Here is a 271,735-nt window from a genome sequence, read left to right on the forward strand (position 1 = left end):
CCAGACCCGTGGGGAAGAGCCCTGGAGGGATTGTCCCATCCCTGGAAGTGTTCAGATGGGATTTTCAGCAACCTGGTCTAGTGGATGGTGTCCCTGCCCATCAGAACAAGATCTTTAAGGTCCCTTCTGACCTAAATCCCCCACAGCTGCAAGATTTCATCGCAGCCCCTTTTCCAGGGCTCAAAAAAACCTTTGTAACACCACTGGATTTCCCTTTTTCACACCAAATACTGCCTGAACATCCCTGGGTCGGCGCTCTGTGTGCCCAGGCTGAACACAGGTTTTGCCGTCACTGTTGGTTATTTGGGTAATGTCCCGTTGTTGGTCACCTCCCCCAACTCTTGGCACCCAAAAATTGTGAGGTCCAAGCCCCTTGCACGGGTGAAAAAGCCACCCCTGAGGAGCCACGTCCCCAATGTCCCCGAGGACAGGAGCCAGGGCCAGACCAGGGCTGGGCTGCAGCTCTGGAAGCGCGGAGGAGTTCAGGAGTTCAGCCACGGCTGCATGGCTGTGAAACGTCTCCAAGCTGCAAAATCAGCCTGGAAAAGCCACGTCCCAACCCCTGGCTGCTCTTCAAAGTCCAAATCCCAAGAGCAGATCAAAACAGATAAAAAACCCCTCGGATTCAGCCCCTCTCTGGGAGGGTTTGCATTGAACTCAGCTCCAAGCTGAGACCACAGCTCCCACCTCCTCTGTTTTCGTGATGTTTTGCCCCAAAAATCAAAGAGCTGCAGGGATATTTACTATCACACTCTGACCTGAAGCCCGGGCCTCTGCATCCCACTTCCATGTTCTGCTCCCCAATTTTCCGCAGCTGCTGGCAGCCTTCGGAGACACAGAGCAGCTCCAAAGTGCACTGTAGGTGCACAAAACCCTGCTCACGGCTTGTGTTGTGCCTCACCTCTTGTCCCTGTCCTTAAAAAGCCCTGGAATGTCTCCAATCAGCCCCTCGTGTGCCTGCTGGATCCCTGGAGAGGAAGAAACCCGGTGTTCCAGCTTGCACGGATGTAATAAAAGGAGGGAGGGAGAACCGTTCCTCAAAAGTCGCCCTTTGCGGGGCAGAAATCCCACAAAGGTTTCTCCTGGTTCGTGGGGCGCCTGGCTGCATTTTGGGGCGCAGTACCCTCCGCTCTGGGGCTATGGGACAAGCTCTGGTCCCTGGGCTTCTCCTCCCGAATCCCCTCAATCCCTGAATTTCTGCCATCCCAGCGTCCAGGCTGCCCCTTGCCCGCAGAGCTGCCAAACCTCCTCCCAAACCTCTCTGCCGACTCCTGCCAAAGCTGGCTGAGGCCCAGAGGAGCCGGGGGAAGAGTTTTGGAGGAATTCCAGGCAAAGGTGCAGCCGGAGAAAGCCGGGAGCATCCCGAGAGCGCCCTGGCAGAGCCACCAGCGATGCCACACGCGCTGCCGCGCTCCGGGGCTGGGCACCGGGATGCTCACACGTGGCCTCCAGCTGCCATCTAGTGTTTTCCGCATGGATCCTGCTGCCAGAGCCAGGGAAAAGCGGCCCCGAGCTGCGCTCGGCTGCAGCTCCAGCAGGACCCTGAGAGCGGCGGGGCAGGAGGGGGCTGCAGGCTCCCAGCGCCAGGAATTTCAGCCATCATGGAATAGATTGGGTTTTAGCTCTGCTGGGTCGGTGCCATGTTCCGAGGAAACAGAGCATCCAGACCTTCAAAGTGTTTATAAAATCCAGCAATTTAAAAACTGGCGAGATTAAATCAATCCAAATAACAACAACGACAGCAAAAAGGCCGGCTCTAATCACGGCAGACCGAGCTGGGATGGTGTCACATCAACAGGGAAGGGGCGGCCACAGCGCTTGTTGGGAGTCAGCTGGAGCTGCCAAAGGCAACAGTAATGCCACTTTCCCCTTGGAGAATTCCAGGGTTTGGCCCCGACATTCAGGTGACATCTGGGGGTGCATCCCCGTGTCCTGCTCCAGGGGACACTGGAGGCACCGGCAGAGGCGGCAGCAGCACCCCCGGCGCACGGGACGGGACGCACAGAGCTGGGGTGGCACCAAACGTTCCGCCCGGTCCCGGGGACGAGCTCCGGCCACCTTCGGCCCCATCTGGGCTTCTCCAGCCTGGCCTAAGGCGGCTGCAAACCCCAGCAGCTTTGGGCGAGCAGCCTTGCCCGTCTCCGAGCTTCCATTCGTTCAATCCCCTCTCCAAACGGAGACGAGGTGGTGAATTACCCCCGGCCCCTCCCGAGCACCGGATTGCTCGTGCTCAGAAGCAGCAGTGGTTGGTTTGTTTTGTAAACCAGGGCCCTTCCCTCCCTCCTTCCCTCCCTCCTTCCCTCCCTCCCGGTGCCGAAATCCAAGCCCTTCCCACCGAACAGAAGCTCCATTCATTCCCTGCTCGTTCCCTGTCAGCTCAATCCCTCCCAGGACCCTCCCGAGCCGGCTCTGGGGTTGGTGTGGACGCAGCTCCCGGCTGAGGCTGGCACAGATCTCTCGGGATGAGAGGCTTTGGCTGTGCTGTCCACCCTGGAATGTCGCGGGGATCACTCCGTGGGCTCTGGAGCTGCACCCTGCGCTCGGTGGGGACGGAAATGTCACAGCAGCCACCTCCGTGTCACCAAATGAACGCATGGGCCCGGGGCAACCTGGTCCTGAAGAGCACCGATGTTTTATGAAAATCAGATGATTTACTTCTCATTTCCAGTTCAGACTTCAACTTCTTGTTGCCCTCATAAGAATTCCCTGCAGGAGCCAGCAGGTTTGATGGAATTCTCCTCCTCCAGGCCCTCCCCACCCATCCCATCACCCCCTCCAGCCCTCGTGGCTCTCTGGGCTGTGACCTGAGGGCTCGGCGTGCAGGGCTGATCCTACATTATCCCAAAAGCATCCCAGATGATGGGAGAGTCCAGCAGGGTCCAGCCTTGTGGGGCTGCTGGAGCAGCACCTTGGGGTTAACTCTGAATTTGGGGGATATTTCTATTTGAGGCCTCTGCACTGACTTTTTGGTACATCCTGCTCCTCAGGAAGGTGCAACACCACCTTCCACTAAAGCAGCTTGTTCCAAACCCCATCCAACCTGGGCTTGAACACTTCCAGGGTTGGGGCAGCCACTGCTGGTGGGTGCAGCAGCATCACCCACACAAAGCTCAAACTCTCAGGGAGGCTCTTTGCACAAATAATAATAAAAAAATAGGACTGGCTTAAATTAAATGGCTCATCTCACTCTGACAAACTCAACTGCAAGAACCATGTGGGTTCAGCAAAAAAAAAAAATCCGCTCCCTGCACAACACAAACACAAACAACACCCGGAGCAGATGGGAGCAGCTGTCTGGGAAAATTGGTGCTAATTGTTGCTTTGCTGGAGAATTCACAGCAGCTCCTGGAGCAGGCAGAGCTCCCAGGAACGAGAGCATCAGCTCTGGTTTGGGTCTGGGGAAGGAAAAGAGGCTGAGGGGGTGAGTGGAACCCTGAAAGTGGCAAGGCCACAAGGAGGTAGAAGAGCCCGTGGTGACCCAACAGTGCCATCACCACCCAGGAGGGAAGATTTGACCAATCTGATCCCAGGGACTCTTGGAACCGCATCTGTTCTGGCAAACATTGGACAAATCCAAACCTTTCCTCTCCTGCCTTGCCCCAGCTCTGGGGTGGAGACAGCCTCCTTGAATTCCATGGATCCCCAGGAGTGGTCACAGGCTGTCAGAATTCAAGGAGCTCTGAGGCACAGGGTGGGATTGTCCCACCTCAGGATATTCCAGGGCGCTCTGATTTGGCCTAGAGGAGCGCTCAGCACAGGGTTTCATGTCCCAGATCATCTTTAATCGGGATTTAAAGGCATTTCCAAAGTTTCTCTCTGTTTCTCAGTATCGATCCCGTCAGGCTGTAAATGCTGCAGCTCAGCCATGCCTGAGCTCTGCCCCTCCTGCGCCAACCCCTGGCATTTCCAGGGAGCCTCTGCCCAAACCTGCCCTTCCCAAACCTTCCTTCAGCCCTCAACACCCAGAAATCTCTGCCCAGTTCGTGACATTATCCCCGTCCCAGACTCCATGGTGAGAAAGGAGGCGAAGTTTCCCAGCTTCTGTCGCTCTCCAGGCTGAGCCAGAAGCTGAGAGCTGAAAAACCTGGAGAGGTTCCACCTCTCCAGCAGCATTTTCATGCTCAAGTGGAGTCGCTGGAGCTCAGGAGAGGGAGATATTACGGCCTAATGCAAACAGCACTGAGAAGACTGAACACAATTAAGGCCCTAACGACAAATGTTGGACTTGGGTTTAAGCTGCCAAAAGAAAAAAAAAAAAAAAAATCTCCTTCCTAACATCCCTGCAGAGGGATAAAACGCTGAGCAAACCTGGGGGAAAGGGAGAGGAGATAGTGCTTTTCATTTCCTAGACTGATTTATGCTCTCCAAACAGCGTCGCACGCCGGCGCTGACAATTTCATGCTGAGTTACTCCCGCTGCCTTCCCCGCCAGAGCGGTACCTACAGATGGGAAGGAGATTTGGTGTGCCTGGAAAAGAGAGGGAATATTTCTAGTTGACAGCTTGTTTTCTTTGGTCAATGCACGGAAGGGTTTGAGTTCATTATTTCATGTCTAGGCTCGGTTCCCAGCCACCAAATGCAGAGCTGGAGATGTGAGGGGGGGTGTGAGACAGAAACACAAATTCTTCTCCTAAATTTGCCGGAGCAAGTGAGCAAGAAGTGCCTGGGGACATGGAAATTAGTTAATTGCTGTAATCCGAGTCCTGGAGAACATTTTAATTGGGTTGCAGAGGGGAATTCAGTGCTTTAAAGCACTTTTGGAGCCAAAAACCTTGAGGTACCCATGGTTGGCTGGGGCTGAGCCCCGAGGGAGGAGATTCGGGAGGGAGTGGACGAGGAGGAGGCACAGAAGCAGCACCTGGGGCGTGGCTGATGGGCACCTCCAGCTCCCAGCCCTGCCAGGACTGCTCTGAGTGCTCAGAGAGCTCAGCCAGGCCTGGGGCGCAGAGCCCTCACCTTCCCCTCACCTTCCCCTCACCTTCCCCTCACCTTCCCCTCACCTTCCCCTCACCTGCCTCGTGCCCATCCATGATTTAGGATCAGTTTTGGCAGAACATTTGGAAAAACGTTTCCTTCATGATGTGATTCACAAAGCAAAGGTGGGGATTTGGAGAGGGTTTGAGGGGTTGGATGCCTCCTGTTCCACACCCAGCTGGTGGAAACTGCTGGGACTCAGGTCCTTAAATAACTTTTCAGTGCTGTCTGTGTGACTTGGACGGGAGGATCCCTTGCAAGGGGGGGGGCTGGAAAACGTTTGAATTCTCATTTGCATTCCTGCCTTCCCCTGAGGGGTCTGCGAAGAGCCAGCAAAGCCTTTCAGGATGCTGAGAGCAGCCTGGGCAGGGTGCTTGGGGTGCGTTGTCCAAAGTCCTGACCTGCGTCTCCACAGACACGTCAGGGGATGCTCTTCGCTCTCGCCACTGAAAAAAATCGTGTAGCGGGTTCAGAACGCCAGTCCTGAGCTGTGTAAACAGCTTGGAGAGGTCAGGGCAGGGAAAACACACATTCCCAGGACAGCTGGGCTGGCAGTGGCTGCGTGGGTGGAATGCAGAGCCGGGGAGCTCGCGGGGCACCGTCACCTCAACAGGACACGGCAGGGACAAGAGCCACAAGAGCTGAGAAATCTGATCCCAGTGACACTTGGAACCACGTCTGTTCTGGCCAATGGACAAATCCAAACCTTTCCTCTCCTCAAGCCTCTCCTGCCCTGCCCCAGCTGGAGGATGGACACAGCCCTCTTGAACCCCCTGGGTGCCCAGGGAAGGGTCACAGCACAAAGGCTGTCAGAATTCACGGAGCTCTGAGGCACAGGTGGGATTGCCGTGCTGCGGGGACAGGTCACGGCCTGGCACCTGCTGGGCTGAGCTCCCCTCCTGCTTCTGAGGCTCTGCAAGGGGAGTCCGCGGTTCCACCGTGACCACACCCAGCTGCTGGGCTCTTCCTTCTCCTCTGTAGGAGTTCTTGCTCCTTGGGTCCCCATCCCTCACATCCCTCCCTCCCTCCTGGAGGATTTTTTGTTTGCTTTTGCTCAAACCCACAGCTGTCACCGTGTCCCCATTTCCAGCCCTGACATTTTTGCTTTCCAGGAACGTTTGTGTTTTGTTGTTTCCAGCTTCTGGCAAACCCATCCTGCGCTGGAGCTGGGCTGGGCCTGGCTCTCCAATGCCAGGCTCCCCAGGGATTCACCCCATCCCAAACCCCCCAGACTGTGCAGTGGCAGGCAGACAGGTTAGCTGGAAGTTGTCTGAACACTGAAATTCTCATGGCTGCCAAGCTGGGATCAACATCCCCTGCTCATCCCATTCACCAGCTTCCAAAAATGAGTTGTCCTGCTCAGTGTGAGCAAGAGGAGCCCAGCCTGGGCTGTGTCTGAGCCGGGAGAAATCCATTCCCAGCGCTGTCCGTGAGGATTTTGGGACTTGTGGGAGATGCAGATGGCAGCAGGACAGAGGAGGAGATCGTTTGGAGGGACCCAAGAGTCATTTCCCCTCTCCCAAGGGATCAGCGAGGCTCAGCCAAGACCAGGAAAGCAATAAAGAAGAAGTCCATCTGGACAACACCCTTCTTCTGATTCAGAATGGGAAATAAAATGCCAGAAAAGGAGTTTTGTTTTTTTTTTTTTTTTTTTTTTGAGCAGCCAGTAGGGCCTTCATACTTTCCCACTGACATCATCCAGCATGGTTTGAATCTACAGTGGCTGGTAAAGCCTCAAAGGCATAATCGCAGTTGTCTTAGGAAAGTGAAATCATATGGTGCTCCCAAGATCTCCTCCCCTTCGCCTTTTTCCTCCTTTTTTCTTTTCTTCCCCCCTCCCTTTTAATGTTTCTCGCTCAGCTTCCAGATGTTTCCTGAGGGAGAAAAGAAGGAGAACGAGAGGCAAAGCGAGGCCCGGAGCAGGATGCTGGAGTGGAAAAGGCCACGTGGCAGTGGGAGCTTCCCAGCCAGAGGAGGGGAGTGCTGGGAGGCTGCCGGGGCACGGAGACCTGGCTGGACACTCCTCGTCCCATCCCAATCCCCTCCCAATCCCATCCCAATCCAATCCCACCAGGAGCTGCTCCAGCCTCTCCATGGCCCAGACAGGAGCTGAGCAAGGGGTGCTGAGCACCAACTCGTGCCCCGGGCACAGCATCCACAGCTGGGGAACTCCAGAGCCGGGAAGGAATTTTCCAACCTTTTGGGATGCAGGATGCAGGATGAAGGATTTGGGATGTGGGATATGGGATGCGGGATGTGGGATGGGGGATGCTGGATTCAGGATGTGAGGTGCAGGATTTGGGACGCAGGATTTGGGATGCGGGATGCGGGGTGCAGGACGTGGGATGCAGGATTTGGGATGCGGGATGCAGGATTTGGGATGCGGGATGCGGATGCGGGATGCGGTACCCAGGGCCGGCCGTTGCCATGGAGACGCTGGGGCTGCGCGGGGTTCGGGCGCCACCCGGTGGGAACGCGGGCACATCGCAGCCCCAAAATCCCGAATTCCCCGGGAATGGATCCGCGGAATCCCGGGCCGAGGGATCCCCGCAAAACCACGAATTCCCGCAGAGTCCCAGACCCCGCCGATTGACAGCTGAGGGTTCGCGGCAGCCTCTTCCCCACCCGGTGCGGGAGCAGAGCACCAGAACTGAGGGAATTCTTTCCTCTTCCCGACCTTGCTGAAGGCAGCGCAAATCTGCGGAGCCAATTTCAAATCTTCCTTCCTGGCGCGATCCTGAGGGCACGTTAACAAGCCACAGCCTTCCCCCAGCCGCCCCAAAAGCGCTTCAATGGGGGCGAGCTGGGACTTGTCGGCACGAGGAAATGAAGGGGGTCATCGGGAACTTCCCGAGGCTTCCCAAGAAACCTGTCCATCCCACTGCCTTCTGATCCCGGCTTCCATGAGCTTATCCCTTCCAGATCATGCAAATCCCCTGAACGCAGCAGGCCCAGGGAGGTTCCCGAGTTGATGTGCCGGATTTTCCTTTCAGGTTGGATTTTTTCCCATGGGAAAAAGGAAAAAAAAAAAAAACTTTATTCAGCGTGGAACCCCTACACGCACTCCTGGCATGAAGGATTCTGGAACCAGAAGTGTGGGAGAGTGACTCTCTGCGGCACCAGGCACCAGGATGAAATCTCCCAGCAGAGCAGAGGGAATTCGGGCAGTTCAGAGCTGTCGTAGGCAAAAATCCACAGCTGGAATTGTGAAATCTCACCGGTGGGAAAGAACTGGGTCTGTATTAATAGGAGAGGAATGGTGAATTTTGGAGCTCTCAGGCAGAAGCCAATCTGCAAACAGAGCAGGGGAGTTGTGTGTTTGGATAAATTAAAGCAGAATATCCCGAGTGAGGCAACTGAAAAAGAGCCAAGAGACAGAGCCACGGGTTAGGAAGCTGCTCACACAGGGTGCTCCTGCGGCATGGGTTGTTCAGAGCAGGGAAAATGGGGATTTACATTTCTGGAAACAAATGAAACCAGAAAAAGTCATTCTCGAGCTGAAGATGTGGGTTTGGAGAGTGGGAGGGGGGTCTGGGAAAAGAGAAATTTCCTCGTGGCTGGAGGAAATGTCCTCGGGAGTTGGTAAGGCCCGGGAAGAGTGGGGGATGCTCAGGGCGAGCGCACTGGGGGGAGCAAGAGAGCCGGAGTGAGGGAAGGAGCCGGGAGCGGCTCAGGAGTGTGACAAACCCAGCACAGAGCCGGGAGAGGCTCAGGAGTGTGACAAACCCAGCACAGAACCGGGAGAGGCTCAGGAGTGTGACAAACCCAGCACAGAGCACCTCAGGAGTGTGACAAACCCAGCACAGAGCACCTCAGGAGTGTGACAAACCCAGCACAGATCCAGGAGCAGCTCAGGAGTGTGACAAACCCAGCACAGATCCAGGAGCAGCTCAGGAGTGTGACAAACCCAGCACAGAGCAGCTCAGGAGTGTGACAAACCCAGCACAGACCCAGGAGCAGCTCAGGGGTGTGACAAACCCAGCACAGACCCAGGAGCAGCTCAGGAGTGTGACAAACCCAGCACAGAGCAGCTCAGGAGTGACAAACCCAGCACAGAGCCGTGCCGGGCTGGCCTTTGCTCCATGACAAGGGACGTGGCCGTGTCACACCCCTGGCACTGTCCCTGTGCTCGGCTCCAGCTGCCAAAGCCCTTGTGCTGTTTCCTGCTCACACAGGGAGGTGAAAGCTCCTCTGTCTCTGCGCTGTTCCCCCTCAGCCCCTTTGTCCCAGCTCTCTGCTCATCCCCTCCAAGCCCTCACCTTCGGGTGTCCTGCCTGTCCCCAGGGTCCCACAGGGATGGAGAGCTGCTCCAGCGGGACAGACCCGCCCTGCCCGGATCTCTGAGCTCCTCTGCTCCCAGCCCAGGCCTTGCTCAGGCAGAAGGAGTCCCCAGCCTCTCGGTTATCGCCTCAGGACCCGGATTTTGGCTCTTCAAACGCCTCTTTTCTAAACCTCTATAAATAAACCCCATTTCTGCGTGCTTGAGTTAACATTAGCCCAAAAAGCACCCTCCTTATAGCTCATGTCAGGCAAACAAGACAGGCTTGATAAGTGGAGAGAGTGATTTATGAAGGCGCCATATGGGAGCTTGTCTAAGAATCATAATTGATTAGTGAGCTGCAGAAATATTGCCGTGGTTCAGCTCCTCCGAGGGGCCTGGTGCCTGTTCCAACACAAAAATCACCCTCCATCCTCACCCTGAAGGCAGCCAAATTCCCTGCGGGGCTTCTCAGCCCTGTCCCACCTTTTGGTGACTCTGGAAAACTCCTGAGAGGGAGAGGAGAGGAGAGGAGAGGAGAGGAGAGGAGAGGAGAGGAGAGGAGAGGAGAGGAGAGGAGAGGAGAGGAGAGGAGAGGAGAGGAGAGGAGAGGAGAGGAGAGGAGAGGAGAGGAGAGGAGAGGAGAGGAGAGGAGAGGAGAGGAGAGGTGGGTGTGGGTACAGCGGTCAATCTGCCAAGCCCAAGGATTTTCTCCACCCTCCAGGAAGAACTCCTGGCCTGGGATCTGTCTAGACACTGCAGGCAGGTCCCAGGCCGTGGGGATTCTCATGGCAGGAGCTCCCAGCGCTGACAGATGATCCCAGGCAGGCAGGGAAGGGAGGAAAACACCCTGGATTCCCTCTTCACCGGGGCTGAGAGGATCCCTCAGCACACGGAGTGCTCAGGACACACTGGATTTGTCCTGCAGCACGTTGCAGCTTTCCCAGGGCTGTCCTGACCCCCAGCACGAAGCTTTGGGGATCTCTCAGTGCCTTCTGTGCATTTAAAAAACTCCTTCCAGGCTCATGGCCTCAGTGTGTCACCGGGCACGAAGCGAGACATCAACCACTCAATTTAGAGCGCGTGCCAAAAAAAAAAACAAGAAAACAACCTATTCCGAGCAGCAGGCAGCATCCAGCGCCCGTTAGCCAAGAGCTGTTGAGTTAATTAGAAATGTATATTTGATACCGGGGCCTCGCGGGGCCCCGCGCGCCGCCAAGGTTTAATAATTGATCGGTAATTTATTTGCCCATTAATTCTCCCTGTTTCAGAGCCCGGCCAGGAGCTGGCGCGGCCTCGTCCATCATCGCGGCGCAGCCCCTGCTCCCCCTGAGCCGCCGGGGGTGACGGCCTGGAGCCGCTCCCGAAGCTTTTGGTGGGAGGAAGATCAACAAAGGGGTTCCTTCCCCGCGGGCTCGTGTCAGCGCCAGCCGGGCTCCGGGAATTATTGATTCCCTTCCCATAAGGTTTGCATTTCCAGGGGAAGCGGCCGGGCGCTCACGGGCAGCGCGTCCCGGGGCTCCATCCGTCACGGCGCGGCGGCGGGGCTGATCCGAGCTCCAGGCGGGGCGCGCCTCGCCTCCCCTCGCTGCCCCCCTTTCCCCAGGTGCCCGTTCCCCGTTGATCGGAGGGAAAACGTAATTACAGTCCCCGGGAGCCCCAGTGGGTTCTCCTGTCGCGGGAGCAGGGGTTCGTTCCCATCCGCTCGTTCCTTTCGTTCGCCGGGTGTTTTCCGGAAATTTCACGGCTGTGTCTGACTCGGAGTTTTCAAACTCCAAAGCAGGGGAAAAGGGTGTTTCCCAGATGTTTCTAGGAATGTCCCGAGGGACAGCCTGGATGGGCCAGAGGACGCCTGAGTAGCAGGGCAAGCAGGCAAAAATCCCAGCAGGATGGGAAAGGGCCCTGACAACAGCAGCTGGCGAGGAGGAAAATATTATGAACAGTCAAGAAGAACATTTCACAGAGGTGAAAATCCCATTTTTAATCAAGAAAATACATAAAATAATCAAGAAAATCCACATTCTCGCTAGGCAGAGAGCCCTGTGCCTGCCCAGTGCAATCCTCCTCCACTTCTGGAAACCTCTGGCTGTCAGAACATGCCCTGATGCAGGAATGAGGATGGGGAAAGTGGCTCGGGATGGGGCAGGAATGCCAGCTCCCCGCATGGGCAGGGCAGAGACAAGACAAAAGCCTCCAGGAAGGTTGGGAGGCCCGGGGATGGTTTTGGCAGGAGGGAGGCCACGGAACAAGGCAATCTCCCTGTGTGAAATCCCACGGGGAGCTGCTGCTATAAATAAGGCTGACGGATTGATTGCCATAAATCACAACCCTGCCGACACCCCAGAGCTCTGGCAAGCAGTGGGATGCTCGTGGGGCTGGTTCTGGTCCCTTGGCAGAGGCAGCAGAGAGATTACTCATTCCTTGTGTTTCCTGGATCCACCTCCTCCCTCCCCCACAGGACCAGGGCTGGAAGAGAAGGATGGGTTGAATCTCCTGGGGAAGGGGTCGGTGACATCTCTTCATCATGGGGGTCCTTGGATTTGTGGAGTTAAGTCCTTGTAGTTGCAGGGAAAGTGATGCTTTACAGCTTGTTTTTGGCAGGAAAAAACCCAAAAAACAATCCAAATCCTCTTCCCTTGAGGTTAAATCCCTTATTTACATGGAGCTGTGGGGTAGCCCTGAGCTCTGGAGCACCTCAGAGGGGACACAGCTCTCACCACAGCCAGGTTTGCCCTCAGCCTCGAGCTGGCCTGGTCCAGAAATGCTCCAGAATAAAAGCCATGGAGCAGGATCAGCCCAGGATCAGCTCACACCTGCCTGGGAATAATCCTCTGGGAGCACAGACCCCACCCAGCGCTCTCCCTAGAACTGGGTGTAGCGGTGACAACCCGGGGCAGCACAAAAACACCTGGTTCCTTTGTCGGAGCTGCCCTGGCTCCAGCAGCATTCCTGATTTACATCCCTGGGAAGAGTCGAGAGTTTTCCCTGGATAAAGTCCCCCGGCAAAACCCAACAGCCCCCAGCCAGCTCCAGAGTCTAGAGCTTGCCCCTCTCCTCCAACCCCTTCAAAACCTTTCCCACAAACACACTTCCCTTAAAGTTCACGATGCTCTGGGCACAAATCCTTCTCCTTCCTTCCCTGCTGCTGGAAGTTCGCTGCCGGCTGCGTATTTTTAGATTTTTACAAACGTCACCCTCGAGCGCTCGGAGCGCGCGTAAGTACCGTAAGAAACAAACCCACACAGGCTTGCTGTCAATAACCCAGCCTCAGTTGGACTCCCTGCAGCCCTGGCACCGTAAATTACAGCCTTCCCCCCGGCCCTGAAATGATGCCTGGCTGCTTATTATCGGCTTTCATCTTTATTGCCTCCTCAGGTGGAATGGTTGGAGCGACAACAGCAGAGAGCCAGCCACAAATCGCGTCCGCCGGCTGCCTTGCTGCTGCTTGGCTGCGGGATGAGGGCTCAGGGAGCCCCCAGGATCCTGCAGGGATGCTGGCACCGGCCACACAGCACCCAGCAGTCCAGGGGGAATTCCTAAATCCCAGCGTGGGGATGCCCTGGACCTAATTCCTCCTCTCACTCATCCCACTGCAAATTTTTCTTCTCTGCGAGCATCCCGTATCAGACCCCAGTGAATCCACGGCTGCCTGGATGTACAAATGGCTCTGGAATTGGAGAATACTTCCCGGGGCTGATCCTTTCACTGCCACAAATTGGTCCCCCAAGTGTCTCTGCTGTCACCAGAACAGTCTGATTTGTGCCTGGGGATGTGGGGCTGGGTCAGGTCAGAGTTAAAACTGGCTGAACTGAGCTCTTGTGGCTTTGAAACCCGTGGGGAGCACTGGAAGGAGTCTCCTGTCAATGATCCTCTTCCAAGGGGGCCAAGCAGAGAGCTTGGGGAGGCAGAGAAGAGGTGGGAACTCCCAGCAGAGGAAGGCGGCACAGGCCGGTGATCCCCTGGAAAGAAAGAAGGAAATTTATCAGCACATAAAGACCTGAGCCTTCCAGGCAGGGGTTAATCCGGGGGGGCTTTGGGGAGCCACCCCCACCCCGCGGACAGCAGGAAATTCTGTTCTTTGCCATGAGGAGGGAAAGAATCCCAGAGCAGGAGCGGACAGGCCAGAGCAAGCTTTTCTCCTCGGAGCGGAGGATCCAGTTCCAGCGTGAGGAAACGTCCCGGGAGCGCCCGGGAACGGGAGGAGTCTGCTCGGGCTGGGAGGGGAGGGGAGGCTGAGGGTGATGGACACCTGGGAGCAGCTCTGTCACCCTGCCCTGACACCCTGCCACTCTGCTGTGTCACCCTGCCACCTCCCTGCCACCTCCCTGCCGCCTGGAGTGCGTGGGACTGAAGAGGGATGGACTGGGGTGGAGCAGGGATGGAGAAGGGTTGGGGCAGGGACAGGACAGGGATGGGAAAAATATGGGAGAGGGTTGGAGCAGGGACAAGGATGGGACAGGAATCAGGCAGGGCTGGAGCAGGACTGAGACAAGGATGAAGCAGGGTGGAGCAGGGCTGGGAAGAGGATGGGACAGGGCTGGAACAGGGCTGGGATGAGGATGGGACAGGGCTGGAACAGGGCTGGGATGAGGATGGGACAGGGCTGGGATGAGGATGGGACAGGGCTGGGATGATGATGGGACAGGGCTGGGATGAGGATGGGACAGGGCTGGGATGAGGATGGGACAGGGCTGGAGCAGGGATGAAGGACTCTGGCTGGTGGCTGGTGGGGGCTGAGACCCCCACGGCAGCAGGACAGTGCCATTCCTCTCTGCTCATCCTGAGGCATTTGGGGATCACAATTCACTTCACCGCCAGCCCAGGGCTGAGGAAAGGCTTTCCCCTCGCTCTGGGCTGGTGGGACATTGCAGGGACAAAGGTTTCCTCCGTCTGCAGTGAGGTTTAACCCCTTCCCAGGCTCTTCCAGGGCTCTGGAACCGCTTCCCTGCCATGGAGATGAAGCTGCAGCTCCTCCAGCCCCTCCTGGTGACACAGCCCTGAGGACCACACCACTCTCCAGTGATGTGCTGTATCCCTCTCCCTCTCCCTGGCAAGCAGGAAAAGACTGAGCAGTCAAGAAGAACATTTCACAGAGGTGAAAATGGTGAAAATCCCGCTTTTAATCAAGAAAATACAGAAAATAATCAAGAAAAGCCACATTCTCGCTAGGAAGGAGACCCCTGTGCCTGCCCAGTGCTGGCTCCCCTCTTATCTCAGCAATCCTCATCCACCTCTGGAAACCTCTGGCTGTCAGGACATGCCCTGACGCAGGAATAAGGATGGGAAAAGTGGCTCGGGATGGGGCAGGAATGCCAATCCCTCACTCACCACAATCAGGACGAGTGGAAAGCAGCCCCCACTCCTGAGTGGGAGCCCCAGGAAGGGACCCCAGCCTGCAAAGCTCACCAGCAGCAAAGCAGGAACACCCAGGATCACCCAGGCTGGAAAAGAACTTGGAGACCATCGAGTCCAACCCTTCCCAGTCTGCTGGGGCCAGCCTTGAGCCAGGAAATTCCCCCTCCATCCCTCGGCTCTCTCCCCAGTGAACTCACACAAGGATGGGGCTGCTCCTCTTACAAGCAGGAGGCTTTTATGTTATAAATTAAAAGATCCAGACAAAACGAACCCCGAGAGCCAAGTCCTCAGGAATCACTCAATGACTCCAACACGAGCTTTTCACAGGAAAATAAATTCAATGCCCTGGCTGCTTTAATCATCAGGCTTTTCTACCTTTACCAGCACCCCAGCCAACACTTGTGCCTTCACTTCATGCTCTTCAGCCTAATGCCCGCCACAGAAGGAATCCAGCAGAAAGCCTGGCTGATAACTCCAGCGAATTTCCATCTGACCCTCCCCTTGGGTTCTGGGGTGAGTGTTGAGTGAATGAGCTCTAAAAGCATCTTTTCATTTCGCCTTGGCTCCCCCAGCCAAGAATCATACCTCACTCTGTCAGAAGAAAAACAAGATGTGGGCTTAGAGCAACGGGGCGGCGCTGGAGCCCGCGGTGGAAAATCTTCGCCTCCGAAGCCAAACAAGGTTTCACTGCCAGTGTTGTAAGGCAGGGAGATGCAGAATTCTTGTGGCTGGTATTTCTCGCCCGTGCCTCGGGATCTGGGGCTCTTTGGAAGTGAAAGAGCCTCGGTTTAGGCAATGATTTAAACGAGGGTTTGTTAACCCTTGGTCAGGCTGCGAGGGAGGAGCTGGCACGGGCATCCCGCGAAGGGAAAATGGGTTAAAACTCATTGAAATTCAATGTTTGGGCTGTTGGGCTGTGCAACTCGCCTCAGCAGGAAATTTCGGAGTCAGGACAGGAATTTTGGGGTCAGGACAGGAATTCCAGAGCCGGGGCAAGGAGGAGGGAAGGAGATGGAAGTGATTGAGAGCAAAGCATCTTTTAGGGGCAGAAAACGGCCCAGAAGGGCCTGATTTGGGGAGCTGGGGAGGGAGAGAGGCAGAGCTTCACTGCCTCATCCTCACAGCCTCGCAGGGTGAGGGCAGAAGAGAAAAAAACAAACAAAATAAAACTTTAAAACCTCCCCAAATGCCCCACAATTATTTTATATATTTTATATATATACACAGATTGTTTCATTCCAGCCGCAGGGCTGCTCTGGGCAGGGGAATGGGAGCTGGGTAGGGAGAGAGGGAATCGGGCAGGGGAGAGGGATCCAGGAAAAGGAGTGAGATTCCTGGAATGGGAGTGGGATCCTGGGAATGGGAGTGGGATCCTGGGAATGGGAGTGGGATCCTGGGAATGGGAGTGGGATCCCAGGAAAAGGAGTGCGATCCCGGGAATGGGAATGGGGCCCAGGAAAAGGAGTGATATCCTGGTCAGAGGATTGGGATGCCGGCCAGGGAAGGGCATCCCGGGCAGGGCTCGCTGCGGTCGGGAGATGGCAGCAGCTCTTTGCTCTTTGCTCTTCGCTCGGACGGGCCAGGCCGGCTCCCGGCGGTTCCCGGGGCTCTGTCCCCAATCCCGGTGGGATCAGCCCCGCTCCGGGAGCCTCCGCAGCCCCGGCCCTGCTCCGCCGCTCTCACCCACGCTCTACATGCAGGAAAAATCTCTCCCAGCGCTTCCCAGCCCGAATCCCACCTGGAAACGCCGGGAGCGCAATTCCCACCCCGCCCTGGCGAGCCGGGGATGGAGCGGGAAGCGCTGGGGCACGGGAGAGGATCAGCAGAACTCCCGAAATTTATTGGAAACGGAGCCTGAACCTGAAATCCTCGCAGCTCCCCCGGCGCTCCGGGTTCCGCCCAGAGCGGGGCGAGGCTGGGCCGTGCCGGGGGTGGGCGTGGGGACCCCCGCGGGAATGTCACCGGGACAATGCGCTGCTGCAGGACCAGGTGCCCTCTGCGGGAAAAAGCGGCCCCGAGAGGCCCCGAGGAGACCCCGAGCCCGGGGCCGGGCGGGGTGAAAAGGTTGCTGGAGAGAGGTCAGGAGGAGAAAAAAACCAACCTGCTTTTCCTCGGCAATTATGAGGTGACAAATTACCGGCGAAAGAGCTCATCTGTCTGGGTTTGTTTGGAGAGTCCCCTCCTCGCCGCAAGGCTGAGGGCCGGGATCACAGCCCTTCTCCTAAGGATTCCCAAACGCCCTGCTGACAGCCCGCTCCATCTCTGTCAGCGCTGGGAAGGCTCGGAAATTAAACCGTGCCTCTTTCCAAGAGCTCGGAAATTAAACCGTGCCTCTTTCCAGGAGCCAGCCCTGCATCCCCAGCGCAGCATCTCCCACCCTCCATCCCCTCCGGCAGCGCCCTGAGCACAGGGAATGGCATTTTGCGGGGGAAGCTGGAGTCCCCCTCCCGATCCTCATCTCCAAGAGCTCAGGATTTAAGGAATTGCGGTGTTCCTGATAAAGCGGAGAGCCCCGGAGCTCCCCGCGCCGAGGCCTCCACGCTGCTCCCAGGGCAAGGGTGAATCCCTGGCACAGCAGCCCGGAGACACAACAAAAGCGCGGAGCTCGGGCATGGGATGAGAGCTTTAATGGCCTCACAATCACCTGCCGGTATCAAGGAACCCGGAGGAGAGTCAAAACAGGCGCTTTGATCCCTGCGGAAGCTGGAAAAACAGCAACGGCTTGGCCAAGGAGCAAACCACCTCCTCCTCCTCCTCCTCCTCCTCCTCCTCCTCCTCCTCCTCCTCCCTCGCCGGCAGCAGAGGAGAGAGAGCAGAGCCCTTGCCCTGGTTTGGGGTCCGGGAGTGCCCCCAAAGCAGAAAATACAGCAGGAACCGAACACAAGATTAAAAAAAAAAAAAAAAAAAAAAAAAAAAAAAAAAAAAAAAAGGGGGGGGGAACAAAAAAACAAACAAAAAAAACCCCACAAAAACCAAACCAACACACAACCCACACCCCACACCCCCCCCCCCAAAAAAAAAGCCACAAACACACAAACAAACAAAAAAACCACCAAAAATCAGTGGCCGGCTCGTCTCTGCTTCCCTTTCTGTTATTAGCATCATTAAAAATAGAAGCAAAGCCGATTTTTTCAAAGCCGAGCGCGGTCTCCCAGCCAGCGGGCAGCAGCGACCCGGGCAGCGCTGGGAGCATCCCGGCTCTGCCCCACGGACCCCGGCCCGCTCCACCCGGGACAAGAGGGACAGAAACCCTCGGGAGGGAGGTCAGTGTTTGCTCTCCAAACACCCGGAGGTTGACGAGGCGCCCTGAGCCGCTGGAGATGGGAGCGTGGCCGGGGCTCCCGGCTCCCTGCGGGCTCCCGAAGCGGGGCGGGGAGTGGGAGCAGGTAAAAAAAAACCCCTGTGCTCCTTCCCCTGCCCTCCTCGAGCCTCCTTCCCGAATGGAAACACTCGTTTTTCCCAAATGAGGAAACACGGATGGGCGCTAACCGAATGGAGCCTCTGTTTTTCCATCCGCAGCCGGCGGGGGAGGATTTATCCCGCCCGTAAAGCCCGGAGCGAGTTCAGTCCCGTCTGAACCCGGCAACAAATCCGGGTTTAAACTCGGGCTGAAAGCTCCCGTTCTCCCCTCCTCCGCTCCGGGGGCCGCTCCAGGAGGGATCGGGGCTGGAAAACATCGCCCTCATCCCATGCCGAGCGCTGCCCAGCCCCAAAAATCCCTCGGTGCCCCCAGAGCCGAGCCCTGGCACTGGGACAGACCCCAGCCGCAGCCCCGGGATGCGCCCCGCAGGCAGCGACGGGAATGTCACCGCTGGCATCCCTGCGACACGCAGCGGGGACCAAGGCATCGGGACATCTCCCGTGGAAAACAGCCGAGGGAAAGGGGAAAGTCCTGGCGAGAGCTGGGGCTCGCTCGCTCCCTCCCTGCAGCCAGCCGGGGTCTCCTTGGATTTGCAGTGCCCGGGAATGGGGACCCTGACGGGGACAGCCCCCCTCAACCACCCCAAGATACACCAAAAAGAACAAACGAGGACTTGGACTGGGTTATATTTTAAAATGCTCGTATATTTTCTTTTTTTTTTTTTTTTTTCCTCCTTTTTTTTCTTTTTCTCTTTTTTTTTTTCTTTTTTCTTCTCATTTCTTATTTTTTTCCCCCCACAATTCTAATACAATTGTTCTCAAAATACTGGCGTTTCCAGCAGAGGTTCTTCCTCTCTCTCTCTCTCTTTTTTTGTTTTTTTTTTCCTTCTTTTCTTTTTTTTTTTTTTTTTTTAACCTTTTTTGTCGTTTTTGAAGTGAATAATAATAATATACGGTAGTGATTTCACAGTAAAACAGACCTGCGGGAACGCCAGAGATACGTGACAAAAGACACCCCCAGACCAGCCCTCCCCCTCCCTCCCACCCCTCTCCCATGCCCAAAAACATTTTGGAAGTGGTGGGGGGGAAGAAAAAAAAATAAAAAGTTCATTCAAAAAAATTATTTCAAAAGAGATTTCATATAAAGCCTTTAAAACACGGTCAGAAAGTTTCTCCCTCTTCTCCACATCCCTGTGGCTGAACACTTACAGAGAGAAAGAGAGAAAAAAATAGAGAGAGTTCATAACAATCTCTGTAGAAGAAACAAAACAATCCAGGAAAGAAAATATCCAAGGATAAGGTAAGGGATAAAATTACATTTGTACAAAAATAGATTTTAACTTTATTGATGCTTTAGATATTTTTTTTTCCTTATCTTTTTTTTTAATCATTCTAAATTTTAATGTCTTTTTTTCTTTTTTTTTTTTAATCTATGTATCCCATAGCCAAGGCATCCATCACTAAGTATTGGGAATTGCTAAAGCTATTCTTTTACTCCAAACCACCTGCTTGAAAGAAAGAAAGAAAAAAAAAAGAAGAAGAAAAATAAAAGAAAAATGAAAGAAAATGAAGAAGAAGAAAAAAAAAAACAACAAAAAACCAAAAAAGGCATCTTAAAATAGATGCAGTTCCTTTGTCTCGAGGAATAAAAATCCAGATTTGGCATCTGCCAATTTGGAAAGGGATTCGGATGCAATGCAAGCAAAACAAGGAGGGGGAAAAAAAAAATAGCGAGGAGAGGAAAAAAAAACCAAACCACACACAAAATAGAAAAAAAAAGGAAGAAGAATCGACTTAAACGACAAAAAAGCCAGGGAGAGTCTGCAACTGCTACAGTTGTCTATGTGTAAATGTGAGTGGGTATTATACAGTGTGGATATCTACAGTAACACACGGACACTCACACACAGCCCGGCACGGCACGGGGAGCAGAGCCCGGATCGGGGATCAGAGCCCGGATTGGGGATCAGAGCCTGGATCGGGGATCAGAGCCCGGATCGGGGATCAGGGCCTGGATCGGGGATCAGAGCCCGGATCGGGGATCAGGGCCTGGATCGGGGATCAGAGCCCGGATTGGGGTGCAGAGCCCAGATCGGGGATCACAGCCTGGATTGGGGATCACAGCCTGGATTGGGGAGCAGAGCCCGGATCGGGGATCACAGCCTGGATTGGGGAGCAGAGCCCGGATCGGGGATCAGAGCCCGGATCGGGGATCACAGCGCGGATCGGGGATCACAGCCCGGATTGGGGATCACAGCGCGGATCGGGGATCACAGCCCGGATTGGGGATCAGAGCCCGGATCAGGGATCACAGCCCGGATCGGGGATCAGAGCCCGGATCGGGGATCACAGCGCGGATCGGGGATCACAGCCCGGATCGGGGATCACAGCCCGGATCGGGGATCACAGCCTGGATCGGGGATCAGAGCCTGGATTGGGGATCACAGCCCGGATTGGGGATCACAGCCTGGATCGGGGATCAGAGCCTGGATCGGGGATCACAGCCCGGATTGGGGATCAGAGCCCGGATTGGGGATCACAGCCTGGATCGGGGATCAGAGCCTGGATTGGGGATCACAGCCCGGATCGGGGATCAGAGCCTGGATTGGAGATCAGACCCTGGATTTGGGATCAGAGCCCAGATTGGGGATCACAGCCCGGATCGGGGATCACAGCCCGGATTGGGGATCACAGCCTGGATTGGGGATCACAGCCCAGCCTGGATTGGGGATCAGGAGCCCAGTGTGGATTTGGGATCAGGAGCCCAGCCTGATTTTGGGATCAGTGGCCCAGCCTGGATTTGGGATCGGGAGCCCAGCATGGATTTGGGATCAGGAGCCCAGCGTGGTTTTGGGATCACAGCCCAGCCTGATTTTGGGATCAGCAGCCCAGCCTGGATTTGGGATCGGGAGCCCAGCCTGGATTTGGGATCAGGAGCCCAGCCTGGATTTGGGACCAGGAGCCCAGCCCAGGGCTCTCCCCGCTGCGGTGGAGACCAAGGTTTGTCACATCCTCCTTCCCCAAACGCCACCCCTGGGTGATGCCAGCACCAAGGGAAGCTCGGCATTCCCGTGGGGAGGGGTTTGGGATGTGCTGGATTGGGTCAGATTGGGCTGGACGTGCAGTGAGGGGTGGTTGAAAGGCTGATGTTTGTGCTGTCGAGAAAATTAAAGATTGTCCCACCAACAGAGAGGAATTAAAATAATCCTTACAAACGGCAGGTTTTTGCAGGAGTACTGAGAGCTGCTTAAATCCACGTCCCACCTCTCCAGGGAATTCATGTGCCTTTTGTTTTCCTCCAGCCACCTCACCTCTCCACACTCAGCCTCATCGTGATCAGGACAACAGCAAAAAAAAGCCCAAAGTGAAAAGAAAACAAAGGAAATACCCAAACTCCTGCAAAGCTCGTTGCTTTAAGGCTGCTCTGGCTGCTCCCCACACACAAAAGCTTCTTCCCACGGGAAGGGCTGGGATGAGGATGGAGGGGCTGGGCTGGGCTTCGGGGGCTCAGGGAATCCCAGCTCCCTTTCACCAGCTGAAAAGTGAAACCCTCAGGATGAGGCTCAGCCTCTCCCAAAAATGGGCGTGGACTCCAGCAGGGAAACTGAGGCACAGGGATGGTCCTGAGAGGGAGCCTGTAAGGTCAGATGGGAATGGGGCGGGGTGGGATGGGATGGGATGGGATGGGATGGGATGGGATGGGATGGGATGGGATGGGATGGGATGGGATGGGATGGATGGGATGGGATGGATGGGATGGGATGGGATGGGATGGGATGGGATGGGATGGGATGGGATGGGATGGGATGGGATGGGTGGGATGGGATTGCATGAAGACTGGATGACCTGAGATGGGATGGGATGAAATGGGACAGGGTGGGACAGGACAGGATGGGATGGGAATAGACGGGGAAGAAAGGAGATGGAAGATGATGGAACATGACAGACTGGAAAGGGATGGGATGGGATGGATGGGATGGGATGGGATGGGATGGGAGCTCCTGCTGTGCCACCACAGCACCCACGAGCCCCTCCTCATCCACCCACCAGGTAAAAAATTGGCTCCACCCCCCAGAGGCCAGCGGGTTTATCCTAGTGCAACATCCACCAACTTCCCCAAAGCTTTTCTTCTGTGGCAAGCAATTCCCAGGCTTCTTTCCGCTGGGAGAGCCGGCCTGGGGCCTGGGGGCTGCCCGGGGGCTGGGTGGGCTTGGGGCTTTGGGATCTGCCACCCCCGGGGCTGTGCCAGCCTCCCGCCGGCAGCGAACAGCCTGCTGGCATCTCCTGGCACCCTCGCCAGATTTCATTCCTCCTGCCTCGTTCCCTTGGCAAATTCTTGCAGGGTGAAGCTGTTTAATAATATTTTCAGAGGCTTGCAGGCTGCTGGGGGAACAGAGCCAAGGCGCTCTGCGCGCCTCTGCCGATCCGGGCCAGCCCCAGCGGGAGGCACCACCTGAAATCCGGAGCGGGTTTGGATTCTGGGGATGGAGCCGGGCACTGCAGCTGCCAGCCGGGGTGACAACAGGCGGGTGGCAACGGTGTCCCCTCCAGGACAGAGGTGGGAGTGGGGAGGCGGCTGCTGCTCCATCCACAGGAACAGAGGAGGAGTTTGCAACCAGCCGCAAACCACGGGGAGCAAGAGGAGGATCTTTGGGACCTCATCCTTTGCGTTTTAAAGCACAGGGCGCACGGAAGCCGTGGGGAAGCCCTGGCCCACAGGCACCTCGTTCTCAGCTCCCAGCACAGCGTGTCCATCCTGCCGAGTGGGGGAAAACCTTTCCCAACACCGCTCATCGCTCCCTGGGCTTCGTTTTCTCTCCGATCCATGTTGGTGGGGTGCTGGAGACCCTGATGAGGGCGGAACGGGGAGGTGAAGGGGGATTGCTCCCTCTGGCCACAAATCCCATCCCGTGGGGAATGGGCACATCCCTGGGACTGCAGTCCCTCATCCCCAAAATCCTGTCCAGCTCCCCGCCGTCACACCAAGACTCAAAGGAAAGGGTTGTGCAAAAGCCAAGGTGCTTTCGGTGCTCTCGGAATCCCGGAGAGGACAGGGATGGCACTGCCACATCCCCCACCCAGCCGGGCCCATCCAGGGCAGGGGCAGCCCTGCTCTTGCTTCGCCACTAATTAACAGCTGCAATTAACCAGCCTGGACACTAATTGTTGCCTTTTGGTGTTTCGAAGGGGTGAAACAACAGGAGCAGCGTCCTGGGTGAGCCGAAACCCCGGAGTGGGGCAGCACTGGGATATCCTGGGACAGCACTGGGATATCCTGGGACAGCACTGGGATATCCTGGGGCAGCACTGGGATATCCTGGGACAGCACTGCGATATCCTGGGACAGCACTGGGATATCCTGGGACAGCACTGGGATATCCTGGGATGCTGTGCTGAGGGCAGGGGTCCCAGCAAGCCCCCAGGAGCTGGGGAAGGGCACGGGGAGTCCCTGGCAGCCTTAAAGCCAAGTGCTGCAGCTGGCTCACATCCACATGGGCGCCTTTGGGGTGGGCAGCCGTGCCCGGGCACCTTTGGGGTGGCCAAAGGGGCATTTCCTGTGCCATTTAGGGGGGGATTCAGCTCAATCCCAAATCCTCTGCTCTGAAGTGGAAGGAGGAGGCTCCGTGCAGCCACGGCTGACTCACTCACGGTGCACGGCCTCTCCCTCCGCAAAGCAACTACCGAGACTACTAAGAATAGTTACAAACCAAAAATAGAAATTTTTTTTTTCTTTTTTTTTTGTCTTCTTCTCCTCTTTTTTTTTCTTTTTTTTTTTTTTTTTTTTCTTTTCAAAAAAACTCCATCCTCTGAAAATAGCCCAGCTGCAAATCCGGCAGAGTCCAACCACTCCCCTCGGCACGTCCAAACCCCGCTGCCCCACCCCGAGGGCTGGCACCGTCCTTGTCCCCAGGGGAGGGCCGGGGGTGACGCCAGCTCATCCCAAACCTCACGGCACGGAGGGGACAGGGGTTGGCAAAGCTCTCTCCGCTCCCACTTCTCTACAAGTAGCACAGGGAACCAGCGAGCAGGTCTGGAGATGCAGCAGTGACAGCGAACGGACAAAGGGGGGGACAGGCGACGAGGAGGCCGGGACGGGCCGGGGGTCCCCCGGATCAGACGGTGCCTCCGGAGCTGGGGGCAGCAGGGAGGGACGGGGAAAAGCGGAGGAAGGGCCCCGAGGGAGCCCGGGCCGGGAGAGGGACTGACCCGGCAGAGTTCTCTAAGTCATTTGGTGCGGCGCTTCCAGCATTTCCATCAAGAAGGTGTCGATGGGCGTGTCGCCTATTAGCTTGAAGAAGAAGAGGTGCTCCAGGCATTTCAGGCCGATGGACCGCAGGGCTGGGAGGCGGAGCAGGAGCTTGGCAAACCTGGGGAACGGGAGACACGGCACGGTCACACAGCGCACGGGTGCAGCCCTGCCCCGGCACCGGCACCCCCAGGTTTGGAGTCAGAGCCGGCCTCTTGCAAAGCAACTCGTGGGGATACACCCAGAGCTGTGCGGGGTCCTGGTTTAGGGCAAATTTGGGAGAAAACCTCCGAAAGGAGGCCCTCTGGAAAGCAAACCCAAACCAAACTCCTTCCTTCCCCAGCTTCGCTCTCAGAACCGGTCTTAGAAGTGAAGGACTTAATATACAGCACAGACAACTGGGGATTACAAGCATCAAAAAATCACCCCAGGACAGCAGAGAAATCATTAATTACAGCCCGGCCTCGGAGATGAGGCAGCCACGGGGGAGATGCACAACAATCCCACACTGGAAGAACTGCACAAGGAATGCAAGGTCAGCCCTGCACTGGGGGACACCCCGAGATGCTCGTGGGGTGCAGCCACGGAGACGAGGCACCTCGGGATCGGCCTTGGCACTGCCAGCGCTGCAAGCAGCTCGAGTTCTGCTCCTTGGGAGAAGGGCAAACAGCGGGGAAGGGGCTGGAGGAGATGCCCAGCAGGGTGAGCTGGGCGATGCCCCTGCTCCTGCGGGCTCTGGGCACCTCCCGAGCAGCTCCAGCAGCCCTCACCGAGCTCTGGCTGTGCCCAGCTGAGCGCTGCCAGCCAGGCAGGATCCCAGCTGCCAGCCAGGGCTGAACCCAAGGTCTGTGACACAGAAGCTGGAGGGAGCACGGCAAACCAGCTGGGAAAGGGGAGCTCCTCTTCCCCGGGCCCAGGAATCCGAGGAGGGCAAAAAAAACCTCTTTCTCCTCACCCTGCCCTGCCTGGAGGAGAGAGGTTTGGTTCACACGAGGCAGGAGGGCTTGGGAGAGATCTGCAGGACCCAGGCAGGATGGAAACGAGCCACCCACGCCAGGGCGTTGGGCTCAGAGGGTGAGGAGAAGCTGTGGAGCCGGGAGAAAGCCACCAGCTCCTGCAAGAGTGCCTCTGGAGCACCCCAGGTGCCACTGGATGTCACCTCCTCATGTGAGCGCTCCCAACCCGGGGAAAAAGCCTTTTCCACGGCATCAGCAGGGTTATCTGCTTTTGCTGCTGCAAAAATCAGGGCTGGAAGAGCAGCAAAGGGCCAGGGAGAATGGGACCTTGCAGAAAGCACACACACAGACATGCACAAGCACACAGATATTCTACATGCATGCACAACTCCCTCTCCCTATTTTTAATTTCTTTTTTTTTTTTTTTTTTTCTGCTGAGCTGGCGAGAACGGCGGGAGCAGAGCCAGGAAAAACAAATCAGCCCTACCATCCCATTCAGGAAGTTTCACTTTAAACCAAACCAGATGATGGCTCCAGCCCTGGGACACGTTTAACTGTGAGATAACCAGCCCAGAGCACAGCGTGCCAGGGGCTGGGAGGGGAGAAGAGAGCCCTGATTCCTGATTCCCGATTCCCTGAGGCTGCCGGGTGTCACGTAGGCACCCAGCCCTCCCTGAGCAGCAGCAGGGGCTGCACGGGGGGAGCAGGGCTGGGCTTCTCCTGGGAATTCCTCTCTCTCTGTGCAGAAAAATTCCCTTCTGGTGTTTACAGGGTGCTCCCAAGCTGCTGCTGGATGGGGATTTGGAGGAAGCCCTGAACCCAAGGGAACCTGGAAAAGTGGGAATTCCACAACTCCCTCCTGGCGTGGAGCAGGGGAAGGCTCCAGTCGTTTGGAAGAAGGTTTTTCCAGCCCCAGCTGGTGATCACATTGTGCCACCGGGCCAGGAGGGTGCCCAGAGTTTGGGAGAACTTTGGGAAGCTCCTGTGCAATCCCAGGGGGCTCCCAGCTCTAGGGTTCACCCTCCTGAGGCTCCTGGGATGGTGCCACCACCGCCTGCACCACCGAGGGACGCGGGGAGGGCAGCAGGGCCCTGGCACAGCTCTCAGGACATCCCTGAGCGTGCAGAACCTCTCAGGTCACCAAGGATGGCTGTGAGCATCACACAAGGTTCCCAGCCCAAGGTCACTCGAAGCCAGGGAGAGATTAAATTCCAGAGCCCTCGGTGCAGCTTTTGGATCTAAAACACTCCCTGAAACACCACTGAGAGCTGAGGCAGAGCCCTGGGGAACCGGTGTGGGCTGTGGCTCAGTGTCTGTGCTTGGGGGGTTTGGGGAGCAGGGCTGTGCCTGTGCCACCCCCTGTGTGTGCCAGGGCTGCAGATCTTGCACGGCGGGCAAAGCAATTGCTCACCCCACCAAGGGCATCACCCAGGAGAGCTGCTGGCCGTGATTCCCAGGGCTCCTGGTGCCAGAACAGCTCTGCTGCAACACCACCACAGCCAAAGTGCAGGGCCCGGCTCAGGATTTGCCCCAGAAATGCAATTTGATAAAGCTCTCTGGGAGAGGAGGCAGCTTGAGCGCACACAAAGCCCTGGGAGAGGAGAGGTGAGAGCCCTGCTCCGTGCCCTCAATCCCCCTGCTCACCACAACCCCAAAACACCCCAGGGCACCCTCAACCTCACTGCCTGCCTCAAACCAAGCAGGAACACCCCAGAAACCCCTTCACAACACACCTCTCCTCATCTGCCAGCACTCTGGGACCCAAAGTGGGGGGAAGAAAGAACAAATCCACCCTCACTTGTGAGGGCACGCTGTGAAAGCATCCTTTTCATTTAACCATCCACACAAGGGCAGGAACGCAGGTGAGGTGCAAATCCCAGCTGCCTGGGCTGCTTTTCCCTAACACTGGTGCACCAGCAGCAGCTTCCCAGCGCTTTGCTGGGTTTCTCAAGGAGCTGTCAGGAACTTAACTGGCAGTTGCCAGCTCCGGGCTGTGACTGGGAAAACGCGCCCACTCAGCTGCCGAGCGGTCCAGGAACGCATTCCTAATCCCCCCCCTCCCATTCCCAGCTGGATTGGGGGAGGCAGGGAGGGGAGGAAAAGAGCATCAATCGAAGCTTTCACTTCCCAGCAATGATGCTCATCTGCCACCGAAAATTAACTCCATGCGAGTCCTGTTTTCGGCTGCGGTTTCGCTCGCCGCGGTTTCCAAAAGGGAAATGATACCCCCTGCCCACACGTGCTCATCCCACTGCCGGGGCTGTGGGAGCTGGGGATCCTCAGGTCTGCCCACCTCGCTGGATTTCCTGGTGAGGGGATAAAGAGCTCTGCACAGGAGGAGGGTTTTTTGGGGTTCTTTTTAGGGATGCTCGCAGCCGGAGCGGGGAGAAACGAGCGGTTCATCCGCAGGGAATGGCTGGGAACAGAGAGCCCGGAACAGAAGGGACCCAAGGGTGCCCCGGGAGCCACAGCACCCATTGCAGGGGGTTTGCAGGGTACAGGAGGGGCACAGGGAGCTCACCTGCCGGGCTGGTCGGGGTATTTGTGTTTGCAGTAAGCCTCTAGTGACGCGTACACCTTCTCCCGCAGCGCCTCCACCTCGGCCGGGTTCGAGAGGCCCTTGGAGTCTGAAAGGCAGCACAAAAACCATCAGCCAAGCGCCTCCGGGCTCTCCAGGCGGGCAGGAGCCCCTCTGTGCTCTCCCTCCATCTCTTCCAGCCTCACCCGAGCGCGGATGCTCCAGGGATTTGGGGAGCACTCAAAGGTTTACTCTGTCACTACAGATTTTTCCTCACCTCGTACCCCAATCCCAAATGTTCTGGCTCACTGCAGTGTTCCCAGACCCTCATTTAAAAGGGTTTAATTCCCCCTGCAGCCCTGCGCTGGTGGTATTTCTCCCTCCAGCACTGTGGTGGGGCTGGAGGAGAAGCCCCTGCTCTGGCACAGCCCCCAGGACAGGACAGAGCGAGGATGAGGATCTGTTTTTAGCAGGGTGAAAGGGACAGTGCAGAAATCGATATCCCCAAGCACATGTGCCATGGGAACCTCTCCAGATTCCCCTTCTTTGACCATATACGGCTAATCCCAAATTACAGACAATAAATTACTGCTGATTACAAGGAGGGGGGAACTAAAAAAAAACCAAAACCCCCCCCCCAAAAAAACGGTCAAGAAGCAAAACAAACCCAAGAAACTGTAATAAACCCTGCTGGAACAGCCTGGACCGGCTGTGGTAGGAAAATCCAGGCAAGGAGCTGTGCTTGGGCACAAACTGTGCTCTGTGAGGGCAGGGAAGGGCCCGTGGTGGCTGGGGAGGTTTGTCCTCGGCTGCCATCCGGTTTTGCTCTGAGCTGATCCACTCTGAAATCCAGAGAACTGTGCAGGTATGTGCAGCCTGGCTCCTGCTGCACAGGGATTTGCTCCCTGGAACGCTGGAGGAAAAACCCTGGCACTGAACTTTGCTCTTCCCTGGGGCTGAGGGGGAAAAGGGAGCAGCGTGACCCTGCCGGAGTCTGTGAAACCGTGGTCAGAAACGGACAGCTCTGTGTATTTTATGAGCACATTTCACATCTTGCAGCCTCTCCAGGCCTGCAAAGGGCTTTTGCAGAAATGCAGGTAATAAAACCCTGGGATGATGAGGTTGGGAAGCAGAGACAATCATCTCCATGCTCTGGTGCTGCTCTAATCCATGTTTTTCTCTTCAACAACATCTAGATTCCACTTTGTTCCGAGGGCAGGACAACTCCCTCAAGCACCTGAACTTTCTTTTCACAGCCACTCTAAAAAGGGGAGAGCTGACAGGACATGGGGGAATGGCAATAAACTGAAAAAGAGTAGGCTTGGATTGGATTTTGGGAAGAAATTCTTCCCTGTGAGGGTGGGTAGAGAAGCTGTGGATGCTCCATCCCTGCAAGTGTCCAAGGACAGGGCTTGGAGCAACCTGGGACAGTGGGAGGTCCCTGCCCGTGGAAGGAGGTTTGGAACAAGATCAGCTTTAAGGTCCTTTCCAAACCAAACCAAATTTCCCCACACCTCCCTTCCTGCCCTGCCCTCAGCGTCTGGGTGCCCTCTGCTATTTTCAACAGGGCTTTTTTGGGGGAAGAAAAGGACCTAAAAGGACGGGAGAGCAGCCAAGAGGGGCCAGGAGAGCAGAGGCAGGCTCGTACCGGGGTTGAAGAGGACGATGGCTCGCAGGCAGCCCAGCTCTGTCTTGTCCATCAGCATGTCCCGCATTTTGGACACCAGTTCTGTCAGTACTCTGCAAAAGGACAGAGAAAGCACAGAGTCAGCACGGGAAAAAAAAAAAAAAAAAAGGGAATGAAAAGCCCCAGGTGTCAGAGCCGGAGTGAGAAGCTCCGGTCACGTTTAATGAAGCTGGGGATGGTGCCGGCCTGTGCCAGCTGAGGATGTGGCCTCATTTTCCTCCTCCATCAAAAATAGCTCATTAGGAACATCAATAGTTCCTGTGAGATACAACAGGGACCATAAAAACCGCCTTCATCCATTCACCGAGAGGCTCTGGCACCTGAGAAAGCTGCCTAAAAATAAAAAATAACAATAAAAACCCACCCCAACAGGTACCTAAAAGTAATTTCCTCTGCCGGTAATTTTTATTGCTCCCTTTGCTCTTACTGCAGGTGTCGGTGTTGAAATATTTTCCACTGATTGCCCGGTTTTTCACGTTAGATCCTGCAGCAAAGCCACGATCTTGCACTTATGACCTCACGGGAACAAATGATGTCACCCAGGTCCCAAGAACAATTTCCTCACAGAGCAGAGCAGCAAAGGTGATTTGGCTTCAACTCGAGATGAGTCTCAGGGAGGGGAATCAGCATTTCAGCAAGCGTCTGGAGTCACGCCGTGGGTCAAACACCCTGCAAGCCTGGCTTTAAAACACTTTCCCAAAGCCTGAGATTAAAGAGCCCTCGGGACACGCCTGTGCAACCTGCTGAGCATCGCTGGGGCCTTCTCATTGTGCAAATAAAATCGCGTCTTGGTCCAATTAAAGATGAAAAGGAGCGAAGGAGCGGCCTCCTCCTCACATGAGAAGGCATCTGGACCCCATGAAAGGGGCTTTGATTTGCACTGGGCAGCCTCCTCCCTGTTTGGGGGCCGTTGGGTTTTTTGCTTTGCAGCTCTCAGAGGAGGGGTTTGCTGTTTTCATGGGCTGGACTCCCTCATCCCCGGCTTCTCCGAGCCCTCGAGGAGCAACGGAGGCAGTCTGGGGTGGAGACAGGCATGGGGATGTGTTGGAATCCTAGAAACTCAGGATCTGGGGTTTTAGTGTATACTAATACATATGAGCCAAGATGGAGGATTCTGGGAGTTGTCTAAGTCCTTCCTCTTCACCTTCCTCCCCCTTCTTCAGGGATTTGGGTGGTTTTCTCTAACTGGGTGAAAAAACGTCCGCATAGCGGACCTTGGGTGGAAAGCACAAATGATATAGGTGCCACCTCGGTATCGGGTAATTATCTCTTAAACAGCCTTGGTAAGAGCTGGAAGCTCTCCACTTCACCTCATTTCTCCAGCTAGCAAGCCGGAGCTCACGCTTCGTGAGGGCTGCGAGGAGATAAGATACAACAAAACCACGACCGGGCTGGACTTTACGTCTCCCGTGTCCTCCATCCCGACCTTGGCCGAGGGAAAGCAGGCAGAAGCGTAACAGGAACGTCCAGGCAAGGCGTGAGGGGCGATGCCAGCCCTGCCTCCCTGCCCACCTGTCGAAGATGGCCCCGACGCCGGCGCTGTGGGCGCTGTTCCGGTGCACGTGCAGCCCCGTGGCCAGCAGGATCCCGTCCTTCACGGCTATGGAGCGGTGGGAGAAGGAGGCAATTAGGAGCTCGTTCCACCCTGGGGAGGAGAAAACGACCGAGGCTGCAGGTTAGAGCCGCCGTGGGATCCTCGGGGAAGTTTGGGAGTCGGTGGTGTCGCCTCTCTAAAAGGAGGAGGAAAAGCGCCTTCGCCGCAGGAGCGTGGCTGGATGCGGGGAAGGAAGGGGGAGCCAGATTTTTCTTGGATGTCAGGGGCGGAAAAAACCCATTGAGAACCCAAGTCGCTAAAAATAAAGCTAGTAAGGGGAGCAGTTTCCTCTATAAACCGCGCAGACACCGAGCAAACAGCTCTGCCTGCAGCTCGCCGTGGCTGTGGAGCCCTGAGCTCCCCTCTGCCCTCAGCCACTGCCTCCCAGCAGCTCCAGCCCCACCAGCTCCTCAGGCTCCTCCTCGGGCCACCAAAGTTCATCCACCAGCCCTGAGCCCTGCCAAAGGGAGCCTGAAATCTCTGGCTTTATTTGGGGGTTTGTCGCTTCTGCCATGAAAACGCTGGGAGGGGTTGGGGCTGTTCCCTGCACAGTCCCGCGTCCCCAGCTGCTCCCACAGCTGCGTGGAAAACACATTTTAGCCTCATTAGCTGGGCAGGCTGCTTTGGGATATGGGAAGGACATCCTCTGAGGCCAGGCCTACAGGGGAGGGAAGGGAGACGTGATCTCCACGTCTTCCAGCTCCCCTTCACAATCCAACACCTCTTCAGTTCCTAAATCCATCCTAGCCTGAGCTCAAGAACTCCTGAAACAAAGCCCCAACAAGAGGAAACCCTGCTAAGCTTGAGGGGTGGAAATTTGGGTGACTTTCAGGCAGGAGCAGCATCTTCAGTAAGACAAGATGGGGTCTCTTCTGCAACACCCCTGGCCTGAACATGTTCTGGAGTTTTGGTCCAGAAACCTCAGGTTTTTTGGATTTAGGGTTTTTTTTTCTCCAGGCTGGAAAAGCATCACAATATCCTTCAGCTCTCCTGCCACAAGAACACATCTCACTGCCTGGGATGAACACAAGGCCCATGTGTGCTGTGTTTACCTTCTGCTGCAGCCTTGGGTTGTGCCATCAGAAATGTTGACAAGGAATAAAGTTCACTCTTTCCTAAGTGGCCACAGGATGTTTCCACCCCAGCCACGGGAACATTTCTTTGGCTATTTACTGGGCGAGGCCTGGCACTTCCACGGGGATTGCAACACCGTGAAACCCAAGGAGGATGGAGGAGAAGGAGTCTGCAGAAACCCCGTTCCCGGGAGGAAGAGGAGCTCCCAGAGCCAGATCCATGGGAATTTGTCCCACACGGTCCCACAGCAGCACCACACGTAGCTGCAACCAACAGAAACCAGAGCTGGCTCTGCACACCCAGTCCAGGCTGGGCTTATTCCAGTGAAGGAGCGCTGGCTCCATCAGCATCCTCCATCTGGATTATTCCCGCACAGAGCTGGGATGTTTCAGCTGAAATGGGGAAGATTTTCCTACCTTGGCTTTCACCAGAACATCCCCAAAGAGCTGCCAAGACAGAGGCAAGCGGGAAAAGCTCACTACAACCAGAGGCAGCAAACTGGAATTAGAGACCAACCAAGCCTACCCCGAGAGTTCTGCATTTCAGCCCAAGCTCTGGAGCGGCACAGCAGAATTCTGTGACTCCTTTCTCAGCAAACAGGACAGCTGCAGCCTCCAGGGATGCTCAGGCTCCTCTGGGGTAGGGAAGGCACTCTGGCAGAGCAGTGGCCATGGTGTGAATCCAGCTGCCTGCCAAGTTTCCCCACCAGCCCTACGAAACCAGCCGCAGCTGCAGGATTGTAACGCTCAGCGTCCTTTGCCGGGCCGAGAAAACATCAGGTTATTCCTGTTTCAGCTTGGAAACAAGAAAACCGGCAGAAAACACGCTCAAAAAGTCGGCTTTCCTTCCCTCCCAAACAGCTCAGTGTTTTTAAATGATTCAGGATCTGAGGAAAGCTGCTGCCAGCCCATCCAGCACTGCTCCTCCAGAGCTGTGTGCTCCACTTGCTTTGCCTCCCAGGATGCCTGAGTGAGGCTCTTAGCTGGATTTTAATGCTTCAATATTTCATGGGCAGCTGTTCTCAGCAGGCCACTCAATAATACATCGAGCCACCGGTTACACGACTTGGGGAAGGTTATCTGAGGCCCTGGCAGAGATGTTTGGAGCAGGGAGCTCCAGGGAGCTGCTCCCGGCGTTCAGCAGTCTCAGGCTTGGAGCCACCACGGGATTTGGGATGTGGTGGGGTTGGCAGCCCCTCTCCTGCTGCCCCATGAGTGTGGGGTGAGTCACAAACAGAGAGCACAGGTCAGGAATCCTCCAGTCCCAGGTTTAATCAGCTGCCTGCTACAGAGAGAGGAAAACCTGGAGCTGCCATGGTGGGTTTGAGTTCCACTTGCCAAGAGGGAAAGGCAGAGCTTTGTGTGAATCCGGCTCTTAGCAGAAAGCCCTCAAAGATCCCTACAGAGCAGCTTCCCTGCTCATCCACTCTCACAAGAGGCTCTAGAAATCCTCTCCAAACCCACACTTTGGGTATTTCAAAGGGCCCAGAGCCAGCTCTGGCAAAACCCATGGAGCACCTTCACCCAAGGGCTGCAGGAGCCATCCTGGAAGGGTGCAGGACCTGGACCAAAGTGAACTTGGGGGAAATAAAAGGAACTTTAAAAGTACCAAGGACTTCCAAGTCCCTGGCTCACAAAGAGCTTCATGCCTCAAGCACACCCTCCCTGAGCTCTGCTCCTGATTTTTTGCCCTCCACGAGCTCTGTACAGCAGCAGGAGCTTGAATTCGCTCACCGGGGGAAGACCCTTCCTACAGCCAATTGCTTTCCACCTCCCAAATCCCGCTCCTGCAGCCCCCCTGCTGCACAAGGAAATTTAAAATAAGCCCTGAGAGTTCTATTTTCATCTTGGTGGGTGGGAGAAGAAGTGAGATGTACTTTTCTCTCCTTTCTGGTTTTAATTATGATCAAACATTTCAGTTTGATGAAATTTCGTGGGGGCCTGAGCCCGCCTGGTCTTTCAAGGCTCAGTTTGGGAGGAAGGCAGAGTTTAACTCCTTTGGTTTGAGTCCTCCAGCACCCATCTCTGCGCTTCTCATGGACCAGAGATGAAGCTGGGCCGTTTTTCAGCTGATTGGCCACATTTTGGATCCAATTCAGCACCACATGGAAAGCTTTTAAAATCCTATTTAAAAACCGAATGATCACAGTCTATCAAGAACCAACTGAAAATTTTCAAGCTGCCAGGACCTAAATCCGAGGGTACAACCTGTGCCAGGGGACATTCAGCACTCCCCACGTGGGGACAGACATCACTCACCTGCTCTGAGCAAGATGACCTGGTCATCCAGGGGCAGCTCGGAGAAGTGGGGGATCCTCTTGGCCCACTCCACCAGGGTGAAGAGCTGTTTGTCTGCAGCCTGGCAGATGTTTGTCACCGGGTCATTGGGCTGCCAGAAAAATAAGAAAAAGGGTAAAAAAAAGAGATGGAAAAGGTTGGAAAAGGCAGAGCGAGGAAAAGAGAGGCTGCAGGAGCAGCCTGCCTGCCATTCCCGGGTTGGATGTCATCACTCACGGGCAAAGGAAGTGATTTGGCTGCTCCACCACAAAGGTTGTAATGGTTTTTAGCAAGCCCCAAAATGGGAATTGGGAGTGCTGAGACTCCATATCCATCACCCTGAGTGATGAATCCAAGCAGCTCCAGCCTGGGGAAGGGCAGACTCCAGCATCCCGATAAACCAGCACCAGAGGGGGCATTACAGAAAAAAAGGAAGAGAAAACCCCTTTCCTTTGAAATATTATCCAGTAACAGAAACCATCTGCTCCTGAGGAGGACAGTCAGCCTAAACACACCAAATCCCTGTTTAAAGGAACTGCTCACAGCTCAAGTGGATTTGTGATTAGGAACTGGAAGAGCCTGTTTAACCCTGGGGAGGGCTGAGCGCGCTGCTCTGAGTGTGTCTACAGGGTTTACCCCTCCGGACAGGGATGTATGAGCCCTTCCCATCTCCCACTATAATCCCTGCTGATATCCAGCAGCCTGGACTGTGCAATTAGCTTCTTTCCACGTCCTTAAAAGAGCAGTTCCCACCCTGCAGGAGAAGCGTTTTGGCTTGCAGGGGGCAGGGGTGTGAAGTCAGAGGGAGAGCAGACACCAATGTCAGCGTAACCCCTGCTCCCTGGCTGGGCACAGCAGCACCACGCTGCCAAGCCACCCTCAGAGCCGTGCCCCACACCCCTGCCCAGCCTCCTGGCAGCAAACCCAGCGCTCTGAGCCTCAGTGGCCAACATCTCCTGTTCTGCAGGCTTAAAATAGGCAGGATTTGGCAGGCTCGGGGCACCTGCCCGGGGAGCGTTCCCACCTGTCGCGTGCAGAGATGGATGGGCACAGGCTGGCACCGCCACAGGGATGTGCCCCCCTCGGCCCACCCCCCTCCAGCAGCTCCCCCAGGGGTGGCAAGGGCAGGGCAGTCCCACTCCCAGGGAGCTGGGGCTCTTCCCTGAGGAAGGAGACGTGAGCAGGGACTGGGATTTTCCTGGGAGAAGGGGATCAGATGGGATTTCCCCTGGAAAACCCACAAACGCCTGTGAGGAGGAGCTTGGCAGGGTTCAGGCTTTCCCTGGAAACACAGGGAACGTCGATATTCAGATGCAGGAAGGGGGAGAAGGGACACCAGAGGCCCTGAACATCCCCAGCCTCAAGTTATCCCAGACTGCTCCTCCAGGTGGAGAATCCTGGCATGCTGGTGAGGTGGGATGGGAATCATGACTTACGGGAATCATGAACCCAGCCCTCGCAGCAACAAGTGCCTGCAGAGCCCCAAAAAAGGGGGAATTTAGGTAAATTAGATGTTTTTGCCAAAGCTTTCATCAGGGCTGGCTCCTGGGCAGGTTGTCACCATGTGCAGGGTGTCCCAACCCTGGCTGTCCCTAACCCCTGGTGCTCCAAAGCCTCATCCTCATCCTCAGTTCCACCTCAGATGGCAATTCCTGGAACCACCACGGCTCTTCCTGGCAGAACCTGATCGCTGGAGCGTGAGAAGCAGCTAAAAGTGTCCAGAGGGCCCTGCCTGGCTCCAGGAGGGGAATGGCAGTGCTGGAAACCCTCCCCGTGCACAGAAAGCAAATCCCCTCCTGCAGTAAATAAAGCAGCAAGGGCACGGTGCCGGGGTGTGACAGAGCCAAAGGGCACCTGATCTTCCTGGAAACCTGGAGCTTGGAGGCATCTTCCAGAAAGTGGTGACTTGAAACCAGACCTTCAAAGGCCAATCAAGACCTAAGGGGGAGGACGGCTCTCAGTTACAGGCTTTGCCTTCCCGTGGCCAGGAGCCCGTTCCGGGCTGTGCTTGCAGGGCAGGAGCACAAATTCCCAAGGCACGGGGCAGAGGCAAAGCCACGCCCTGGGACAGGGACGTGGCAGAAGGTGACAGCCACAGACAGGAGAGCATGGAGCGACAGGGCAAGGGGGAATGGATTGCAACTAAAAGAGAGCGGGGTTAGAGCAGGTATCAGGGGAAAAACCCTCCCTGGGAGGGAGGGAGGCCCTGGCACAGGTTCCCACAGAAGCTGTGGCTGCTCCATTCCTGGAAGTGTCCAAGGCCAGGCTGGATGAGCTTGGAGCAGCCTGGGCCAGTGGAAGATGCCCCTGCCCACAAAGAAGATGATTTTAAGGTCCCTTCTAACCCATTTTATGTGGGAGACAAGGATGCTAACCCCTGCATCACCCTGGTACCCCCATCCCAGATGGGAAATGTCCCTGCAGGTCACCAGCAGCTGGCCTGAGGTGCAGAGGCACCAATCAAAGCACCCAACACACGAGGCCAAGAGCAAGCAGCTCGTGTTATCCCCTGTGTTTATCAGCGCCCGGATTTGTCTGCCTTTCCATCATCACCTGGGCTCTGGGGGAGGGCAGCAGCTCCTCTGCCTTTCCTCTCCTCATCCTTTGGTGGCCCCGTCACCAGGAGCCGCTGATCTCATCCATCTGCTGAACCTGCTACAAATGTCACCTCGTGGGTTTGACAATAATAGGGCATTTCAACAAGCCTCCCGCTTCTATTTAGATGCAACGCACATCCTTGTTCACAGAAATGCGTGTTGAATTATGCAGGAACCGGCTTTCAATTTGCTACAAGAGGCTGAGGAGACGCGGTGCCAGACGAAGCCATTTATTTCAGCTCGATCTCTGGGGTTTGTTTTCGAGTCAGCACAAGGCTGGCTCCAGCTCCCCTGAAGGATTTTTAATCCTGAGAGCAGCCAGAGCCTCTCTGAGCCCCTCACTAACTCCTTGGAAAAAAAAGCCCCTTGAAGCCTTGTGATGATGGGATTCTCCTCTTAAATGCAGGTGAGGATTTGTACCTGAGTCTGCACCTGATTCTGGAGAGTTTCACTGAGGGATTGGCTCTGTCCACACCACGAAGCCTTGAATGTCCAAGAGCCACTTAAGGAATCCTAGGAAAAGCTGTCTTTGCAGAAAGAGCATCCCAAAAAGCCAGTTAAGGCTCCTCCTGACTCCCAGATCCCTCACAGACTCACAGGATTCTGCTGGAAGTGACCCCAAAGACGCTCTATTTCCAACCCCCTGCCATGGGAAGAGATTTCTGACTCAAGCCCTCCAAGCCTCACATAAAGAGAGAGATAAAAGCGCTGTTGCAACAGAAAATAAACACTGCAGAGTCCTTGCACTTGCTTGGAATAGCTGCATTTCATCAGCCCGGCCTCAGCCACCCAGCAGGAATTGCACAGGGATATTTCAGTGCATGAGCCTGCTCCCTTGGCTCAGCCAGCCCAAATGTTGGCAGGGTTCAACCTCTGAGTCCCTCAAAGGACTTTGTGGCAGCCAGGAGATGCTCCCCACTCCAGCCTCAGCTGCTGTTTTCCAGAGGAATTCCTCTATTCCCACTGCTTCCATGGGAAAAAGGGGTTTGGAGGAGGGGGGACTGCACCCTGAACACTGCCCGGGCTGCAGAGGGTCTGTCCTAGAAATGGAATTTCAGAGGAGGGTTTGGCTCTCCTGTTAGCAGGCTGCTGCTCTGCAGGGACATTTCTCCCTTTTGATAAGGGAATCTCACAGGAAAGGGCCCAAACCACTTTCCCTCACTCTCCACAGAATCCCAGAGTGGTTTGGGTTGGAAGGGACCTCCAGACCATCTCATTCCACCCCCCTGCCATGGGCAGGGACACCTTCCACCAGCCCAGGCTGTCCCATTTCCCTGTCACCCCTCTCTGGTACCACCCATCCTGGTACGGGCAAGATGCTGCAAGCAAGGCCCAGTTACAATCCAAGTCTCTAACTGGGAGAAGAACTTGAAAGCCAACCTGTAGGCAAATTCCTCCAGATTTTCCCTCCTCAGAGCCGAGCAGCTGCATAATTCTGCAGCTGAGAAGTCACACCCTCACTCTCCAGCTCTTATCTCCCTGCACTTCAGTCACACAGGTCTGTTTGTTGCCTCAGCTGGACTCTGAGCTCTTCAGAGCACTCTTCCTGCCTTTTAGCGCTGAGGGCTGTTATCTACAACAAAAAATCTTCTCTGTGAGCCCTTTTAATTACTCCTCACAGCACCTCTTACTTCCCCGTGGCTGCGGGACAGAAGACACCGAACGCTGGTGGCTGCTGGCGCTGCTCTCCTGGTGCTGAGCTGACGCACAGAGCCTGCAGCAGAGCCAAGAGCTGCATTTCTGAGCCGGTTCTTTTCCACACAGGACAGCCCCTCTCTGCCCCAGCTGTCCTCACGGTCACCCCTTGTTGGAATTCTGGAAACTGAGAATTTTGGGGATTTTAGTGTAGAGTAATGTGTGTGAGTTAAGACAGAGGATTTTGGACCTTGTCTGGGTCCTTCTTCTTCATCTTCTTCCTTCTTCTTCATGGGTTATGGGGGTTTTATTTAATTGGGTGAAAAAGGCCTGCATTGTGGGCCTTGGGTGGTCATTACTGCATCAAAAATATAAATAACAGAGGTATCACCTCACTATTGTGTAACTATCACTTAAATAACCTTGGGAAGAGTTAGAAGCTCTCCATTTTACCTCTGCTCCTTAACATGCTAGCTAGAGCTCACGCCTCGTGAGTCTGTAAACGGGTAAGAATCAATAAACACCGAAGTCCCACCACGAAAATCTGCATTTCCCATGTGTCCATCCCGACCTTGGCAGAGACAAATAATCCCAGAACCATCCCAACTGCTGACGTCCCACAGCCACCCCTCCTGTCCCCAAGGGGCTGGGGGGCCTCACCGAGCTGGGGGTCAGGCCCATGTTGGCCTCGATGTACGTCTCTGTCTTTGGCTCCACGGCCAGTTCAGCCTCCAGGATCTTCTCCACGGGCATGTCCTCGTTGGCGCTGCTCGTGGACTCCACCTCGTTCTCGTTGCGGTCCTTGCCCCGCTGCCTCTCCTCCTGCACGGCTGCAAGTGACATGGAAGGGACAGTGGCAGCGTCAGTGTCACCCCAAGAGTGGCCACAAAGCCCCCAAATCATCACCCCCCGCCGATGCCCGCTCCCCAGACTGGGATAACCCAGGGAGTGTGAGGTTTGGGGAAGGCAGGGAGCAGCCCCAGCCTGGGAAATCAGAAATCAGCTCTTTGTGTGCGTGCTCCCCCGGGAGCGTGGATCCTGCCTGGCTCATCTCCCTGCTGGGAGAGCTCCCTTTTCCAGACCCTGGAAGTAAAAAGGTTAAAGACACGTGATGGAAAGTGCCACGAAGGAAGCCACGCTTGGAGTCACTGCGGGAGAGGGATGGGTGAAGGGACAGCATCAGGGAATCCTGAAGAGAAGAGGAACGGGTCAGTTTAAAGCAGAAGTGTGGAGTTCAGCCACCTCCCAGGCTGGCAGGGCTGAATTTCCCTGGAGGCCGTGTCGTGCCCCTCTCCAGCTCCCGTGGGACAGGAGCTCCATGCAAAGCTCCGTCCTGCCTCTGGCTCTGGGCAAGCCGCAGACAGACAGGAGAGACCTGTCCCAAATCCTGCGGGGTGGGAATGATCTCGCCAGCAGCCTGTCACACGCTGCTGAGTTACATCTGAGCAGCTCAGAGATGAAAAACACTTACTGGATGCTAATAACATTATTAGCAGTAGTACTGATGACCTCCCTTGCAAACCTGCACACGCTCTTCCTGCACCTGGAAAGCAGCTCGGTGCAGCTGCAGTGGGAGCTCTCTCCTTCTCCATCACCTTGTCACAGACCCCAAATCCCACACTTTTCCACACACCACTGTTCTCCACAGCACATTTCAGCCCACTCTGCCTAAGATCAGCCCAGGCACCTCTGGCCACGAGACACAACTCTCTGAACTCACCCAGCTCTTTGCTGAGGCACTGCAATAACGTAAAAACCCTGCTATTTATCGACAATTACCCCAGCACTCCCTCCCTGCTGCATTTGAAGCTGGTTATGGGATGTTCAGGCAGAGCAGCAGGGGCACAGGAATTGTTTGGGTAAAACCAGAGCTGTCTGTGATACAATGAGGCTTTTCAGACCATCAGTGGGACCAGCCAAGTGCAAAACCAAACCCTACAACACGAAACTCTGGGAAAATGAAATGAAAAAAAATAAATAAAAAAAAAAATTTTAAAAAAAGTAAAATAAAATAAAATAAAATAAAATAAAATAATAAAATAAACCCCATGAAATTGAGAGACAGGCTGAAGGAGCCCTCTCTGGCCGCTGATCCCATTAACTCAGCTCCTGGAGCTGATTCCCAGTGCTTCCCCTCCCTTCCCTCAGTGTTGCTGTTTGCTGCACGTCAACAGAGCTCAGACTCTTCCAAGTGAAAGTTGTTACGCAAAAAGGCAAGAGGTTCCTTTCTGCACACTGCTCTGAAGTTCACGGGCTGCAGAGGCTCCCCAGGCTGATCAACACTGTCTGCTGGGCTGCCAGAGCCAGGTAAATTCAGATTTATGCTGTGGCTTTTGTCCATCTGACATGGATTCTTCTTCTTTTTCAAGCCATCACAAAACCCTGCTTTAATTTCACCCCTCCAAGCCCACTCCTGCTTCTCCAATCATCAGGAAGAGGGGAGTTTTTGCTTAATGCCAACCCTTCTCCAGCAGCACAGATGCACCAAGATTCCTCTGGGCACACTGGAGGAGATGAAACACCTACTAAATAACACGAAATCCTGAGAGAAAAGCAAACCCTCGACAAATGGGTTCTTATGGAAAGATTAAAATGCCAAGGTGCTGATGGGGATTGGCAGCAGCTCCCAAGGATGAAGGTGCAAAGCCGGGATCACTGAGGTCACTCCACCACGGCGTTAACCCCAAAACCACATCCTCGTGCTGGACGCTGGGGTTTGTGGCAAAGCAGTGGGGAGGTCTGGGCAGACAGGGGCTACTTAAAGCCTTCAATCTGCAAATCTCAACCTCATCAGTGCCACATTCCTGGCCTGAAGAGTCAGACACACTTCAGGGGTTGTAGGAGAGGATCTTACAGGGCACCTCGAGAGCACGTGCCTGTGATCGGGCTGAGCCCAGCTGACACAAACGACACAAGAGACAGATGGGCAGAGATCAGGCACGTAAGGAGTTCTTTCTATTCACCAGGAAATCGGTGCTGCAGCTCCCTGCAGAGCTGGTCAGGGGACAGCTGACTCATCCCAGCTCAGCCCCACGCACAGCCGGCTGCCGGCAGCAGCGACACCCCGGGCAGAGCAGATGGCACAGTCCCACCCAGCAGCCAAAGATAAACCCAGCCCTCGCCACGGGGTGTCATCTGCTCTGCTGCAGCCGTGCTGCCAAGCCAGGCAGCCTCCTCCAACGGCAGGACACGTGTGGGATCACTTCTGCATCACCCACATCCGTCCATCCATCCATCCATCCATTCCTCATCTACCCATCCATCCACGGATCCATCCATGCATCCATCCTCATTCATCCATCCATCCATCCATCCCTCCCTCATCCATTCATGGATCCACCTATCCATCCACCCATCCATCCCATTCCCAGCAGGATAGCAGGGGCCGTTTCCCAGTGCTGAACTGGGATCCCCATTATCCTCCCTTCTCCCTGGGGTGGTGCCTCATGCACAGCTCTTCCCCAAGGAGTGCACCTGCACCAGCAGGGGAAGCTCAGCTCCTCCTTGCTCTCTCCACACCACCCAGACCTTGTGAACACAGCCTGTCCCTCCCTCGGGAATGATGCAGGACACCTGCCCAGCCCTGGGATGGATGCAGCTTTTGGGGATGCCTGCCAGGCTGCTGACTCAGCTGCTGATCCCATTTTCTCTCCCCACAGGCCGCTCCAGGAACAAAGAGGGAACAGCTTTCATTCCTCATGTGTGCAACAGCATCGCTCCTGCAGCAGCTCTGGGGTACACAAGAACTCCCATCCCATAATCTCCTCGCTGTCACCTCATCCTTCCACCTGCGGCACTCCCAAAGCCCCTCTTCCGGATCCAGTGAGTCCCAACCTCGTGTCTCCACTTCCCTAATTCTGGATCCACCCTGAGGCATCTGAGAGCCCAACACGTCCTGAAAAGATTTGCAGCTGGAACTCCAGACCCATTGATTCTGGGAGTTCCAGGACTTGGACTTCCCTGTGGGTGCTGCCATCCTGGCTTCAGAAGCTCAGCAGAGCTGAGAAGACACCCAAGGAGCAGGGAGAAGTGTCCCAGAGCTGCCAGGCACTCACAGTCACATGTTTTTAGGAGAGTCCCCTACATCCACAATCTCTACAGGCACAAGCCCAGAGGAAAATGTCTGGATTTCCTGCCACCAGCATTCCCCTGGAGCTGCTGAGGACCCGACAAGCTGTTGCTCCTTCTTAGGAGAGGTGATGAGGGACACATCACCATCCCAGGAAAAAAATGTGGACTGTGTTCCTTGAGATGTAGGAAGAAAACAGCACATAGAATAGAGGGAAGGAAAGAAGGACAAGCAGATTTTTTACCCAAGAAATCTGGGAAAATCTCCAGCAGTGAGCAGACCCCTCACCAGGCAGACCTCATCCCTGGAGGCCACTCCCCACTCCCACTGGGGATTAGTCAAACAAACCACAGTGGAGATGACAAAAATACGTGTTTCAGATTGATCTGGTCTGCGTTCCTTTGTGGGTTTAGGTTTTATTTATGTTTTTTAAGAAGACAAGCACCAAGGTGGCAGCTGCACGGCAGCTTGCCAGCTTCCCAAAATTGGGATAACCCTGTTCTTCTCAGCTTCCCAACAACACTGATTTTCCTGGCCCTGAGGGTGGCACAGCTTCAGATCAACACCGTGGGTCTATCCACCTCAAACGCAGGAGCTGAGGCGGGAATTTGGCTTGCTGCATCCCAGAAAAGCCTCTCCTGCGAGGCAGAGCACTCCCAAGCTGTGGCCACCCCGTGTTCCCAGAGCTGAGCTCCCTGGCCCTCTCCTCCGTGCTGATGGCTGTGCCAACGCTTTTATTTTCCTTCAAGGAGCCTCGCATGGCTGCGAGCTTTTCCAGGCTGGTTTGCTAAACATAAGGGAAGCGTTTGAATCTTGCAGTCCACTTGAGGAGGAAAAAAAAGATGCATTTGGAGAGCTCGGAGAGGCGGCCCCACCTCCTCCAGCTATGTCTGAGCCGAGCCAAGGACAGAAGCCTGTGTTTTCCATGGCACCTGATGAAGAGCCTCTCCTGTTATTCTGCTTGATTTGGTCTGTACTTGCCTCAGGCCAGTCGCTGTCATGTTTCATCTTGAGCGTCTCCAGCCCATCTGCAACTCCCCAGGCCGTGGTACAGCAAGATATGGAGCCCCATGTGTCCAAGGCACTCCTTGGTGACTTCTGGTGTCTTCAAAACCCAAAATGCCTCATCCTGTGGGTTGCAGGTGAGCCCCAGCCACCCAAGCCCGAGGGCTGATGTGCCAAAATGCCAGATCCATCCTCTCTGGATCTGGATCCATCCTCTCCTCCACATCACACTGGACACCTCGGCTCTGCCCATGGGGCAGCATCTGATGGCTCAAAAAGCAGGTTTGAGCCCACTGCAAAGCGCCCACCCAGCTCTGGTGCCCAAACCAACCCCTGTGCGTGGCCACGCTCGTGGGCACTGCACCTCTGTGCCAAAGGAATGTCAGTGGAAGGAGAGGAAGGCCCAAAGGAAAGGATTTGCCACAGGGCCATGGTGTCTCTGACAGGGCAGGAGCAGCACAGGTTTGTTTATCTGCTGGCAGAGATCTGCAGGCTCCAGCAGCTGCAGGGACACTCACCCGGTGTCAGTAGAGAGCTTTTTTGGGATGAAAATTGCTCCTGCAGGAGCGACAGGGTGGGTGGGGGTGGTTACTTTCCATGGGGAAAGGATAATTCACTCCCCACAGAAATGGGGTTTTCTCAGGGAAACAGACCCAGAGCACAGGGGGCAAGGCATCAAAGCTCAGCCCCAAACCTGCTCAGTTTTAGTTTTCCCCCCGTCCTGCAGGTGGGTGGCTGGTTATTTATGAGGTGCTGGCTGGGGGTTATTGGGGATTTCCGTTTCTCCCACACTGGAATTTACTGGGCTCTGCTGCCTTTCATGGAGCCACGTCTTTGCTGTGTATCATCAGCATCTTGAAGCGTTTATGCCCCAGGTACCTGTTCACATCCAAAATGCCAAGACAGCTGAGAAAACGAATTCAGACAGTGTTTCTTCTGCTTTGCTTTCGTGTGTCACCTACTTTTCTTTTATTATTTTTCAGAGGTGCAGCCTTCTGCTACTGTAAACAACCTCAAAAGCTGCAACGCGTGAAATAAACGGTTCTTTTTTTTCTCCAACTTTTTCAACTGAACGCCGTAATTTTTTTTTTTAAGGGATGCAAAATACCATCGTGATAATTAAAAAGTGTAACTTCGGAGTGTTAAAAAGTGGATTGAAACCTTTGCATGCAGTTAGCTCACAAGAGGAACAGCTCTGGAAAACAACTGCAAAAAATCCCTAGCTCATTCACTCTCTGGACACTGAAGTATAAACAAAGAGTAACAAAAGGAGAGAAAACCCTAAGCCAAGCTCATTTTCTCAACCTAAGAGCATCCTTAAAAACAAAACAAAAAACCCCCGAACCCAGCATCATTTAACTAGCTGGTTTAAAGAGCAGCACTTTAAAAGGATATAAGAAACAAGCTCATTAAGCTGGAAGACATTTTCCATTCCAAAATTACTCCTAAAAATAACTGTGCTCTTGAACCTCGGCCCCTCCACTAGGCCGTGGCCACTTGCCTGCTTTCACATTCACTTGGACAGAGGGCTGGAAACCTGAATTCCTGCTCTTTCTCCCCAGATTCCTCGTGCTCCTGAGGGATGGTCCAGGAGCTGGGACAGCCCAAACTCCAGGGGATCAGGCACAAGTCACTCCACGTGGGAATCTTCAGTCCCTCTGGATTTGAGTGATTGAGCGGCTCCCTGGAGGCACGGGAAGGTCTTGGGGCTGTGGAGATGCTGCAACCAGGCTGCACCCCTCATCATGGAAAGTGAGAGGGGGGAAAAAACCAACCCACAGTCACGGGAGGAGGAAGAATTAACTCCGGCTGTGAAGTTTAATGCAGTCCTGAAGTCAGAGGCCAGGCATGCAGCCGGACAGATGTCCTGCACGCTCTGGAAGTCGGCACGGCAGCTGCAGCCGCACCTGCACTGAGGAAGGGCTTTGGGATCGGCCCCGCAGCCCGAGCTGCAGGTGCTGCAGGGGAGCAGCTCCCTGCTCTCCAGATGGGCTCCGGGATGCGCCAACATCCCCATCTTCAGCCGCCTGGCGCCGAGGCCCAGCCCGCGGCCTGGCGCGTGGAGGCCGTGCAGGCCAGCGCGGCCCGCGGAGCCGCCCGGCCTCTCCCGAGGAGCCCCTCGCGTCCAGGGGCAGGCTCGGGGAGCCGGTTCCCAAGGGCTGCTCCCTGTGAGGCGGCCAAGGGAGCATGGGAAAGGGCTCCTCGCTGGTATTTCCTGCTCCCTGTGCGATCCCCAGGCACTGCTGCCAGCACGGCTGGGCCCGAGCTGCACCACACCCCCGCTGACCCTGTCACCTCTGCTGTCACCCCCTGCCACACCAGACCCTCCCCACCATGCCAAACCCCACCCTGGTGTTCACACCACCTCTTCACAAGACCTCTGCCTCCCCGATTCTGAGGCAGTTTCCACTTTTTCCCCTGTGTCTTTCCCTTCCCAGGGCTGCTGATGCACAGACGGCTCAGACCCCAATGAGGAACAGACCGAGCAGGAGAGAGCGCAGCTCCTGGATGCAAACAGCCACCCCCACAATAATAATCCCTGCATTAGTCAAGATCCCTGATGGTAATCTTAATTTTGTTGACTATCCGGTATTTAGTGGGAGATGGGAGTACAAAAAAGCCCAAAGCCTTACACAGCTGGAAGAAATTCATAGGGGAAAAAAATCGTTCCCAGTTGCTTATTTGTTATGACTGCAGTATCCCAGAGAGCTCATTCAGCTGGGATCTCTCTGACGTGTTTCTAACGAGGAACAGCAAGAGGAGATGCACACAGCAGGAGGAATCCCCTGCTCCTGCAGGCTTTCCCCACTTTCAGCCAGGGTTTGTAGCCCTGAAGGATGCCTGTTCCCCCAGCAGGGCCACCCTGGGTACGCTGCTCTTGGCATGTTCACCTGGAGACACCTCAGCTGTTGGGATCAAACCCTTCCAAACCTCCATCAGGAAGTCTGGAAAGGCTGGATCCCAACATTGATTGGGATAAAATCCCTCCATCTTTTTTACTTCTTCAATCCAACTTCTCGCCCGACAACCCCTTTTCCTTTTACCCTCTTTAAATTGAGTACAACCCTGGCTCTCATTCTTCCTGCCAGCATCACCCTGCAGGTCACAGCATTGCTCCCAAGCCCAGAGCAAGATGTTTTTTAGGGGAATGAGGCCCATAACACGGGCCCTGTTACGTAAAAGATACAAGAGTTTGTGCTAGAGGATAAAAAGCCATTTGTGTTGTGAGTATTTAGGCAAAAGGAATCAGCAATGCAGGAGTCAGCCCAAAACTCTTCCCCAAAATAGAGGTGGGAAGAGGCGTGGTGTAAGGACAATTCCAGTCAGCTGGGGTGAGTGCAATGGGAAGAGACCTTTTTCTGACAAATCAGGTGGACGTCACACGTGAAACTCAAGAGCTGCTCAGAACCAGAGCTCAACGAGATCCAACTTCTGACTTCCAGCTTTAGGACAACTGAGACGTTTCTGTGAGACACTGAATTTTCAGGTTCATAACAAGAGACACGGGAGTTATTCCAGCTTTCCCTACATGGGGATTACTCCTAAATCATCTCAGGATGACTGTCAAATCACCAGTTCTTGCCTTTCCCTGACGCTGCCCTCACCAGATCCATCAGCACTGCCTGAGCGCACTCCTGGAGTTACTAGGATCCCATCTGTCACACTTCTAAATAATTGTCTGATCATTATGAATTCATTTGCTATTCATTGTGATAACGTTAATCAAGATGAATTAATAGAGTCCTCACACTGTACGTGCTCCCTGGGGACTTCCACCACCATTTAGAAATTAATTAATGGACCTGTAATTTTTAGCGGTGCTGCCCATGCAATCAGCACTAACGGCAGGCACGGAGCAGGTAGCTGCTCACAGGGTGGCAGAGTTCCAGCATTCCTGCTGCTCTTCCCAGCCCTACACACCTTGTTCTGGGGGGCTGAAGGGTCTGCAGCTGCCGGTGGAAGGCTCTGGATGCACTGCCAGGGGAAAGGGATGCTCTGTATTTGTCCCGCTGAACACACGGGAGAATTCTTGGCTTCTTTTCGGTCACCTGGCTCAGGTTTTGGACCAGATTTTCCTCATCCCGCTGCACATCTCCCATGGGATCCAGTATTCCCCACTGCTCTGCATCCAGCCCCCACTCCTGCCCTCCATTTCACGGTCTGCTGGGGCGGGAACGTTTGATCTGAGCACCCAAGGGTTAAACTCAGCAGGCCCAGGGAGGTCCCCTGGGTGCCCTGGCAATCCCCCCACACCTCCAGCACAGACAGCTGTGACACTTGGTGACTTTGGTCCTCAGGTAACCCCATAAACTGAGCGTGGCAGGGTTTGCCCAGCACTCAGAGCACCTCCAGCATGGCCTCGTTTAATCAAGGCTCCAGACAGGGCTTAAGTGCTCTTCAAAGGCTCCCAGGCTGGAGCTGTGGGCCAGGGCCAGAGCAGGGCCGGCTTTATCAGCCTGTCAGGGAGGCAAGTGTGGCTCTGGAGATGTAAGGGGAGCGAAAGCAGCACAGAACTGGGGTCACCCTCGCGTCACGTCTGCTAAAAGCCTGTTCTGCCAGCAGATTAGAACAGACGCAGTCAGCATTTAAAAAGATCATTTAGAAGAGGCACTGCCGGGGAAGTTGAGATCCTAAATTTAAATTCCGGTGAGGGAAGAGCTATCTTAAAGAGACCGAATTTCCTCTTCCCAATGAGAAAAAAAAATAAAATGCAGCATTGGATTATGCGGTGAGGGCCTGGCACAGGATGCCCAGAGAAGCTGTGAAGGAGGATGGACTTCATCCCTGGAAGTGTCCAAGGCCAGGCTGGAGTGGAAAGTGTCACTACCCATCACCTAAGCACTGCTCTGGGACTCAGAGAACACAGAACTCTCAAGGTGCAGCGCAAAAGCGAAATATAAACTGAGATTTCTGTCACCACCACGGCAGTGGCAGCCCCTGGCAAGGCTGACACCGCTCTTGGTGTCCGCCTGAGGGAAATGGATCTCCAGAGAATCCTTAAAGTCTCACAGAAGGCCCACACAGCCTTGTGCATCTGTGTGCAAACTCCGAGATAAATGGTGCTGACTTAGAGAGGCCACGGAATAGGACAGACATTGCTGAGAGAAAAACTGAACTAGAAACAAGTTTCAAACGATGACCTTGCAAGCAGACCAGGTACTTTGGAGAAACAGAACTATGAAAGATGCACCGGAGCAAGACCCACGTGGGGTATTTTAATAATGACTGGCCTAGAAGCATTAGCAGCATCGTGTGGCAACAGCTGATAGGCCAAAAACCGCTTATCATGCGCTGTAATTAGGAAACAGTTCGGCTTCTGATTTTGATGGCGTGAGTCGCAGCACCTGTACCACGAGACTGAAAAATCCCATCTCGGGGTCCGAAAAACAGGTTTTCCCTACACCCACCGAAGTTCCCTGCAGCATCCCTGGGTGCTCAGGCCAGCCCTTACCTTCTCTCTTCATGCCCATGGCCAGACACTTCTGGTAGCGGCAGTACTGGCAGCGGTTGCGCTGGCGCTTGTCGATCAGGCAGTCCTTGTTGTCCCTGCACGTGTAGGTCAGGTCCTTCCGCACCGTGCGCTTGAAGAAGCCTTTGCAGCCCTCGCAGCTGTAAACCCCGTAATGTTTACCTGTGGGAGGGATAAAACCCGCGTTCAAAGGCGGCCCCAGCTCCCTTCTCCGCCGGCAGCCCTTCCCAGGGTGTCTCCCAGCTGCGTTTTGGGGGGGGAGCAGGGGTTTCTTGGAGTTGGAGAATGATGGCTTGGCTTCCACAGAATCAGGGCGGCACCCGTGGGTCGCATCCTGCCTTTTCCCCATCCAGGGGCCACACAGCAGGGCTGGGGCAGTGCAGCAGTGTCCCTCTGCAGCCCCGGGAGCTCTCAGAGCTCCCCACAGCAGACACACAACCCAGCCTGCTCTGTACCCTGTTCCCACCCTCCACTTCCAGCCTGGGGCACAGGAAGGGTCCCAAAGAGCTCACAAATGGGCAGCCAGAGCTCTTCTGGAGCAGGATGCTTTTAGAAAAGCAGGAGAATAAAGGGAATTAGCACATCTTTATCTCCCAGGAGCATCTCTTCAATTGGCACTGTGTGACAGTGCGGATCAAAGGATGGGCAGAGGGAGGACACCCCTTGTTTGCCAACAGGGTGAGGATGTGACCCCACTGCTGAACAGCCACCTGGGGTCTCCTGGCTCGGCTCTTCACCCCCAGGCACATCCCTGTCCCTGGAGAGCTCCTGCTGGCACTGCCCGTGCTGCCAGGAGCCAGGGAGCCAACGCCAGCTCTCTGCCAGGGCACCCACACCCCGAGCCCCCTGCCCTGAGCCCCTCCCGGGGCAGGTGCCGGCCTCACCCGAAGATCTGTCCCCGCAGATGGCACATATGTGCTTGGTGAAGGAGGCCATCGTTCCTGAGGGATGTGCTGGCACTTTGAGGACCCCGTTGAGCCCCAGGGGCGGCTTGATGTCTTCTGTGCTGGTGACGGAGTTCATGGGCGAGTTGAGCTGTGGAGGGACAAGCACAGGGCTCAGCTGGCACCAGGGACACGGGGCCGTGTCCCTTGGACACAGGGCAGGAGGGACAAGCAGGGGACGAGCTTCCAGCGAGGCCCAGCACTGCTGAACCAAGAGGATTTGGGCACAGGAGCCCTGAGCCCAAAGGCACGACCCTCACCTGCCCTGGCACAGGAGCTGGGCTGGCTCTGAGTGGGCAGCAGGGTGACACAAGGGGCAGGACACGGCCAGCCCCCCGAGCACGAGCCCTGCCCATGCGAGAAGGGTGTTCTGCCATGATTTAACTGGAAAGCAAGTTCCTCCTGCACTGCCCCAGCACAGCCCCCACAGCCAGGGGTCAGCAGCCAGCCCAGCGTCACAGCAGCACGGCACCCAGGGAAGAGGATCTGCAGCGGGAGAGCTGCAGGCTGGGAGCGAGCCCTGGCATGGATGATGAAGGCCAGGACACTCTCTGCAATTTATAGATATCCCTTCAGCATTATCTCTCCAAAGGAAAGCTTCGTGGCAAACAAACACATCCCAGATGCATCAGGGCCTGGATTCCAGAGCTGGAGTGGGTGGGATGCGTCCCTGCAACTCCCAAATGTCTCTCCTTCCTTCCCTTGGCCCCCAAGAAGCAGAGAATTGGCTGGAACTGGTGCTGGCACCGTGGCACTGCTGTGGAGTGAGGGGCTCCTGGGCTGTCACACTCCTGGGTGCAAAGAGAAACTGAGGCACAGAGCTGGAGGATCTCCGTATGGGGACAAGCTCACCCCGTCCAGGAGGGTCTGGGGGTGATGGGGACCTGGCCTTGGTCAGCTCTGGAAGCAGAGCTGGCTGGGATCACTGTGGGTGTCCCCAAGGGAATCAGCCTGCCAGGGATTGTCACAGAGCCACCCTCCCTCCCTGCCAGCCTCTAAGCCCAGGATGGACGCACAGGCCTGTGCCTCAGTTTGCTGCCTTCCCCGACTCTCACAGAGACCCTCAGCAACTGCACTTGTCACAAATTAACGCAGGGAGGTCCCAGGGCCTGTGATCTGTCAATCAGAGCAGCGCAGTCACTCCTCTGGCTTTCAAGTCTCCAGGCTGGTGGGGAATATTTGGCTGGCAGACACAACTGACAGCCACAAAAACAGAGCCAGGTAAACCCCCCTGGAGAAACGGCATGGATGTGCCCCCCTCTGCCGCCCTGCCCGTGCCAGCTGATGAATCAAAAGCAGCTGGCACCTGGTGCCAGGCAGGGATGTGCTCCTGGCTTTGGCTGCTGTTTGACAGAGCAGAGAGGGGAGGCAGGAGCAGGTCCCCGGGCAGGAGCATCTCTTTTGGAGTCCCACACCATCTCTGTGCTCCCCCTTGGGTGCCAGGTCAGGGTGACCTGCCCCAGGAATTACGACTGGGGAAGTGGAGCCGGTGCCCAGGTGCAGCTGGTGGCGATGGCTTGTGTCGCACTGCCTCCCTGGCTGTGGGATGAAGCCCTCCAGCACCGCTTCCCCCAGCCCCAGCAGCCCACAGAGCCCACCCAAGCAGCCCCCTGAGAACACTGTGGGGACGATGGGCAGAGCCAGACCCACCCAGGAGGGTGGGGGTCCCTCCAACCTCCTCAGCCCGGGGAATCAGCTGCTCAGAGCTGAGTCAGCCCCGGGCTGGGGAGGGGAAAGTCATCGGTTCCTCTCCCAGCACCGGCCCCAAACCTCAGCGGAGCCACCCCGGGGTTCCCACAGCGCCCTGGCGCCTGCCCCGGGAGCACGTGCAGGGAGGGGACAGAGGAGGGGACAGCAGCCCCTGGCCTTGGCACAGCACTTCTGCTCTGGGCCAGCATGGCTCCAGCCCAGCAACGAGGAACACGGGAGGAACCAGGGCTCTGCTTCCCCAGCGACACCAGCACCTCTCGGCTCCGTCCCGTCCCTCCCCAGCTCATGGCACTGAATCCTGGCCCTTCTGGCAAGCAGAGCTTTATTCCTCCTCCTCCTCCCATCCCAAAAAACATCCCAGCCCTTCCCCGCTCCTCCGGGCACCCTCACAAAGAGCATTGTGCAAAGGCAGACGGCGGCTCTGGAAAAGCCTAATCCCAGTCTGATCTCTCCCCAGTCGCCCCCGGGATCCCGAGCTGCTGCCAGCGATGCCTGGGGCTGCTGCTCCACACAGCCCTGCAAACTGCAGGGAAGGTCCTTCCCTCGTAGCTCCTGCTGAAAATCCTGCGCTTTTTCCCCTGTTTTCCCATCATTTTTAGGTAAGAGGGTTTAAGCAATGTGTTAAAAGCCAGTCTGGCTGGGACCCTGCTCAGCACTGCCAGCTCCCCTCATTCCCGGGCCACCTCACCATCCCACGGATGCTGGGATCCCGTGGCAGGATCCCTGCCGCACGCCCCCATTCTGGGGCTGCGTTTGCAAACCCTGCAAGATCCCGGCGAACTCCCAGCGCTGGAGGGAGAGCGCTGGGAGCATCCTCCAGCACCATCCAAGGGCTGCAGGGTCCTCTCCTCTGCAGAGCCAGACGTGGTGAGGTGAACCCCCCGTGTTTTTGGGGAGCCTGGCAGCTCCTCCCCATCCCGGTGGAGCCGGGGCCGAGGGGACCCACCCCGGGGACCTCGCACACCGCGCATCCTTCTGCTCTGCTGCCTCTCAGAGGCGACGAGGCGTGGCCTGATGGCAAGTGGCATCTGCCATCTGATGCAAAGCACCTTCCATCAGTGCCACCCCTGCCCGGCGACGGCGGCCGCACGCCTCATTACCCCGGCGCTCTGCCGGCCGGGCAGGGGGGCTGCGCTCGCCACCGGGCATCGGCCTCGCTGCCCCCCTCATCCTCATCATCATCATCCTCATCAGCATCCTCCCCCCGCACTCTGCCGGCCCAGGTAGGCGCCTCTGCCCGCTGCAGGGACAGGGACAGGGACCTAACGTGGCCAGACAGGGAACAGATGGCAGGAGCCGTTAGGCTGAAGTCCTCCGAGGTGTCATCCCGAGGAAGAACACTTAAAGACAAGTCCCTGAACAAAGGATGGGCGCTCCAAGGGCTGGAGCCAAGGGCTGGAGCCACCAGGAGCTGGAGCCACCAGGAGCTGGAGCCACCAAGAGCTGGAGTCACCAAGAGCTGGAGACACCTGGGCTGGAGCCACCAGGGATGGAGCCACCAGGGATGGAGCCACCAGGGCTGGACCCACCAAGAGCTGGAGCCACCAGGGTTGAAGCCATCATGGCTGGAGCCACCAGGGCTGGAGCCAGCTTGCTCCCAGCACCATCCCACCACACTCTCACTTCCCCTTCTGCCCTGCAGCTCTGCTCCGTTTCGCTTCCCCCGCCCGCCGCTCCCAAACTGCACCTTACAGTCGCCCCTTCCCCGCCGTCTCCCCGGCCTGTGGCTCCCCCCAGGGTTGCCTCACATCCCCCTTTCCCACTCCTTCCCCACCATTCTGGCGCTGGGGCTGCTGATTTCGCTCTGGCTGCCCGTTCCCAGGCACAGTTTCAGTTCCTCTTCCCTGGGCCCTGGGATGGGAGGGGAGGGGACGTGTCCACCCTGCTGCTGTCCCGCAGTGGGGAGCGGGGTGCAGCTCCCTGCTCAGCTCAGGGGGTCACAGGCTGAATCCTGCATGGGAGAAGCTCGTCCAGAGGCAAATCTTACTCCTCTCTGACCAGCACAGGGATGCTGAATGGTGGGGAAGCTGCCTGAGGGTCCCCAGGGATAGCAGCCAGCACAGCCCCGCGTCGTAAAAAACCCCGTTATCTCTGGGAATAAATCGGGCCAATATTTAAAAATAAAGGTGCTGGCAGGTGCTTGAGTCCCGGAGAGGGCCTGGAATAAATAAACTTGCAGCCAGTGGCAGGTGGTGGCCAATTCCTTAATCTGCCCTTTGACTAAACATATCCCGTGCGAGCAGCCAGCAACAGGTGGCAGGGGCTGGCCAGCACCCCGCTCTGGCTATTTTTAAAAAGAGCTTATCTGGCCCTGCTCGGAGATTTTACATAATCTTCAGCCACTGAAGGCCAGCCCTTGCCCTGTGAGGAGAAAGGGGCAGCGGGCAGAGGACCCCTGGGTTTGTACAAGTGATGAGAAAAGGGGAACCGGCCTCGAGCTGCGCCAGCAGAGATTGAGATTGGCTGCTTGGGATAATTTCTCGGTTGGAAGGTTGCCAGGCTGTCCAGGGAAGCGGTGGAACTGCCATCCCTGGAAGTGTTAAAGGTGTGTGGGTGTGGCAATCGGGGACACGGCTTTGTGGTGGGCTTGGATGATCTTAAGAGGGTTTTTCCAACCAAAACCATCCCACAGGGACCGCAGGCTGGCCCTAGAGGGGTTGTGCAGCTTCCCAGGAAGGAGGAGAAGCCCAGACAGTGCCTGGTTGGCTCTGGCTCCTGCCACAGCTACACCTGCCCCCAGGTGACCCAGGCGTGGCCGCTGCTCCCCTTCCACCCCAATCCTGGGGACAACAGCTGATGGACAGCTGTGTCCCAGCTGTGCTGGTCCCTCACATCCCACCCAGGGCAACCCCACGAAGGAGCAGGATGCCTCCAGCTTAGCTTCCTCCTCATGCTTCTGCATTTTGCCTCCCCTTGTCTGGATGAGGAACCCCCCAAAGGGGCAGCAGTGACCCCTCAGCACCGTCCCCTTACCTGTGGGCTGCTGGTGCCGAATCCCAGGCTGGGCGTGGAGGGGACAGACATCGAGTGTGGGCCCATGGGGGAGCTGATGACGGAGAAGGGGGGGCCCATGCCATTGATGGGCGAGCTCAGGGTGCTGATGGGCGAGTGCAGCTGGCCCGGCGAGCCCAGCGAGGAGCCGATGCCCGGCCCGATGGACGGGTGCAAGGACGGCGTGGCCATGGGCCCCCGGCTCGTGGGGGAGTTCAGGGATGTGGAATTCACCTGGTTGGAGAAATCTGCAAGAGAAGGAGGAGAGGGAAAGGGGTTGAGTGAGACAGAGCCCTGAGCTGCAGCGCTCCCCTGAAATTCCCAGGGCGGCTCCGTCTTTCCAAACCACTTCTTCTGGAGTACCTAGGCAGGCATTAGTGCTGAGAGCATTTCCACCTCGCTAAGAACATTTCCACCTCAAGCCAGGCATCAGTGCCCTCCTCCACCTCCCTGACACAGCTCTGAGCATGGCTGCTCCGGCTGATTCCCTCCTGCCGCAGGATAATTTGGATTTATCACCGGGCCAGGAGCGGGGAGAGCAGCACCCACACGCCCTGGAGGCGGCTCGGTGTGCGCATCACTCGTGTGAGGTGTGCGTGCGCCCATCCACAGGGAATGCTGCGCTCTCAGAGGTCGGATTTGAGGATTTTGGAGGTGTTTTCCAGTGTGAATGACTCCGTGACTCTGGAGCAGCGCTGCAGGCAGCGGGACGGGCTGTGTCGGCCTGTCCCGGGGGAGCGGAGCAGGGGGGCGGGAAGGGGGGAGATTATAAATAGACTCCAGTTCTCCCAAGAGGAGACACGGAGCCATTCCTGGCACATTTCCTCCTCATCCTGTCACGCTGCTTGCAAAACAATCCCCAGCGAGGAAGGGGCTGGCTCTGGCCCCTAGGGAGGAGAGGGCGGAAGGCAGCGGGGATTGGGGGGGGCAGCATGGGCAGGGCTCCCCCAAAAACCCAGCCGGACCCACACCGGGGATCCAGAGGCAGGGGAGCACCAGCACAGCCCCTTGGGTGCTCGTGGTGGCCCTGCCTTTGGCTGCAGACCCCAAAGCCAGCCAAAGTCCGGGAAATTCTGTTCTCAGCCGCCTGCATCCCGTCAGGATCAGCTGCGTCCACAGGATTTTGGAGCAATTAGCACTGTGTGAATGTCACACAGTGGGAAACACTGAACCCACAGCAGCCTTCCCTGGAGCTCCATCCCCGATCCTGGTGGGGAAACCCCAGCGGGAGGAAGAGGAGGTTGAGCAGGGCAGCGATGCTGCTCTCGCAAAGATGTGGGACCAGCATCCCACTGCTGCTTCCAGAACCCCACTGCTGGACCCAGAACCCCATTACTGCACCCAGAATCCCATCACTGTATCCAGAGTCTCATTTATACCTCCAGAATCCCATCACTGCATCCACAGTCCCATCACTGCATCCACAGTCCCATCACTGCATCCAGAGCCCCACAGCTGCCTCCAAAACTCCACTGCTACATCCAGAGTCCTGCTGCTGTCTCCGGCACCCCACTGCTGCTCCCAGAATGCCATCACTGTCCCCAGAACCCCACTGCCGCCCCCAGAGTCCCCAGCACCCCACAGGCGCTCCTGTCCCCGGGGCTGGCGCGGCCCCAGGATGTTGACACAAACCAAGCGCCGGCCACGTCGTCACCCACAGCTGAGTGACCCCAGGGAGGCACAACAGGAACCCCAGGAAATTCCTGCAGGATCCCAGGGCTGCTCCTGGGGTTTGGGACAAGCAATTCCCAGCTCTCTGGTTTTGGTGTCTTTAGAGAGCCTCCAGTGCCACCCAGGAGCTCCTTCTGGAGCAGGAGCCCACAAACAGCCCGGGGGATGGAGGGACACCTTCCAAGGATGGAGGGAGACCTTCCAAGGATGGAGGGACACCTTGCAAGGATGGAGGGACACCTTCCAAGGATGGAGGGACACCTTCCAAGGATGGAGAGAGACCTTCCAAGGATGGAGGGACACCTTCCAAGGATGGAGGGACACCTTCCAAGGATGGAGGGACACCTTCCAAGGATGCAGCAAATCCAGGGAAAACGGGCCCTTGAGCTGTGCAGAGGGAAGGCAGCAGAGCACAGTCCTTGCCATGAAAAGATCCGGAATATTTAAGGCAGGAGAGGTCACAGGAGGGTCACTGGCCACTGGCCTGCGCCTACCCCAGCACATCAGGAAGCAAAGCAGTGTGGGGCCGGCACCTCTCCCGAAATCCCAAATCCTGGGTGCCTCAGGAGCTCCCTGCACACCCCACGTCACCACATCAGCTCCCCTCAGCCACCCTGCTCCCAAAACAATCATAAAAATGTGATCCCAGCAAGGACCTGGCAGGTAAAAACAAAATGAGGAGAGAGGAGAGGAGAGGAGAGGAGAGGAGAGGAGAGGAGAGGAGAGGAGAGGAGAGGAGAGGAGAGGAGAGGAGAGGAGAGGAGAGTAGAGGAGAGGAGAGGAGAGGAGAGGAGAGGAGAGGAGAGGAGAGGAGAGGAGAGGAGAGGAGAGGAGAGGAGAGGAGAGGAGAGGAGAGGAGAGGAGAGGAGAGAGGAGAGGAGAGGAGAGGAGAGGAGAGGAGAGGAGAGGAGAGGAGAGGAGAGGAGAGGAGAGGAGAGGAGAGGAGAGGAGAGGAGAGGAGAGGAGAGGAGAGGAGAGGAGAGGAGAGGAGAGGAGGGATAAGGGTGTGTGGAACGGGGAGATGTGTAGGCACGGCCACATTTGGGTGTGTTTACACCCAAACCCTTTGGCCACACACTGGGAAATGTGACCCAGACCAGGATTTTTGCAGAGCATCAGGACTCAAAAGTTCCAAGCAGCTTCTTGGACACTGGGAGGTTTCCACTCGTCATCCAAACACTCCCTGCTCCAAAACCCTGCTGGGAGAGCAGCAGCAATGGCAAACATTTACATCCAGCAAGCAAATACGGTTTTTTAAACTTAGCAAAATCAAGAGTCCACTTGAGGCAACTTAGTCCAGATGCTGCCAGTCCCTGGCAGGAGGGAATTGGGAGTTTGGGGAAAATATAACTTGAGGTGGAGAGGTGGGCATCAGGAGTGGGATCTGAGGAGTCTGCCCTCCTCTCCATCACAAGTATCCTAAAGGACCCTGACTGTAAAAAGAATGCTACCAAAAAAGATAAATTTAAAACAGAAAAAAAAGCCTAGATTGAGGAAATATCCTTAATAGACATAAATAAATTCCCAAACTGAGGAGCAAACTTGGACTGCAGCAAGCAGAGGAGGCATTACCCCGAAGACATTTTCAGCTCAAGCAGTGTGAGACTGTTCCTTCTTCCTCGAGGAGTTCTGCCATTTAAAGCTGCTGTGTGTGACTGTCTCTTGACCAAAATAAACTCTGTGCCTGCTTCTAAATTAAAAAAAAAAAAAATAGGGACAAAAAAAAAAAGTTCTGAAAGCACTTCCCCTCTGTCACACCCATCAAGTGCAGCTATTTTCTGTGTGTGTCCTTTGTTTTAGCACAACGACCTCAGTCTATCCCCGAAGATGCCCCATGGCAGTTGGGAGATCAGAAACCAGAGCTCGTCAGCAGCTGAAGAATTTGCAGTGAAGCTCTTTTTCTCCCTCCAAACTACGAGCCAGCCAGCCACAGAGCTTGGAAGGGATATTTTTTCCCAAGGAATAGGACATTTAGGGCAGAGCCACATGATCCATGTGCAAGGGATGGCTGCAAGGAGCCCTGGGAGCGCTGCCACACCAGCAATCATCCCCTGGACACCAGTCCCAGCCTGAGTGTTGTGTTTCTGGTGCTCATCCCTCTCCCTCAGCAGATCCCAGCCTTTCCAAGATCTCCTCGGGATGGATTCCCACCCCACAGAGGTTTTTAGCAGCCCCAAAAGCAGACGCTGATGGCACAAGAAGGGCACAGACTGATGTCACCTTCACCCAAGTCACACGGCAAACTGGAGCCAAAGCTGGGAACGCATCCTGGCACTTCCAAAATCCGGGGCAGCATCTCAGCTGCTGGATCACCCCTCCCTCAGACAGCACTCTCCTGGCATTACCATAATCATAGAGCAAGAATATTATTGCTAATTTTCAGTAACAGAAGAAAAAAAAATCCTCATAAAACATCTGTACCCAACGCCCGTGGGCAGCTCCACCGCTCTTTTCCAGGCCCTTGGCATTCAGCACAAAGCTTGGACCAGCCAACATCCATGGCTGGATGCACCCCAGATGGGCAGGTGAGACCCTCCAGGAACACCTGGAATGCCACCACCTTTCCCTGTGGCATTTTGTCACCCGGTGTCACTCCGAGTGCTGTTGCCTGGCCACGGCTCGTCTGCAGCAGCTGAAGCAGCTTTTGCTGATCCAGCGCTACCACCAAAGGCTGTGATTTTAACATCTCTAGACCACAAAATGTCCCAGAGCAGAAACAATTCCAACGTGCAGAGGTGCTTTTTTTCCCCCCAGGATAGCACATTCGTACCGGAATAAAGGGTACCAGCATAAGCTTTCACCAGAATAATCTTCATTTATGCCTAAGAGGCTTTGCCAGTAAAACTACAGTGACCTAGCTCTGCTGGAAAACCTTTTCTGGCCTATCCTGGGAGTTTGCTCAGCAGCTCGGGGGCTCAGCACTCGCATCTGAAAGAGGGGAAGTTAAAAAAAAAAACCAACATTATTTCAAGGCTCAAACTGACTCCGTGAGCTGTGCTCTTCTGCAGCTGAGGAGAGCTGCTCACCTCGGATACAAAGCACAGCCAACCCACTGGGATCAGAGGGGTTTGCAGCACCCCAGGGCTCGGGGAGTTGTCACTGTAGGACCAACCCAAGAGCTTTGTCCCTGACACCAGCTGACATTTGGGAAGTCACTCACAACCCCCAGCTTCTGCTTTTTTTTTTTTTTTTTTTTTTTTTTTCCCTCAGCCCCTTTTCCTCCTTAATCAGAAAGCAAATCGACTCTGGGTATTAAACAGCAGGAAGTTCTAAACTTGGGTTGCCACTCCCTTCCCTCAGTCAGCCCTTGGTGTTAGGGCTGTGCAGGGCCAGCAGCACGGATCAGGCTCCTGCCAACATCCTCCTCCTCCTCCTCTGCTCTCCAGCATCGCTTTGGGGCTGCCCAGGTTCCAAATCCTCACCCCAAAAAGGATGTGGATCAGGTAAAGGCAGCGCCCCGTGCCCCTTCCTGGGTGACCCTGCACCAAAATGAACTCGGCGGTGAAAATCCGCGTCCTTTGGCCTTCCTCCCTCAAAAGCAGTTCGGGAATCTCACGTGCTTTCCAGACAAGGAATCTCAAATGATGGAGGTTTCCTTTTTCCTCTTCTCTCTCCTTCCTCACAGCAGACCAGGGGATGAGTGGCAAACAGCAGGAGAACAGCGGGATCCGGGCAGGACGGTGGTTTTCACGTGAGGATTGCCATGGTAATGCTGTGACCACAAGAGGTCAGGTCCTCACTTTTGTCCTGATCACAAACTCGGGGATGAATTCCAAGAGCCCCTGGCCTACAATCTTGAGTAAGTTTGCTCCCAACTGACAGCAGCACAGCTGAGAACCGAAGGGAGGATGGAGCAAGAGCCGCCTCTTCCCCTTCCCACGGCGGCTGCTGCCATGGGCCAGCGGTGCCTGACTTGGGCACACTCAGTGACCTGAGCCTGCAGGGTGGCTGTTATCCCAAAAACTCATCCATGGAGCCAAGAAATAAGCGGCAGCGTGTGGCAGATCCATGGAATTCAGCTGCATTTAAAGCACCTTGCCCAGTGAGGACAGGTGACTGATCCTGTCAGACCACCTGGGTCCCGAGCACACGGGGAACCCCTGGGAATGGGCACCCCGAGGTGGCACAAGATGCAGCTGTGTTTCATCCATAAACCCCTTCTGAGTATCTTTTCCACAGCTACAGGCAAAGGGATGCAGGACCGTGGGAATGCAGCGTGATCAAGCGTGTTGAGCAGCTCTGATTTCACCAAAAAGTAACTGGATTGTTCTTTTTATATTTCTGGACTTGAGTAGAAAGACAAACCTGAGAACATCCCCCTGAGGACCCCCCAAACCCTGCACACGGGGCAGCATGCAGAAATGTGTCTGTCTGCAGGCATTTCAAAACCACCACGAGCAGCTTCTCTTTGGGAATCTGCTCCGAGATTCGGGACAGTTTCTCCAGCCACACTCCGAACCTTCCCCAGGTGATGCCGCGGTGGCTCAAGCTGCTCGAGGACAGTGAGGAACTCAGTTTTCAGCTGCAATCTGCACAGGGTGGGTTCCCCCTCCCAGCAGGTTTCACTTTGACCAAACTAAAACCTCAAAGCCACAGAGTTTCTCACCTCTGGCTCTGCGCTCTCCCCAAAACCTTCCCGCAGCTCTGCTCAGCTCCTCCGCCGAGGCCAGACAGCAGCAGAGCCGCTTTTTGGGGTTTCAGTGCAGCAGCAGGGCTTTTCCTCAGCTGGAGAAATTCCACAGCATCCCTCTGCGTGCTGCCAGGCATTGGTGCTGCCTCCTGCCAGCGTTTCGCCTGATGCATTGATGGGCTCTGGCACCCACGAGCGGCTTTGCCACCGCACTCTGCACGCCAGCCTGTCCCTCCCCGGCCAGAATCCCTGCTTAGAACTCAGGAAAGCTCTGCTCTCTTCCCACAAGGTGCAAAAGCATCTCACTGCTCAGCCATGGGGGCTCCCCAAAGCGGGGGTCACCCCAAACCTGGCAGCAGCATCCCTGTCCCACAGCTGGGTCACCTCTGTCCCGGCAGCTCCAGCGCCAGTTCTTCCTCTCTATCCTGTTTTATTTTCTCCACTTTTTGGCAACCTGGCTCAAAGTGGTAGACACCCACCCCTACCTCACCCCATCACCTGCTGGACCCTGGGTGCCCAGGGGTCTGGAGAGGCCCCACCACAGGATGCACACCAGAAATGGGACAGCTGCTGATGCTTCAGAGGGGCAGGAGGGGGAGGAGGGGGCACACTGACCCCATGCAGGGCTGACCAAGTGTGCTCAGCATCAGCACAGGGGTTTATTTTGGACTTCTGCCTCTTAAAACCCCATCCCACCCTCTCAGGAGCCAGCTAAAATCACTCCTTGCTCCTGGAGCAGTGGCAGAGCTGGCAGCCTGCAGGGGCCACCCCATCCCCGAGGGGGAAGGATTGAAAAGGGGAATTTTCCAGAAGCTGCTGTCCCCACGAGCTGCCATGCCAGCAATGGAAACGCCTCTTCCTCCTGCACTCTTGGCTTCCCGGCCCGCATGGACCCCATCCCAAACCATCCCCCCACCCCAAACCACCTCCCCAGCCTTGTGCCAGGCAGAGAGGGGCAGGCAGAGAAGGGAAAAGCGGGAAGGGTGAGGAGCAGGCCATATGGGAGGCGTGAGCAGAGCAGGGAAGCCCAGGGGGAAGGGAACGGGCGGCTCTCCCCCACCCTGGCAGCGGGGGGAGGAGGAGGAGGGTGCACCCAGGCAAACAAGGATTCTGCTGATAAAGCAAATGTGACTCAATCACACGCTTGTGCAAAGATGTCACAACAGCGCTGAGAAATTACAGGCTCCCGTTTCATCCCTCAAGGGCCGGCTCTCACAATGCTCTCTGTTCTGCAGTCAGTGCCCCTAATTTACTGGCTGGGAACCCGCTGCAGCTCCAGCCCATAATAGGGGCAGTGTGCTGCTGCTGCCAGGGGTGGCTGAGGAAGGGCTCGACGTGGCAGCTCTGCAGAGCCCTTTGCAGAAGTAGCTCAGAGCGGGGCTGTCCCCTCCTGGAGTTTTTTGGGGTGTGGGACAGGGGGCTGATGCCCCCCTGACCCAGCTCTGTGCCCCAGATCTGGCGGGGTTGGGATTTCCCAGGCAAACCCAGCTTGGGGTTGCGTCTCTCCCACTTCTGGGGTGTCCTCACCCTAAAAGGGAGGTTTGGGGGACCCCACTGCCGAGGGACAAGGGCTCAGCCACCACTGCTGCAACTGTCCCCTGCCAGCAACCTCCCCCAAACACAGCACGGCCATGCCAAGAGGTGACTGGACCTGCTGGTCCCTTTCCAGCTTCCAAACTGCAGCAGGGAAGCCAAACCAGCAGGAGATGATGCCAGCGGAGGAGACGTTCCCGCTGCTCTGCAGAAACACCGGGCTGCTCCCAGGGATTCTTCCCTGATGGGCATCACCCGTGTGGTGACGGTGGCACACAGGGACATCCCCAAGTCTGCCCATCCTGCCCAGGGGGCTCTGCTCGGAGCTCCTCATCCTCCCTGCAGCCGCCGACCTCGGCAGCCCGCCCGGCCCCATCCCAGTCCCCGAAAAGAGCACGGTGAGAGCTAAAGCACAGTGGTCCCGCAGGTTGCTGGAGCTCATTATGGCCTTTTAATTACATTCAATTGCAAGTTTATGGGCTTACGGGCAAATTGGAAGTGATCTAATTGCCCTTGAGGGGGTGCTGGGCTCTGAGCTATGAAAATCCAAGCAGGATCCAGTGAGAAGCGCGGGGAGCTCGGAAGCTTTAGGCTCATTCCAGCGGGAAGAGGAGAAGCTTCCACTTTCCTCTCACGCTGGAGATACCCCAGGACATCCCAGTAACGAGCCACACACGTGGCCTGTGCTGGGCCCAGCAGAGAACCCAGATCAGGCACTGCCCCAGTTCATCCCGACCACTGTCCCCAACACCTGGGGACATCCCAAGTGCTGCAGGGCTCAGCGAGGAGGGATGTGGAGAGCGGATGGGGCTCAGACCTGGAGCCAAACTCCCCACTCCTGTGGAACCTGCTCCCTTGAGCTCTGGAATATCCCTCTGCAAAGCAGGCAGGGCAAGAAGCAGCCAAAAGGACACTGAGTGCTCTGGGAAACAGGAGCTGCCAACCCTCAGCTTCCCGTGTTCTCCCTCCGGCCAATCTGGGATGAGCCAAATCCTAAAGACGAGGAGCAGAGCAGCCCAGCAGCTCTCCCAGCCACTGGCTTTGAGATCCATGAGCTAAAACATGTTGCTCATTTGTTAAAGAGCCCCGGAGGCGCAGGATGCGCTGCATCCACCCTCGCTCTGCTGATTTTGGGGACTGGCAGGAGGGACAGCACCTCCCCGTCACCTTCTGCTCCCACCTGAGCTCAGCACGGAGAGCAGCCATCAGCCCACACGGCTTTTAGAGATCCTACAGGATGGACCAAGCTCCGTGCCCGGGTCTGAGCCAGCAGCGGGAGACGAGAGGAAGAGGAGGAGGAGGAGGAAGACACAGCCATGAATTGTGGATCCCTGCCTCCTCCTTCCTCCCAGGAACAACGGCCCACAAAGCACCAGGCGGGCGGATTATATCGCGGTGCTGTGCGTGCACATTAATCCAGATTTGAGATAATTACAGTCATTCACTTGGCATAATGGGCTTTAATTGATCCAGCGGGGCCTGGGCCGGTGCTCACGGCCGGTGTGCAGCTGGCAGCCCAAGACACCAAAGCTGCAAAGACACTGCCCAGCAAAACCAACGCCAGTTCCTGGTTTTCCAGAAAGACAGCCGTGGTGGTTTTCCTTAGGGGGTGCTGGAGGATGGCAAGGCCATGCGGATTTTTTTTTTTTCCATTCCTCAGCTGAGACCCAGCAAGCCTGGCATGGGCATGGAGGTGTCACCTGGAGCATCCAAATGGGATGAGCCACCTGTCCTGAGGGTTTCACTGCTGGGAACTGGGCAAGGGCAGCCCTTGGAAATGCTCTTTTCCAAGTCTCCCTGGAGAACCATGCCTGGTGGGAAGCTGGTCAACAGATCCCTGAAAATCCCTTCCCAGCAGCATTTTTGTGTTTTAACGGTCACAGAGCTGGAAATCCTGATGGGGAACAGAACCCAGGGTCCCAAAACAGCCATCCCTTCCCACCTCAGCTCCTCCTCCACATCTCCACCGATGACTGGAGAACCCTCTGGAGTGGCCAGTTCCCTCAGAGACAAAGCAGCCACTCTGTGACCCTCAGCTGTAGGTCCAGGAGGAAGAAGAAGTCTGAGAACTGGGTGCTACACAGGAAGGTGTGTGACAAGACAGCGAAGGCAGAGTCAGACCCCCTTCCAAAAAACCAAATTCCCCCTGGAAACCAGATGCCATGAACTTTTTTTCCACGAGTACGAAGCTGCCTTTGGTTTTATGTGACCTGCTGAGGATCAGTAACACGTTTTGGGCAGGAGGGGAGGTTTGAGCCCCCTCAACTCCAGCTGTGTGGCCGGAGGGATGGGCAGGCACGCTGGGTGGGTTGTTCCCTCTTCCCAGGCCAGAGAGGAGGCTTGGGAAAGCTTTTCCCTCCCTCCCTCAGGCAGGCAGCAGCAAGGGATGGGCTGCCTGCAAGCTGCCTTTGGGTTTAAGTTTCTGGTTCGAGTCCAAAGCTAATTAGGCTGCGCCAAGTCCAATCAGATAGCCTCAGCTAATTGAGCTCGGCACGGACGGGTCAATGTCCGGCGGGGCTCGGCGTTCCAGGAGCTCTGGCAGCCCACAGATAACTGCCAGGGCCTGGGAAGGGGAAGGACCCCTCACAAAAATGTTCCCTTCGTGTTCAGGCAGCGTTCCCCTGCCAGAGCTGAGCACAGCCCCGGGTTAACCCTTCAGGCACCGCCAGCATCGTCATCCAACCCCAAGGGATGGAGAGGAGCCAAAGGCAATGCTGGGCAGGGGAAAAAGGGACTGAGGGGGGCATGAAATAGAGTGACTGCAGCAGGCTTTGGTGTCACCTCTCCTGGTGTCACCCCAACAACAGGCACGCAGTGAGCCACGGCACAGACTGCACAGCAAGGTGAATCCCAGGCACACAGCTCCTGGAAATGTGACACTAGGGATGCTGTGCTCCCAGTGCTCCTCCAAAGCTGGGTTAGATGTGTCTGCACCAGGCTGCAGCCTCCAGGCCAGGACAGAGGGGTTTGTCCGAGCTCTGGGGGACAGTGGGGCTGTGGGACGGGGTCAGCAGCACTTCCCAGATGTGCCTGGGCATTGCAGCAGTCAGGGGAGCAGGACTGCAGGGCAGCCAAGCTCTGGGAGCAGGGAGAGCATGAGAAAGACGAGGGATTTTCAAGACGGCTCCAACAAGCCCTGCTTCTCAGCCCTGCCGAGCAGATCCCCCAGCTCCCAAGTCTTAGGGCAGATTCTAGCCAGGAAAACAACAACATCCAGCTTCCCAGAAACCACAGAGTTCCTTTTTTCCTCTAACCCTGCCTGGATTTCCAGGCTGAGCACCATCCAGCGGGGCAGGAAGATGGCAGCCTCGATCCCTGCGCCGGGAACACCGAGAGAATCCCCACATCCTCCACCTCCAGCTGCTGGGAAAGGCTGCTCCTCTTCAGCTGACAAATGGATGAGACGTTTCATTAATAAACCCCAGCTTCTCCTCACACTTCTGATTACAATCTCTCTGTTTGGATCCGTGCTCATGTTACACGTTCGTCTCAATTATATATTCCCTTCCCCTTAAATCCCCACTTATCTCCTTCACCACGTAAATCACAGAGTGGGCTCTGGTTTGGTTGGGATTTTTGTTGGGTTTCTTTTTTTTTGCCTGCCTAACTTTCCCTGCCTCCAACAGCGCCTAGAAAATAAACAGGAATTTAAACTGCAGCATGTCCTGGCAGAATCTGATCTCATCTTCCAGCAAAGCCATCCAAGGAGGGTGACACTGGTCACCACCACTTGCTTCCAGCCTCACCGTGTTCACAAAGCACTTTTATTTATTTTTGGCCCAGCCAAATCCTTACTGGGGCATCCCTGGGAATATCTTCCCCCCACAAATCCCTTGTTCCAGCTGGAGCAGAACATGAGACCGAAGCAGCAGCACGGGGCCAGCCCAGCCTGGCTCCCCCTGCACTGCCCCACATCCCTCTGGCAATTAAGGCAATTGCTTGCATGGAAACCTAATTATATCAGGGAAGCATTTAGTAATTTTTAACTGTTGGGCTGGTGGCTCAGCTCCCTCCCCCCCCCTGCATTCCAGCAGCGCCGGGCAGGAGTCGCAGCATTGGATTCTCTCCCTCCTGCACCACTGCTTTAAAGAGCCAGGAAGAGGAGCAAGGTGGTGTGATGGGCTCACTTGGTGGCCCTGGAGACCTTGGATGAGTTGGAGAGTTTCCAGCAGCTTGCCTGCGTGGTTGGCATGGGATGATGGCTGGGAATGCCCAGCCCTGGCATGTGGAGGTCACTTGGTGCCACTGTGAGGGATGCTCCAAGGTCCCCTGGAGCAGGGGCTCAGCCATCTCTGATGAGAATTCAACACTTCAACCACGAGGTTTTGGGCACCCTCGGTCTGTCTCCATCCTCCACTCTTGTGCACAAAACTTGACTTGGTGAGAGCAGAGCACAGGCACCACTACACCAAGCCCCACCAGGTACCCAAAATACCAGTCCCAGGAGCAGCTTGGCCCTGTCTGTCCATAGGCAGCAGAGCAGGAGCCCACCATGGATTGAGTTCCACCAAGGACTGAGTTCCACCAAGGATTGAGTTCCACCATGGATTGAGTTCCCCCACAGATTGAGTTCCACCACAGACTGAGTTCCCCCATGGATTGAGTTCTACCATGGATTGAATTCCACCATGGATTGAGTTCCTCCATGGATTGAGTTCTACCATGGATTGAGTTCCTCCATGGATTGAGTTCCACCGTAGATTGAGTTCTACCATGGATTGAGTGCACCATGGATTGAGTTCTACCACAGATTCAGTTCTACCACGGATTGAGTTCCACCACAGATTAAGTTCACCATGGATTGAGTTCCACCATGGATTGAGTTCCACCACAGACTGAGTTCCACCATGGATTGAGTTCCACCACAGACTGAGTTCCACCATGGGGAGCTGTGAGCCATGGAGAGCATCACAGGGCCCTCACGCTGGATCATCTCCGTGGGCACACCCAGTTCACTCAGGGAGGACCATGAGGCTCTCCCAGCCCAGCCCTGACCCCCCAGTTCCCCATTCCCAGCCCTGGAAAGGCCGGCGGTGCCTTTAAGAGGCCTGAGGGGAATGTGATGGCCGCTTTTCCGAAGGCCCATTAATTTGCCAGCGTCACATGCTCCGCAGCTGCAGCCTGGCAGTGATTTATACTCCTCTGAAGTTCATCAGAGGGAAAAGTACTTCCCAGGCACAGCCTATCCCTCTTCCCTTCTCTGCTCCTCTCCGGTGCGAGCCTCCCGTGTCCAGAGCCCGGCGAAAATCCCGCGGCCCCATCCATCACCCCGAGTGTCACCCCCTGCCCTCGCCACCCAGCCCAGGCACTCCCCTTCTCCCCGGCATCTGCCAGCAAAAGAAAACTTCCTCTGCCTCCCTCGCCTCCGTGACCCACCGATGAGAAAGTCATTAATTAATAAGGGGCAGCGCTGCTCCGGCTCCTCTGCGGCCTGTGGAGCCCCCTCCTCCCCATCCCCAGGCCCTGTAGCCAAAATAAACGTCAGGGAGGAGGCGGGCGTCCCCTCCTCCTGCCGTCCTCCGGGGAGGTTCAAAAGTTCAAGATTTTCACATTTCCCTAACGTTATTTCAGGAAATTGCTGGAGAAAGGAAAGCCGGCGCTGCCGAAAAAGCGATCCGCGGGTGGATCCAATAACACACAGAATCCAGAGGCAGGGCTGGGTGCGTGCCAGGCGCGGTTCAGAGGGAGCCCCATCCCCAGCCTGAACGCTTGTTTTTTTGGAGCATCTTTGCACACTGCTGGCTTTCACTGGGTTTGTCCTAAAGCAAAGCCACAGCCACTCCAAAGCAGCCCCAGAGGGGGCACACACCGGGACAAGCTGCCACAAGGTCACTCCCCAGAGCCAGGATGCTCAGAGCACCAGCACTTACCAAATTCTAGCAGCTGGTGTGGAGGTGATGCTGCCAAGCTGGTTCAAAGCACCCCCAAGAGCACCCCTCAGTGTAGAGAATATGGGTGCCACGGTCCTGGGTCGCCAAGGAATGACAGCTTGGCCCCAGATCTGAGCAGGGCTCCCCACAAGCACTGCCCTGACGTGTGTTTGGGTTCCCTCCTTCCTTCCTCTCAAAACCCCTCGGATCTCACATCTGGACAAACCTCAAACGCCACCTGAGTCGCAGCTAGGTTCGCATCTAAACCGGGCTCAGCGACAGCTTTCACTGCAGGATGGTGGGAAAGGTTCGCAAAGCTACCGAGACTCCTGGCAAACCTGAATTTGGGGTTACAATGAAACGCGAAACTCGGCTGCTTTCATGTGGTTTGGGGTTTTCTCTTGCAAAACATTCGGCGCAGCAGCTCCGGGGCGAGAGCGCGACAGCCGAGCGCACCGCAGCGTGTCCGCAGGAGCCAGGGATTCGGATACACCCCGGCAGCGCTCCCTGGCAAATGATTAACCGGGATTGGGAGCCACCTCATTAGCCTGGGGGCTGGAGCAGTGCCACCAGCACTGGGCAGAGCTCTCGGCACTGGCAGGGACCCAAGGAGGGGAGGCTGCCTTGCACCGGCGCGGCTCCGGTGGATCCGTGGTTGTGGAAGAGCCTGGACGTGCCACAGCACGTGGAATTGTGCCTCAAGCAGGTTCTGGGAGCAAGAGATCCCAGCCATGGTGTTCCTGAGGGCCATCTCATCCCAGGAGGACAATGCACACCTTTTCCCTGCCCAGCTGATGGCAAAGAGGGGGTGGAAATCCTTCACGCCCCGGTGTTGCTTCACTCCATCCTGGCAGCGAGGGGGTGGGATTGGTTTGTTCTGGGATTTATGAACTTTGAGGAGTTCTTGGGGTGCTCGGAGTGGGAGCTTTTGCTTTGAGCCCACTTTGTCCAACCGGTCCCACTAGTTACAACTGGAAAGTGGTGATGGAGACACTGCCTTGGAAAGGAGCAGTGTGAGTATCCCAGATCACTGACTTCCTGGGAGGAACAGGAGTTCTTTCCAGGTATTCATCCCCCTTAGCCTCCATTAACCCCTCGCTCTCCAACAGCTCCTCAAGGTCTGGGTGTCACCCAGGCCACCACAGGCAGGGAAGAACCACAACGGATCAAGATCTGCATTTTCCACCCATCCCTGAGGCTCTTCATGGCTGTGACAGAGCTCCAGGCACCAGGCACTGCTTCCCAGAGAAACCACATCCCAAAGGAGGGAGCGGGACACCCAGCCAGCTCAACGAGAACCCAGGGCTGATTAAGGAAGTTTATACTAATTAGAGAAATGTGTTAATACCCTGGGAAAGCCACCGACCCTGGAATGCTGTGCAGATACCTCCTGCTCCCCTGGAACAGCTCAGTCCCTTGTCACCCCCGTGTTCCCCACTGTCTCCCTGCACTGACCTCTGCCAGGATTCACCCCCCTCACTCCCACCTCTTATTTACACCCCTGGGCCACTTTTTTCCCCTCCCTTACACATTTCAAAGCCGCCCACCCTAAAGCACTGCTGCAGATTCCCACGGCATCCCAAACAAGGTTTATGGCTGCACAGAATCCAGGTGAACACCAGGGCCAAGAATCAGCCCTGGGATGCTGGGTCACTTTCTGAACCCAGCCCAGGCTAGGAAGGGATTAAGCTCATTCATACCTATGCTATAAATAATAATAATCATAATAATGTCATTTTAGCAGCGTAGTTCTTTCAGTAAGAGATGATGAATGCATTCGTAATGAGCGGTGGCAAAGATTTTCAAGCCATCTAATTAGGCGGCCGTTTCCTTTCCAGACATGCCCAAGTCCCTTTGGAAAAGGAAACGTGGCCTCCAATGCTCCCTCTCTGCTGTGGGAATGCTCCCCTGTATCCTGAAGATTAAGCAGAAACTCAGCTTCCCTGGGGGCACCGTTTGGAATCCCCAGTTCCCGACATCCCGGAGCTGCCTCGGGCTGAAGGAGCACCCAGAGGGAGCTGGAATCACACAAGCTCTGCTCCAAGAGGATCCAAAAATCCCAGGGAGGTGCATCCCACTGTGGATGGTGCCAGGGAGACTCAGAGATGACAGGGAGGAGAAAGGGGCAACAAAAGGGACGGGGCAGCTCATCCCAGCACCCGCCACCCGTGCTGATGTATTTTTTCCATTCATGCCCAGCATTCCCAGAAAACACTAACTTCGTTATTGATTTCTGCTCGTTTGTCATTTTTATAACCTGTCCAGCACTTCTCCTGAGGGCTGTGACTAATACCACTTCCCCAGGCTGGAAGGGGCGAGAGCCTTTAACTCTTTCGGGATGGGCTCTGGCAGGGCACCCACAGAAATCCCCAATGTTCAGTACTTTATCCGTGGCTATGAGGACACCTGCCCTCCCCAGCTGAGCCTGGGAAAAGCCCCAGCGTTGGGAAGGCTGATGGAACCTGCAATCCCTCCCTCCTTCCAGGCACTTCCCAGCAAAGCCTCGGGATGGAACTCCCAGAGGAGAGGGTCCATTGAGTTAAAGGCAGCAGATGCTGCTTCCGACGGGTGGGATACGGGGAGCACCGACCACGACATCTGCAATTATGGAAAGCCAGATAAAGAAAATCAAATCTCATGCTTCAGGGCATGGGCTGATGAGCCCAAGGGTCAGGAAGGAATTTCTCTCCCCTCACACAGCAGTGCACAATTGGGTCAGTGCATCACCGGGTGCCACAAGCCTGCGATTGTTTTTCCCTCTCCTTTTGGAAGCCCCTGGCACAAGAGCTGTGTCTGAGGGAGAGGATGCCTCTCCCATCACCCACATTCCTAAAGCTCAGAATTCCTATTCCCTGGTGAAAAATGGCACAAGGACCTCGCTCCAGGCCACCCCTCTGCTCTGACACCACTCTGTGGTGCTCCCTGCCCCTCTCAGCCTTAATTATTTCCACCACAATCACCTAAATTAGCACCATTTCCCCTGTGAGTAAGGTCCTTTTCTTCCCTGGTGTTTGAAAAACGCTGTGTACACCTCGGGTGCTATTTGAACAATGAGCAGGAATAATACAAGCAGCAAGGTTGGCTTAGGAAATAAAGCACTGGAAAAGGGGATGAATGGAGAGGACGGAGCAAAAAAAAAAACCCGATGGTTTTGTTCCCAGAGATTGGGAAGTGTTTGTGGTGACAGCGGTTGCTCTCACTTCACGCCTCATCCAGCATCCTTTCCCTTCCTCGAGCAACTTCCCTGTGCTAAAATTCACTTAGCTGGGAGGATCTAACCACAGGGAGGAGGGTTCAGTTTGAAATTAAAACAAAGCGAGCAAACAAACACAAATTTGGTCTGGGAACGCGTGTCTATCTGCACCAGGCCTTGCTAAGCCAGGCTTTGCCAAGCCCCACGCTTCCTAATCCTGGCAAACAGTTGTTGGCCTCTCCCACCGCCAGGCAGTGACTCCCTGTCACCCAGGCTGGCATTTCCCAGCCTGATCTGCACCGGTGCCACTCGACACCTGCCAGAGCCAGCAGCTTTCCCCGGAGCCCGCGAAACCCCGCTGCGCAAATCCCATCACAGGCGATCGACGGGGATTTTATCCGACGGCACCTGCGATCAGCGCGGTCTGAAGGGTGAAATTCACGCACCCCGACTGTGAGCAGCTACCCAGCGGGGGATTTGGGGGATCTGCAGCTCCAGGCTGGGTGTGGCATCCCTGCCCTGGTGCTGGCAGGAATCCGGGGATGAGCCCGGCACCGGCGACAGGAGCCTGGGCCCCTGCTCAGCATCACCTGCCCGACTCTGCTGTCAGGCTCATCTGGGAATCCAGCGCGAGGTGAGCTGTCCCAGAGACGTGTCACTGAGCCAGAGGCTGGGTGCTGAGCCCCAAACCCAGCCCGCCCCTGGCGCCACGTGGGCACATCCACGGGCAGGCAGGCACGCCTGCACAGGGGAGGCTGGAAAGCTGGAATCGAAGGTATGAAATGGGACTGAATGGGATTTGGCGTGCCCAGACTCGGTCCCCACAGCCCAGACACGCAGCCAAGACAGGAAAGCGGGAGCAGAAGGTTGGGATGGGGCAGTGGCAGTGGGGGAATAGTTTGCAGGGGAATGTCTGGAGGAGCCTGTGGTGGCTTGCTTGGGGAAAGGGCAGAAAAATAAAAGAGGAATGAAACAAAAGGAAGAAAAGGAAAGAAAAGCAGCTGTGGAAGCTGAGGGCTGTGTGTGGGAGCACCTCCAGCAGCATGGAGAGCGTTCCCTCCCCACTGGGCAAGGCTGGACACGTGGCCAAGGCTTGGAAAACCAAACCAAGGGAAGCAGTGGACGATGCCAGGAGCCAGCAGAGGGGAAGGATCGGTGCAGAGTGCCAGCACAGAGCTGGGCACGGTCCTGCAGCCAAGGGGAGAGAAGAGGGCTGCACTGGGAGCTGGTCTCTGTCCCCAGGGCTGGTACTTCAGTGCACAGCGGGCTCCCCGATGCGACAGAGGCACGATGCCTCACCTGCCTGCATCCATCATCCCACGACTCCAGGAATGCCCAAAAGCTCCAAGTCACACCAAGACAGGGAATTCTGGCCACCATGGACACATCCTCCCCCAAAACCATCGTGTCCCAGAGCTTGTGTGAGAGCAGAGAGGAGGAAACATCCCTTCCCCTCCGGCCCCACCCAGCAGAACAGCTTGGAGCAAGCTGGGAATATCACCCATGCTGGGAACAAAGCAGTGCTTGTATCCTGGGCACTGGGAGAGCTGGGAGGGGAGTTTTATTTTTTAAGTAGAAAGGCTTCGGGGGGTTGTTTTTTCCTTTTTTTTTTTCTTTCTTTTTGTGTGTTTGGTTTTTTTCTGTGTTAACCGAAAATGTCAATGGAACCAGGATTGTTCCCAGAAAAAGGACTTAAGGACAGATGAATCAATTTCATGTTTGGGGGAAGTAACAATGGAAATTCACAAAAGATCCCATGTCGACAGCTGTTTAAAAACAAAAAAAAAAACAACAACAACAAGCTTTGTACTGAAACAATTTCTTGTTTCTGTTCCTTTGCAGGGATGTGAAATTCTACAAAGGCTGAAATCGAACCAAACAAAAAGATTTGGAACAGATCTTGAGAGGACTTCATTAAACCCACTCAACACCTTCCCAAACACCCTCAGGCCTGGGTTCCCCGTAAGGGTTTGGTTCAGTGGGACAGGGATTGGATAGGGATGAGCTGAGACATCCCCACGTCCCAGCACGGGACAGGGGCAGGATCTAGCTCTAAGACCCCAAATCTGAGTGAGCCCGAAACATCTCCTGACCCTGCAGGACACCAAAAGGTGATACTGGATTGCTGAGCTCCATAACATTAAAAAAATCCCCCAAAAGAGAAGGAAGAAGCAGAGGTTGAGTCATGAATCCGGGCTGCAGCACCGTGAGGAGGTGTCCAGGGCCAGCCTGGGAGGATTTGTCTCCGGGGCTCCACCCAGCATTGCAGGAATGATGTTTTCCTTCATTCCCCAGCACCTCTCCTCCTCCATCCCGGATCCTGCAAGAACCCTCAGATCTGCCATTTGCCTCAATCTGCTTCAAATTACCCACAACAATGCTGGGCCCCAAGTGGACACAGCAAAGTGTCTCAAATTCGTTGTGATTTTCAGCCGTCCCCAACACTGCACAGACATTGCTGGAATACTTCCTCCTCCTTTAAGACCCTCGGATGACTCTGCAAGGCAGAGAGGGACCCGAGGACAGGCAGCAGGAGATGAGTGGAGCCAGCTGCCTCTCTGGCTCTGCTGGGGGCATGGGAAGGGAGCACTGGGGGTCCCCGAGGTGATGCTGAGCTCAGGGCAACGTCCCCAGGGTCGTGCAGCGACCGACAGGGCTGAGCGGCCGCTGAACCCGCGCTCGGCTCCTGCTCCAGGGAGGGAACAGCCCAGGCCAGAGGGGCTTTGGCTGGGGCAGGACCACCCTGCACGGCTGAAAGCCCACCACGGGCAGCCCCCCGCTGTCCCTCAGCTCCCTGCACGGAGCTGGATTTTCCCAGGGCAGGGACTGGGATGTGCCGGGGTGGCAGGGTGACATCCCTGCCACCAGCATCTGCTGCCCTCCACATCACAGGATCTGCTGTGGGTTGGGGGAGAACCTAAAGTTCATCCAGTCCCACCTCCTCCATGGGCAGGAAACACCTTCCACTATCCCAGGCTGCTCCAAGCCTCGTCCAACCCATCTTTGGACGCTTCCAGGCATCCAGGGGCAGCCACGGCTTGTCTGGGCGACCTGTGCCCATCGTGCTCTGAGTAAAGAATTCCTTCCTAATATCTCCCCTAAACCTCTTCTCCTCCAGCTTCAAGCCATCCCAGCCAGCATCCCTGCTGGCAGCACCCGCTGCTCCCTGCATCCCTGCTGGCACCCTGCAGCCAGGCAGGCACTGAGCCTAATGCTGTCACACCGACGGCACCTGGGAAACCGTTACAGGAATTAATTGATCATATAAGTACAGTAATTGGAACTTGCAAAGCATAGATAATTACCTTTTATTAGTTCCTGTAGATAATCCATTATGCGCTGATTAGGCCTCGGTAAGGATCTTACAGCCCTGGTTTGATTAATGGCAGATTATGGATATTAAACTCAAGCAGGAATAGATAAGTTACTATTTTCTTTCTCGCCTTAGGAGTGCATCACCCTGTGAGTTATGGCCAGGAGTTTTTTGAGGTGCTGGGGAAGTCAGGCACGCCTGAAATTCCCACCTGACCTGACCATGCTCCCTGTCCTCTGGCAGGTACCAGCTCCCAACTTTTCCCAGCGGCTCAAGATTCCCCAATCCGCATTTATCAACCTGCTTCCCACTGACAGCCACAAGGCCTGACCAGCTCCAAACCCGGAGAAATAACTGCCACCATTTTTTAACCCAAACCTCACCCCCCATCTCAGACGCTCTCATCTCCACGGATGCTTCCACCATTTATTTATTTTCCACCTGTGCCCAGGACAGAATATTGATCTGCATTTCCTGCCTACAACTGCTTGGCCGCTGCCTGAGGTCCTTCCTGCCCCACTGCCACATTCAGTGGGGCTGTCCCCACACCAAAACCACCCTTTTTCCCTGCAAGGGGGAATCCTCAGTGGGATCAGCTGTAGGACCTGGGCTCTGCTCCGAGGACCGTCACTCCCTGTTTGCAGAGTAAGGAGCACAGGATGGGGGCAACTGGACAAAATCTGCCTGCAGGCTACAGGAGGCTTTATTTAAGAGGAATAAATAAAAAATAAGGCTGTGATTATCTCGGGCCACTCTCCAGCTGCCACCCAGGGACAGAACGGGGAAGGGGGGGGGAGAGTTTTACAAATGAATAAACAAACGCGAGCGGATGTGACATGCCGAGGCACAGGGACGGATTCCTCCTCTCTTCCTGGCCAGATAACCCCGTTATCGGCGTGGTGCTGGGGATTAGGAGAGAGGAGGAAAGGAGGAAAACAGCAAATGTGGGAAAAGGAGGGAAAAAACCCACCCCTTGGAGAAGCCACGGGAGCTCGGAGGCTGCGCCCAGCTCCAGCCTATTCATCCCGCACGCTCCGCACTGCCAGGGCTGGGGATGAATGGGATTTACTGCCCATTAAAATAAAGCCCTTTCTGTAGTTTATAAACAATGTCGCTGCTCGGTGGGAGGTTGGACATTTTAGTTCATTAAGCGGCAAATAATCTCTGTCACTTTTTATTTTTTTTTAAGTTTATTTACATGTAGGGTTGGGCTTTTTTATCCTTTCCTCCTCCTCCTCTTCCTCTCCCCCTCAGCCAGGAGCCAAAAATCTTCTCCAGGCCCCGAGCTCGCTTCTCCTGTGGCCGCTGGCCAAGCCACGGAAATAATCCTGCTTATGTATCAAAAATGTTCCTTACAGGAAAAAGAAATTTACATCTGCCTAAACCCCAGGCCGGGGTGAGGGGGGCGCCGGGGCAGCGCTGCTGGGCACAGGGAGAGGCTCAGCAGCTGTCCCCGGAATAGGAATGAGCCCTGGGGGACAGCCAGAGACATCAGCAGAGACTGCTGGGCACAGCGTGGCCTGGGACACCGACAGGGACAGTCAGATCCCACTGCGCCAGGCAGGAATGGGAACACACCCTTCCCTCGACACTGCCTGGAAATGCCAGCCTGTCTGGGAGCCTCACCTTGAGCAGGGGGACACCTTGCAGGGAGGGGAGGGTGACAGGTGACACGGCTCCAGCGTGGCACCTCCAGCTGCGTGTGCCTGCCAGCGCTGGCCCTTTTCCAGAGGCCAGAACTCCCCGGCCCCTGGCTCCACACCAAGGCTCTGCCAGCAAACTCCTCCGGCGGCAGAGGGAAAGCTGCAGGACGCCGAGGATGCTGACACCGACTGCTCCTCGAGCCTGCGGATGTCCTACCCTAAAAACAGCCCTGGGATGGCACCGTGGAGCAGCCAGCAGCTGGCTGAGGGTCCGTGGTGCCCTCGCCACCTCCAGCACAAGGCACAGCGAGGACATGAGGGACGGGCAACACCCGGCCCAGCCTCCAGCAGCTGTGAAGATGCTCCGCCGGACTTTTACAGGGGGCTGTGAACTCCCTCCCCAGCCTGGGTCAGGGATCTCCTCCCGAGCCGCGTTCCCACCACGGTGCTAAGCGGCTCCTGCATCCTTCCCGGCCTTCCTGCAAGGACTGAGCTCCGCTCCCTGATGGGCAGGAGGGATCCCTGCCCCGTTATCTCGGTCCTAAAGCACTTGAGCAGACGGCAGCCGAGCGAGCCATTATATCATTCACGCACTATCAAAAGCTCACACAGTGGCACTTTAATTACGGCCCCGGAAGCGCAGGCTTCCTTAATAAATCAAAGAAATAAAGTCAGAGATGATGCACCGAGCAGAGGGGGTGGGGGGGGGAATAAAGAGCTTACAGTTTCCCTCTGTGCGTCCCCTTTAGATAACAGATGCTCTCTTCTTAACCTCTCACTTCATCAGATCAGCTCCAGCTGTGTTTGGATCAAGTGCGCGGCCTGGCCCGCGTCCAGCCTCGCCTGCTTCCCTGCTCCAATGCCAGCTCCATCCCCGGGGTGGCAGCAGGAGGGGAGCCCCACCGAGCCGGGCTCTGTTTCATTAAACACTTTTTTTTTTATTTAATTTATTTACTCCGTCGCTGCTTTCAGCCGCCCGACTCCTTCACGGGAGCATCCCCCGGGAGGGCCGGACGCCAGCTCCATCAGCATCCCGAGGGTGTCCCTGGCCGGGCTCCCGGGAAGGGCGGCGGCAGCCTGGGTGTCACCGCTCGTGTCACCGCTCGGTGCATGTTTGTCCTTGCGGCCCCCACGCCAGCCCACGCCGGTGTGACAGCAAACAGCTCCGCAGAGGCTGAGCGCAGAGCTCCGCCTTGTCCCGGCCGTAAATCACCGGAGGAGCCTCCCGGGATGCGCTCGGCTCCTGCCCCGGCGCGCACCACCCTCCTCTCCCTGTTTATTGGGAAGTGTCACCTCCCGGCCGTGATGGATGGGGCTGTCCCGGCGATGCCAGGAGATCCCTGCCCCAGCAGCCCCCCCGTGCCGGGCTCCCCGTGCCTGCAGCCCCGGGAATGGGGATGCTCGGTGCCGGGAATGCTCCCGGGTGCTCTTATTGCCCCATCCCGCAAACGTGCGGCGCAGCCCAGGAGTTGAGCGGGGATAAAGCCGCTGAGAAATCCCGCTGCTCCTAATCCCCCAATAGCACAGAAATAATGGGGCATTATCTCGTCAGGCTTTAACCCACTAATTACCCCGGGGACGGCTTAATAAGGAAGGGACACCCACCTGCCAGAGGAGGCCTAAGCCTGTCTGCTGGCCAGTTACACAACATGCACGTTGGGCATCCTTCAGCCCTCCCGGGGCTGCAGGGAGGCAGGAACAGCCCTGTCCCCAGCCTGGGGGATGTCTGAGGGAGCCCAAACACCTACAGGACACAACTGCTTCCCCAGAGCGCAACACGTCACATCCCCGTGGACCCGGCCAGGAAGAGGCAAGCGGCTGTCATCTCCCAAACTCCCCAAAACAGCCCCAAAATCTCAGCGGCTCGCAGGTTCTCCACACCACTCTCCCCTCATCAGCTCAGCTGAGATCATCCCACACCCCTCTTGGCACATCCCGATGCTCCAAGGGACAGTGTGGGGAGCAGGCTCCCAAACGGTATTAAACCCTGTCCTGGCAGCTTGACCTGCAGGTGCCAGGGGCTGTTCCTAACCCTGCTGCGAGAGCAACACCTCCTCACAACAAAGATCCAAATCACGAACAGCTTCAGCAAATCTTATCCAGGGCTCTCTGTGAGCCCACGTGTCGCGTCCCGCTCGGTGAACGGAGCTGGAGCGTGAAAAGCGAGCCGGGCGGAGGGAGGGGAGCGCTTGGGTTACAGCCGGGAGCAGCCACGGCGGGGCTGGAGAGGGCTCTGACAGCTCCTGGCTGCTCCCCGGGCAGCGATATCTCCAGATCTCTTACAAATAAATATCATTGCTCATTATCTCGGCATTAAAGTTACATGCTGGGCGAGATGGGCACTGAGCTTTCTTCTCGCTAATCTAAAACGGATGCCAGCGCTTCCATTATTAATCCCCCAGGTTCTCCGCTGCTCCGTCGCTGCCAGCTCTGCCACTGCCACCCCACGTCCCCACAGGACAGGGCACAGCGGAGCAGCTCAACAGCCTCTCTGCTCACACGTGGCCTGGCAGCTTCACACCCCGGCTCCTGGGAGGGACAGAGCCTCCTCCAGTGCCAGGGCTGGGAATTTCCTGAGGTTTGGCTTTGCTGAGCCCGTTTCCACACGGTAAGATGAGCAAGGGGCAGTGGGGACAGTGCAGATTCCTCACTCCACAGGCACAAGAGCATCCAGGAGAGCTCTCCTCCAACCTTAGGCTTGACAAGCTGCTGGTGCCTGCAGACCTGCTAAGTGTGGAACCCCCAAGGGAAGATCCCCACAAGAAAACCTCCCAGCACAAACAAAACCCAGGCCAAAACCCTTTGGTGGTTGTGTCCACCCCAGGAGCAGCATCCCCGTGTCACGAGCTGGGAGCACGTGCCTCGCAAGGCACCGAGCGGGTTTGACGCCCACATCCTGCCCCATCCCGGGCTCCTGCTCCAGCCTGGCATGGAGCTGAGCTGCTGCAGGATGTGGCAGGGCACTGCCCTGCTGCCCACGCACACCAGCGCGGCAGCAGCCGCTTCCTGCGACGCCAGAGGACGGTGAGTCACCGGCACGGAGCTGCACGACTCGTCCCGGCCCTCTCCGCAGCTGCAGGGGCACGGCTGCAATGCAGGGCCCAGCAGCAGCTTCGGGGCAGGGATGGATGGCACGGCCACGGGAGATGGGCTTGTCCCTGCTGCCGACAGCGCACGGCAGCCCCGATGCCCAGAGAGCCCGAACTGGGCTGCTCAGCACGGGTCTGATAGAGAGAGAATGCCCCAAAGGCCCAATACAGGAAGTTTCCCTTCCCCTGACCGCACACAGATGCGCCAGGAGAGAAAGAGAAGCAGCTTTTCCCATTTCCCCAGGGTTAGTGACCGAGGCATCCACCCAGACCCCGCTCCCAGCACCATGAGATCACCCACCAGGGCCCCAAACCACAGCGAGGTGACAGCACCCATCACCCTGCCCGCTCCCTTCATTTCTCCTTTTTAAGAGAACAGTTCAACTTCAACCTTTTCATTATTTACACCAGACCCCTGACCTGGCATCCTCCCAGCTCCTGATCCTCCCTGTCACATCTTACCAGCCCCCAGCCATGCTCCCACCGTCCCCCACGGGATGAGGGTTCCTTGTGCCAAGCCCTCTCTTGCCAAGGGGGACGTTTCCTGCCTGCCCTGACGTCAGGCAGCAGCGTCAGGGAAATGAATGTGGATTTCAACATCCTCTGGGGTTCATCAGCTGCTCCTTTCGACATCCCCACCGTAAACCCCCCCAAAAAAAGCACACCCCGTCACTCCCCCGCAGTGCTCCTTCTGCTCGCCTGGCTTCATCCAGGAGAGTGTTTGTCACCTCCAAATAAATATTTATGAAGCGAGCTGCAGGTGTCTGGGGCTCCCCACCTCCTCTGCTCTCAGCTGCGCTGCCGGCGGAGCTGTGCCGAGCTCCCAGATGTCAGCTGGGAGCAGCCCCAGGAGCGTTCCTGCCGCCTGCTTTGAGCCCAGAGCTGCTCCAACCTTCCCACTAAGCCCAGCAGGAGGGCTTTGGATAACGGAGTGGCAGCAGGAGCAGATCCAGGGGGATGGTGGATGGAAAGGTGGTGGTGGGAAAGAGGGCTTTTCCTTAGGCTTTTCCTCCTGGGAAAATCCCGGACACAGCGGAGGAACACAAAGTCCAAAGGCAAGGGTCACTCCTGCAGGGCTGACCCTCCCCTGCTCCGCTCTGCAAGTGTGGGATAAAGACTTTGCCAGCAACAGAGGAACGGGAGGAAAACGAGGGGGAAAGAGGAGAGAGTCCCAAGCAAACTGCCTGCAGCACAGGGAATGGAAACCTCCCCAAGCCACATCCCTGGGCACCCCCGATCCCCGGCCAAGGGACAGCGGGAGCCACAAGAGAAGGGAAAGCAGGAACCCGAGATTTAGCGGTCCACCACAGCCGGGGAGATGCTTCTGCCAAGGACAGCGCACAGAAGGGACACAGGGGTCCCTGTCCTCTCTGGGCACAGTCCAAGGCCGCCACGCCGCCCTTGACGCACGAAGCAAAGGGATTTGGGCACCTCCAGTGCCCTTGGGGACACCGCCGGGCTCCCGGCCAGCGCAGCCTCCCGCACGGGGCGATGATAAATCCGAGATTGGGAAACGCTCAGGTGCTGCCGCAGACACGGGGAGCATTTTCACAGCCCGGCCTCTCCCCCTGCATCCCCCGTCACCGCTGTCACCGCGTCCCCCTTGCTCCCTCCCACCCCTTTCGAATTAGCAGCCATCGACCTCCTCCCCCTGCGGAGCTGACATTAATCCGGCGATGTTTGTTTAACAACAGTTCCCATTGATCTGCAGCCTGATCCTCCCAGTCAATACAAGGCTTTCGCCAGGGTCTGGAGTGCAGGGTCTGGCTCTGGAGTGGCCCGTCAAGAGAGAGGCTGTGCAGGCTGATAGGATCAGACGCTGTCAGTGCTGCTCTGGGACCCATTAGCTTTAATTAGCTGATGATGCTGTAGAGGCCACATAAAACAATGAAGGGGATTGATCCCTCGTGTAACACTATTGACAGTGGAGCTGCATCTGGGATCAGTTTGGTGCCGGATGCATCTGTAGGGTCTATAAAACCAAGGCCTGTTTTCTTTTTCTGGTTTGGTTGGGTTTGTTTTCTTTTTTAGCTTTAATTCTAAAATCCCATCATGGTAGGGCTGCCGGGTTAAAGGCAAGGGAGGAGGGAAAATAAAGGGAAAGCCAGGGAGCAGGGGAGCCCTCTCTGGTTAGGGCACATCTAAGCACTTCCACACTTCTCCCTGCCGAAGACCCTCCTGAGGATTGCACACGCCAGTCATTAGGTCATTAAGGCACTGCTTCCAGGTCACTGTCATTATCCCATTTGGAAAACAAGCCATCAGCCCTCCGTGTCCTTTGCTCTGAAGGGCACATCAGACCCTGAACAACCTGCGTTCTGCAAAGCCCTTTGCTCTGCACAACATCACCCATCACACCTGCAGAGTTCTTTCCTTCTCCAGTGTCACCCATCACACTGCAGAGCCCTCTCCAGTGTCACCCATCACACCTGCAGAGCCCTCTCCAGTGTCACCCATCACACTGCAGAGCCCTTTCCTTCTCCAGTGTCACCCATCACACTGCAGAGCCCTCTCCCTCTCCAGTGTCACCCATCACACTGCAGAGCCCTCTCCCTCTCCAGTGTCACCCATCACACTGCAGAGCCCTCTCCCTCTCCAGTGTCACCCACACCTGCAGCAAGGAGCCAACGTCCCCCAAGGACCACAGAGGGGACCCTGAAACACCGGGATGTTGCAGGGAGCTCTTCCATTTTCAACTTCAATCACAGACACTGAGGTGGGAGAAGACCTGAAGATCATCCAGCTGGGCATCTCCATGTGCCCACGTGGGGATTTCTCCTGGGGGCTTGAGATGCTGGCAGCCAAATGTCTTTATGCCCCAGGTAGTCCCTAACAAACGAAGAAATCCCAGTGGGATGAGCTCACAGGCATTACAAGCAAGCGGAGTGCAGCGAGAACCTCCCCAGACACCTCCCAGAGCACTGGGGAATCACAGAGGTGAAACCTCCCTCAAACTGCACCCTCGAGCCTCCAGCAGACGCAGCAGCACATCCCTGCTGAGCTACAGCTCAGGGATGCCTGTCCAGAAACAGATCCAGGAGAGGAAAATTCACCTGAGCAGCAGCGAGATTTCCAAAAGGGTGCAAAGAGCAAGATTTGCACGAGGGAGCACAGGGGGACCACAGCAGAGCTGGGGACCACAGGAGAGCATCCCTGATCACAGGAGAGAATCCCTGATCAAAGGAAAGGATCCCTGACCACAGCAGAGCATCCCTGATCACAGGAGAGCATCCCTGATCACAGGAAAGGATCCCTGACCCCAGCAGAGCATCCCTGACCACAGGAGAGAATCCCTGATCACAGAAAGGACCCCTGACCACAGAAAAGGATCCCTGATCACAGCAGAGCATCCCTGATCACAGGAATGGATCCCTGACCACACCAGAGCATCCCTGATCACAGCAGAGCATCCCTGCAGAGATCAATCCCCGGAGGTCCCTGGAGCCCTCTCCCCCCACAGCAGCTACAAAAACTCCCTCAAAACTCTCCAAAAAGGGGAGGCAGAGGAAACTCCTCCCCTCAGCCCTCTGGGGCAGGCAGTTTGAAGCCCGAGTGTGGCGTCAGGGCATGGAATGCCCATGCAGGCAAGGCAGGGAGCGGGCAGGGAGCGGGCGGGGTGTCGGGGCCAGCGTGCCGTGCCGGGGGGAGCGCATGCCAGCCAGCCCTGCCTGCTGACACCCCGGCCTAACGCTTTCCAGATGTGGCCGCAGGAAGACAGAAGCAGAGCTGTTCCCTGCTGAGGAAGCTGGAAACGCTCAGAGATAATGTGGAATTCCTGAACGGGAGCCAGCGCCGGGCCGGGGCTGGGGCGCAGGGACAGCCAGGGAGAGGCAGCGCGCCGGGGCCGACACAAAACTCCTCTCTCTTTTGTGTGTGTGTGTGTGTTTTATTTCGGGAACTCTGCATGTAAAAGCCCTTAATTTATACGCTGTGTGGGTTGCCGGCTGTACCCAACAAATGGAACATTTTCTCCATCCCCTTGTGAGTGCGATAAACAGCCGCTGCGCAGAGAGGGAACAGAGCCTTTTTCTTCCCCGCAATAAATACGTTCCCAGCAGCTCCCAGCTTCTTGGCTTGCAGATTATTATTTTTTTCCTCTCTACCCCCTGGCCAGGTAGCCAGCCCAGCACCAGGCAGGAGAGCGGTGGGTGCTGCCTGCGCTGCCTGCCTCACCTTGTGACTTGTGACCTCCTCCTCCTCCCAGCAGGGATGAAGGTGACACAACCCTGAGAGCAAACGCCGCCACCAGACACCGACAGGGACCAGTCCCTGTCACACACCGGGCAGGGATGGGCACCCATCCGCTGCTGTCCCACTGGAGCTCCCTCTCCAGGGTGGCACTCCGCGTCAGGATGTTGGCACAGTGGCACCCACAGCCACGCCAAGCACCCTGTTTCATGCCCAAACTCTGCCCAGATCCTGGCTGAAGGAAACTTCAGAGCCCAGGAGAAGCAAAATTTCATCCAAAATGAGCGGGTTTTGCCATTTCTGACTGAGGCAGGTATCGTGGACGAACAGCATTTCCTGTGGTATCCCAACGCTCTTTTCAAACCAATCTTTCCTTGGAGAGAGCAATCTCAGAATGGCTTCCAGGAACAGGGATGACCTTTGGAGCAGGCCCAAGAGGAGAACAAGCAGAGGAATCAGGAGAGTCTCTTGGAGCATCACTCGGGTTCAGGTCAGCTGGCATGAGGGACCAGAACGGGACTGGCACAGGCACAGGTGGCACAGGACAGGGACCACAGCAGCAAAGCACGGATGAATTCAACCAGGAGCCCTGCACGTCTCCACCCTGGCAGCCCATGGAAATTGGGGCACTCCAAGTGGGCTGATGGTTCATGGTTCTTCTCATTTGTAATCCAGCTGAGGGGGAGCTCAGTCCATCGTCCTGGCAGCTTGGTTTATTTAAAGTTTCAAAAAAAAAAAAAAAAAAAAAAAAAAAAAAAAAAAAAAAAAAAAAAAAAAAAAGGGGGGGATGTTGCTTGAGATAACTTCGGGTGCAGCACCGGGGAGACCTTGGCGTGGTGGTTTTGCTGTCCATTTCCTGACAGCATTCCCTGGGTGTCAGTGGCGATGGGATGGCTCAAGGACCATGGAGAGGCTGTGACAACGGCAGCACCAGGGATGCTCTGGGATCCTCCACGCAGGCAGCACGTAAAACTCTGGTCCAAAACTCCTCCAGTGACCCCAGGTGACAGCTGAGGGGCCTCCTGTGACTTTCTGAGTGCTCCCCCAGCCTGGCCCCCAGTGTGGCAGAAAGTCACGACAGAATAGGTTAAAGGTGGCAATTCCTCCCCAAAACAGGCCCTCGGTGACCAGGAAGGGGCTCCAGTCCACCAAAACACCCCCAGGAACCCTCTGGAGAGAGGGAGCTGAGCCAGAGGCGAGACCCTGAGGAGCAGTCTGGGAACAGGGACCATCCCCTGGCCTGCCCACCTGTGCATCCAGCGATCTTTGACACCTACATGGATCCTGACCCCATCACCCCAAGGCTGAGCAGCACCCAGTGCCCAGACTTCCCCAGCTTCACCGATTCCAGATGGATTTTCCACACCAGTTACATCTTTATTTCCTCTGGGGAGAGTGCATGGGGAACGGCTGCTCCTCTGCCCACCCTCCCCTCGGCAACCTGGCTGGGCAGAGGTGAGGGGAGGCACACGAGCAGCACCACGGCAGAGGTTCCCACCAACGATACTCCAAACAGATCCCACGGCTCCCCTTTTAACCTCTGTTAGCGAGCCAAAGTCCTTGAATTATCCACCCCGGCGCAGCCCCAGCTCCCCGCGGCCCTGCTGAGCCCCCAGAGCCCCCGTGGGAACGGCTGCCCAGCCTCCCAGCCCGTCCCTGGACGTGGACAGGCAGCAGAGCTGATGCTGATGGGCATGAAGGTCAGCGGACAGCCAAGGTCGGCTCCGGCAGCCCGGCGGGCAGCAGCGCCCGCTCCCTGCCCTGCCCTGCCCATGCCGCCCCTGCCCTTCCCAAACCCATCCCGGGGGGCTCTCAGGGCATGGCTCAAATAGAAACCTTGGAAATGCATCGCTGGGGGGACAGGGGAGGAGAGCAAAGCCCCGGCTGCGTTCACCCGGAGCAGAGCTGCTGGTGCCACCGCTGCCGTCCCTGCTGTCGCTGCCACCGCGAAAGCCAAACGCCTTGGCCGGCAGCTGCTCTCCCACCGCCCTCCAGGGAATGTCTCTGGCAAGCTCCTGGAGCAGCGGGACGATCCAGGATGCTGTTTGCCACAGCAGGGTGTGATTCACAACGATTCCACGCATCCAGCACGGGCTGTGACGTTCCAGCCAGCCACAGCTGGTCCCGTTCTGTATTCCCCCCACTCACTGCCGGGGGAAACTGAGGCACGGCGGGACCCAGCCAGGGATAACAGCACACCCTGCCCATTCCCACCACAGCAATCCCAGCCTGGCGTGGCTGCAGCGAGAAGAGCGACGTCCCCAGCGCTGTCCCCGACCACTGCGGACCCCCAGAGCTGTGCCCGGGGGTTTTCCATGCTCTCCCCAGTGTTCCTGTCGGTGCCAGGCTCCGGAGTGTCACACAGCCCCCATCCCTGCCCGCCGGGCTGCACGTGTGCACACACACGTGCAAAAGAAGCCGCCCGTAATCCCCCTTACATCTGCTCTTCCCCGCAGATCCACCGAACACGGAAATTCCTCACGCAGCAAATCGCGGGCTGCACGCGCTTCCACAGGGCGTGACTCCTTCCCAGCCCGGCTCCAGCATTCCCAGCACCCGTGGAGCTTGCAAAGAAGACAAAACACAATGGCCAAGCTGGACCTGGAGGGGAGGAAAGCCACAGATCCACGCACACAGAGCTGGGAAGGAGCCTGCATCCAGGCGGGATGAAAATCCCAGCCTTAAAGCTCTGCCCTTCCATCACCCCGCTTTTAACGGTGCGTTCAGCTGCTCCCCTCTCTCTGGAAGCAAAACACAGCCCTGAGGAGAGGGACAAAGCCACCACGTGTCCCATCCCTGCTCCGACACCTCCTCCCGGCCGGGGGCTCCGGCCCGGGCTGTCACTTGTGATTTGTGGCGTTAATATTCCAGGGGAGGGGCACCAAGGGGTGACAACGGCAGGGGGGAGCCAGCTCTTGGAGGGTCACAGAGGAAGGCAAAGCCGTAACGGTGATGGATCCCGGGATCTGGAATGGCAGAGGGTGGGAGAGGAGAGGGGAGAGGAGAGGAGAGAGGAGAGGAAAGCTGGCTAACAGCAGGAACACAAAACTCTGCTTTTCCAGGGATGGAGCATCAGCACCTCAGAGAGAGACCAGGATGGCAGGAGAGCCAGGCAGCACCGGGATGAGGCCTGGCTGCTCCCGAAGGATTGCTCCCTAACACCGGGAGCATTTCCCTGGCAGCAGCCAAAGCCGCGCTGATCCAGCCCCGAGCACCGGCATCACCTGCTGAGCCTGCCCTGGCTGCCCCACTGCTCCCACCCCGCTAATGCCCCGCCAGCCCGGCCCCAGCCCAGCCGACTCGACAGCCGGAGCCCTTTTTAAGACCTGCAAACCTTGAGAAGCTTAAAGACAAGAATATCTCCATTATCCGCGCCCGCAGCCCTCCAGCAGCTTAAAAGGCTGGGAATTACCGGCAGAGGCACCCAGGACCCTTGGCTGGAGCCCGGCCGTGCCTCTGCTCCCAGGGGATGAGAAATCCCCCCAAAACCCCGCCAAGTATCACCACCCCATCCCCTGCCCGGCGCTTTTCACACCTCCCATCGGCAGCCAGGCGTGTGCGCCTGGCAGCCAGCCACAGCCCGGCCCCGCCGCGGAGCCCAGACGGGAACATTTTTGCTGGGAAAAGGGCAATTTAATTATCCTGTTCTTCTGTTTCATGACAACACGGGAACACGCTGCTCAGACGCGGAAAGTGCCGCGTGGGCAAACGGCAATCCCGCCCGGAGCTTCCCGGCGATGGATCCCGGCTTCCCGCTGGCCAAGGCCGGCACGGAAATGATGGGGTTAAAACAAAGCCTCCAAACCTCTCCAGGTTTTTCAAGAAAGGAGCAGGGGAAAATGTTTTTGTCGTCCAGCTGCAACGCTTCTTCTGAGCTCAAAGCGAGCTCCAAGTGTCATCTGGGGGCTGTTTGGCCACGCTGGTCTATTTTTACAGGGGAAAATGGTATTTTGAAGGGGAAGGGTGAGCAGAAGAGGTACTAAAAACACTGCAGCCCTCTGTGGGGAGATCAAACTTCACTGAATTCAGCCAGACGTCACAAACCACGCCTGACCTTCCCAAGCACCACTTAGCAGAAAAAGTACTACGAAAATGTTATTAAAGAATAGAAAATACACTCAAAACCACCCCTTGAATTCAGCCTTAGCCATGGCGAGGGGTGAAGGCTGGAGCCTGGTGTCTGTCCTGGGTTTATAGCTGGGATGATGCAGAGAGGCAGTGCTGGCCCTGCTCTGTCCCCAGCGAGGGACACAGGGACAGAGAACGCTGCCGGGAGCAGCTCCTGCTCCGTGGTGTGGGCAGCAGAATCCCGGGATCCCGGCTGGGCCGGGTGAGCAGCAGCACGTGCTCCCGGTGTTTGTTGTGACAGCAGCTCCATTAGCACCCAGGAGCCAAGCTGCCTTCCCAAGGACACGGCACAGACACTCTAATTAGTGCCTTAACCCTAATTAGTGCGTTAATGAAACCGGTTGGCTGGGAGGGAGCAGGTGTGAGAGGATGGAGGGGGAGCTGCAGTGTCCCCTGGCTGAGCCAGGTCTGTCCCAGCTCCCCGGCTGCCTCTGCCACAAGAGCTGCAGGGACACTGGGAGGAGGAATAAAGAGACTTCTCAGGTAGGAAAGTCAGGAAAGGACAACCAAGTTGGTGTGGGGGCACAGCACCGTGCCAGCTCAATCCTGACAGCCACCCAGAAGCCTGGCGCTAGGAAGTTCCCACGCCCCAGTGAAACTGGGTGACAATCCCAGCGATGAGCTGGCATGTCCTGGGCACAGGGAATCACCTGGCAGCCCGGCTCACAGACAGGTGACAAACAGCGAGCTCCCTGCCCACCCAGGAGTGCTGGCAGAGAGCCAGAGAACCCCGGGAGCCCCCCCCCAGGGTTCCCTTAAAAATCAGCTTGCACTCTCTGGTCCTCTGGTTTAGTCTTCCCTCTCTCTCCCCTTCCAGTCAGGAGCAATGTCAGTGCCCGATGTGACAGAGGACGCCCCGTGGCCAGCGCCTGACACCAGGCTGGGTGACAAAAGGCATTTCTCTGCCTGGAGAAATCCGTCCCCCTGCCCCGATGGGGAGCAGCTGGAGCTCTGCTTCTTGCAGGGCCATCGGTGCATCAGCAGCTCCATCCACTCCCTGCTCACCTCCTGCTGCCGGGGAAGGACGGGTTAAGCTGTCCCTGCACTGCCCCGGCCCCAGGCAGGTGCTCAGCTCACGTTTACCAGCTCTGATGGATGCTGGAACAGCTCTGATGGACGCTGGAACAGCTCTGATGGATGCTCAGGACAGCCACAGCAGGGAATGCCCTGCCTGGGCACACCTGCCCTGGCTGTGACAGTGGGGGACCACGGGGGGACAGGCCCTGTGACCGCCAGCTGATCCCCCGGAGCTGGCTGGGGCTCACGGTGACCCCACACCTGAGCTGGTGGCCAGGGGCGCTGGCGGTGCAGCTCCACCTGCTCCCCGCATCCACAGGAGCCTTTCCCGGCCACCCCCACGCACAGGCTGAAGCAAAACCACTCCGAAGTGCACCTCCCACCCTTCCACCTCCTCTCCCTCGGCGTTTGCAGATGGGTTTTACTCATCCCCCAAGCCGGAGCTGGCTCCAGCTCTGCTGCGCGAGCACGGCCACGCTGGTCCCTCGGAGCGTCAGAATGGGAGATGAGCAACAGGAGTCCAGACTTCAAGGCTGGCGGCTTTAGATGTCATTTGGGTTGGTTTGTTTTTTTTTTTTTCTTTAATCAGCTCCATTGTCAACCCACAAAAATGTGCCTCTGACACCCTGGGGATGCGTATTCCTGACGCTGTCTCGGGAGCAGCAGAAATGCAGATGATTCAGCTCCAAAATTATCGGCAGTGGGATGCAAGCCTCCAAGCAGATCCCTGGCTATTCCTGGGCAAAAGCTCAAAGCCGCCCTTGCATCTCTCTCTCTCTCTCTCCTCCTCTTGAAATCAGAGCAGAGAATAGAATTCCACGTTCCCTCATTTTTCGCTGTGAACGCATTCTGGTCTCTCCCAGCCCTGCGGGAGAGGAACGGAGCTGGAGCTCCAGGCGTGGCTGCCCCGCTCCCGGGCCATGGCTTTGCTGGCTGGCACCCCTGCGTGCCAGCAGTGCCAGGAAGGACAAACACGACTCCAAACACGACCCCATTGGCCTTTCCCATCTGCCAGGAGGGTTTGTCCCGACTCCTGCTGGGCTCAGGCGACGGCGCGGTGCTGCCACTGCTATTTTCTCCTTGTTTTCCTAGACATTGACACTTCCTCCCTGCACCCACAGGATGGTTTTCAGGCTTCAATTCTCTTCCCTATGGCAACAAAAACCCAGCCAGGAAACCTCAACTCTCTGGCAAGGGAGGGAGGTGGGGGAAGCTCCAGCCCCTCTGGGCTGGTCACTCCAGCTCGACACAAGACTATCGGAAAGCAAAACTCTGCTGACAGCTACAAAGCAAACTCGCTACAGGTGCGGCTCACCCCGGTCCAAGGTACCCAGGAGTGTCACCAAACCTCAGGCAACAGGGTTGGAGACCAGGAGAAGGATGGGATTTGCAGAAATCTCATCCCTCTCTCAGATGCTGGGCTCGGGCACCGGATTGATGCAGCCTGCAGCTCCCCTGCTCCAACGGCACGCCAGGGATGCTGCTGCATGCACACACTGCTCCTAAAACACCCAAATTGTTCGTCAGGGAAAGGCCAGAGCAAGGAGTGGGTGTTGAAGAGGAAACGGGGAGGAAGGATGAGAGAGCAAACAAATCATATCAACCCAAATCCAAGCAGGCCACGGAAATGATTACGCTTACGCTTTTCATGCCCGGGTAATTTTTTTTATTATTCAAACAAATTCCTGTTTTTTGTTTTGCCTCCTTGAAGGAAGAAGCGGAGGGGAGAGAGCTCCTCCGGCAATCCCAGAAAACAACCAGTGGGAAAAAAAGCTTCCTGATGCAACAATGGGAGACAATCAGCACGAGATGAGCATCTTTAACCTACCCTGCCTTGTCAAAACAAAACCAGAAACACTTTGTGGGGAAAAGGGATGAAATCAGGGATTTATTTTGGGTGGTATTAGAGATTTATTTGGGGTGGCTGAAATTAGGGATTTATTTTGCCACACACCCCAGCACTGCGTCGCACACTTTGCTGCCGCAGCAAAAGACATTTTGGGATCTCCGGGGAAAACTGGGCCAGGGATGGGATCCAGGGATGCCCAGCGAGTCTGAGCAGTGAGGACACCCTGCAGCAGGCAGGATGTGACCCTGAGCCTGCCGCTGGGCTCACAACCCCACTCCCATCTCTGTTTTCAGCTGTGTCTCTGCTCGGGACTTTGCTCTTTGCTTTTTCCCGGCGCTCCCGCGCAGGTCCCACAAAGCCACCCACCGGCCTGAGAAAGATTTTTCTCCCTTCCAGGACAATTCTTCAAGGCCAACAGAGGGATGAAGCCCCTCCAAACCCACCGAGCAGCAGCTGAGGTGATTCTCCAGCTGCTCAGACCCAGGAGGAGCAGCCTCTCCCCCTCCCCAGCCGCTGCTCCTTTAGCTCCGGGAGAAAACACCCGCGCTGCAAATCCAACTGTGCGTCATTCAGCTCTCATTTTGATTGTTAAAAATTCATTAATGAGAGCAGATTGGTATTATATCGCTGCCTTAATTAAAGAGGGCTACGGAACAGCATTTTAAATAGCAATGTCATTTTCTAATTGACACAGCTACATTATAAAGAAAAATACTTAAACAGAACTTGAAACCGAGCCGGTTTCCTCTGATGGCAGAGCTCATTTTGGCTTCAATTTTTAATCTGCTCGTAAAATATTTACGGGCAAGGGAAGGGATAATGTTTCTCCAGGTGTACAGTTCCCCTCCTCCGGGCCAGGCCCCCGGGAGGCTGGCGAGGGAGGAAGGCTCCAGCACGCAGGGAAGCTGCTCCTCCATCCTCCCCATGCAGGATCCCATGGCTGCATCCCTCCCTAAGCCCCCTAAGGAGATTGGGAGACCCCAAGCCCTGCTCCACCTGCATTCCTGCAGTTAAATCCCACTGGAGCTGAGTGGAAAATGTGCTTTTTTTTGCTGCTTTTCCCAGACCTGGCATTTCTTCCCCACCAAGGGCAGAGGGATGACAGGGACGAGCACATCTGGGCCTGGGGCGGGTTCCAGAAGTGGCTGGGTCCCTGTGGGCTTGCTGGGGAGGCACAGGGATGTGGGATGGGGATCACAAAAGCATCCCACGCCAGGCCGCGTTCAGACACCGGATCTCCCCCTCTCACACGCAGACACTCAGCACCTTCCTCCCCTTTTTCAAGCGTTTCATACCCAAACTTCCTACGGCCAACAGCTAACTCCACACATTTAAGAGCACAGATCCCCCTCCTGTTTTCCTTTCAGGAAAAAAATCTGGTCACCACTTCAAGCAAATCAGGGAAGGCAGCAGCTCGGTGCGCCTGGTCGTGAATTCCTTCGCGCGAGTCCCCCTCTCCCCACTCCACATGCAGCAGGCTGGGAAAGCAGCCCCTGCTCAGGCCAGCAGGAGGTTTTTCCACCAGCATTAGTGGAAATTAGTGGAAATTAGAGGCATTAGTCCACGCCTGCGTTTCGCCAGCCAGGCGCAGTGAACTCATCGCAGTCCGTGCGCACGCCAAGCCCAGTGAAAGCGGCAGCGCCGCTTTGGCCACCGCGCTCAGAACAAGCACCAGGGCAGGGTGAGCCAGAGGACAGGTTGCTCAGAGGCTTAAACTCTGGATCTAACTCTCACTAGCGTTCCAGGTGACCTTCCAGATCCTAGAGGCACCCTCCGCCCTGCCTCAGTTTCCCTCCCTGCCCGCTCCCTTTCTCCAGGCGCTTCTACAGCACCCCCAGCCTGAGGGGTGCAGGGACGGGGGGATGCTCCACCAAGCCCCGGGGGTTTGGAGCATCCCTCACCCTCTGCCTGTTCACAACAGCTTCCAAAAGCAAAACATCAGCAGCCCACGGAGCAGCTGGGCACGGCCGCGCTGTTTCTCCAAGATCTGGAAAACCAACAAGAGGGGAAACATCAGCGTCCTGCGAGGGAGGGCTGCTCACCTCCACATCCCAAGGGAAGCAAAGAGCAGGAGCTGGCACCACAGGCTGGGCCCAGGGAGGTGGCAAAACACCTGCCCCACTGCTGGAGGGTCCAGTCCAACCCCTTCCCCATCCAATCCTCCCTCTGCCACCATCCTTCCCACGTCCCCAGCTCCCGTGGCTTCCCCTCCTGTCGCGAGAGGGTGAGGCTGTCCAGCTGGCTGCTGGAGGATCTGGCCGGGCTGTTTAATCAGGGAGAGTGATTCGGCCGTAATTTCTTCTGATAAAGTATTACAGATGCTGCATTTCGAGCCATCTGGCAGCAGCCCACGTTTCCTGCCTCTGCTTCTCGCGCTCTCGGGAGGAGAGAGGAGAGAGGGATCAAAAATTAAAGGCAGGACGGCAGGGAGGGCTGCACCGGGGTGGGAAGGGGAGCAGGGAAGGAATTCCCAACTCCCATCCCTCCCAAAACCACACTGCCCATCCCACAGGCGCTGCTCAGCAAAGGATGGGGCAAGTGAAGAGCACATCAGCATCCTCAGGAAAAGCAGAGTATAAGTGAGGCTGGAGCTGCTGAACACTAGGGCAGGGACAGAGCCCTCAGCCCATCCTCCTCAGCTGGGAAACCCTCCTGGAAGGGTGAGAGCCCCTTCTCCCCGCCTGCCCCACACTTCAGCCCCAGCACAGGCATCCCCAAACCCTTGACTCTGATCACAGCATCGGGAAAACCATCTGCACAACATCAGGGAAAACCATCTCGCCTCACCGGCGCGAGGCAAGCCCAAAACCAAACAGATCCGAGTCCATCCAGCCTCCCAGCAGCCAGCAATTTACCCTGAGCCGAGCAATCCGGCGGCGCAGGGGGAGGCTCTGCAAACAAGAGGCAGCTCCCTCGGATTTAGCCGAGCCTGAGCAGAACCGCATTAAAAATAACTGAGGGGAAGGGCTCGCACTTCATTACACTCGACAGAACTGGGTCTTGGTCACGCCAAGGATCTGCCGGGGAGCCCTCACAGCCCCGCCCTGCGCCGCTCAGGTGCGAGGACGAAGCGGTGGGAGCGGGGGGGATGCAGGGGGCTTTACTCCCCACCTTTCCCTCAGCTGCTGCTGCAAAACGCAGAAATCCCCCGCGGCCAGCGTTCCCCGCACCCCTGCTCCCAGCAGCGCGTCCCGGGGAGATGGGGACGGTGCTCCAGCAGCACACGGAGGCAGCGGGGATGCTCCTGGCTTGTGAGAACGCAGGAGATGCCTTGGCAGAGAGCTCCTGGGATGAGTGGGATCGAGCCCCTTTGCGAACCACAGAGAGTTAAAGGCTGGCCAAAGGCCCCGCAGCACGAGCTTTATGCATATGTAGCCAACGTAATACAATTATATATTAATCTATAACTAACAGCCACGGTAATGCAACATTACAGTAGGTAGATTATCCCATCTCCTGTCATTTATTATTGTTATTTGTAATCCATTAGTGTCCAGAGCTGGACTGGGGTCAGAGTGCAGTGTCCTGGCTGGCTTTCACCCACCCTGGAAGGAGCAGGAGGATGGAAGACCCTCCTGCTACGGGGCCAAATCCTGCCCCACAATGAGTCCTGGGCAGAGATCTGCCTCCCTGTTGGCACCAGGAGCTCCCAATGGGACACATCCACCAACACCGGATAAAGCCACCATGGCTTTGCACATCATCCCCTGTCCCAAAATGCTGGGGCCAAACAGGACGAGGGGCTCAGCAGGAATCTGGGAGCCCAGGGGCCACCCCACCACCACGGAACCATTCCAGCTGCCTTTGAGGAGAGGGAACAAAGCCCAACTGGTTCCACACAGCCACCAAATCATCTTGATCGACACCACCCTCTGGAGTGAGTCATCCACCCAAAGTCAATTTACATTTTTATTAAATCACGCAGGAAAATTAGGAGCATTATTACTTCTCTCCGATTCAACAGGAGTTCTGTGTTCCCCCACCGTTCACCGTGTGGGAAAACATCCCGGCATCTCCGGTTTAACCGTTTCTTCCCATCCCAAAGCAGCCCTTCCTGCACAGCCTGGAACTAAATCAGGCTGGTCTTCAGGGGAGGGAAACCAGATCCCTCGAGGGAAACTGTGACAGCTGGAGATGCTGCTGCCCAGGGAAGGAGGATTGGGCGCATTCCTGGACACCCAGCGCATGTCACAGGCAGCACCAGTGACCCAGAGCCTGCAGGGACCCCCGGGGCTCAGGCAGCTCTGCTTGTGTCACTCGTGTCACCACCACAGCCCCTGCACGGAGCTGGATCTCCCTCAGGAAGTTCCCTGGGAGGGAAAGGCAGATCCATCTGCGCGGCAGCGGCCGGGGGATCAATGCACATTTCTGTCTGTCCTCACGCCCATCCCACCCCGCCACGTCCGCTGCACGCAGGATTAGCTCATCCTCGCTGCTGCAGCACAGGCAGCTGAATTCCACAGCCTTTTATTTATGGTTCCCACGCGATGCAAGCGGATCTGCGGGACAGCGGGGAAGGGAGCTTTGGAGAAGGGATAAAACCCGGCGTGCTCGCAAGCCAGACCGAAGGGCTTCCCCCGGAGCAGCACGTGAATCCCACGGCTGTTCAGTGGGCTAAAACAAGAGGAAGGGGCTCCTGACACTGCCTGAGTTAACATTTGCTTGAAGGGAAAGCCCAAAAGCTCCCACTGGGATCACGACTCCGTCCTGCTGGGGACTGGGATGCAGAATGCTTGCTCAGAAGAACACTTAATGTGACCGGGTCAGAAAATTATTTCCCAAGGATGAATGCTCCCATGATGGAATATTTCCCAAGGATGAATGCTGATTGTTTGCAAAGTCTGATCAATTTGGGCCATATTTCCTGTGGAAGGAGCAAGAGGAAGGAGGGGAATTTCCATCTCGCAATTAAATTCCAAAAATCCTGTCTTTTTCTCCCAAACCAGCACAAAAGCACGGTTTGAAATCTCTGCGCTTCCTGCCAGCGGGGAAGACTCCAAGTTTCAACCACACTCTTTGCAATTCAATTAGCTGAGTCCCAGGCAAGGGCTGAAATCCCAAAATCCGAGCGATGTGCTCAGGGACGTTCGTGGCACAGACATATGATGGCACAGGGATGTCACGGCACAGGGATCTCATGGCACAGGGATTTCGTGGCACAGGGATCTCATGGCACAGGGACGTCACAGCACAGGGATCTCGTGGCACAGGGTTCATGGCACAGGGATACTCATGGTACAGATTTTATGGCACAGGGATCTCCTGGCACAGGGTTTTCATGGCACAGGGATCTTGTGGCACAGGGATTTCATGGCACAGGGATTTCATGGCACAGGGATACTCATGGCACAGATTTCATGGCACAGGGATCTCCTGGCACAGGGTTTTCATGGCACAGGAATTTTATGGCACAGGGATCTCATGGCGCAGGGATCTTGTGGCACAGGGATTTCATGGCATAGGGATCTTATGGCACAGGGACCTCATGGCACAGGGATGTCACAGCACAGGGATCTTGCGGCACAGGGATGTCATGGCACAGGGATCTCTTGGCACAGGGTTTTCATGGCACAGGGATGTTCATGGCACAGGGATCTCATGGCACAGGGATTTCATGGCACAGGGATCTCATGGCACAGGGATACTCATGGCACAGATTTCATGGCACAGGGATCTCATGGCACAGGGATGCTCTGAGCCAGCACAGCCCTTTGGGATGCCACTGCTGCCAACCCCCAGCACAGCCCTTTGGGATCCCACTGCTGCCAACCCCCAGCACAGCCCTTTGGGATCCCACTGCTGCCAACCCCCAGCACGGCCCTTTCCTCCTCTCCGGGCGCTCCCCCGTCACCTCCGCAGGATCTGCTGGCTCAGCACGGCAGCGCCTGCCCCCACCCCGAGCAGAGCAGACAGGAGAGGGAATCCCCTCTGCAGCGCATCCCTCTCCCATTCCCGGCAGGCTCGCTCCTCCTTGGGGGGCAGCCGCGATGCAATTTCGGATTTCCCAGGCTGCCTGCAAAGGGCCTTTCGCGCATTCCTGCCGTGCCTGCAGCGCTTCTGAAGTCCTGTTTTTCCACTCCAGCAGCCCCCCCTTCCTTGTTTTCCTTCTCCGGCTGCTGACCCAGATTTCATAATGAATGAATCCATGCAGCGCTCTTCAGACTTTAATTATTTTTTTTTTTCACTTTTTCTCATCATACATTATGCATCAATAATAAAATAAAATTTAAAAAAAAAAAAAAAAAGAAAGAAAAAAGAAAAAAAGAAAAAAAAAAATCCACCAAAAAAGCAATGCACCCCAGCAGAATTAATTTCAGGCTGAATGGTTCACTCCTGTCTATCGCTAATCGCAAACGGGGCTGGAAATTGCAGCGCTTCTTTCAGACCTCGTGTTAATGTCAGAATGAAAACAAACAGGTTTTAGGAGGCTGCGGTGCCTCAGACAGCAATGCCAACTCATGGATTTCTTCAGAAAAGAACCAAGCATTAAAAAAACCAACCACAAAAGTTGGGGGTTCAGGGTATTTACAGTGAGAACTCGCCATGTAGCTGCCTCTTCCTCCCCTGCCCCCGACCACAAGTGAGAACTTGGGCAGGAGGGAAATGGGAACCAGGAGGGAAACGGGAGCAGGGCGGCAATGGGATGAAGGAGAGGAAAGAGATGCAGAATGGCAGTGGGATGAAGGGCAGCAGAGGAATGCAGGAGGGAAAGGGGCTGCAGGAGGGAAATGGGGGCCAGGATGGCAATGAGACACAGGAAGGGAAAGGGATATAGGAGGGCAGTGGGATGCAGGAGGGCAGTGGGATACAGGAGGGCAGTGGGATGCAGGAGGGCAGTGGGATGCAGGAGGGCAGTGGGATACAGGAGTGCAGTGGGATGCAGGAGTGCAGTAGGAAACAGGAGAGCAGTGAGATGAAGGATGGCAGTGGGATGCAGGATGGCAGTGGGATGCAGGAGGGCAGTGGGATGCAGGAGAGCAGTGGGATACAGGAGGACAGTGAGATGAAGGATGGCAGTGGGATGCAGGAGAGCAGTGGGACGCAGGATCCTCGTGCTGCAGGAACACCCACAGCTGTGGGGATGCCCCTGTCCTGCAGACACAGAGCTGATCAACACCCCAATGCCACAAGAGCTGATTTCGTGCACAAACACAGCAATCTCCTCTCGACAGTGGGGTGGCAACAACAAAGTTTCCCCAGGGCCACAGGGGCTTTGGTGGAAAGCTCCCAGCTCACAACCAGCACGGTGACATTGCTTTTCCCAAGGGATAAAATTTTAATCCCTCCACCTCCCAAGCCTCAGGGAAGTCCCTGAGCCAACCCTCCCTCGGGGTGGGCTTGGGGAAACACCACAGGCTCAGGGGCTCTGCCAGCTGTGCCCACACCTCTCCCTCCCAGGCAGGGCCAGAAACACATCCCTGGCTGAAAACCAACTCTGGACCAACCGTGACCTTTCCAGCTGAAATTCCAGCCCTGCCACAGGCACAGGCAGCGCTGTCCTGATTCACGGATGGTCAGGATCTGCCCATCTATGTGCCAAGCTCTCCTTGCAGCCCTGCCTACGCAAGTCCCTACAGAAAAAAAAAAAAACAACACCAAACAAAAAACCAAACCAACGCAGGCAAACACAAAAGGCCCTAATTTGATCATATTCCTCTGAACTAAAAGCACCTTTGACCTAAATTTCCACCAGGGGTTGGAATTCACCCTCAGCTGGCAGTGGATTACGGGAGAGCAGAGCCGAGTGTGCACGGACAGATCCAGGATCCTGCTGCCAGCCAGCCCCGGGGCTCTGCCTCCCTTCCCAGCAGAGGGGAAGGAGGGCAGGAACCCTCAGCGTGCCCTACCCAGGCCTAAAAGCGCCTGGGTGCCTCAATTTATGTAAAGTGGAGCTAATTTCACATTATCATATGATATTAGAGCAGCCTACCTCTCTCTCTCTCTCTCTCTCGCAGCCCATGTGCAAAATCCGCGAGCGGAGCTATGAGGAGCATATGGAAAAACATCTCCAAGCACAAACATCCACCTACGGAGTGAGCTGTCGAAAGTCACTGAGCCATCCAAGAGAGGGGGATCACGAAAAGAGGTTTCAAGCAAAAGCAAACAGTCTTGTGTATGTTTTTTTTTTTCTCCCCAAAAGACCCAGAGACTGAAGCTCTCCCTAAACACATGCCTTGCATTCTCGCTCCTGCTGGCAGTTTAAAGGCAGCTCGCGGCGTTCGCTGGTTTTGCTATCAAGGTAACCGCCAGAATTATCCCTGCACTGTCGTTAGGAGCAGGTTTCCATCCCCTCCAAGCCAGCCAGGCTGCCAGAGGTGAGGAGAGGCTCTGACAGAGGCAGGAGGATTTGGCGGATGCTCGGGGACAGAGCTGACCACGAGCTGCCCCTGCATCCTCTGACTTTGTCAACACCTTTGCAAGAAATCTCCTGGAGAGGGGGGGAGAAAGGAGATTACGAAGTGCTGACAAGCTCATGGGATGTTTTTGAGATGCCCCCCAGGCTCTCAGGAGCCTCCTGCAGGGGCTGCACGGAGAGCAGGGATCCCACGGCACAGCCGCTGCCGCGCTGCACGGATGAGACCATCAGGTCACACCGGACTGAACCCACCCCGTTCTCATCAATCACTCTGGCACGAGGAGCAAGCAATCCTCAGGGAAAGCTGGTTTTGGAGGCTGCTGAATTGTTCTTGGCACTGCTCGGGAGAGCTTCGATTCGCTAGAAAATCCCAGGCATTCTAAAATCAGAATATTTGCCCATGGGATGATGAGTCTCACCAAGAAATGGAACCCGGCCTCTGTGTCCCCAAAAGCAGGGACACTTCCCCTGTGCTTTTGTCATGTGGATGGGGAAGGATGCTGGGACCAGCCAGGGTCACCTGCACAGGCACAAGACCCACCTTGCCTGGCCAGGAGCTCCATCAGCAGCTGGACCAGCTCATCAGGGTGGGATGAGCAGCCATGCCCACCACACTGAGGGTCCCCAGCCTGGCCAAGCACCAAAATGCCCCGGTGCCATCAGACCAGGAGGGTGATCCTCACCTTGTGCCCACACCACTGTGCTGTGCCCTTTCCACTGTGCCAGCCAGGAGCAGCTCCAGCCACCTCCCAGAGTTGACTTTGGCTGTAGACAGCCACATCTCTTCCTCAGGGCAACCTCACAGCCTGTTTTCCCTCGGTCCAGGGAAAAAAACGCCTAATTACTGCTTTTTTTTTTTTTTTGCCTCTTCTTTCTTCTATTTTAAGATCACAGGCTTAAAATTAGATCTGCTCTCACAATGGAGCTCTGAGATTCAATCCCTTCCGCAAAAGCTGACAAAATAAGTTGACGTTTGAGTCACTTCTACAAACTCCTCAGCCACCAAAAGTAAATAAACAAACAAACAGAAAGTGCACGGAGGGGGCCAAACCGCTCTGTCCAGAGGGATTTAAAAACAGCTGCACCTGCACCAAAGCATCTCCTGCACCCAGCGAGGAGCCCGAGCTCCTGCAGGGCTCCCCTCTCTCTGCAAGCCCTCTGCTGTGCTGTGGGTACCACAGACACTGCTGCAGCTTCTGGGGAGCACGGCGAAGAGCCAGCAGACACGAGACTGCCTGCGTGGGTGGTGGTTACCAGGATCATCGTGGCTTCGGCTGCCGCCCCCCTAAAACGCTCCCGGGGACGGAGCAGGCAGGGAGATGCTCAGGTTCCAAAGTCTGTGTGGGTGCAGAGAGCTCGCCTAGAAAAACGAGGAGGGATGTATGGTGAGGTCTGATCCTGCCGTGCCTGCAGCCCCTGGTGACCGTTCACCACACCAAGAGGAGCAGAATTAGCCCTGGGCTCGAGTCACAGCCCTGAGCGCGGGCGCGAGGCTCCTGCACACCTCAGTCTGTACGCACCGCGCTCACAGAAAAACAATCAGCTAATATCTGCAAAGTGCCCTGGAGTTAATTAATTGCCATTAACTCATTAGCCAGACTTTGACCTCCTAAGCCCAGCTTTATGCCCTGCCCCGCTAGGCCGGGGCTGGTGCGCCCAGCCAGCTCCGTGAGCGCAGCGCCCATGCCCCAGCGCCCCTCGGGGTGTTCCAGCCCTGCCACCCTCTGTGCTCACCTTCCTCTGCCCATCCTCGCTGCGCTGGCACCCAGCCGAAAGCAGCAGGGTGAAAATTGGACCGTTGTATGTCCGTGCCCGCTCCCTGTGCGCACAGACCCGTGGGAATATGCCCCTCCCCAGTGAGAGATGTCCCTTGCAGCATCACCTGAGGCTGCAGGAACACTGCTGGGTGGATGAAACACCCGAGGGCTGCAGCTGCATCCCCTCCACGTCACCTTCTCCACCCTCAGGACGACACTGGCTCAAAGCCCTGGGTGTGAGTCTGGAGCCAGAGCTGCTCACTCCCAGAGCCCACAAGCCCTTGTCCCTCCTGCCAGGTGTTGTGGCACTTCCAGGGCTCAGACCCCGCAGGTCTCTCAGGGATGCTGCAGGCAACAACAACCAGGTGGCCCCTGCTGGAAAATCACCTGCTGCCCTTCTGCAGGAAACCCCAAAGATTTCACCCCAAAGAGATCCCTGCTGTGCCAGCAGCAAGTCCCACAAGCAGCAAAAACCCTCCACAAAAGCACCACGCTCACTGCCGTGCACGGCCGCCCTTCCCAAGCGGCTTTCCACGGATAACCAAAGATCGTGGAGCAAGAGCCACACCAGCAGGGTGGGCAGAGCCCAGGCCTGGCCACCCACACCTGCTCCCTGGGATGACCATGATGGACAGAGCCCAGCACTGGACACCCCACACCAGCTCCTCAGGATGCTCACAGTGGGCAGAGCCCAGCTCTGGTCACTCCACACAAACTCCCCAAAACACCCACGATGGACAGAGCCCAGCTCTGACCACCCCACACCATCTCCCAGGGATGCCCATGAAGGACAGAGCCCGGCTCTGACCACCCCACACCATCTCCCAGGGATGCCCATGAAGGACAGAGCCCGGCTCTGACCACCCCACACCATCTCCCAGGGATGCCCATGAAGGACAGAGCCCAGCTCTGACCACCCCACACCATCTCCCAGGGATGCCCATGATGGACAGAGCCCAGCTCTGACCACCCCACACCAGCTCCCAGGGATGCCCATGAAGGACAGAGCCCAGCTCTGACCACCCCACACCATCTCCCAGGGATGCCCACACTGGGCAGAGCCCAGCTCTGACCACCCCACACCACCTCCCAGGGATGCCCACGCTGGGCAGAGCCCAGCCCATGCCAGCTCTCCGGGCCGCCCGCTGCGGGCCGGCAGCAGCCCCGGCACGCGAGACCGCGGCCCCGGGAGCAGCCAACAACAACAAACTCGTGTGTGAGCCACAAAGGGAAAAACTCGGCGAGGAAACAATATTCAGCTTGACTCTTCCCGAGCCCGTATTGTAAATAACGCCGCGTAGGGGCTTGTTTTATTTGTTTTAATTACGAGCACACGGCCCGGACTGTCCTGCTGGCTTGGGCAGGCTCCGTCCCCGAGCAGGGGAAGCCAGTGACACCCCGCAGAGCCGCTGTGGCCGGCAACCCTACAATAAAAAACGGGCCCACCATGCCTGGGCGCTGCCCTGCAGAGCTCTGAGCTGAACACGACCCTCAGCAGAACCTTTTTGCCCTGCCCAGCCCGCGGCCGAGGGCCAGCCCAGGTGCCGGTGTCCTGCAACAGCCCCACAGCTGGGAGGGAGGGAGAAGAGTCCCCAGAGATGGGAATTCTGCACACTTCAGTGGCTGTTTCCAAGGCAATGGTGTCTGGGTCCATCAGTCCTGCACGCTGGGGCTCCGGGCCTTTCCCAGACACTCATCCCTCCCTTGTTTTGCACAGTTATCTCAGCGGCAGATTGTCTCGCCCATGTCTCCATCCCTGCTGCCATTGCCCTGACACACCGCTCCCATTGCTCCACACGTCTGCTGGGCGGCCGGGCCGAGCAGGAGGAGCCCTCTGAAATGGTTTTCTTTGCGTCAGAACAAACCTTTCCTTCTCTCGCTTCCTCCTCCTGCTCCAGCGCGGGATGGAGGGTCCAGCCCTCTCCTCCCCCTGTATCCCTCTCACTGCGTGGCCAGGCCAGGAGAAAGCCAAGCAGCCCGAAGCCCAGACAAGCTTCAGACCAACAACCAAGTCAAAAATACATATTTTTCAGACCAAAGTTCAGTCCCCAAATGGTAAGAGAATCCAGGAAAAATGCGGCAGGCCCGGCTGGTGGCCGGCTTCCAGCACGAGCACCTCCCTTCGGAGGAATCCAGCAAGGAGTCTCGACTAATCCACCCAGGACACACCAACATTTCTTCCTCATATTACTGGGTAGGGTGTTGGGTTGTTTTTTTCTTTCCTCTTTTTCGTTTTTCCATGCGCTCAGCAGATTTGGCATTTGCTGGGAAGGCACCGCAGCTGCAGGGATGGAGCTGGGGGGTCCAGGGGGATGGAGGGACCCCCTGGAATGCTGCATTGCTCCTGGCACCAGCCCAGGGACTGCAGGGAGGAGTGGCTGGAAAAGAAGGGATCGGTGCAAGAGCCGGGAACAGGGCGCTCACGCTGAACAAACACACAACGCTATCCCCGTGCCTCAGTTTCCCTGCCCTCACAGACGTGCTGGGGAGCAACACGAGCACGACAGGGGAACGAGGCCGTCGAGGCGGCACAGGCAGCAGTGCCAGCACCCAGCAGGACAGGTCTCCAAGCATTTCCTCCAACCCCAGTGAGGACTCAGATCTCCTTCCCAGGCCATCCCACCCCACCGCTGCCTCCACAACCTGCTTCTGCCCCTGCTCCCCTGCAATTCCCACACTGCACCCCAAACCCTCCCCCTCACTCTCCCCCCAGCTCTGCCCCCGATGAGCTCCCACGTGTTCCCCAGGAGGATTTTTGCAGCTCCACCACCCCACTGCTGCAGCTCCACGGGGATGGTTCCTGGCCCTGCCATCCACATCAATTCCTTACTCTTGGGAAGGAGAGGAGCTGGGGGCTCACGTTTGGTCCTCGGGGGCTCAGCACCAGCCTCTCGCCAGCCCCTGGCCAGAGAGGAGCAGGAGCTGCTCTCCCTCCCCTCGAGATGCCCCCTGAGGAATTTGCACCTCATTCCTTGACACCCGCTTTAATTACAGGTATCAAGTCAGCTTCTGTCTTTCACAAGAGCTCTGAGGTAATTTCCTGCTCCCCTTTCTCCGCGAGGGGTTCGTGAGTCACCGGATCCCTCCCCACACAAGCAGAGGGTGGTGGGCTCTGCCAAAGCCCCCCCAAAAGCTGGGGCAGAAACTCCCTGAAGCTCTCGGCTGTGACATCCCAGGATGAACTTCGGAACCTCAGCCCTGGTTTCCTGCTGCCACCAAGAAGAGTCTCCAGGCAGCAGTGACACTGAGATACGACAGGCGTTGAGCCACGGGGCTCAAGGGCTCCCTGCACACGAGGATGCTCCATGCTCGCCCTCCAGCCAGCACCAGCTCCTCCAACAGCAAAATGCTGATGGGTGTCTCCAAAACCCTTCCCCAGCAGCCCATCCCGATGCTGCAGCATCCCTGTGGCTGTGCCACCGCCCCCCAGGCTCTGCAGGAGCAGGTACCCCCAAAGCCAGCCTGGTTTTCCTGCCCAGCTGCTCCACGGCACCACTGCCCCACACACCCATCCCTTCCTGACGGAGCTCCCTCGGCAGGGTTGTGGGTTTGAGTGTTGTTGTTGCTGTATTTTGAAACATAAACTCGTTAATTTCAGCCTAATGAGGGCTTTATTGGCCGGGGATTACCATTATTCAGCTCAAGGAGATACATATAAACATCCGCAAGCTCTACAGTCCGTGAAAGGATCCCGATCCTACCGACGGCTCCCAGTCCCGCACTCACCTCTCCATCCCCTCCTGGTCACACAGGTCATTCCACTGCCATCCACCTCTTCCCTCCCATTCCTAGATTTCCCCGTCCCAGTCCACGGGCTGGGAACCCCACAGGGCTCAGGGAAGGGACCCTGGGCTCACAGCAGCCACACCACACCACTCTGTTCCGTTTGCTTTAATTTTTAATCAAGTCACAAGACGGGGCGGATGCTGCTGGAAATAAATCATCAACCACAACAGCAATAAAAGCACCGTGGTGGCCTCAGCTCAGACGTGGTGAGCACAGGACCGGTGGCCAAGCCACCACTGTCCCATCACTGATGGGGTGACAGAGCAGCCCCTGTGCCAAGCCTGGACACTGCAGCTGTCACTGAAGAAATGGTGACAGGGTTGGACCGGGAAAGGAAAAGCAGGAGCTGCCACAGCCAGTCAGGCCAGCTGCACAGCCCCGTATCACCGGGAAAAAGGGATCCAGGATTGCAGCAGTCCCCGGGATACCTGCCCTGGGGACACACATCCCTCCTCGCTCGGGGCTGCAGCTCCCCTTTCCAGCCTCCCCCAGTCCCGGGGCCAAGGGGAAAAGGGGAAAGGAAATCTCTGCAAGCCTCTCCCACGCAGGGTGCCAGCAGAGCTCCTCTGCAGGGATTGAGCAAGGCGGGGATGAGCCGGCAGCATCTCCCCAGCCCTCACCCTGCAGCGCAGCAGGCAGCTCCCAGCAGCTCCTCCAAGCCCACCCAAATGGATCCCGGCAAATAAAACCTCTGTCTGCTCCTGCCCAGAGGATTCCTCTGCACCAGGCAGGAGCGCTGAGTTGTTTCTCCACACCAGGGTCCCTCCGGCCCCCACCCCGCTCGCAGCAGAGGGATGTTCTCCCTTTCTTCTCTGCGAGGATTAGACACACTTCTTTTCTCTCGCTGCTTTTCAAAAGAGAGCCCTTTTATCACTGCTGATCCCTGGGGGAAATCTTTCTCTCTCTCTCTTTCCTTCTTTCATGCTTTTATAGCTGGGACAGTGGGAAAGGAAGTTTTCCTTCATCTCAATCTCCGCGCTGACAGGCACGGGCACAGCGCAGCCCCCCGGGACCCCGAGTGTCCCCAGCACTGCCCGGACCCTGCCGGGGCTCCCCAGCACCTCCCGGCGCCAGGGGCCCGGAGAACGCCCAGCAAAAACCCTCGGTGAGCCATTTCGAAACCCACACTTGCGAAATCCTCATAAAAACCCGGGGCCGAGCCCGCCAGCAAACCCAGCTCAAGGCAGCTACAGGTGCTCTGCCCTCGCCTACCTGCTCCCCGCTCTCTGGAGGCTCCCATTACATTTCCCAGCCTTTCTTAAATGGATTTTTTGTTGTTGTTGGTTTTTTTTTTTCCCCCCCTCCTCCCTCTTCCTGACTGCTGCGGAACAGATCGAGCCGAGGAGAGGAAACCAAAGCTGGCAGGGGTTTAGACACGCACGGCGCTTTTAATGGAGCGCTCGCATGCGGACGGGGAGAACATGCCCGAGAGCGCGTGGGATCACGGCTCCACAGCGAGACAAGCAAAGCCAGCCATCCCTGAAGTGCTGTCAAAAGCTCTAAGTACCCAAAAAATGAACTCCTGGGGTTTTTTTCCTACTCTCGGAGCTCTCTCCGTTACCGAAATCAGGGCCCAGGCCGGTCACGGACGAGGCGTTGTTTTAATTATCGACCGTGCTGCAATGTTTTCTCTTTTATTTTTAGGAGGCCCTCTAAAACTATAGAGGAAATTATCCAAAAGAGGTTTGCTCAAACGGCCTGTCAGTTTGAGGAAGTGAAATTAAACCAGAAAAAAAAAAAAAAAAAAAAAAAGAAACCCCAGCCCTGAATCCTAATAAATCACACATCCACACACACAAAATTGGAGAACTCTGGGCTTGCCTCCAAAGCCAAGTAAATGGATGATAAACAAAACAAACCTAGTTCTGCCCGGTAATAAAGGCTTCCACAGTGGGGATTTCTCGCCCGGGAATCACTTCCACCGAGGGCACAGCTGGTGGCACAGGAGGAGCTTCCCCAGTGCCCCACTGAGCTGTGCCTGCAGCGACAGCCAGCGATGCCACCCCACGCTGAGCTGCTCCTCACGGACAAAAATCCTACACTGCATCGATTTCCCTCCGTAAATCCCCTCGGGAGCACGCCCTGGCCCCATCCCCACATGACACAGAGAGGTGGCTGCTCGGTTGTGCTGCTGTCACCAGCTGGGCTGGCAGTGCGGAGCTGCTCAGGGCTCACAAGACCCACCCAGAGCAAACAGCTCACACCTTGGAGGGGGGCGGAAAAAAGGCTGCAAAACAAAAGCAAGGGAAAGGACAAACGGAAGAAGGATGAAGATGCTGAAATAAATCCCACCAGGCACTCAGGGGTCTAAAGCAGGAGGCAAAACCGGAGCGCGGGACAGAAAAATGGCAGTGCCAAGGCCCCTTTCAACCTCCAGGCGCAGCTTCCCACAGGTGAGGATGCTGCAGAGTGATGCCCATCCCTCCCTACCCACGGGGTTCATCCTTAGAGGCCACCCAGCAGCAGGGACAGCAGGGCAGGGACACTGAGGAGCACACTGCAGTGACCCCAGAGCAGCCCCTACACGCCCAAAGCAGCATTTTGGGACAACACAGCTGGGCCAAGAGCTGAGGCGATGACAGCAAAACCAGTGGAGGGGTGGGGACATGCAGTGGTGACCCCGGGAGCTGCTGGCACGGGCCCCACGACCACCCTTGGTGGAGCGAGCCCTCGCTGCAGGGAGCTGACCCCAGCTGGGCAGCCCATCCTTCTCCTCCATCCTCCCTTCGCCCTCCAGCAGAGATTGCCACGAAACAGTTAAAGCTTTCCAAGCTGGGCTCTCCAGAGGACTCCAGTTAAAAGTCCACCAGGCATTTTCCCATGGTGGACTTTACCCCGGCGCGCGGCCGCGATAACGCACCCGGAGGTGCCAGCCTCAGAGGGACCAGCCAGCAGCCCTGGCACAGCAGGGCGAGGCGGCACCGAGGTGGGCGAGCCCTGAAACACCTGCACGGGACAGAAATCCGCAAACCGGCCCCCGGAGCAGCATTTTGGGGTTTGGTAGAGTGAGGCTCCCGGAGCAGCGATGTGCTATCCCACCTCATGTGGGAATGATGTGCCGGCCCCTAAGGAGCCCATTCCAGCACGTCCAGCACAGAACAGACTCAAATTCCCGCCTGGCAGAGCCCAGAGATTTCTCTCCTCATTCCTGAGGGAAAGGCAAAGACAAGTGGCACTGCTGTCCCTGCTGGGAACAGCCACCTGGCTCTCCTCTCCAAGGTTGTCTGCAAATCCTCTCTCACCGTTTTTTAAAAGCTGGGTGATGTAACCAGCCCGTATTTATAATGCTGAAAACATCCCAAAGCTCCATCTCCTCCAGCTCCCAAGCACACAGTGTTCCCTTAATAAAATAATTGCAATGATGAATAGCTCCTTATAATGTTCTTCTTCTGCAGCTACCGACAGGGCCAAGAGCTGGGATGGAAAGTCCTTCTCCTCAATGAACCCTCAAGGTACATTCAGGATTTTACCTCCTCAAAGCAAAAAGGGGCTGAAAAATTGGGGAAGTGCTGCCAGTGCTGCTCCAAGTCATCCCACCAGGCAGGGAACACTGAAATCCCTCTCCTCCAGCTCAGCCCCATCATTGTCTTAATAATAAAGTCAGCAAGTCACTGCAGGTCAATCCCAGTCCTTGGTTAAGCCGACGCAATCTTGAAGGCGCTCGATGAAATCAATGCCGAGCTCCAGATCCCGCCACAGGGGCCACAAAAACCCGCCCTGAGAAAAACTCCACTGCCCAAAGGTCCGTGGGACCCCCAAAACCAGCACCGGGAGCTTGTTTCCCGCGCTCTGGAAATCGGGCTGTGGATTTAATCCCTCGCTGCAAGTCCTCATGTGCCCGTGATTTCCACACTGACAATTACAGGGCAGCTCCATGCATTGGGGCTGGCTTTATTATTACTTCTTTTTGTTTTTTTTTTTTTTGTAGAGTCACTGCTACCTTATTCATTTGAAAAGGTGCTTTGAATTTGGAGTGCACTGGCTCTGCCTTCCCTTCCCACGCAAAGCTGGCTTTTACTCCCGGCCAGAGCCAGGCTGTCTGGGTGTTTTCCCAGAACATGAGCTCTCAAAGACTTAAAACTGGGCAGCCAAGGGAGAGCCCTTGGAAGCAGTGGCAGAGAGGGACCAGGGACCTCATCCCGGCCTCGACTGCAGCTCGAGGGACTTCCCAGAGCCTGGGAGAACTGGCAGGACCGGCTGCTCCCACCCTGCGGGCACATCCCTGCAGCCAGCTCCAGGCTCACCCCTTCCTACCCAGCGCTCTTCCACCCCAGCGTGTCCTGTCCTCCCTACAAAGGGCAGCTCTGGGGTCCCCACATTTTGGGCAGGATTGGAGCATCTCTCTGTTCTCAGGGATGAGGCAGGATGAGCTTCACCCTCCACGGCACTGCTTCCCAGGCTGTATCCTAAGGTTTGGGAAAGCCCTGAGCGTTGGGGCTCCCCCAACACCATTCCCAGGGTGCTGCTCGCCTCCGCCAAGCTGTGTCCCCAGGGCACGGTGCTGCACCTTCCAGCATCAGAGGGCAAATTTAACTGCTCCAAGAAAGATCTGGAGGATTCCTGGACCAGCCCCACATCCCCTGAGCTGCCCCAGGGTTTTGGGAAGGCGCCGGGAGAGGAGGAGCCTCCCCTGCTGTGCGTGGGTGGGGGCTCCAGATGGGCACCTTGCTGTTACCTGCCACCCAGGGCTTGCTGCAAGAAATCCCTGCCCTGCAACATTTCCTGCACACACCTAGAGGCCGGGAAACCTCGCCAGATGTGGTTTTCCCTGCCTGCCCAGCCTCAGCTCCCATGGCTCAACACCGGGACAAACCGGAGGAGCGCCCGGGTGCCCGCAGGGAGCGGCGCCCAGCACCCCTCAGCCGTCCCGGGCAGAAAAACGCGGTGGGAAAAGCCAGAGCCTGAGACCAACAAAGCCTGATGGCCTCCGATTCCCACAGAAGGAACCTGCCCCACAGGCCAGGCACACAGAGGGAGCAACCTGCCAGGAGGGAATTGCTGGTTTTCCCCCTCGTGGAGGAGAGCAACAGTCCAAGGGCAAAGCACCAGGGCAGCACCGCTACCAAAACACAGCTCCCAGCGCTGCCAAAACCCCCTTGGCCAACGAAACCCGCTGTCTCCCAAGCTTATGAACAGCAGAGGAATGCGCTGGCAGGGTGTAACTCGGGGTGCCAGCAGCAGTCACCCCAAATTGCCCTCTGGGGGTCCTGCTCCAGGCAAGCCCCGGCGCTGAACCGCTGTTTAAAGTCTCCCACATTTGCACACAACAGGTATCCGCTGGCCTGGGGCCAGGCTATCTCCAGCTGGGATCAGCTAAGCCTTCCTAAGTGCTTAAATAGGGGCCTGAAGGTAATTGTCCCAGGAGCCTGAACTCTTCCTGGAGCCCCTCCGACGTCCGGACCCTGACGAGGAGCACAGCGTAGGAAACCAGCAAGGATGGCAGCGGAGAGGACGTGGATTTAGGGCAGCACTGCATCCTACCCTTCCAGCCCTACTCCGGAGCGCAGCGCTTCCCGGGATGTGCCTGGGCATCCTATAAATAAATCCCAGAGCAGGGGCTGGGGAGAGCAGCCTGTAAAGAACAAGGCATTAACACCCAGGCTGGCACGGGCGGCTCGCCGCATGCCCAAGCAGCCAACCACAATTTGCTTAGGGGTGCAGAAAGTTTTGGTGTGCCCCGGCAGGAAGGGAGCCTGGGTGGCCTCTGTAGGTACAGGAAACCCCTTTCTATCACGCACATCGCTCTGCTTCCTCTGGATTTCTTTAACCTTTCACTCTTGGCCTGATTTATGCTTTCACACTGATTTTTTTTTGCACGCGTGCATTTCCCTCCTCCTCCTCCTCTTCTTCGCCGCTCCGGTGCTGTGGAATCACACCAGCAAAAAAAAAAAAAAAAAAAAAAAAAAATGCTGGCAGGGCTTTGGCATCCGGCTGCCCAGAGCCAGAATAATCCCTGCAGGGAAACCTCCTGTGCTCTGCCTCACTCCAGAGGAGCCGGGTTTGTGCAGGAGGAGGGGAAAACGCCGTGTCCTGCGCTGTTGTGCTCCGAGCAGCCAACACGCAGCTCCAGCCCACCCATGGGATCCACGCTGGGCTGCGTGTGATGGGCAGGCACTGGAGCAGCTAATCCGGGACCACAGGGACTCATCCCAGCCAAGCAAAGTCAGAGATGGAGATTCTGCTGCAGAGGCGCTGGGTGGTGAGCCCCAGGCTCCGGCACAGCCCAGGGCTGATTTTTCCTTGCAGACAAGGAGAAGAATCCAGGAGCAGCTCAGTCCTGAGCTCTCCAAAGCATCCAGGCAGGACGCAGCAGGCAGCACCCTGTCCACAAAGGGCAACCCCGGCACCACAAGCACATGGAGCGGTGCCCAGCGGTGCCATCAGAGGCAGGAGGACATGAGGACAGCGGGGACACAGCCTAATGTCACCTAAAGGGCCTCTTGGGTGGGAAGAGGAGAGGCTCGTTCCCAGTCTCCACGGGGATCCTGGCAAAAAAGGAGCAAAACATTGGACTGTGTTGGAAGCATCAGCTTCCTGGGAGTGGATGGGGAAGCTGAGGCCAACAGCTCCAAGGCGCTGTCAGAGCAGGGACAGCAGCACAGAGCCCAGGGGAAAGGCTTGGGGAGGAACTGCAGCTGAAGTCAGCTCTCCAGGCCCAAACTGGGAGCGTTTGAATCCACTCAGGTGGATAAATAAAGAGTGTGGGAGCAGGTGGCCCTGGTGTCACCAGGGAGAAGGGATGACAGAGCCGGTACACCAACCTGGAGTTCCATCCCTGCTGTGGCGTCCTGAACCCCACACGACAGCCTGCTCAGTCCCATCCTCACAGGGAAAAGGAGAAAACTCCAAAGGGAGAGCAAACCAGAGAAACCATCTCTTCAGCCCATTTGCACGGGACGTGGGAGGCCACCCCGAGAGCCACCAGCTCACAGGGCTCCCCCAGCCTGGCACGGCCGGCAAAAAGGAAATGAAGTCGCAAAGGTTATCGCTTTGGTGTTCGACTGAGCATAAAAATCCCGCTCTGAAAACAAAAACAAGGAAGAGAGAGACAGGGAGAGCGGCAAGGGAGGAGAGGGACATGCCCAAAAAACGGGAGAGGGGGTGCAGGGGCTCACCCCACACCAGCACACATCTCCACGGCAGGAGAGTTTCCCAGGAAAATAAATGCAAAGTCTGTTATAAAAGTTTATCAGCGAGGAAGAGCGAGCGCGCCTGACGACAGGATAGAGATGTCATTATTTTCATGCATCTGCCTTACCCAATTTTATTTAGTTGCTTTCTGCACCATTTCATGCTCATTCTGCTGCTGAGCTAGACAATTGCTTTATAACTCTAGGGGGCAATTTCACTGTCTGTGAGCCACACGCACGCACGCGGGGGCTGCGCCGGGATGGAGCGGGGAGCTGCACCTCCCTCCCTTCTCCCCACACCCCGAGGTTTGGGAGCTCGGCTGGAGAGGAGTTTCCTTCATGCATTTGAGGGGGGAAAAAAATAAGAATTAAAACGCTAAGCCACAATCTTTTAATCTACTCCAGGAGTGTGTGGGGGGAGCGGCCCCAGTAAGCAGCGGCTCCCCATTAAGGCGGAGCAGGATGAACTGGAGGGCAATCTGCTCTCTCACGCTACGTGAATGAGGAGAGACAGAGCCCGGCAGGCTGCAGGGCAGGAGCGCCGTGAATCACGCTGGATTTTTATGATCAATTGAAAGTCACACTTGAACAAGTGCAGGTCAGCAGGGAGGGTTGGTCACGCAGGTGCAGAGCTCCGAGGCAGCGGCTTTCGACTCGCTCAAGTCACCCGCTCCCTCACAGGCCCTGGGTACCCCCCTTGGTACCCCTATTTCCCGCTCCCCCACTAAAATCCATCCCCGCCCAGGGCTGCTGTAGGGTCTGAGGGGTCTCCAGAAGCAGCCCCAGCACTGATGGGATGCGGTGTGGGATCATGGATTTCCCCAGCACAGCGTGCTCGAGCGTCCCCAGCATGACCCAGCGCCTGCTCCATGCGGTCAGAGACCACGGCTCCTCCACAGCAGGCAGAGCCACGGCTCCCCAGGCCTGGTAACACACACAAATGGGGCAGAAAAAAGAAGAAGCGTGGGCAGGAGGGGAGCCCAGTTTAGTCTGGTAAGGATGACCAGTGCAGATTTCCCTTTCCCAAGAGCCCCCACCTGCACATCTGCTCTTTGGGAGCAGGGCAGGGAAGCTGCAGCACCGGCAAACCACTCTCACCCATCCTTCACCTCCCCAGGAGCAGCCAAGCAGCTCCCCCAGCTCCGTGCGATGCCCCTGGCTCTGCTCCTGCCCCTCTGATCCCATTCTGCCGCCGCTCACCGTCCCACCCGCTCAGCTCCTCCATCCCCTCCCACCCCAGCCCGTGCCACCTCCACGTCTCAGGGCGCATTTTGGCTGGAAGCTCAGCCCTTCTCCTGCCACCTCCGTGCCTCAGGCTGGATTTTGGCTGGAAGCTCATCCCCTCCTGCGCTTCTCCTTCCGCTCTTGCCTCACCGCCGCCGTTGCCTCACCGCCACTGCGGGACGGGCACGTAGGAGACACGCTGCCCACAACAAAATTGTCTCGCAGCAGCCCACAGAGTTCACAGCAAGGGGGGGGGGGGGAAAAAAAAGAAAGGAAGAAAGAAAACAACTCTCCTCCAAGCACTCACTTGTATCAGCCAGAAATGGAAAAACAATAATCAAATGTTTCTGCCTTCCCGCCCAGGCGAAACGAGACGGGGCATCCCTCCTTGATCAGCTCCTGGCTGCACAAAGGATCTGCCCCCCGAGCTGAGGGCGCTGTAAATCTCAGGAGGCTCCCTCAGCTCCCCCTCCCCGGGCTTCTTCCCTGGGGTTTTTTTTTTGTTGTTTTTTTTTTTCCCAAGTCTGTAAAGCTGAAGAAAGCCAAAACTCCACAAAAAGAGGAGCTCATGAGAAGTAACAACCAGCTGGGAATGCCATTACCATTTTATTGGTCCCCAATACTGCTATTGCCCCTTTTATCTCCTGGCTCTGCAGCCGTCCTGCAGCTGATGGGATCAGGGAAAGGCTCAGAAAATACCCAAACCCAAACACACCACCAACCTCCGCTCACGGCCCATCCAAAAAAACCAAGTCTTTGACCAAAAAATGAAATCCCCCAGGGTTTGGAAGAAGGAGCAATGACCACACTGTGAAGGATTATCTCCTGCTTGAGTAGCAAGGGATGCCAGCCCTCATCCTGCAGCTTAATTACCCAAATCTTTAGGGTGTTTCTTCCTTGCCCTGTGCTTTGGGAGCACCTGGCTCGCCCACAAACCCCACCTGGGAGCTTTCCTTTGCTCCTGGGCCAAAAAAGCAGCTTTGGGGTGGGTTTTTTTGGACCCTGCAAAGCCCAGCGGAGCTGCGTGGAGCTGCCATCCCAGAGGGATCAGCTCTGCGGGGCTGGCGGCCGAGGTTTCACAACCACCCCACGCCCTCGCTCCGGGCCCCGTTCCCAGCTCAGACGTGCCTCAGTTTCCCACCCTGTATCTGCCTCATCTGGGCAGGCGAGGAGTTTTTGAAGGCGAGATCCATCCCCTGCTGATGTGCAGAGGCAGGAGCTGGCACGGGCACAGCTGTGACCAGAATTACAGCCCCAAGGTGCAACCTTGGAACTTTTATTGTGGATCACAGTCGGAGAAAAGGGAAAGAGAAGGGGAGGGGGGGTAAAAAAAAAAAAAAAAAGAAAAAAAGCCCAAGCATTTCGTGCTTACGAATGGTCTGTTTGAACAGGATTATTTTTTAACTCCACGTTAAACAAGGTTTCAAAGGAGAGGAGCTGCATTTGGGCTTAATTTGAGCCCTTTCTTCCCTTTCTCGCACGGGAATCGTTCCCTGTTTATCTCGGAAAACACCCTCCATTTTGAGAAGCTCCCTCCCCTCTAAATAAAAACTCAGGTTGTTTCCTTGACTTTGCTTTGCTTTTTCGAAGCCAAACCTCGTCAGAAAAGGCAAGTTCTCTCCCAGCCAGTTTCCATCTCAACAATAGAGCATTTTTCCCAGGCTAAATTGCTTCTGTCTGAAAATCTTCTGGCAGTTTGAGCTGGCTGGCATGTGTGGGGATCCTTCTGTAGGGTTTTTTAAATCCTTATTTGCAATATTATTTCATCTGCTTCGCGCTGCCTTGATGTCGGAGCAGCCTTTGGAGAGGCACAGCCGCTCCTCCCTCCTCCTCCTCTGTCCTCCCTCCAGGCACACGCTTCCCTTTGAGGAGGAGGAGAGGGGAGAAATAAAATAAAAGACAAGCAAAGAGGAAAAATGTCAGAAAGCTGCTTTTTGTGTGCGTGTCAAACGTTCAAAGTTATTCCAGAGTCTAGTCTTTAAATGTAATAAAATACAGCAACTCCTGACAAAATCAATTAAAATAAAACCACCCAGGCTGCCTCCCCTATTGCTTTGTAGCTCGACTGACTCGGGGAGCCCACCTGGGCCTTTCAGGGAGCAATTAGGGAAGTGCTGGGATGGTTCCACCGAGCATCCCTCCGGTGCTGAGCATCCCTGACACTTCTGAGCACGCCTGAGCATCCCTCTGGAGCGCCCCAGATCCTTCCACATCCCCCAGCACCCCTCTGCAATGCCTGCATCCCTCCACGCCTCAGGTCGGAGCCAGGAGAGCCCCAGTTCCTCGCCACGGGAGGTGATGACGGCTCTGGCACGGGGATCAGAGCCCGAGAAGGATTAATTAGAGCCCAATTAGGTTGCCCAGCTCGCAGGGAAGGTCCCTGCAGCACTTTTCCAGCAGGCGTTTGAGGGATCCCAGGCTTTGGCTCAGTGGAGGAGCCCAGCTGGGGCACAGGGACCCCTCAGTGTCCCCACGCCATCACCACAGCCCCGTTAAAGCCCTTGCCAAGGGCCACCAGCTCTTGCTGCCTCACTGCTGGGATATTTATAGCAGGAATGATTCGGGGATTTCAGGCAGCTGGGAGCCTCGGGGAATACTCTGAGCACACACAATCCCCGGGAAAAGGCACCAGGATGCTCACAGGAACGCACAGCCCCTGGACGAGGCAGGACCAAAGCACAACAACCCCAAAACCCTGCGGCACCCACGGCTCCTCTGTCTGTTTCTTCCCTTAACCAGCCCGCAAAAAACCCTAAAAAGTCCAAAACTCAGCCCGGTGGCATATGGCAACCCACCCCTGCTCCTAGAAAACAATACTCAACAAAAAGGTTTTTAACCCGTTTCTTAATAAATATTTATTTGCGCCTTGAAGATGTGGGTGGGACAAAGCCAGGGTGTATTTTCCAGTGAAATGTTTTGATTCCCCCCTCGTTGTTTTTTTTTTTGTTGGTTTTTTTTTTCCCCTCAACGGGAGCAAAACGCCAGCAATAATATTTGCAATGAATAACTCAAATTCTGTGGCTTTCTCCCCCGCTCTCTTTTAAATAAATAAAATGCCCTAAATTTGAGTAACACAAACGCTCCCTCCAACACAGCAGGACGCCGTGGAATAAACTCAGGGACGCTCCGAGGATTTATTTCACTGTCACAGTCCAGGTTCTGGAAAAGGCAAAAATTCCTTCCCGGCTCATTTTGTGTATGTCAACGAGGAGAGGTCGAGCCCTACACGAAAACTCCAGCAAGAGAGACCAGGACACAACCAGGCTTCACCTCCTGCTCCTACCAGGCCCTGCTCCAGCCCCACGGAGCCAACCAGACGTGGGGCAGAGGATTCTCCTTCCTCACTGGGATGCTCAGACGCTTCCCACACCTCTCCGAAGCTCCCCTCGCTGCGGATTGTCCCGTCAGCCGCCAATTTCTGACATAAAGAGACATTCTGGTACAAAAGAGCAGGACCGAGCACGGTGGTGAGGTCTCAGCCCAGAGCATCCCACCCAGGAGCTCATGGAGCACCCAGGCTGATCCCGGCCACGCGCCCAGGGGATGCGGGATGAAGGCGCCCCATGGATGCTCACCCCCACGCGGAGCAGCCCCCACGCCCTGGGCTGTCCCAGCTGGGCACACGAGGGGTTGTTTTGCTGTTTTCCTCGGAGGTGTTCCTGCTCCGGCCCCGGCACGGCACGGCCAGTCCTCAGCCCGCATCCTGAGCAGCTGCAGCCGGCCTGGCAGGGCTGCAGGGGTGGGAAGAGGGACACAGGAGGTTACGACCCGCTGCAGTGACCTCCGGAGGGAAGCGCCGGCCTCGGACACCCGTTAACTGTTTCTTCCCCCACGAGGATGAGCCTTGAGGGAGAGAGCTCCCCAAACCCCACCACCCCTCTTCTCCTCCTCAGAGACGCCCAGGGAATGGGCAAAGGGAAAACAAAGCGCGAAGAGGATTGCAAAAGTCACACAAGAAGCTCTGAAGAACCGAGCCCTTGGTCTGCACACCAGTGCCCTGTGAAAGCCTGACCTGGGCCCATGCATCCCCACCAGAGCTGATCCCTGATCCCCACAGCATCAAAAGCGCTCGCACCACAGAATTTTTTCCTACATTTTCCTCCTCCTGGAGACCCGGCACAACACAGAGCAGCAAAAGCTGGACAGCCCTGAGCAAGCTGAGCCTAGTAAAGGCAGGACTGTAACTCCAGGTGGCTCTAAGGCAGCATCTGCTGGACCCTGAGGTGTTTTAAGCCTCACCAGGGCTGTGGAGGTGCCTGTGCCCACAGCCCCCGTGCCATGCTGCGGGCTGTCCTGGCAGTGGGACGGCAGACTGGGGACAGCAGCCAGCCTGGGAGATGCCCAGGGACGTGCTGTCCTCACGGCGAGCCTCTGGCTGGCATCTGCCAGCAGCTCTCCAGAGAAGCAGGAAAATGAGATACTACTATTAAAAGTGCCCGGTGCTGGCCACACTTCCAGCCATGACATCAGCGGGGTTATCTAAGTCGAACCACGGCCAGGACTTGGCCAGGAACCACCACCAGGTTGGTCCCGTTGGGCCAAACTGAGCCGAGATTTTGATGGGGACGCAGTAACGGGGTCGGATTTCGGCCGTGTTCCTGCTGCTCCCCAGCTCAGGCCTGTACTGGTGCACAGGGGAACAAACCCCACAGGCTGGGCTGTTTGTCTCCCCTTGGTTTTTTCCAACACCAGCTCCCAAAAATGACATGAGGTAGGGTCGGTGTGACACCCCAGGACCCTGCAAAGTTGGGACCTGGTGGGTTTTGGACCATCCCACCTCTAAAGAGGCCCCATGGCTCATCCAGCTCTGCTCCGGTTTCACTGGGAAGGGCTCAGTTCACATTCCACTCAACCCTACAAACTGCTCACAAGCTTTTAGACACGACCTGCCTGCACTGCCCAGAGCAGGACCGAGACCTCCCCCTCGGAAACCTGCAGCAAACCACTGCCCTCGCAGCCAAAGGGATTTTTCCCGATAATCAGCGACCAAAACACCAGCTCAGAAAGTTTGGGAGCCTCTCCTGCAGCAGCGCAATCCCAGACCACACACCCCAAACAGCTCCCACAGACAGATGGATTTTCTCCCGAGACAAGGATGAGAAGTTTTATCCTCCCCCAGTGTCCTGTTTTCCCTGGGGATGCTCCTGGGGTGCTGCACAGTGTGTGGCACAGCCCCGCCACGCACACATCCCTAAAGGAGCAGATAAATCAGATGTTTTCCACTTGCAGCAGCGTGAAAACCTTTCCCCGAGCCAGCAGTCACACTGACTCTCACCCTCCTACCCCCTCAAACCGACCTGACTAATAACACAACGGATTTTTTAGCATTTACAGCGTAAAAGGAGAGTTCAGGACTGACAGAAAACACCGTTAAACGTACACAGAGAGGCCTGAGCCTGCCCGGATCAGCACAGATTTGGACTGTCTTCCCCAAGAGCATCCAAGGAAATGTGAACCCCCCAAACGGCCACTCCTCACTCCAGAGGGGGAAGAGAGGCCCCATCTGCTGGGATGAGCCCCACTGGACCCAACCAAAAGGAGCTGGTTTGATTTGGAATCACGACCTGCTGCAGGTGAGATGCTTTTGGCCCCAGCAGCATCTCCCACCTCCCAGCCAACGAGGGGCACCGTGGAACTGGGATTTTTGGGGGCACAGAGATGCCACCTACAAGCTCTGGCAGCCCACAGGGCCAGGGGGTCTCCCTGCCAAAGCCCCCAGGCCACCACAGCCCTGGAAACCCTCTCATGGAGCTGGGCTTGCGGGAGACCTCGCGATGATTGTTTATTCTGCTCTTTGAAAGGGACAACTGAAATTGCAAATTGTAAACAAAACAAGCAAAAGGAAAGGAAAAAAAAAAAATAAAATAAAAAAAGAAGAGAAAGAAACAAAACACACCACCACCGCAGGCTGGAGAGGCTGAGCAGGGATTTAAAGCCCAGAGAAGCCAGAAGGAATGGTCTCGCTGGCCGTGGCTCGCTCGGCCGGAGGCTGGGAGCCACCTCGCTGAGCGGGGACAGCGATGGCAGCGTTCGCCCCTCTTCCCCCTGGCCCGGACTCGGCGCCAGGCGACTCCGCTCAAACTTTCCTTCCCCCCCACCCCGAGCACTGAGCTCTGCAATATCACTTCTCCTGGAAGCGAGACGCAGGAGGCATTTCGCCTTTACAAGCCAGGACTTGACTCAGTCACCGAAACGATGGCAAACTCCGGCTGGAAATAGGCTTTAAAACGCAGCTAAAAGGAGGAGGGGGGGGGGGGGGGGGGTGGAAAAAATCAGAACAAAAAGGCAGGAGGGTCCCAAGCGCGGCGGGTCTGGCAGCCGGCGATGCGAGCGGAGGGGCCGGAGCGGGCGCTGCCTCCCCCTGCCCGGCCGCGCGCCCCGGATGCCGCGGAGAGAGGGGGGAAAAAAAAAAAAATAGAGGAGAAAAGTCGTAAATAAAATAAAAAATAAATAAATAAAGCGAGAGGGAAGGCAAGAGGGGGAAGCACAGGCTGCGGAGCCCCGAGCAGAGCCGGCCCCGGGCAGGGAGGGGGCTCTGCCGGCCGCCGCTGCCCCGTTCCAAAGCGCCGCTGGGGCCGCTGCCCCGCCGGGGCTCGGTCCGGCCCAGCCCGGCTCGGCTCCGTTCCCCGCCCGGGGCCCGCCGTCCTCAGGGTTGCGGCACGAAAAAAAAAAAAACCAAAAAAAACCCCAAAAAAAACCCCCAACAACAGCCAAAACAAAAATAACCAACTCCAAGGCAGGGGCCGGCGGCAGGGGCCGGGGCCGGCCCGCGCTGGCCGCGGCGCTCCCCGGGGAAGGGGCGAGCGCATCCCCCCGGCCGCAGCCCCCCGGTGAGCGCGGCTGGAAGGGGCAGCGGAGCCGCGGCGGGGGGAAAGCGGCAGGACAGGCGGTGATTTTATCGTCCCGAAGCACCCCCCCACCCCCCGCGGTAGGAAGGGAGAATCTCTCGGAACAGAACTCACCCAGCGGCAGGAAGTGTTTGGTGTCCATGGCTGGTGCTTAACTCATGCCAAGGGGCTCGGCGAGAGCGGCGGCGAAAACACACAGGCAGGGCGGGCGGAGGGGAGGGAAATCAGCGCGGGGGGGAGAGCAGGGGAGGAGGGGAGGGAAAAAAAAACACCCACGGGGAGGAGGAGGAGGAGGAGGAGGAGGAGGAGGAGGGAAGAGGAGGAGGGAGGAAGGGAGGGAGGAGGAGGCGGCGGGGAAGCTGCGGCCCCGCAGCGGCGGCCCCGCGCAGCCGAGGCCGCGGAGTTGTGGCAAACTCCAACAATGTAACTCCGCCGCTCGGCTCCGCCGGGCGCGCCCGGCTCCGCGCCGGGGCCCGCGCAGGGGGCAGCGGGAGGGGAGCGCCGGGAGAGACGAGCCGTGCTGAGCCGCGCTGAGCCGTGCTGAGCCCGGCTGAGCCCGGCCGTGCTGAGCCGAGCCGTGCTGAGCCGAGCCGTGCTGAGCCGAGCCGAGCAGCGCCGCCCCGCGCCCGCCCCGCCGGCCCGCGGAGAGCGCTGCGCTGGTGGATGATGGTTTTGTTTTGGTTTTGTGGTTTTTTTCCTTTTTTTTTTCCTTTTTTTTTTTTTTTATTTTAATTTAAAGTTATGAGGAAAGGAGAGGAAAATGGAGTGGGGAGAGAGGGGGAAAGAATAAGGAAGAAATGAAAGGGAGGGGGAAAGGGGAAAAAGGGAGGGGGGAAAAAGAGGGGAAATTAGAGACGGGGAGGAAGGGGAGAGAGAAAGGAGGGGAAAGGAGAGGGAAAAGAGAGAGGGAAAGAAGAGCAGAAATAGAAGGAGGAGAGGAGAGGGAAAAGAGAGGGGAAAAGAGAGGATAAAAGATGGGGAAAGAGCAGAAAAGAGGGGGAAAAGGAAGGGGGAAAGGGGAGGAAGGGGGAAAGGGTGAGAAAAGAAGGGGGAAAGGGGAGGAAGGGGGAAAGGGTGAGAAAAGAAGGGGGAAAGAGAAAAAGGGGGGAAAGAGAGAGAGAGAGAGGAAAAAAAGAGGTGTGTAGTGCTGCAGTGGCAGCCTCGGGGCTGGGGGGAGAAGAGGGGGTTCCTCGAGTGATGCTGAGCAATGCCAGCCGTGCCCAGCCCCGGAGCAGCCAGCGAGCCCCTGAGCCTGTCCCCGGGGTGTGTCACACGGCGAGCAGCGCTCAAAGCACGATTTATTTCATTTCCCATCCGTGAGGCACAACAAATAACTCTCTCTGCGTTTGTGTGCGTGTGTGCGCGGCTCCTCTGCAAACTCTCACCTCCTCAGCACCGCCGGTACCACCCCAGCAGCACCGCTGGCCGCTTCCCAGAGCCCCGGCCCCCCCCTTCCCAGGCAGGCCTCCAGGTTTAATAAATGATACTCAGCCCTGTAAGAATGTGTATTAGCGGCTTGATGGACCAGAGCGACTCCACTATGCATGAAGCATATTAAACATCGCATCGACCCCTCGCTTTCCGCGGCGGTAACATGCATAACAAACAGGCTGGGGCCACGCTGCAGCTGCTCGCACACGCTGGGCGAGCAAGGCTGGGCACTCAGCGAGGCTGGAGTGACACCAGGGACAGCTGCTGGGGGGGTTCTGCTGGGCACAGGTAGAGCCCAGCTCTCCTGCAGCCGGTGGGTTGGGGGAATTCGGGGTAGATGGGACGGTCAGGGCCGTCCCAGCCGCTCTGCCGTCGCCTCCCAGCGTGGTGGATGCGTGGAACGGCCTTATCTGCCCTGATTTATTCTTTAATTGGCAAAGTGTTCTCGTGCCATGAATATTAGCAAGCCAGCTGCTCCTGCTGGAGAAGTGAGGCCTCTTATCTGCCACGGCCGTATCCCTGCGTGCCCTCATCGTGCCGTGTCACCGCGGGATCTCAAGCCACGCAGGAGAGGATCTGGAAAGGCCCCAACATCTGGATTTCTCCTACAGCTCTTCTGCTGGAGAACACAAGACCCTTCCCTTCCTGCAGGGCAGACCCACGTGGGGATGGTTGGGTGAGGGGTACACAGCTGGCAGCACCCCAGGATCCCGGTTTGGGACCTCTTCACCAGGTGCATCACGCTCCATCTGCTTTAGAGCAAAACATCCAAACCCACTGAGATCCGCCTGAAGAATGAAAACACCAAAAAAGAACCCATCTTGTGTCGGGCAAGCGGCTGCAAACTGACACTCAGGTGGAGCTGCAGAAGTCAGAACAAAATAAAGCGTCTCGGATCCTTTTAATCCTCTGCTCCTGTAATTTCAGCATGTCCAAACAGATTTTGGTGTGTGTTTATAACTGGTAACTTCATTTGCTCCCGGGCTGGGACCTCAAATGCCAAGTTTCATCTCCAAGTTAGTTTTTAAGAGTGAGTTACATCAACTCCTGGGAGAAAAAAAGAAAAAGGAAATACGCAAGGATATAAAGGAAAGTTGGGGGTTGTCAGAAAAAGCAGGTTCAAAGTCTCTAAGAGTGCAAAAATCCGGGATTTCGTGGATGTCTGTGTACAGACTGACAGCTCAAAGGTAGAAATCAGTTTCCTAAAGACAAACTAAAGCTCATCTGTCTGATAAGGACAGACACAGCTCGGGGCAGAGCTGGGCTCTCACCTGCCTGTCCCCACCCCGCTGCCTGCCCAAGGCCTTCAGGGCTTTGAATGTGTCCATCACCCCACAGGGGATGGGGATCTGGCCCCAAACCCCCACCCCAAAGCAGGATCAGCTCCGTGGCTGCAGCAGATCCCAGAGCCAGGGCTGCAAATCCACCTTTGCAGACTCCCAACACATGAAATTACCATAACCAGGACATTTCACGCTCCTCTCCCATCAAGCTGTTTAGAGCAAATTAAATTTCTCCCTAACCAGGCTGTAACAGTTCATGTTAGATGTGGATCTAAATGTTAATTGCAGCGACAATAACAGGTCTGATCCTGCAATCCTTATTTGAGTAAAACCTCCCACAGAAGCCAAAGGAATTTTGCCCCAGAGAAGGCAGCTGGACTCAGTCCCATATTTCCAGTCTCTTGAAGATGCCAGGAGGTAAGCCAGGATATTTCTGTGATGTTACAACCCTTTCTCTTTCCCTTTCCCCTCCCTTCCACCTCCCCTGAGTTCTTTAATGCACTATTAATTTAATAAGCTGCCTAATGCTGTGCTCACCTTCAGCCTCGCACTTCCCAGGAAGGATTTCAGTCGTCGTGGGAGGGGGCACACTCAGATGATTTCGGCAGCTCGTTGCCTTGTATGTCTGGTTGATGCAGGGATGCTTGGAGGTGCTGCCTTGGGAAACTGCTGCTCGTGTCCTCTGCACCCTCGGGTGATGCAAACACCCGTTAGCCGGGGCTCCTGAGGAAGGCAGGCTGATCAAATGGGATCATTGGAGGGGATAAAATGGGATAATTCCTGGCCTCATCTGGGCACCTCTCGGTCCCAGCGCTCAGTTCTGGCTGAATTTGGCAGAGAGAGGTGCTGTGTTCATCAGATAAATGGATCAATCAGTTGAAGGCTTCTCCTTCCATCCACACTCTCGACCCGTTGCCGTCCCTTTGGGGCAAAGGGATCCAGGTGCCCCTGGGCCTCAGCAGGAGACAGGCACCGAGGTGTTTTGGGAACTGGGACCTCATCCAGGACTGGGCACTCAGGCTCAGTGAATGAATTTGCAAATCACGGCCTCTATGATTTTTTCTAAGTGGTTCCAGCTTTTCTTGTCCATAACCCCGAATTATCGGAGGGGACACAAAAGCAAAACCTGCTGTGCTTCCCCTACTGTTTTATGTTCTCCTACAGAGGTAGGAAAAAAAAATTAAATCTATTTTCCTGCCTGGCTGCATTTTGTTACAAATTAAAGAAGGAATAAATGCAAAATCCGAGTGAGAAAGGACAGAAGAAGCTGATGGGCTGTGCCTGGGCTCCATCTCCACCTGCACACGGAGCCTGTGACACGTGGCCAGAGGTGCCATGATGTGGGAGCAAGGGTGGCTGTGGCCACTGGCCTGGGGCTTGTGGCCACAGAGTCCCTCCTTGAGCAGGCAGCGTGGAACTCCAGTGATGAGAGAACCAAATCCAGCCGAGGAAAGACACCTTCCCCTGGTGCAGAGTTTGTGGGACCTTCCCTCACCTCCGTAACCTGCTCTCCCAAAGCCACTGCAGGTCCCAGGAGCAGGATCTGTGTTCCCTGTGTCTCCCAGCAGAATTACAGGAGAATATCCCTCCACTGTGTACCTTCCTGCCTGGGTCTGTAGGTCTCCAGGACAGCACCTACCTCGTGTTCTCCCGGGCAAGAGGAGCTCACAGGTTGCTTTTCTTCCCGCTAGGAAGGAGAGAGAGACACAACAAGATCTTGGGGGGCAGGTCAGAGATCCTGGAGCCTGAAAGTGGAGTTAGTCCCTGAACAGAGCCTTGCCAAGACTCTCAGCATCCCTCAGACACATCCAAACCCATCCAGCTGCTGAGAGGGGTTCCTGCTCCTCGGGGGGACACTGCACACGCAGACCAGCACAGCTCCAGGACAGGCCACTCCTGTCAGTGCTGCAGAACCAAACTGCCTCGTTTCGTTTCCCAGCAGCATTTAAAAACAGGCTGATGATGTTTGTTTATGAAGTGAGATGCACATGATTTATTTGACCTGCTGGGGAGCCGCATTCCCACGCCAAGGACGGAGACTCAGCACTCTCCCCTCTTTTGGGGACTGCTCAGATCAAATCCTCTCTTGCACAGGCAGAGCTGCACTCTCAGCTGCTCCAGAACTGGACATGGAATGCTTATTAGAGACCTCCAAACTCCGAGCCACGAAGCTGCATTTGTTCTTGTCTGTCTCCGCATATAGAACAAGTGTTAATAGAGTGTTCGGGCTCTGAAAACAGGTTTGGGGAAAAGGTCTCAGGGCACCTGGGCTCTGGTCTGGATCCAGCTTGAATAATCCTGAGGGAGGTTTCATCCTGTCCTCGTGCTTTTCTGGTGGATTGGGTTTGGTGTGTCTCACCTGGCTTGCAGGGACAGTGGTTTAATGAACTGCTTAGCAAAATGACTTTACAAATGGAGAGTCTAGTCCTGCCTTTCTTAACACCTTTATCCTTAAGATCTCTTTATTCCAGCTCATCACCCAGACCGGGGCCTGGCTGCCAAAGAAGCCAGCAAAGGAAGCATTAAGGGATGGAAGATGGCACGCAGCACACGAGCTGGGAGATTTACAGCTCTCGGTGGAAAGCACAGGGGGAAGCATCACCCATCCTGCCAGGGGGACAGGAGCCAAATCCTCACCTGATGGGAGCCAGCAGCAGCTCAGGAACCCCAGAGGAAGAGCAGCTGAAGCTCGCCCCGCGCCGCTCGCCGTGGCACAGACGCCACCTGATTCACGCCAGGGCTGGAGGATGTGACTCAGTCGCTCAGAGACAGCTCCTCCGCTGGCCTTCCCCTGGTCCCTGCATACAAAACACTTTGCAAATGAAGTGTGAAGATAATATGCTTTATCATGGGCATTTATTACCCGTGATTGTGGCATAAATCTCCCTCCATTCACATACATATACATAAGGTGTATATAAATATGCAGTATCCGGCAGTACCCAGAGCCTTTTGGATGATGTCAATGTAGCCCCCATAAAGATAGTGGGAAATGATTCATAATATTTATATGACAGACATGATATGAACTGTAATAGCCTGTTGGGATCGAGAATATCCATAGGTCTCTGTCAGCCACAAATGTGATTTAAATATTATATATGTGGCAACTGTAGCATTAGTAATATGATAGCTGTTATTGATAGCGGTCATAAAATGCAGTAGTTTTGCACTGAAGAATGTGAAAAATAATCTAGTGGTTTTCCTAATGGTCTTCCCAGCAATGCACTGGAAGGAAGTGTACTTTCAATGCCTCCTTTTTTCAGTGCCTCCTCCTCTCCTCCCCCCACCCCAAATTACCATCGCATTCTCTCAGATTACTGCCAGGGCCATATTTTACTCTGCTGATGTCAGGTTGTGGCATCTCATCCCCCCGGGGCTGTCTGGGGAGGGCAAAGGGTCCCTGCAGAGCCCTGGGCTGTTGTCGGGGCCGTGTGTGCTGGGAGCATGGTGTTGGTGTTTCCTCTGAGAACACGGAGCAGGAGGAGGGCAGAAAGCAGCAACACAGGGGCTCAGGGGACTGGTGCCACTCTGGGTGTGAAGTCTGGGCCATGGCAAAGGTAGTCCTCAGCCAGAATAAATCAGCTCAGCCCTGCAAAAAACGACGCAGCCACACTGATTTATGCTCGCTGGGCTTCCCAAGGGGGGTTCTGGCACTCAGAAACGGGAATGGGGCATCCTGTTCTTCTTTCTTTCCCTTCCTGGCCTTCCACACCCCAAACCTGCCCTCCTCCAGTCTGCTGGAGGACTGGAACAGCAGCAGGAGGGTGGATAAAGGCACCCTGCACCGTCCATGTGCACCAGTGTTTACCTGGGTTGGAGCACAGGGAAGAGCTGGGGGTGACACCTCTGACCCCAAGGGATTTGCTCCTTGGCCGCCACACACCTCCTCAGAAGGCTCCTCAGGGCACAGCACAGGGGCTGGTGGCAGCTGAGGGAGCCCTGGCCCCAAAACCAGACCCACATCTGGGTAAAGACGTGCTTCCATCACTCCCACAGCAGCAGAGTCGCTGCCCTGCTGGTGGCCAGCCTGCCTTGATCTTCCCATCTCTCTCCCTAGAGCAAAAATAGAGGGGAAAGCTCCTTAAATCCACGATAAACCACTGGCTGCCACAGCCACGAATTACACCAGCCCCTGGATTTCCCCCATGAGCAGAACCAAGGGAGGGAGAGGCTTGCCAGGGTGGGCAGCCCAGCTCAGGATCCCGTGGGTGCCACAGCCTGGTCTCACCCAGCAGGGTCTGGAGGAGGATTCAGGGGCCCAGATCACAGCCAGAAATGATGCCTGGTGTCCATCCAGGGAGCTGCTTTTTAAGGGAGCCTCTGCCAGGGATCAGGCGTTGCTCAAAGGAGTTAACTCAGGGTGCTGCACCTGCCAAGGGGCAGGAGCAGCCTGGGAGGCAGGTATTGGGATGCTGCCTCCATCCCTCCACATCACAGGGAATAAATCAAGGCAGCGATATGTGCTCCAAGCGCAGCAGACCTCCGGGCGAAGCACTGATCAGCTCCCTCGTGTGCAGCCTTAAAAAATAAATTAATGAGAGTTCCGTTAGCGGGGCTTTGCAGAGGGCCCCACGAGTGCTCGGCGCTAACGAGGGGTACGGGGCTGCAGGCTGACCTCTCCCACCGCTCTCCAAAGGGGTTTCCCTCCCCAGGATTACATTGAAATATTTTAAAGCTAACAGGATGCGCACATTCCAATTCCATCCGAAGCACCAGGCTCTCGGCGGACGGAGCTGGGAGCAAGGTTTGTGCACAAATGGGTGAAACTGGGGCAAGGGTGGGGCGCTGATTTCCCCCCAAAAAGTAGAGGGGAACAGCAACCCACCCTCCACCAATCATTTGTGCAGCCCTCCCTTCCAGATGATCTCTTCCCATGCGTTTTTAACTCTGGCAATACAGAACATTCGATAAAAGAAAGCAAAAGTCTGAAAGTGAGGCTCCGGGTGTAATTTAATGTCAGTTTTCTCCATCATTTGCACTGCGAGGGGCCTGATCTTCCTCTTCCCCACCCTGGTGCGAGCCAGGCATTGCTCCAGGGAAAACCATGGGCCTATTTCTGCTGTCGTTTCCACGGGCATAAATCAGGTATTTACTCAGCTGAAATAAGCGGAGCTGCGCCAGTGTAAAACCAGTGTGAGCTCAGAGTTACAGAGCTATAAAAGCAGTGTGAGGTTAGAATCAGCCTCAGTATTTATGGACATGGTTTGAGGAAAGCCTGGGGAAATTAGTAAAATTGGGAACAAACAAAGAGAGAAGAGGGGAAAAAAAAAAAAAAAAAGAAAAGGCATGTGATTTCCTGATGATTTAGCAAATCAAATCCTCAAGGCCAGCACTCACATCCCTTCCTCTGCTGTGATGCCTGTTCTGCTGAGCACTTCTGCCAGAAGAGCCTTGCTGCATTATTCCTCTTCTGGGTGACGCAGCTGCGAGATGCTCGCTATGGAAATGCCGTATAAAAATAAATTGAATCGAATTAGGGAAACAACTAAAGTAATTTCTCCTCTGTCCTCACATTAATCCATTTAAGGTTGATTCTCCGGGTGCTCCAAAGGGGATTTGCATTACTACCCTGTCAGCAGCCACAGTCCCTTTCCTCTCCGCTCAAACAAGCCTCGGCACCTCCTAATTCGATGTCTTTTTATTATTCTCCCCCTCTGCCTGCCCCTGCGTGGAGACTTCAAGGAGATTTTTTTTCCAGGGTGATTGGCTTCCCTGGCAGGTTGGATTAAAGCACGATTTGCTCTCAATCGCGGCGTTTTAATGAGATTCATTTTTTGAGGGGTGGAGGGCGGGGGACACACACACACACACGCACACAAATTAAGAGAAGAGAAAACAAAAAAACCCCATCTCATAAATGAAATAATGATGTGTGAGGCCCGAGATCTAACGAGAAGCCTATCAGTGGCAATCAGAGCTGCTAATGGAGCCCGTGCGTTGCTATCCGCTCCGAGGCAGCCGCGGCAATTCCGGACACGGAGGAGGCTGGGCCGACATCTCCATCCAGCACGGATTTCTGCTGCCCTAAAATTACACGTTGCGTTTCCGAGAGGATGAATTCCAGAAAGTCCCAGGGCCCGGGCTGTAAGTAGGTCAGGCGAGATGTTCATCGCCACGCTCTCCTATGGCCTGGCAGACTCCGTGCCCTGCGGCCAGGATGCAGAGCAAGCAGCAAATAGCACAGGGGCAGGGGAAAAAGGGCTCCGTGCTCCTGCCAGGACCGCCACAGGGCCCTGGGAACGTCTCCTCGTGCTGTCCCACACGCTGGTGTGGCACTCGCTCCGCTGAGGGACGTTCTGGTCCACCCCTGCTTCGTTCCCACTGTCGAGGTGTGCTTGGGTATTCCCGTAAGAAAGAAAAAGGAGCTGCCTCTGCAAAGTATTCCCTGCAAAATTATCCCAGGAAAATCCCCGGCACCGCCACGAGGCGTAAGTAATTCAGCCCTTGACGCTGGTGGGGAGCCCTGCAGCACAGCCACCCCTCACGTCAGCTGCAGGGAGAGCCGGGGGAAATGCTGGGTTCTTTCCTCTTCTCAGCTGGTAAAAAAACCCCAGGATTTGCCATGAAAAGGTGGGAAACCCCAGAATGACCCTCAGACAGGGATGGCCCCCAAGGTAGGAGGTCTTGAACTTGGCTGTCTCCCCCTGCCCCAAGCCCTGACCTCTGCACTGCACAATCCCCCGTTTCCTCCTCCTCCAGAGCCCGGGAGGGTTTCTCTGCTCTGTTATTTCAGCCCTTTGGAATTTCCCTGCAAAAATGAAAGTCCATCAGAAAAATCTCCTCTTGGCCGTGTCACACACTGAGAGGGGCTGTCACGGGGGGCACGAGCGGATCCGGGGACACCATCCCTGCTCCGTTCCCAAATCCTCTCACACCTCCAAAAGTGCCACAACCTCTTTGGAAAAGCGACTCCTGGATCCTTCCCCTCCGCAGCTCTCGTGCCTCCCTCTCCCAGCGCCGTGATTTCCAGGATGCATCCCGGAATCCTGGCTGCCAGCTGCTGACGCCGCACGTTTCAGGGGAGAGAGACGCAGCGCAGGGATTTCCAGTGTAAATCCTGGGACAATCCAACATAAATATTTCGAAAGAGATGGTAGGAGGGGGGATGGAGAGCAGCTTTGTGTGTGGGGGGGGGGGGGAGGATTCTGCTGCCATTTACAAGATGGGAAGTCCAGACGTCACTTCCCAGCCTGGAGTGGCCTTGGCTGATTCTCCCGGTTTCACTGGGATCTTGTGGCAGCATCACCGAGAGCTGGGTCTGACCCCTGAGGTCTTGCTTAGTGTGCAAGGCTGGAATTCCAAGAGCCTTTTCCTGAAATTTCTTGAAATCTCTTCGTTTCCTCCCCCAGCAGCGACCTCAGCTGCCAGGGGTTTGTACCCCCTGGCACAACTCTGCTCCACAAACACAATAAATCCAGTAAATCAGAGTGTTTGGCACAGCCTGAAAATGAAATGCCCTGGCCGTGGATGAGCAAGGCAGGTAACGATTCCCGTGGCTCTTTGGGAATGTCTGGGTTTGCTGCAGCTCCAAGCAGTTTGCGATCCTGCTGTTGAGTGCGTCACTGAAACACAGTTTGTGATCCACCGTGCCCTAGGGAGTATTATCATCCTAAAGAAATTCCAAAAACCCATCCCAGGGGTGCATAGAGGGTCCTGCTGCCTGGCAGAACAGGAATCCTCTGCTTCCAGACCCCAACTCAGCAGCCACACGAGGTGTGCTCGAGGCAGGAACCATTGTCCTGTCCTCGCTGAAGTTTTTCAGCATTGATGGGGAACATGGAAGGCAAGGAACCAGGACAGTTTTATGCCCCATGTCTGCTTTTTCTCAAGGATCAATGATTCCAGGGTTTTTTGCCAGATGAACCCTGGTTAAGTGAGTGTGTCTTGGCTTTAAAAGGCTCACTCAAGGCTGAGGACTGGCTCTGGCTCAGCATCTCAGCAGGCACTGAGTTTGAAGCTGGGTTAGATGTGGTTCTGGCCTTTGTGTCCCTCTTGAGTGGGCTGGGCTTAAAAACTTCGTTTTGGCTTTCTGCGTGTGTGATCGGTCCCTAACTCAGCCTGAACGCCTTCCCTGGGTGGAAAGCCAGGCTCAGCAGTGTGCCAGTCCCAGGGGCACCAGTGCCAGTCCCAGGGGCACCAGTGCCATGGGTGCCATCCCACAGCTCTGCGTGCCCTGCTCCGGGCGGGGATCCATCCCCAGCCCTGCCAGATGTGCTGCCTTTGATGCCAGGCAAGCACAGTCCTGCTGCTCCAGGCTGGAGCAGGCTGCTCCCAAGTAATCCCCGGTTCTGCAGCCACAGCTCTGTTTTAGCCAGAATTTTGTTGGTGGCCAGGTTTCTCCACCGCGTGCTGCAGCATCAGCAGGGACGTGGCAGAAACCATCAAAGCCTGAGGAGAAAAATGGGGAGAAAGGTGTCCAGGCCTGTGTGGACAAGGGGCTGTCACGTCCCTGTCCCTGTCCCTGTCCCTGTCCCTGTCCCTGTCCCTGTCCCTGTCCCTGTCCCTGTCCTGCTGCCCTTCCAGACCCTCCCCAAACAATTAACAGAGCTCAGATCACCTTATTACCCCTGCCTTGTTATCACCATGGCTCCACAACATTTAAACCTCCCCAGTTTTCAGTCCTGACAGGGGTTTTTAATAACCTGACAAGGGTGCAGCCGGATTTTGACGTGTCCAGGGCAGGGTAATCAGAGATTCTGTGTCTGCCAGGGAAGCCAAACCAAACTAAAACATTATCACAAATAATAACAACAGCAATGTTTGTGAGCTGCACGATGCAGGAGCTCAGCGTTGGGGTTGTTGCTTCATTCCAGAGCGCTCTCCTGCTAAATCTTTTCTGATATTAAAGCTGGCTCGATAGGGTCCTGCTCCCTGGTTGAAACATCAATATTACTAATAAATAGAAATAACAAGTGAGGTAAAGGGCCAGACCAGCCTGACCTGCTTTATGAATTAATGTAGTGAGAGCTGGCCCTTTTCCTCCAGCCTTTATGTACTGCAGGCACATATATGAACATTGTACACATTTATTGGACATCAGAGCTTGGGAATTCAGCTGGAGCCACGCTGTAACCTAATTACTGTGCCAGGGAAAAAGTGGGAAAGGCCCATTGCACAGCCCCCATTGCACAGCCCCCTTTGGCTTTCAGCACTGCTGAGAATGAAATCACCTCTCCCAGCCCAGATTTTTTTTGCCCAGGGTGGATCTCTTCCAGCCCCAGAGCTGAGGGGTTTCTGTGGGATCCAGCTCTTCCAGTTTGCAGGGATTTTAGCTGGAGTTTGTGGGTCCTGTGGCAAGGCCATGTTTGGTTTGGAGCCGGGGCATTTGGGGGATGGCTGCCAACAGGAGCTGGGCAACCTGACCCCTGCACCCTGTGCGTGTGCTGGAGGCTATATATATCCATATATCCATATTTCCCTGGCTATATATATCCATCTATCCATATATCCCTGGCTGTATCCATGAGGACAGAGGTGCTGGGCGCTGCTCTGCTCCCCTGTAACTCTGCCCCGTGATCCCTGCCTGCTGGGGGATGATTTCTGGGAGGTGTGAGGTCGACGTGACCGAGCTTTGGGATGTGAGCTGATCCCGGTAATGTTCTATCCCGGATCCAGCTCCCGGGAATGTCAGCACGGCTTTAACACCGCGGGAGCAGCAATCTGGGGCCGGCCCTCCTCGCTCCCAGACACACACACACACACACACCGTGTGGTGTCTATAATTTATAAGCTATTCAAAATTTATCGCCGAGAACAAACTCCGGCTGCGGAAGGTTTTAAAAGCCTTGTTAAGAATTAAAGTGGAAATATCCGTGCTGGTGGGGATAGGGATGAGGATGAGGATGAGGATGAGAATGAGGATGAGGATGAGGATGAGGAGCATCCTCCCTGCCAGCCTGCCAGCTCAGCCTGCCCCGTGCAGATCTAGAAGAGCTCAGATTATCTCCCTACCCTCTTATTTTTCCTTTTCCCCCACCTTTTCCCCCTTCGTGCTGCCCCTCCATCGCTGCGTTTCTCCAGCCACAGCAGCCCCCGGGTCAGGGGTAGGTCGGGGCTGGCCGTGCCCCCCTCCACTGCCCCCAGCCCCCTCCCTGGGGGGACCCTTGGCTTTGCTGCAGGGGGCCCAGGCCAGGCTGGCCAGGGGCTGACAGAGCCATACAAGCACTTGTCACCGTGGCGGTGACGAATCGGCCTCGGCTGACAAGAATGGATGGAGCTGATGCGGAGCAAAAGCGGGGCTGGGGATGCTCTGGGGGGAGGCAGGAGAGGTGCTGGAGGTGGGAGGTGAGGTGGGACTCAGGTGGCCGAGCTGGGGCAGCCCCACGCTGGGGATGGGGTTTGGGGTCTGGGCTGGGGCGAATTTAATAAGTCCTAGGGCGGCCTCCTCGCAGAGCTTGGCTTAATGGGATGCCAGAGACGACAGGGTTGCCTCGATCTGCTCATTCCCTGGGCCTGGGGAACCATCCATCTTGTTCTAACCCTATTTTAAAAAAATATAAAAGGAAAGAAAAGGAGGGGGTGGGGGAGAAAGAAAAATGATAAATCTGTTCAGGGCTTTTGTTTGCCTGCGATTCCTGTAAAGGACAAAAAAATGAAATAAAAGCCAGGCCCATTTTTCCCCTGCTCGGTGTTGCCATGGGATAGAAAACCCCCCTGTTCTCAAGAGTGCAGTGCCTTTGGGGAGGGGAAAACCCCTTGTTAACGTTATGAGTTGCATCTGTTCCCTGGGTCCGGGTCGCTTCCAGCTCTCCAGCTCTCCCCGTCCTGCCTCCCCCACCCCCTCACATTCCCATTGCTAATTTATTTGGCTGTCCATGCCCTCAGAAATCAAAGGGGAGACCCTGGCTCCCAGCTTGGGCTCTGGGACAATGACCACCATGCTGAGAGCATCCCAGATCTGAGAGCATCCTGGATCTGTGAGCATCTTGGATCCGGGAGCATCCTGGATCTGGGAGCATCCCAGCTCGGGAAGCTCTCAGTCAGGGGCAGGAGACAGAGCATTGAGCGAGGTCTTGGGGTGCAATGCCTCCTCATCCCTCTGGAAAACAGAAATAATGATCCTGGGTCAGCACTGCAAGAGGCAGGAGAGGGAATTCCCCCTTGGATAATGCTGTGGGCGGGGAGAGTTTGGGGCAGCATCACAGGATATTGATTCTCCACTCTTCCTTCTGCTGGAACCCCTGACCTGCCAGGCCCGAGCCCTTGAGGAACCAAATGAACAAACCTCCCTTCCCTGCTCCTGCTTGGCTCTCCAGCTCTTTCCCTGCTCAGGGAATGCATGTGATCGGGACCCAGCGCTATTTACCACATCTAGGAGGGTGAGGAGGCGTAAAAAAAGATCTTTGATGTAACACACTGGCATAAAAACATGTCTGTACAGTGGAGCAGAGGCTCTCCAGGACTTTGCAGGATGAGGGAATTGGCTGGAGATTGCCAATGGCGTGTGACAAGGAAGGTACCAGCCACTGCCCGTATTGCAGCTCCGAGGTGAAGCGCAGGGCCGGCAGCCATAAAGCAAAGAGCTTCACAGTGAGAGACAAAACAGCCAGAACAGTGCAGGGAGAGGAGGATTTTCTTACCCAGCCGTGGCTCCTATCTGCTCGGATCCCATTTCCAGGCTATTTATAACCCAGGTGCTGGCAGAAGGCTGGTGGCTGTGAGCACAGAGCCCCCAGCACCCCGCGGTTGCCTTCACCGCCTTGCCAAATGTGCCTGGTTCTCCGGAGATCCGGCTCCAAGAGCAGAGGGGCTCAGCCACCTGGGGCTGCTCTGCACCAGGGAACATCCCCGGGGTTTGGGGTGGGTGCAGGCAGTGGGGTGAGGCCGCAGAGAGGGGAGGACGGCGATTGCAGCTGGTGTAAAACAGAGGTTTGATGCTTGATGCTCCAACAGGGACCAAAATACGGCTGTGCAGGGGGCTCTGGGTGGGAACACGGGATGAGCGGCAGGGCTGAGCCAAAATGTGCCATGAGGAGCCCTGCCAAGCCATGCTGTGCCACCCGGGCTGGGGACACGCTCACGGATCCCAGGCTGGCATCACGGCTTGGCACAGCCTCACGAGCAGGCAGAGGCATCCTCACAGCGCTGCTGGCGCTGGCCAAAGCCCGGCATCACCGCCTGGAAGGAAGCTGTGCCTGGAAGCCAAGGAGAAGCACAAAATCTCTCCGTGAGCTCTCAGGATCCTTGGGTAACTTGCAGGTATCGGTTTGCTGGATTGTGTGTAAAAGGCTTCACAGTCCTTATTATAAACACTATAAATAGGCCTGTGGTTCTTCTTTGAGCTGAAGAACAAAAGGCTGTTTCATTATCATTAAACTTGCGTTTGAGTTGCTCTGTGACTGAATGTCTGGCCTTTTATTGCAAGCCAGGGCTTTCAAAAGCTCCTTAAATGTTAATGTCACCTTTAAAACAACAGTGGCGAGGCCTTTGATCAGCAGCGCCGGGCACTTGGTGCAGCTGAAGTAAGAACCAGCCACTGACTGATCTTGGGGTTTTAATATTTCCCTCTTCCCCCTGCAGATGCCTGGCAGCAGGAGAGCAGCCAGGCTTTGATCAGACCTGGGTTTTCAGCCATCTCAAAGACCTCCCGCTCAAAGGAGATGCTCAGCGCTGGGTTTCCGTGGCTCGGTGCGCTGGAGGAGAGCAGGGAACCCCCAGGCTGATCCTACAAGAGTGACCCAGCCACGCTGTCCCTGCCTGGCTTTGGGGACAGGAGAGAGGCTCCTCTCCACCGCTTTGCCATGGACCTATGGGACTGCCCAGGTTTTGGGGCCACCAGCTGCATCCCCTTGTCTTTGCCACCGGCGCATCCCCACAGTTTTGAGGCTGGCAGACAACAGGATCATCTCAACTCCTTCCCCTTCTCACGGCTCCGGCTCTGCCCTTCACCAGAACCTCCCAGCAACACCACATTCCCGCATTCCCACAATTTCTGTCGGCGCTCAGTCACTGTGCAGTCCCACACAGATGCCCAAGCACACGGTCAGTGGCACAGGGACAGGGCGACACCCGCTCTCCCCGAGCAGGCAGCGAAAGCACATTTCAGGTCCAATTAATGCCATCCACGGCTGCGCCGGTGCCGGGCTGGGTACAAGGATATGTTTGCAGAGATAAGTGTGAGTGTAACCTGATGACACAAGTTGCCTGCTTCCAAATGTCAGGCAAAGTTCACCCAACCCATGTGAAACGAGTTAAAATTTAACAGAAATCTGCAAAGTGTTGCTGTTGTAATTGAATCCACGATGCGGACGGGAAGCGTGTTCAGACACATCCCAAATTTGCCTGAACCATAATATTCTTCTGGAGAGGGAAAAAAAAAAAAAAAAAAAAAAGTCGATTTAAAGTGCTGCTAAATATGCACTCGCCCCCTCCTTCCCCTGCTGCAAGGAGAAAGTTCCGTCTGAAAACTTCTGAGTCATCCTGCATCGGGTTTTGATGTGTCAAAATCGGTTTAAAAATTCACAGCTGAAGCGGCAGCGGGGAGAGCTGAGCCCGGGCACGGGCGGATGGATGCGAAGCGCTGCAGAGCCGAACCGCATCGGCTCCGCATCCACCACGGGAGCCGCTAAAGCCGGACCCGGGCGTTAAGGAGGAAAAAAGGCTTTTTGGCTTCTTGACACCGCGATGTGGCTTTGTGTTGTTTTTCTCTTTGCTGGCTGCTAATTCTCCCTTTGTCCTGGCGTGGCAGGGTGCAAACCCCTTCAAGCTTTAGAAATGGAAAGTTGTTTTGTTGGTTTTGTGCTCCCTTTTCTATAAGCGAGTTCGGCCCACCCCAGGCCTCCCTGCCGTGGTCTTTGGGCAGCAGCGGCCAGATGTGGCCAGCACAGCCCATCACAGCCCCACGTGGGCTGGAACCACCTCTCCACCACAGAGCCATCCCGATGACCTTTTTCCTTCCCTTTTTCCTTCCCTCTTTCCTTCCCTTTCCACGTTCTCCTGGCCGAATCCTGCCCAAGTCCTTCATCCCGAGCCTCAGCTGCCAAAAGAGCCGTGTCACAGTAAAGGAGGAGGAAGCAGGAGAAATGAGCTCTGTGCTCTGGCTCACTCTGAGGTTTTTGTCTCTATCTTTTCCATTTAGGGAATTTATTACACTAAGTGATGGATGGAAGGGATTAAAAAAAGAAGAGGATGGCCGTGGCAGTTTGGAGCGACTGAAGACAGCCCCCTGCCTGGGCCGGCTCACAGCATCCCCACGGATGGATCTGGGGCTTGGCTCTGCTTTATCCCCTGCCCCTTGCCAGCCAGGACCTGTGATCCTAAAGGACACAGCCACGCTCTCCCCTGGACGCGGCAGGAGTGGAGGAAAACTGCGAGGGATGACTGAGACCCTTGTGTGCTTTTACTCCGCAAGGGCTTTTCATAGGGGAGCTAAAAACAAATTTAGCACTTAATGCTCTGAAGAGTAAACACTTAAATACCCTATCATCTGCCCAAGTGCTTTGTTTATTATTCAGAGAAGCCAAACTGAAGCAGTTTTCCATGGAGATGTAGTACCTCCTTCAGATTAGCCAGCTTAATTAGATCCTGGTTGCAGCGCAGGCTGCTCTGTGCTGATGAGGGAAAGTCAAACAGCCAAAGAGGCCGAGCCTGGGCTCCAGCTCCACCAGGCACAGGGCAGGATTTTGGGAAGAGGCTGGCAGAGGTGGACACCTCGAGCTCTGTTTCAAGGCTGATCAGTGCAGGTGACAGGGACAAACCCAGCGCTGGTGCTGGCTGTGGAGAGGAGCCACCATTTGATTCCAGCCACATCAGTCTGTCCCAGCTTCCATCTCCAAACCTGACCTCTGGTAAGGACTGACAGCTTTATCCAAACCATTTTCTTTTTTTTTTTTTTTTTTTTTTTTTTTTTTTTTTTTTTTTGAAAGAAATTTGGATGAAAATACCAATTCAGGTACTAAATATAAATACTGGCAAAGGCCACTCCTGAGTAGCGGCTGCCATGACTGGTACTCCCTGAAGCATAAAATCTCCAGTCTCCCGTTTACAAGCTATTAAAGCTGTTACATCCCATAATGGAGTTCCTCAGGTGAAGAAGACAAACAAGGGAAAATGCTGAAACACCACTGCAAGGCCTGACACAATAACAGACACGGCACAAGAAGGATGTGACACGGGGAGACAAACAGGAGCGAAATTTATGTCATTGGAGATTACAAGGGCATCGTATATCAGCCGTGGAGACGGGCTCTGAACGGGGCTGGCCAAACCTTTCAGGGAAAAACTCGGAGCAACAACCCCAGCCAAGAGGAAAAGCGGAGCTGGGGCTCTCTAACATCCTGTGTGCGGAGAGAGCCGGGGAGTTTGGGGGGAAGGAGAGGGAAAGGCCAAAAATGACACAAAAATGACAAGGGAGCGGCCCCATGCCTGATGTGACAAGTGAAGGTGTTGCTCAGTTATTGATGGTAGGGGGCTGGGAAATGTGTGCAGAGATAAGAGATGCCTGTGCCATGCTGTGAGGGGTTTTTCCTGGGCCCAATGGCATCACTTTGGGCATCAGTGTGTAATCCTGCAGTTTGAGCTGCTCTGATCCCCTCCTGAGCCCTGCCCATCACTCCCCACCACCCCCCAGAGCAGCAATTTGGTCTCTGGATAAAGCAGTGGGGAAGGGGAAGGCAAAAGCTGAGCAGAGCCCAGACTCCCACACCCCACATCATGAGGGGAATTCTGTCCTTCCTGAAGCCAGAGATCAGGAGCAACCTTTTATCATGGGGAAGCCCCATTGTGAATTGCTTTAACAACACCACTGAAGCAGTCTGCAGGGGAAGCTTTTACCCACAGCTTATGGGATTTGGCCATTCCTATATCACCTTTCTCAATGTTCATCCAAAAACCTGTAAATAGCCATGAATACTCGGGAACAGGAGAAGGGCGTGGCTCTCTGGTTGGATTTGGTGTAATGTGAGTACTTTGGACTTTGCTTAGCACTCAGATGAATTATTGGCTCCTCGTCCTTCAGCTCAGAACCTTCTTTTCTTGCTTTATGCGACTACTTGCAAGCATGTGATGTCTGCCCTGTCAGAGCTCAGTCCCCACTCTGCACCTTGCAACTGCTCTGGGAAGTGTCAGGAATTATTAGGAGAGGCTGGATCTGGCCACTGCTGTTTCACAGAGCATCTCAGGCTGGAAGGGATCCATAAGGTATCCAACTCCAGGACTGATCCATATGACCAAGAGCATCATCTGGGTGCTCACTGAACTGTGCTGTGACCACTTCCCCATTCCAGTGACACATCATATGCTGGGAAAGGGAGAAATCCAAAACAATTTTTCCCATGGTCAGAAAATCAACCTATGACCCCAGTGTGACCTGAATATTGGGAGTATCTGTGTCACTTCCAGCTGGTTTTGGTGTTGAAAATGCCTTTACCAGCCTGCCCCAGTGCCAGGGTGCTCTGTGCCTGCCAGGAAGGACAAGTCCAAGGTGGAAGAGGATTTAAGATTCCACCCAAGGGTGATGCTGCAGGAAGGGAGGGTCCTGCAGGACCTGGCTGCTCAGCTGTGAGTCTCCTGCAACTCCCAGCCCTCGTTATTTCACTCCAAGTCAGTGCAGCAGCAGTCAGACTTCAGAGTAAAATCTGTCCTGCTTTCAAATGACTGAATGCAGCCCGCGCCTCAGATTCCTGGTGCCGTGAACACACGCTTCCAGCGGTGTGCACCTCTCAGGTCTGGATGGTTCCCCTCCATCCTTGGGTTACACCAGCTGAAGTTGGGGTTGATCTGTCTGGCCCCAGAGCAGTAAATTGCCCTTGCAACGTGGGGGCAAGACGGCTTCAGCGCCGGATGAACTCATCACAGGAGCGCTCCAGCCGTTCGCTCGGCGCAAGCGTGTCTGTCACAGGCCCCGCGGGGATCACACACCCTCAACCTCCGCCTCGCAAATAAAAAATGCCTTTTCTTCTGCAGCCTCGCGAGGCAGCGGCTCTGCCTGGAGCCCAGAGGCAGCGGCAGAGCCCCCTTCCCTTCCCTTCTCCCTTCCTTCCTTCCCCCTCGCACGCGGAGATATTGCATTCATTCATCTCGGCGGGCGCGCCGAGCTCGCGGCCTGGCGATACGTTATGGTGATGTAGGTCTTCATTTCGCGCTGTCAGCGACTACAACAACCGTATCCATTACCCACCCGGCCAAACGGGGCTGTTCCCCCAGCTCCTCCACCGCTGGGGACGTCCCCTGGCCCTGTCCCACCCGGGAGGCTCCGGGAAGGAGGGCAGTGCCCGGTGCTGCGGGTGTGGGACTGGGAAAGGGGGAGGCAGGAGGAGATGGATGGCCCCGAGTGCCACGAACACAATGAGGTAATTCCACCCAGCAGAGCCTCATCAATCCCCCGGCTCCGGCGCGGCGTCCCCACGGCCACGGATTGCCGGGGCCGTAGCCCAGGTGTGGGGCTGTCATGGAGATAAAAGAGGCTTAATTAAGACCCAATAAGCTAAGTGATTTGTTATCTCGGCGCAATATATTACTCCAGCCTATCGATCCCAGGGAAGCACAAGTGTCCGAGAGCCACCGACCAGGCTGGGTCCCTCCTTGGTGAATATCCACCGTGGAATTCCCGCTGGAGCACCAGTTCCTGCTGCTGGCTGCTGGCAGAGGCCAGGAACCAGCCCGTAAGGTCTCCCCACTGCTGGACACAGCCACAAAGATATCAGGATCTGCTTCGCCCAAGGGAGGAACACAGTGAAATCTGGGAAAAGGCAGTTTCCATAAACCAGCATGAGCTCAGCTGTGGAATGGGGAGCCCCAAGAACCGTCCCTGTCCCAAGCAGAGCTGGTTGTCCCCGAGCGGGGAGCCAGGTCCTGGACACACATGCCATGACCTTGGTGCTCCAGCCCAGCCAGCACCACACATCCCCAGAGCTGCTGAAACATTCCCTTCCCAGCTAAGATCAAACCGTCTATTTCTCAAAACTTGAAGGAGGAGGGGTGAAGGGGAGAGGGAGGGGAACCCAATTCCTTTAACGTTCGAAATGTTAAACTGTTCATGGAGTTCTTTGATCTTTTGAGGTTTTGCTGCAAAGGGAACACCCTTTCCCCATTGGTTTACTGAGTCACGCTTATTACTTCAATGCAGAAATATCCTTTATGTCAAGTGTATAAATATCCAGCTCTAAGCTTCAGAAGCCTTTTTCTTTTTCCTTTTTTTTTTTTTTTTTATGTCTGCCTTTTTTTTTATTTTTTTTTTTTTTTTCCCCCAGAGGAGTGTGTTTCACGCTCTCCCGGAGCCGCCTGCATTCATCCTCGAAGTCACAGCGGCTTCCCAGCAGGAAAACTGGGAGCTCTCCATGGGTGCTTTGCAGCAAGCAATCCAGTGCCACCCCTCTCTGCGTCCTCCCCACATTTCTTGTTGGGAATTCGACAAAAAAGCAGGAGGGAGGAAGAGAGTAGAACACCCAGCCTGGACCTGCCGTCGCGTTAAGATCCCAGGATGCCCCTACTGCAAGGAAGTGCATCCCCCATGGGATGCGCAAAAAATAAAGAAAAAAAACCAAAACAAAACACGGGCTGGGGAGCGGCTGCGTGGCTCTCCCACGTTTTCTCCCGCATCTCTGGCATCTCGGGGCCGAGGCCGGGGTTCAAAGTGGCCGCAGGTGCGGAGGAAAAGCCCCGGGCTGGCCCCGGCTGGCACAGCCCGGCTGGCACACGGTGCCGGCCGCACCCACACGCCAGCCCGGACCTCCCGCAGCCCCGGCTGGAGCCGGGCCGGGCCGGGCCGGGCCACTCCTTCCCGCCTGCCCCACGACTTGGCCCCGAGCTACGTCTGCGACTGGGCTTGTTTGAGCGCTATGGATGGCAGGCAAGCCGGAGCTTGAGCAGCGGGAGCCCCGGGAGTGTTTGGTGCCCTGGGGAAGGAGGCGGTGATCCCCCTGCCCAGCGATCTCGGCCGCGGGATGCGGAGTGCAGCATCCCCCCCGCTTTGTTCCGGCTCGCTGTCCTCCAGGACTGGCCATCCCGGTGCCGTGGGTGTGCCAGGGAATGCAAAGCGTGGTTTAAGCCGTGGCACGGCTCAACAGATTCCTTCTTCTTCGAGGAAAGACCCCGCAGCGTTCAGCAAACCGTGAGCCTCGCTCAGACCTGGACACGCTTAGCCAGGCAGATGGAGGCATTCCTGACAGCCTCCCCAAAACGGGACAGCATTCCCGCTCCAGCCAGCCTTGGCTGAGAGCAGTCAAAGCTTTCAGGAGCCACATCCTCTGCCCAATTCTTGCTGTGAGCTGAGGTGGATGCTCAGAGCCACCTCAAGTCACCACCGCTGAGGACCATCGAGCAGAGCCATGACCAGCTGCGTGTCCTGTGTCCCCAGATCGGGAACTACAGCGGGAATGACAGCCTGGCGAGCTGGGGCAACGGCCAGAGACCTCTCCTGGCAGAGGGATCAGGGCTGGTGCCGTGTCAGAGCCCGCTCAGGGCTGTGTGTCTGCCCCGTGTCCCCACTCCCTCTGCCGCACAGCGCAGCAGCGATGCACCGGCATCACCCCCTCGTGTCACTTGGGCTCTCAGATGCTTTTGCACGGCCAGGAATGCTGGATGGACCCTGATCCATCCCTGACCATCCCAGGAGCTGTGTGGGAGCTGCTTTGGCCCCGCCAAGCTGTGCCCATGCTGATGAGGCTCCTGGCTAACAGCCATCCCTGTGCTCCCTCCTCATCCCAGCATGGAAATGGGGCCGTGCTTTCCTTTCTCTTCCCTTTCTCCCCCTCGCTGGAGGTCACACCTCCCCATTACATAACCAGGAGCCAGCTCTGGGCAGAGCAAGGAAACTTGACATTCACATAACCTGCCAGGCTCCCTCCAACAGGGATTATTAAGTCATTAGAGCCTGTTAGCAAATTTTCCCAAATACTTTCTTGCTTCTTCCCAGGGGCACCTGGATGGTTAATGATCCCAAACTACGGGCTGGGCTTCAATTCACCCACTCCGGTCAAACAACCTCCAGTGATCCTCAGGGTGTGGGAGAGCCGCGGAGGGAGGGGTCAGGAGGGACCCTTAGGAAAATTCCCTCAAAAGGATTCTGCCGTTGAATGGCAGAGGTGGGGAAGGGTTGGCAGAGGGGAAGGGGAGCGGTGCCCACCGCAGGGAGGGGTGAGGGGGTGATCCCCATCCTCCCCCGGTAACACACCCCCCCTTTTCTCCTCGGCTGAGCTGGCAGCCCAGGGCAATATTTCTAACAGGCAACAGTATTGCCTAACTGGAGACGGAATAAAAAAAAATAATCATAAAAAAAAAAAACCAGTCAGGCAGGCCAGTTGAGTAGAGAGGAGATGGGTTTCACCCACCTGCAGCTGACTTGTCCTCACGTTCTCAGGCTGAGCGATGTGCACATCAACGCCTGGGGATGTGAGGCTGGTGACAGGGGACATCCCCTGGCCCCAAACCGCACCCAGGAGCTGCATCAATTCAAAATCCACCCTTTTATCAGGGTACCCCTCACGGTTTTGTGCTTGTTGAGAAGCAAACAGTCTGGAGGAAAGGTTACAACTGCAACCCAAGGCGTAGGTAAAGGGGAAACCCCGCAGACTCCTCTTATTTTAGACCCGTGGCTTTTAAAAAGAATATTATACACTTGAAAGGATTTCTGATCCATTTGGCATTTAGAAAAGCCTTGGTAATTTTTATGAATATCAGTAAAACTAGCAATAATAATGAACTGATGGCCACCGAAGTGTGCCCCCAGGTAGTTCTGAATAATTCCAGATTAGCAGTACAGCTCTCTGATCCCCGTGACCCCACAGAGGAGGCCGTGATTTCCATCCCAAGCCGTTTTTGGTTAATATCTGTGAGGAAATCACCTGGGTATATCCAACATGAGGTTCAGCATTGGCATGGGGCTGCAGAGAACTCTCTGATTTCCCGGGCAAGTGCAAGCACCCGGAGCCCCCCAGGCATCCACCCCGCAGCTCCCAAGACAGGGGATGGAGCCTTGAAGTGGATCCCTGTCAAGGACCAGAGATCCCTTGGATCACCGACCCCTTCACCGCTGGGCAGAGAGCAGGGAACCAGCGAGGCAAAAATTCACCTTCTTGGCAAAGTTGCCGGTGGAAGGAGATTTGTCACAGGAGCCTGTTTGCTCCAGAAATAAATCTCCCTTTAAGGCAGGTAAATCTCAGGCAGAATCTGTAAGATACCCTAATGTGGCATTAAGCTGAAGTTAAGGTTATATTCCTCCAGGGATGCCAGATGGGATTTGCTTTCCTTGAAGACAGGACACATATTTTAACTTTAATGGGTTGATGGAGCCCCTTTTATCTTGTAAATATGAATGAGGAAGGGGGAGTTGTTAAATAAATGGAGGGGTTTTACCTGAACCTTTTTCCCTGTCGTTGGCTTGGACTGCGCTAAAGACCTTTGTTTTCTCAGCGGAAAACTCGCTCGATCATTCGGAAAGGGAACTAAATGCTTTTTGAGAACATAACCTTTATTTTCTAGATAAATGGTTCACTCAGAGCAATTTGCATGTGGGAAGCTGGTATATGGCACAGGGAGAAAAAAAAAATTATATTTAAAACCCAATAGCAATGTAGGTCATGATGCAAACATCTACTGCTGAGATGACTTCTCTGGGGTTGGAGAGTTAGGGAGCTCAAGGCAATGTAAAAGGACGGGGAGGGTTTGTTCAGCAGCTCTGCTTGGGGCTCAGTGGGTACATGGAGGAGTGAACTGATCCACACTGGTCCAGATGAAAGGGGCTTGGCCCTGGGAAGATGCAACCAACCCCACGAGGAACTCTGCAGATTGTTCCCACCACCCAGCGCCTGCGCTGCAGCCTTGTTCCCAGGGCTGGCTCTGCAAACCCATCCCAGCCCCTCTCCCTTTCCACAACTGATACCACCAGAGGTGTCCCATTCCCTGGAGCTGTCACACCGACCCCAGTGACACTCGGCCACCTCTGCCCAGGCACAATTCCCACAGCAAAGCCAACCAAGGGAGCTGCTGCTACCACACCAACAAACCAGCATCAAACCACTGACTCCTGATGGCTCATCTTCCTCCAGCAGCGGGTTTCCCTAAAATTCTCCAAATCAGTGCACCCCAAAACTTCTCATCCCCCTGTCTATGCTGCTACAAACAGACTCACTGATCCGAGTCACCTAACCCAGCCCAGAAACAGCCGCCAGACTTCCAGAACTGGGCTGGGAACTCCAACCCAGAAAGGACCCTGGGAGGCACCGACCCGGCTCCAGGTTGTGTCCCTGCCGTGGTGTGGAGGAGGCAGAGCCTGGGAAAGGCGCCGGGAGCAGCTGCAGTGGAGCCCGGTGCCAAGCCCAGCTGCTCGTTAATTAGGGTAACATGTTGTCTCTTGTACACACCTCCAAAGACGCTGCATTAACTTGATAAGTATTTAACACTTGGCACGGGGGAAAATTTCCACTTAGCATCCAGCAGCGCCGAGCAGCAGGGAGGGAAAGGTGGCACAGGCAGGGCAGGAGGTGGCACAGCCCTGGGCATCTGGCCTTGCCCTGCTGGGACAGCATAAGGCAGGAGCTGAGGGGTTTGTGAGCTCTGCCATCACACTGGGAGCTTGCAGCCCTGGGACAAAGCCCTGGCTCTGCTCTGGGTTAAATCCACCCCTCTCCTGGGGGTTGTGGCTGCTCATGCCTTTCTTTGAGAGGCTTTTGGCGCGTGCCGGCCGTGACGGGCCCGCTGTGCCGCACACATTGTGCCGGGGTGCAGGTACCGTGCAAACACACGCTGCCGGGGCCAACGTACTGCTGCCTGCCAGACATCTTCATCCCCACAGCCGCCTTCCCGCGGGGGGGCTGCAGGGAAAAAGGGCCAGACTCAGCTCCTGGGACAGTGGGATATCCTCACAGCTGAGGGAAACTGAGCTGGGACCCACCCAGCCTGCAGAAAAATGGTCCTTGCTGCAAAACTCACCTTTTGCAAGCACAATTGCCAACAAAGTGGGCAGGGATGAGGGTGATCGGACTCTCTCCAGCTTTGGGGACTCATCCCAGCCACACATAAACTGGGGTGGGGAAGCTGGTCCCAGTCCATTGGCACTGCCCATGCCTTACACAGGGACAGGCAGCAGCCCAGCCTCCTCTTTCCACTACCAGGTTACATTAGCATTTTCCATATGTTTCAGTGCAGATAAATCTTTTGTCTGAATCGAAATCAGTAATTATGAGTCAGTGTTAGCACACAGCAGGTGAGTCAGGCACAGAGGCATTTTTGCCTCTTACCCTCAAGGTCTAAGACACATCGCTCTCCTGAGCCTCCCGTGTGTGGTCTTTGTTCAGGGCTTTCACAAACTTCATGGCCAATCCACCAGCGAGTTCAGCAGCAACCACCAGCCAGAGCTGCCACCTCCTCCTCAAATCCTCAGGGTGGGAAAGCACCCACAGCACCTGGGAGAAGCACAGGTGGTCCCTGCTCATTCCATGCCCTCTTCACTCGTCTTCAGCTCTGGCAGGACGTGGGTTGTTCGAGGGGATGTTTTATAGATGGGTGCGGCTGGCTGGAGATTTGTCTCCCCACACCCTTTGATCCCCCAACTCATCTCCTCACCCCATCTCCCCACACCCCCGTGGAGTCCTGCCCCATCCTTCCCCCCAGTGTGGCACTTCATCCTCCCACGCACCAGGCTGGGCGACGGGAAGGTGATCAAACCCTGAGAGGTGTGGTGGGCTGTAGGCTGGTTTGGTCACCCAGGTGCGCGGAAGGAGCTCCAGCCCCACAGCCACCCCGGGGAGCCCATCCCAGCCGCTGAGCCAAGCTTTAAAGATGCGTGGGCAGGGCAGTACATGGCTTAAATCCTGCATCTCTGCCAGGGCCACCTGTTAATGGCACCAGGATGAGACTCACCCAGGCTCTTCTGCTCCCTAAAGAAGCGGAACTTCTTTAGGGGCTTTGCCCTAAAAAGACAGGAAGCTCATTGCTCCAGAAGTTATTAGGAGAGAGAACACAGTACAAGATGCCCCCACATCCAGCACGATCATCTAAACTCCATTTAATTTAGAGGTGCCACAAGGGAGTAACGACACCCTGATGAGCGCCACGGGCCAGCACCGCGCACGCAGGGGAGGCAGAACATCCGCGCGCTCCTTGCTCGAGTCGCAGCTGAGATAAAAATCCCACTGGCGTGACCTAGGCAGGAGCTGTCAGCCCCCAGCTCTGCGCAGAGGAGATTAGCCCAGCGTGTTCGCTTTCTTTGCCTTAAAGCACGCAAAACCCAACAAAACAGACTTTGTTTACTGCCCGTCCTAAACCGCTTAGGCAGGGGAGATGAGCTGAAAGCTTAGACACGCTGCAGAGCTCCAGCCAGCTGTGGTTTCCAATGGCCGAGTTAGGCACTTCTGAAACCTGAGGTTTATTAATGAAGGCGCCTGCTGAACCATAACGAGCTGTTGTAATTACCTCGGCCACATCATCCCCGCGGCCGGACAGCACCGCCAGGAGTGCCCGGCCGAGTGACCGCAGCATCTCAGGGAGGCGAGGAAATAGGTGAAGGTCATTCCCCACGCTGACAGGCTCTGGTGGATGGCTGGGGAGAGATAACAAACCATCAGGGTCACCCCGATGAGGGATGAAAAAGCTCCAGAAGCAAGGAATAATGACGTGTGAAGGGCAATGCTTCCCTCCCAATGACAAGCTCCTCATCAGAGCCCTCCAGAGCTGGGGATTCTCTGCTGAGGGACCAACTGCAGCTGGGCAGCACCGAGTTGTGTCTCTGCGGGGTGAGAACTGGGCAGGAGAATCCTTCCCTGCAGCCCAGATGGTCCCTTCCCGGTTCAAACCAGCGCAAGGAGCAGAAAGGAGGGGTGCTCTCCTTATGGCAGTTCCAAAGGTCGATCCCAACCCCGGTGGTCACCTGTGGATGAGCTGTTGGATGCTCAGGAAATGATGCTGGGCTGTGTTTAGGTAGGAGCAGCTTAAACTGCAGTCAGCCCAGAGCTCCCAGCAGAGGGAATGCAAAAGCCATCACGGCCGAGGACCAGAGAAGCGTCTACACCAAACCACCAGGTTAACGGAGACCAGGAAGATCAAGGAAGATAAATACCAGCATCCAGGAGGGGGTGACAAAGCAGGGGGACCAGGTGACCCTCCCCAGCGGGGGCACAGACCTGTCCTCCTCCTCCTCCCCTGCTCCCCGAAGAACAGCCCTGCTGATGGAAGTCAGCACCTCACCGAGCAAACACTCACTGGGAGCTTTTCACACCTGGTTTAGTCTCTTGAAGTTTCACACCAGTGAAGAGCTGTGACCTCAGGAGGGAAGGGTATCAGCTGTGTTTCCCAAATATCAGCAAATTGTGTGAGAGAAAGAGATATGCTAAGGGGGCAGACTGCTCAAACCATTACCATCCTTCTTAGTACCACTTAGCTGAACCGTTAAAAAGATCCAGGGCTCCCAAAGACAATTAAGCTCAAGGGAAGCCATAAATCTCAATAAACATCAAGCCAAGTTTTCTTCACTGCTTGAAACAACAGATATAATTTCATTGGTTACTGAGCTCATGCTCCCAAAGGGATTTCAGATAAAAAGCCACTTATTCAAAACACCAAACCCAGGCTTCTCCTGTCTCTCAGGCTACCGAGGGGTCAGATTTCCCAGCACGGGAACATGTGCCCCGCGGTCTGCAGAGGTGGAGCCTGGCTGCAGCAAACCTTTGCAGATTTATGGTGTCTGTGGCACGGCGCTGCGACCTGCCACCAAGGTCAGGCACCTGCCTGGGGAGGTGGCTGATCCCAGTGGGAGGCAGGAGGGGACCTGGATGCTGGACACAGCCCTCCATCCTCTGCTGAGCTCTGCAGGGCACGGAGCTGGTGGAGCTGGACGCCTGCTCTGGGACCCCAGGGACCGAGGTCACGCACGGCCAAGGTTGTGGGGAGCATTTTCCGTATCTCCAAGCTGGCTTCCACCCCTGCCTCGTTATTTCTGAGGTACCTGAGGAGCCCAAAGGGGCAGCACAGAGCACATCAGCTCTCCTGGCTGCCCCAGGAGCCTGCTGGCACTTTGCCCTGGTGCCGTTTATCCGGCTCACAACAACCTCTCTCACCCATGTGCTTTCCACTGTGGAGATCAGAGTGAAAGCCATGCCAAGGCAGCACATGCCAGCCTCAAGTCCTCACTCCAGGGTTTTTTTCCTGGCAGGTTCTGTGCCCAACAGGGCTGGGGCCTTGGTTTTGACAGCTCTCTGCAAGGTCGCTCCATCCGCCAAGAGCTGTTTCCTTGTGCTTTGATTTAAGTTCTGGCATGCTTCTTGTATTGATTTCTCTCAGATGTATTTTATGGGGAATAAGCACTCAAACCAGGAGGCCAAGACCTCCTGCGTTGTGGGTAATGGATGGGCTCCTTCTCACACTCCCTCTCTCTCCTTGTCCCCAATTCTCTCACCTTTTATTTAACCCCCTTGCAAATGCAGCAGGGTGAAGGATGGTAAATGCACAAACACATGAAATGATCCTGCTTTGGATGCTTCCCTGGGAGAACCAAGCAGGGGATGGCTTTGGGTTGAGACTAGAAAGACTTCCCTCAGTTTTTATCCGGAGTTTCAGCTGCAAAAGCATTTCCCTGGTCAAGACTGTCTGTGGGATCTCCTTGACCACTAGGCAGTGGTCAAGAGCCTCAGGAAGCATAAAGAATTCAGCCTTGTTGCTATTTATCACCTAAAAGCTGCAGGTGGTAGAACCAACAGAAACCTCAACTTTTCTCCCCAGGAGAAACCACCTTTACCACCAGAAATGCCCTGATGGGATGGCAGGGAGTGTGTCCTCAAATCTGTTCTGCTGCCTGTGCAGACTATCCAGGGCCAAACATTCCAGGGAATGCAGTGAAAATCTCCTGACCTCAGCAGAGGAGGAGACACGTGGGATCCTGGGGGACAGCCTGAGCTGTCCAGGTTTCCAGCCCAGTGGTTTATCAGCATCCAAGAGGTGCACTCTGGGTTTGCAGCATCCAGCACTGCTGGAGGTGACCTTGGCAGTGCTGGTGTCCTGGTTAAACCCCAGCCATAGGCGAGACCTAAAAATCACCACCAGAAACAGCAGAACATTTCAAGAAACAAACCCTCATGAGACTCAAGGGATGAGTTTTCCCTGTTTTACTAAACAAACTACTTGGGGTCCCTATTGCCAGCATCAGGTTTCCCAAAATCCTGAATCCAGGCTGCTGAAATGATGACATTGCTGTAGAAATGGGGACTCCAGAAGTCCCATTCAATATACTTTCCTCTGACGACACAAGCCCAAGGAGTCAGGATTTGGAAGGCAGCCCTCGTTCTGTCCACAGGAGGAATAAAAACATGGTTATTGTTTTTCTCAGTGGACTGCAAAGCCTGTTTTTAAGTGAAACCTGAGCTTCCCCTCTCACCACGTGCTTCCAGGAGCTCGAGCTTTAGGAAGACCAAATACTTTCAAACTCTGGATGAGACCATTAGAGTTGCTTAATTTCCTTTATGTCCATCTGTTTCAGTTCAGCTCAGTTGCTTCTGTCCCAGACAAGACATTTGGCTCTCCTAAATAAATCTTATAGCCCATTTGGATTAAAGACTTTCTGATGCAGCCTCTGAATATAATCCCTCTGATTTGCATCTCAAAGAAATCGAGTTAAGACCGAGTAAGAACCGTACACGGAGTGCTTGGAATTGCTGGAGTATGTGAAGCACTCACGAGGTCCCATATGGATAATGGTGCTTTTGTTTGGAATTTATCGTGAGCTCCCGCGTTCCCCTGGCTGTGGCCGCACCAGGAGCACTCCGGGGCTTTCAAGGCCGACAGGGTGAAAACGTAATTGACTGGTTCTGCTGTTGTCCAAGGCTCGAAGTCTTACACCCCAGAAACCGAGAACGCTGCGGGGAAAGTGTGAGACGCACTTAGAGAGTCTGGGGCGGCAGATGCCACCACGGGGACAGTGGAGCGTGAACCAACGAGCGGCAAATCACACTCGAGCTCCATCAACTCTGGGATTATTCTGTCCTTTGGCTCCAATAGGTGTTTTGCACATCGAGGAAGAGCTTTTCTGCCCCGTGCTGGAGCGCACTGCTCGCCCCACAAGCAGCACTCACGGGGGTCCGTGCGCTGCTGTCCTGCTGTCCCCAGGCTGCTCGGCTGGCACTGGAAGCGTTATCTCATTTTTGAGCAGCATTGCTGGGTCACGGGATGCCGGGGTGCTATTCCTGGCGGTGACGCAGCTGCCTTCCTGCCCAGGCAAATGCTTTTCCCCTTTCCGTGTCCCAGGGTACCTGTCTGTGACACATGCCTTGCGAAACAGCTCCAGAGAGCTCCGAGATTCCCCAGATAAGAGGCTCCGTTCGAGGCTTGCTGCTGGCGTAATTTTGGCAGCAGCCCAAGCGCTCCCTCGATGCTGTCCCACTGATTCCTCTCAGGAGCGTTTGAAGGCTCGAGGTGTTTGTGCCGCTGAGGCGTGGGAACAGCTGCTTCCCTCTTTTTAACCTTCAGAGCGGTGAAATCCTGGGGAAAAAAGAAAAAAAAAATTAAAAAAGGAAAACTTACATAACCCTAAAAAAAAAAAAGAAAATTAAGTAAAGCTTTGCTCCACCACCAGTGCTGCCCATGGCAGAGCTGTGCTCTAAATGCATTCAAGGGAGCGATTCAAGACCCTGTCCCAGCCTCCTTCAGTGACAGAATTATAAGAGGAACGGGCACAGTGGCATGGACAAACAGCAAACCTCCTCCCAAAGATCCCGAGATTATCAGCTCCTCGGTGTGGTGGGGAACTGAGTCATGGAACAGGGAGGTGGTTTGGGTATCAGCCCTGCAGCGTTACTGCCGAGGATCAGATCCGCAGCGGCACTCGGGCAGGAATCCCTTCACCAGGGCAAAGCAGACACCCACGCTGCTAATAATGATAATAATTAATTACAAGGACCGAGCAGAACTGCCCCAGCCTGAACCTTTACCCAGAAAAACCTCATTTTCTCTGGGTGAGAAGAGCCTCAGTTGTTTACCACTGAGGAGCAGGGGGGAGAGAGGAGCTGGACCCAGCACAGACCATCACCCCGTCCCCTCTGCCACAGCCCCAGAGCCATCACAGGGCCATTAAAAGCCAAATTCATTTCCACAGCTGAAATACAGAATCTGCTGCAGCTGTGGTTCAGCGTGGCACCTGAGAGCTGGGAGGTTAATGACACAGGGCTGTCAGCAGCCTTAATTATATTCCCATTTTTCCAGCCCCTGATTAGCTTTAGAGCTCATCTGGTGTCAGAAATTTGGTGCCTAAGCTTTGACAAAAGTGTTTCATTATTACTTAATAAACGGGCAGAGAGGGAGGGCACGTCTTCAAGCTCTGGCTTGTAAAAGCTTCCTCTTTTTTTCAGCTTTTTTTTTTAATTTAGCCTCCCAAAAGCTCCCTTACCTCAGCCATTTGGGCTGACCCCATTCTCAGTGCCCAGCCAAGAGTCCCCCACATTGCTGGAACCCCCAAACCCGTCTCAAATTCCCCCATAATTGTGCTCTGTTCAGCTGGGAGCCTGATGCTGTCTGGATGCTGAAGGCCAATTAATAAGAATCATTTATTACTGTTCTATCACCTCTAAAATGAGCCAGGTGTTTGCAGGGGAAAAATAATAAAATAAAAGGAGCTTTAAAAACAATAACAATAAAAGCACAAGCTTCGAATCAAAGGATCCAAACGGCTTAAAATCCAAAGCAGAGCTTAGGTTCTTCTTGAGATTCAATTTCCTCCAGCTCTCAGTGAAGTTAATTAGCTTGAATATTAATAGAAGTGGTGAGAAGGAGCCTGGTATCTTTTAGATCCTTCTCTAAAAACACAGTGAGCTCCACCACAAACCTCGCTGGGACCGACGGCTGCCCAGCAGCTCCCTGCCCTTGCTCAGACCCCCAAAGGCAGCTTGGCACCCAATTCCCAATGAATTCCCCCCCAAAATTTTCACCCCTTAATGTTTATCTTTTTTTTTTTTTTTTTTTTTTTTTTTTTTTTAATCGTTTTGCAGGAAATTCCTGGAGTGGAAATTTGAGCAAATGATCACAAAACGCTGGACTTGTGCTCAGGACTGAAATGGCCGGCGCTGCCGGAGCTCCTGGAGGAGGTTTGGGAAGCCAAGCGCGGCTCTTCGACGTCATGAGCTGGATGCTCCCTCCCACCTGGCCCGACAGTCAATCCCCTAAATCCCTGCTGTGTTTGTGAACATCGCTGACAACATTTTCCCTGTTTCTGTGAGGATGAGAGGGGCCTGCCCAGCGGAGCAGTCACGAGGGGTAGGGTTCATGGTGCTGGTCTCTCTCTGGGCTTGGCCTCGTTCGTGGCAGTTGCCTGAGATGAAGGACGCTCTCAATGACTTTATCCTTGACCTCTGATCAGTCACAAACCAGGGAAGTTTCCAGCACCTCCAACCACTTAATGTTTAACTTCTGCTCTAGCTTCTGGAGACTGATACAATTTTGGCTTTGCAAAGGCAGCAGGGGCTGGAAGGAGCTGACTGCAAATCATTAGCAGGACTGTTCTCACCCCGGTTCTTGGCTTTTTAATTGCCAGGCAGAGCGACGTGAGACGTTCGCTGCAAAAAACTGCAACCACATGAAATTCGCCTCGTTTGAGGTTTGGTTCCAGCGGAGCAGCGAGTGATAGAAACCAGGCTGATATTAATGGAGCCACTTCCCGTGTCCCCAGTGGTGGCAGCTCTGGAGTTTGATTTCCAGAGGCTGGAGGTGGGCAGGGAGCAACAACAGCAATCTGTGAACGACCTCAGCTCAGCACAGAGCAAGTGTGGGATATTTTTGGCACAATCCCACCACTGTGTGTGATGTTCCTGTCCCTTGAGTGATTAAAACATCCCATCAAAAAGGGACCCAGGGGAGGGTTGGTGAGTTCTGTGTATCCAGCTTGTAAATGATTCCCATTACCTGAAACCATTGGAAAGAATCCACCTCCTTCCCTTTGCCCTCCATGTGAAAAAAAAAAAAAAAAAAAAAAGAAAAAAAAAAAAAAAGTTGAGGAGGGAAAATCATCTGGAATGGTTTTCCATCAGTGAGAAAAGCTGAGGTGTTGTCTCATGACAGCTGAGGTGGACATTCCCTCTGAATGGAGAAGGACTTTGGTCCAGCTGCCTCTCAGCAAGGCACCGGTAACACCAGTACCACCAGCACCACCAGCACCACCAGCACCACCAGCACCACCAGTACCACCAGTACCACCAGTACCACCAGCACCACCAGTACCACCAGTACCACCAGCACCACCAGCACCACCAGCACCACCAGTACCACCAGCACCACCAGCACCACCAGCACCACCAGTACCACCAGCCCTGCAGCCATTTCCAGGCCCGGTAACGAAGGGCAAACAGCAAACGCTCATTGCGTGGAACCCACCCAGGCTAATAACAGTATTAATTACAGCACACGGCCCCTTCTTCCCACTGTAAATCTCTATTAGCAATAAACTGGAAGGGTCATAAAAGGGAGTTTACAATGAACCCACCAGGCAATATGTGCCTGAATCCTTGGCTTTGTTGCAGCTGGCAATAAAGCCATCTTTTATTAGAGCACATTCCCTGCCCTGGAGATAACGTACAGGGCCCAGGACTCCTCGAAGAAATGATGCAAAGCTGTTTTGTTGCACTTTGATTTGCTGCAGAGCCCTGTGGAGGTGGGAAAAGCCGAGGGATCCGGGAAACAGGCTCCCGTTCCCTCGCTCCCTGCCTGACACTGAATCACCAGAGCGGGAACAGCCTCGGTAATTCTACATCGTAAATGTTCCCCTGCCCTGCGGGGGGGGGGTGGAAACTCGAGGAAACAGGGAAAAAAAAAAAGGAAAAAATAAAATAAGGAAAAAAAAAGTTGGAGGTAAATTAAGAAACACTTGGAAATCTCTGGTGTGAGAAAGGAGTAGCAAACAGTTGTGGTGGTGTCATGGGCTGGAGTTAATGTTTAAGCTTCTGTTTTTGTTTATAAAAGTCAGGAGCAGATAGTGCTGAATATCCTAGAAATAGGCACAGATCCATCCAGGGGCACGAGGGCCAGGCCTGGAAGAGATCTGTTGGCTTCCAAGTCCTAGGCAGGCTCGTTCCAAAATATATTAATAAAATAAGGGGAAAAAAAAAGCACCCAAAATAAGCAAAGGCTGATATCTACAACCTGTGGGACATGAGAGAGGCACCCAGACCAGCACACAGGTCCCAAAAGAGATGTTCCTCTCTCTGCTTGCCTCCCCAGCAACCACAAAACTGGACTTTGATGCTCCTTGGAGGTCCATTCCAACTCGGGCTGTTCTGTGATTCAGGGAAAGTTTACTTTGCTGAAGGACACACTGACAGGATCGCTGCCAGCGCCACTGCACAGCCCGGTGCTGCCCCTCTTCCCTCTCCTGTCATAGCATGGGGTGACTTCAAGCCCTGAAATGGGGTCCTGGATCCTCTGGGCCTGCAGGACCCTTTAAGAGGCACCAACACCCATCAATTTGAGCTCAGTGGAAGGTGCTGGAGACAGCGGTGTGAAATCACCAGTTTTATTTAGCTCGCTGCTCAGGTAAGATTGTTCTGAAGCGCAGATCAACCTTGTTCTCTTATACATCTCACAACCTTAAAAGTAACAATTCTGTCACCTCTGGAGCCATTTCTCTGCTATTTGCAGCCTTGATGGAACTTCAGAGTTTAGCTGGAGGGCTTCATCTCCTTCAGACAGCCACCTGTCAATTATCCATCCCCTCCATAAATAAAATAAACGGCTGGTGGCTTTTGTTCTACCCATAAAAAGTCGTTCTTCCTCCGTGTTTGCAGTAAAGCTGGTGGCACCGTGCTAGGAGAAGGCAAACAGATTTTTCCGAGGAGTTTAATACCTGGCTCCAGCACTGTGGTTTGGACTTTCTTTCAAGCCGAAATTCAACCACGGCCCTTCACACTGCTGCCTTTATGCTGCTCTGAGGTGTGTTTCCATTCTTGTAAACACTCACAGTTTTGGGGCTGCTCTTGGACAAGTTATTGCCCAGAGAAGCTGTGGCTGCTCCTGAGAGTGTCCCAGGCCAGGTTGGACAGGGCTTGGAGCAACCTGGGACAGTGGGAGGTGTCCCTGCCATGGCAGGGACTGGAATGGGGTCAACTTTAGGGTTTCTTCCAACCCCAACCATTCTGGGATTTTATGTCTGCTGCCCAGGACAATGGCGAGACCCCATCGTGGTTGTCAGACGGACAGGACAAGTGCTCTCCTCAGTGTGGCCTCTTTAGAATTCTCCTCTTCTTTTCCACATGCTCCAGACCTGGCATCCTCAAGAAAAACTCTCATCCCGCTCCTCCTGCACTCTTCTCTTCCCAGGTTAGAGCTTTTCCCATCTGGGTTCACAGGCCAGGCACACTCTCAAACTCAAGGGGAGAAAAACAACACGCTGGAAGCGCTGGAGCCCTGGGCCTGGCTTTTTAAAGATGAAAATTCCGCAGAAAAATTACTCATTGTTTTTTGTGGCTCTTCTACAGAGACAGAGAAAGAAAAGAAACTGATGTAATAGGAGATATTAGCCAAGACATCTGACTAAGGCACCTCACTCCTCATCCACCACATCCAGCCCACTTGGATCTTCTGCTGCCAGCCCCAGCCTGGGCTCTGCTCCTGCTGCCCGATGGGGCACGGACGGGGCTGGATCTCAATCTTTGGGTGGGTCTGCAAGAGCCACCCCAAAACCAGCCTCTGAACCCACCCCAGAGAGGAAGCAGAGGAAGCTGGGGAGCACCGCCAGCCTGCAGCCAGGCTTGGAAGGGACCTTGGCTCTCTGCTGGGCCCTTTGCCACCAGCCTGTCCTTCCCCATGCTACTGAGAGTGCCGGGCAGCCAGCAAGGCCACAGCTCCTGAGTCATCCCCATCCAGCCCTCCCCAGCTCCAGCTCCCATCCATCCCCATGACGCACAAGCAGGAGGGGACGTTTTATATACATATATATATATGTGTGTGTATTTTTACTGCAGCTGGTGGCCCTGTTCCTGGGGACAGAGGAATAACCCGCTGCTTTCATGGTATAGTAAAGAGCGCGTGTTGTACCCTGCATAAATTTAGGTCCTGAGCTAATGAGCGAGGAGATTTTTCCCCTTCTCTGCCCCGGACTGTGCGGATGAGCGCTCACATTTATCCAGCACGGGAGTGGGAAGGGATGGCTGGGTGAGGAGTGGCAGCGAGGCACACATGTGCACGCACAGGGACACATGGCCCCGTGCATACTGAGCCAGAAAAACCCTGCAACTCTCTAAATCTACCCAGCAATCCCGCGCTAATCTGCTCAGTCGCAGTCCCAAATATAACTCGGGGACGATAAATAAACTAACAGGAGTTAAGTAAGTTCAGCTTCTTAACCTTTGCGCGGCTCAATCCCCGCGTTATTTCATTTTCCCCTCGTTTCTCTCCGTCCCCATGTCTTGTTTCCTGATTCTCCCTCCCTGCTGGCTCCAGGAGCAGCAGGGCATGGCAGGCAGAAGGAAGACCCAGATCTGTGAAAAAAATAAGCCACCAACCACTTCCTTTCTGAAACCCGGAGTTGTTGCTTCCTGCTCTGCATCCCAGATCTCAGGAGGTTCCATCTCCAGGGAGATTGACACCCTCAGGGTGCAGGAGTTTAAAAATCCCATGTTAAAAACCACATCCCACTCTGCCAGTCAGGAGTGAGATGGTCCATGGATTCGAGATCTGTAAAATACCTGGTCCAGCATGTGCTGGAAGAGAGCTTACCATGTCTTCCAGCATGACTCATGTGCTGCTGTGCCGCACACTCATGGGGAAAGTATGATGCTGGTACCCAGCAGATGTCACGCTGGAAGGGGACAGTCCCAGCTGCCCTGCTCAGCACATCCACCTTTATTACCCATCCCAGCAGGAATAAGTCTTCCCTCCCAGCTGGAATCGCTGTTCCATCAAGAATGATGAATCTCCAGTCTTTCTGCGCTGCCATCTGCACAGGCCACCGTTTTTTAGGTCTTTTTTGAGGTGATCAGTACAGCCACCATCCCGCTTTGTCAAAATCCTGGGAGGGTTTTTTACTCCGAGCTGGGAAAAAGAAGCTGTTTTCCAGACTCCCGCCCTCGGAGGATGAGTCGGAGGAAATTAGCAATGATGCACCACTGAAAAAAATCAAATTGTTCGAGCAAGTTCAAAGCTGAGCCAGTCTGGAGACATCTGCACACCACATGCCAGGAGCAGTGAAACACCAATAAATCCTTGCAGGATGGCACCGAGGGAAGAGAGCTTGAGCTGCTCAACCCAACTGAGGAAGCTCCCAGTGCTCCTGTTCTGAGGTGTCTGAAAGGACTCAGTGGAAAGGAGAGAGAGCTGAGGGAAGTGAGGGAAGAATAACAATTTTTGGGGAAAATGTTGAACTATCCATGTTCATAGAATCCCAGACCGGTTTGGGTTGGAAGGGACCTGAAAGATCTCATTCCAACCCACTGCCAGGGGCAGAGACTCCTCCCACTATTCCAGGTTGCTCCAAGCCACATCCAGCCTAGCCCTGGACACTTCCAGGGATTCAGGGGCAGCCACAGCTTCTCTGGGCAACCACAGGGGCCTCCCCACAGTTACCTTCATTTTGGACGTGGTTATTGCTCCAGTTTCCAGAATGAGGTGACCACTGAAGTCTATTTTCTGATTGAAACCCAAATCTAAATAAAACCTTTCTAAAATTGGAAGGCACCCATGAGCTGAAACTGCAGAGAAAAAAATGGAGGCTAGAGTCCAATTTTATGTCTGGAGAAAAGGTTGGTATTGAAATAAAAATAAAAGAACCTTGCCAGGTGAAAAAATGTCCCTCCCCTTCAACCAGAGATCAATAACACGACAGGATCAGGCGCTCAGGCCGGCTGACCTGTGGCTGTTTGCAAAAGGCTTTCGCTCTGCCCATGGGGCTCAGAGTAAAAAACTTTACAGTGTTCAAAGAAAAGTGAGTAAACAACACAAAATCAAAGGTCCAGCAACTTCTCATCCAAATGGCCTCAAGATCATGCATGGTGGGAAGAGGAGGTGTCAGCCCAGGTGGGAAAATCCCACTGTACCTGAGCAACACGGAAACTTTGCCAACAACAGAGGCAGGAATTATTCACTGTGTTTTTCTGAACTTCTGTGTCATCCTCAGCTCCATCCCTTTGGATTTTGTGGCTGAGGAAACGCCAGGCCTGGAGCAAGGCAGTTGTAGGAAAACTTTCAGTCCACATTTAGTAAGCACAAATAACCCCTTGTGAAAATCCACGTCCGTGTGATGGGTGGATTCCTCCACCTTCAAGAATGAGCTGGATTCTTCCACTTTCTCTGGTCTGGGATGACAGGAATGCTGTGGATGGGTTACCTTGCTGGGAATTCCCACACTGACAGGTGCCACACTCCATCCCCAGTGCCCACAAACTGGGTGAAGCCCCATCTCCCCACACATTTCATGGCCTCACAGCAGACATTGTCTTCTCCAAGATAAAATTAGGGCCGAGCATTATTTGAACACCATGACCAGCCCCGTGGTCCTTATAATATGAAAAGCGCTCCTGCTCTTCAGGCATGGAAATTCAAATAAATCAAAATCTACTCTCAGCGTCTGAAATATCCATCAGTTGTGGAGAAAGGAGACAGAGGGAAGGAGCAGGGCTGGGGCTGGCCCACAGCAGAGGAAGAGACATGAGAACGGAGCCTGGTGCCTGCCCTTCCTCTGAGAGAGGACTTTCACACAGACCTGAAACCAGATTGCCGCAGAGGGGAGTTTGCAGAAGTGCTCCAGCACGGGGGGACTCCCATGGGGATGCTCGAGACCAGACTTTCCTAAAGTGCTCACCTGATCTGCTGAGCTTTTTGGAAAGTCTGACATGCAGAGCAGAGAGCTCTAGACACCGCTGTCTCATATAGGTATGGCTGACTCAGATAAATATATAAATGTATGTGTGAGTGGCCTAACACACTTCCCTTTCTTCCTCCTCTCTCCCCCACCCCCCAAGTTTTGCATGTCTGAAGCCGTTTCAGATAAAAGATACTCAAAAATGAAAATGCATTTGGGATGTCTGGGAACTGAAGAAGTCAGACTCAGAGAAAACCAGACGGGGTTAGAGCCCAAAAATCCCTGTCTCCTGCCAGGAATCTCAACCCTCTGCTTGACTGCAGGTCGAGGCTCCGTGTGCTCGGCAGCAGCCGGGTTTTTTTCCAAAGTGTATTCCATCAGCAGTAATGGGTCTTTCCTCATAAGCTCTGTTTTCATAGTAAATCTTCAGTCTTACATTGCATTACAGAGTTCAGCTGCCGCTAATCCTTAAAAACAATTCATTTCCAGCTGCAAAGTGCAATAAAGAAAGGATAATCACTATTAATATTAGTTATTGTTATTGATTTCAGCTTTAAAGAATTGATTTTCAGTCCTGGCTGCATTTATGAGTCTCTTTGCTGAAGATGCATATACAGGGCCCACTACTATTTTTAGATCCTTGCCCCAGCTCCAGGAGGAAGAGGATGGAGAAGGCAAGGGAGGCACTTCATGGGGAAGATCCTGATGGGTGAGGGAGGGCATCTCCATGAGGCTTCATGTGCACACATGGAGGAAAACATGGAGATTAAAAGGAAAATTATCAGAGCTTCCTCCCAGCGAGGCCCTGTGATGTCAGTGAGTCCTCCCAGCCCTTCACAAGCCATAAATTCAGTTTTACCTCCTGCCAGTGAGTCTTGCTTTGCCTGGACTTCTCCTGCCTGACATTTCTCACAGTTTGATTGCTAAATATATCATCAAAATATAAATAAAATGGTTTTAGTGCAGGTGACCCTTTCCTGTGGAGGGCTCAACCCTCTGGGGGTGCTCAGCATCCTCCACTGACCAAATCTGAGTGAGGCCCCCAAAACAGGCAATGATCCCAGGATGGGATGGGATTCCTGGGAGGATAATCTGGGCAGGAGCTCAGGGATGGGATGAGCATGGGCAGGTGGGAAATATTTTGCCACTTGTGGTCAAAGCAGATGCCCAGGAAGAGATGCTGAGAGGAGAGAGTAAAGTTTCAGTTCCTTGTTTTTAAGGCAAGAAGGGGGTTGGGTTTTTTCAATCAACGTCTTGCTTCAAAAAGTCACTAAAATTCTGTCTCAAGGGCATAAAAATATTGAGAACCTCAAAAGCAGAAGGAAGGGGGTTGGTTTTTTAGGCTACCAAAATGTTTCAGCGGGCTTAGACTGGAAAAGTTTCCAGCATATTGCTTGGGAAGGAATTTTGGAAATTTTTTGCAATTCCAGTCACCCGGCAGCAAATGCTTCTTTTCCCCAGTTGTTTGGAAATGGCAGTATATATAAAAAATTCCATATGTAGCTCTCTTTTCTGTGAGCTTTAAAAGCTTTCCCTCTAGGTAGTTTGAATATAATCTGGTGAGGAGGATGTGGGAACGAAACTGGGATAAAAACCCTTAGCCAAGCCTGCAAAATAATTAAATGAGCGTTTAACCAAGATCATTATTTTCCACAGTTTTATTTATATGCAAGATTGGATACAATGGTCTGGAATATTGTTCCACACTATTACTGTGCTATAAATTATTCGAGCAAAGCACGGCAAGGCATCATAATGCAATATATTTTTATGGTGCCATAAAGTAATTACGCACCAGACAACAAAATCCTACAGAAGTGACATATTTTATGCTTAAATTATAATTACATTAAAAGCGTCTCTTCCATTTGATGTTTATGGAGCACACACAACGGCTGTCGGGAGGCCTGGGAACAAAGGGGATCTCTCACAGAAAGCTGGGCTGGGCCAGGGAGATGCAGCAGGGGATTATTCCTTGGATTCTGGCGTTTTCAGAGTATTTCTGACAATTTTGGCTGTGTCTCAACAGCCAAGCTCAGAGTAACACGACCGTTCCTTGGGTTAGGCCTAGGGATACAGGACCAGCTAGGAAAAACAATGCAATCTAACGGTGTTCCAAGAATTGGGCTGGGTTTTTTTTCCCTTTGTTTCACCTCCCCTGGACATGAGGCACGAGGAATTACCCAATTAACATTTGGACCCCCCCAGAACTCAGCTACAAGGAAATAAAACAACCCCCCTGGAAAGCAGCCTGAAACCGTCATCTTCTAATACCGTTTTTCTACAAATCTTGTGATGTTCTGGGGTTTAATTCAGTCCAGAAGAGGGAATAACACCCCAAAAATTGCACTTAGAGCAATGGGTGGGAAGAGCCCAGAAAAAACAAAGAGTTCTTTGGGAGGAAGAGCCTGGAGCCGTGGATTTTTTACCTCAGAGAGGTTTCTGCCTGCAGGAAACCTCTCCAAATGGGGCCTGGAGATTTTTCCTGGTGGATGGTGCCTGGTTTGGGTTAAAACCAACTAAAAAAGATTGGTTTGGGTTAAAACCAACTAAAAAAGATTGGTTTGGGTTAAAACCAACTAAAAAAGATCGGCTCAGTGACGCAGAGAGGGGTTGTTAATCCAGGGCAGGTGCAGGAGGAGTGAGAGAACCATGAGGCAGAGATGGCCCCATGGCTGCCCTCAAGCCAGGAGCTCCTTCTGGGAGGGAGGGAAAGGGGCAGCTCTGCGGAGGGGACGTGTGGGAGCAAATCCCCACCTCAGGAGGGCCCGGCATGTGCAAAGCAGTTGTCCCTGGCAGGGAAATAATGGCTCGAGCCTGCGAGGAAATGGCTTCTGCGGTTGCAACCCAGCTTTTCCTGGAAAGTGCCCAGCTCCCACCTCGCAGCTCTCGGCTCTTCCTGCGTGACTCACGCCGTGCAGGCTCCCCAAGGTGGGCGTTTGGCACCCTTTGGAGGCGGTGACATCTTCCTAGAAGTGTGACGGAGACCGTAACCGGCGAGACAGCAACGGGCAGCAGTCAGGGGAGACGATGGAGGACCGAGCCCCTGGCTCTGCCAGGCCTGGCTTTGCTGCCCGCGTGTTCTTCTGCAGGAGACGCTTTGCTGCTGCGTGCCTCAGTTTCCCCATCCGTGTGGGAGCTGTGCGTGGAGGGAAGGAGGCCAGGAGCAGTTGTGAGCCAATAACGCTGTGCAAACACTGCCACTCTCAGGAGCGGGGTGAAGATACACAGAGTGCCCTTCCAGAGGCACCCAAACCTACAAAACCTGGGCTGAGAACGAGGGCAGCTAAAGGTCCTGGGAAGGCTGCATCGGTCTATCTTTGTTTCTGTACCCACCCTCCATTAACTAACCAACTAACTAACTAACCTACTAACAAGTCTGTTTGTCTATCTACTCTGTACTTATCTATCCACCCCCTGTGTACGGAACGGCCCTCTCTTCCAGAGCTGACACCCTTCAGAACAAATCCACCCTGCAAGGGCTGGTGTTTTGCTAGAGAAAGGTCACTTCAGCTGTTTGTGTAAAAGCTGAGGCCAACTCAATATCCTTCCTGTCCTGACATCCTTTTCCAGGCCAAAGCCCTTTCTGGAAGCACACAGAGGAAAAGCTCAGAACAATATCTGCCTTTACTTCCCCCTCCTGGGCTGTGTTCTTCAATGTCCCACCATCCAGGGGTTCTGCTCCATGCTGGAAGAAGGAATGGCTCTTAAATCATGTCTACACATGGCTGCTCCCTCGGTTTACCCAACAAACAGAGAGGTCTTCTGGTATGTGGGAGCAGCCCTTAAATTCAGTGACCCGGAGAGCTCAGAGCAGAGCAGGGATGGTTTGAAAGCCTTTCCTGGCTCCTGTGGTTTCTCTTCTCCTGGATCTTTGTCGTGACGTGACTGGACAATGCGACAAGACCTGCACAAACTCTGTCGGCCCCATTGTGCTCCCTCCAGCATCGAGCTCTTCTTGCAAGCTCACTCCAAGAGAAAGAACAGCAGTGATGCTGCAGGCTCTGCAGGGAGAGGAGAGGGCAGGGGTTAAATTCAGGCCTCGGAGAGCTGAAATATTCCAAACATAAGGCGGATGTGGCACTTCCCAGACTGCATGTAAATCAGAGACACATGCTCCCTCTGCTATGGCAGCACATGTGCGCTGTTTATTTGGAGGACCCATATTGCCACTTATTTTTGTTTCCACCCAGTCAGGACTGGAAGAAGTTTGTTCCATTTCTCCTCGGCAAAATAACACAGTGTTTTTCTTCCCCCAGGACCGAGGGCATGAGAGCTACCTTCAATTTCTTGACCGAAAGAACTCAGTGTCACCCTTTGGAGATGAGCTCCAGATCCCTCACCAGCCTTGAAGCTTTCTCTCCCTCTGAACCCAGCCAGGAGCAACTCAACATCAGGAAACAATTCCAGGGGCTGTTCCACATTAGCCACCATCCAATTATTTTCCACAGCCTGGTGATGTCTTCCCACACCCCTTCCCTGGCCATGGCCATACCATCGATGGCATTGGGCAGGTTGGGGGTGACCAGCCCAGGGACAGCCTGGACAGGGACAGCACGGGAAGGGACATGGCAAGGTCTGTGCCTCTGGCTGTTTGCACAAGGCCGGGTTTGCCCCGGTGCTGGCAGCAGCATCCCGGGGGTGAAGTCCAGTGCTACGCTGTCAATGGGCAAAGGACACGGGCACTGCCGAGACCTTTAAGCAGACAGAAGATCAAAGGGGACAAACGTCCACGGGAGGACAGAATTACTAAGCCAGGGTGAGAAAAGGTTTCATGTCCTGGGCATGGGCAGTGCCCTGAGAAACTCTCCAGTGCAGCAGCGCTGCAAGGCTGCTCCAACTTCCCTCTTGGGTGTCTCCGCTGGGTATTTTGCAAGCAGAAACTCTTTTCTGGCTCAAACCAGCCCTGGCTTCAATCCAGGACCTGTGGCTGTGGTCAAGGCAGGGCTGAGGCACCACTAACAAGCCCAGCTCGCTGTGCATCAGCCCCCACACAGCCCTGACTGCTCAGTGTGACTCTCAAGGCTTTCCACCCACCACAAGCTCTTCATCTCCTCCTCCAAGACACCCTGGCTCCTTTTGTGCCCAATTTCAATTTATTCCTTGCTTGAACGTTCTCCTTTGCCCAGCACCCAGCCCAGGCCGGGTCAGGCTCCCCTCAGGGATCACAACATGGATTTACAGAGGTCTGCAGACTGGATTTGGGGTCCTGGGAAAGGCCCTGCCTGCCATCCCTCCTCGCCTCTTCACTCTGAGCCCTGCACTGGCGCGGCAGGAGCGCAGCACTGCCGGCGCTGCCTTTCTGCAGGGTTATTGCTCTGCTCGGCTGGTTGGAGTCGCTTACCCTCGGAGCCCCCAGAGCCACGGCAGCACTCCAGGCGTGCAGGAATCCCCCAGGAGCGCAGCATCTGCTGGATCCCCCCTGGAAGGGTGTATTTCTGTGTATTTCTGCTCCCCTGTGACTGGAGCAGAGAGTGAGGGCTGGCCCAGCTCAGCCTGGAAGTGGCCTTGTGTCACCCAGGGAAGGCTGGGCCCCCGCTGTCCCCATCAGCCAGATGTGACTTGTCCAGTGATGCGTGAGCACCTGGGCTTCAGCTTTCTTGGTTCTCCTTCCTTCCCAGTGCTCCCAGCTGATGGCAGGAACTGGAGGAGGCAGCTGAGATGCCAGGGATGAGATCTGCTGTCCCCTAGCACACAAAATCCTGTGTCCCCTGTGACAGATTCACCCTGACCAACCTGTCCCTGTGACACCGGGAGCTGACGGGTTGCCAGACCTCTCGGTGAGTTTTGGTACCCAGCCATGCACAACTTTCCTCCTCTGGTGGAAGGAGAAGGACACAGAAGGCAGAAAATTAATCTGGATCCAACATCTGGTTCCCCCAGTCGGGAAAGGAGGAGGGACTGGTGTAACTGATCAATTTAACAGAAGGCTCACACTAGGCAGGGTCAGACAGCAAAAGCCACTCTGGAGAGGGTGCAGAAAGGCTCTGTGCAGCCCTACACCAGCTTGGTTTTCCCTGCTGTATTCAGACTGAGGTGTTGCTCCCTGCTGAACACGGGACTGATAAGAGAGGACCCACCTGGAACAGCCCCCACTGCATTTTTTGGCTCTGTGATGCCCATACCCGCCCCACAGCCAAAGCTCCCAGACAAATCAGGAGTTTGGAGCTGCCGGGGCTTGCCCAGCTGGAGAGGATGTTTGGGAACCCACTCACAGCATCACAGTGCGGGAAAAACAGCCAGGAGGGGCTGGGGGAGACAAAAAATCCAAAACACAAACAGAGCTGGGAGGGAGGGAGGGAGGGGAGGGATCCTTGCTTTTCATGCCCAGGTGAGGCAAGGCAGGGAGGAGGAATGTTTTTCTCAGGATCCACAGGCCCTGAGCCCCTGGCAGGGCTGGCCTCTCCCTGAGAGCACAGTCCCTGCTGTCACCTCACCCTGATCCCCCTCGGAAGGCAGCAGCTTTGGGGAGAGGTTCCCCACTCTGCAGCCTCCTCCATCCCGGGGAGCTCTGGAAACTTCCCTGCCCAGCCAGGAGAGGTGCCACGAAACCTGGCAAGGGCACAGGCGATGCTTCCCTCCCACTGCACACAGATCAGCCTTCGTGTCCTGGCTAAGTGGGCAGGAGGTGCCTCTTCCGAGGCTGATGAGAGCCGGGAGCGCGAGGCTTGGAACGGGCAGCGCCCACAATGGCTCTTTGTAACGGGGCTCAGGAAGGCTGGGCAAGCAGAACAGGTTTGCTTCACAAAGACCAAAATCCTCCCAGGAGCAATGACCAGGGGATCTGAGGGTAAGAAAACCCCCAGCTGCCGGTAATTTGGATGTGAGGGCAGGCTGACCCGTGAGGACACAGGTAACGGGGTGAGAACCGTTTGGGGAGGGCTCCTGGGGACGCTGCCGGAGGTGGAACTGCTGATCAAAAGTCCTGCACAGCCGGGCAGCTCCCTATGGAAACAAGATGTGGGGAAGGACTAACTCCTGCTTAATTTGGAGCTGGAAAAGATCACACTGCCTTAGATGGCTTGGAAGCATATTGATCTGACTGCCGTGGTCCCAGGCTGTTGTGCCGTGTCAAAACAAGATGTTTTGATCAGACTGAAGCAAAGGAAATGTTGAATTTTCCCTTCAGGGAAAGAATTCCCAGGACTGTGAATTTCATCCTGGCTGGAGATTGCCCTGCTTCAGCATTTCCCACGGGACAGAGAGGTTTCATTCTTTTTTCCAAGCCCTTGTCCTCAAGACCTTCTTCTGAAATTCTGGACTTAGCCTTCCCAGAGGGTCAGGTTTATTCATAACTGAGGAGGCCAGAAGGCCTTTTAAGCAGTACTGTAATTATAACTGAAATGTCCAGAGACTCCAGAGAGAGCAGAGGCTGAAGACGTGCACAAAATGCCTCAGGACCCTGGAGGAAATGAAGAGATCTGGCACATGGATTTGGACAGCCACGGATACGCCACAAAAGCCCTCATTAGTGTTATTCTACATTATGTTTATGGCCATGACAGCAAGACAGAGCTCCCACAGGGAGACCGTACAGGAGCATCACAACAAACGGTGGTGAATGGAGAAACATCTCCCACCTGCTGCTGTCAAAGGCTTTTTCTCCTCTAAATGCAGAAACACAGACTCCGAGACTGAGCCCAGGCACTGCAGCTCGGCAGCTTTAGCCCACAGACACATCCTGAGTCACGGGATGGGTTTCTATTCCTGTTTTCTGTGCCTTTGCAGGCCAGTTTGGTGCGAGATTGTGTCACCCACGCTCACATAGACGTCTGTGTTGAGGCCCTTCTTGGCCCTGCCACCTCCATCTCCTGCTCTGCTGGAGATTTCCACCTCCACCTGCCTGCACAGAGCAGGAGCACAAGCACAGCCACATCCAAGGCTGCCTCAGGTCGGTGCCAGCCTGCAGGAACACGCTCCAAATCGTGGCATCTCTTCATGGGAACCCAGAGCAGACAATTTCCAAAACACACCCGCCTGTTTCGGCATCACTTCCCAAATTTTGGTCCTTCTCCCACTTGCACCTGTGAAACACATTCCCAAGCCCCCTTCCCACCTGTTGTACCTGAGACTGGCACGACCTCAGGGCTAAAGCAGTGGACTGGGGTTCTGCTTGCTGTTAATAACCCACTGCCAGCCCAGAAATGGGATCAGCTTTTGCTCATGGCATCAGATCCACCGCTGGTTCCCAAGAGTTTTGTGGCCTCTTCAATTCAATGTTCAGACCCACAACCCAAAACGCAGAGGTTGACCTAAGTGGTCGTGAAGGCTAAGAGATATTTGGACACAAATACGACCCCACCCCAGCAATGCCAAGAGCCAGCTGCACTCTGAAACCTCCTGAATCTCTTTTCTGCCTCATTCCTGCTGAGACCATTCCAGGTGACCTTTTGCAGCTCATTTTTCCCCACCCACGACAAGTCCTCATCAATGCTTAAGTCTTTGAAAAGTGCTTGGAGTTCTACAAACTGCCCAGTGCTGGTGCAAGGCAGATGTTGTTGAAAGCAGGGCTTGGGCTCCGTTTGGCCCAAAAACTGCAGCTGAACATTTGGATTTTGATTTGGCCATGCAGGCAACAATCAGTTAAAGTTTAAGCAATGTCCAGAAGTCCTGTTGGCCAAAGGACACGTCTGAAGTGAGGTGTGGGGTTAAATCAGGTTTTCTAGTGGAGTCTAATTGAGTTAAGCAACTCTCAGCATATGCGTGAATCCCTATGCCTTTTCCAAAAATAGGATGTGAAGATGAGGTTACTCCACCTGGACAAAGACTTGGAGTGTTTTATGCCCAGCTTGTCTTTCCCAAAACATCATGTTTTCCATTAAAGGGAGTCATTCAGGAAATGAATGACTCCAAACTTCCACAAATATTGAAGCCATGTAAACAAGGACCGTGTCCAACAGTGCCACCCCTTCTGTGTCAGTGGCTCATCCCTGACAATGATGGAACAGCTCCTGATCCCACCGTGACATCAGAAGCTCCTCGTGATTTTGCAGAGCTTTTGAGAACTCGAGTTCTCTTCTGCTTAAACAATCCTCACCTTAAAAACGAGGCTGTGGAGAATTCACTGCAAATCCCTTCGTATTTCCTTAGCGCTGAGGAAATGAGTGAGATCAACTCCAAACTTGCAGCGAGCTTGCCCTGCCAGAAATATTTGTGCTTGGACCAACAAAGCCAACCTTCCCAGGCTGGCTTGGGAGAGCAGACGCTTTGTTTTTTGGCTCCGAGGGAAAACGTTACCAGCTGCCAGCATTTAAACCAGCAGCGCTGCTGCTGAGCACGAAATCAGCCAGGCAAGACGTTGTGATGGGGAGACAGACGGGAGGAAAGCAGGGCATGGACTCGGTACAGAAACCACCACGCCGAGAAACCCAGCTGTGACACAGAGCTGGGGCGTGCCCGCGGCGAAGCCAGATTAAATCAGGAAATTGGGATTGTGCGCTTCTTATTGCTGCCATCCTTCACCCATTTGTCCTAGGAAATGGGGCAGGAGCTTCTCAAATCCTGCCGGTGCCGTTTCTTGTTGCTGCCTGACCCTGCCCCTGCTCTGACAGCCCTGATCCGTGGGGTGACCATGGATATTGCGCTGGGACGACGAGTCGGTCTCACTGAGGATAAACTTGAATTACTTTGAGAGATGATCATGTTTTTTTCACGGGGTCCATGGCTGTGATTGCTCCCACGTCACACCCTCATCCCCCCAAGCCTTTCCCCCACTCTCCTCGGCACTTTCAGAAGAAGAAGCAAGATGAAAGCAGATGTTGGCAGCTCTCAAGGCTTCTCTTCCTGAGCCAGGCAAAAGTGACTTTGGTTTTCCATGCTGCTCTAGCAGAATGTTCTGACTGAGTGCACGAGTGGATATGGATTTATGGGGAATTTACCCAACGAGCTGGGAGCTGTAGAGTCATATATATATATATATACAAAAACATAAAAATTCTGTTTCAAATCAATATCCCTGATGCTCTCCATAAAACCAAGAATTTACACAGGCAAAAAGGAATTAACATCAGTGTACTCCCTACAAATAGAAAGTTTCACAGAGTTTGGGTTTTGTGGGCGAGCATTTCAAAATCTGCCCACAAATGTTTTCTGTCTTAAACACCTCAAAAACTTCCCAGCGAAAAGTGACAGAATGTATCTCTCTGCAGTCAGAAACGGGATTGCATCATATGCAGACACAATCAGGCTGGTTTCAGCTAATTAAACTGCATCACTGCTTGAACAAAGCTGTAAGAGACCCAGAGCAAGTTTCATGACCAGGAGTTCCATGGGGGTTAGAATAAGATGAACTTTTAAGTCCCTTCCAGCCCAATTAATTTTATTATTTATTATGAATCCATGCCAGAGGGGCTGGAGTTCCCTGGAAGGCCATGTTGACGCCGCTTTGAACATTTTCATGTACTCCAGGGAAAATTCTTCGAGGTCCCCAAACGTGATAAAATATGAGTTGGGAAAATATTCCAAATTCCTTTGCAATAGTGGGGGGAAAAAAAAAAAATCCAAGTTAAATCTGTAGTGTTTTCCTACATTTAAAATAAGAGCTTTAGATTGCATTTTATTTTAAGGGACATTTCAATTTTATATTTATCTACATTCAGTGATGACATGAAAGGCAGGAGTGGTCCCTGCAGCCGGAGGTTGATGAGGTTTGAAGGAGATGCTCCGTGCAGGGAGTTGCGCCGGATCAGTGCAGCAGCAACCTCCCAGTGCTTCCATACCCAGCTAATATGAAGGAAAAGCTCCTGCTGTCTCCAGCCAATTGTAATTCAATTGTAAAAAAAAATAAAAAATCTGCTCCAGGTGGCAATTTGGCATCTGCTTCCATTTCCCCCTGCGGTGAGGGATTGCAGGCACCGCTAACGAGGGGCTAATTTTGCACACAGTGGGCCAGATCCTGGTTCCTGCAAAGCACGGGAACACCGTGGAATGGGGAGCAGCTCATTCCAGCCGAGGGGATAAGCCCCAGGAGTCAGTCCTTCCTCTCTGGGTTGCGACAGCAGCTCGAAGCTGTGAGTTTTGGGCTGCAGCCTGGGACGGGCTCTGGGGTTGCTGTTTGCATCCGCAGCCTCTTTAAACATTCTCGTGCCGTGTTATCGCTCTGGAATTCCAGAGTGCTGAGTCCCGGCCTCAAGCAGCCAGAGGAATTTGCTCCCCAAGCATTAATGCCGTCTTCTTCCCCAGAAGGATCCCCTGGGATGGCTCCTGTTGTGCAATAAGGGTGGGCTGGTGTCCCGCCAGGCCCCGGATCTGGGTTTGGGCTTGGTCACCTCATCCAGCTCCGGCACGTGAGCTGGGTGATGGGACCACCATGGTCCATGGTGGGGCTGGGACAAGGACTGGGCATTGCTGAAGGGCAGCAGCCTCCTCCACCCCTCCCACTCCAGGGATATCTGGGTTTGCAACAGCCCATCCAGAGGCAGAGCTGGGACCTGGTCTGGGGGACATGCAGCACATCCTGGATCCTCACTGCTATTGCTCCCACTGAGGAGGCTTCTCCACTCAGCTCTGGGACTCCTCACTGCGGCAGAACTCCTGCCTGGGCTGAGCTCACGAGGGATAATTTGGAGCTGCACACACGCAAGAGCAATAGTTTAAAAAACAGAGACGCGGGGAAGAGATAGAAGAGCATCTGGATGAAAACCAGGCGAATTCCTTGAGTTTGGAGGAGGCTCATCCACATGTGCTTACTGCAGGGGTTCCTGTCAGTCCTGCTGTCTCTGCTGTTAGTGCAGAAAGGCCGTGGGACAAACGGGGCTGGCCGAGCATCCCGGGCGAGCTCCGAAGGAGCCAGCAAGCTTTTGCAGAGACTTTTTGATGACAAGAGACGTTGTGCTGACAAAACAACGCGTTTTCCCCGGTCTAACCCCCTCGTTATCAGCCCTTCATTGCAGGAGTGTTGGCTGACATGGCAGACAAGGATTATTAAGTTGTTGACAGAGAGCTCATCCACTGCGAACAGTTATCGTGGCAGGGAGCATCCAGCAGGCAGGCGGCTCCTGACAGGCTCTCTCATCAGCCAGATGCCGTGTGTGGGGGAGCCTGCTCCAGTCTCACACCCCGTTTTCTCCCTCTTATTGTATTTAAATGAGTCCCCCAGCAGCGCAGTGGCTGATTAGCCCTGCAGAGAAATTCATGGGGACACGGCCATAAATTGTCCTGGAAATGGCTCTTAGCTGTCCCTCCAGGTGTGTCCATCTCTGCAAGGAGGTAGGAAAGGGATATATTCGGGGGAATGCTGCAGTGATCTCTCTCCTAAAGCCCAGAGAGAAGCACAGGACCTTCATGGTGTGGAAAACCACACCAAGGCCAGGACCTGACCTTGCCAAGACCTCCATGGCTTTACAGATTTTGGTATAAGGCTCCTGACTGCACCAAGTGCCTAAAAGCCTTGCCAAAGGCCGGGATTAGCAAACCAAAGCACTGTCCAGTGCTTTGTTCCTGAGCTCAATAAATGTATCCCCTCCTGGAAATGCTGCTCGATGTTAACAGGATTAGCGGGCCTGCTCACCCATCTGGGCAACCTCTCAGAGAGGGGTAGGAAGGAAGGAGGTGGCAAGGATGGGAAAAAAGGAGGATGGAGGCTGGTGAAATGTCCTCAGCCTTGCTCCTCTGCCCACTGGGACACAACGCTCCCTCCCCGCTGCTCTGCCATCCGGGCAGCTCCACAGCCACAAGGAAGCAGCAAGACCAGCCCCAGCCCGTGGTGCAGCGCTGCAAAACTCAAGGTTTCACTTTGATCTCTGCCTGGAAGATGAAAAGTCTTAATCAAGGCTGAGAGCGTAGCGTTAAACAGCAGACTCTAAAATAATTGGGCGCTCTGGCCTCCTTAGGTAAGTGCAAAAAGAGGGGATTATTGTGGCTTGGGTAGTCAAACGTATCCAGGTTTATCCTGCCTGGAGCAGGGCAGGGGCAGAGGGAGCAGGGCAGTGCAGGCTGAGCACACCCTGCACAGGCTTTGCCAGACAATCCGACGGTCCCTCTGCTCCCAGGATCGTGCTGCTCCCTGCTCTCCCCCCCAGCTGGCTGCATTAAAGCTGGCTGGGGCAGGGCTCCCAGGCTTGGCCAGCACTCGCCTTGCCAGCCTCAGGAGCAGCTGCTTTGGCAGAGGGGATTTGACTGCTTGGAGGATCCAAGTCTTTTACTTCATTTCCCTCAAGCGTTTCAAAAACCTCTGCCTGCAAGGCTGAAAGGAGACTTTAAAATGGTTTTAAATTGGTCACTGCTGGTGGGATGGACTCCACAAAAGAACTGTCTTCCCAAAGCTCTTAGGATTGTGTGCAAAGGAAAAGGGACAACCATGGCATCCAGATGAGCCACACCATCGCAAAAAGCTGCAGAAATCAGGAGGGATGGAGAGGAGAGGGATGAGCTTGCTCCTTTGGGCTCGGGGCTTGAAGAGAAAAGAGCAGAGTCAATATGGTAGGAGGTATCCTGGACTTCCAGCTCAGATGATGCTGTTGGATGTTGGAGCAGGTCCCAAACGTGCCCATTTCTCATTGCAGGTTTGTGTCAGGTCGGCTCCCAGCACCTCACAACCAAATCCACCTTCAACAGCAACACACGAGTGAGTGCACCTGGCACGGGGAGCTTTGTGCCATGGAAAAGGTGCTTTGCCCCTGATCAGAAAACTTAATTAGCAATTAGAGGGGAAGGAGCATCCCGTCATGTAGATTTGCAGGTTCTTTTCCAGCCCATCAGGTTTGCAGAGAGCGAGGGAGCAGCTCCTGGAGCGGCACAGGGGAGCAGGGGGGATGGAGGGACCAGAGGATTGTCTTTAAGAATGGAAAGGACATGAGACAAAATGTTCTTGCTCGATGTTGTAAACAAGCCTAAAGTGTTTTGAAAGACTCTGTCAATATAAATTACTGACAAACAAGACACTGGAATTGCAAAAGAGGAGCCCAGCTGGAGGAAGGCTGCTCGCAGAGCGCCTCGCTGCCCACCTCAGACACTCAATGCCGCAGCAGCACTCTCTGCTGCCCTCCCGCATTCCTCTCTATTCTTCCCCTCTCGAATGGAGAGGAGGCATCAAGTGCTCCGTGTGAGATGAGTGCAGCCCGGCTACTGCAGCCTTGAGAGCAGAGGGAATTTGCCGGCAGAGCTCTCTGTGCAGCGTTTCAGGATAATTCCCTGCGGTGTGGGGTTGGGAGATTCGCTCAGCAGTGTCTGTGTCCCTGTTCCTTCCCGCTGGCAGCTCATTCCCATCCCCACAGGATGGATCAGAGAGCTCCTGGCATGCTCCGTGGGGTAGATGAGTGCTCAAGCCAGGGGCAGGGAGCAGCTGCTGCGCTGTAAATTCACAGCCTGGGTTACCTCGCGTTAACTTCCTCACCTGGCTCTACCTTCTCCTGGCACAGCAGCCGGAGCTCTGTGAGGAGCAACCGTGGCAGTGCCAGTCTCAGCTCGGCTGTGGACAGCGCAGACAGCAACCTCGGCCAAAAAAAAAGCCCAAAACAGAGTAATGCTGATCTCTTAGCCATGGCCTGGAGGGATTCCAGCTGCAGGAAGAGTGGTGAGCGCTCTCTGTGCGCTTCTGGGACAGTGACGGGGACGGGTGCTCGCACCCACACTGGGAATGCTTCAGAATCATAGAACCCATAAAGGTGGAAAAGATCTCCAAGAACATCGAGTCCAACCAGTACAGAGAGAGGCCAAAACTCCCAATTTTTAGGGGTGTTTAACCCTTTCCACAAGAGATCCGTTGAAAATAACTCTTTCAGAGTTATTTTGGTTGTTGGTGTGGTCAGCTCCCAGCCCAGCCCCAGCATCAGCCTCTTCTCAGCAGATCTCTGGTGGCAAACCTCAGAAGGGTTTTTAATTGTAACAGTGAGAATTAGGTCTCCAAAACCTCTCTGCATCTGAGCTTAAATTGCTAAAAGAGCCTGGAGAAGAGAAGGCTCTGGGGAGAATTTAGAGCACCTTCTAGTGCTTAGAGGGGCTCCAAGAGAGCTGAAGAGGGACTTTGGACAAGAGCCAGGAGTGACAAGACGAGGGGGGATGGCTTCAAACTGCCAGCAGGCAGGGTTAGATGGGATATTGGGGAGAAATTCCTCCCTGTGAGGGTGGGCAGGCCCTGGCACAGACTGCCCAGAGAAGCTGTGGCTGCCCCTGGATCCCTGGAAGTGTCCTAGGCCAGGCTGGACAGGGCTTGGAGCAGCCTGGGACAGTGGAAATGAGGTGAGTTTTGAGGTCCCTTCCCACCCAAAGCGCTCTGTGATTCTACAAAAACAAAGGCTCCAAAACCTACTGCAAGTGTCTGTTTGCACCTCAGGCATTTCAACCTGGTACCTTTTGAGTAAAATTGATGAAACAGATGAGAAGCAGGAATTGCTGCACCCAAAGACTCCGACAGCACCCTGTGAATGGCACGAATCAGGGTTTTGCACTTTCCCCCCGCTGCTGGAAGCACAGATGTCTGAGCAGAGCTCCAGGAAGAGAACTCTGCCTGGTGCAGAGCCATGGCTTGCGCATGGGGATGCTTTAAAGCCATATGGGATTTCCAGCGGGCCCTACTGTACCTGGGCCTCCATTTTCAGAGCAAGGGGAGTGCTGGAGGGGTGGCTTAACCAGCTACATAAATAAACTGGAGTGGGGTTGTCTACCACTGGAACACAAACACGGCTTGGGTGGCAGGAAGCCAAGCAGAGAGATAATATTTTTCTTAGGTATTAGCCCAGTATGAAATCAGAGCAGAAGAATACTCAAAGAAAGCCTTGACAGGGAATAACGAGATTTTCAGGTGGTTTTTATTTTAAATTTTACTAGAAAGCTGAGAAAGTAATGAATTCTAACCATCCTCCCTATGATTAAAGAGTCTCAGTGCTACCCCCCAGAGCGGCACGAGTAGGAAGCGCTTTTCAGAGGGATTTAGTGGTTATTTCTGCTTCTTTCAGCATTATGGGAGGCTCCAGGAGATCCAGAACCCATCTACCCTCTAGCAGAGCTGAGCTGGGCTGTGCCCATGGCATCAGCGCCCGCCAAGCCCTGCCCTGGCACAGGGGTCACCGTGGGGCTGGGGGAACAGCAGGGCTGCCCCTGGACCAGGATTTTGGGGCACATCCCCTTCTCCAAGGAGGAGAAATCAAATCCAGCCCGGGATTCAGGGAAGGATCAGAACAGAAGGTGCTCTCCACGTGCTCAGTGCCAGTGCTGAGTTAGCTCTGCCTCCCCTTGGGGCTAAAAATACCTCGCTGGGACACTTGACAGAGGCGCCAGAGCAGAGCTGGGGTGGCAGCCTGGCTTGGGGACAGGGGAGCGGGGCAGGAGAAGGGAGGACAGGGACAAACAACCCATCTCTGTTTCCAGCGAGGTCACAGAATGCTTTAGGTCGGACGGAACCTTAAAGACTCATCCCTCATCCCAACCCTCCCAGCATGGGACACCTTCCTCCAGCCCAGGCTGCTCCGAGGTGACACCGGCAGCGATTCCCGCGCAGGGTTTGGCTCCGGGAGGAGCTTTTTGGCTGCCGCCTGCCCGTGTCAGCCGGGATGGGGAAACCTGAGCCGATGGACGGCTCGCAGGAGCAGAACTAAGGAGCCAACAAATCAGGCCGCTGCCATCTCCTCCGCCCCTCTCTGTCTGGTTCAATAACAGCCGACGGGGGAGGCTCCCGGAGCTGCTGAATGGCTCGATAACCGGCAGCCAAAAACATTCAGAACCGCACGTCTAAATTAATTCATCCCAAAGCATCCGCAGACAGAAGGAGGGGAGGGGGGCGGTGGTGAGGGAGGAGGTGGAGGAAAAAGAAACACAAGAAGGAGAAATGACTTGGCTCCTTTTCAAGCCCTTTCTAAAAATGCTGAAAGAGTTTGGCAATACTAATAAAAACCCAGCGCAGCAGTTGCCCTAATTTCTCCGAGCAGCATCGCAGAGAGGCAGGCGACAGGATGGCTGTGGCATGTAAAGTAAAGGATGAGAAGGAGGAGGGAAGGGTTTGGATGTCAAAGTGACGGTGGCAGGATGGAGTCCGACAGGATGGATGCGGAGACCCGGCATGGCTGAGCTGCTGGAACCCCACTCAGATCCCTCCCTGCTCCACCCCTGGCCTTCCAAAGCTCATCCCGGACCCCCTCCCAGGGCTGGGAGTCTCTCTCTGTGCTCCTGGCTCGGCTGACTGCTTCCAGAACGACAGAGACGGGTTTGAACATCGTCCCGAGGCAGCGCACGGTGTCAGTCTGTCTGCTGGGATGAGACTCAACAGAGCTCCAGCCAGAGGAGAGGAGCAGAAAAGCCACACGTTGGTACTGGAGCGAGGCAGCCCAGCAGCCAGGCAGCTGGGAGCTCCAGAGAGAAGGGGGGTTTTTTCCCTCAAATGGTGTGAAATCTGTACAGGAGAAAAGCTGGTGACCAACTCAGCCTGGGAACTCCCTCCCAGGGAGGTGAGGGCTGAGGGAGCACTGAGAATCCTGCAGGTATGGGCAGTATGGACAAGGTTTTCCTCAGCAACATCCAAGCTGCATTTTGGGCATTGTTTCTAATGTTCGTCACTCTGGAGGAACACTGGCAGCATGTGGTGTGGTCATTCCCAGTCCTTCACACCCTCAGAGGGATGCCTTGGGGCGCCTTTGACATTAGTTCATCGATTAATGGCTTTAAACTGGAAAATAACGTCTTTAAATTGAAAAAGAGTAGGGTTAGATGTGATATTGGGAAGAAATTCTCCCCTGTGAGGATGGGGAGGCCCTGGCACAGGGAATCTGTGGCTGTCCCATCCCTGGAAGTGTCCAAGGCCAGGCTGGATGGGGTTTGGAGAAATTTGGGATAGGTGTTCCTGTTCCAGGGGTGGAACTGGATAAACTTTAAGGTCCCTCCTCACCCAAACCGTTCTGTGATTCTATAATTCCCCAATGAATTAAAGCGTCCCTCAAGAATTTCAAGCTCAACCCCTTAGATTTCCAGTTTCCAACACCCAACATCACGTCAGGAGTTCAGATGACCCCATTCCAGCCTGTGGCTCTTTTCCCAACCCTTGAGTGATGGCATTTTCAGGGCAGTGGCAGACCCAGCTCCATGCTGGGGGTTGCTAAATAAAAAGGCCAACACTGCTGCTGGAAACACAACGTTTAAGGACCGCAGCCCACCAAACCACCAGCACAACCGAGGTCAAAGCCATCTTTGAGTCATCCCGTCGAGTTTACGGGGATCTGTATAAATAACTGGAGAGGCTAAAGCTAACGGCTGAGCGCAAACACTCCCAGGGCTGCAGGACTTGGTGACATTCAGCCAAAAGGTCACACCTCTCACCATGCTATTTGCATTCTCCATCTCCATATAGCAGGAGGAGAGCAAAGGAGGCAGAGGAAGGGGCTGGAAATGCTGCCCAGCTTCTTGGTTTGGACTGCACCTTGCATTTTCCTTCCATTGATTCTGCTGTGGAGGTCTCATAACAAAAGCGCCTTGTGGGCTGTGGGGTCTGCTTCTCCCTCTGACCAAGAGTGAGGACAACACACGTGTGGGGACGCCCCAGCAGACCAAGCTGGGACATTGTGGCTGCCACATGAGACCAGCGGGGACCTGCTTCCCAGGAAGATGTTCTTGTAGGGGCCAGTAAAGGATGGGGCTCTACCATTTCTCAGTTTAAAGCTCTGCCAGGGCTGCTTCAACCCAAGAGAAGGGGCTTTGGAAGAAGAAAACCAAGAGCTATTGGGATATGCAGCATTTTTAGGGTGCCCCTCTTCCCAGTGATAGTTGAGGGTAATTAAAACTGCAGAGAGAAACTCGCAGCCTTTGGGAAGGGCACCGCTGGGGCTCCATGTGACTCCAGGCTGGCCAGCTCCAGTTGGGATGAGTGAGAACAATGTTTGTCTGTCTCCCAGAGCTGGTGTTTGCTATCTGGGGAGTGAGGGCAGGGAAGAGGGGTTAGGAAATCTCTCTGACTCAGCCTCAAAAGTTGCTCAACTGAAATATCCACAAAGCAGGGTGCTACAGCCCAGGGATTTCTTCCCCAGTTGCAGAAGAAAGTTTCAACCTCCAGCTAATTTTAGATGGACTGCCCTATTATTCTCCAAGCTTACATCAGTTAAACCTTGTTTTTCTGTCACACAGGACATGGGACACATCTCTACAGCTGAAGATTGGCTTAGTCAGAGCCTTTCTGAAGCCTGGGGCTTGCTGGATTGAATCATAGAATCATTTAGGTTGAAGAAGACCTTTAAGATTATCGAGTCCAACCCTATTTATGTACCTATGTAATGTTTAACTTCATGGCTCTATAACGCAATTAAAGAGAACTCAAAGGGAAAACTCTGCTGCTCTTAATGCAGTTTCTGCTGATGTCTGAGGCACCTCAGACTGCAAAATGCATCTTTTTAATCAAGAAGAACAAGGCCGCAGTGTGCGCAGGCCATGTCCTCAAAGTGCCAGGAAGGATCAAAGCTGGGCGACCTCATCCTGCTCCCCAGAACGCGCTGGGTTGCTGCACCAACTTGTAGATGAATTTAAGTCCCAGGTAGGATTTTAACCACAGCAGATGGTTGGGAAGAAAGCAAAGGCTCTCCAGAGGAGCCCCACCTGGAATGTGGGTTGTGCTGTGATGTAGGAGGCTGATGGTGGGCTCTGGCTTGTTCCTTTCACAGGTACCAGAGGCTTGGAAACATCCCCCAGGATTCCTAAGGACGGCGCGGGTGTAGGGAAGCCACCCTGCCTAGCTTGGGGAGGTGACTGCTCAGCCCTCAGCCAGGGGAAACCATCCATAAAGGCTCCAAATAGGAAATGCCTTCAAAAAATTTAGGGGGGAAAAAACCAGTCCTTGCAGATCTTATCTCAGGGGAAACGGGAATCAGGCTTTTGGGAGGAGGCATTTCCCACCTCTGCGGGCTGCCAAGGCCCCTGTGCTGCTGCAGATCCCTGGCAATGGCCTTTGCAGGATGCAGGAGAAGGCCTCTGAGGCATTTCTTTCAAAAATAGAGCAGGGGTTACCCTTTCTTTCCAAACTCCTCCCGGGAAGGAGCCGCCCTCTGCCAGCGCCTCTCTGTCCCCTGGCTCTGTGCGCATTAACCCAAGCCGTGAGGGTCCAGCCTCGCTCTTCCCCGACCTCTGTGATCACTGTTCATTCCTGGGGAGCAACTCCCACCTCCCCAGCTGGCGGCTTCCCACACGGTCCCAAAGAAATTTCAAGGAAACCCCAGGGAAATGTGGAAATGTGTTGGAACTCGATGATCTTTGAGGTCCCTTCCAACCCAAAGCATTCTGTGATTTCTGTGATTCTCTGGTTTCATGTCAGGGCCCTCCCCTGCACCCCAGCCCTCAGCAGGGCTCCAAGCCAGCCAAGCAGGAGAGACTTTCCAGAGCTTATGGCAGAAGAGGAGCTATAGCAGAAATTTTAGGAGAAACGCCAGAACCCTGCAAGTCGTCAACGTGAGACAGCTTCAGGTCTCTCGAGACAGATGTTTCCAGATGTGGCCAGGCAGCTGGACTACCTTAGAGGCAAAATGATGACCTGGCCAGAGGTTTGGTGGCCAGAGGTTTGGTGCCAGTCCAGCAGGGGGTGAAGGGTGGAGATTTGGCAGAGTGCAGGTGGCAAAGCCCCACAGGTGCCCTTTGACTGAGGATCATCCCATGGATCCAGGCCACCTCTGCTCCTGGGTTTGTGCCTATTCAAAAACCAGTCACACAACCCTGGGCTTCTGGAAGGTGCTGTGACACTCTGTGCATGTGGCTGGAGAGTTTTTAAGACCCCTCTCTGGAGAGAGCTCTGCGAGCGTCAATGGAACTGACACTAAACCTTTTCCCGGGTCAGGTGGTTTCACTCCAGCATCCAGGGCATTCAAGGCAGGATCAAGGGTCTCTTCTGCAAGGTGATAAAACACAGTCAAAGGCCATGTTCAGATGGATTTGTCACCCAAACAGAAAGGAAACTGGAGACTGTTCAGCCTGGAGAAGAGAAAGGCTTCCTGAGGCACCTTCCAGTGCCTAGAGGGGGCTTAGGAGAAGCCTGGAGAGAGACTTTGACAGGGAGGGCAGGGCTAGATGGGATACTGGGAAAGAATTCTTCCCTGAGAGGGAGGGAGGCCCTGGCACAGGGTGCCCAGAGAAGCTGTGGCTGCCCCTGGATCCCTGGACGCGTCCAAGACCAGGTTGGACACTGGGGCTTGGAGCAGCCTGGGACAGCGGAAGGTGTCCCTGCCATGGCAGGGATGGGACTGGATGAGCTTTAAACTCTCTCCAACCCAAACCAGTCTGGAATTCTGTGAAATGGAGGGAGAAGGAACCCTGAGCATCCCCGCTGAATGGGTGAAGGGATGGGGGAGAGCAAAACCGCAGGCAGCCGAGGAGCTGAGCTGTTCCCTCTGCTCTCCTGAGCTCCCATCCCGGTCCTGCGGATGCTCCCGGCGCTGTGGGAGGGATGGGAGCTCCTGCAGCTGCATTACCTGCAGGGCATGAGGGATAATTACCAACCACGCAGCCAGCAAATGGCTCTGCCAAGGCAAAGTGTTATTGACTGAAGCAGAGTGCAGGAAAATGGCCCGATCTCAGCTAAGGTAACCTCCTTTTTCTAAACGGTTAATCTCCAGCATTAGAGCTGGTGTGTTAAAGGAGGTTTAGGGCAATTTAATAGCTCATAAAACTTTATGGTCCCAGTTGAAATTGGAGTGATAACTCTGGAGTGTAAAGCTATACTTTGCTAAATGTCTCCCTTAGATTTTTTATTTTATTTTATTATTGGAAACTTAACATCTGCTACAGCAAAATAAAACGGAACCATTTGCACTGTTGAGAGACGTGAGCATTCTGCTTCTCTTCATTCTGTTTATATGTTTATTGCTTAAAACTTTGGCGTCGATATTATCCTTGATTATTAAGATTTCAATCACTCCGAGGAAGGGAGAGATAAAATAAGCCAAAATAGAGCCGTGATCAGTTTAACTTGTGGGCAGAATGGAAACCAACAGGATGCCAAAACGTAGACACTGATGCTGTTTGGAGTCTTCTGAAATTTCCATTAATGATTCCTTGGCCAATTTCTGTCTGCAGCAGTGCTACATGAAGCGACACACAAACCACCTTGGAAAGGGGAAATGGGGAGGATTTGGAAGGTGCTCGAGCTGTGACAGTCCCTGTTGTGATGCTTCAGTTTCCCCAGATGTCAAATGCTGGTGACTCCTCCTAAGCTGAGACCTGAAAGCTTCATCCCAAAGGTGAGGGGTCATCACTGCCCAGGGAAGCTCCAGTAAATGCCAAAATCTGTGGCAAGGCTGCTTTCCCTGAGTCCCAGCCTTGTGGAATTCTCTACAATGCCCAAAGTGTTATTTTTTTTTCCCTCCAACCAATACCTATTTGCTGGTCTCCCCCAGCTCCTTTCAGCATAAATCTCAGCTCACACATCCAAGCCACGTAATTAAAGGGGTGGGGGGAAAGTATGTTTCTAAAAGTGAGAAATGAACCGGGGATTTACAGAGCCAGAACAGCCACGACTCACATGGAAAATGAAATTAAAATGTTGCTGAACTCCAACCAAGGGTGCTCCAGCCGCGAGGGGGTCAGCGAGCCCGGCACAGCCTTCAGTCCCTGGGGAGTGCTAAAGGAAGTTTGGGATTTATTCAAAGGTCTGTGTGGAGACCAGCTCGGTCTGCTCTGCCGGCGGTCTGGTTTAAGCCTGGCTTTAATCTGGTGTCCCTTGCTCAGCATTACCTGGAGCCACTGGGGGCTCCTGAAGAGCGGAGAAGTGAGATTCCCCCACTGCCAGCAGCGCCCCAGAGAATGCTCTCGGGGATTTGGTGTGTTCAATTGCCGCTCGGAGCAGAACAAAGCCCTTCTGGCACAGCCCTGACAAGAGCAGGATGTCGAGTACAGGCTCGTTCCTCCCAGCCAAAGCCCAGCTCTGGTATGTCCCCGGACGGGCCGGAGCGTCCACGCCAGCCTGCGTGGGAGGACGTGTGGGAGTGGGACACACACTCCTCTGGAAAAACCGCTTCCTCAACCCTCCCCTGGCGTGCTCTCCACGCAGAGATGCCCCCATTCCTTTCAATTCCACCCCAATTTCCCTGCCTGCCACGTGCAGGACAGCGTTGCACGGGTGTTTTCTCGTGATTCAGCAAATTCCAGGGCAGCAGCTGAAGGGTTAAAGAGCCTCTCGTTAAGTTTCCCCCAGGGATCCTTTCCCAAGCCTCAGTCCTGGCCTTTGCTGAAAGATTTCCTCCTTCCCTGAGATGTCATGTAGGCCATTAGGGGGATCTTTTGCAGGGAATAATGCCTACCCCTTACTCGCGGTCCCCCTTAATTAGTAATTAGGGTAATGCAATATTGAAAAAGCAAGGCACAAATTTAATTAGTTGTGTTTTATTAGAGTAACTAAGGAGAAGGCCCCCGGACTCCACGGAGGGAGAGGGATCGATACTGAACATCTATTTTCACTAGAAAACAATTGCAGCTGACGGGGCTGTCTGTGTGGGGAGCCACCCTCAGCCTCCATCCCTGCCTGCCCTAGGGAAGGGGCAGCACAGGGCCTGGAAAATAAATGATCAATACCTCCAGAGAGGGTCTGGGTATTCTCAGGGAACGTTCCGGAGCGGATAATGGGAGCTGACACATAGCTGTGGGGAGATGGCCTCCGTTGCTCAATTAGCTCGTTATCTTTTAGGCTGTTCTGGCTCAAACGATGGTGGAGGAGCTTGGGTTTTGCACCTCTGTCCGTTTTTTGGGGAGCTGGTGAGGCTGCTCTGCAAGGCAGCCCCTTCCCACTGCCACCCTCTGGTCCCTGTCCGCCCTCACTGACCCAGCAGGGCCGTGTGTGCTCAGTGTCTGCTGGAAAATCCGCTGCGTCCCTTTGGTGGGGTCACTCCCGTTCCTCCCCCACCCCTCAGGGGGGGCTGCACTGGGGCTTGGCATCCTCTGAGATGGAACAACACTTCTGTTTGCTCTGCAAGCCCTTCTGGTGGAGATCTTGAGAGAGGTGTTTCCTCTTTGGCGGGGCTGCTGCTCACACGAACCTGCCTTTATTTACACACTTCCACTGGGCACACGCACAGCCCTCGTGCCAGGGCCAGCAGTCAGTGAGTGCCACCTCTTTGCACGGCTTAACAGAGCCACCAGACAGTTCCCAGCCTGCCTCTTCCTACCTCTGATTCTGTTCCATAATTTTTCCTCCAGCCTCCCTGAATCTTGCCGAGTACGGAGAGCGGGGCCCTGCCGGGCCAGAAACTCTGCGTGGAAAAATAAAGGGACTTCATGCAGGCACTTGTAACTCAGACAGGAAGATAAAATCTGGAAGAAATGAGCTATTCTCGTCTGGTTATTTGAGGGATGAATAAAAGGGCTGCTGAAGGTGGCAGAGAGCAGGAATGGCCACCGTGCCGAGGGTCCCGGGCCAGCAGGAGTGAGGGGCAGCAAAATTAGACCCAGACCCTTGATTAGAGGTCAGGCTTCAAAATTAAACCCAGCACCAATGGAAAAGATAAAACATGAACTCACACAGATTTCTCAGCCTGGGTGCTTGAGCCACCCCGTCCTGCCTCCCCTGAAGGAGAGGGACGGTGTGACACAAAGGGAGCTGGGCTGCGACCCACCCTCCCCACGGGCTGCTGCAAACAGGAGCCTTTCACGATATTTAATGCTCTCCAGCACGGTTTGGAACATGGAGATCAGTCAGGCTCTGATAAGATCATAGCAGGAGGACAGGAGGAAATTGCAGTCTTGCCCAACGCTTGATCTTGCGCTGCTGAACCTGCTGTACGGGCGACGTGATGGTCCAGCCTTAATGGCATCGTATTAAGCTGAGACAATGCAGCCCCGCGACCTTGTGATGCTTGATAGCCATACGTGCTATTTTAATGAAAAATCGGGGCTCAAGTGAATGGCTGCCCATGGCTGAGGGCTGTTAACGGGATCTCGCTCCCAGCCGAGGGGAAGGGAAAGGGAAGGGAATTGGGATGTGACAGCCATAATCATCCCTCAGTCAGTGACCTTCTGTCTCCTCTGATCGCGGCCCATGGTGCTGGTGGAGAGGCAAAGCCAAAAGGACTGTGTGTCCCACTGGGGGATGCCGCTGGGGCTGCGCACTCAGATTTGGGCCTCAGTTTCCTTCAGAAGGAGCCAAAAACGCTGCCACGGCCACATCACTGGGATGCACTGGGGGCAAAGCACGAGTGGATTCAGAGCTATTCCCCCTTGCCCCGGACTCCTCTGTACCAATACCCACCCCTGGGAGCAGGGGCTGGGGCGGACACCCCTTCCAGGCACACGCGCTAGTTTCCTCCCCGCAACAAATTGAGGCTGTAAATATCGATAGCCTCCTCTTCCAGGGCTTTTTAATGCCCTCCCATACTTAGGAACTATTAAGCGCACCCATCATTACTAACCTGCGAAGTAAATGCGTCCTAATGGGCAGGAGAGCTACGCTGGCCCCAACAAATCATTCCTAATGAATAGTACCTGGCACATCCATCACCCTTAAACGCCAAAGCAAATCCATCTGCGTTAGCCGCTGAAAAGAGCCAGGCAGATCTCGCCCTCCCTTTCCTCCCAAGGTAGGGGAGGGTTTGGCTGGCAACACGTGAGCGTGGCTGTTTCCAATCTTTCCCCATTCCTGCAGTCAGGATCTCCAAGGCGCATTTCTCAATCGCCGGGCTGCTCCCGCACACAATGCCGAGAGGGCTCTGGCAGCGGCATGAAAGGCTTTAAATAGAAACCAGCGTTTCTCCCTCGCGCTGCACACAATGCTTCCCTGACCCTTTGCCGACCTCACCCTCAAATCTGGGGTTCACAGCCCCAGCCTTGAACCCGGCTCTGTTTTTTCATGTTTGGCCTCTCTATTTCCTGAGGTCAGGCAGCCCACCGCTCCATTAGCATGAAGCAACTCAGGGCTCATTTGCCAAAACTGACATCCTGGGAAAGTCCTGATGAATTTATGAATTAGAGGCTACAGATGCCAGTAAAAAAAATTAAGGACTTATTTATTTATATATGTATTTATTATTATTGTTATTGTTTGCAGGAAATCAGCTGGGGTGCTGCTTGTTTGCTTTTTCTGAAAAGCACCGCCAGCCTTGAACGCTGTGTCAGCAGCAGTTTTCTTCCAGAGAGGAAAAAACACATTTCTTAAGGTCTGTTAGGGGTTGGCGGGGGGTTTTTTTGGGCTCTTTCTTTATTATTATTATTTTTGGTTTCAAAAGGAAGGGCCTGAGGAAGAAAGCTGAGCGAGCAGGAAGCTGAGGGAGCCAGCCCGGCATCGCGGCGGGGCGAGGTGCCCTCACCTTGCGGAACGCCGGGATTGCGACACCCGAGCAAAGAGGTAAAATTTATATCCCATAAATCACATGTCAAGTGCCTGCGAGGAGAGGTCATTAAACAGATGTATGAGGCAAGAGGCAAAGTCCATCCATTTCAGAAGACGCTCCCAGTGTCAGCAGCTCTCCAGAAGTCTCAAGAGGGATCCAACCGGCACGGCAGCAGCTTCCCTGAGAGTTCCTTATTTATTTCCTCCTCTATTTACTGGATGGCATTTTCTTTATTGGAAGAACTTCCCGGGCTTTGCTGTCCCCTGTCACAGCTGCCCGGTGCGGGGGCTGTGGGAGGGGAGGGTGGAGGTGGCACATCAAACAGCTCGGGAGGCACGGAGGGATGGAGTGATAGATGGAGGCTGCCCTGTGATTAATAATCAAACCAAGAGCTTTTACTGGGCGTCATGTGGAAAATGTGGCTTTGGAAACATTTGTCTTCATCCCACGAACAACAAGTGCCGTTTCTTTCTCTTTCTTTGTTTCTCTTCCCCCCTCCACCCCTTCCCCCCCCAGCCTTTCCTCCCTCCCTCTCCCACTTTTTGCTTTTCTTGCCCAGAATCACTGATTAAAATCTTTTCCATGCTTTACCTGCTCCAAGAGGCTCCTGTTCTGCTTTGATTTATGCTTTGCTTATCTCAGGCTTCAGTGGGAAAATAATGACCAGATAATAAAGAGCACTAAGTAGCTTTTTCAAGTGACATGGCATCCGCTGTGGGACTGGGTTCTGCAGGAGTAGGGAGGGAACGCCAGGATGGCCCTGGGCCAAAGCAGAAGGAGGAAAACAGAGGATAACGGGAGGACAGCCACAACCCTGGGCCAGTGGCTCCTTAATGGGTGAAAGCTCTGGGCACCCTCCAGTGGATGCCTCAGCCAGCCCACCCCTGAGCTGCTGAGGGGCAGGAAATTTCACCCAGGGATGTTGTGATTTCCCCAGGGCTTTTGGCCAGGATTCCGGCGGCTGTTTGCCCTCCCAGGCCCACACCCGGGACAGGGGCTTCCCGCAAGCAGACTCATCAGGATGTTCCTTCCCACCTCCTTGTTTTCTCCTGGACAGACCCTGCCAGTGCGAGAGGAGAACCCCCAGCTCCAATCTGCAGCCGATCCGGGGTGCCCAAACCCCGCTCCCTCCTGCAGCTCCGGGTCTTGCTGCTCCCAATGGATCTTCAACAGCTCCGGACCCGCCAGGCTTCACCCACAGCAGCAGGGATCAGGCTTCACAACAGGGTTGGGACCTCCAGGCTTCCCTGCCCCATTCCTTGCTGTCTGCAGCACCACACAGCTCCCCTGCTCCAGCTTTCCCCAGCCCTGTTCCCAGCGTCATCTGGTTAAAGAATCGCCGTTAATTTCAGGGTAGGAAGGACCCATTGTTTACTCTACGCTCGGGGAAAAGGGAATGCTTTTGTTGCCAAGGAACTATTTTTAATTGTAATGTGCATCCCTCATGGTGGCTGCCGCGTGGGAATAGCAGGGAAAGCGGGATGGGAGGCTGTAGGGATAACTGCTGGCCGTCAACCCATGGAAAACCTCGAGGTGTCTGCCTCAGCCCGGGAAGCAGCAGCAGCCTGTCCCTTCCAGTCCTCATTCCCAACACATCATCCCCCAAAACGCCCTGCTCAGCTCGATTTGAAGAGCCAAGGAGACTCAAGCCAGCGTTGGCCTCGCAGCTCGAGATTACTGCCGAGCAGGGATCGCACGGGTCCCTCCTGGCTTTAAACAATCCCCCCAAAAAACTGGATCACCTCCACGCGGCGAGGGCTGCGTGTGGGTGAGCTGGAGGGGGGAAAGGAGGGACGTGCCCATTTCGTTGCCCCCCGTGGCTGGCCGGCAGCCAGCCCCTGACACCTCTGGCAGCGCCGGGCGCGCGCTCCGCGGGCTCTATAAATACGTGCGCACGACAGATCTGGCACCGCGTGTTCCTGTAAGTGATGTCATCTTTGGGGGGTTACTTAGCAACCGTGGAAAATGTTTTGGAGGCTCTAATTTTTCAGTGTGGCAAAGCCATATATTTATGCGGCTCGGCTTAATCAGCTCGCTGGCGAGGCGGCCCCGATGAGCTCATTTTCTTCATCATTATTTTATGTGAATTGGGCTTTTAGCACTAAAGAGACCACAAAGATTTAATTCAAAAATGTGATTGCTTTATGTTTCCAGGGTATCATTAACATGGCATCTACGCAAATAACCATGGTAACAAACTGGTAATTAGTACATATATGGTACTTATTATTAATACAGAAACAGGACAAGTTCCAAATCAGCACAGATTACAGTACATTATTACCATAGTAATTACCTGCAGTAACACACACAAATTGAACTAAATGGCCAATTGAACTAGAGTGAATGGCTTTTTATTCCAGTCCCTAAATAATGTGCATTCTTGGCTGAGTAGTTCAAGGTAAATAAAACTGTTTTTAATTTATTGCCAAGGGTTTTATATCCCCCCCCCACCCTTTTGGTGGGAAGGGCTGGAAATGGCAGGAGTCAAGAACTTTTTTTTTTTTTTTTTTTTTTTTGCTGTGCTGACAGTATAATTATTGTACAGGCTGAGCCATTCCTGATTCCCAGAGAAAGACAAAGAGGGTAAAAGTTATTAGTTTATTTTATTAGTGGGTTTATTTCTCTAATTTCAGCCATGAAGTAATGTTCAGTGTATCTACAAGAGTCAATGCCAAATAAAGTAGGGTCCAATTCTAGTCCCTGGGTTTGGCTTCTTTTATTGACAGAGAAGGAATATCTGCATTTGGAGTAGGTTAGAAAACGGAATTTTTCAGAGATGTTCACATTTATTAAAGTAATGAAAAAACAGGGGTTTGGCCTAACCCTTCCCCTATGGGTTTGAGGTATATAAAAGTACTGAACCCACAAACCCTGAGTCAAACCCAAGCAGCCAAATGCACTGGCTGGAGCCAGCAGTGCTGAGATGAAGCCAACCACCAAAAATAGAGGAAAAACTCAAAATTTCTTCTTATTCCCTCCATTTTGCTACATTCTATCAGTGCTATCCCAGACCAGGGATGGAGGGCTGGAAACCTTCTCTTTCTGAGCTCCTGGAGATGCTGAACACGCTGGGCTCGGAGCAGCAGTGGCAGCAGACTCCCAGCCCTTTAAAGATTAAATCCATCCCTCCATCCTAAGGTTTTGGGTGGGTTTGCTTTTTTTTTTTTTTTTTTTCCCCCCTTTCTAAATGGGAATAACATTCAGAGAGACACTTTCACAAGGAATCTCTGTCTGGAACCTCTGTGCCTGTAGTTTGCAGACCTGGGAGCAGGAGCACACATTGCACTCGCTCCTCCTGTTCGGGGGCAGCCCAAACTGCAGGTGCATGGTTCAAGACCTTTTTTTTTTTTTTTTTTTTTAAATTTTTTTTCCCCAGCTTTGCCTCCTGAAATGATTCTCCTGGGTTGTCTGGATGATGATGATTTTACCAGCCACCACTTTCTTGGGAGGGCTTTCTTCCAGCTGACATTTTTTCCCCTGTCCAAAGCCACACGGAGCGAGTTCTCAGCATGCAGAAGTTCCTTGTTCCCCCCGCCAGAGGAGGTGCCTCCCCTCTCCCCAGCAAGAGCAGAATGAAAATTCCAGCCATTCAGAGATTTTTTTCCCCTCCCTCTCCTTCTCTTTCCTCTAGACAAGCATGAATATTTCCACTTGCTGTCGGGAATTCAGACACCGCCATTCCTGGAGCAGCGCTGGATTGGGTGTCCGTGTTTTGGGATGGAGACAGGCAGTCTGTGAGGGCTTCAGCAGCTGGCACAGCCCTGGAGAGCATCCCACACATGGATCTGCACGAGGGAAAAGTGGAGGACCTCCCTCCCCAACAAACCTGCTTTATTGTGCTCTTTACCCATTTGCTTCTGCTGGAGAATTATAATTCCTTTATCAGGTCCATCTCTCATTGTGTTTTACCTTCCTCAATTCATAAGAAAATTATTATTTTAGCAGGCAGGCGTTTAATTAAGTTTCACTGTGTTTGCTTTGGCTCTCACAGCATGGAAAATCTCCTTTTTAACAGCCATCCCCTGAGCGTGGGTTCTGATCGAGCCAAACTGCCTGGATGCGATCCCTTCTCCCGGCAGCTCCCTTTCTCCTCCCAAACCCTCCCAGCCCCACTGGGGCGCTCCCAACCTGCCCAGCCCTGCCAGGAGCGCAGAGAAACCTCTCTGAGCAGGCAGCAGGAGCTCAGCGCTGCCTTGGCATCGTGGCTCCTGCCCACTCCTCCCCTGCACCCCCGCCTGACTCACAAACTTCCCACTCCAAATTAACACCCATTAGGGCTTATTTCCATCGCGCTCTTCCCACGCAGCCGCAGCGCAGCTCTGCCTGCCTTCCAAAACAGCCGCGGAGATGTGTTTGGAGGCTGGGTTTAGCCCGGTTTTGTTTCCTGGAGGGATGTTGCCCTCGTGAGAGCTGCAAGCAGCAGTTTTGGGGGGTGGGAGCGCAGCAGCTGCCCCCGAGGAGCTGCTCACTCCTGGGCTGGGTTCTTTCATCCAGCAACGCCACAGAACTTCAGTCCCAAGGAATGAAAGGCTCTTTTTCCTCTGCAGTGCCACGAGCAGCTCATCTTTGGGAGGTAATTAAGAGCCGCTGTGGATGGTTTGGTTCAATTCAGGGGAAAAAAATAAAAACAAAACAACAAACAAATTGGATTTTGGTATCCTCAGCTCTGCTGCCAAACCCTCAGGGTCTGGGACCTTTCTCAGAGGCTCAGGAAGGCCCCTGGCATCGGCACCCAGCACCTGTCTCTGTCTCCCCCACCTGGGATGCAACATCTCCCCCGACCTTAAAAACCCTCAAAAGGCCAGGGCAGGGCTTGATTTTCCCTCTCCCCTCCTCTCCCCTCCTCCCGTTGCTGTTTTGTTTTGCAGTTGCTGCTGTTGCCATGCCATCTCCTTTTGTTGCTATGGATTAATAGTGTTTTTTTACTTATTTTTATGTATGTCCTGGGAACACGATTGCTTAATTTGCCCTGCAGGTTTGTAAGGCCTGACAGGCATTTCCACATCGTCACCTTATCTTAATCCAGTTCTGGGCTGCTTGCAGGACAAATACCTGCAGAAATACCTGTTCCTGTGGAGGTTTGGGACAGGTATTTGTCCCAGGGTGGGAGTGGTGGGGACACGCTGTTCCTACAGCCTGTGCTGGGCCCTCTCTGATGTCACTGGGCTGTTTTTTATCTAACCCAGGGTAACAACTCAGGAGCCACCAGCGGAATGATCTTCCAAGCCTGGCTGGAAGGATGGGCTCCAGCTGTCCCCCATGGACCCCCAAGGTGACACAGCTGAGGGATTGCATAAAATATCTTCATTTATTTCATCATAACGGGCGTTGGATCAGGATTTGGCCTCCAGCTCTTTGTGTCCCTGGAAAATCCAGATCACCAGAGAGCGGCCAGGAGTCCTCAGGGAACATCTGAGCTGTGCCATGGGAGAACCTTCAGTGTCCAGCTTGGAATGTGGTGCTGGGAGCGAGGCTGTCACAAAAAAAAAAAAAAAAAAAAAAAAGGAACACAGCGTTTTCCAGTGGTTTTAGGAGGTTGGTTTGTGCTGTGGAGCAGAAAACTCAGCAGATCCCAGTTCACTCGTGTCCCACAGACCGCAGGGGCTGCTCCACCACTGCCCATGGCCACCCCTGCAGGGTCACTTGTCCCCAGCCATTCCAAGAGAAGGATTTGCATGAGGAAACCGCTGCAGATCTGTGGTTTGGTTGTGGGGAAGCACAAAGGAGGGATCAGGAGGGATCTGCTGCGGGTCCAGCTCCCCACACACCGCTCGTGGGGCCATCCTGAGTCATTTTGTCAAGTCAAATCTTTCATTGCTCTGTGTCCTCCATTCTCCCATGTGAAACGGGGGAAAAATTCCATCCTTTTGCCCCATTACTGAAAACTCCATGGAAGTGACTTCATCCTGTTATTATTATTATTATTATCTGTGCCTTTGGCTCACCACAGCCCCAATGCACTGATGAACAGGGATACAGGGACACAGGGATCAGCAATCCCTTCCCTCCAACAATTTATCTTGCCTTCTCCTACTGGGTCATCTCCCAGAGCAGTGCTCAGACAAATTTGGAGCCGAGCCTCGGAGGTCCTTGGCTTGCACACATCAAAGGGGAGCTGGTGACATCATGGAGATCACAGAAAACATCAACTCTGCCTGTCTTGAGGGGGGGAAAAAACCAGCTCCTTGCAGGTCCACAGCTGGTGGGGCTCTTAATTACACAAGGGCCGAGGAACATTCCAACCATAACATCCTGCAGCCTCCCCGCCACCAGACAACGTGCCTTTTATCAGGGGAGGAATGTGTCTTTAATAAACTGGAGGTTTTTCACTCCTCAGAGGGTGCCAGGGATGGGATCCACCGCAGTCACTTTTGGCCAGGCTGTTGTGCCGGTTGTCCCTCGGCCACCCTGGTCCCACGTTGGTGCCGGCGCCGTGTGTGAGGATCCCTGCTCTCCTGGGCACCCTCCAGTCCCATTTCCAAGGAGGTGATTCACCTCCACGGGCATCTCACAGCATCTTCCCTCTGCTTCCATGGAAATCCATCCTCCTCCTGCCAGGAGAGGGGTTGGAAGCACCTCTGAGCCCCAAGGCCAGGCTGGATGGGGCATGGAGCAACCTGGTCCAGCAGAAGGCATCCCTGTCCGTGGCAGAAGAAAGTCCTTCCCATCCCAAACTCCATGATTCCATGGTGGATGAGGCTAAAATCCTCATGGCACGGGAGCAAATCCATTCCTCGCCCTAATTACCCCGGCCCTCATCCGTGCCCTGTGTGTGCACAAACTGGGCTTTGGGCGTGGGAGAGTTCCGTGCAAATAAACGTTTTCTCCAGTTCCAAAACCATTGTCACCGTCTTCCTCACTGCTGTGTGTGCTTACACGTGTGACCCCGTGGAATTCTGCAGGGTTTGGGGTTTTGCTGGTGTTTCTTTAAGGTGTTCTTCCACCCTGTTTTGAAACAGCACCTGAGGGAAGGTGATGCTCCACCAGAGAGTGACAAATATCTCGTGTCATTCCCTTTATTTATCCTTATTCAGAGACTTTCAGCCCCCTCTGAAGGGCTGTTTGCTGTCATCAGTCTTGGAGGAGCCCGTGGGGGCCGGGAGACGAGCGACACCGGAGATTTGTGCTATTGATTAACCCGGGATGGGAGGAATCAAACACCAGGAGCAGACAAACGCCTGGGAGGAGAACAGGGCAATTGTCAGGTTTGCTTTACAGGTTATTGCATTTGGAAGGTTTCATTTTTCTTTTCCTACCTGGGGGCTGAGAGAAGGCAGTAAAACTTTCCTAAATTCCTCCTCGTTTCCCTGTTTGAAGTTCCCCAGTTAACGCCACGCGCCAGAGAGAAAAACCCCCCTGAAAATCCCCGCTCTGCCCGCCAGCCACAAGTGAGATCTCACATTATTGCCTCTGACAGCTCTCATTCCTCAGGCACTTTCTTTTCCCTTCCTCAAAGGAGGAGGGGAAAAATATCAAAGGTTTCCAAACCCGAGCACCTTCTGAGCCTGCCAAACGCGGCCCCGTGTCGGGAGGGATGCTCCGAGCCGGCAGGCAGGAGGGAGGATGGATGCAATCCTTGGGAAGTGTTACACGTGTTTGCCACTGCGCTTGCCTTGGGCCCTTGGAAAAATGTTTGTAGCTTTCAATTAATCTCATCCGTTTGGATGTAGACGGAGGGGCGGGAAATCAAAATAATTTCATGGGGAATTCTCTCTAATGGCTTTTTAAAAACATGTAATTGAGAGAAGGTGGTGGTGGAAAACATTTTAATAGTGCTGAGAGCAGCGGAGGGGAGGCAGCGAGGAGCGTTTAGGTAAAGCCTCGTGCGAGGGGTCTGTGGGGACAGGGCTGGGCTGTGGGGACACAGGGCTGCCAGTGGGGTCAGCACAGGTTTAGGACCCTCAGCCTGGGCTCTGCTGGGGAGCCACCCTGGCTGCTGCTGAGCCCTGCTTGCCATCATCGAGTCGGCTTCTCATTTCCTTTTGCTGCTCTCCCGGGGTTGAGTTTGCAAGGCTGGAAGGAGCCGGTGGTTGCTGCAGTTTGCCTCTGCCCTCGCTCTCTGACTGTCCCCAGGGTGCTGTGGTGACACTGGGCTGCCTTGGAGGGTGGCCCGGGGTGAGGACAGAGCCTCCCCTCCATCCCTGCCCGTGCACTCAGGGCACAGAAACCTCTCTGCCTCACAGAACCGGCCCCAGCATCCCCCCGGAGAGCCCGGGACACGCCGAGCATCCCTCCCACTCCTGATCCCCGCATCCCAATTAACCGGAGAGGGACGGCTGTTCCCTGGAAGATTTGGGGTTTTTTTTCCCAGGAGCATCCTGTGGCAGAGACACCCAAAGCCACCCCCAGCCCCACTCTGCCCCTATTCCAGCAGAGGTGTGCCCTCCTCTGCAGGGTGGGCATTTAATTGATTGGATTAGCCCTTATTTGCTAATTAGCAGCCCAGGCGGGCAGGGAGCGCTCCCTTTCTCCCCGGGCAGCCGGTGTTTGTCACTGAGTGGTTCCTGCCGCGTCAAACCCAAACTTGGCTCGCTGCTGTGCCCGGGGCACGGCTCCGCCGGCGGGAGGAGGCAGTGCCAGGCTCTGCCCACCTTCAGACTCGCTTTATTTCCCTTAGTTCCGCGCTGAGTCTGGGTTCGCCGGGTTTAACCAGCGCGGTGATCGCTCTCGCAGAGCGGGTCTGCTGCAGCGCTGACAAAGACAAAATCTGAGGGGAGGGACACGACGCTGACGCCCAGAAGAGCTGGCTTTTGTCCCCAAGGAGTTCCCCTCTGCGGGGACACGCTGTCTGCTCCGTCACACACCGCTCTCCATCCTCCTCCGCGCTGCTGCCCACGCCGCAGGCTCTCGCTCTGGCTGTTCATCTGTCCTGCCCCAGCCCAAGACTCGCTGGATAAAGCCACCAGCAGGCAGGGGAGGGGCGCCTGGGGAGGGACAGACTGCAGGACAAGACCCACTGTGCCCAAAAATGGTATTTTCATGCCCCCCTCGCTGTTAGTTAATGAGAATGTGTGGATTTGGGGGTGGAATAATATCACCAGGCACCACACTAACCCTAACAAACCTAACCTTGACCTTTTCCTCATGTTTTTTGCCATTATGTTCCTGCCACCCTCCCAATCCCTCCTCTGAAGGACATCGAGGAGCAAATGATGCCAGGAGCATCCATCCTCTGCAGCAGAGCCCGGGAGGTCAGCGAGAGCGGCCCCAGGGCGTGAGATTCTCAAACCACCGAGCCAAGGAAAAGGCTTCAGGGTGTGAATCCAGGCTGGATAACCCAGACACCTGGGAGGGAGGACACTCTCTGGTGTCCTGGTGATCCATTAGCAGCCTCCATCAGGAGATGTGAACAGAGCTGCTGAGCCAAGGACGGCACCTTTTGACTTCCTGGCAGCCAAACCCTCATGTGCATCACTCAGAGGTGTCCTAAGGGCACACACAACACAACACCTCTGCCTGCCTGATGCACAAAAACAGCGAAAACATCCCAAAATAGGAGCTCAAGGGGCAGAGAAGTACCTGTACTCTGAGCTAGGGCTGTTGAGTGTGGAGGATACAAGAGAAGGATGTGAGGGGAGAAGCTGCTGCCGTGTGGCTTCACCCAAGGCAGCCCCACTGCTGCCGGCTCCTGTCGCTCCCAGGGGAGATCCTGGCTGGCTGCAGGGTGCAGGGAGGCAGATCCTCCCCCACCCCGTGATCTCTCTGCTGCCAATGGATCGATTGCGCTCGGAGGGCTCTCGGGGCTCTATGTAGGTCAGGCTGGCTCCCACAGCGCCGTGGAGTTATTAAACTGAGCGAGGATCCCCACTTCTCCCTCCATCCAGCCCTCTCCATGGCCAACCCTTGGCTCTCGTCCTGGAGCCCAGAGCGTTCCCCTGGGGCTCAAGGCTCGTTTGAGCACAGCCAGTGCGTGTCCAGCCCCTGCACCCCAGCAGCCCCCGGAGCGAAGCACGCGAGGAGAGCTCGGTGCTGGGAGGGGGAACGGGCAGCCTGACCCAATTCATGGGTTTCTGTCAATAAAGCTGGCACTGCTCCCTCTTAGCCTTGTGAAATGGATGGGCCTGGAGCAGCTCCCGGAGAAGGGGATTTCTCAGCGCAGCATCCCCCGGGAGCAGGGAGCTGGATCTCCTCCCAAGTGCGGTTGCTCCTCTGCTCGTCTCTGTGGGGGTGCAGTAGATAAGAGACATCCCAGCCTTCAGCCTTGGGAGCTGCTGGGTTTGGCCACCCAGCCTTAATCCCCTCTAAAAGCCTTTTTCACCCAAGGAGGAAACCCAAATCCTCTGGTACCCAGGGCTCCGCCTGGGCTGGAGAGCTGGAAGGAGAGGGAGGCATGGAAAGGGAGAGAGAGCAGAGGAAAAACTTGGTCAAACAACAAAAAAACCCCCCTCACTCAGTAGTTCAGTGCAAACTTTGTACTAGTTGAAGATTTGACCTTGTGTTCTCTCCTAGGAACAAACAAGAGCAAAACGAGGATCATATTATTTCGGCTGAAATTTGGAGAGGATCAGACCCCTGCTGCTCCAAGCCCCTGCAATGAATGGCTATAAACAAGATGCATTTCCAGGGGATGAATTAAACACTGAGCCTGAGTACTGACTGTGTTCGAGAGATGTTTATTTGTCCTTGCTGCCTCTCCATAAAGAGTTGCACAAGGACTTACTAAATTTTAACCCCACATTGTTCTTGGGTAAACACTGCCCTTTATCCAACGTCAGGAGTGCTGGGAGCTGAGATAAGCTCAGGTTGGCTCGTGCTCTCTGGAGAATTTAGCCTCTTGGAACCAGCCTCCCGCAGACCCCAGGGCATCCACGTAATTCCCAACAGCCTCCAAACCTCTGGCAGCTTTCTGCGTTTTCATGCCAAAAAAGTTTCTTTGTGAGAAGTGTAGCAACTTTTATCTCAGCTCCTCTCCTTATTTTGGAAAGAGAAAGGGGGATAAACCATGAAAAACTGGTGGTAAACTGTGCTGTGTCTCCCCAACAAGTCCCTGTCCCCACTCCCACCACCACAAGGAGCAGGGGGGTTGGGATGATGTGATCTCCAAGGTCCCTTCCAACTTAAACCCTTCCATGGTTCCATTTGCCACTGTCCATCCTTTTCCTGCCCTTCCACAGAGATGGAAATAGCAAAGCTTTGAGAGTTTCCTCCATCCCAGTCCTCACTCTGTCGCTCCCAGCATCACTGGTGAACACACACACACACAAAAAAAGGCTGAAGGGGGATGAATACCGCTGCAAACTTTGTCTGCTTTGATTTGCAGTGTCCACACAGCCTCGTGCTTTTGGACCATCTGCTGGCATCCAGCGGGATGGGGACTTCGGTCTGCACAGCCATCAACACCCAAGCAGGAAGAGCGGCTTGGAGTGCAGCATTTCTGGGGGAAAAAATATGGGTTTTGCTGCTCAGGGAGGGAAAGGTTGAGTAAAAATGAAATGAAAACCAGCCCAGCTCTCCTTGCCTTCCAGCGAGCCCTTGAGGATTCCCCCCTCCCTGCTTCCAGGGGTGTTCTGTGGTGTTTCCCCCGCTTCGGGGGGACGTCGCCGCGGGATGTGAGATGCTGAATGTGACTCTCCCCAAAGAAGAAGGATCTGTGCCTTGTAGAAACATTTCTGAACTCATGTTTGTTCCCTCTCCTGGGTCTGGGCAGAATGTCAAAGCCTGCTCTGAGCTGGAAATATTTTAAGACTAGCACTCACTGGAGACTGAAACAATGGCAATTCTTCAGCTACTGAGGCTTTTATAAAAGGGCTTTTGACACAGAGGCTGCTTAGGGTTGGAGGGGATTTTTTTTCTTCTTCTTTTTTTTTTTTTTTTAAAGTTAGTTTTTCTCCCAGAAAACACTGTGCTAGTGTCCGTGTGCGTGCTCGTGCACACACTTTTGAGTGTGCAAAAGAATCCCTGTCCCCCCGGCAGGGCCAAAGGTGGGAATGCCCAGGAGATGCCTCTGACGAGGCAGCAGCTCACACAGGATCCACGCAGAGATGCAGGAAGAAAAAGACATTTCAGAGTAAATGTCAGCTTTTGCGTTTCTGGGTTTGGGGCTTTTTTTAAACATGTGGGTGGGACTTTTAATGCCCAGATGAAGCTGAGACGGTTTCAGTCTCCGGGGCTTATCCAGAAGATTCACACAAACACTATGGAAAGTGTCTCTTTGCTCAGGGAGGATGAAATTTGACACTGCAGAGATTTTAACCCGGTATTCCAGCGAGGAGCCGCGGTGGTTAGCGTGTCATATCTGATAAAGGCTAATCAGCCCTCCTTCAGGCACCATTCAATCCTTATTTCCATCTGCTTCCCGTGCGGATCGTGTTATCCCCGATACGGACTCACGCGCAGGAGAAGCAGTGCGAGTTCTGCTCGGGAATCAGAGCATCAGCGGTGAAGAAGGACACGATGGATCCCCCAGCCAGAACCCTTGAAAACAGCCCAGGCAGCTCCCAGTCCTGGCTTGGAAACCAGCAGCGTCCAGCACCGGTTTGCACTGGTGTGGGGATGGGATCCCACTGGGCAGGAGTTTTCCTGCACAGCCCCATCGCCTGCCCCATGCCCCGAATCCCCTGGCCCCAGATCCATCCCTCCCAGGCTCCTCTCCCTGCCCGCAGCCTCCTCCCCAATTATCCCGGGCCACTGTTTGTTCAGGCCGTGTGGATTTAGCTCTCCAGCCTCATGTGCGCTGTGTGTATAGGGAAAGATAGATTGCCGCTACTTTCCAGTATAAATCACATTCCTTACAACACTCCAAAGTAGCATTTTCAACCTCAGGGTGCTAATAGGATCCAGCAGGAGAAAGAAATGTCAGCTAAGTAGCAGGCGCTGTTTGGAGAGTGCAATGGAGCTGATCCACAGCCCCGGGGCAAAAGGAGCAATCCCAGGGCAAAGGTTAAAGAGTTCAGGAGCACTTCAGCCTACTTAATTGCAACAGGCCTCTTACACGGTGTAAGATGGATGGCTCGAGCCGGGCGAGGGGGGCAGAGCGGGGCCAGCAGCATCGCCCGCCGCGGGAACCGCCGGCACGGCCAGGAGAGGAGCGGGATGGAGCGATGGAGGCACCGCCGCCGCTCCTCGCTTCTCCCCAAAACGCTGCTGGGTGGAAAAGCTGCCGCAGGAGCATCCTCCAGCCATCATCTCTGCCCCATCCCCATCCTCGGGCCATCATCTCTGCCCCATCCTCGGGCCATCATCTCTGCCCCATCCCCATCCTCGGGCCATCATCTCTGCCTCATCCCCATCCTCGGGCCATCATCTCTGCCCCATCCCCATCCTCGGGCCATCATCTCTGCCCCATCCTCGGGCCATCATCTCTGCCCCAGCCCCATCCTCGGGCCATCATCTCTGCCCCATCCCCATCCTCGGGCCATCATCTCTGCCCCATCCCCATCCTCGGGCCATCATCTCTGCCCCATCCCCATCCTCGGGCCATCATCTCTGCCCCAGCCCCATCCCCATCCTCGGGCCATCATCTCTGCCCCAGCCCCATCCTCGGGCCATCATCTCTGCCCCAGCCCCATCCTCGGGCCACCATCTCTGCCCCAGCCCCATCCTCCAGCCATCATCTCTGCCCCAGCCCCATCCTCCAGCCATCATCTCTGCCCCAGCCCCATCCTCGGGCCATCATCTCTGCCCCAGCCCCATCCTCGGGCCATCATCTCTGCCCCAGCCCCATCCTCGGGCCACCATCTCTGCCCCAGCCCCATCCTCGGGCCATCATCTCTGCCCCAGCCCCATCCTCGGGCCATCATCTCTGCCCCAGCCCCATCCTCGGGCCACCATCTCTGCCCCAGCCCCATCCTCCAGCCATCATCTCTGCCCCAGCCCCATCCTCGGGCCATCATCTCTGCCCCAGCCCCATCCTCCGGAATCAACTGGAATTTATACTGGAGAGGGCTTTTGCAAGAGCTCAGCACGGGCAAATAAATAACCAGTAGCCAGAATAATTCCAGCTGCCAAGGAAATGTTTCCTGCTCCCCCGAAAACCATAAGGAATGTTTTAAGGGGAAGGAGGGGGGTTTGGGTACTGTTGCTGCTCTTGTCAGTTTTCTTCTAGGATTTGTTTTCTGCTTTCCTTTCATTTTGAATCTTCAGAATCTGAACGTGTTTTGTATCAGTCCCAAGGTGTTTCTGTTGGGAAGGTGCCTCAGATAATATTTTCAGTAGAGTTTTGGCTTGTTTTCTGACACACATCTGAGAAATGCCATTAAAAGCTGATGTTTTGCATGGAAAAGGTCTCTCGCATTTTTTTTTTTTTTTTTTTTTCATCTGAAGGAAAAAAAAAATAGAATAAAAAATATTTCATCCCTTTCTCACAGCGAGGTTTATGCCGTTTCCCTGGTGATAAAGGCACAGGGCTGGCTCTTGAGACAGATGCGTTTAATTCCCAGCTCCGCCGCAAAACCCCCGCGATGACCTTGGAGCAGCCACTCCAGCTCCCATCCGCACGGGATGGGATTTTTCTCTTAAAGCTCCCGTTTGGCCTCTTCGGCTGGGAAAAAAAAAAAAAAAAAAAAAAACAACAACACAAAAAAACCCCACAACCAACCAACCAAACAAACAAACAAAAAAAAACACCCCCAAAACCCCCGGTGTTTTCAGGCCGGCCCCCGTCCCCCCACACCCTTCGCGCTGGGGATGCTGCGCCCCTGAACCGCGCAGCCCCCGCGGCGGCCGGGATGCGGAGCGAGGGTCGCGGATGCCCTCTCGTGGGAAGAGCGAGGCTCGGCCGCGCTCCCCATCCCCGCGGGGGAGTGCGAAGACCCCCAGCCCTGCTGTCTCCCCGCCCCGGGCTGCTGCGGGTACCCCCCGAGCATCCCCGCCCCGGGCATCACCGAGACCGTCCCGGGGCAGAGCGCTGGGCACATTTTATTGAGGAGAGGGGAGAGGAGGGGGGTCCCGCCCGCCCGCGGGTGCGGCCATGGGGACGCCCCTGCTGCCGGCACCCATCCCTCCAGCAGCCCGCACCGTTCGGGGGGCTCAGGAGAGGAGCAGGGCAGCGAGGATGCAGGGCAGCAGGAGGCGGCCGGGGGGCGGCCGGGGGGCTCCGGGGGAGGAGTTGCACAGGTCGGTGTCGCAGCAGTGGATGCGGACCCCCGGCAGCTCCTGCTGCTGGCAGTGGCGGGAGGTGGCACAGCCGCTGGTCAGCACGATGCCCAGGACAACTGCGGAGCAAGCACAGGGAGGGACATCAGGGGATGGAGCTGTGAGAGGCCGGCACACGGGATCCCGGCCGGGGCTGACAGGTTGGGATTCCAGCCCCGGGCGTGGACTCACCGCTCTCTGTTTTAATGCAGAACCGATGCTTGAAGCCCTGGTGGGACTGGGAGCAGGTGATCACCTCGGGCTTGGAGCACCCCATGTCCACGTTTTTGGTGCCAACCACGATGTTGCAGCCATAGCACTGGAGTCCGGACGCTGAACAAGAACCAGAAGAAGGAACACGGCTGGATTTTTTGTGTTGTTTTCTTTGGGGGGAGGAAGGACTTCAAGTCGTTCCGAGCCGCTCTCTACCGACGGCTTCGCAGCGCTCCCTGCCTTGCCAAGTCGCGTTAAGGCAGAGCCAGGAGCTGCCCGTCACTTGTTTACCCGGCGGGCCCGAAAATACAAACTCATCTCCCACTAGAGGTCAGTGCGAAATCAGAGACTAGCAGGAGATTTGAGCCGGGATCAAACTGTGAGAACAAGGGAGCTTTGGAACAGGGGGTGTAAAGGGCAGGTGAAACCTCACAATTACAGACACCGCCGAGTCAGGGCTCGCTCGAGCTCAGAAACAGATTCTCCTTTTTTTCTCCCCAAATTCTTCCATTTTATCTGTGCCTGATTTGGAGGTATTTGCTCCGGAGGGCTGGGTTTGTGAGCGTGGTTTGTTTTTCGCCCTGGACGCAGCGCTGATGTTATCACAGGGTCTATCAGGAAGGCAAAGCAGCTCGGAAGCAGAAGGGAAATCCTCCTTCAGAGCACCGAGAGCCACCGTGCCTGTGACCCCGGGCCAATGGCCTCAGCGTGTCCCCAGGGCTTTCCACGCTTGCTCTGGCGGCAGCCCAGCCCTTCCCTGCAGCCACTGTGTCTGAAAATTGCCACAATGGGAATTAAGCCATTTCTCAGGTTCCTCAAAGGAAAAAAAAAAAAAAAGCCTTTCAAGGATATTAATTTACACCCTCCACCTCTGTTGTGGAGGTTAAGGGAACCTGTGTTGATTAATCAGGTTGCTGCCATTACCTTTCCTCACCCCTGAACACCGACCCAGAGCCCTTCCAGAGCCCTGGAGGCTCCCACAGGGTTTTTGGGGGTGATGAGCACCCTCACACAGCGAGGGGAGTCCCTGCCCCGGCCAAATCAGGGAAGAGGAGCCCAGGGGATCCCAAATCCCGGCGCACCGCCCTTTTGTACAAAACACGGTGGCATTACCTCCACCCTAAAACCACCAACCAGCACGCCCCCGAATTCACCCCGGGGATAAACCACACCTGGGCAGCTCGGGTTTCGGGGGGATGCAAACTGCGACTGCCAGGCAGGCCCGCACCCCGGGGAGAGCAGCACTCACCCTCCGGCAGGACGAACACCACGGTCAGCAGAGACAGGATCCCATGGGCACCGCCGGGCATGTGTCCGCAGAGCATGGGGGGCAGCTCCGGGGGTCACCCAGAGCTCACAGGGGGTCTGGGGGAGCGGGCTGAGATCTCCTCTCCTCCCGGCTCTTCACCCCGGCCGTCCTCGTCCTCGGCGCTTCCCTCTCACCTGCGAGCCCTTCCCGGGAGACGCCCTCGGATCCGGCTGCTCCCCGCTTGCCCAGCCAGCCCCTGGCACCCAGGCTCCTTATGTCGATGTTTAATTTCTCCCTTTTCCTCTGGAGAAATTCCCCGGTTCTTTCAGTCCGTGCACAGACCTGAGCGCGTATGTGCTACCCTCGGTTATTTCTGTCCTATTTCCTCTGTCCACGATCACTTCCCATTAATACCACCGTGCAGCAGCTCTTGGAGAGAAATTCTCCCTAATCAAGATTTAGTTTTAAATCCACTTCGAAATCCTCTAATTCAGTTGGATTAGGCAGAAGGGGTTTGGGGAGATGTATGGTTTTACTTTTTTTTTTTTCCCCGTCTCTTTTTCCTCTCTGAGCTGCCTCGTCTTCATGAACAGACCCACCGGCTCTCTGTGACATATCGTGCTATTTAAAGAGGAAAGGAATAATTTTATTAAAGAGAAGCAGTCAACTAATTCTAAATCCGAGACTTGAGATCCTCTAACAAAGTACAGCTCTGGGCATGGCCCTGGGGTTACTGGGAAAACATGAAGGAGAGGGAAGAGGGTTTGAATGGAATGTGTGTGTTTACACACGAGAGAATTGTTGCCTTAATAAAGCAGGGAGGGGTCAGAGCCAGCCCCGGGCTTGGATCAGCTCTGGAGGGAGCTGGGACTGGCAGGGGCTTGGGGAGGGGACAGAGGGACAGCGGGGGAAAGGACTGAGCAGCGATGGCTCTGCAGGGCCAGGGTCACAGCCACACGGGACACCACGGGTGTCCCCAGCTGCAGGGCCAGGCCTCCATCCCCCTGCTGGCTCCTCCAGCGCTGTCCCCGCGAGCAAAGCCCCAGCTCTCGGCGGAGCTAATGGGACTTGGAGAGCTAATGCTTACTAATAAGAGAGCGCGACCGAATGCGCGGGATTAAAAAATTAAAATGACAAAATAAGCTGCTTATGTAGCTCATCCAGCAACTGCCTGCTAGCAGCACCTGAAATCCCCCACCCTGGGCACCCCAGCCCAGCAGGAACCTCCTGTGCCAGACCCAGCTCCCAGCCAGGCAGGCTTGGACCTGATCTCCAACAGCATCTTCATCAGCAGGGGTGCTGGTCCAAATTTCGTCGGGAGGCGGCACAAACTGGTCCGAGGAGGGGCAGCTACGGCTCGGGAGGGGCAGCTGGCACCTGCCAGAAGTGCCCAAGAAATGCAGCTCGTTGATTCAAATCCCTTAAACCACCCACGGTGCCTCGCTCGCCTCAAAACAATGCGATTGTAACGAATGTCTGACACAGTAAAGCCCGAAAGCCTGGGGGAGAAGGGATAAAAGGCAGGAAATGGGATTGATTTAAACGCGTGCATAAATCAGAGCGTTCAATAAGGAGGGGAAACTAACTTTTAATCCCCTAATAAACTCATCGGTTATCTGGGAGGGGCAGCCAGGAGCAGCATGGGCTCTGGGGCAGTGATGCAGCATCCCTGGCAGTGTCCAAGGCCGGGCTGGACAGCGCTTGGAGCAGCCTGGGAGAGTGGAAGGTGCTCCTGCCCATGGCAGGGGTTGGAATGGGATGAGCTGTAAGGTCCCTCCCACCCCAAGCCGTTCTGTGAGTCTGTGCTGCAGCAGCTGCGCACAGCTGGCGAGGCCGGGGTCAGGCAAACCCCCGGGCGCTGCACCTGGATCCGCAGCCTCATCCGGAAAAGCGGCTCCTCCGCTGGTCCTTCCCACCGGGAAGGTCTGGGACAGCGGCAGGGGTCGGGGGATGGAGCGATGCCTTCAGGCGGCGTCCGTGGGACCTGCAGCGGGATGCTGGGGGAGTGATCCCGGTGGGAACAGCAGCTCCCCGGGCGGGTTTGAGGTGTTGCAGTGCTCATTTTAGAGAAACGTTTGTCTGGTTTTATCCCCCTTGTGATGCCGAAGAGAAAGGCCTTAAGAAAAGGGAGGGGAAAAAAAAAAAAAATCCAAGCTCTTCCCCCGCTTCCACATTTGGAACCTGTAACTCGCCATTAGCGCTGATGAAACTCGGAGCGATTTATCAGCTCCGGGGCAGCGGGGACACGTCGGGAATGGGCTCCCTCCCGCACCGCTGCTCCGGCTGCGGGGGATTCCACCAGCACATCCCGCGGCGCAACCCCGCTGCGGCTCAAACCCCCGGGATACCCAACGGGAAAGCTCAAACCTGCGGGATACGCGGCAGGAAAGCTCAAACACGAGGGATGCCCAGCAGGAAAGCTCAAACCTGCGGGATACGCGGCAGGAAAGCTCAAACACGAGGGATGCCCAGCAGGAAAGCTCAAACCTGCGGGATACGCGGCAGGAAAGCTCAAACACGAGGGATGCCCAGCAGGAAAGCTCAAACCTGCGGGATACGCGGCAGGAAAGCCCAAACCCTGCCGATTACGCGGGTCAGCCGCACACCCCGCGGTGAGCTCATCCCAGCAGCACCGCCCCGCCGGGGGTGGGACTCGAACCCGCGAACCCCGGGCGCGCCCGCCTCCATCAGCGAGCCAAAGCAAACGCCCCGCGCGTCACGGGATCGGAGAGGAAGCTCTGCCTTCTGCACGCTGATTGGCTAAAAATATGAATATATTAAAAAGAGTGGCGGAAAGCGGGTGTTTTAGCGATTTTACCGAGATTTTTGGGAGTTTTAGGGCAAATCTGAGACATCAAGTAAGGGATGTTTATAGGGATTAGAAAGAGATATCAAACTGAGGAGGAGAAGTGTAGCAAGTTTGGCTCGCCGTGTCTTGTACAGATGTAGCCTACTAGAGGTTTAAATAGCCTCGGGTGCGCCACAACAGTTGTGTTGTATGAAAGGAGAGAAGGTTAGCACTCCCCTTGATAAGGATGGAAGAGGCCCTTGTGGCCTATACAACACACATACGGTTAAGGCACTGCCACCTACTTCGTGGCATCTAACCATGTTTTTTTCTTTTTTCTTTTTTCCCCCGCTCTCGTTTTCTTTTCGGGAAGCCCTATAAAAGAAGCAGCAGCCTCATTTTTAGCCGCCCGGCTCGCCTTTTCCCTCAGTTAAAAGTTACCGGTGCACCAGAGGCCCACAGCAGTAGCTCACCCTCCCTCAGCACGCTGTAACACATCCCAGCCGCTCTCAGCCCGTAGCTAAAATAAAGTTCCACCTCCCCTACTGCAGCCAGCGCAAAATCCTCGTTTCCAAGCTGTGCTTGAGCTAATCCTGGCCCTCCAACCACCACAGCCATGCCAGGCTGCACAGAATTAGAGGTAAGTAGAGCTCATGCCAACAGGCCCCAGCATTAATCCCAGGTGGGATAATAAGGATTTAAAGACGACCTTTATGAAGAGCAGTTTTACAGCAGATTCTTTACATTAGGGGATTTTCTGTCACTGTTCAAGAGATTTCCTTGTGATAGCAGAAAATTCATCTCCCTTCTCCGCAGCTCTGTGTGACAGCACAGCTGGGCAAGCAAAGCCACTCACACACAGAAGCACCACGCCAGGAAATATTTCTGAATCAACATTAAAAATGCTTTGCTGGAGTAAAATTCCACCTTCTCCATGCTGTAAAGCAGCACAGCCACATCCTGTATTGAAGAGCTCCACTGGCCTTCAAGAATAAGGCTGAAAAAATATCGTGAGTTGATCATTTTAGCAGTGACACCAAGTCTAGACACAGTGTCCCTTCCTGGGGGTAATGAAAAGCCTCCAAAGGCAGTGACATTATTAATAGCCATTTTAACAGCTCAGCATGAAGTCTATTTTTATATTTTAAAAAGAAAACCTATGCCTCATGTCTTGCAGCTCTTTTTCTCCAAGGGTTTCAAAGCAAGGCAGCCTCAGAGCAGTACTCCAGAGGTCTGGACTGTAATTGATTTTCTGTTATTACCAAGCACATGAGGTAAATACCAAAAAAAAATGAGGTTTTGCTTCACCAGGAGCAAAATATCCCCATGCAGCAGAACCCTTTGGGTGCAGTAAAACTTGTGCCTCTGTGCATTTCTTAACCAGCACAAGGTAAATCCTGGATCCCTGCCCATCCTGCAGGGAAAAGGGCAACAGGAATCTTTTCCCTTGGTTCAAACTCTCTGTGAGGGGTTGTAGCAATGTTGTCTCTGCTGAGGACACCTTCAGCTCCATCCTTTTCCCTTCAGTAAAAAAATTTGGACTCATGCTTGTTCCTCCTTCTCTCCATGCTGCTCCTCCTCATCCTCCCTCCTCAGAGGAGTTTCTACAGAAAACATTTCCCCTTAAAAATGTTTTTAAGAGAAGCTTCCATGGACACAGACACTTTACACGAGCACACTCTGAGCCACAAACATACACATAAAATCCCACCTTTTTATTATGGCACATGGTATTTTTCTGGATGTGTAAATACCACATGGATATGACAAAAAGGGAAAGAAATACCAATGCTGAGATAGATACAGAGTCATGCCATTTGCAATACAGCTTCATACCATGGATTGCCAAGATACAAAAAGTCTGGGTTTGTTTCTTTTTACATTGAAATAACTTTACAGTGTTCTGTGAGTTGGCTTTAGAACCAGAAGAGGCAAAATAATAATAATAAAAAAAAAATTAAAATATGCTGAGAACAACTACAAGCAGGATTCATTTTAATGGTTAACAGAAGAACTGTAACTTTGCTCTAGAACAGCATCTATTAAACACACGTAACAAGAGGTAAGCAACTATACAGAAGGTAAGAGATTCCACCACAGGAGTCAAGTCAGGGGCAGGAAGAGGGAAATCTGGAACTGCATGGTTTTATTTGGTCACAAAAGTTTGAGCTGAGTGTTTTAAAATGAAGCACCCTTAAAGATGCAGTACTCCTACTTAAAACAATACAGAAACTTCCCAAGAGACTAGAACCTACATTCTGGAAAAGAAAAATTTTTAAAAAAATTAAAAAAAAAAAAAATTAGACATATTTTAAAAAAATTCCACACATCTCTAGGCTCGTGACTTAACTTACTGGTACAAAGTAGACTGGCAGCTCTTCCTTAAGCAGCAACAGTGCCCAGAAGCAACGCCATCAGAAAATACAGTATCTTTGGGGTGTCCAAGACTTCTGACCTGACATCAGAATCATCCACTTGTCTGCCAAAATATTAGGCGAGAAAAGGAGACACTGCATCTTTTTTTTTTTTCTTTTTTTTTTTTTTTTCCCACCACGTTGCCCAGCTCTAGCAGAGCTAAGATGTTTTCTTTGGGCCAAGACTAACAGAAACCACTTTATCAAATATTCTTCAGGTTTCCTGCCAAACTAGATTTATGGGTGTTATTTTTTAATAATTTTTTTAAAAACATTTTTTTGTGTGTGTGTGTGTGTGTGTGTTGTTCCTGACAGTCTCTAAAGCAATCCTGGAACGTTTAACAGTCACTCTTCCACAGTTTAATTGTTTTGTCGTTTTCTAGTGCCGCTGATGCGATGATGTTTTCTGTCGGGTGACAAGCTGTGGAGATGACAACATCTGAGCAAAAAAAAAAAAAAGACAGAAAAATGGAATTATTTAAATCTGCTTCACAGCAGGCATTTGTGAAAATGAGCAACTGGGTTTTATTAAGCCAAGTTATTATTTCCTCGTAGCAGAATTAAATGTGCTATTTGTAAATATCTTACAATTGTTGCTCCTCTGTGAGAGCAAGTAGAAGCAGGAAAGAATTAAGGGCGGTAGGGAAGTGTTTGACAGGTTTCAAAAGGTGAGAATTCTCTAGATTAGAGTTCTGACTTCTATCAGATCATGTCAGACACAGCTGAACCAAAACCCAGGCCAGTTTTTTTTTTGTCATGGAGGGTATTTCCAACATCCCGGTCATTTCTTAAGTAACACTTCATCTTCAGAGCCTGAAAATGAAAATCTGCTGCCACTGCCTTCCTTCCACTCCACATCACTGGGATCCAGCCCAAATCACTGGGATCCAGCCCAAAGCAAAGGACTGAGCACGCTGAGATTGCAGTTAAAACTCTGCTCTTTTACAGGCCTCACACTGAGGTACCCGTCAGGTGACATCTTGTCACTGAGAACAGGCACATGCACAGACATTTCCAGCCCACATCAATCCTCATCCTTGGGAGCTGCAGCCCTGGGAGGTGTTTACAGACCATTCACATCCACTGATATTGAGACACTTAAATATCTTGACCCGTTGTGTGCACAAGCAAATCCCCTTTGCAAGCTGATGGCAAAGTCCTCACAGGTGAAGAATAAAACATTTTCAATGCCCATAAAAACCCTTCAGAAAAAGGAGCAAAACTCCCAGGACTCAATTAAGCTTCAGCCAGTCAAGAATTTATGGGTCTGAGGGTCAAAACTGGTATCACAGAGAAAATGCTCAGGCTAAGTCTGATGATATGAGGGATATCGCATCAATGAAACCAGAATCCTCTCCCTCACCTGTGTGTCCCTGTAGTTTCTGTACAATCTCTTTTGTCTGAAGGTTCCAGATATAAACCAGGTTGTCTTCTGAACCAGACACAATCCACTGGAGGGGCAGAGAGAAAACACAATTATCTGAATCCTTCTGATCCACATCCAAGTGCTATTTCTCAGTAAACATTTCACTGTCATCACGTGAAAGAGAGAAGGAGGAAAAGTCAGGAAACCTGACAGAGAGCCCACCTAGAGACACAGAAAGCAGCACCCACCAAAGGAGGCTTCCAGCCCCAAAATCCTCTTTTATCTACAGAGAGGAGCAGTAAAAACTGCACACAGGTAACAATAAATAACCAGATCAACACCAACCTTTCCACCAGTGACAGAGAAATTGGCAAATATGCAGTACTTCTCATTTTTGTGTCCTGTGTACGTCTTCAGGCACTGGAAGGGAAGAGCCACAAGGCATTATTGCAGCTGGGAGGGAGTTTTCTCAGTCAAGGACAAACTCTCTAGGAAAAAAAGACTAAACATATCAGCCTGTTGTTTCCCACCCTGCCAACAGATCTAGAGGATGCAGAGGGCAGCTCTGCTCTAAAACCCAAAACAAAGGCCCTCAATTTGTCCCATGACCACAGTGAAAGAGCTCAAAGGCAATTTATTGTTCATGAAGGGAAAAACGCAGAAATACTGCTGTACTTAATGTCTCAGGGCTATGCAGAAGGCATGCATTTTCATTTTTTTTTCCTTTTCAAAGACATCTTTAGCCAGAGTCACAGAATAGTTTGAGTTTAAAAGGACCTTTAAAGGTCTGCCACGGGCAGGGACACCTTCCACTGTCCCAGGGTGCTCCAAGCCCCATCCAGCCTGGCCCTGGATACTTCCACAGCTTCTCTGGGCTGTGCCAGGGCCTCCCCACCCTCACAGGAAACTTTGTAACCTGAATCCACCCTCTTTTGGTTAAAAACCATTACCCCTTCCTCGCCTTGTTGCAACAGGCTTTGCTAAAAGTTTATCCTCTCCTCTGAAGGGGCTCTGACACATTTTTCTACAGTACTCATATGTTAAATTTAAAAATCACATGTAAAATCCGATTTTCCTAAAAGCTTAACTAAGTCTACATAAAAAGAAAGAATTACCTTTCCTTTGCTGTAGTCCCAAAGTTTAAGAGTGCTGCAAAACAAAAAAACGAAAGAAAAACAAAGATTTTAGTTCTTGGGTGTTGTTTTCTTTTGTTTTTTTTTTTTTTTCTATTTGAAAAGTTCCTAACGGCTGAAAAATGTTTCTCCACAGCAGAGTTCCAAAAGTCCACATGGATCATTTTAGCCTGGCTTTGGAATGCAGGGTTAGTTAACCCCAAAACATCAATTTTGCTGCTACGCCATTCATATTCTCCTCCACTGAAAACACTATACATGAAGTCACAAATTATCATTACTATGGCAGTAAAAAAGCAAAATAAAGCATCATCTGATGCTCCAAATTCCAAATCTGTGTGTTCTTCTCTTCTTTTTTTATGTATACTTACTTGTCCAAAGTTGCAGCTAATATGTATTTGCCATTTGGTGAGAACTTCACAAAAGACACAGGAGGGTTATCATCATCTACAGCAAAATTAAAAGCAGCGTTACAAAGTGCACAGCTGTGTTGTCTCACTGACAGAGGGTTTCTTTTGACATTCGTTTTTTATAGTTTCACTGGAACACAGAAAATCTGTGTGAAAAACGGAGCCCAGACAATAAATATTTCTACTTACCAATCAGTGTTTTCAAGCACTGGCCTGATGCTGTATCCCAGATTCGACTGTTAAAACCACACAAAAATCATTATTATTGGGTTTGAAGTCTATTATTACAATTTTAACATTACAAATACAAATTTGGTTTTGGGGGCAGTTTTGGGGGGGGTTTTTTAAGTATTTTTAAAACGCAGAAGGTGCAAAGAGTGATGCAGACAAGAAATAATCACTTACCAGAGTCCATCATAGCTACTTGACACTATCAGGGATCCATCACGATTAAAATGCACCTGGAATATTATTAATACTAATTATTAAAATGAATAACTTTATTGATGTGCATAAAGATCAAATGTTTAAGCTCCACTGCAAGTCCTTATTTCCATTTCTGACATGGAACATATCAGCAAAATAAAACATGGGATAGAACCTGATTATTTTAAGGGCATGGAATAGAACCTCTTACGTAGCCACTCATATGTTTTATGGTCAATTTTCTGCTCTTTATATCTAAATAATAATTCTTTAGAATTATTACTATTAAGAGACATTTAAAGTGTGAAATATCTTTTACACATGGCAGAACCATGTTAGAACAGCCACAGTTCAGCATGCCTGAGGGTCAGATTTTTTCAGTGTTCTTCATTTCAAAGACATTAAGAGTTGAACACCTTCTGGTTTTCCTTAGTTGAAATGGATATTGCTGTATTCCAAGCTCATTTCTCCTGTGAAATGACTGAGATTTAAAACAGGAGTGTTCTGTGGAACAACCTGCTCTGGATCTCAGAAAGGGCTTGGAACAACACAAAAGCAAGAGAAATACAGGTTGTTTCTCTGAACATCAAGTGCCACAAATCCGTGTCCCAGAATGACACTCAGGCATGCCTGGCACACCTCTACACTATTCACATTTACAGCCAGGACCAAAATCCACACTGATCTTGGAGAAAACAGCACTCATTTCATTCCCACTGAGCAACGGCCACTGGCAACAGCCACAGCTCAGCCCGGACGCTGTGTAAGGGCTTGGTGAAGAGCACAAAGTCACCCCACCACAGGGGCAGGAGAGGAGCTCTGCTAACAAAACAAGCATTCTTGTGTTCACTGATCAGGGGAGACTTACAGCTGAAACTGGGTCAGAGTGAGCAGGCAACGTCTTGAGGCACTTCCCTGTTTTCACATCCCATATCCTCACGCTTTCGTCAAACTGCAGAGGGAGGAGAGGCACCAGGGGGTTTAGTCAAGCACTGATTGAGGCGTTCAGCTACAGCCTGAAATCTTATCCCAGCTGGGTGACAAAGCCCAGGACACAACCAACAGTGTGGGAACGCCTCCCTGAATTCCTAGTACCCAAGTAGGACACTGAGGATGGATGAAGGGCTTTTCCCCAAGCAAACACAGCAGGGGCAATGCACAGCTCACCTGACTACAAGCTGTGTTTGTGAGGGAAAACACAATTGGAATGGGCTGTGTGATTCATATTCTTTCATTTAATATTGTTTTCAAACCATGATCTGACCCAATCTGCAGAGGGAGAGGTGATTAGAAGTCATCCTTCAGATAAGTCAGAATCCAGGTGATTAGAAACCATAAATTGTACTATAAATTCTATAATCACTACTTATAAATTGTACTACATCAATCCTGCCTGCAGAAATCCTGTGCCATTCTAATCATAAATTAGTGTGCTGCACTAATCATAATAATCTGTTAAGAAAATAAAGCTGTAATTGTAACCGTGATTTAATGCCATCATCATTCTGCCAAGGATCCCTAAAGAACCTGTCTGTCCCTTTAGTGATAAGTGACAGAGTGTGCAGTACTTGCTTCCCACAAAGAAAAAAATAAAATTAAAAACCACTCACTGAGCCAGAAACGATGAGGTTTGACTGAGGGTTGAAATTGCAGCAGAAAACGTAGTTACTGTGCCCTTTCAATGTCTTTAAGCACTTACCCTGAAATAAAATCAGCAGAGTTAAATACACAGCACCCCCCAGCACCATAAAAGCATCCAGAGGGACCACATTAAGGTTAATCACTGTGCAGCACAGTAAGAAACTATCTCTAACCCCAGATTTAGGTGGGCAGAGGGCCAAGCTGCAACAAAATAGCAAAGAAAAAAACAATATAAAACAAACATAACAACTGCAGACAAGGTGCAAAGCCTGGGCAGCTCAGGAGGATCCAAACCATTTAATATTCCTAATCAAAACTCAACCGAATTATCCAGTTCTCTCTGGCATGAGAGAATGGTGGGAAAAAAAGCAGAAATAAGTGTTGCTGTGGTAAGAAGTTACAAAAGGGTTTCATCTGAGAGGCTTTTTGCTGTGGTTCTATCTCCATCTTTAGTGCTGTGGTTCTCTCTCCATCTTTAGTGCTCTCCCAGGCTCCTTGTGGCACCCACAAGCATCCCACTCTTTCCAAGAGCACACAGCACAATTCATTCATCCTCACAACCCATTCAGCAGCTTGTTACAAGCAGGAACACAAGTGAAGCAGCCAACGTGGCAGAAAAATGAAGGTAAACAAATAATAATTCCTGCCCTTACCGAGCTTACATCCCATATTTTGAGAGTTTTGTCATCGGAGGCAGAGACAAGGAGGTTGGAATCTGATGACCAAGCAACATCAGAGATCCCCTAAAACAAAGGAAAACAATTCTCTTCTCAGCTCTGTTTGTTCAGCCACACAGAAAAGTGGAAAACACAGACTGCAGATTACATTCCCAGCTGAAGCTGGAAGGAAAATTCAGCACTGAGAGTCAAGAATTCAGTGATTTTGCTGCGTTAAGAGCTCCTCTGGCACAAGTTAATTTTAAGCTGAGCCACATACTCTGAGAACATCAGTAGCTCATTCACACAGTTCTTACTGCGGCCATCAAACCCTTTGTTGGAATTCATAAATAGAATGCTCATAAATTAATCTGAATAAGTGGTTTTTCATCATGACAAATGGCTGCTCTTTACAGTCCAAGTCCCCAAAGGCTGGAGAAGATTCCAGTGGTTTTTCTTTTGATAAATCTTCATTTTTGCTCATGAAACTTCAGCACGTAAAAACTTAAAAAAAAAAAAAAAAAAAAAAAAAGAAGGAAAACCAAAGGGCTTGGGAGTTTTGTATTTTCTTTAGAACTTTGCAGAATGAGTAAGTGTTGTGTTTATATGAGGGCAAACCCACAAGAAAAATTCAATCTCCTTAAAAGGCAAGTGTTTTGTTCCCTATACAAAGGAAAGATGGAACAAGACCCAGCGTTAGAATTCACGGGGATTTTCACCCAGGAATGCTCTGCCCTGTGTCTGAGGTGGGTTATCCTGAAATTCAGGGACACAAGAAGCTGGTTGAGCATTGGGAATGCAGGGGTTCCATGAGCAGCCTGCACTCCACCCATGACCCCAGCCTGCCCCAGTATTACTCTAGCAATTCCGAGACTATATAAAACAAAAAATTACAAAATAAGACTGAAGAACAAACCTTCTACACAGGTAGAACCAAGAATGGAAACTTCTGAATGAGGAAAACAAAACTCTTCCCAGGTAAATTCCCACAGTAATCACCTCATACTTACCAGCTTATGACCAGATATTGTTTTTTCAAACTTGCCGTCGTAAGCTCCCCAAATTTTAATGAGTTTGTCAGCAGCTGGAAAAGAATGTGCCAGTTCAGAGGTTAATTACACAGCATTCCCAGAGCTGTCCCTTCCAGGTGAAAGGAAACTGTCTCTGGGCACCTCTCCCTCCCCAGGCAGACCTCAGGGAAGAAGGGGATATGGAATTGGGGAAGAACAGCTTCCTACACAGCACTCTGCAGCAGCTGAGGTTACATAAGCTGCCTGGAATGCAGAGACACTCCAGCAGCTTTAGTTTCTCTCCTGACAACTTGGGTTTCTACTGTTGTTTTAGATTGCCAATGGTAAAAGTAGTGCTGGTCAAGGGGAATGCTTGAAAGGCTTTTGCCCCAAAAAGAACAATAATTACACCACAGGCTGGACTGAATGGATGCCTGCAGAAACTCAAAACACATTATCCATGCTAACTTGCAAAACAAGCCAGAGAAAAAAGTTGCTATTTGCCAGATACAGAGTTTGGAAAACACGTTCACGGGAGAGCGGAAGGGAACTCTGATGGGGACACTGTAAGAATGATTTATATGGCACAGTGCACTGGTGTTATTGAGGCTGTTTGCAGTTAAGTCAAAGCCCCAAGCCGTTCCCTTGTCTGGAAGATGTTCCAGTGACCCTCACTGTCATATTCAACATTTCCAACTGCCCTTTCCTCACACATGGATCCTCTCTGGATCACTGGCAGTCACAGAAGCACATTCTCAAGGCAAAGCTGAACACCAAAAAAACCTTTATGAAACACCAAAGCTGACAGAAAGGAGGCTTGTTCTATCACCTAAGAGAGCAGTGAAAACACTATTTACAACAACCTTCTGCACTTCACTGGGGCAATCAAAGCCTCTGAGTGCCAACCACCACAGGACAGAGCATGTGCATCCAACCTTGCAGCCCAGCAGCACCTTCCTTATTTCCCACAGGAAAGCTCTGCCCGCAGATACTGAGCAAGAAGTTCAGTTTGAAAGCTCAACCTTCTAGTGATACAGAAAAGCACGAGGGTTTCCTCTGCATAGGAATGAATCCTGCACTGGTTCTTGCCCATTAGCTCAGCAGGGAAAGCTGAACAGGTGAGGGCTCTCCTGGCAATGCAAAGACGCAGTGCTCAAAGTAACAGACCTTAAATTATCTCGAAGAGTGACAGCTTTAGTATCACTCTTTTAAGAAAAACCATGACATGACACCCCTCCTCTCCCTGATGGAGACTGCAACAGGCCCTTCTTCAAGGCCCACATTTGTGTTTGAAGTGAGACAAAAGCAAGCAATACTTACAGGAGCTGGCGAGCCACTCTCCGTTAGGACTAAACTTGACTGATGACACTGCCTTTGTGTGTCCTGCTAACGTGAACTTGAGAGCATAGTTTGGCTTTACTGGGGCAGGCTGTAAGAGAAATATGTAGGAATGAGTTTAATTCCAAATTTAGTACCTCAGTGGCCAGCTCTGGTCAGTGCAGAGGAACAGACCACGTGGATGTTCACCAGAGATTCCAGAATATACATCACATTTACATTCCCACTCCCCTCCAAATTCAAAAAACAACCAAACAAACCAAACACCCTTTCAGCCCGGGGCCTCACTGCTCCAAGCACAACACCAAGTGCCCCCTGAGGTGAATTCCATCCAAGCCAGTAACCAACAGGCGAGAATAATCCAACAGCCCAACCACAAAGTGCCTGGCACTTCCAAGTAACACTCTTGATATTGATCTGTGCACTGCTTTCAAGTGTTTGCATTTTCACCCTGATCATTAATTAAACCACAGGCCAATTCCTCCATGCCCTTAAAATCCCACTTCTACCCTTTGAAAAGGCCTCATGGTTAGACAGTAACTCTTCCTGTGAGTATCTGCAGGCTTCAAAGAACCTGGATAGCTGTTTCCCTGCTCCACAACTAGAGATTCACCAATTCTCCAGCCACCTCCAGGCATTCCACGGGTACAAACAAACAGCCTTTGTCACGATCAAAACGACAAGAAGTATTTCACCAGTGAGAACCTCCCCAAAACCAAAAAACAGAACACTCAGCACTACAGCAGAGCTGCATTCCATCCACTTTTCCCATAAAATCCTCAGCACGAGACAACAGCAGAAGCAGCCACATGGAAAAGATCTTAATTTACAGGAGAATTCAAATCCCTGATTCTGGTCTGGCTGCTGAGTGTTCAGGTAGTTTCAGGTGGTTTTACAGGGATATTTTTTGGGGCCCCACACACACCTTGCTCTGATTGGTCGAGGAGGAAGGAGTAGATTGTGTTTTGGTGGATTCTGCATCTGGCTTCTTTTCTTCTGTTGCCATGGTTCTGGAGCTGGCAAATGAGACTTATGGGCGCCTGAAGGGGAGAAATGAATGCGCTGCTTCAAAAGGCAGCTCTTGCCACCGAGAGGAGAACCACACTCAAAGGAAAACCTGGAAGAAAAGAAAAATATTCTCATTAGCTGTCAAAAAGATTCTCAGCATGCACAAGAGCGAGATCGGTCAAAGTGCAGGCTGCCAGAAACCAGTATGAAAACCCATATTTATCATCTGTTGAGCAGCACAGCAGTATTTTAGGCCTTCAGACCAACTTATGTGCAAGACCAAGAACTCAAGCCACTGCCTTTGATCCTTTCTTGGGAAGCTTTTTCCAAATAGAGGTACAGCACAAGAGCTTTGAGGTGTGGCAGGGTTTTCATATGGCAGACCCCAAAACACTTGTAACAGGTACTTAGTACAGGGTAAATACAGTAGTTTGTACGGAAGATGGAGGGAACAGACCAAGGCCTTTCTATTTTAATTTATTAAAGTAGAGAACATGAGATGATAAGGAGCACAAAAAATAACCAGCACTCGCAAAGCTTAAGACCTGATTAGATTCCTTTCACCACAGAATGCGAATATTTTGGTGTCATATTTCCCTGCTGAAAGGTCTGAGCATCAAACCATCCCCTTCTCCACCCGAGACTTCCCCCTGACTGGCAGCAGCCTTGGATCAGCCTCTCCAGACTGGCTTTCTGTAACAAGACCTGAAGGAGTGCGGTGCCAGGATTCCGTAATCGGGGCTGATGCTGCAGAGGGAACAAATCTCCACTGCAGCTCAGCCACATTTCAGCTCAGGAACAGGATCACCCTCGGCTCACACTGTCGGGATTTGCCTTCTAAGTGCATTTGCAACATCGGAGCTCCTTTTGCTGGTGGCAGCACATTGGGGAACGAGAGCGTTTGCTCTCAGGATCCACTGGCATTCCAAACATCTCCTTCCCGAGCGGGTGCAGAGCAGGGCGCTACCAGTTGCCTGCCGGCTGTGCTCGGTGTGAGGGGATCCCAGAATCCCAGAGAGGGCCAGGAAGGGAGCAGAGCGGCTCATCAGATCTGCTCCAGCAGGGTCATCCCAGAGCACATGGCCCAGGACTGCATCCTGACTATCTCCCTCAGGGACACTCCCCGGGCCACCCGGGGGCCACAATAAGAAATTAAAAGTTTCCCAACGCAGATCCTGATTCCTTTTCGTCCGGAACTCATCTGGGAACTCGGGCGAGCACGCAGCGCTCCGCCAAACCCCCGCAGCATCGCTCGCCGGGCCCGGGGGGCTGCTCCGTGCCCGGCGGAGGGGAGGCTCCCAGCGCATCCCCCGCCGCCACGCACGCGGTACCGACAACACCCCGGCCCCGAACGGCCCTTCCCTCGCTCCGGAACGCGGCTGGGGAGGGGTCGTTCCCTGGCTCCGACCCCGCATTTGGGGAGGGGGTGAAGTGAGGGGTCCCCACGCGGCTGGGGAGGGCAGGGCCGGGCTGGGGGGGCGCGGAGGGGCCGGGGAAGGGGAAGGGGAGCGGGCGGGCTCCGCGCGAGCTGCCTGAGGGGAGGCAGCGGCGCCGCGCGCGGGCAACGGCGGTGCGGGAGAGCCCCGGGCGGTGCGGGAGGCGAGGAGCGGACGGGAGAGGAGGAGGAGGAGGAGGAGCAGCCGCCGCCTCGCTCTTTCTCTCGGTGACTTACCGGGGGAATGGGGACGGGGAAAGGGGGGGTGCGGCCGCCGCCTCCTCCGCGGCGAGGGAGGAGCGCGGCCGCGGGAGGGGAAGGGGGGGACGCGGCGGCGGCGGCGGGTCCGGGTCCGCCAGGCGGGGAATGCGGGACGGCGCTTGCGCGGAGCGGGCCGGAGGCCGCACAATGCCGCTCTCTCCCGGGAGCGCTACGGCGCGGCCCGAGAGCCAAAAGAGCGGCGCGAGAGCGCGCACGGGCGGAGCCCATCGCCGTGGCGTCGTGCCCGCCCCTTCCCTCCCCTCTTTCTTTCCCCTCCTCTCCTTCTTTTCCCTCCTCGCCTTCTTTTCCCTGTTTTCCCTCCTTTCCCCGCTTTCTCTCCTTCCCTCCCAGCGCCCGCTGCCGTTCCCCGTTGGCCGTGCGTGCCCGTGCGGGCCGCGGGGTGCGGGCCGCATCCATGGCGGGGTGACGTTCCCGTGTGCGGAGCGGGCTCGTACGGACCGGGATCGGGTGGCCACGGCGCTGCTGCCGTCGCTCGGGGGCCGTTGAGCCCGGCCGCAGGGGTTAGGTGTCGTTGGGGTGCGCCCGCAGCCGGCCCCGTTGGATGCGCACCGATAAAAGCGGCTGTGAGAAGAGCAGGCCAAGTCACACCCCAGTAATGTCTGTAATAGTGCCTGTATAATGTCTGTGATATCCATAATAAAGCCTGTAAGGTGTGGGTCGGGCTCTTCTCCCAAGCAGGTAGTGACAGGGCATGGGGAGTCGTCCTCAAGCTGTGCCAGGGGAGGTTGAGGCTGGACATCAGTGGGAATTTCTTCATGGGAAGTGGTGTGAAACGTTGGATCAGGGGGAAACATTAAACATTGGAGCTGCCCAGGGAGGTGGCGGAGTCCCCATGCCCGCGGGTGTTCAAGGAGCGGCTGGACGTGGCACTCAGCACCGTGATTTAATTGACACAAAGTGATGATCAATCAAAGGTTGGACTCGATGATCCCAGAGGTGTTTTCCAACCTAAGTGGTTCTGTGACTCTCTAATGCTGATGTTTGAGCCATTTAACGCCGTAATCCTCTCCTGGGTGAGAGGGTATCTGAGGCAAGGTGGTTTTCTCAGCGTACTGTCACACAAAAAGCCCTGACTCAGAAAAGTGTTTAATTCTTGAGGGCCAAACAGCCCAGTTACAGTTAAACATGTGTTTAAGCACTTTTCTGGAGAGCAGTGGGTTATTTCTGAACCCACACGTTGCAGTCTGCTTTCAGTTAAGAGGGAAGAAAAGGAGACGTGTGTCATTTACTGGCCCTTTAATACAGGAAGATACTTTGCTTCCAAAAATTCTAGTGGCAGTTGAGAAAGGAAAAGATGAAAAAAACCTGTAGTAGCGTGAAGCCAAGGCCCTTCTCCAGCCTGGAATCCCGCAGCAGAAATCTGGAGAATTAGCCCTGCCTTCTAAACTCACGGAGGTAAAACACAGTTAGAAGAGCTGCGCACTCATCGGAACAATATTAGGAAACAAATCCAGTTAAATCCCTGGTGCTGATTCTTCCAGATGGTTTTGGCATAATGTTTGCAGTCTTTTAAACAATGAATACGAAATAAAATGGGAGAATACAAACCAGCAGTATAATGCTATTTATAGAACTTTCTCGTGGCAGGGTGTTTTTTGTTTCTTTCACGTTGGAGATAAGTTCATATTTTGCCTTTCAGTGTCTGCTTCAGGAATTTTTTCCTGATATTTTTCTATATATGCAGAAAATACATATGAATATATTTATGTGTGTGTAGAGAATACATACATATGCATGTATAAAAATCCTTAACTGCTCTGAATAATAATACCGCTCTGGAACCTGAAAAATGTAGCCTTGACTACAAATTAAGTGTAATCCTAAACAACCCCTTAGCCTCTAAGTGTCCTGGATGTTTTTTTAAACTACTTCAAAGTATGATAAACTCCATTTGGCCAAGTACCTGATCCCATGCCAGGCTGGGTTTTTGATAGCACGGGGCTTTCAGAAAAACACGAGCAGAGGGCATTTCTTTGGGACTGCAGAACATCCCCAGGGCTCTGCAAAGACAAAAATATGGATTAAATTTCACTTGATGGCTATGAATCCTCTGTGAGGGTCTTGCTCCCCCAGCCAGGCTCCCGCAGCTGGGATCAGCAGGATGTGACATCTGTCCGAACTCTGGAAGTGCGTGGGGCTTGGCAGGCTTCCCCCTCACCAAATCTTTCACTCCCTTTGCTTCCACACAGCCTGAACCTGGGGACGTGCCAAGCGCACTGGAAAAGACACCTGCCTGAGGTGTTTGTGGGAGAGCAGCTTCCCGTGGTGATGAAAGGGAAAGGAAAATGGCTCAGATTGGAAGGAAGTGGCTGCTCCCAGTGTTACTGGGCTCCCTTTGGCTGCCTTTCAGGGTGTCAGGAGCTGAGGCCGTGGCTCCTGCCGTGACCATCGTGTGTGATTTTGTCCCAGGTTGCACCAGAGCAGAGCTAACCCGGTGCTGCAGAGCTGATCCAAAGGACTTTATTGTTTGTGGAAAAGCTCCCAGGAACTTCACTACAGCCTGGACCTGCTCTTTAGACCTGCCTGCTGCAAACCAGCTCGTGCTTACGTTTGTAGTGGTGAGTAATCAGACAGGGAGCTTACAAGCTGTGTGAGCCCGTGTTTATGTTTTGGCACAATTAGCAATCTCAGCTCACATTTTTATTTACTTGGGCCCCTCAGCAGACAGGGGAAGTGCAGAACAGACTCGCTGTGTGTTACACTCTACTCCAGAAACAGGGAGAGAAGACTCAGGAGAGACCTGCTGCATCTTTAAGCCTTCTAAAGAGCAGCTGATCCCTGACACAGAGCTGTTTCTGGGTGGTTTCTAACATGCTGCTCTGTTTTTTTTTCCCCCCTAAATCCCAGATACATCACATTCATATGTTTCTTCTGGGATTTAAAAACAAACACTGAACCTGTTCCAGGATGATATTTCTACCTCCCCCACTACACTCTGAGCCTTGCTTGCATCATTGCCAACATTTGTTCATTTAAAGCTAGGAAATCTTAGCCCAGTGGAGAGCAGGTAGGATCGGAATCATCCTTCTCAGCGAGGGATGTGTACAAACACTTAGGCCAGGCATGAGGGGCGCACAGAAGTTGAAGAACTCATTTCAATGTAGGATCATTAAACGCTGCATGTATCAAACCCTTGTTAGTAAAGACCTGGTAAGAAACATGATTGTGAAGAGCAGGTTGGACTTCCCACAGGGTCGGAGTCCTGCAATGTGCTATAAGGCATCATTCAGCACAAATTCCCCCCAATGCCAGCCCCAGCCAAGTTAATGCATGGAGGCTGCTGCTTTGAGAGCCCCAGCCTGAGTCACACACGCTCTGACTGCCAGACGTGATGACAGCCTGCCTCTCCCAGCCACTTCAACTGGAGCAGCAGGTTCTCAGCACTTCTGTGAATCAGGAGCTTTGTTCTTTGGCTGCAGCCACGGCGAGCGGACAGTTCAATACGGTTCACTCACACCCCTGAAATAGTTTTAGTGAGATCTATTTATTACTCCTTGTCGTTTGCAGATCAAGATGTTTGAAGGTGTTACTGTTTGGTTAGAGGATCTCTGTGCCATCCTCTCCAGTCTTTGTGAGGGGCAGGAGGAGAAGTAAGGAAACACAGAGGGATTCTTTAGGGCTTTGGCCTGCTGAAGTCTGGCGTGTTCCAGTGTCTGTTGGTTTCAACTGCCAGCTCAGTAGCACACACTATTCACAGCCTTGCTTACCTGTGCAAACCACTGTGTTCACAGCAGGTGCTGGGTCTCCACATCACACTGAATGTCCAACAAAATCATTCAGATGCAGGTCATTTCCAAAGGAATATTTTTAACTGTGGCCAAAGATACGTAGCCATGTTGGCTGGACAGTTTCTTTTCCATTCCCGAATTCTGTGGTGATGTCGTTTTCTTCTCTCTCACAACAGTTTAGACCTTTAGTTCACCTCTTTCCATGCATATAAATCTTAGCCCAATATATCCCAGTCTCCAGCTCCTCCAAATAAAGCTTTTTGCTCCCTCCTGGTAAGACACATGACAGTCAGACAGAAGATTCTATGGGCTCTTCATGCTCTTCCTGTCCATTGCAGTGGAAGCACTTCACCTCTACTTCACTGGTTTGAGAACTTCCAGTCTGGAAGAACTTTATTTAAATCTACTCTGGACCCTCCACTGGATATTGACTGACTCCAGACCACCATTCAGATGACGATCAAAACTCCTCTGTGCAGATGAACACTTACAAGATCCTTTAGGTCTAGTGTTGCTCAATTCTTTCCTGTCTTCCCTTCAAACAGCACAGTGCTGTGCCTTTGGGGGCTTGTAGACATCTTGGCTCCTGGCTTCCCAGTCTGGGGGCTCTGCTCAGCCTCTCCCAGATGAAGAGGGAGCGCTGAAGATCCAAAAGCCCTGCAGGCACTGACATTCCTGGGAGTGAGGAGCCAGGGTGGCCTCACCAACTGGCGTGTCAGGGCTCTCAGAACTACAAAGAGTGAGTCAGAAGAGCTGAGTCCCAACTGTGCCTCTGCCCATGATTCTCTGCATCATCATATTCCCTCTCAGCTTCCTCAGTTGAAAAACAGGAGTCATAATATTTCCTTACCTACAAAAGCTGTTAGGAGGATTATTGCATTGTTGTGAATTCCACAGATGAAAGGTACTACAGACGAACAAACTGCAATTATTGTTTTAAACCTCTGCCCTAATCCTGTCATCCTTAACTTACTGAATAACACTTACTCAATCGAGGAAATCCTACCACTACACTGAAGATGATCATTGGAAAAGATGACTCTCTGTTGTAATAAGAGCATTTATCTCCTTGTGTTCAACACCCTTCTGTCTGACGCTGGAGTGATCTGAGTCATATAATCTCCCCTTGCAGTGGGGAACTGTGGTTTTGACAATGGAATAGGCACAGGTGAAAATCAGAAGCTTGCAGGAAGTACCTATTGCAAAGATCAGAAAAATTGGTGTTCCCAGCAGTCCCTGCTTCCTGCTAGATATTGTTGGATGCAGTCACACAATGCACGGAGTGTGGCCCATCCTCCCAAAACTCATCTGTCCTCCAAAGTATCTCCTTTTCTGCTTGGATCCGCTCTTGATTTCAAAACACCCAGTACTCCATGAGCAGAGAGGCAAAAAGTACCTGTGTTTAACAGCCCTGAAAACCACTCTGGTTTTGCACAAAGTACATTTTTTTCTGTTGAAGCCTGTGCACAAAGCTTCTGAGAAGGATGTAGGTACCACTGGGCATTACAGGTTAAAAGCACTACAACAGTCAGGAATAAATACATGGCAGATGTTCATTAGCAAGGCACTAATGGGGTAACTGGAGGTGCAGCACAAAAGACCACAGAGGCCAATTGAGAAGCTTTGGGTGAATCTAGGATGCTCCTCTGAGCTTGGGGAGCAGGAGGAGGTAAAGAGCTGCTGCTGTAGGTTTGCATTTTATGGAAAAGCTGCTGTTAAGGTGTCTCAGAAGAGGCAGCCTGTTACATCTTGTGTATGAAACTGTGTGACAAAATCAGTTGAGAATTTAATTTAAAGATTACGACTCTCCTTTCCTGGGTTGAAGTGCCTTTACTTTGGCTTAGGTAACTTGAGCTTAAATTGTTCTGATTTGATTTCACTGTACCTCCTAAGGGGCCTATTCAAACTGAGTCAGCCTGTGCCTGTTTGGCTAAACCATTATCTAAACTCACTGTCTTGCATAAAGAAGGCTTTAGGGATCCCAAAATATGTTTGCTTTCCTAATCCCTTGGAGGATGCAGCGGGGCTCTTCAAGCACAAGTCTGCAGACCTACAGGTAGGTGTGTGAGCGATTGCTGTGTTCCAGGTTGAAAGCTGATAGTGGTGAAATCTCTGGGGACAGTTTCCCACGTGAATTGTTTTGCCTGCTCAGCCTGCTGCATAATGAACAGGACAATTTGGGGTGAAACCCTCTTCCACCCACCCTGGGTGAGATAAGGCAGGATAAGGTGTAATTGGAGACTCCTTTTGGGTTGCAGTTCTGATGCACCCTTCACCATTGTGCTCCTGGCAGAGGATTTGCAGAGAGGATCGAGCTCCAGTATTGAACTTGTGCACATTCATTGTGAGGTGAGTGCTCGGCTAGCTTGGAGAGTTTTATGCTCTCACAGAGTTTCTGCTCTCTGCCTTTTCTTGTCACTGCCTTTCTGCCTGCACTCCCCAGTTTCTCTTTTCTGTGCTGTTGTGCTCTGTGCCTGTTGCTGGGGTTGCCAAACACTTTGCATTAGGAGACCCCTGCTCAGTTCCTTGTGGCTCTGCCAAGTCTTACATTGCAGCCAACACTTCTTTTGTTGCAGGACTTTGTCTTTAACTGAAATATAAATACTTTTAAGGCCCAAGCTTTCAGATTATGATTTAGCTGGAAAGGAGTCTTTAGAGTGCATGGAGTCCATTTCTCAAAGTGTTCATAATGAATTCTGAGCCCATTTCTCCCTGCCCCCTCCCTTGGAAAGCTTCAGCTGCCAACTTTTCCCAGCCCCCATGCCTAGAGCTGCAGCAGTTTTCATTTAGGGGCTCTTTGGTCATGCTCATGATTTGGTGTCTGTGTATGTTTTAGGGCATTCAGGAATTCCTACTCTGGTTATCCATGTGGATCAGGTACGTCCTGCAGCAGGACAGCGCAGTCAGAAGAACTGCCCCGGTTCCCTTCAGCTCTCAAATTCTTTGATACACTTGTGCTCTTTTAGATTGCCTTGAAAATGGGCTTAGAGCAGAACAATGATAAAAAGTGCTCAAAATCCAGTCCTTCCCCCTACTCCTGGTGTTCAGGTCACTTGTGGGCAGGGCAGAGTTCAGGTGGTGCTTCAAAGGGATTTCCTCTATTTTTGGCAACCAGATTTGTGAACACCACAGTGAAGCGTGGTGGTTCTCCTTTAAGAATTCCTAGAATTTACTTTTTTCTTACTGCTTGCCTGCTTTGTGCTCCTGCAGAGACCATGTGCTCAGGGTGGGGAGGTGACTTTGGGGTACACCTGAAGGAAGTACGGCTGACAGGAGGCAATCCCAAATCTCACGCACTCATCTAGGGTGGCGTTTGTATCTGTTGATGCCGATACACCAAATGCTGCCTTAGTAAATGTATCCAAGAGTGGTAAAGTTGTGAGCAAGTTTCTGGTTCCTGAATTTGCCCAACCCTTGAAGCTGAGTGTCGAAAAGCCGTTTTTGGGGGGGAGGTTGGCTAGGGCATGTGTGCAATTTTTGTTCCATCCTGAGGCAGCTGCAAGCATAGCTAAATGGATTTCTCTTAAGCTTATATACAATCTTTCTGATTATATCATACCTCTGGAGAAATTTCAGTCCCATTAGTCGTGTTTTTCTAAAGCTAATCTTGTGGAAATAAGGTCTTTTAGTAAAACTGCCTTCACCTTATGGTTACAATAAACTGACTTATTAATTGGCATCAGCATGTGGCTGTCTGAACCAGCAGCGTGGCAGCCTCTGCTGGCACACGTGTCCACAGAGAAATCCTCTCCCTCTGCCTTATTCCATACTGGCACTCAAATGTTCCCCTCATTTATTTTCCAGTAGTTCTATTATTTTTTTTTTTTTTCTGCAGCAATTCAGTCATATTTTGGCTTATAACTTTTTGTTTTGTTTTAACTTCTGTTTGCAGTTGTGGATTTGCTTTAGGACATGGGCAGTGTGTGTCTGTTACTTGAAAGTGTTTCTAACAGTGCTGATGTTTGTTGATGCTTTTATGGTGGTGTGCTGGTAAAATTCACATTGTTTTTATTGTATACATTAGATTAATTTCTGTTGTTTTCAGCAGTTGACAATGTTATGAAATTCACCAACCAGTGCAAACTACATCGGGCTGTGGGTTTTCTTGACGGATTTTTTCTTTTTTTGGCCGCTCACTACTTCAGCGTGCATCGGCGGCGGGCTATTTTTATTGCAGCTCGTATTAGTTGTTGCATAATAAATGCGAGAGCGCATTACCCAATGCAAACCGCGATTTAAAAAAAAAAAAACCAACAAAAAACCACAACCGCCCCCCCCCCCCACACACACATACACAAAAAAAAGGGGGGGCGAGAGCAGTTGTGATTTCCAGCTCAGCCTCCCGCAGCACGCGTGAGTCCCACGCGCGTTTCCAGCCGCACTTCTCAGGCTCTGCTCGTACCTCGGCAGGCGCGACGGGGGAAGCCGGGATTTTCCCCGGCCATGTCTGTCCGGGGGACACCCTCCCGCCGCCACCTCCTCCCGGCTCCGTGCGGCGGGTCCCCCGCCCCGAGCCCCGCCGGGCGCTTCCCCCGCCGGGGACATCGCCTCGGGCGGCCCCGCTGCCCGCTGACCGGGGCATCACCCCTGCCGTTCCCGTCCCCTGCCCGCCGCTCCGGGGAGGGCGCGGGGGGCCGGGGGCGCCCCGCTGGCTTCTGGGATTTGTAGTGCGAGATGCGGCCGCCGCTTCTCGCCCGACCCGGCCCGGGACTACGGTGCCCACACGGCCTTGCGGCCCGGCGCATGAGCGCTCGGGCGCTGTAGCGCATCTATTATACTGCCTTGCCGAGGATAAAAAGAAGAGCAACTGGAGGGACTGTAAGGCAAACGTTGCTGGAGCTGCCGGGGCAAAGTAATCTATTTAATCTTTCCCTTTATTTGTTAGATGCTTGGGTGTGCATTGCTACCACTGGGCCATGGTTTCTGGAGGGAGGGGGGCCGGGGAAGAAGCGGGAGGAAAGCAAAACCCACTTGGGAAAGGCCAATGCTGATATTTTTTTTTTATTTTTTTTTTTCCCCTCCTCTCTTCCTCTGCTCCTTCTTGTTGCGAGAGCCCCGCGTCGCTCCCCGCGGCCCCGCAGCCTTTGTGCGCCGCCACAATTGTAACAAAGCGCGGCGGGGCTGGCTGCAGCCTGGCCATTGATTTCCTCCCGGCCCCGCCGCTCCTGCCCACCCTTTTCTTCTTCTGCCGCTTCTTCTCCATCTTCTGCTCCCCCTCCCCTTCTCGCCGAGCGCCCGAAGACGCCCCGGCCGGGCGCAGCCGCGGCCCCGCCGAGCCCCGCGCCCCAACGCAGGACGGGCTTTCTTTCTCTTCTCTTCTCTCTTTTTTTTTTTTTTTTTCTTTTTTTTTTTTTTGTGGGTTTTTGTTTTGTTTTGTTTTTTTCTTCTTCTTCTTCCCCCTCTCTCGCTCGCTTTCCCTCGCTCTCGCTTTCCGTGCCCGCCATCTTTTTGAAGGGGAAAATTAGGGGCGAGGAAAAAGGAGGGCTGCGGGCGCTCTTGAAAACAAGGGTAAAAAGAAAGAGGGGAGGAAAAAAAAAAAAAAAAAAAAAAAAAAAAAGAGGGAGGGAGAGAAGAGGAAGGAAAAAAAAAAGAAAATTTAAAAACTAGCGCGGAGGAAAAGGGAGGGGGGAGACTAGGCAGGCTCCAGCCGCCGGTGCCGGCGCTGCGCGGGTCCCCGGCTCCGCGGTTGTCGCGGCCGCGCTCGGGCGCGGAGCGGAGCCCGGCGGCGGCCCCAGCCCTGGGCCAGCGCCCGCCTGCTCCGGCCATTTCCCCGGCCCCGCCGCTGGCTTGGGAGCTGGAAAAAAGGTCTGAGCAGGCAGCGGATGATGGGCTGGAAAGTGCGCGTTTCGCGTGTTGTCCGTGTCCGCATGCATTTGTTTGTGTATGTGTGTGTGTGTACCCAGCTGCTCCGCTCGTGTAAATATCCGGTGTTTACCAAACTTTTGCAAATAAATGGAAACCCGAGGGTTCGCTGCCTAAACTTGATATGCTTTCTAGGTGTAAAAACAAACGCAGATCGCTGATTTATATATAGAAGTGTCACGCTATAAATAATGCTACCGATAATAAAATGTAAAACTTCAAAACTCAGCCGTCCTTCTCCTCCGTTTATACTTCTTGTTTGGGTTTGGCACCTCCCTGGGCGCTGGGGATAGAGCATTATTTGTAGCCTGCTTGGTTTCACTTTCAAACAAAGCTGTAGTGTTCAGGTCGCGGGTCTGTGTGCGTCTTTACGTGCTTGGGTCTCGCAGGGTGTTAATTCAGAACGTGTTTTCCTCCACAACTGACTTTTGACAACGTGGAGAATGTCGGGTTCGGGATAAATGTTCTATGACAGTCCCAGAGTGTGGATGTTCCTTGCGGTTGATTTCTTCAGGGGCCAAAAGTTACTAAAATAAACTTGTTGGGACGAGCAAGTGTGATGGCTTCACTAATATTTCAAACTTTCATATGTAGGGTTTGGGGGTTTTTTTAATGTTTGTTTGTTTGGTGTTTTTTTTTGTTGTTTGTTTGTTTGTTTGTTTGTTGGTGTGTCTGTGTGGGGTTTTTTTTGTTACATCTTAACTTCCCTGACACTGGAAAATAATACAGGGTAGGAGCTGACATAATTAGCAAAGCACACCTGCTGTTCCTTGCTGGGAATAGAGAAGCACCTTTTTAATATGCTCATTAATATTTTTAACGTGTACAGTGTGAGTGTGCGGGGCGGGAGGGGTGGGGGGTGTGTCTATATGAAACTGGAAGTTTAGTTTAAAAGCTGAAACTGTTGTCTTTAATTCACACAGTGCTAAGCCAAGGTATTAGAGGGGACTTGGTGACTACCATATGTGCTGCAGGATCTGGGTGACAAGTGCAGATTAAATATGCATCGATCAAAACAAACAAGAAGTCCCCACAGCAGTTTGGCTGTTTACAAGCAGAAAAAGCCATGATCTGTATTGCTTACAGCTCCCTAACTGCTTGAGTGTCCTGTGGATGCAGGTCCTGCCCCCTGATGTGCAGATCACAGCCCTGGCAGACTGCTGGGTGTCTCATTTTTCTTAGCACAGGAGTTTGGGGAGTTTTTAATAACAACCCCGCGAGGCTGCTGCTGAAACAGAGTAACTCCAGACCTCAAAGCTTTCCTTTTTGGAAAGAAGAAACGCTAAGATTGTGTATTTCTTTCTCTTTAGTCTGTGCTGGATAAAAATACTCACTTATTCTTACTTAGTGTTTTGAGACAATGTTTAATATAAGGGTTGGGCAGGGGGTAGCAGTCTTATACAATGTTCAGCATGAGCTTGATTGCAATATTGTCTCTTCAGTGCTGAGACAGTAGCTGTTGCAGTGAAAGGCTTTTTAGTTTTAGTGACCTATGCTTGCGGAGTTTAAATTAAGAAAGAATGCACGTGCAATGTGAAGTGTCTGAGGGTTGTTTTCAAAGCTGACTCTGGAGTGTTGGTTCTGTTATCTTCAAATGAAAAAACTTGGCTTCTGGGAAAAAAAAAAAAAAAAAACAGAAAAACAAACTGGTGTTATTTAGGCACCCAAGTGCTTACAAAAACTTTAGTTCTTGTCATTGAAAAAGTATTTAGAGGAAAAGCATGTTGAAGTCTGAGTTCCAGCTCGGTAAGCATGCTGGACAGCCTTGCCCTTGTAGTATCTGTCTTTAAAGAAGGCTAATTTTGTTATTAGTCAGTGTCTGCAAATGCAAGTGTTTCTGTGGGCTTGTGTCTTTGCAGTGCTTTGTACAACTTAAATTACAATTCTTAATAATCTTGCAAAAGGCCTCTTTGCTGAGTTAAGAAGTGTGTGTTTAAAACCCATCTCTTAAGATGGAGCGAGTCTAATGGGGGTGGTTTGATATCCTCAGACCTCTCTTCCAGGCCAGGGGTCCAGCCTGCCTGTGGGGGTCTCTCCCGTGAGGCTGAAGGCAGCACTGGGCTGGGGCTCCCCAGAGTTTTCCCAGGCACATCTTGGTGCGTGTTCTGAATGATGCTGTTTAATGTTTACCATTTCCCTTCGAGGGGAGACACTTGTGCAGTGGGGTGTGGGTTTCCAGCCAAGCCCTGTTGCACTCCTAGAATCTCACTCCTCCTCCGGGGAGTAATCTGGGAGCCTGATCGCTCTTGTTGACAGCACAAACAACTCGGGAGTCAAATCCCTCTCCTCAGCACCAGCTGAGTGATGTACTGAGGTCTCATATTTCAAAGGCTTAATTACTTTTACAAAATATATTACTCTGTCTACTTTGGTAAGCTATCAGGTGCTTTCAGCACAGGCAGAACTGCACTTTGCTAAATAAATGAACGAAGAGCGTTTTGCATCTCAGTGTTGTTGATTGTTTCTCTTTAATCCCGGTTGCTCCTTCTTTGCTAATTTGCAAAATTCATTAATCCTCAGTGGGTTTCCCAGTCATTACCATCAGCCATATGTTTTGTTTTGTTGTACGTGGTGTTGGTTTTCTTGGGTTTTGTTTTATTTCAATTTGCCACATTATTCTTTAGTAATAGCCCAGAAACTCGTTGTAAGCAGTGGAGTTCTGGGAGTTGGGAGGGAGCCATCGTGTGCTGTGCTGCTCACTGAGCTGTCAGGACATTTTGGAAGGATCTGTGCATCTCCAGCTTTTCAGGCTTGTTTTGTCAATCATTAGTGCTTGTTGGAGGTGAAAACCTTTCTGTGGCGCACAAATTCTTTAACCCACTTGTTGCTAAAGCCAGTGTTGGAAGGATGTAAATTCTCCTGGAGAGCAGAGCAGGAATTCTCTGTAATGTGCTGTGTTTTCTAGTAGTCCTTTTCCCTTCTTCTTGATAAGATACTGACTGAAGAAACTACTCACCTCTGTTTTGAGTTCTTTATGCACCTTTCCAAGCCTTTTCAGCAGATGTTGTCATATTTTGGAAGTGTTTCAGCAGCATGGATAACCTGGTCAGCAGAGTTTTTTTCTTTCCTGGGAGCAGGGCTTTCTCCTCTCCACCAGCATTGCAACAGGTGTAGCAAAGACAATTTGAAGTGAAATTTCTGTGCTTGAGGGACCAATCTGGAACAAATCTCCCTGTCTGCACTGATCCCATTTACTGTCAAACTTTGAGATTTAGACTGGGATGTGATTGACACTGGTCTGCTTTGGGGATAATCCTGTTTGCTCCTGCAAAGAAAGGGACAGGAAAGGATTGCTGTTCCACTCTTGAAGTTTATACTTGGAGAACTTTCCTGACACCCATGCAGAGCATGCGCTGGCACAGATGTACAGGCTGAGATGTTCTTCATTGTGACTGACTCTCCTGTTGTGGCCAAAGCCTACCTGTGTTGAAGAAAGTGCATGTTTCTCCTTCTGGTATTTTCTTTTCAACTGCTCATCTCATCCTTGTGTAACATCACAGAGGGTGCCTCCTTGAGGGGGTCTCCCTTTCTCAAAACCCATCGATGTGGACATGCTGAGATAAATCTGTTTTCTAAAACTGCCCTGGTCCATTGGTTTGGCTATAAGCAAGTGCAGAGTTTGCAGTCCAGAGCTTTTTGCTGCGAGGAGCTGTAGGATGTAGCTGCCTTTTTGCTTACCAAGGCTGGTTTAGGAACAGTGTTGCGCTGTGAGCTGTAGTGAAAGTGATAAACTGAGCACACATGCCTAAGGATTGTCTGAGTTTAGTGGAGAATGCTGTTCCTTCCTGGAAAGCATTGTGTTTTGCTGTTCCTTCCTGGAAAGCACTGCTTTTTGCAGCTTTTCTGTCGCTGCTACAGTCCTGCTCAGGGTCTGTGAAATAATGTTGAAGTGCAGCTCTTCAATGAAAAGAGAGGGAATGTTCCTCCGAGTTTCCCCGGGAGTAAGCGCTTGCCAGAGTTGGGAGTATTATGGATCAGCCAGTGTGCTGCAAGTGTATTCCTTTCCTGGGCAGGAACAAGCCACATGGGAATCAGTTGGGATGCTCGTGTCCACACTGCCATGGTCATGTTTCCTTGGACTTGAGCTTCATCCGTATGCAGGAGCTCTGAGCAGCTTAGGGCCTGTGTGCTCTAAGCCGTGGGTGCTCTCAGCAGGAGCTGTGCTGGGGAGGCTGGAGCCTGTCCTCCTGTCCATCTGCCCTCAGCACTGTTCCCTGGGGGTCTGAGGAGTAGGGAGCACCTTCCCCCTTTCTCCTGAGTCAGCTGCCTGTGCTCCCTGCATAGGGAGGGATAAGAGACTTTAAGATCCAAATTCTTCCCTTTCTCGCAGACCCTTTGGGGGTTTAATTCAAACGCACAAACTCAGAAACTGCTTCGATGCTCTCTAAGGGAGCCACAGCAGCTTAACTACCACAGTTTGTTCACACTTCAGCTGACCTGGAACTTCCTTGCATAGCCGAGCAAGTTTATGGATCTACCCAACCTTAGCAAAATCACTTTTCATCGGAAGTAGTAGACCCCATTGAGCCTTTTGTACTTGTGTGGCTGTGTTTGCTTTAAGTTAACACACGGAGTTATTCCGGGACAATGTGCTTGTTCAAACACAGGGCACTTCAATTGCTTTGGAAACAGATAAAGCCAAGCTGGTGGGAGTGTGCACAGGGGATGAGCGGTGGTCTTAAACGGGAGGGTGTCTGGTGGAAGGAGTGGTTGCTCTGCCTGCAGAGCTGCAATAATTCCCTTGGTGTGCGGGGGTCTTACCCTGCCCCATTAGCAGGTCTAACGTTACTGTGGCTCAGCTAACGAGCAGTGTATTTATGTCTTGGTAATTCAATCCCTTTAATTTCATCCTTCATCCCCTTAAACTGGCTTGATTGTCGTGTATTGATTTTAGGTGGGCTTTGCATGGGAGAGGTGCAGTGCTGTAGTTGTAAACCCAGAGCATGATTTAAACCAGTGGCAGCTCATCCATTTTTACTGCACTTGTAAGTGTAGTAAAAAGCACTTACTACACTTGTTTTTTTGTCCTGAAATGAATCTGTTCTTTTTCAAAATAGTAGCTTTAATCATTTAAGTACATGAAAACAAATTTAAAAGTTAAGTAGGAGAAAATGCTGGAGCACAAGAAGTGTGCAGGGGAGGTTGTTGATGAAGATATTTCCTCTAATGAATCACTTTGGTTCTGCTCTGTACAGTGAAAGGCTTCAAACAAGTTAACAGATGGGTCTGGGTCTGTTTATTAGAAGTCTGTCGATGTTTGCATGGAGCTGCCCCTGAGGAGAACATCTGTAGCACTTGTAAATCATATTAATAATGCTGATATATGGCCTTGCAGAACTGGTGGTGTAAGGGAAAATTGCAGTGTAGGTTCTTAGCTCCACAGAGCAGGAAACAACCCTTTAAATAGGTAGTACAGAGGAATTAAGTGCTATTTGCAAGGGCTCTGTATTTTATACTTTGCTCAGAGTACTTTCTGTACTAAGTTCCATAAAGAGGAGGTGATCTTCCTGTTTCTGTAGCCTCTTAAACTCAACTGGAGGTGGAATTTGACTTTGTCTAAGCCCCCCTCCCTAACAGGTGTCACTGAGGACCTTTTGGGTGTTGTGGTTTATCTTTTAGAAACGTTTTTAAAGGGTGCTAGTGTGGGCAAAGGGATAAAGCAGATGTCAGATTTAGCTTTGCACTTTCTTCCAATGACAAGGAGTGTTATACTTAGTCAAGAAGTTGTTTCCAGAAACCCCAGTCATGACATTTGAACACCCTGTAAATACAGGTTCCTTTGTGCTCTTACTTCTTTCTTCTCCCTTTCTTTAAAATTTGGTGCAAGCATAGCACTGAGAAGGAGTTAATCTATACATGCGTGGGAAAAGGCTAATGACTTTAATTGCAGATGGCAGTGGAAATATTGATATCCCCATTTCCTAAATGGGGGATAACCAGCCTGCAGCCTGGGGTGTCAGAACTGTCAGCAGGCTGGCTTGTAGTGGGAGTTTTTGTAATTCTGTGCAGGTACAGCAGACGCTCAGAGATGCTCTGCCCAGCAGGGAAGTAGTTGAGTTCTTGAGGCTTTTTCTTTTCCTTTTTTTTTTTTTTTTCAGACTTTTCTTCAAAAAGCTTTCTGTCCAATAATATCTCTTTTTGGAAATCAGAGTGCAGAAAAAGAAATAATCATGACAAAACCTGTTGTGGAAAGACTCTGTCATTTATTCACTGTATACTGAATCAAATGGAGTGAGTTTGAGGCTTTTCCTTTTGCTGTAAAAGTACACAGAGCACCATATGCTGATTAAAAAAGAGGAAGGGCTGACTTTTTCAGGACTCAAATGTTTAACTGTGCAGATCACATCCTTTAAAAAGCACAAAACGAGGGTGTAGATGTACAATAATCCCATGAGGAGTTCTGGACCCTGTGTGGGTGTTGCCACGTTCTGCTTTACTGCGTGTACCTAAATGCTGCTGCTGTGCATGCAGCGGCTGAAACTTGGGACACGGCCAGAGTGTGTGGGGTTATTTTTGTTCTTATTTACAGTTAGTTTGGTTGGGTTTTAATAATTTAACTGAAATGCAGCGTGTTGACCTGAAATTGGCAAAACCGTTTGCTGGAGTCACAGGATGAATGGTCAGCAGCGTCACTGTTGGAGAAGTTGTGCTTTGGAACAGGGAGGCTGTAAAGGAATAGGGGAAATATGGGAAATCAGGAGGCAGAGCCTTGAAGGACATGGGATATGAAGCTTTAGCCTGTAGTTCAGAAAAGTAGTCTGGGTGCGATCCAGCGTTTAACAGCAGCCTGTGGTCAATCATGTTTTCAAACTGCATGAAACAGGGAGCGTTCACTTCTGTCTCCTCACTCTATTCATCCCTCCTTTCTTTTCCTGATTTTCCCTATGTTTTGCTTTCTCCCAGAGGGTGTAGGTTAGCGGCCTCTTTCCTCTTGCAGTTTATCTGCTCGGTAGTATTTATAGCTGTTTCTATCCACCAGTTTTGTTTCCTGAAGGAATACACACAGAAGCAGCCCCAGGCTGACTTCTGCTGAAGCCACTGAGTATCAGGTTAAGACTGTTCAGCATTATCATCCCATTCTGAAATGATTAACAGCCTCAGCCTGCTGCTTGTCACTGGGGTGGTGTGTCCAGGATGGACCTGTTGCTCCTGCACTTTTAGCTGGGTGATTTCTTCCTAACAGCTCTCAACAAGTGAGATTTCTGTCTTTTGCTCCATACGCTGTGGCAGCTGTTTTCTGATGGCTGGGCAAGCAGGAATTCAGAGATTTCCTGCCACTGAGATCTGTTAGCAGCAAGTTCAGGCCGAAGCAACATCAGCTTGGCACACAGTTTGTCTCCCACTTTCAGAGCTGTTGGCGATGCTGACGTGAAGGATGCTTAGAAAGGGTGACTGTGGCTCAAACCCAGGCAAGGAAATGGATTTGTAGTTATGGTTGTTCTTTAAGTGTGGATTTGAATGCAAAACCAGAGGTGAGTAGATTCTGTCCCTCTGTGAAGCTTAAAGTGATGGTAATTCCAGAAACAGAGAGATGGAATTACAAAGAAGGCATCCAGCAGACAGCATTTGTGCCACTTCTGAGCTTGCAGAATTGGCCAGCCTGCAGAAGCTGTGACTGAGTCTGTGGAGTCTTTTGCTGTGCCCATCAGCAAATCTTGAATTTGGAGTCACCAACATTTTTTCCACTCCTTGGCCAACTTCAACGTAAGCATAGGGTTATCTCTTCTGGATTAGGTTTCAGTTTCTTTTTGTGCTGTTTTAGGAATGGCAGAGAACGGGATCTCCATGCTCCTGCACCCCTTGCCCTTGTGCAGTGGGAATTCTCTTGCTGGGATCCCGTTCTGCTGCAGGGAGAGGATGTGCTTCCCCCGGGCTGGTGGCACTGACTCCCTCAGCTCTCCCAGCTGTTGTAACTGAGGCAGTGGCAGCACCCACACGTCTGATCAGTCTGACGAGAGTCTCCAGCCCCAGATACGCAGCACCGAACCTCCCTTGTCATCGTACCTCTCTCTAACAGACAGCTGGAAAAGGAATTGACTCAGGTAGAGAAACCGCAAAGTGTGCAGAGCTTGAGTTTGTTCCTGCCTGTGCTTAAATCTTCCTTAGGAAGAGGTTTATCTTGATTGACCAATTAGTTGTATCTTGCAGGTGATAAGTCTGCAGAACCCTCTGTGGTGAGGTGCTGAGCCACGGAGACCTTGCAGCTTAGTGAGAGGGGAAAGCTGCTGAGCACTTTTTAGGGTCAGGCTTGAAGTGGTTCCTGAATCCCTGAGGACTGGGCTGCAGGCTGTGTTGTGGTTTGCACCGTACTTCCAGCGTGCCCTCAGCCACATTCCTGCCTCCCCGAGCTCTCCTGTCCCCCGTGCTGCTCCTGACATGTTGAGAGCATGGATGGTACGTGGCCGTGCGCCAGCACCTTCCCAGTGCTTCCTTTCTGCTGCACGGGGGCTTTGGGGGGCTGCAGCCACCCCTGCAAGTGCTAGGACTTGCCAAATAAGTGTGCAGTGCACTGGATAAGAGAGAAAATCTGCTCTAAGCAGGATCTTTTCCCTGTAAATTTCGGCTGTCTGGTTTCTCCCTGGCTCTGCCCCCCATGAGGTGTTGTGGGTTCAGCCCTGTGGGTCACACAAGGTGATTCCATTGCATCTCCACCTTTCCCCTCTGGGGAAAGATGGCACGAGCAGAGTGTGCCCAGACATGTGGTTACCCCAAACACTTCACTTGCTGTGCCAAACCTCTCTTATGTAAAAGCCCAACAATTTTATTTTTCCACTGCCATAAAGGTGTAATTTGTGTACCTTGTGAAAGGCACAACCACCAGCATTTTCCTGTTAAGCACCTATCCATTCCCATCCTGTTGATTTGGATGTGCAAGCCACCAGCTGCTCCAAGTACTCTGGAACCTGTTCATAGATCTTATTTATTACAGATAAGCATTTGTTAACTTTTTCATGATAGGCCACCCAGATAATTTGCTGAAGTACCTCCTGGTTGATTTTTTTTCTTTTTTTTTGCAAGTTCAGTTCAACTTATCTGAGTCCAGACCTTACTGCAGTCAGGTCTCAAAGCTGGCTGAGCTCCTTCAGTCAGGAATCCAGCACAGAATAGGCTCTGTAACCAGGCACTTTTCCTTCCTCCTGTAGCCTTTTTAACAAAACTCTGTAACTCAGGAGCTTGAACAAAACCAACACAGTCTGAGTTGAAATTTGCCTCTGTGTTTTCAGGGGGCCACAAAAAGCAGGGCAGGAAGAGATGTGCAGTGGTCATTCTGTCCTCCCCAATGCAAAGAAAGGTCAACCATGCCTAATTCTTTACTGACATTGCTCTCTTAAAACTGTTCTCAAAACCAAATTCAAAGCTATGAAAATAAACTTGGTTTAGTGTTAAACATCGCTCCCGGCATTTGAAGCTGCAGCCTTTAGAAATCGGTTGAGCCCCATCTGATTTGTGTGTGACAATGCAGCTAAATTCCTGCCCAGACTTTATCAGAAGGTGCTTCCTGTGGCATTGGTGACTTGGGGGAGAGAAATATTCTGGCCTCAAATTATCAGAAAGTCCATCACTTTATTTGAGGTGCCTAACAGTGTTTATAAGTCTCCAGTGCTTTTATTGAAGTGACTTTTGGGTACCCCTGGGCTTGAAGGCATCTCGTCAGAGATCTTACAGCAGCGTGATTTGCAGGGGGCACTGAGTAGGCATCAAAACCGAAGACCCTTGAAATTACCAGTTACTCCTGGCTGATTCCTACCTACTGGTTAGGAACCCACAGGCTCCTTACTGAGGAAACACCTGCTCTTATAATAGCCAAGGAGAGACCAAGGGTGGGAAAGCCATCTGCATAATCTGATGAGCATTAAACCAACCAAGTCAAAAGCCAAGGAACTGGCTTAATCTGCTGTGATCTTTTCCCCTCCCTCATGCAGAGGTGAGCTCAGGACACAGTTGCATCTCCCAGTCTCAGGAAGTTATTAGGGCGGTGCACAAAATAATATGCGTGAAAAGCAAATCTGTGATGTGTGGAATTAATGATTTGGGGGACAGCAAGGACGGCTGAATGGACTCTCAGAGTGCTGCAGTGTGCCACAGGGGCACTACGAGCCAAATTCCCAGCTCCTGCAGTGAAGCCAAGTGTAAATCCCAGTGTCTTGAGGGGGTGGCATGTTGTGTGTGGCATGTCTGTCTGCCAGGGCAGGGCTGGCTGATAAAGCAACTCATCTGTCCTCAAGCCTTGCTCTCAAGTTGCACATCCCTTGAGTTTGAAGACGCCATCCCTGCTGACATGTTAGTAGGTACTGAAAGCTGCCTGTGGTTCACTTCCTGTGTGAGGCTGGGAAGGGAAGGCGAAGGAGGAGGAAAAGAAGGCGTCCACAAGTTTTGTTTCCTTCTGAGGAGAGTAGAGGAGTGCTGGTGTAGCCCTTACTTTCTACAGCCACAGAATGAAATGAGTACAACCCTCATTAATAACTTCACCTGACTTTGTATTGAGGTTTAGTAGTGCTAAACCTCTCCTGCAGAGAAAGTCTGGGCAAGATGACCAAGGCTGGGCTGCTTCTCTGACAAAGGCAGTAGCACATGGTGGCAGATCTGACCAAATTTCCAAGTGTTGGTGAAAAAGACACGGAGAATCTGCTTTGGAGGCTGCAAGGAGCCAGTGCTTGGAGCAGCAGCTAGGAGGACACTGCCCTGCTGGCAAATTTTGGGTCTGGCTGCTGACTGGGGGGCTCTGGGCAAGTCAGCTCACCGTGGTGTAAAGTGTGAGTCGTGAGCAGCAGCCCTTTGAGGAAGGAACCTTTGCGTGTACAGAGTGTGAAGTGCCAAGGGACCTTGGTCTCTGCCCAGCCTCTGTGTGCTACTGTAATGTAAATAAAAATGTGCAGATAACAGCCAGGTCAAGGAACATCTCTCCAACTTGATAATTTTCCCTGATGGGAAGATTTATGTGGCTCTTTCTGTCCGGGCTGGAATTGTGCCAGATTTTGCTCAGTGTCCAAGTAACCACGCAGAAATACTATACCAAGGGAGGGGAAAAAACCCGAGGAGCTGTTGGACTGCCAGGCTGACATGAAGCTTGCTCTAAGTTTGCAATCAAAACAAAGCCCGTGGGGTCCTGCACGGGAGCAAAGCATCCGTTGAATGTTGGGCACTGCCAAAGGAAGTGGCAGAGCCGTTGGCTGGAGCAGCAGGAGCGCTGGCACACTGCGCGCTTCGTGGGGCTTCAGAGCTGCTTTTAAAATAGCCCCCACCGCTGCAGACAGGAAAATGTTGTCCTGCCGGTGCAGGGAGTTATTTACATGTTTTCTCCATGTCTCTCCGCTGAGTGACCCTGTGCGACAGAGTCAGTGGAAGAAAGGGGTTTTTTTCACAGAAAAAAATCAATCCAGCCTAGCTGGGTTTTTTGATGCCTGGTTTGCCACACAGTTGAGGTTGCAGCTTAGCAAAAAAAGGCTTAAACTCCAGGACTCAAAACCTCCTTTCTTTGAGGTTTCGGGTTTTGTTTTTAATTACTGTCTCAGACTGCATAAGAAGGAGAAGCAACGTTCATTCTTTGTGTGTGACAGCACTTTAGGGTGTATTTTAAACTTGCAGTATCAAAACTACTTGTGCAGACAGAGAAATCAAGAACAGCTCCTGATACTTGAACATTATAGGCCCGGGGAACAGGATAAGTAGTGATTTAAAAATTAAAATTTAAGAAGTTATTACTGCAGGGCTAAAGGAAGTTTCACCTTAGCCCCTCACTGGAAGGTGCACATGATGTCTGGTTTTGGCAGTCTTTGCTCCAGGCTCCAGTACCTTGTACAGTGATGTCCTGGGTCACTGTCCCTAATAGTTTAACTATTTATTGATAGCAGTGAAGTTTCAGTAGGTGCTGGAGTGCTTAGAAAAGGGCTGTGTAGTTTAATTCTGCCTGTAGTTAGGGGACAATTTGTAGAAACTTGCTTATTTTTTGTCTGTGGGTTTATAAAATGGATGATTTGTGTGGTAATTTGGGATGTCAGATGGTCAGGGCTCTCACTTCCTTCACTTTATGAATGATGTTTCACATGGAGCGGATTTCTCAGGCATTAATTTATCTTTAATTCAAAGCCATCGCATTTTGGACATTTTCAAAGCATTTTTACCCTCATCTTCCAGATTCCTCGTTGTCCTGCTTTTTACATTCTCAAAAATGATACCATTTTGAGTCTTAAGGAATAGCTGTAGAAGTAAATTCTTAGTCTTAAAAATTACAAAGTGAGCCAGTATCAAAGCAGCTTCCCCAGCAAATGGTGAGGGACCAAGGGTTAAAGGTGCAGTGAGGCACAGGCACGTTAAAGCTTTATTTATGGCAGGACAGTTCTTCCAGTGCTGCCAGATAGTCCAGGTAGCTATTTCTGTCTTCTGCAGGATCCAGCAGTTCAGTGCCAGTGCTGCTGGCGGGTTTGGAGCCACTTCTGGGGGTAAAAACCAGTGTGTGGGCGCGTGGAAGTTAAAGAGGAGCAGGGAACTGACCAAGTTGGCTGTCATGGTTCTGCCCCTCCTTGTTTTGGTAATGTTCTTAATTAAAATCCTTTCTGAGTTGTGTCACTGATGACTGTTCCATCCTTTTATGTGGACTGTAGAAGCCTTGTTTAAGCCTGAGGATCAAAATGGCCCTGTGGAGAGGCAGTGCCTGTCCCAGAGAGTTTTCTCTGCTGGGTGGGGACAGAAAGGAGCTCTCACTATCTCCATGGCACAGATGAGGAGCTGTGGGGTGAAGATACTGAAAGCCTTGGCAGGGAGAAAAAAGTCTGAGGGAGGTAGGAGCTATGGATCTGTGGTTTGTTGAATTACAGTTCTGGGGTTTAATACAAATTAATTAAAGATCCTTATCAAATTGGAGTTTGAGAGGTAGGACATGAGGAAATTCAAATGAAAAGAGAATCATATTTAGCCTCAGGTTATTTAAAGGGAAGACTTAAGTTACACTGCGTAGTTCCAGACTTGTGACCCAAATGCTCTTTAGCAGTAGGAATTGCTCTCTGTGGGTGTTTTATTTCCCCTCAATCCTCGCACTGGATTCAGTTTGTTAATCAAGAGGACAGCAAACAAAATGCTTCAGTGGTGGTCACCAGGGGCCTGCAGGCAGCCTTGCATTCTCTGGGATGATGGATGTTGCTCAGAAACCTGAATCCATGCAGGGAGCTCCCCAGAAGGAGACAGTGAAACTTCCTAATTATCTTTCTTTTTTTTTTTGGTGTTTTTAATTCTTTGTCTATTTACCCCCCTCGATCTGAAGATTGAATTTTGCAATATTTCTGCTGCTGCTTCGACTTGATGGAACACCGGGAGAAAATGCTTCCCCGGTTTCTTCCAAATCTGAAATCCCAAGTAACATTCTAGTTAGGAAATTCCTCATCCAGAGGATGCCAGCATCCCTTTTGGCTGCTGGTGATCACCCTGCCTGTCAGCAGCAGCAAGATCAGATGAGAGATCAGTCCTTTTGGAGCTAATCTGGGCTCCTGAGTTACCAAAAAACAGGAACCAGAAGCCTGATTTTGGAGCAATACTTAAATCCGTGGCACAAGAGAGTCCTACTGGCATTTTTTGCCATCCTTGGGTTATAGTGGGTGTTGTGAACAAATGGTGCCAGCATCAGAACTGGACTTGTCTGTTTCCTGCACAAATAATCACATGTATTCACACAGGGTTTGGTTTGGGTTTTTAGCAGTTCCCTCCCTCTCTGCTGCAGATCTGTTTGTTTGTACACAGCTATTTTGGTACAATTTCCCCAAGTTAGGTATGTGTTTACTTTTTGCCTTCATCTAAATCAGCAGCTCACAGGGTAAGTTGATGTTCTAAATTTAGTCCAGATATTCAGCAGAGATGATTAGGGCTGTATTAAAGCAGAGGGGTTTGGGTTTTTTTCTAGGATGTCTCCCTGCTTTTTCCTTCCTGTGTTGCTGCAGCTTCTGTCCCTGCTCATGTTTCTCTGTTCAACCAAGAAGTGTATGTCAGAGTATTTGTACGGCTTTCTAAACGTATTTGAAATAAGTTGCCTCCAGAAAGTGATTGTGGTCTGTTTGCCATGAGAAGAGTAGCTGCAGTCCTGATGTGAGCTGAAATATCCAATGTTTATGGAAGATGACATAGCAAAGCTGTTTACCATATGCTACACAAGGCACAGTGATAGTGGGCTATTTTTACCTCTGCAGTTTGCAGCGGGAAAACCAGAATACAATAATGCAATTTATGTATTCTCCTCTATTTCAAATGTGCCTTTGAGAGAGAACATGACAGCGCTGTCTGAGCCAGGTCATGGGATATCAGTATAACACCAGTTATTATTTGAGCCTGGATCTCTAAACTTTGGTACAAAACTGGGGTCAAAACCAGTCAGGTGCATGCAGTAAGAGGCATAATAAGACATCGATGAGATTCAGAGTGCAGACCACTTCAAGTTGGGCTGTTTGTGGTGACACCTTTCACTCACAACAGTTCACAGCATCTCCCTCTGCCCCTTCTTCCATTTCCCTGGACTGAGGTCCTCTGTCAGCTGTCGTCCTCTCTTCATGATGGGATTTCAGGCTACTCATTGCACCAGAGCGGAGCCCTGGGAGCTGACTCTGTGCCAGGCAGCTTGGGTCTAGAGACAATGCAGTTCAGTTTACATGGAGCTGGAAGCTATGGATTTAGCAGCTCGCATCAGTGCATTCATGGGAGTCTGCATTACATCCTAACTGTATTCCCTGACCGGATTCTTAGGTTGCCCCGAGTGTTTTCTTGACGTGGAGATGCTCTCTGAGCCGGCTAAAGCAAGAGCTAGTCCCATGAAGCTTGCTGTGTCTCTGCAGCCTTTGAATTTGGGAATTGCTGTTCCACTGTCTCTTGGGTCTTGAACTGTGCCCATCTCCAAGATAAATTGTGTTCCAGGAACAAAGTGAACGGGGTAAAGAGCCTGAGTTTAAATATTGTCCACAGAAGCAGCGTCTCAACCTGCCTGCTTGAAAACCCTCTATTTACACCCTGCCCTCTCTCTCTCCCCCTCTCTCTCTCCCTCTCTCTCTAGTTTGCTCTAGGTTGTATGGTTGCACCCTGGAAATGGGATGTCAGTCCCATTCAGGGAGCATAAAGGAAGAAAGAAGATCTCCCCGTTGCTGCCGCAGTGACAGCGAGTGAGAGCCCGGGCAGGAAGATGTCGACGGTCACGTCAGCCATCCAGGCTCCTCAGGGCCCTGTCAATCCGCCGCCCCCAGAGGTGACGAATCCCAACAAACCTGGCCGGAAAACCAACCAGCTGCAATATATGCAAAATGTCGTGGTGAAGACCTTGTGGAAGCATCAGTTTGCTTGGCCTTTCTACCAGCCTGTTGATGCGATTAAGCTGAATTTGCCGGTACGTGCCCGTCGCCGTCTCACCCTGGGAAGCTTTGTGTCGGTCAGATCGCTTTTTGGGATTGTTTGGAGTGGAAATGTCAGTGCCTGGGATGGTGTTGGGCTCAGCCAGTGGCTTCATGTGCATCAAGAGAGGTTTTGGTGCTCTAATCCAGGACACTGCACAGCCCTGCAGCATCCCCAGGATAATCACAGCCTCTGCAGGTGCTCCAGACCAGCCCAGGGAGAAACTGGGTTAACTGGTGGGAACATTTTCAAGGCCAAAACGCTCTTAAAATTAGAGACTGAAACTTTGAGCGCAGTTTTAGCCGGCCCTGACAAACTTCTGTAAGTGCCAGAGGCAGCCTTTTAAAAAGAGAGGCAGAAATGCTGATTCCCAGACTGGAGGTTATGTGTTTTGGAGTCAGATTCCCAATAACAGTAAGACTAAAAAGATACAAATTAGAAAATAAATGAATATATATTTACATTTAAAATTTCCACAAAATTTGAGGGGGTGTTTTTTAGAAGGGGTGATGAGAAGAAAGCAAGGGCTAGAGGGAGATGTGAACAAAACTGAATCGGGAGATGTGACATCTTCCCTGTTTTTCCAACAGGATTATCACAAAATAATAAAAAACCCCATGGACATGGGGACGATCAAGAAGCGCCTGGAACACAACTATTACTGGAGTGCCAGTGAATGTATGCAGGATTTCAACACCATGTTTACAAACTGTTACATTTATAACAAGGTAAAAAAGACCAGAAAAGCCTTTAGAAATCACCCACCTCCCCCTGTTACTGTGCAGGTTTTGAACGGGGCCGGCTCCGGGCCCTCCTTACGAGGATTTGAAATGCCACTAATTGCAACCACGTTACTTGAAATGCACAAAGCTGTCTTTGTGCTGCCTCTTTCTTCCCCCAGACTAGTTACAATGGCAAATATGCCTTTTAATTATAGGTAGATTTCTGTTCTGGGGTTAGGCAGCAAGTTTTTACTTCTTTTATTTTCAGTCAGGAGTTTTCTGGGATGAGCTGCACTTAATGCAGTGCTCTGCAGGTGTTTTGAGATGCTTTAATGCTGTGTGTTAGACTGTCTGGCACTAAATAGTATCTGTTAGCAGCAGGAAGGAGTTCAGGAATCATAACTCTGTTCTTTGACTCTGTCTCCATAAATATGTTCATACTTACACACATTTAGATTGATTATTATTATTTTGGGCTTGGCTTGTTTGCTGTTTTGTTAGGCTGTCAGAATTCTTTGTGTTCTCTTTTCTCCAGTCGTTTGTCATCATAGACCCAGACTGGAGAACAGCTGAAACAAACAAATTAATTAGTTTGAGCCACAGAATGTGTGTTTAGCCTCTTCCCTTGGACCCGCTGGCAAGCAGGGAAGGACAGCTCATCCGTTCCAGTTCGCTGCTTCCACTCTGCTGCACAGGACACTGGTTTATCAGGCTCCTGCTGAAGTCCTGATAATTCTCCGGATGCAGCACACTTAGGGGCTGTAATTATTGCATGCTAGAGCAGAATAGAAGAGCAGGAGAGTGGCGAGCAGGGAGGGAGAAGAGCTAATCTGTTTATTGTCAGCAGTTGAATACCATAATTTATTTGAAGGGCATCAGTGTTTTCTAAGCCCGATCTTCAACCTCGCTGCTTCGGATGTGTGAATGATACAACAAATGCTCATATTCTTCTTTGTGCAGCCCACAGATGACATTGTCCTCATGGCCCAAGCCCTGGAGAAGATATTCCTGCAGAAGGTTGCCCAGATGCCTCAGGAGGAGGTGGAATTGCTGCCCCCAGTTCCTAAAGGCAAAGGTCGCAAGCCCTCAGCGGGCACACAGAGCGCAGGTACGGATCCATCCAGGGACGGGGGATGTTGGGAGCTCTTCCCGAGGCCTCACCCTCCTCCCAAGCTGCTGGGCTTTGCAGATGGAGAAGAGGCTGGGAAGGGAGAGTGTGGTCTCACAGTTAAAGCAGTGGGGAGGGAGGAAGGGGTGAGATGTCTGGGTGATGCTCACTCAGGGTTTCAGGGCTCGTCTGTCTCGAGGCCACCCTGCATTTGTCACACCAATCTTGCCATCTGTGACTTGCCCATCCAGGCAGCACTTCAGTGAGGGAGGGCAGAGAGAGTTGCTTCTCTATGCAAAGGAAAAACCGAAGTAGTCAGAAATGCCAGTCTGCTGCCAGTGCCAGACCATGGCACGGAATGTCTTTACAGATTTGGGTTTACACAGCTCACCCTGGGTCCTGGCAGAACTCTGACACAGCAGAGACTTGGACTCAAATTGTGCTAATTCCCTAAACACTGTATTTTTTGCACACATGGATACAACATCATAAAATTAAAGGATTTATTAAGTCACTGCAAAAGGCTGTGTAGCTCATTGCATATCAGTGGAAACTAATTTTAGTTCAGCTCACCTAGAATTGATTTTAAATGGATTTAGGACTAAAATGTCCAAGCGTGGTAAAACAGTTCATAACGGACCTTGTGTGGGCTGAGTTAAATGATTGCAGTGTTTTGGGTTTTTTTTTCTCTCAACAAGGTCTAATTGTTGCTCTGGGAAAGTCAATTGTTCCTCTGTTTTCCCACATTTCAGGTGCTAAATGGAGCTATAACTCTATTCCAAGCTCAGAGAAATTAATGATGATGTATCTTTTCAACATCCTTTGATAAAGCACAGAAGGAGGACTGCTGCTTTGGTTATTAGGTAGTAGGTTTGTCCCCTTTAATGTTACACCAGTAGGCAGGTTTTTAGCAGTGCGGGCATAGCATCAGAGACGTTGAAGCCATCAGGAGGCTTAAGCTGTACTGGGAATCATAAAATATGGAGTTGGAAGGGAGCCACAGGAATCACTGGGCCCAGCTCCTGCCCCTGCACAGGACAGCCCCAGGAATCCCACCCTGTGCACTTGTGGCAGATCTGAAGTGCTTTGGACTCCTGGGTGCCCGGGTGGCTTAGGGCAGTGGTTGTTGCCATTTGCACGGTATGAACACCTCCCACTGTTCCATCTCCTGCTCTCTTGCTGAGCTCAGCGCAGCTCTGCGAGCATCCGAGGGCTGAAGGCAGAGCTGCGCACTCCCCGTGAAAAGCTGAAATTATTTCGTTTGCGGCTGACCTAAACCCGTGGTACAAAAACTTAGATCAGAGATCCCTCGCTTTTGTTGCGCCTTGGGTGCAGCAGCGCCGAGCAAATCGCAGCGTGTCCTTTGTGCTCTCCCTGGCTCCGGCAGCACCAGTTTGCTCCCAGTGTGCTCCCAGTAACCAGCAGCGCCTTTCCCCTCTCGTTTGAAAGGAGCGCCGCAAGCCGTGGCCGTGTCTTCCGTGTCCCCGCCGGCCCCGTTCCAGAACGTCCCTCCAGCCGTGTCTCAGACGCCCGTCATCGCTGCCACCCCCGTGCCAACCATCACCGCCAACGTCCCTCCCGTCGCCGCCCCTGCCGCCGCCGCCCCGCCGCCGCCCGCCGCTCCGATCATGCCCGTGGTGCCTCCCACGCCCCCGGTCGTCAAGGTAAATCCGGGCAGCTCCTGGGCGAGGGGAGAACGCTGCTGGGCAGGGCTGCGCTGCCTGCCCTCGCCGCTGGCTCCCTGCTCCCGTCCTTGCGTGTGGAGTCGGAGAGGGTGGAGAGCAATTCTGCCGCTTTTCACATGGTCCAGCCGAGGTGATGTCACCTGTGCTTGCTCCAGCTCAGTTCCAGCCTCTCCTTTTGCAGCCTCCCCCTGTGCTGCTGCTCCAGGGCTCTTGGAGTTCTATGTTTTACACCAAATAGCTCAGAGCATCTCTCCCCTCTGTAACTGAGCTCCTGATTTTACTGGGGCCGTTCCTTTCGGGTTTGCAGCTCAGAGCATCTCTTCCCTCTGTAACTGAGCTCCTGATTTTACTGGGGCTGTTCCTTTAAGGTTTGCAGCTCAGAGCATCTCTTCCCTCTCTAACTGAGCTCCTGATTTTACTGGGGCCGTTCCTTTCGGGTTTGCAGCTCAGAGCATCTCTTCCCTCTCTAACTGGGCTCCTGGTTTTACTGGGGCCGTTCCTTTAAGGTTTGCAGCTCAGAGCATCTTCTCCCTCTCTAACTGGGCTCCTGGTTTTACTGGGGCTGTTCCTTTAAGGTTTGCAGGCTCCAGAGTTAGGACTGTTCCTCTCTGCTTTCAACCAGTTCAAGACAAGCCTGTCACTCCTGTTGGAGGAGACTGATGTTGCCTGCAGGTTTTGGGTGCATTAGTCCTGTCTTCCTTACTGAGTAATCTTTTGGGAGTTGTCACTGGTGTTTTGCTATTTATTATGGTAATTTATGGGTAAATGAAGACATTAGCTAAATAATTGAAATTTTCTTAGCAGGCCGTGTATTGCTTTAAAAATGATGAAAGCGTAGCTCAGAGAAAGCTGGGGATCTTTTTATCTAAACTGTGGAATTAACTGCAACAGCTTTGGTTGTGAGGTTGCTTGGACCGGCAGAGGCACAGAATTGTTTTGGCTTTTTAACCCAACAGTTTCGGAACTGCTAGAGAAATTGTAAGTCAGATCTTGCAGCTAAGCTGTCCTCCTCAGAAGCCTGTCTCATATTTCTGTCCAAATAACTTGCTTCTGAGAATCAATTTCATTTTAAAACTCAAGGATGAACCCAGAAGTGAGTTTGCCAAATACACACTGCAAAATTAATTCTGCTTGGGATTTACTTAAGATTTCCCTTAGATTTCTCTAAGGAACTTTTTTTCCTCCCTATCTCCCTCTCCAGAGAAATAAATCCTTCATAGGACCACGAGAGAGCTGACTGGACAGTCACAGCTTGAATTTATGTGAGAGGGTTTGTTTGCTTAAAGCAAAGTCTACCTTAGCACACCTACTAAATACAGAGGAGTGAGGGCTCACGGTGATTAATATGCTTTGGTTCAGAATTTATAACCTGATCCTGCCACGGGGGACTCAGACATGTGGTTAAGTTACTGACACTTGCTCAGTCCCGATGCATCAGCTGAGCTGCAGCGTGAGGGAACCCTCCTTTCCTTTGGCAAACACCAGGTAAGAGTCCTGGCTTCCATCTCGGGGAAACATCACATTTTGCAGCGTGGTTGGAGCCGTGCAAATGGTCTCTTACTGTGGCTCAGGTGACGTGCAGCCATTGTGTGTTGGAGCCTCTAGTCACAAATCCCATTTATCCCAGCGAAATATATATTTTTTTCCTACCAGAGGACAGGCAAAACTAAAGATGAGCTGTGCTAGGGTTTCTGCTGGGCGTGTACTCACGGAGCCTGTCCCTGTGCTGTTGCAGAAAAAGGGAGTGAAGCGGAAAGCAGACACCACCACCCCCACCACGTCTGCCATCACTGCCAGCAGGAGCGAGTCCCCCACGCCCCTGTCGGACCCCAAACAGGCCAAAATCATCGCGCGCAGGGAGAGCGGCGGCCGCCCCATCAAACCACCAAAGAAAGACCTGGAAGATGGAGAGGTCCCTCAGCACGCAGGGAAGAAGGGCAAACTCTCTGAGCACCTCAAGTACTGTGACAGCATCCTCAAGGAGATGCTCTCCAAGAAGCACGCAGCCTATGCATGGCCCTTTTACAAGCCCGTGGATGCAGAGGCCTTGGAATTACATGACTATCACGATATTATCAAGCACCCCATGGATCTCAGTACTGTGAAAGTACGTCCTCATTTTCCACCTCTTCTTTTTGCAGGGGGTCCCTCTGGTTGCAGAGGACTGGCTCCTTTGTGGGAGGGGGAATGGGAAAAGGGTGGGGACTGAATCTGTTTGGATACCAGCTGGATGTTTTTATATTTTGTTTCCTCTTGCTTTTTTTTTGCCATAACCCGGGGCAGCCTTTTTTTATCCTGCCCTGCAAGGTGGATGATGTACACAAAGCAAAGTACAATGGCATCCTCTCCTCTTTGTGGATAGTGCAGGTATTTAACTGGTGTTCTTAGGATTGTGTTGCACTCTGAGAAGAGGAGGTGCTTTATTTCATAGGACTCCATTGATGGTATCCCATTTCCAGAAGCTCCTGCCTACCTACTTGGTGGTGGCAGATCGGCTTACACTGAGCAATTCCAGCTGGAATGGGATGGTACTCGGGGAGGTGTGTGATGGTTTTATCGTTCATGCTTGGCTCCTCAAGGCTTTAGCTTAGTATGGTCTGGTGTTGTTGTTTTTCCCAGTAGGTTTGGAGGTTTGCTGAATCCAGCCATGAAGCAAAGCCGTGTCTTTGTAGTTCCCATCTTCTTGTGAGCCAGGCACTGGATTCTGTGTTGATAGAGAGGAGACTTGCACGTGCAGGAGGTGAAGATGCTGTTGCTGGCTTTCACTGGCATTGCCAGAAGGGTTTTGCTGCCAGCTGAGCCAGTGCCTGCAATTGTGTGAATGCCCAGGTGACAAAAGGGCAGCTGTGGTTGTGATTCCTGTCGTCTTCCTTGGCAGATCCTGTGTGCTGGGAGCAGCATGTCAGACTCTTATGTACCATGCACCCATCCTAGGGATGCTCTGGGCCTCCAGAGGTACCTGCAGCCTGCTAGTTGAAGCCCCAGGTGATTGCAGGAAGATTAGAGATGGACAGAGTGAAACCCTGACCCTCTCAAACTGCTATTTCCATGTGTGCTTAGTTGATTTCTTATTGCCAGAGATCTTTGTGCTGTGTTCTGAAAAATCTAGGTGCAAAGCTGTGATTTCTTGGGTTGGTGACTTCATACTTAAGTATCTTTAAGGTCCTGACTTCATTCTTTAAAATTGTACAGCTCTGCCCCTTTCTGGCAAATGCAGGTGGTATCCTCCCTCTGCACCTGGCTAGTGTAGGGTAGAAAACTGGAGACAGGTTGATGGCAAACCCACTGGAGTCTTTCACACCTAAAGACTCTAGGTTTCTCGTTCCACATGGTAGTATATTTCTTAATAAAGCTGTTTGAAGTGCTGTCTGGTATTGGCTTTTATGGAGTGTTTTATTGTCATTGCTCTTGGCCTGTAGATCAGGGTGTGAGTTCTCAGAGATGCAGCTTGTAATACCTTCACTGTGTGGAACAGAAACCTGCCATTTGCAGGCAGTGTCATTTTCCAGGGTCAGGGGCTTCTCTGTGGCTCTGAAAGGTTTTTAAATTTAATTCTACCCAAGTGACAATGGCTGTGATAAAGCAGCACAACTAAGGGCCTCCAAACTAACCCGGGAGGAATTATGTGAGAAAGTAAAACACAAGCATTGCTGCAGCTGTAACACATCTTGTCTCTTTGCTTCTGTGGCTGTGTTAGGTTTGATTTTCCTCAGAGAATATCCTTCATGTCCAGGATCTCTTTTTTCCCCTGGCAGAGGTGCCTCCAAGAGGATTTGGAGGTTGTTTTCCCTGTGTGTGGTGGAGGGGGCAGCTTGGCTGTTGTGACTGTGCCAGAGGCAGGTGAGATGGAGGGGCTGTGGCTGAGCTTGTTGCAGCCAGGAGCAGAGGGATGTGCTGGAATTTTGTGCTGGAGCTTGGACTGAGAGCGGGAGCAGCTGAAGGGACAGGATCTGTGAGCTCATCTCCACCTCAGTTCTCTTCATCACAGAGAAGGAAAGAGCAGGACTGCTTGGAGTAGGAAAGGACGGAAGTGTGAGGAGAGAGAGGCAGCAGCTCTAACTCCCAGTGAGGAGTGGGACGCCCTGAGGCTGGAGCTGCTGCTGCCCTGTCCCCAGGCAGGCAGGGGCCATGCACAACATCCCTGTCCCTCTCTGTGGTGCTGAGGAACCTGGAGCACCTCTTCTGCTCCATCCTCTGCCAGGGCCCAGCAGTGACGTGGATGCCTCTGCCTTTGGTTTACTCAGTGGTGAACAAGCGACAAGCCTAGCTGTGCAAGAGGATTTCCACAGGGTGTTTACTTTTGGAATGAAGCACTTCCTCCAGGGGATGTAACTCTGCTCACCCCTGAATTCTCCTGCAGTGAACTGCTGTAGTTTCAGAGCAGCTGAGTTCAGGGTCTTAAAAGTGAGGAGACATTCTGTGGGCAGGACAAGACTTACCTTAGAGCAAGGGGCACGTTAGACATGAGGAAACAAATCTATGAACAGTAAAGGTGATTAAACAATTGATTTAGGAGGAAAATGAGATTGCTGTGGCAGATGCTGTCTGTGGGACAGAGGATGGGTGAGCTGGCCTGCCTGCACCTCTGCCAGCTCTGCCTGGCTCCTGATTTCCGGCTGTAAATGGAATCACTTTTCTTTTTGTAAGCTTGAATATCTCCAAGCGTATTTATAACAAGATATTCCAGCCCACCGATTTAAGGTGCTTTTCTTTCTTTTGTTAAGCTAATTATTCTTTATAAGAAGACAAAACAAAAATCCATAGATTAAAACTGTAGGGCTGGAAAGCTGTTGAGTTTGGATGAAAAGCAAAGCCTCAGACCCTGGAATGTATTTCACAGGCAGTAACCAGGCCAAACAAATATTAAAAGGCCTTTCATGCAGTAAGATGTATTTTAAAATAAACGGGCCCTTTGGTTTGAACATATGTTTTGCTTTGGAATTGGCCTGAGAGGCTTTTCAGACAGGAGCACCACAAACCTATTTCCCTTTCTGCCTTTGTGCTGTGGCTTCCAGGCTGTCTCCTGGTTTATTCACCAGGAAAATGAGGTCTCCTGACAAAAGTTTGACAGACGTCTGGCTGCAGCTCAGCAGGGAGCAAGGCTGCAGGGATGTCACCACCCCGCAACAGGTCCCGCAGAAGCTGAATCCCTGGAGGTGAAATTCTGCCCTTTTCACAACAAAAACAGCTCCAGGAGTCAGTGCAGTGTTTCGAGACAGTTAGAAGGTCTGTCACGGCTGTGAAATTTCCGTAGCTCTGTGAGAAATGGGAATTTTGCTTGTGTTAGGGGTGGCTGACAGACCCTGAGCATCCCTGATTGCTGCTGGGATGGGGGATGTCTGTCCCCATCACGTCCCCAGCCTGTCTGCCAGCCAACCCTTCCCTTCTCTGGGGATACAGGTGCCCAAGACCCACAAAAGGGAGGCCTGTAAGTGCTTGGCAAATAGAGAATTTCTTTAAACCCAGGTCTTTTAAATGCAAATGAAACTCGGTGTTAGCTTCTGGTTCCTTTCAGCAGGAGTAATTGGAGCTAAGGTTTTGTACATAGTAGTAATGTATGCATAAAATCAATTAAGTGCTAGGAATGCTGTAAACTGCTCTCTAAACCCAAGTCACTGAGTCCCAAACAGCAAGAGAAATGGCTGGAAGTGAGAGCTGAAAAATAAGAGAAAGGAGCAAGGTACAAATATTTGACATTTATCCTCCCTGCTCTGGGAAATAACATTATGAGTAGGTTCATAAGGGGTGAAGTCTGTATCCATTTCTATCAGTTGGACTTTTAAATTAAGAGTGGGAGTTGTAGTTTAACTGTAAATGCCTATTTTGCTGCAGGAATTGCAGAGCAAACCTCCTGCCCTCTGTTAGCAGGAAGTCAGATTTTCATGATCTTTTCTGCCCTTTCAGATTTACAAAGCAAATATATCCAAGCATGTGTAGAAATACACACTTCGGGTACTCCTGTAATTGTGACTTGCTTGTTGACTCTTGCCCTTTCCATCCATGATCCTTGTTTCTATTGGTTCCTGATCCATTTTTTCTAAATGATTTTTCGAACGATTTCTAAATGTTTTCTGATAGAATGTGGACCCTGACAGATTGGTATCTTACTGCTTAGAAAACAAGGCCAGTTTAGAATCTTAGTGTTTAAACTGCTATCAAACATCAGCTTCTTTGGTTGCCTGGTGGGTGTTTGCTTGCCTTATGAAGCAGAAACTCGGAATGTTGTTTAGGAACCAATAACCCAAATCAAACTTCCGTTCGCCTGGATGGGATTTGTGAGGCTGCTCCGAGGTTCTCAAGTCCTCCACGCAGTTGCTACAAATGCCTTTTGCTTATGGCTTTTTTTTTCCTTTCCCCTTTCCCTTTGGCTTGTTTATTTGCAGAAGAAGATGGACAGTCGGGAATACCAGGACGCACAAGGTTTTGCAGCGGATATTCGGTTAATGTTCTCTAATTGTTACAAGTACAATCCTCCAGACCACGAGGTGGTGGCCATGGCCAGGAAGCTCCAGGTAAAGGTGTTGGCAAATGCATCTTCCAGAGTGTTTTTAGTTCAGGTACAAGGTGAGATCCAGGTGAGGGAGGGAGATTCCTCCAGCCCTTGGAATCTCGTGCTCTCTGCAGGACTCTTGTGCTCTTCACATGGCGTGGGCCCAGTGCCGTGTTCAGCTCTTAAAATATTATAATCTTTGGTTTTAAAATAATTGGGGAGTTTTCTGGGGCTTTCCAGATGTGCAAGAATATTCTGCACATTATTATTATTTACTTGTAGTTCACAAAGACCCTGGCCCTGAGCTGTTTGTGTCCGAGGCTCCTTCGGTCACCCATTTTCCTCCTTTTTGCAGGATGTCTTTGAGATGAGGTTTGCGAAAATGCCCGATGAGCCTGCAGAGGCCCCCACTCCGCCTCCTCCAACAGCCCCAGTGGTGAGCAAAAGCACAGAGAGCAGCCACAGCAGCGAGGAGAGCTCCTCCGACTCGGACAGCTCCGATTCCGAGGAGGAGCGGGCGACTCGGCTGGCCGAGCTGCAGGAGCAGGTACTGCTCCGTCCCAGCTGCGTGTCCGTGCCTTAGCCAGAGCACAGCAGTGGGAATTGTGTCCTGAAAAATCCCACCTAGGCTGGCACGCAGGGAAGCATTCCCAGCCTAAGGGGAAAAGCGTTCAGCTGTGCCATCAGTGCGTGTTTGATGTGACGGTAATCTTTGTTTTTTCTGATGCTCTCTCCTTCCTTCCGGGATCCCAGAGTATGAGCTGCTGGATTTTTGACTTTAGGATATACTTACACCTTGGGATGTAGAGGGAAGGGCTTGTGGAGGCAGCAGTTACCTTGCCTTGATGATTTCCCCCCTGTTTCTCCCAGCTGAAAGCCGTCCATGAGCAGCTGGCTGCACTGTCCCAAGCGCCAGTGAACAAACCAAAGAAAAAAAAAGAGAAGAAGGAGAAAGAGAAGAAAAAGAAAGATAAAGAGAAGGAAAAAGAAAAGCACAAAGTCAAAGCTGAGGAGGAGAAGAAACCCAAGGTGGCTCAACCACCAAAACAAACCCAGCAGAAGAAAGCCCCAGCTAAGAAAGCAAACAGCACAACCACAGCTAACAGGTGAGAGCTAAGGTGCCTTGAGGGGAGAGCCAAGAGCTTCCAGCTCTGTCCTTAATTCCTGGGGAAGCTCAGTAGTTGTTAATTTGCTGCTGAATGCTGTTCCCATTCCCAGACAACTCCAGGGAGCCTTTAACTTGGAGCTGGCAATGGAACCATTGTGTTTTCACTGTCCAGCTCTTTGAATCCCTGCCTGATTGCTCTCAGATAAGGTTTTGGGGGTTGCCTTTTGTGCAGCCACCAAGAACGTGCTATTTCATGGCTGCCCCCCTGCTGCTGCTCGGGCTCGTTGTCACACTTCACAGAGCTAAAATATAATAGGAGCACAACAGCTGATCTCAGGCTGCTGCACTTTTTCAGCACTTGCGGTGCTGTTCCAGCCATCTGACGAGAGCTTCAAAGCCAAGAGCATGGGGATGTTTGTTACGAGGGAGCTGAGGGGGAGGAAAAAAAAAAAAAAAGAATTCATTGCTGTGTCCCCATGAATGTTTTCATGCTTGACAACCTCCCCAGGCAGCCCAAGAAAGGAGGCAAGCAGGCATCTGCAAGCTACGACTCGGATGAGGAGGAGGAAGGGCTGCCCATGACCTATGATGAGAAACGACAGCTCAGCCTGGACATCAACCGCCTGCCCGGGGAGAAGCTGGGCAGGGTGGTTCACATCATCCAGTCCCGGGAACCTTCCCTCAGAGACTCCAATCCCGACGAGATTGAAATAGATTTTGAAACCTTGAAGCCCACAACGTTACGAGAACTGGAGAGATACGTGAAATCTTGTTTACAGAAAAAACAAAGGAAACCGTTTTGTAAGTTACCCTCCCGGGGCTCGTGTTCCCCCCAGCAGCTCCTGGGCTCAGCTTTGGAGTCAGGGCGTGTGCACTGAGATTCTCTTATCCACCCGTTGGGTATGTGATGGCAGGAATCCTTAGAGATTCTTTTCTCCCAAGGAAATGTACAGAAACTTCCTCTTTTTCTCTGTTCTTTCTTCCCATGGTGTCCTGCTGCAGAGACCTGGAGAGCCAATGTGTTCCTCTGCAAGACCTTTATTACTTACCCAGGCTCTGGAAAGCCCTGTAAAGGTTTCAGTCTCATGTCAGGTGTTATGTGCACACTTCTGGAAGGATCAGTTTCTTCTCCTGAATAGTTTAGCATCTAATTAGGAAGGAAACAAAAAAAAAAACGTGGTTGGGATCCAAACCACCGAGGCAATAAATGATTTGCACAAGGTTACCTGGTTACCTGTGGATTCTGGGCGTGTCTGAGTTGTGTATTCACCCCCAAACCGCTCTTCCTGTGTGTCCTGATCACCACATTGCCCTCAGCCTCTGTCAGCTCAGAGGATGAATGTCAGTCTGCTGCTGAGTGCGTGGTTCAGTGTGGGACAGACTTTGTGCCTCGTCCACAGAGCGAATTCCTGCAGCCCATTGAGAGTCCAGCTCCAGCTGGACAAAAATAGCATCACTTACCTGAAGTGCTCCTGGCCCTCTGGTTAAAGGAGTTTTCCTTTAAGATTGTGACACAAAAGCTACTCCTTGCTCTTGCAGAGCATCTCCATTCCTTCCTCACAGCATTTTCAGGAAGGCCTGAGCAAAGCACAGACTTTGGCCTTTCTTTTTGCTTTATTTTTTTTTTTTCCTGAATCCTTCACTGTTGGCATAGCTCAGGGAAGGATTTTCCAGAGTGCTTAGGAACAGGAAGCATCCTTCAATTTTGGAACCAGAGCACACAGTAATACAGACGACCTCAGATGTCCACCCTGTGAGCCTGGCATGCCTGAGCCTGGCTGGACTCCTGTGCTGAGCGTTCCCTCTTAGGACTGTGCTTTCCAGATTTCTTTTTCGTTGTTGTTGCGGTTTTTTTTTAACCATTGCTTTAAAACAGCTCACAGAAATGTAGGTATTTCCTTGCTGGACCAGGCAAAATATCTGGCTCCTGTCTTGTGCCTCCAATCCTGGCCAACACCTGTGTTCAATTACTCCTCCTTTGGAGGAATATTTCCTTTCCTTGGCGATGTGAGTGTTGCTGGTCCCTCTCACCCTTTCCATCCTGATGCAGTTACATTCCAGTTGTCTGCCAGCCTTTGCCTCAGTTGGTTTTTAATTTGCCTTTGTTTGTTTTGTTTTCTGTTTAGAGCAACATAAACCACAGTAGATTCTTGCGTGAGGGGATCGGAAGTTTTAATGGCAGATGCTTTACTCCTGACAACCTTTAATGGGACACTTTATTTTACAGGGCAGAAAACCCATGTAACAATTCTGTAATTACAAATCTGTAATTATTGACCATATAACTGGCTGGTAAGTAACCTGTAATGACAAGGTCAATACACGGATATTTCTATCTTCTAAAATACTTTCCAGAAGACCTCTCTTAAAAAAAAAAAAAAAAAAAAAAAAAGAAATTGCATGTTACAGGATGGTGGTGATTTGATGAGCAAGGCAACGTCAGGTGTTGTCTTCTCTCTGGGATGTGTAGCTGCTGTGTGAGCACTGGACCTTGGCAGTGTCACTGCAGAGTGTGCACACAGATGTACATGCCCTGTAAAATAGTGATGTCCACTCTTTTCCCCCTGCATCCCCCTGCACTTTGAGAAACTCTGCGTTCCTCCCCCCACAGCTGCCAGTGGCAAAAAGCAAGCAGCAAAGTCAAAAGAAGAGTTAGCTCAGGAAAAGAAGAAAGAACTAGAAAAACGGTTACAGGACGTCAGTGGGCAGCTAAACAACAACAAGAAGCCTGCAAAGAAAGGTAACGGCTTTGGGTTTGTGTGGAAACAGCACCCCAAAAGTGGACAGACTTTGTCACAGGGTCAAAACCTCTGCCTGGGGTTTGCCTCTGGGACAGGAGCCCTCAGGGAGTTCCCACTGAGCTGCCCTGTGGGGCTGCTGGTCCCTGGCCAGGTGGAAACTCCTGGGTGGTAAAATAGGAGCTGTCTGGGAGGCAATTCCTGCTCCAGAGGGAGGAGGATCTTCGCTGTGTTAACAGGTGCAGCCCACACCCCAGAGCTTCTAACACATGGGCTTAAAAAATCCCAAACACAGCTCGAGATGCTCCAAAAAGTTCCCCCAGCACAAGCAAAGCTTTCCCCAGGGACATTTCCTCTGCTCAGGGGTGACGCTGCCCCACAGCAGAGATCTCAAGATGCTCCAAAAGCTTCCCCCAGCACTAGCAAAGCTTTCCCCAGGGATATTTCCTGTGCTCAGAGGTGACACTGCCCCACAGCAGAGATCCCAAACTTCCCCAGGTAGCTCAAGATGCTCCAAAAGGTTCCTCCAGCACTAGCAAAGCTTTCCCCAGGGACATTTCCTGTGCTCAGAGGTGACACTGCCCTGCAGCAGAGATCTCAAGATGCTCCAAAAGGTTCCCTCAGCACAAGCAAAGCTTTCCCCAGGGACATTTCCTGTGCTCAGGGGTGACACTGCCCCGCAGCAGAGATCCCAAACTTCCACCCTGCGGGTCCAGCCGGGGGGTGAAGGCTGCGGGCAACCCTTGTGTGTTTCAGTTCCTTGCAAGTAACCACATCCCTGCCTTGTTCCCCGCAGAGAAATCCAGCTCCACTCCCTCCGGAGGCCCCTCCCGGCTGAGCAGCAGCAGCTCCTCGGAGTCGGGGAGCAGCAGCTCCAGCGGCTCCAGCTCGGACAGCAGCGACTCGGAATGAGCTGGGACGCTCGGACACTCGGACACAACCCCCTCCCTGCCCCTGCTCTGCAGCGTCCCCTCCCCTCCTTAACCCCTGCTCTCGGGCCACGGTGGTCAGGTTTTATCCCCTCTCTCTTTTCTCTTGACTCGTTTTTTTTATTTTATTTTTTTTTTTTTTTTAAACTCAGTGTTACAAAAGGTATCTTCCATTTTTTGGGTTTTTTTTTTGGGGGGGGTTGGGGTGGGTAGGGAGGGGGCTGTCTTTTAATAGGTCAAAGATCTTTTGAGTGTGTGTGTGTGTGTGTGACTAGACTTTATGACAAATAGTTCCCTTTGCATAAAGTCTCTAAAATTTACATTTATCTGGAGAAAAATTGGTCGAAAACGGAAGAACTTTTTGAGCTCTTAGCAGGAGATAAATAGAAAATTCTGCAAGGTTTGTAGTACATTTCCCTCCTGGCCCTTCCCCTGTCCCCAGAAGATTCTCTTTTAATAAGCCTGCCTGGCTCACACAAGGTAAAACCCATCTTTTTTAAAAGAAATCTCTGTAAAATGGTACTGTATCTGAAAGATGTTAGCTTTTGAGCTAGTTGGTGTATTTGTTATTAGCACTAGTATTCTTAATCTCCAAGTCTACAGTGTGATGAAAATGTCAGATGCTATCATCTTTTTACATAAAAGCAAAAAAAAAAAAAAAAAAAAAAAAAAATCCAAAAGAATTCTCATGTACTGTGGATTGCTAACATGCTTTTTTAAAAATCTTGGTAGAGGCATAGGCACCTGTTCAGGAAGGTCTTGAGGCGTGAATTTAACTTTTAAGCACACGAGCAATAGAAGTGGTTGCATTTCTTGGTTTTCCACTCAAAAGCTTCACTTTTCCTGGGGATTCATTGGGAAGAAGGGAGCAAGGGACACACTCAAGTTTCTTGGGAATGTTATTTTTACCATTAAACAGATAATTTCCAGGAAATGGACTCTCTCTATGAAAGTTTCCATGGAACTGACAGGAGGGGGTGGGTTTTTTTGGCTGGAAGTTGTCAGCTGGAGCCTGGAGTGCTCCCTGCAGTGACCAGGACAAGTCATGCCCCCATCGCTGGGCACATCTTGGGGATTTTCTCCGTGACAAACACCTCAGCCTGGGCTTAAAATAAAGCAGCACTTGAGCTCCAGCTGAGGCTGAGCTGGCAGGGGAAGTGGAGAGGGATTTTGTGTGCGTTTGGGCTTTTTTTGCTTTTGAGTTTGCTTTGGGGTTTTCTCCCTTCTCCTCATCGTTCTGGCAGCGAGCTCCTAGAAAAGGGGATGCTCCTCCTGTGTCAGGCAGGGTTCGAGTTCCAGGCACTGAAATGTTTTACCTCAATGAGAAGAAGAAAGAGGGGAGGGAGAAGAAAAAAAGAAAAAGCTGATTTTTTTTTTTTTTTTTTTTTTTCTATTTTTTTTCAGTCCAGCCTAACGTTTTGACCTGCACTGCTGCAATACACCCTGGTTTCAGTGTCCCTAATTTCATGTATATACCATGACTTTATTTATTAAACACCATCGATCGTTTAAAATGTAACAAAACCTAACAAAGGCAAAGCTGGGGTTCTGCAGGCCAGCAGAAAGGCAGACCTTTAATGAGGTTTGAACCAGAATAATAAAAAAAACAGACAGAAAAAAAAACCCAACAAAGCAAATAAAAATCCACCACTTTATTTATATACCTTGGACTTCCTACCTACAGGTGCTACAGTCCAGTCTCTTGTGTGTCTGGTGCTCTGTCATGTTTGGTGTGTTCATTTTTAGATTTTTTTTTCCTCTTTTCTTTTCACCCCAGCCCCCTTTTTTCCTGTTTTGTACAGATTTCGGAGACATACACTTCAATACAATTTTATTTGCTCAGTGGTCTTTTTTTCCCCCCCCCTCAATTTTTTTTTTTGTTTTGATAGAACAATGGGGGTTTTATCCTTTTCTAATCCAATTTTAGGAAAACACCAGTTCTATAATTACCTCAAATTTGTAATCTGAGGAGCAGAAGTTTTATTGTAACTTCTTTTTATTGTAAAGGAAAAAAAAATATATATACAGAGTTTAACAGAAAGTTCTGCTTTCCATCTCCAGCACCAGCCCCTAAAACTGCCTCTCTCCTGTGGCTTAGCCCTAAAATTCACCTTCCTGTGCTCTCCCAGCGGTGCAAATTGCTGCAGATTTTATTTTCCCTGCAGGTGAGCGGCCCTGGAGGCCCCTGGAGGCCAGCACATGGTTGGAGCTGGGACAGGAGATGCTGTGCTGGGCTCTGGGGGATGTCCCTGCGCTGGGAATCTCTTGTAGCATCCCCAGGTTTGCACTTCCAGCTGCATCCTTGCTCAGTGTGCTCACCCCCTGCCCATCCGCCACGGGTGATTTCCCGGACGTTTGGGCCTCTCAAAGATCTGCCTCTCAAAATCTGCTGGTGACCAGAGATCCTTTCCCACAGCGTTTGAAAGAAAAATATTCTGGTTTTTACCGAAATTCAGGATTTTTGTTTTCCATTAACAGTGGAGTTAAGTTATGATATTTTTTTTTTTTTTTTAAGTTCTGCCCTCACAAAACCTTCCCCCAGACAGATCCCTGGTAATATATTTTCAGAATTTACTATGAGGAAATGTAATATTCACCTAATTAAGAGCTTGGGTTTCTTTTTAACGGGGTTGGGTTTCACCTGTGTTTCTCCTGTTGCCTGCAACTTGAATGATCAAAACCAAGGAATATTTTAAGGAATGATTGCAACCAACTCACTGCCACGGCATTTGGATAAACAAACTCCCAGTTCTCCCTTCCTGGGACCTTTTCCTGCATGCCTGACCCCGAGCCGTGGCGGTGGCTTCTGTGGGGAGGACGAACCGGAGGCGACAGCATCGCTGCCACAAAAAAAAAAAAAAAAAAGGGAATTTCAGCTCTGTCACCATCCTCTGACACCAGGAGCAGCTCCTGGAACACACAGACGCCCCTCAAGCGCTGTCCCACCAAAATTGAGTTGGGAAAGTTGGAGCCCAGAGGTGCGAAGCGATGGGAGAAGGCGCTGGAGGAGGATCCCTGTTTGAGCTGCAAACCCATCCCAGCCTGGGGGTTTTCAAGGAAAAGAACCTGCCGAGGCCACCACGGGATGGGAAAAACCTCCTGCACACGTCTCTGATCCACCGGCTGCAACTCGGGCTCCCGCGTTTTGGGAAGGTGGGCGCGGAAGGAGAGGCGTTCCCAACAAAAGGGAGCAAGGAGAAATCCATTTCGGCGCCACTGAGGGAAGAATTTGGTGACTCCCAAATGTTGTCCTTCCACTTGTCCATTCCCAGCTTCTTTGTAGTGCTCATTATCCCCACCACGTCCATGGGGGTGCCTCCTGTACATCCCGAGCTTCTCCAGGAAAGAAAAGATGTTTCCAGTCCGGAGTAAGCAGCAGCAGTCCTGAACGAGTTGGGAACTGAACCAACAGAGCATTTATTTATCTGGGTTTTATTGCATGACACGTCAGTGCAGATGTCACGGAATAACTTGGGAACGATCAAACACACGACGTTTGAAAGAACATTTTTAAACTTAAGGATTAAAAAAAAAAAAAGAAAAAAAAAAGAAAAAAAAATTAAAATTTTTATGGTAGAATTTTTCTTGAAGGAACAAAGTTTAACTTTGTTTTCCAGGGGAAACTTCACTGAAATCAGTATGATTTCATATGTATGCATACACACAGAGTTTTATTGAAACTGCTTTTTTTTCGGACAAAAAAAAAAAAAAACCAAACAAAAAACCCTGTTTTGACAAAAATATCTGACCAGACCTTTCTCGATCAACCAGCATTACTGCACCTTTTAAAAACTTTGTGAACCTTTTCTCTGATTGTAAACTCAGCCTGTCTCGTGGCTCAGTGGGACCAGAGGGAGATCCCCACCCCAGCGACCGAAGGAGTCTCTCAGCTCTCTGCACGCCCCGTGTGTCGTCTACACAACAAAACCGTTCCAGTTTTTGTGCTGATGCCGTTTGGACCTTGCCTACCCGCAGGGTTTGGGAGCGTAGGAGTGATGTTTCAGGGCTGTGTCACTGCTGGGAGGGTGGTGACCCCCAAACACAAATGTAATTTCTGTGTGTGGAAATCCACAGCTGAGTTCCCCCTGAGCTCTGTTCCCTGTTGTCTGCGTGGTGGAAGCAGAGTGCAGTTACCTAATCTAGTTCTTTCTCTGCTTTGGGGACTTTTAGACCGATTTTTGGGGTTTTTTTTCCTTGTTTTGAAAGGAATGGTGTTTTTTTCAAGCTGGGGTTGGAGCTGAGGGGAAGGGATCGGGGCATAACGAAGACAAACCACAACTTTTTTGGTACTGGATTTTAAATTCTCAGTCTCTTCTCAACCTTGAGCAGTTACCACTAGGGCTAACTGTGGGCAGGCTCTGCATCAGTAAAGAGAAATTTAGGATTCCTTCCACAGCAGCGTTACCTTGCTTGAGCTGCATTTTGTAAAGAAAATGGTATTTGCATATCTTTTTAAAATGTCATTTTTAAAAAAGAAATTAAGCCACCGGCTAGGATTTGACACAGGCCACATAGAACACAGCCCTGATACTGGCATAACCAATCCAGAAAGATTTGTTGTTGTATTTTTTGTTTTGTTATTTTGGGTTTTTTTTAAAAAATATTTAAAAGAAAAAATTGTTACTTTTCTGTATGATGTGCATGCAAATTTACCGTAACTCTTTTTCTTAAAACTTTTTAGTGCCATTTCTAGTATATTCCTGTAAATGTCAGTTATTGAAAAGAAATGAGTCAATGTAAGTAGTTTAGCTTGTTTATTGCAAATTGCTGGCCTCAAACAAAACAATTAAAAAAAAAAAAAAAAAGAGTTAGAAAGTAATCTTTGATGTTACTGGTAATCACGGACCCTGGTCCTGGGGCATTCGTTTTGTTTTCATAATAAAAAGAAAAATTGTTTGGTGTGTGCAGTTTGATCCCATATTTTCCCCTCTCCTCATCTTTTCCAGGTGTGGCACTCAGACCCGGACTGAGCAGTGCCAAACATCAGGATATTGAATCCTGGTGCCACGAGTCCTGGGATAATTTGGAAATTGTTTTGGGGGATGTCACACCCAAAGAGCCGACTGCCTTCAGAGCAGGGGCAGCCTCTGGGGTGTCTGAACCACAGCTGAGTGCCTGGAATAAAACCACTTTAAATCCCCTTTTTTTCCTTTTGGTGAGGGAAATTCAGCTGCTCCCACGTCCCGGGGCAGCCGAGGAAGGGCTTGAACTCTTAAATTCTGTGAGAATCCCTCCTGAATGAGGTAAGTTGGGCTGAAAGGAGATCGGATTTCACCCAGGGGCTTCTTGGAAGTCACCAGGACCTGCAGGAAGCAGAGAGACTTTGTCACCTGCTCCGGCAGCCAGGGCTGGCTGCGGGAGCTCAGGGTGACCTGGAGAGGGGGGCTGGAGCAGCTGGTGCCGGTGCCAGCACAGTCCTGGCATTGCTGTGCGGGGGCCAGGATCTATTTTGGTCAGCAGAGAGGACCGGGGTTGGTTTTGCAGGTTGGTTTTGCTGTGTGTGAGCTGGGGTTACCACAGCCAGGCTGCCCCAGCGTTCGTCTTTCCCTAACCCTGTTCCTGCTCGCTGCTTTTCCCAGGCAGCATCTCCAAGGCTTCAGCAAACCCCGAGTTTCATTTTGCTCCTGCACCAGTGCCACTCCCCCACCCAGGGGCTGTTTGTCCGACGTGTCCCCTAAAGAATCTCCTGAGAGGCAGGTGAGGATGTTTCTGGAGCAGTTACAGGTGAGGAATTGCTCGGGGCAGCAGGCAGAGCTGTTCCTTCAGCCTGGGAGGAGGTTGAGGACACGCAGGACACGACTGAGATTCCTCTCCCTGGTCATGCCTCGAGTCCTGGGCCAGGTCTGCAGGAGGGACATTGAGGGGCTGGAGTGAGTCCAGAGAAGGGTCTGGAAAATCTGTGCTGTGAGGAGCTGAGGGGGCTCAGCCTGGAGGAAAAGGAGGCTCAGGGAAGGGAAGAAGAGCTCTTCTTGCTCTCTCCAGCTGCCTAAAACAAGGCTGTGAGGTGGGGTTTGGTCTCTCCCAGGACAAGAGGGAACAGCCCCAAGCTGCATCAGGGGAGGTTCAGGTTGGACATCAGGAGCAATTCCTTCAAGGAAAGGCTGCTCAGGCCTTGGAAGGGGCTGCCCAAGGAGGTTTGGAGTGCCCAAGGAAGGCCTGGATGTGGCACTCGGGGGACAAGGTGGGGATTGCTCACAGGCTGGAAGTGACAAGCTCCGAGGTGTTTTCCCACCTTGATAATTCCCTGATTCAGTGTGACATCCGAAGGCTTTCCTCACCCCTGAGTGCTGCTGGCCTTGGGGAGCTGGAGGAGCAGCTCCCAGTGCAGTGCTGTGGCTTGGGAGCCCCCCAATAACGGAGGGGATTCCTCCCTCCCAAGTGGGGAATGCCAAAAGCTGTCACCTGTGCCAGAGCCGTGGACGTGCGGGGGGGAAAAGAGCCGCTCCCAAAGCTGCATTCAAACCGTTTTAATGCACTTTATCAAAGAGGCTACAACAGAGCTTGAAACAAGCGCATCACCACCACACAGCTGGCTCACAGGAACAGCCACAGCAGCCACTCCACAACCCTGCTGTGACCAGGGACACACAGAAATGGAGAACTACAGTCACGTTCACAGAGATGGAAGGACAACTCATCCTCTTCTTCCTGCGCTGTCACATCCAGCCTCCATCCTGGAAGAATTTATGCACATTCTTACGGGTTTAGTCTTGTACAGTCCAATCAACACTCTGCAAAATAACTGAATTTTGGTTTACCAGCCACGTTAACAAAAAGAGAGTGATTATACCCAAAATAAGCATCTTCCTTACTGAAATTAAAAAAGAAAATAAGCGTTGGGTTTCTTTTTTTTTCTATAAGAAAAGAAAACGAACAGCTGGTTTGGGGGATGTGCTGTTCCTTAAACTCCCAGAGTTCACGTGCTGCCCAGGGCTGGCCTGGAACCCACCTCTCCCGCAGTTCCCAGGGCAGCTCTGGGCCCAGCCTCCTGCCTGTTTGAGTAAATAATCTCCTGTTCACTCAGCCAAGAACTGGAGGCCCAGGTGGGTCACACATCCCTGGCAATGCTCCCCCGGCACCCTGCCGAGCCTCGCTGGCTTTGTGAACCTCACTGAACGCCTTCACCCGGCTGAAAAGCATTTATTCACTGAACTGCTTCTCCTCCAGAGCTAGTCCCGACAAAACCAAGAGGGTGATTTGTGTGCAGAGCAATGCACGGGTCTGCAAAGCAGCGAGGTCCAGCAGGTTTAAATCTACGAGCACACACACACACGAGGTATCACACACCAACACATGCAGAAAATAGTGCTTTTAAAAAACCAGCGAGCTGCCTGTGGTTTGCAGTGCTATGGAGCAGGGCTGGGTACACCAAAGCTCTATGATTTCACTCTGCAACAGGTGTGTTGTGCTCAGTACATTGAGTTCAGCAAGGCTGAGTGCCCGTGTGTTGGTTGTAGCATTTCACCCACTCACGGGAGAGGTGGAAGAGATTCTTCACTGTAATTTAAAAAAAAAAAAAAAAAAAATTAAATAAATAAAGTGCTTAGGGAAAAAAATGCAAAGGAGGTTGTAGATAAATAGAACAGAAGTAACGACTGTGCCTAATAATAGGCAAGTAAATAATCCATCCTGAAGCTGACATCAAATGCTGATTTGCCTGGAGCTAAGCCTGTGCCCAGGCACTGCTGGGTTGGACACAGGGCCCAGGCAGGACAGAAAGGGCAGAGCCCTGAAGAAGAACTTTCATGCTGAACCCTGGGCACATAATTCACACCCCTGGAAGTGGTAGTTTCGTTTTTAACAAAGATTCAGGTGCTCGTTGCTGGGCTGAGTTTCTCAGCGTGACCTTGCCTCGAGCAAGTCAGGATTCAACAGAAACTGAAACCTGCGAGCAGCAGCCTCTGTGCCCAAGCAGGGCAGTGCTTCTCCTTCCTAAAATCCTCCAGTTAATCCAAAAAAATCCCAGACACGACTTCTAAAATACATGCACCAAACCTACAATCCAACCTGAACTAGAAGTTAAACCCTTCCAAAGCTACTGCATGCGTTAAAAACTTGAATGCAAAGCAAACTCCAAAGCGGCCTCTTTCCTTCTGTGCCCCACCTCAGGAGTGGCTCTGTGCCGTGCAGGAGTTTCCCCGTGCCCCTCAGGATATGCGTGTATTTACAGGGGTTTCCTGCTGTTGCTTTCCTGGGCCTGTCCCTCCCTTTCAGGCGGTTCCTGAGGCTGGGGCAGGGATCTGTGTGAAAGGAATCAGCTCCCCTGACTCCAGAGCTCCTGTAATTTCCATGCTCCCGCACTGTGGGATCAGAGAGGGCCCCTTGCTTTGCACAAAACCCCAGCACACCTTTCCTACCCGGTGCTCTGAAGGCTCGGATTAAATTCTCAACACATCCTCCGCCTGTTCCCACAATAAACCGCTCCATTCCCTGGCTGGAGGAGACCACTCCAGGGCAGCAATTAAAGGGAGACGGGGCAAACAGAACGAAGTAACGGCCAGATGGGTTTGGAGATCAACACCTTAAAACCACAGCCTTGATGGGCAGAGACCTGTGCTGGCCTCTGTCCCACCAGCATTCCCAGAGCTCTGGAAATGCACCAGGACTGGCCAGGGAGGGTGGCTGGGGACGGTGCCCAAGTGCCAGCGGGTGTTTCTCAGGGCACGAGAGCCACTTACAAGCAACACACGGCCCAGCACAGCCAAGATGCTGGGCAGCACCAGGCTCGAGAGCTCCCCAGCGAGAGCGGGTTTGTTGTACACGCTCAGCGACACGCAGGATGGGAGTCTGGAAACGGGCGAAACCAAACAGAAACAACCCCACTTCATCCTCCCCGGCCCCTCCTGGAAACGCCGCTTCCCGCGCACACCCCCACCTCCCCCAGCTCTGCTTCCTCTCCACGCGGCGATTCCCGCGGGGAATTACATCACGGAGCAAAACTTGGACTGCCCCGTGTCCCTGGAGACATCCAGCTTGTTTTTGTCCCGCACCAGGATGGCTTCGTTGCCGTACTGCGAGTACCACATGCTCCTGCTGCGGCTCAGGTAGGTGTTGGGGGGAGCTGACTCCAGTTTCTGCTGCTGCTGCTGCCAGATGAGCAGGGAGGTGTCCCGGTACCTCAGGCGGGCGTAGCCCTCGGACAAGGCTTTCTCGGGCAGGGGCACCCTGCCGTTCATCACCGTGTCGCTCATCTGCCCCAGCAGAGCTCCAGCAACAGGAGCTCCTTCCCAACGGCCCCGAAAAAAACCCCGCCGGGCCCGTCCAGGTCGATGGCTGCTGCTTGGAGCTCAAGGGAGAACATCCCAAGGGACGGCTCTCGGCATCCGCGAGCTGCTGGCACCGCTCAGGAGAGGGAGCGGGGCCCCCAAAATCACAGCAGGCAGCCTGGCCTCGCTTCAAACCCACGCCAGGACTTCCCACAGCTCATCCGGCGGTGCTGGCGCTGCGTGTTCGGCTCCGGGAAGGGCCCACGCGTGCTGTTTGCTGTCAGTCGGTCCATCCAGCGTCTCCATCGGCGGCTCTGAGGCCGAGCGGGACAGGCCGAGCGGGACAGGCCGAGCTGAATTCCCCGCAGCACGGCTCCCGAGGCCGCGGGGAGGTTCCGAGCCCGGAGGTCAGCGGTGCCCGGGCCCGTGCAGGGCCTCTCCCCCGCCGACGGACGGCGGCCCGGCACGGCCCGTGCTCAGGGATGCGGGAGGATGCAGGAGATGCTGCCCGGCCCCGCTCGTGGTACCCGAGCTGGGGCGGGGGGAGTCCCGGCACCTCCCGCCGGCACCTGCGGGGCACAGCGGGGTCACCCCACGGGCTGGCAGCGGGGGTCCCCGCCCCGCCAGCCCCCCTCCTTTCCGTGCCCCCCAAGTCCCGCCCGTCCCCAGACCCTTCCGCCGGCACCGCGCCCGGTCCGCCGCGCCCCCCGCACCCCCCGGCCCTGCCCGCCCCGAGCGGGGATCCCACACCGCCCTTCCCACACCGGCCCCCCGAGGGTCCCCGGCGTCCCCCGAGCCCCCCGGCCCCACCGTGCTGCGCTGCCCGGCCCGGCCCGGCCCGGCCCCGCTGCGCTCGGCGGAGCGGCCGCGGAGGCTCCGCCCGCCGTGATGCGCTCGGGAGGAGCCAGGGCCGGGGCGGGGGCAGCGGCGGGGACGGGACCGACAGCCCGGGGGGGCGTGGGGATGGCAGCGGGGCACCCCGAGTGGGTCCGGAGATGGCAGTGGGGCACCCCGAGTGGGTCCGGGGATGGCAGTGAGGTATCCTGAGTAAGATGTGTAGGTCCGGGGATGGCAGTGGGGCACCCCGAGTGGGTCCGGGGATGGCAGTGGGGCTCCCCACTGTGGATTTGTGGGTCCAGGGATGGCAGTGGGGCACCCCGAGTGGGTGAGTGGGTCCGGAGATGGCAGTGGGGCACCCCGAGTGGGTCCGGGGATGGCAGTGGGGCTCCCCACTGTGGATTTGTGGGTCCAGGGATGGCAGAGAGGTATCCTGAGTGAGATGTGCAGGTCCGGGGATGGCAGTGGGGCACCAAAAGGTGGGTGCGGGTATGTGGGCTGTGATATTGGGCTCCGCACTTTGGATGCGTGGGTCCGGAGATGGCAGTGGGGCTCCCCACGGTGGATTTATGGGTCCGGAGGTGGCAGTAGGGCTCCCCACGGTGGATTTATAGGTCCGGAGATGGCAGTGGGGCTCCCCACGGTGGATTTATAGGTCCGGAGATGGCAGTGGGGCTCCCCACGGTGGATTTATAGGTCCGGAGGTGGCAGTAGGGCTCCCCACGGTGGATTTATGGGTCCGGAGGTGGCAGTAGGGCTCCCCACGGTGGATTTATGGGTCCGGAGGTGGCAGTAGGGCTCCCCACGGTGGATTTGTGGGGCCGGAGATGGCAGTGAAGCCCCCGCAGTGGGTGCCAGAGTCCCTCGGGTGTCACCCAGCTCAGTGTTTTACGGGGACTCCCAGTCCAGCGTGTGCTGAGCCCATTCTGGGAGCACTGGGGCTGAACTGGGGGAGTCCTCCCAGGTGCTGTCCTTGAGAGAGGGGCTCTCCCGGCTGCCGCAGGCTGGGATTCCCAGCCCGCTCTCCTTTCTGGTGGGTGGCTGGCGGCAGCCGGGTGTGCTGGGAAGGTGCAGGAACCCTTTGTACCCCTTTGTGCTCCCCAGTGACCGCCCAGCCGTGGGGTGGGGACAGGCAGGGGACACCCCCGTGTGCTCCAGCCTCGTGCCACCGTCACCGTGGACTCTGCGAGAAGGGAACGTGGCTCAGCAGCCCCTCCTTGACCTCCGCCCGTCATCGCTGTGTGCCCCAGCGCCTCTCCTTACCCCGCCTGTCCCCTGGACGAAATATGTTTTGAAGAGGGCTGCAGGGCTTATTCTTTTCCCGATGATGCTAAATTTAAGCTCTCAATCTTCTTATCTCCTGTGAAGGCAGCGCCATCTAATCTCCCGCGGAGGAGCCGGTGCATTTATCCGAGCGGAGCTGCTCCCGTTGTTCCGCTCGGCCTTCGCGGACACACACAAGAGGCTGCGGTTTACTTCCGTCAGAGGGAAGGCATGCTGCAATTCCCTGTTCCCTGGAGATTCAGGCCAAACACAAAGAGGAGGGAAGAGAAAAAAAAAAAAAAAAGAAAAAATAAAAAAATTACCACACTATTAAAATGTTTATTATCAGAAATATCCCGACTCTGCTGCTTAATCTGCTTCCGGCTAACGCAGGGAAGCCAGCCCCGAGCCACTCGTGGAAGCTGCAGAACAGAGTGCAAAGTGCTTTAGTGGACAAGATTTAGGGGTTTTTTAAGGCTCTCTTGGTCCTGCCCATAAAATCCCCATCTCTGTTATTACCGAACTGACAGAAGTTGGCGAGGGGGTGGGTGCACTGCCAAGACGGGGCAAGGAGGAGGATTGGAACCTGCCAAGCTCCGCCAGCCACCGACTGCTCTGACCCCTCTGTGCTCTGACCCCTCAGCTCGACCCACTGCTGAGTCCCTTCCCAAATAAACCCTGGAAGCAGCAGTGGAAAGGATGAGGTGAAATCCAGGTGCCGCTCAGTCAATGGTTTGCTCCTCTCCACTTTGCTCCCAGGAATTCTCTGCTTCGCTATCCCCGAGCAGCCTCAGGCCGCTCCTCTGCTGTGCATGGCTGCAGTGAGGGGCTGGGCTGGGAGCTTTTCCCCTTGCCCAGCTCCTGGGGCTGTGCATGCTCCGGGTCGGTCTGATTTTCATGGGAAACCCGGTGGAGGATGTTTAATTAGCGAGGGTGTCCCAGCAGCGCTGTGATGGCCTTGGGAGCTCTTAGCTGGTGCATGCTGGTGTTCAGCACAGCTGGGGCATCCCAAAACGAGACTGTTCCACTGAGAAATGCCCAGGGCAGTGCCAGCTCCACCTGCTCGGTGCCTGGGCTCAGAACCCTTTCCCCGAGTTGCACTCTCAGGCCGAACAAAGAGCACGCGTGGCTGGGCGCTCCCGCTGCTCCAGTGCAAGAGGAGGATCCAGTGCATCCCTTCTGCCTTGCATGGAGCAGGGCCAGGTTGATTTTCCTGCTCCTTTCCGTGGTCACAGGCGGTCACCTCCAGGGGCAGCTCCTGCAGAAAGGGCCAGGACACGAGCTGTGCTGGCAGCGCTGCAGGGCCCGGAGCAGGAGGAAGATTGCAGGGACTGAGGCAGGGTGCACCTTGTCTGGGCAGGTAGATCAGGTGTGTGATGAGCCAGACAGAGGATTACGGTCTGTACCCGAACGCTTTCGGCAGCCCTGTGATTTCCCCCTCGCTGATAAATCGAGCTGGGGCTCGCACGGCTTTCCTAAAATAGACAGTGGAGATCACAAAATCTAAGGGCGTGCTGCGAATGGCACGTAGGGCTGTGTGACAGCTGCCGTGCCAGCAGCCGGGCTGGCTCCTGCTCTGGGGACCCGGGTTCCAGCTGGGGACACGTCCCCGGGCAGCCAGCAGCACGGCTCCGGGACAGGCTGCGCTGCACGCTTGGGTGGATCCAGAAGGTGGCAATGGCAATCCACAGACACCGCCTGGCTGGGGAAAGAGCATTTTCCTGGCGCTGCGGCTCTGGTGTTCGAGGGATATTTGCAGAAGGGCTGCACTGTGGCTGCTCCTCTGCACCTAGAGAACCCTGGAGTGACACCAAACTCTGCAGAGAACGCGCCTTTCTTGGAAATGTGGCCACGTCCCAGGTATTTTGGGGTTGATTTGTAAGGTATGGCGTCCCCACGCACGTTAGTGCATTTAATTTCCTTCTCTCTCTCCCTCCTTCCACTCGTTTTGCCTGTTCCACGCAGGACTGGGATGTTCCCGGGCAGCTCCGTGACGTTCCCAAACTGCCACCACTTCACCAGCGCTGTCCCCCTCGCTCTCCCCGTGCACTGGGACCTGAGCTGTGGGAGCTGCCTGCACACACCGAGACGTTTGGGGGTGGAAAAAGCACCGTGTTCCCTCATTCCCTCATGGCAGCGTCTTCCCGGCGCATTCCAGGCACCCCTCGGGCTTCTCTGGTGCGGGGAACTGAGACAAAAGCGCACGGAGGAAAGTCTGGGAGCGGAGGGAAGCTCCAGCAGAGGGTGGTGTCAGCCGCTGCCCTGCCCGGCTGGCATTCCCGGGCATTCCCTGGGTGCCTGGCATTCCCAGCGGTGTCAAGGGACAGGAGAGGGGAGCACCGGCTCCAGCACTGAAATCCAACCTCTCGAATTTATCCAAGCTCCCTTTTCACTTTAGGCCCACCTTGAAAACAGCATCTGGGTCCTCTCCACCCCGCCCGTCCTCTTGCAGGACACTTTGTGCAGTCCGGGGCTCGCAGCTCACCAGCGTGTGCTGGCTTCAAAGCTCTTCCTGAGCCTGGCTGCACAGGCTTTTGGTAGTTTTTACTCTTCCTGCTCTCAGAAATCCCTCTGCCATCAGCGCTTCGGGTTGCTGCAGAGGCAGGCGAGGAGCGTACTTGCTCCAGCACCTCCCACGCAGCGCCCGGCTCCGCAGCTCTCGATTGTTCCCGAGTGTCCGGGGG

General features: G+C 53.4%; 5 protein-coding genes, 1 long non-coding RNA gene and 1 other non-coding gene across 11 annotated transcripts; 2 read left to right on the top strand and 5 right to left on the bottom strand.

Moving 5' to 3' along the window:
- Positions 1-11,209: 11,209 nt before the first annotated feature.
- RXRA (retinoid X receptor alpha) lies at positions 11,210-120,201 on the bottom strand. 4 transcript variants are annotated; one of them, XM_040083246.2, is made up of 11 exons: positions 120,059-120,201; positions 54,702-54,967; positions 49,959-50,109; positions 49,057-49,236; positions 39,191-39,360; positions 34,281-34,410; positions 30,867-30,999; positions 29,316-29,407; positions 27,671-27,776; positions 24,154-24,314; positions 11,210-13,190 (listed from the first exon to the last, which is right to left on the bottom strand). In XM_040083246.2, the coding sequence occupies exons 1-10, from the start codon at positions 120,084-120,086 to the stop codon at positions 24,167-24,169; spliced, it is 1,404 nt and encodes a 467-aa protein (XP_039939180.1). In that variant the 5' UTR covers positions 120,087-120,201; the 3' UTR covers positions 11,210-13,190; positions 24,154-24,166. The 4 variants fall into 4 exon arrangements, with proteins under 4 accessions (XP_039939180.1, XP_039939181.1, XP_039939179.1 ...); XM_040083247.2 differs by lacking the exon at positions 11,210-13,190 and adding an exon at positions 21,747-22,794; XM_040083245.2 differs by lacking the exon at positions 11,210-13,190 and having other exon boundaries at positions 23,728-24,314.
- Positions 120,202-146,585: 26,384 nt separating this feature from the next.
- LOC120761883 (uncharacterized) lies at positions 146,586-151,638 on the bottom strand. The gene is made up of 2 exons (XR_005703751.1): positions 151,475-151,638; positions 146,586-151,062 (listed from the first exon to the last, which is right to left on the bottom strand). It is a non-coding gene; the product is annotated as an uncharacterized LOC120761883 (long non-coding RNA).
- Positions 151,639-200,361: 48,723 nt separating this feature from the next.
- On the bottom strand, positions 200,362-202,568 carry LOC120761814 (urokinase plasminogen activator surface receptor-like). Its single transcript, XM_040083484.2, has 3 exons — positions 202,109-202,568; positions 200,839-200,979; positions 200,362-200,726 (listed from the first exon to the last, which is right to left on the bottom strand). The coding sequence occupies exons 1-3, from the start codon at positions 202,182-202,184 to the stop codon at positions 200,542-200,544; spliced, it is 402 nt and encodes a 133-aa protein (XP_039939418.1). The 5' UTR covers positions 202,185-202,568; the 3' UTR covers positions 200,362-200,541.
- Positions 202,569-205,099: 2,531 nt separating this feature from the next.
- Positions 205,100-205,227, top strand: LOC120761923 (U6atac minor spliceosomal RNA). Its single transcript, XR_005703768.1, has one exon. It is a non-coding gene; the product is annotated as a U6atac minor spliceosomal RNA (small nuclear RNA).
- Positions 205,228-206,592: 1,365 nt separating this feature from the next.
- Positions 206,593-218,113, bottom strand: WDR5 (WD repeat domain 5). Of its 2 annotated transcripts, none has more exons than XM_040083498.2 (14): positions 217,971-218,113; positions 216,216-216,407; positions 215,273-215,381; positions 213,953-214,026; positions 212,940-213,029; positions 212,256-212,345; positions 211,514-211,597; positions 210,625-210,680; positions 210,409-210,455; positions 210,181-210,256; positions 209,792-209,825; positions 209,022-209,096; positions 208,674-208,761; positions 206,593-207,749 (listed from the first exon to the last, which is right to left on the bottom strand). In XM_040083498.2, the coding sequence occupies exons 2-14, from the start codon at positions 216,294-216,296 to the stop codon at positions 207,649-207,651; spliced, it is 1,005 nt and encodes a 334-aa protein (XP_039939432.1). In that variant the 5' UTR covers positions 216,297-216,407; positions 217,971-218,113; the 3' UTR covers positions 206,593-207,648. The 2 variants fall into 2 exon arrangements, with proteins under 2 accessions (XP_039939432.1, XP_039939435.1); XM_040083501.1 differs by having other exon boundaries at positions 216,216-216,330; positions 217,971-218,048.
- Positions 218,114-226,493: 8,380 nt separating this feature from the next.
- Positions 226,494-257,921, top strand: BRD3 (bromodomain containing 3). The gene is made up of 12 exons (XM_040083035.2): positions 226,494-226,595; positions 242,634-242,960; positions 243,556-243,693; positions 244,648-244,795; positions 246,245-246,459; positions 248,216-248,587; positions 252,864-252,992; positions 253,326-253,517; positions 253,841-254,076; positions 254,587-254,879; positions 256,690-256,818; positions 257,613-257,921. Exons 2-12 carry the CDS (start codon positions 242,760-242,762, stop codon positions 257,726-257,728), a joined length of 2,169 nt encoding a protein of 722 aa, XP_039938969.1. The 5' UTR covers positions 226,494-226,595; positions 242,634-242,759; the 3' UTR covers positions 257,729-257,921.
- Positions 257,922-264,197: 6,276 nt separating this feature from the next.
- Positions 264,198-267,520, bottom strand: BRD3OS (BRD3 opposite strand). Its single transcript, XM_040083058.1, has one exon. It carries the CDS (start codon positions 266,934-266,936, stop codon positions 266,667-266,669), a length of 270 nt encoding a protein of 89 aa, XP_039938992.1. The 5' UTR covers positions 266,937-267,520; the 3' UTR covers positions 264,198-266,666.
- Positions 267,521-271,735: the final 4,215 nt, after the last annotated feature.

Source organism: Hirundo rustica, chromosome 20 (genome assembly GCF_015227805.2).
Source record: "Hirundo rustica isolate bHirRus1 chromosome 20, bHirRus1.pri.v3, whole genome shotgun sequence".
NCBI lineage: Eukaryota > Metazoa > Chordata > Aves > Passeriformes > Hirundinidae > Hirundo > Hirundo rustica.

Coding starts and splice junctions, on each gene's coding strand:
- RXRA (XM_040083246.2), bottom strand. CDS start 120,086: ATGGACACCAAACACTTCCTGCCGCTGG. Junction 34,411..39,190: donor TGGGCCTGACCCCCAGCTCG/GTGAGGCCCCCC, acceptor TTTTTCTGGCAG/CCCAATGACCCGGTGACAAA. Junction 31,000..34,280: donor GGTCATCTTGCTCAGAGCAG/GTGAGTGATGTC, acceptor TCTCCTCCCCAG/GGTGGAACGAGCTCCTAATT.
- LOC120761814 (XM_040083484.2), bottom strand. CDS start 202,184: ATGCTCTGCGGACACATGCCCGGCGGTGCCCATGGGATCCTGTCTCTG. Junction 200,980..202,108: donor GGTGTTCGTCCTGCCGGAGG/GTGAGTGCTGCT, acceptor GTTCTTGTTCAG/CGTCCGGACTCCAGTGCTAT. Junction 200,727..200,838: donor CTGCATTAAAACAGAGAGCG/GTGAGTCCACGC, acceptor CTTGCTCCGCAG/TTGTCCTGGGCATCGTGCTG.
- WDR5 (XM_040083498.2), bottom strand. CDS start 216,296: ATGGCAACAGAAGAAAAGAAGCCAGATGCAGAATCCACCAAAACACAA. Junction 214,027..215,272: donor AGAGTGGCTCGCCAGCTCCT/GTAAGTATTGCT, acceptor ATTCTTTTCCAG/CTGCTGACAAACTCATTAAA. Junction 208,762..209,021: donor TCTCTGTCACTGGTGGAAAG/GTTGGTGTTGAT, acceptor CTGCCCCTCCAG/TGGATTGTGTCTGGTTCAGA.
- BRD3 (XM_040083035.2), top strand. CDS start 242,760: ATGTCGACGGTCACGTCAGCCATCCAGGCTCCTCAGGGCCCTGTCAAT. Junction 243,694..244,647: donor ACTGTTACATTTATAACAAG/GTAAAAAAGACC, acceptor TTCTTTGTGCAG/CCCACAGATGACATTGTCCT. Junction 253,518..253,840: donor TGGCCGAGCTGCAGGAGCAG/GTACTGCTCCGT, acceptor TGTTTCTCCCAG/CTGAAAGCCGTCCATGAGCA.
- BRD3OS (XM_040083058.1), bottom strand. CDS start 266,936: ATGAGCGACACGGTGATGAACGGCAGGGTGCCCCTGCCCGAGAAAGCC.